The sequence below is a fragment of the Dermacentor silvarum genome, chromosome 3, assembly GCF_013339745.2.
Source record: "Dermacentor silvarum isolate Dsil-2018 chromosome 3, BIME_Dsil_1.4, whole genome shotgun sequence".
Classification (NCBI taxonomy): domain Eukaryota; kingdom Metazoa; phylum Arthropoda; class Arachnida; order Ixodida; family Ixodidae; genus Dermacentor; species Dermacentor silvarum.
In genome coordinates, this window is record NC_051156.1 from 178,225,848 (window position 1) to 178,485,200 (window position 259,353).

The 259,353-nt window shown below is 45.5% G+C and overlaps 6 protein-coding genes across 8 annotated transcripts; all 6 read left to right on the forward strand.

The window, feature by feature from the left end:
- The first annotated feature begins 560 nt into the window (after positions 1–560).
- On the forward strand, positions 561–145,824 carry LOC119446147 (mite group 2 allergen-like Ixo r 2). Of its 3 annotated transcripts, none has more exons than XM_037709376.2 (4): positions 561–941; positions 3,411–3,515; positions 3,934–4,106; positions 9,800–9,988. In XM_037709376.2, exons 1-4 carry the CDS (start codon positions 863–865, stop codon positions 9,878–9,880), a joined length of 438 nt encoding a protein of 145 aa, XP_037565304.2. In that variant the 5' UTR covers positions 561–862; the 3' UTR covers positions 9,881–9,988. The 3 variants fall into 3 exon arrangements, with proteins under 3 accessions (XP_037565304.2, XP_049519902.1, XP_037566434.1); XM_049663945.1 differs by lacking the exons at positions 3,411–3,515; positions 3,934–4,106; positions 9,800–9,988 and adding exons at positions 141,684–141,788; positions 142,679–142,851; positions 145,627–145,824 and having other exon boundaries at positions 848–941; XM_037710506.2 differs by lacking the exons at positions 561–941; positions 3,411–3,515; positions 3,934–4,106; positions 9,800–9,988 and adding exons at positions 136,387–136,619; positions 141,684–141,788; positions 142,679–142,851; positions 145,627–145,824.
- On the forward strand, positions 12,984–23,826 carry LOC119444135 (mite group 2 allergen-like Ixo r 2). The gene is made up of 4 exons (XM_037708605.2): positions 12,984–13,131; positions 15,351–15,455; positions 21,619–21,791; positions 23,416–23,826. The coding sequence occupies exons 1-4, from the start codon at positions 13,053–13,055 to the stop codon at positions 23,494–23,496; spliced, it is 438 nt and encodes a 145-aa protein (XP_037564533.1). The 5' UTR covers positions 12,984–13,052; the 3' UTR covers positions 23,497–23,826.
- LOC119444136 (mite group 2 allergen-like Ixo r 2) lies at positions 30,269–42,647 on the forward strand. Its single transcript, XM_037708606.2, has 4 exons — positions 30,269–30,527; positions 33,513–33,617; positions 36,208–36,380; positions 42,430–42,647. The coding sequence occupies exons 1-4, from the start codon at positions 30,449–30,451 to the stop codon at positions 42,505–42,507; spliced, it is 435 nt and encodes a 144-aa protein (XP_037564534.1). The 5' UTR covers positions 30,269–30,448; the 3' UTR covers positions 42,508–42,647.
- On the forward strand, positions 67,386–76,440 carry LOC119446144 (mite group 2 allergen-like Ixo r 2). Its single transcript, XM_037710501.2, has 4 exons — positions 67,386–67,520; positions 70,792–70,896; positions 72,297–72,469; positions 76,189–76,440. The coding sequence occupies exons 1-4, from the start codon at positions 67,439–67,441 to the stop codon at positions 76,267–76,269; spliced, it is 441 nt and encodes a 146-aa protein (XP_037566429.1). The 5' UTR covers positions 67,386–67,438; the 3' UTR covers positions 76,270–76,440.
- LOC119446146 (mite group 2 allergen-like Ixo r 2) lies at positions 93,251–102,079 on the forward strand. Its single transcript, XM_037710505.2, has 4 exons — positions 93,251–93,390; positions 99,870–99,974; positions 100,604–100,773; positions 101,978–102,079. Exons 1-4 carry the CDS (start codon positions 93,312–93,314, stop codon positions 102,056–102,058), a joined length of 435 nt encoding a protein of 144 aa, XP_037566433.1. The 5' UTR covers positions 93,251–93,311; the 3' UTR covers positions 102,059–102,079.
- On the forward strand, positions 113,534–122,077 carry LOC125939694 (mite group 2 allergen-like Ixo r 2). Its single transcript, XM_037710504.2, has 4 exons — positions 113,534–113,698; positions 114,820–114,924; positions 115,496–115,668; positions 121,842–122,077. Exons 1-4 carry the CDS (start codon positions 113,620–113,622, stop codon positions 121,920–121,922), a joined length of 438 nt encoding a protein of 145 aa, XP_037566432.1. The 5' UTR covers positions 113,534–113,619; the 3' UTR covers positions 121,923–122,077.
- Positions 145,825–259,353: the final 113,529 nt, after the last annotated feature.

Genomic DNA, 259,353 nt, shown 5'->3' on the forward strand with positions numbered 1-259,353 from the left:
TTTTTGCAGCCGCTGTAGGTGGATGTCGTACGCGATCGCACGTGATTCGATCGCGGCATGTGAAACGAGCTTTGGGTGCGTGATTACATCCTGATGGCAAAAAGTCCACGTACTTGGCTTTTTATTCCATCGAAACGTGCTATCGACACTTTCTAGATAATAAAAGCCTGCGCACACCGATTCGTTCCTCAATACATAAACCGTCTCAACGACACAACAATGATGCAAGATGCATAACCACACATCATAATTCGTTATGTCACGCTAGTATCAGTTTGTCTAGCGTTCTGAATGTGTCCCTCCGATTGTTGTCTCAGGTGCATTTTCGCGTTGGGCACGATGACATGCGGGCCACACGTTGCGCGATCTTTTTTTTTTTTTTCTGAGGCATGGTTTTCTATTGGAACATCGGTCTTCCTGGATGACGTCATATTCGAAACACTCTGGCCTTGTTATCTAAGAGGCGTTGAATAGCATCAATACGTTTTCAGATTGCCCTATCAACCGTACCGTCTTTTGGGGGAGTATAAACGAATACAACCATTTATATTGCGTCTTAATCAGCCTACTGCCTCGTGGTGGCCGCTGCTGTACTAATACAACGAGAAGTAGGCAAGTTATACACTAAACCATGATCGTGCACTTTGTGCCCGGTGCTGCAGGCGCCAGTCCCTGGTGCTTTGTGGAAACGGTCGCTGATGCTATAGCAAACGACGTTCGTTGAACGCGCGTTTTTTTTTTCCCTTTTTCTTTTTACGAGTTGTGCGCACATGCTTGTGGCCCTGTCGAATCGTGTTTCGTCAAAGGAAGAACGCGGAGCGCCGAGGGGCGGAAATCGCGTCTCGGGAAGTGACCCTCGATCATGATCTGGATCCTGGCACTGAGTCTCGCCTTCGGGTTGGCCCGAGGTTTGGTCGGAAACTACAAGTACGAGGACTGCGGTAAGTGCAAGCTCAATATGCACCCTGCCATATGCAAACTCTGCAATCCGTTTGGCTGCTTTCATCTGCGCTGCGGCAGTGATGAGCTGCCAACGGCCTGTGCTTTCCTTTCCTGTCATAACATTGCGTATAGTGTTAATTAGCGAAATATGCTCCGCCTTACAAAAGAAAATGCGACTTTTTTCTCGCGAAAGTGGTTCATATTGTGATTTCATTAGCACCGATTGACACAGCTGAGTTCGTGGATTTCGCTTCGAGCATCGCAGTCTAGCGACAAACAATTGATGTCTGTGTATTAAGAGCAGAGCCTTGGCGGAGATCTGCGAGTTGGCGCTCTCGATCCCGGTGCCGCAGAGGCGCTAGCGTCCTGTTCGCTCGTCAGTTATCTCAACCATGTCCCAGGTGATGCCTGCAACGATCGAACCTGGTCATTGTTGCACTGCGCGTTGACTGTTCTGGAGCCTTCGGTTTACGTATGCTATAGCCCGTTTTCGCTTGCGTTCATCATTCCGTTCTTGTTACTATGGGCGCCGTCACGGATAGTTAGCGGAGGACTTTAACTTTAGATCGTGGGCATTTAGCAGCAGCCAGCTTCCTAAAATGAAGTTCTCCGCTTGCTATTGATGCCGTTATAAGAAGCAAAATGCGAGTGAAAAAAAAAGAAAAAAAAACACCTCAGCGTTTCTTGTGAGTTGTGAATGCGAAAGCATTTATGTCCAATTGAACACCGCTGCATGAGCGGTCCTTCGAGTTGTGAACTCCTAGCGGCAAGCGAGCGCGTTGAGACGCTTCGCCAACGCCTCCTATATATCGCAAGGCCGGTGCACATCGATCCGTGACGTCATGCTACCTTGCCTGACTGCCATAGAATCTAACGGAGACGCTCCCGAGTAGACCGCGGTGATTTTGACGTCACCGCTTTCGTCACGCCGGGCTTGATAATGGAAATTTCAGTCCCAGTAGCATGACGTCATAAAGCGGAGTGCACAGGCCTGCTATCTAGGAGTGGCTTGGCGCGTTTTCATTTGACCTTACCGAGGCGCAGGTAGAACGCAGGCGAGAGCTTGCGCGGACAAGGAACGCGCGGATAATACAGGCTTGCGAGGGTGACGTGGCGTCGCGGCAACGCCCTCTCCCCACACGCAACACCTGGCGTGCTATTGCGACAGCAGGTGTACCCTTTCGCCCGCTCTGCTTCATACAGGCGCGCGCGTGACGTGGCGTCGCAGCCAATGGGAATTTAGTGCCGTTTTTCGCTTGTCCAGACGACAGACGCCGGCTTTCTCGCTCAATGGGCCATTTGATGACTTCAGATAAAAAAAGATCAAGAATGTGCTGTAGGCATAAAGCGCAGGTGCTAGTAACTTCGCTCGTGCAGTCGTTAAACGCACACACCAACTAATAACGAAGGCACACGGCACTACCGCCCCTGTAGCAACGAGTAAAAGCGCCGATGTGCGTCTCAGAACTCGTCAGGCATCATTATTCCCATTGCGTATTGGTGGCTTCGTGTTTGAATCGCTGCTCTTGGTACACTCATGGTTCTGTCATGGCGTGCTACGTATCGTTACACAGCGGCGGGTGAGTGGGGCGACGCGAAGCTCTAGTTTATGACGTGATGTATGTGCATACGTACAGCGGCTAGTGATTAAGTCGATCGGGAGAACTATTCTGACATCGTGATCGGGAGGAAACGATACGGCTCATCGTCTGATGTCAGCCATTTGTGACATTGTCCAGTGTCACGTGCATGGCTGCGCGCCTATGTTTAGCCCTGAGACAGTGTAGTTAATGCACTGCGGCGCCGTCCAGCGCGCCTAAGGAAGGATTCCATTGCTCACATCTTCGCAGTTACGGCGAAAAGTTTAACTATTAGTAAATGGCAGAAATGACTGAAACATACGTGACCTCCGGAGAGAAATCTGTCAAAGAACGCCTGCGTTTATTCATTTGCGTTGATGATCAATGCATGTCACTGGCATATCGGCATCAGAGCTGCTATTTTGTTGCATTATTTTATGCACGCCGTTTCGCAATTATATTGTTACCGATAACCGCCGCTTTATAACGAGTTAAGTGGAAGCACACCGGAGAGAGAGAGAGAGAGAAACGAAGAGAAAGGCATGTCTTGGTAACAGCTTAAGAGCGCAAGAAAGCTCTCACATACAGAGGCACGCACTCACACAAACACCCAAGAAAGGAAACTCCCTTTTCACACAAGCGCTCTGTGAAGAGGGTTGTCCTTTCTTGGGTGTTATGTGTGTGAGTGCGTACATGCGTGTATGTCAGTGTGCTTTCTTGCGTTTTTAAGCTGCTACCAAGATGGATTACCAACTAGCCCAGCTACTAGTTTTTCTAACCAAGGACGGCGCTGGTGACCGGGCACAATACTCGTCAATTTTACTATACAAAATGGGAAAATAGGAAGTCTTTGTCATTTGTTACTCTCTGCCCTTTGCTCTGTCGCAGGTAGCGCGGCCAAAATCCTGTCGATTAACGTCGAACCGTGTCACACCCACCCTTGCGTGTTCCTGCGAGGTAGGGACACGAAGATTCACTTCTCCATTATTGCGGGTAAGTAACTGCGTGTGATCGGCGGTGATGCTCACAGGAGACAGAGAGAAAAGCTGTGCTTGTCTGCTTGTCTCGCGCGGCTCGGTGAAAACTGCGAATGGGGCTCCAGTATGGCGTCCTTGACGTACCATACAAAATCGATTCGAAGAGTGCGTTAGCAAAACCGGGAGTCATCGATACCAGTTTCTAAAAGCCAACTGGACATTTATGTGCTTAGTTCAGGTGATAAGGTTGCAGATGATTGTACTTACTCAACGCAGTTCCCTTTTTTTTTCGAAGGCGGACGAGAAAGCATTCACATTTCAAGTTCGAACTGTTTTAGCGAGCCCGAAGCTAACATGTTTTTTTTTTTTTTTTTTTTTTTGCTCTGTGTAAAAGGAACCCCTTGGGAAAACCTGCTTGCATGCGCGCTTCGCAGATCAGAACAGCGAGTGGCTGCAGCTGGAGCCCACCATGACGCTGCTTGGCATGACGCTACCCGTGCCGGGAATCGAACGCGATCTGTGCGAGGGGGTCTACCGCTGCCCCATTGTCAAGGGTCGCAAGTACAATGGCACCATGATTGTGCACGTGCCTTTCTACGCGCCACCGGTATGACTGACACGTTTCATAGTGCAATAACCAGCCCATACGATCGTCCTCACGTCTTCCTGGAAGGTATCTTCAACTGATCGCGCGTGAAAAGCTGTCGTGGCGAAGCTGGCTTCTCCGCCCTAGTAGACATCTTGAAGTGAAGCCCGTTTCAGTGGAGCGCTTTGGTATAGCATCGAAAGAAATACGTAGACAGGGGCGGCAACAGTGGTGGCAACGTTTTGCGGTGTGCTTTATGGTTACGTTCAACTATAAGTGGTTACAAACGTCCTTGTGTTGCAACTAACTTCCGTTGGAATGGAATGTAAAAACTTTATTGAGGTCTTTGGGAACGTGCACTAGCACCTAGCGGGCCGCTCCTACGTCGGGACAGAAAGGCCTAGCCTCTCGACCACTTCGCTGGTCCGTTGGAAAACGCATAAAAATACCTCGGTGGTTATGCTACTGCCGATGCCTTTACATCACGGGATAAGTTAGACATTTTAGCCGATTGCAATATGACTTCGGTTCGCTTTGGTGTAGGTGTCGCTGTTAGCTCATGCTATATAGAAAGCCTTCGCACGCATGCTGACTCCGTGTAGACTTAAGTATGGACGCTATTGCTGTGTCTGTGACCTAATTATGGGGTACTCTCTTGCGTTACTAAACCTGGCTTTGACTTTAGGCGGGGGGGGGGGGGGGGTAGTATACCAGTTTAAAGGGTAATTTTGACCACATGGGGTTCTTTAAAGTGCACCCAATGCGCCGTACACGAGCGTTTTTGCATTCCGCCCCCGTCACGATGTGGTCGCCGCGGCCGAGATTAAAGCCACAACCTCGAGTTCAGCAGCGCAACGCCATAGTCACCGAGTTACCCCGGCGGGTACTACTTTGATTTAGGTGCACGTTAAAGAAGCCTCGGTGGTGTGAAAATTAATCCGTAGCCCCACACTACCGCGTGTCTCATAATTGATTCGTAGTTTGGGCACGTAAAACACCAGAATTCAATTTCAATATCCTGCCCAAGTGCCACAAGTAACGCGAGGGGCCGTGTTTTTCTTTCTCTCTCTTTCTTTCTTTCTTTCTTTCTTTCTTTCTTCCTTTTTGATAGCCTCATCTTGAGGCGCAATTGCATTTCGGCAAGCGACACAACACGGCGAAATACTTTCATGAGATACGTTTTCGTCGGTCGAAGTAACGATAAACGCAATGCCATGCTGCTCTAAGCTGGCTTTCTGCATGCGCACACACGTAATCATGATTGAAGCAAGGAAATCAAATTCTGACGTCTTTTGCAAAGAAAAACCCAATCATACTAGGAAAAAAGAAAGCTGAAAGCACTTAAACAATGGGAAATATTTGCAACAGACACAGCTCCGGCTTCTCAGCGTCCATTAGAACCGTATTCCTTAAATATACAGGCACACGCTTGACTAACTTTGTTTTTATTTATTAATAAATTGGCTTTTGCCTGCCTAAATGCATCTATGTAGAAAATAAGATTCCCTTTTTCCTTTATGTGTAGTAACAGGACGCGGGCGCTGTGATAATGGCAGCATGATGAGCGTGTATGATAACATTATTCCGCTTTAAAACACGAAGTAAATAGTTAGAGATACCGAAACTGTCATGTGAAAACGCCCGCGTGTTCCTACTAGATAAAAAAAGATGTATAACGCGGGGCCAAGCTTGAAATACTAGGTTGCCGTCACACAGGCTACTCGGATAACTAAAGGGCACCGTGAACGCATGGGCGTAGCGCGAACCGCCACTATCAGCTCACGCGCTCACGTTTGCAAACGTATCGCGAAAACAAATTATGTGAGAGACCGAAATGAAGAGCTTGTATGTTAGCCAGGAACGCGAGTAAATACCAGTGCACTCGCACAAAACTACAGGCCCAAGCCGACTATCTGCTATCTAGGAAACCTTGTATACGATTACGTTTCGAAAGGACACGTATTATCGCACGATGAAAAAAATAAAAAATAAAACGAAGTATTGAAGTAGCCATCGTCAGGTAGATCAGATGATACGTCTCTTATCACACCATATCTGCTACGCTGACAAAAGAAACACATTCTTCATGCACAGCGCGATAAGATAACCTTGACAGAACCATAAGTGGATGTAACCTTCGGTGCGCTGCTCGGCATCTTTATTCGATGACAACATATCCCTTGGCCGAAACTGCGCATATACTATTGGCGGGTGTGTTGGCAAAAAAAGAAATTAAGGAAGGTTGTTAGCACGCGTTATATCTACGCGTAGTATTCGTTAAATTTTGTAGACGGCGTGTTGCTATTGCGGACACCAGCTATCTTATCCTCTGTGAATGGCAAAGCATACATTCCAGAGGCGTGTCAGGAGGAGACCCTTTCGTAGCAAGATGCTTTCAAGATGCAGGTGTAACTGGGTGCGCTGCTTGTTTTTAAAGCGAATGCCTACCATTCCATTGTTTCGCCTGGGTCTGCCTGCCTGTCTGTCTGTCGTCCGCTGGCCGTGTTCTCGAGGAGAAGATTCAACTCTCAAAAAATAAAAAAAGAAGCGCGCGTGGTGGCGGGATTCGAACGGGGGCGATGCTGTGCTGCGGCACCAAATGCGCATCTTGCAACCGGGCGCAAGGGGAACTGGTAACTCAATCTCCTATGCACAAGGAGGAAAGCGGGAAGGCACCGCGGGAGGTAGGGGGTGCGGCTTCTACTCGGCCAGCAACTGTGTACTTGAACTTGGCGTGGCTGCGGGTGGTCGTGCGCACCGTAACTTGAAAGCGATCTGCACACCGCTCCTACCTTTGTATGCGCTGTGCTTTCACCGCTCAGTTTCCGTTAAAGCGATAGAGGGTCATTCCACGCGAAACGTCCCAGCCCAAAAAGCGACCATCGTTGATTTTCATGAAAAAAATTGGGCTAGATGGCTATTGTGTGAATAAGGTTTTACCAAAGTATTTTGGTCGAAAAAAATTTTTGATCACGTGAGCGCTGTTTGAAGTTTCCGAGAAGCAATAGTTGGTTGGAGGTAAATTTTTTTAATCAAGTCTGAAACTAGGTGTAATTACAAATTTTATTTTAGAGCATTCTAGAGGCATCCTTTTTTCATATAATGTGATAACTGAATGCATTTTAGAATTTATCGCGTTTATTTGGCTCAGTAAAAAAGCAAGAAATGTTACGTTTTCAGAAATTTTTTTACATAAACTGTGCAAAATTTTCAAATATAATATTTTTCTTCCTTTTTGCATGTTGCCATAGTGTAGGCTAAAAATAATTTCAGATTCCTAAGGCATATATTTTTTTTAGAAAAACACCTCCAAAGTTGGCAAAAATGGATTTTTTGCGAGATTCAGGCCACATTTAAGCCTTAAGGCCCTCCAGATAAAAATATGTCAGACAACTCAATATGCGCGCTGACCTCTTAGCTTGTAATTTAGAAATTTTTATTCAAGTAAATTTTGTTTGAAGCGAGAAAAACGTTTTTGTAGTCATCAATCAATATCACCAGTAGGCACTGCGTACGTGCCGCAGCTCGCCACGTCGTCCGCTCGTTGTCGGCTGCGCGTCGCCGCCATCCGATCAGCAGACGGCGGCTAGTATATGGGCTGATCATTTTTAAGATTTATGGAATTTAAAAAAAATCTTCTGTAGCAGATATCACAATTCTAGTCCTTGAGCTGGATTGTTCAGAGGCGGACAATTCTTGCACGAAGAATCGAAACGCATATTTGACTAATGAATAAACAACTGCTAATTAACTTCCTAAATAATTACGGCGCATATTGCAATTTACGAATTGCAGCCGCCAAGTTTGAAAGACGCATCCACTTGAAAATAATTTCTACGATGACACAAATTTTGAGATGTTATTTCCTAAAGTGTGGGACGAAATAGGTGGGCGTTCCAGTTACTTTTGTGCTTCAATGCATAGATGCGCATTTTGTTAAATAAATCGAAGTTTCGCCCGAAAGTCGAAGCATCGATTGCCATAGCAAATTAGTGGACAGCTATAGGAAGTTAGGAAATTTGCAGGCGCAAGTTGGAATCAGCTAGCGCAAGACAGGAGTAATTGGAGATCGCAGGGAGATCCCTTCATCCTGCACTGGACATAAATATAGGCTGATTATGATGATGATAATAGGCCTAAGGATACTAGTTTTATCGGCCGTAATAAACTGAACACATACGCATACTAAGTAAATTAACAAGCATGGTGACACGCGTGCACAAGCAAACATGAACACTTCTCATTCGATGACCGCGGAAACTCGCTGTCAAAACGTTGGGGTGAGGCATCGCCGCGCTTGCTCACGCCAGCGTTTTGTCAGTAGTTGTTTGCGGTCATCGAGCGTTATCTACTTATGTTTGCTTGTGCGCTCTGACACCGTGCTTGTTAATTCAGTTAGTAAGCGAATGTGTCCAAGTTTATGCAGCCGATAAAACTACTATTGCTACTTCGTATAGTTCTCTACTAATTTGCTGTCGCAATTGATGCTTCGCCTTTCGGGCGAAACTGCAACATTTTTTTCTTTATTGAGACGTAGAAGCATGGGGTGGTATAGGCTACGTCAGAGCCGGCTATCCCGAAGTCCCAATTTTCCTGTTTACGGGAGAATAAAAAATTCTCGCAGTTTAACCCGAAAGGCGAAGCATCAATTGCGATAGCAAATTAGTAGAGAGCTATACGGAGTAAGGATAATAGTTTTATCAGCTGTATAAACTTGGACATGCAGCAGCACCAGCAACGCGCAGAACTGTTGTCGACGCCGTCGGCGTTTTGCCCGCGTTCGCACTGAACGCGCGCGGCGTTTTTATATAAATACGCATTCGGTGCCGCAGCTAAACGCCGCCTCCCCTCTCTCTCTCTCCGTCCCGTCCCCCCACAGCCTTTTGCGTGACCGAAAAAGTCGCGTTTGCTCTCTATATATGGAAAGGAGGAAAGAGACGCTTAATTCTGCAGCCCTTCAGGGAGCACGGAGCAGAATGCGCGTTTGCTCGCGCAAAAGGATCTACGGGCACCAGCACCGAAGTCACAGTTCAGTACATTACAAAGGAGTGAAAGAGTCCACTCAAGTATCTTCACATACACATAAGGACAACACTACTGTGAGATCAGCTCGTTAAAAAAGAACAATGTAGAAGACAAAACAGTGTTGCTTATATGCATTATATAAAATTAATTCCTTCAAAAAATTGCGAATGGCGCTCACAGCACGTCTCTACTTGTCAAGGTTATCGTGCTGGTAAATTGTCACAATTGGCTGGCACTCATTGTAAAAGGCAGCCCGCCATGGCGGCTCCGCGGCTATACTGTTCAGTTGCCGAGGGCATGGTTGTGAATTCTATTCCTGGTCGTTTTCAGCGGCATTCTGATGGGATAGAAATGCAGAAAACGTGGATTATCGGGAATTTCGGAACACATTTCAGAAATTCGGTTACTCAAGGTTAAACCGCAGTACATGATATGGTTCTCCTTATAGCTCAGACACATACGTGAAATGCTATCTCTTAACCAAAGGGGGCATTAAGTTATTTGTTTCTTTCTTTGTGATGTTTTATTTTGTGTGAATCTAGCAGGTTGTGGGCTCGTATGTGAAGTGACAAAGCATTATTATCTTTCGTGTTGTGGATTCTTTTCGCGAGTGATGCCATTTATTCAAACTATGTATACTGTTGTCTCTCATTCTCTGCCGCCTGATCTCTTTTTTATCTTCATTACAGTTCGAAGTGAAGGTGCAAATGAAGATGATTGGCGAAAGAGGAGTCAGTATTTGCACTAGGGCCGCCATGCTGTTTCAGTAAGAGCGCTCGTGTGCTTGGACTCAGCATATAGCAAGCCCAACGGACTGCTGAAGCCATTTATGAAAAAGAAAGCAACGTAATCATTGTAGTACTCCAATAAAATTCAGTTTCAATTCCCAGAAGTCAACGGATCCCAGCTACAAACATGCTGTGTTGATGTCCGGAGAAAGAGTGATAAGGCTAAAGAGGTAAAATGAATTTATTATATATTTATGTTGTTGTTGTTTTAAAAGAATCGCCTATTGCAGGTAAAAAGAAGCTATTTCTTCGTATGGTCAGTTTAGGGTACTGTTAGGTGGGGAAGTTGGGCACTTTAGCGCTATGTAGCAAGAGGTAAATGTTGCTTCAGCGGAGTCGAGAACAGGCTTGACACGATCTTTGCATTTGCCAGAGCGACGAAAGTACCGACCAAGTCTTTGAAATTTTTGCGCTGTTTCAAGTATAAAGATAAAATATGAGTCAACTATAGCTCACATCATAATGTAGTAAGAGACGTGTCTCTTAATGCCTAAGGACTCGAGCAGACTAACTGCGTTCACATTCACCTGTGCACGGATGTTGCGATATTATCGCAAAGCAAGCTCAGTTGTCTTCCTCCCTTTTCACGCCGCTGTGCACGAATTGTCGTTATCGGCTCTTTGTCCTAAGACAGCCTGATCAGACTTCGAACAATCAAACGATGCCCTCTTAATTATCGCAATACAACTGCTCTTATAATTACATTTTCTTGCCTTTCTATATTGTTTGTAACGTGGCTTTCTCTGTATCGTGCTTTTTCAAATGCTATCTTCGCGCTTATAAAATTTGACTTAGACCAATTTATGTCTTGCTGCCTGTGGCTTTTGGATAATGCTTGCTGGATAGATTCCTAGCTCTTTTTATACCGTGAGTCGTCTTTCCTGTAGAGGTGGTTAGGCACCCTAGCCGCTCATCTATTTTCTTGCATTCTTGAGTCGTGTTGGTCATTGAATGTACTATACGACAGCGCTACCTAAAGAATGGCGTAGTCGCTGCCCTTCAAGAAATTTCTCGGCACTTCCTTCTGTAAGAAGTCGCTCGAAAAAAAAAAACATTTCGCAGTTCGTCGCAGCATACATATACTAGATGCTCTATTTTAGAGTTAACTGAATAAAAAAATGCTTGTGGCATATAGCACAAGTGTACTCGTGAAAGTTGCATTACTCGAGGAGGCATACGTCACTTGCATAACAAATACAAATCCATAATTCAAAATTAATTTCGTTACTAAACATTCTAGCTGATTACTTTGAGGCACATATTGCAAAACAGATAGAGAGGAGTGACAGGAGAAAGGCAGGAAGATTAACCAGACTGAGCCCATTGGCTACCCTGCACTGAGTAAGGGCACTGAAAGATGAGAAGGAGCGAAGTTCACGGTATGCACGATCAGACACGGACAAGCGTTCATCGTTTTTTTTTTTTCTGTCAGACGGTAATCTAAGCTGGTGGATCTCGAGAAGGGCACGATCGCTTTCGTGGTCTTGCACATAGCAGACGCACGAGGCCACGGTCTCATGACATTCTGCGCTGTATATGGCCTGTTATCGTGTTTACTTAAATGAGCTTGAAGGGCATGCCTATGATCTTCGTAGGATGGGCAGTCGCACAGTAGGTGCTTTTGAATTTGTTCTGTCCAACAAGTGTCAGATTATGTGGTGTCCAACTCCACGCCCCGTAGGGTGGCACCCCTCTGGATTTAAGATACAGATATTAAAGGCTATGCTTTTGCTGGTTGAATGTGACGGAAGCAATTTCGCGAGCCGAAAATTTGTCATAGACGTTGAGTATTAGAGGCCACCTATTGGCGTTATCCACCTTTTCTATTAAGAATGAATAGGTGTTCGTAAGAGCAACATACATTCTCAGGTGACAACGTAAAATATCTTCACGTCGAGTAAAGCCCGGTGGGAAAAAAGCTAGAAATAACAGCCGAAAGGGAATGAAGGTATGAAAATGAACTCTCGGTGCGTACGCGTTGAGGCTCCTGACAACCTTCAAAGGCTACCACGAAGTCCCGGCGCTTTAAGAAATAAAATAAAAGAAAAAGAAACCGCGCTTCAAAAGCCAGTCGGGTCGACGTCGGCTGAGACCAGGGTCCGAGAAATCGGCTTTCCGCGGAATGGTTTGATAGTCTGTTGAGCATGGTGGAGATTGCTGTTCTCGGCGCACTGAAGCCAGAACACTCACAAAAAAGGTGCGGGATCGTCTCTTAACAACCGGGAAGCCTACACCTGTGACGACGCAGCCGATTCTCCTTCCCTGTTTTTTGTCAAGTCACATGTCGCAGTCCTACAAGTGGCACACCATTTCTGTCAGCTGTGAAACTCCAGCTGCTTATTGCTAGTATTTACTCCCCGTTCCTTCCATTAAAAATAAACATGCCAGCGATGTCTTACAATTATTCGTCCTTTTGCCATATTTGTAGGAGATATATGCGCTCATGCAGGTATTACGTGAAATACCGAATGAAGCTCACTCGGTCGTGAGGACCTGTAAAGTAAGGCTGGTGATCTTCGATAACGTGGCAATAATTTGCTCAGTTGTAAACAACATTCCCACTGAACTAAACCTGTTAGGTGCCTTACATCCTCACAATGTTTCTGTTGGATGCGCACGTACTTGAGTACACATCACAGGTTTGTGGCAGCCTTCAATGTAACGGCGTTTTTAAGATCATTTCGCACAGAAGGCGGTTTAGGCGCCGAACAAGGGGGCGATCATTCACCAAATGACGTTTTTTTCCAACACGCAAGCAACGCTTTAAAAAAGGAGTCAGGGGTTGTGCTCCTGTCACAAGGTCGCTAAATACGTTTTACCTTCAAACGTGCGACGCAGTAGTGATAAGGTTATGTGACAAGGACAGGCGCAACGGCCGCTGGTATGTTAGCAGCAATAGTCATCCACGTTACGCTGCAATGTTATCTTTTATTCCCATTACCCCCTTTCCCCAGCACAGGGTAGTCAGCCGGTCTGAGAATTGGCTAACCTTCCTGCCTTTCCGTCTATTCTTCCCTCCTCCACAGGCTTTCGCCGCTGCCGTTTAAAAGGCAATGTCAGTGTCCACACAGCAACGTTGAGACTCCCTATCGACATAATAGCAACCTACATTATTCACGGAGGGAATTTCGGCTTCCTGCTTTCTCTGACCGCCATGATCCGCTATGTCACCGCCGCTCTTCTCATCGGTCTGTCTTTTGGACAGCGCCAAGACTTTGCGTTTCAAGACTGCGGTGAGCGCACTGTCGTTTGCTTCCACCTTAATGCCCATGTACTTCTAGTTTCAAACGTCCAGAGGCAATTATGGGGGCAACTATTACAATGGTATTCACGGCAGACGAATAATTTAGGAAAGTAAGAGCACACGCAGAGAGTGAAGACGCACTGTCTTTCACGCTCTCCTTATTCACTCTGCCTGTCTATTACTTTTTTAAACCATCGGTACGCTGTAAATTTTACCATTGTAATTAACTTCTCTCGCCTGAACTTCCATATTGTAGGCTTCTATTAAATTAACCCGCCGTGGTTGCTCAGTGGCTATGGTGTTGAGTTGCTAAGCACGAGGTCGCGGGATCGAATCCCGGCCACGGCGGCCGCATTTCGATGGGGGCGAAATGCGAAAACACCCGTGTACTTAGATTTAGGTGCACGTTAAAGAACCCCAGGTGGTCCAAATTTCCGGAGTCCCCCACTACGGCATGCCTCCTAATGATATCGTGGTTTTGGCACGTAAAACCCCATCATTTAATTTTTCTATTAAATGAAATTATGGGGGTTTACGTGCCACAACCACGATATGATTATGAGGCATGCATAGTGGGAGACTCCGGAATAATTTGGACGACTTGGCGTTCTTTAACGTGCACTTAAATATAGATACACGAGTGTTTTTGCATTTCGACCCCATCGAAATGTGGCCGCAGTGGCCGGGATTCGATCCCGCGACCTCGTGCTTAGCAACTCAACACCATAGTCACTAAACAACCACGGCGGGTATACGCCCCTATTACAGTACCTGCGCTGCTTTGTATGTCTTCTTCAGTACTAGTTGCAAGCGCTTCAAAGGTACAACTATTTAAGAAGACTACTGTTACTGTCAAGCATTTTGAAGCACCATTGAAATTAACTGCCCAGTGGCCTAAAATCAATTCCGGTCATGCGTGGAGGGGTGATAAAATATTCAGCGTAGCCAGTGCATATACGTTAATTGATAATTGATGTAAAGAGACTAAAAAACAACCCGGGGCCTTCAGTCGGTTTCCGGTTCAAAAATAGAAAAATAATGTGGCCTAATTTCTTACTTTACATATTTAAAGGAGGCTCGTTTCACGCCTGCCTAATTAATTTTTGCGATTTATTAGTTTGGTAATCAAAAACCTTACGTATTCTTTCATGCAGCATAAACATATGGCGGTGGCAATTGTGTTGTAAAGATTGTACAGCAAGTTGAAATATATACCCGTAACTGTGGGCCAATTCCTTCGACACATGTGAGTAAATATATGTGTGGGCTTTTTCCCGACCTCTAGTACTCCGTGGTATATCGTCCTCTCATTGGCGCAACAGCGTGAATTTTACCTGCCATTGCATATGTTCCTTACTGTATAAAAGTTTGAAAGCTGTATAGCCTATGAAATATCAAGTAACGCCCAAATTCGTTCACGGTAAATCCTATAGTACAGAACGTTAGGTCAGTTGAAATCATTTTGTGCTCTCGGTTACGTTGATATAACTCACAAAAGCAATATTACCGACGAAACAAAGAAAAGTGAAAGGGTACCGATCATTGATCATTCGCTTCGCACTTATTCTGCGTTGTTTACAGGCCGGTATAATCTCATCAAAGCTCGCTAGCTGCTCCCCTTTGCGTCTTCGATATAGTTATTTATTGCGACAGCTGCGCCGTGCTCCACTTGAATAATACCTGCTAAAGGTTTAGTCAAGCAGCGCGTTTCCATTATCTGGGTTTAGCTAAAAGTATAGTAAGGATTTCTAACGGTAGTTTACCAATTACTTAAGTCCTGGCGTATTTCGATTTCTCGTGATTCAAGGAAGATTTGCCACAGCTGGCGAATTTGGGGTGTTTAAATGACTGTATTACAGTAGTACAGTATGAAGGCAGGAGATGTCTAGTTATGGATGATGGTCCTTCAGAAAAACGGGGGGAAAAGAAAGAACAGAGAAATAAACGCAGCAACCGATTTCTGCTGGCTTAAGTTTCTCGCTCGTTTTTTGTCAATGTCGGCAATAACTTGCGTACTGTAAACAAGTTATTTTTCTGATAGTAAGTCAGGCCCCAAAGTAGATGTACCTACTTATAATATAAAATATTTCGCAAGATAGATTGTAGTGCAGCACTTCGGTGTTTCGTAAACGTCCGCACCTTGACGCACTCGCAGGAAGTTGATACACTTACCTTTTTGCTGGCGTATGACGGTATATGAATTTGCAGGTAGCAAGGCAGAAATTCAAGTGGCCCAGATCGAACCGTGCGACTCCGACCCGTGCATACTCAAGCGCGGTTCTACAAGCAAGATCCACTTTTCAATCATCGCCGGTAAGTTTATACGACTAGAGAATGCGCTTGCTAAGGTATCGTGTCGTATATGTCATATTTGTTCTCGATATTCACACCCGTGCACGCGCTGCGTGGAAAAAAAAATTGTTTGATGCGACACTACCAGTTCGGGGGGAGCAGCATGAAGAGGAAATAGAATGCGACGAGGCGGTCATTTGTTCTTCGTCTCTGGAATTTAAAATCTGAAATCTGAAATTTGCTCCAAGCTCGTTAATTTAGCAATAATCCTGAGACGAGCACCACCAGAACTAAAATGTACATTGGCATTAGATGTTGCTTTGTCCCGCAGCACGTAAGGAAAGCTTTTAAAAAAAAGCTTATGCATAGGACGCCCATGTATAGCGCTGCGTATTTTGGAGGTTGTCACTGGATTTCTGGCAAGTGTACATGGCCTCAGAATGAGAGGCTGCAGTACCGCACTTGATTAAAGTGGCCTAAATTTATTAAACCACAAAGTTAAGTAGTAAACTTTAGTTAATAATATACGTCACTTCGTGCGTAACACGAATGTTTTTACGGCCGCTGCCACGAAATATTACTGTGTTACTAAAAACTCTCCTAATTAACTCTAATGCACATTCTTGAAATGATTCGGTCGGTGGGCGGCGTCCATATTAAATTGCGGAGCTGCAAATACGAAGATTTTCTGGCTGTTGCGCTCTCGGTAGAGTCATAGTGACGTTTATCAGTGCCAACCGCGTTTGCAGAACTATTACGGTATTTTAACAACGGCCCTAACGATTGGGTCTCATTGTTGGCGACACTTCTTCCGTATTATTTGTGTCATGGTATTACCATAGGTATTACCAGAATCTTTTGAGGCTACCTACTTTACTGTATACTATATAGTATAATGGTGTGTGTATTAAAAATATCAAACATAAGACGTATAATGTACAGTCATATTGTAATGACGCTGAAGAACCAGTCCGTACCAAAAGTGGAAGCCACGAATGGAACTCTTTATTGAGAGAACTTGTGTGGGGGAAAAAAAAAGTGCACTGAAGTACAACGCTAGCGGTGAGCACAATCCTCGGTTGTCGAAATCAGATTAGATAAGGCACTTCTGTTACAGAATCTGTGCCAACATTCGATAATCTTCGGACACTGCATGCGCGTCTTGAGCCGAGAGGGAAATTGATAAAAGCGACAATCGAGTGAAATACGTTCACCGTCAAAAAGCGAAACAATGTAAGGGTCATATGTATACATGAATAATACTCTATGCATTATACTACGTATTGAGTGGCCATCGGCAGTGTGTCCACGCAGGTCAGGGACTCTTAGGAAATATTAAGGAGTCGAAACAGCTAGGACATTTTTTCATAAAAATTAATTGTCTTCTTCTCATTTCTTCGCGCTAGAAATTATTCTTCTTTCTGTGGTTTTACGTGCCAAAACCAGTTCTGATTATGAGGCACGCCGTAGTGGAGGGCTCCGGATCAATTTTGACCGCCAGGGGTTCTTTAACGTGCACTACAACGCAAGCACACGGGCGTTTTAGGGGCGAAGCTCCTTAAAGCGGCACCCGTTCGTCCCTCGTCGTAGTCGTAGTGCGTAACCAGTCTTACGCTTTGACCTGCAACGTGGTGCCGGTGGGAGATTTCTCCTGTGCGTTGTTGAACAATAAAAAATTCGCAGCGTGCGCGTTAACTAAAAGCCGAATTCTTCTGTCTCTCATTCCCCATTAGCAGCCATTGGCATGTTCCAGTAGAAAACGTTAGTAGAAGTAGAAGTGTAAGTGTTAGCTAAAAGCAGACTTCTGCTGTCTCTCATTCCCAGTAGCAGCCATTGTTTACCTCCAAGGTAGTGCCTGGTGAGATTTTATGAATTGCTTAATAGATGGCGTTGTGTGTCCGTATATGTATGTATACCCATATATACATATATATGTATACGTATAGTATAACCGGAAGCCGACTTCCGCTTCCGGTTCCACTTCCGGTTCCGCTTCCGGTTCCGCTTCCGGTTCCGGAAGCCAGGTTCCAGCTTCCGGAGAACGCTTCCGGCGTTTTATGAAAAAAAAAATTCCGAAAGTTGTGTCCGTAGCGCGGAATCAAACCAGGGACCCCTCGCTTCCGAACGCGCGGCGCTAACCACTACGCCACGAAGCGCACATAGACAGACACACGCACCACGATGGCAATAAATACCCAACATTAACGAAAGGCCGCGTTTCTAGCGCGTTTCTAACGCGTTTGTGCTAGCGCGTTAGGGCCCGTGTAAGAAGCTGGTGTAAGACGCTGTGGCCTCTCCGCCTTACCTTCAACGCGTTTCGAACGCGCTGCCCAAGGCGGTGGCAAGTTCAAGTCGAGGAGCGTTTATGAATACGAGGGGTATACTCTCTCAGCAGTCATGTGATGGCGTCGGCAAACGCGGTGCACGTTCCGGCATGTGTAAATGGCTGCGTAAGACGCTGTGGCCGCTCCCCCTTACTAGAGAGTACTGCACGTTTCTAACGCGTTTGTGCTAGCGTCCCCTTAAGCGGGAGATCCGATGATTCCCTCCGGAGCTTCGCCCACTCATCATCATTCACCCCGTGGATATGCTGTGATTTTTTTACATTTCGCCTCCATTGAAATGCGGCCGCCGCGGCCGCGATTCGATCCCGCGATTTCGTGCTCAGCAGCGCTACGCCTTAGCTGACTGAGCCACCGCGGCGGGTCGCTAGAAATTGAGCCGCAAGCTTTGTGCGAAGTAGTTTCAGTACTGACGATCATGTGATGACGTTGAAGTGATGAACAAATATTTCGATTGAAAATTTTCGCTTGCAGCCAGAGCCACTGCGGAGGTTAATATGAGGACATATCTTTGAAAACTACATAGAGGAGCGAAATCTTCCAGTTGAGAAACGTTGTCCAAATGCATTGGACTAGTATCGGATTTCAGTTATTTCCAAACAATAATTTAGAAACAATGTTTAGTGTACCGCGCTGGACTGTAACATATCTCGGAAGACGCGTCGTGTATACGTATTTTTTTTTTACAGTGAAGCTATACATGGCTTCCCCCCCCCCCCCCCCCAAACTTTCTGTGTCCGCGCGTGTACACCGTAATTTCGACAAAAAATTGTCGTCTCCAGATTTATGGTAATTTTAAGTTTCCGTGTAACAGAATTATGTTTCCTCGCATGTTCAAATTACAATCCGATGCTATAGCGTTTGCAGGTTGTGTGCAAGTAGGTTGTGGATAGTAGTTTTATTCGGCCTATAATCTTGTAAACATAGGCACACTAACTAAATTAACAAGCGTGGTGTCACGCGCGCACAAGCAAACATGAACGCATCTCACTCGATGACCGCGGAAACTCGCTGTCGGAACGCTGGAGTGAGTCAGCGCGCCAGCAGCAGCGAGCGAATTGAGCTTCGTGCCGGCGCTAGCATCAACGCGATCTTAGCCGCGAAAACACAGGGAGGGCGGATTGTGCTCCCGCCGCAGATAACTTTCAAGATACAGCCGCGCGGGCGGCCACTCGCGGCGCAGAAGACTGCGTACTTCCTTCCCGCTTCCAGCCCTTGCGTGCGCGAGCCGCGATTGCCGGCTCACCGTCGCATGTTTTCACTCGCACATACAGCGTACTGCGCGCGGCGACGAATTTATCGCCCGTGGACTTTATACGGAACCTCACGGCGACGGCGACGGCAGAAATGCGCCTGGGCCAGTATTTTGTAGCGATGCGTTTCCGATGCTAATGCCTTTTCGCGCTTTTCGCGCTTTTCGCGCTTGGTCAGTGTTCGGAACGATGGTGTGCTCACGTTATCAACCGGATCAGCCGGCCGTTAGCGGTGGATGGTAAGACTAGCATAAAATAAAGCATAACACATCGTTACAATATACCTGCCCTGGAGTGTCCATATAATCGTTATCGCAATAAAATTGCATTTAGAACGCGCAAACACTACCACATAACGAGTGAAAGAAAGAAAGACGCAACATCCTCAACGAAGGCGAGTCATTGCATAAAATCGTCCTTAGCATTGCGAGCACATGTCCGTACGGAAGTCTTCTACTGCACTGAAAGATGTTCATCAAGGCTACTAACTGACCATGATCCAAGTATCCCTGCAAGGGACAATGGGCGATTGCCCCGAGCCTTAAGTTCGAAGCGCAGGTGTTGCCATTGCGTATGTGGGGTAATCCAGCAACACGGTGACGCTGTGTCCTCGTCCGCAACTCGACACTAACACGACGCGGAGCTTGCACGATGGATTTTAAGGAGAAAGTGCTCTGTGTAGGGCCACACCAAGAAGTAAGCCAAGAGACATGGTTCCCACAATTCGCGGTACCGTAGCATATTGACCGAAATTCTGCCCAGGGTATTACGGCATACAAAATTGATCTCTAGAACTCTTCATTAAGCCATGCTGCAGATGATCTTCTCGCTGAGAGTTTTCGCAATATGTATCCAACCTCTCTGCTGAACAGGGGAACGGTGTATTCTTCAACATGTTCGTGCTCATGCTTTGCCAGTTCGTCCGCTCGTTAATTTCCAATTATGCCAGTACGACTGGGAACCCACTGAAAGGAAATTTCGTGACAGCGAGTTCCCGCAACGCGTGTCAGCTCTGCAATGCTTACGATTACTTAGCGTGTCCACGTTTTTGCCTAAACCTCGCAAAGCAGCTCAAGTGCAGACTGTGACTCCGCGCGAACTACCCATTTATCTGGATACTGACTTGTCGCATCAAGCTTGTTACTTCCAAATTGAGTACAGTCCTGCCGTTGTTCCTAGTTTAACTAGAAGCTTTGAAAATGTATACTGAATCATAGCCTCCTATATTTCCTTTAAATGCCAGCCCAGTGACGTCAAAAGCGGGCGTCACTGAGAGGCCGTCACTTTCGCAGTAGTTGGTCAGTTTATGGGGGCATGATTAAGGTTGCTGTAACTATCTTTCCTGGCAAGTGATCGCACGTCATGCGAAATGCAACGATCTTGCCAATCGGGCACGGAGTGGCAGCAGCGCCCAGCTAAAGTTGTCCACGCTCTAGCAATATAGGTTATTAAACGACTGGGAATTGGGGGCCCCGCAGTGGAACAATGATTCCCGTGTAATGCAGATCGACTTGACAGGCATTGAAAAGTATAGGATTCTGTGACTGAGCCTTCGTTTCCTCCCTGTTTTCATGTGTCATACTAGCTTCGTAGTTGGTTTTCCCCGTCTCCCGGCGAACTAATAAGGCGCCTTGTTTTTATTTGGTGCAAATAACGGGCACGTTATGGGTAATGTGTAGGCGAAGTTCAAGATGTTCTGTTCGGTTCTGTTATACAGAGAGGTGAAGAGTAAGTCGGCTGTCTATGTTATGCATCAAAAATATAGGAATATATCACAATACTAAAACAAATAAATAAATAAAAAATGAAATAAATATGATAAGTCTAATAACATTGCAACGGAATGTTCACTGATGATGATCTGAGTGCTGATTTGCTGTCAGTACAAATGACCCAATGACTGGCGTCTGTTTTTTCGTAGATAAACTTCACTGCTTCAAAAATAGCATGTGTGGGCTAATTGCAACCTTTGAGAAAAAATAAAAACTTAAATAAAGAAATAAAGAAAGAAAAATACGTATGCAAGAGCTCCGGAGCATTACGAGTGTGTTTCACGAGCGGCGCAATATTTAGCCCGCTGCCTTGGCATAACATAAATGCCATTTCTGTTTTGTTCTGCCTGTGTTGGCATTCCCTCCTCCTTGATCGCATTGTCCGCCTCTCGGTGGCAGTTGTCATGCTACAAACCAAAATGAAACTTTACAAAAATGTGTGGAAAACTATGGCAAATCAGCATGCGCAGTTACATACGTCTCCATCAACTACAACATTGCAAAAAAAAAAGTTCTTAGGCAAGTGTTTCGAAAGTGTCAGTGCCTTTATTCGCAGAGTCCTAAATGAACTGTACTTGACACTAAGTTCGAATTAGATGGAAATGAGGGATATGGTAAGTATTACGTGGCGAATGCTTTAACATTCCTGGCCTAGTTAGAAACGTTGCAAGTAATACTGTACCCTTGTTCTTTCATTGTTTTCATGCCTTATACGAGGTTTGTATAGTTGGTTTCCGCGGTGTAATCGAACATGGCTGTAATCGAACTCCTGCCTGTTCTGGGCGCCTTACCTTATGTTGCTCTTCCTTACGCACAGACCAAGACAGCGATACGGTAGTCCTTGACGCCAGGTTCAAGATGTTCGGCATGATGATGCCAATCCCGGGGCTGGAGAAGGACTTGTGCAAAAGCCTAGTGCAGTGTCCCATTGTCAAGGGAGAAGAGTACGGCGGCACGATGGAAGTGTCGATCCCCTTCTTCGCGCCCTCCGTGAGTTGATTTCTTAATACGCGTTTCTTTTCTTTTTTTTTTTTCCTAGTGTGAGCAGGAAGCAAAATAAAATGCTTTGAGCGTGGGTGCCAGTCTGCAACAACATTCGCGACCATCACGCGAATAACATTGCAGTTGCTTTAAGCGGAGTTCCGGCATAAAATAAGTGTGCTAATATTCCTGAGGTCCTTCGGCGCGCCTTTAATAATTTGAGGACACTGCTGCTGCGTGGTGTGTGACAAACAACCTAAAACTGCAACTCTGGCTGAAGATGTTAGCCTGGTTGCAGGCACCACATGGTGCAGCATGCCGGCTGAAGCGTGCCGTAACACACAGATCGTGAGCACAGACAAGACACGAAAACACGTTTACATGTAAGAAAATCTTTACATCAGATTTTTTTTTCAGGGATACAATGAATGTCCACAAATGGAAGGAAACTGCCTACAGCTCTTCATTTCAGTTTACTGTTGACAAATGTGGCTTCTACCAAACGTACCGGCTACAAAATTAGCTTATTTAAGAGCCGCTCCCTTTACATAGACACGAATTGCAGTAAATTTTCACGCATTTTAAAGCAACGAAATATCCCTCAAACTTCGGCAGGCGACACGCGGGACTATACAGTTATCACGCGCGGGCACTGAGCACCACGCGGGGAAAACCACGGGAACTTGAGCACGAGTTCCACAACACGGGGATTGGCCAACAAACATAAAGCCCACTTTGCCTCACAATGTTGCCAGAAGAGCTCCCGCCGTAGTTCTATTGGTAGAGCGTTACACGCATAGATCATAAGATGAGAATTTGGCTCCTACCGGCGGCAAGTTGCTTTTCTGTCCGGCCCTTTTTTTTTCTTTTTTTTTTTTGCCCCGTATTTTTTAGGCCATTCGCAATTACTACCATTTCATCTAGATTGTCCTAGTAAAAGCTGTTTTTGTTCACCTATACCATATTGATGAAGATGTAACATCATGTGGTTGAAATGCTTAAGAAAATTGATGGCACGAACATGCTTAAAGCATGTGCTCGGAAGCGTAGAGAGAAAAGCAACTACGCACTCTGTGTAGAACAGAGCGAGCAGTGGTTCACAGAAAGACGGTTCTCGCAGAGCGCACATTCGTTTGTCTACAAACTGATGGAGAGGAAAAGGGAAGTAACAAGAATAAGGAAATATCATCCTCACGATTCTCATCTTTTAAATCTTACCTTAGAATTTATCTTCTACAATAAATTCTGCCGTTTCCTTCTGTACATTAAATTTCGTTAATATATTTTGCGCACTAAATTAACATTCATATGTGAACTTTTTGTTAGATGTGTTTTACGTTTTGTTATCCCCAAGAACGGCATTTATGCTTTTGATTGCTTGTTAGTTTCTTCATTGATGTTGCTGGCGTTTAGTTACCCTCAATAACACTTGTTGTGTATGCTAATTTTCTATTAGTTCTTTTTCTTTGTAAAGCCTGTTGAGAGTCATGGCGCAGTCTTTCATCAGTGCTCGAAACCACTCGCGAGATGAGGATGCACTAAATAAGTGGCAGCACTTGGAGTAGCAGAACTCTAGTCCTTTGCGGACAGCACCTTACACGATGTGTGTTTTCTTTCCAACTTCTCCCTGTAGATGAAAAGTACGGTCCAACTCAAGATAGTCGGCGACGATGGTGTGAGCGTCTGCATCAGGACGAATGTCGTCACTCAGTGAACACAAAAAGTGCTCGTTCTTCGCACGAAGTGGGATGCCGTACCAAAGTCTCGACAGAAAGGAATCGACAGCGACGTGTAGTGGCAGCTTTCGTTGCTGTTTTTACGAATTTTTGCTTAGTCTCTTCATATAAGGCACCACCGCATGGGCTGAATATTCAGCTATAATAATTATCATCGTGGGCGTCCTCGCCAGTTATAATAAAAATCCTCGCGCGAGACCATGCCCCGTTTACAGGAGACCTCCGGGATAATATGCACCTAAGACAATCCGGTGAACTTAGCAGCAACCACAAAAAAAGAGAAAGAAATGACCGTAAATTGCATTGGATCGAGGCGCACTGCTAGAGAGACAGCGGAGCTGATGGGCACCTAGCGAGTCCTGGCTTTTGGGCTAGACTAAGCACTACCAAGTCATCCCTAGCATTTTCCAGAATTTATTGATTATTGATCGATTATCGATGATTATCGATTAGCTATTGATTGGCTATCGATTGGCTATCGCAAGGTATTGGCCACGTATTTGGGCTAGGCTAAGCACTACTAAGTCATCCCCAGCACTTTCCGGAAGTAATTGATTATTGATCGATTATCGATTAGCCTATTTATTGGCTATCGATTGGCTATCGATGACTGACTAAGATTAAGTAGTCCCAACCATGCTTACCTAGACTTATCCAGGCTCAGCTTCGCTAGTTCACAGGGGTATGCGCCAATGCGCTTTGACCCTTTCTGCACTGCCGCCAGGATCGGCCCAGATTTTCTGTTGACGACAGACAGATTACGCTCGGCATAAACAGCTCCGCTGTTAAAAAAAAAAAAAAGAAAAAAAAACAGCTAATTCGCGGTTCTCCACGGTAGCAAAGTGAAAAGTTATGCGAAAGCGCATACGTGGTAGGGTTGCCAACATTCCGGAATTTAACGGGACAGTCCCGACTTTTGAGTCTAATTCCCGACTCCCGACTTTACCAAATCGTAACGGCCATTTTTTTTTTCTCTCTACCGTATAACTATCATTTTTTTAAATATCTGACAGCTCGGTTGCAGATTCTTCTCTTTTGTGTTCTGTTGCACTGTCATAAGCGTAAAGGCGGTTTCGTTGTTGTCATGGTTCTATAGTTCTGTTGCAGACCTTACAGTTCACAGTACCTCTATCTATATTGGTAGCCATGTTAGAGAGGCAGCTACTGTACCTTTCTTGGTCTAAATCACGACATCGTAAGACGAGAAATCCACGGAACATTGCTGCGTGTGCAGACTGCTGCTCCTAGCTGCCACTGATAGGGTCGGTCGTCGCACGCCTCCCCCCGTTTCCGCCGTCTCGACTTCGTCCACTCTAGAGTTGGCAGCCATAATACACGGCGATGTAGATGTACACACACACAAAACTATGTTACACCATTCCTTACGTGCACAGTTTTTCTCCCGGTCTGAAAAACGTCGTGCCGCGCTACGAGGTTAGAACAGCGTTCGATTGCGCCAAACAAGCTATCCAATTTGTGCCTGCGTGCTGGAAAAGAAAGCGAAGCTTTAGGTTATGATTCTAACGAAGCCGGTTGTGGAAAAATGAGTTTCCTATAAAAATTACTAGATAGAACTACGGTACTAGTGCCTACAGGACTTGCAAGCATGACGGTTCAGCCATCACGAAAACGATGGGCATTGCATGAATTTGCCTAAACTTCGTCCTTCTGGTTTCAAACGCTTTCTGACTTTGCAAATTGGTCATTTTCAACAAAATATTGCCGTTATAAGTGCAACAATTCGCAATGATTGCGCGTTCGGTCATCACTTATCGCCTTGCTGCGCGTAAGAAAAATATATGTCGCAAGAATGTTCGAAGACACAGGTACGAAGATTGCGCAAATTCACGCACTGAGCATCATTCTCATGGTATAGCTGAAAAAAATATACTCAGGGAGCATTGTCTGTCCGTGCAGTGTCTTGCATATGCCCACTTGGCCGTACACTGCAGGACGTCTTATCGCAGAAATGTGTTCACCAACAACCGCATCCCAGCGAGAGACAGCTAGTAGCCAAGTTAACCGAGAAATAATTGAAGCCTTTCAAACATAAAAGTTGGGACAAGCATAATTAAGTCTCCATTTTGCTGGCGAAAAAATAATATGTTTATATATATAGCAGAACTCGCTGGACCACCTAAAAGAAAAATTCGCCTGATGATTAATACTACCTCAGTATATGATTTCTTATTTTCTTGTTGTTTCAGTGTCTAGTGGCGCTTGAAGATATGTTTTCCTATATTTTTTTGAGGACTTCAATAAAAAATACCAGTTGAGAGTTGCACACGTGTCGTCCGTGTCTTTTCGTGCGTCTCTGTGTTTTTCACGCACTCTTACACCATGAAGCAAGTCAAAGTGCCTCTGAAGCTTTTTTCTGCCCTTCGACTCAAGTACGATGTATATTTCATATAACCCATCCAGCCTCGTCAACAACTGAGCAGCCAGCAGCGATTAATGTTGCACTAAAATACGTGCAAGAGGAGTTAACCGCATTGAAAATTGCCATCTTTACGGACTCCCGCGCTGCCCTCAGCAGATCACAACGCAGTCAGATTGATTGTGCAGTTGTGCGCAGCATTGCTGACTCTGCAAACAAAATTGCATCAAGTGGGGTATCTCTCGTTGCCCAATGGATACCTTCACACGTAGGGATCGTCGGAAATATAGAGGCTCACCGGCTGACTTCAACTTGCGCTCATAACGACTGTGCCTGCCCTGAAACTTTGTACAAGCTTGATGAGGCTCGTCTGCTGATTCATCGCCGCCTACTAAGCAGCATCCAGACCAGCGCGTCGCAAGTGGAACGTTCCCGCCCCGTGTTCACGGTCGAGGCTTGCCTCATCGCGCTAGAGCGCAAGTATACTCAAGCTAAGGGTTGGCTGTGTGAACGTGTGCGAACGTTTATACAGACAAGGACGTGTGGCCAGTACATCGTGTAGGCCTTGCGGTTGTTGCGAGACACTTCAGCACCTGATATTGCGCAGCGCATGTCGCTAATGAGGGACTATCATCTCCTTGGCCTGCGGTGTAAGAACACAGGACCACTAGCATGCTTCCGTGTTCATGTGACTCGCGTGGTCTAGCGGGACTAACGTGGTCCCGTGTTCTTTCTTTAGTCCCTGTCTTGTTACGCTAGTAATCATGTCTTGTTATCCTTAAGGTGCTCCCAATGTACGTACAATTTCGAGAATCCTCCAGCATATGTTTCTTGACAAAAACTTTATTTACAGAAAGTTTAATTTTGACGCACTAAGTAAGTCGCAAACGGCAAGCGCTTTAGTGTCCCAGAAAGCATGGGAATAAACCTAAATTAACACAAATCTGAACATTTTCTACGGTGCCTCCTAAATATTTAAAACTTTAAAAGGTATCGCAATATTTCGCCGGAAGTACATTTTCACTAGCCCAATAGTTCCAAAACAACGCTCTATTGAATGCCCCGTAGCAATGTAAGAAGTACAATTACTATAACTTTGGTTATTTCCCTAAACGCACCTAAATACCCCGCACTCATCTATTTTTCTCCGCATATCGCCCTTAATATGCCCAGTATCACCTTTAAACTTAATTGTGTCTAGATTAATTGGTTCTCTTCACTAATTTTCTTTCATATTTAGAGCAGACGTTTTTCACCGCCGCTTGTAGAAACGAGCGGCTACTCTGTGAAAAGAATTTAGACTATATGGATTATCTGTAGACTGCTTGTACTCTTTTTTGCCTTCATATAGACTTGTGCATTTGACTATGCAATGTACCTACTGTCATGATGAGGTGACGGTGAAAAACCAAACAGTGCGGAACTGTGATTGCCGAATCTAGCTCTATTGGAGAACTTGTGGCCAGAAAAACAAGTAATGCTCAGAACACAGTGATAGCGGCATGCCCGCAGGGGTTGCTTAGTGGTTATGGCGTTGGGCTGCTAAGCACGAGGTCGCGGGATCGAATTCCTGCCACGGCGACCACATTTCGATGGGGGCGAAACACCCGTGTACTTAGATTTAGGTGCACCTTAAAAAACACCAGGTGGTTCAAATTATTCCGGAGTCCCCCACTACGGCGTGTCTCATAATCAGATGAAGGCTTTGGCACGTAAAACACCACAATTTAATTTAATGATAGCGGCGAGCACTATGGTCGGTCGTCTAAATGTGACCTACATGCGAAGTCTGTCGGCCATTCATACATGACCCATCGTACATTCCAGCGTAATCGCTTACGCTCGCGTACATCCCAGAATGTACACCACTATTCGCTTAGCGCACGCAATCTGATTAGGCAAGATTCTTACGTCATATAATCAGCGACAGGATTCCAGAAAATTTCGATACATGAACGCTCTTTATGCGCCGAGCGATAACTTGAAACAGTTGTTCGCCGATGACGAACCGCGACCGGAAAAAGATAATGTACGCACGTCAATACACTCTCTATCGGTAAAAGTAGCTGATTATTGGGGAGGTTGAACGTCCCACGAAGGACACCTCAAGCCTCAAGGGCTTGTAGAGACGACGTGGTGGAAGGGTCTCGTGGAAGTCCCTCTGATCACCTGGAGTTCTTCAACGTGCGCCTGTAAAGATAAACGAAAGTTATTACAAGTATCTTTAATTTGATCCATTGTAGTTCATAGAAGTTCGAGCGGGCTGTTTGCAAGATGCCCGTGGAAGAGAAGGAAATAACATGATCAAAAGAAAGAAAGAAAGAAAAAAAACCACGAATAAGAGCAAAACATCATGCCTATCTATTTGCACCTGTAAGGGGCCCTCAATCCAAAGGTCCTGTGGTTTCGCTGCCTCCCGAATCTGCCCCACCAGCTGCTGCTGGTGAGGAGGCAGTCGCTTGAGGTGAGCTCCGCTCAGTCGCATACTGTGGGCAGATCAGATGGAGGGGGCATGATGAATATCTCCGGAGAAGAACACACGCAGCAGTCGGAATTATCCCTATGACCAATTTTTTTTTTTTTGTTAATGTGTATATGCCCCACCAAGGCTCAGTCGACGTAGCAGTGCCTCTTGGCCTCGTCGAACACTAATAGGCCCTGAAATATTAAGCCTGCGTCGAGTTTGTGCAGGCGTCCGTGGCGAAAGCTTGGATCTGTGCAATTCCCTTCTAAGGCAATTCTTGCCGAATGAAAGAAGGGCGCTAATATCAGTATGTGAAGACGCGAGTCTTATGAAGATGCCGTTGGTGTGCGCCTGTTTCCAGCATCGGTTCTTCACATTGCCTGCTACTACACAATTACTTTGAACCCTCTGCAGCGTGACTATGTGTCCTCTATAAGACACTTCACTGCTTTAGTGCGAGCAAGGTTGCAGCGAGAAAGTGCGACACTGGCTTTTGCACGATGAATTAAAACGTGGCAACCAATAACAGTTAGAGGGCAGACTATAGCATCTGTCACTCACCACGCATTTTCAAGTGCTTCAAACGATCATAACTTATCGTGGTATTTGCAAGTTTCAGTGCTGAGGAAAACGTTTGATAACTTTCCGTTTACAAGGCACATGGCTGGACAAGGTTAGACGATCGTTTCTACAACTCTACGAGGCCCTCCTTGTCGGGCAGCTCATATACAGCGCGTCCGTCCTTTTTGGTATCAGGACATCTGTTTTACGTACGCTAGAAAGCGCTCAGGCTCGAGTGCTACGAATATGTATGGGTCTACCTGGCTCACAGTCGCACTAGCACACACCTGCCCAGCATGATTCTTTGCCGGTGCTACAACTACTTTATAGTTATACGAACCAAATCCAAAGTAGATATGAACAGCTGGTCACCGACGTTATGATGGAGTGCTAAATATACTATTGTTTAAGAGAGAACTCTCCCTTGACTCTACTGCTTGTCTAGAGTGAAGGCAAAAAGAAAATTGGCAGTTTCACGCATCAGCAGTGATGCGATAGCTGGCGCAATATTACGCAAAGTAAATCTTGCACTATGTCGTGCGGTATCGGTTGGAGCAAACATTCGCAGGTTCGCGCGAGTGATGTCCCATCCAGAAGAAAAGGAAAACTTTTTGTCATAGATACCTCTAGGCCTAGTCGTCTTCGATTGTGTAGGTGGTGCTCTCCGATGGTAGATAAGTAGAGTTACTGTATACGCTCCCTACAGAGTAAGGAGTCTATGCAGTAACTCTATTATAGATAAGCAGAGAGGCATGACCTATTTCTCCTCTTTCATATTGTGCCGTTCACTTCTTACCATTGGCTTCATTTATATTAATTCACGTCGGTACTGGTTCATAGCTAACATGCAGAGTGCAGCGTCAGCCAATCATTTTCACTCAAGATGCCAGGCACAGTATTGTTTTGGCGCAATACTTTAATCTGCTGCATCGGCTGTGGGGCTGAGATGTAGAAACGAATCTTCAAGTGGTGATCTGCGAGTCCAGATTTCAAATCCTGGCGGGGAACTGCGATTTTGTTTCATAAAATTGTCTAAGACACTTCGGGATTTCAGCACCGCACACCGGCGGGCACCGGCGGACATCAAAACGACTAGGCGAGTGAGCTCATAACAGCTATCGCTCTAATAAATGGCGAAATGACAAAGGACAGACAATGCTCTGAACGGTGGCACCAAGATAAGCCAAAATTACAGTCCTTATCCTTTTGTCATCCCAGCCAATGACCTTGAACCAAAGTAGTGTAACAAGTGAGAACAACACCAATGTGTGTCTATTCCGTGCGGTATTCCCGTCGATCGTGCGTCATTGAGGCGATAAGCACACTTGGAAAGGGCATCACACGTCTATCCTCGATGCACCTTGACCTGCGGCTAGTGAGCGTTTGAAGCTGATTTCGCTGATGCGCTCCTAACAGGCGTATATATATTGAAGCGGCTCTAGAAGCGAGCAAAAGGCCCATAGCGACACTAACAGAGCGCATCGTATATTATCTCCATTGCCAAGAGATTCAGAACTCGCCATCCAACATGATTCGCCTAGCTGTCGGTCTTCTTCTCTGCGGTTTCGCCCTTGGACAGCGCAGGGACATCAACTACGAAGACTGCGGTAAGCTACGGCATCAGGTCATTGTGGGCGTCACCTTTTCCTTACGGAGAAAACATGTTGTATTGTAATGAAGATTGGTGGTATATTTTAGTCAGCAGAAAGCATTCTTTCAGTTGAACTGTGCAAGCAACGTTACGCTCGTATTCGCTTTCACGTGGGTGCTGGACCTTCGCGGCCTGCTATAACTGTGCATTACGCGCTTGTAATGTGCTTTGTATTCCTGCACGATAGAGGCCTTACTGATACTGTAAACTTCTTAGAGTAGGCGTGCAATTGCGTTTCGCGTGTGCATGTGTGTGTGCGTGCGTGCGTGCGCGCGCGTGTGTGTGTGTGTGTGTGTGTGTGTGTGTGTGTGTGTGTGTGTGTGTGTGTGTGTGTGTGTGTGTGTGTGTGCGTGTGTGTGTGTGTGTGTGTGTGTGTGTGTGTGTGTGCGTGCGTGCGTGCGTGCGTGTGCGTGTGCGTGTGCGTGTGTGTGTGCGTGTGTGCGTGTGTGCGTGTGTGCGTGTGTGCGTGTGTGCGTGTGTGTGTGTGTGTGTGTGTGTGTGTGTGTGTGTGTTTTGTTTTCACATCTCCCTAACAGGCACTAAACTTATAGCAGCGTGACAAACTTGTGTAGCTAGAATACCATCTCCCCTTAGCATTACATTTTACCTCTCTCTTCTTTATAGCGAGGTGTGAACAGGAAGTAAAATAAAATGTACATGGTGCTGTGTATGGCAACCAACTACTTGCCGCTACAAGTTGAGCATATTGTGGTCGTCAGTCTTTCTTAACTCCACATCATTACTTACGTAAAATAATCGTTTTGCTTAATCACACCGTGGTTGAAGTGTCACAAAGTTGTAGGATGTGTGATAAGCTTTCGGATAGTGAATCTCAGACACAGATGAGGTAGCTTTTGCAGTTTATTTCCTTGACCCCCAACCCCTACTTCCCTACTTCCGCCGCTTCCTCAACGCATATGGTTTGTTTTTCTTTTTTGTCAGGAAATCAAGTTTGGAGTCACGCCCAGAACATTATTAGGTGAAATATGAAATGCGGCTATTCAGGAACTATATTTCAAATGAAGACGCGCCATCGTTAGGGAACCGCTCGATTGATATCGCCACCACACTTCCCGCCACCACACAAGTCTCTTAACCGAGAAGATGCCGTCGCGTGGCGATAGCTACAAACCAATTCATTCCCCTGTCTCTTTTACCTTCACCTCTTCCACCCCACACAATATCCCTCATACTGTCCGTACTGTGTGGAGCGAAGCCCACAGTATATTGTTGCAACTGGGAGTGCTCACAGCCTCCTGACTGCTCCCCTATTCCTTCACCTTCCCCCTCCTCCTGGGAGACTGCACTGACCAGCTCAGAACCGCAAGAGCAGCGACGGCTGATCCTGTAGCGGGCACGCGGGATGGCGCGAGCCAATGGGGCCCTGAACTAAGGGATCCACCCTACGAGGAAGTCGCCCCACCTCATGAACAATAATTTCTTTCTCTCTCTTTCTCTCTCGCTTTAAAAAATTTCTTTGTTTGACATTCAATAAAAATGCAATTGAGCGTGAGCTATGCTTTGCTCCTAACTTTAGGGTCATAAGCGGATGTTCGAGCATTTTTAACACGAAAGTGTTTTATGCCGGGGTCCACCAAGACTTCACTGACGTATTTCCGTCACGGAAATACGTCATACGGAAATACGGAATGACGTTCTTACAATGTACACGAACATAATACAAAGAAAGAAACCAGAAGAAAAAGTTCCACAAACATGCAAAATTCGGAAATCGAACCCCCGACCTCTCGGTCCGCGACGATAGATCGCCGAGCGTTTAACCCATTGCGCCACAAACGCATTTGCAGAGAGCTACACAGACGCGCCTTATATATCTAACACTCCTCCGTGTACCCGCGCTCTTGCTCGGGGCGGTGCCGCTGCCTACGAGCAGAAAAGAGAAGTACTGCATTATGACACTAACGCGCACCGACAGTGAACGCTTCGGTGGTCTCAGCACTACGACGCCTCGATGCCAGCATTCGAAGGGACGCTGGCATCAAGAAGCACTACCAACGCCACCTAGGTGGCGTTCACCGTACTCAGCACAGCGGAGCGTGGCCTCCGCAATTAGCTTTGAAAATGTTTCTGAAGTTGATCGCGGAGGCTGCAATTACGACGCGCTGTACGCGCTGATTTGACTCGGTGACGATTCAGTTACGTGCTTTGTCTTGCGCGTTGTATTAGTGTGTCAGTTACGTGCTTCGTCTTTCGCGTTGTGCTAGCGTGTGCAGCGTAGTGCAGCTTCCATATGCACGACGGTTGCTCATGGTCATCGACGTTGGTAGTCGTGATGGAGGAGACGTGCCACCAGGCGTCAGCGTGGGTGCATCAACGCCTAAGGGCGCTTTAGCCACAAAACACCAATAGACATTATATATCAATGTGCAATAAACATTACACTACTTCTGTGAAGACACGTTTCACTTTCGTGTTCTATACCGATTCCTATATAAGAGGGATCAACCACATTTTTATATTTATTAGCTGCAATGTATGCGAATTTCTGGTCCACTTCAGAGTCGTATATAAACCAAAATCTCAGATGATAAATAAAAAGAAAAGAATGGAAGAATAAAAAAGTAAATATTTTGACACAATGCTAAGAATACAAGTCTAGAGGCTAACAAAAAAGAAAACTGACAGAAAAAAAAATGTAGTCATTGCGACCATGACACGTAAGACATAAGACACAAGCTGATAGCTCGGGTCTAATTTAGGAACGCATGTGTCGTGCTCTCGTGGTCAATACGATAAACTAGCACAAAAAAAAACAAGTTTCTCCAAACCTATAAGCATAAAAAAAGAAGAAAGAAAAAGAAGAAATACACCGGGCCTGTTCGGTACTCGCTCTTGCAGGCATTTAAGGATTTCATCCTTGAAGGATTTGCAGGCATTGAATTTTTTTTTTGCTCTTTTTTTTGCCCTTGAACATTTACAGGCAGCCAGGCAAAGGTTCTCTCAGCCCAAATGGAGCCGTGCGACTCCGACCCCTGCGTCCTCAAGCGTGGCACGAAGCCCAAGATATACTTCACGCTTACCTCTGGTAGGTTGTTTGTTCGTTCACATGCACTAACCACCTTCGTTTTCAAAACAAGGCGCACCGGGTTGGTACGCCACGCTATACAACTACGAATGCGTTGCAGGAACAGCCCCCTGGCCAGAGCCAAGGCGGCGTGCTGGAACGCGAGCCCTGTAAGCTTTCCAGCGCGACCGTGACCAGGCCGGTGATTCCGCGATGTTTCCTGTTTTGATCGGCATAATTTAGCATAAGTAGTGCGTAAACGTCACTATGACGTGTCAGTTTTTGCGGTTTCGTGACGTCGCTTGACGCACCGGCGAGGTGGGCGCGGCCTCGGAAATATGAGCCAATCAGCGAGCGGCGCTCGTGGATTTGGAATCAAAACAGTTTGGAATCATTTTACGTTATAGCGCCCCAGGCGTGTCACAACGTTGCCGCGATGAGGAACGCCGGTCCTGGCGTTACAGGCGTCGCACATTGATGCTACCTGGCGATGAAACCGACAGAAAACCATCGGTGTTTGTCAGCACTCGGTGGAAGGATTAGATATGTTTAGCTTAACGTTCACAATCCGTTCGGATCAAACCAGTCTATGCACTCCGGTGCGGCATGCACACAGCTCCTCAGCAGGAGCGCTACAATGTGCGTATGCGCACAATGCCCATGCCAGCAGCGACGATCACTTTCGGTGATAGTGTCGCCCCGGCGATAGTATCACGGTCAGCCGCGCCCTGGTTGGCTGGTTGAGCACTACGTCACGCGAAGGCGATAGTATCGCCGAAGTGATCGTCGCAGAATACGTCCTGGCAAAGCGCTGCCCTGGTTGCGACAGAGTCGATTTAAGAGGAGCGTGGGTGCTATTCTGGACATTAGACAGTTTTAGCAGAGCGTTCACGGTCCGCTCCGCTCAGACCATCGTGTCCGAACGATTCGCGCAGAGCCGCTCAGCGGAACGCTAGCGGGAACGCTAATGCGCGTGCGCACAACGCTCATATCGGCAGCGGAACGAAGAACGCCGCCCACGGTCCGCTACGAAGCCATTTGAGCGGAGCGTTTGGGTGCGTCTACTGGTTGCTTTGCCGTTTTACAGTCGCGCTGAGCGCGCGTGGCCGGCGTCTCTGGCAGACGCGCTTGTCAAACAAGCCAAATCAACGCAGTTGACGCAGCCAGCGGTGTGCGTGAAACGTTAGCGGAGCGGAGCGTAAGCAACGCTTTGCTAAAACTGTCTATTGTCGAATTCCGTCATATTGTCCAATTCGCAATATGGTCAGCTCTGATTGGTCCAGAATCCTGCTATGGCTTCTCTAATTGGCTCAATATGCCACGATTGCAAAATTTGACAGTATGGCGGAATTAGTTTCGTCGTTTCTGCGGCCAAACGCACTGAGCGATCTCTGGAGGCCTTCTAGCCTTCCAAGCGCGAGCCGCGCATCCACCGTCGATACTAGAACAGCACGATGGTGCGAAGGCGCCTCGCGTGTCAGTATAATTGCTTTCAGTAAAGAATATTTAAATATAATACCTCCTGTGGCATCCCGATAGGCTGGGACAAAGTGAGGCATGGCGTACAGGTCGTTGTAGCGATAAGAAGTTTCTGAAACAAGTGTGTTGACTGTCAACGACTTCAGTTGTGACACTGACATTCACACATATGCATGTAACCCGACATAATTATGGGCCGGTTCCTTTCACCGGATTCTGTTTTTAACAGCGGAGCTGTTTAAGCCGGGCGTAATGTGTCAACCGCGAACTGAAAATGTGGTCTGATCCTGGCGGTAGTGCAGAAGCGCAAAATGGCACATACCCACATGAACTAGCGAAGCTGAGCCTGGCTAAGTCTAGCTAAGCACGGTTGAGACTACTAAAGCTTAGTCAGTCATTGATAGCCAATCGATAGCCAATCAATAGCCAATCAATAATCGATCAATAATCAATAAATTCCTGAAAATGCTGGGGATGACTTGGTAATGCTCAGCCTAGCCCAAATACGTGGCCAATGCCTTGCGATAGCCAATCGATAGCCAATCAATAGCTCATCGATAATCGATCAATAATAAATAAATTCCGGGAAAGGCTGGGGATGACTGGGCAGTGCTTAGCCTAGCCCAAAAGCCAGGACTAGCTAGGTGCCCATCAGCTCCACTGTCTCTTTAGCATTGCGCCTCCAGTGCAAACTACGCTACTTTTTTTTTCTTATACCATTCACCGCTCACGACCGGCCGATCCGAAAAGGCTGCTCGCACCACTGATGAAAGGCGAAGAGAAGGATAATTGAAATAGTTTCGTTACATCATTCCGACGCATTCATTTGCTGTCGGGCTCTCCGATGAGAATTACCGAATAATTAATTAATTTTTAATATAGCTGAGACTGTTGGCAATACTTTTCTTGTCGTGACCTGCCCCATTCTGTTCACAGCAAAGGGTTTTCTTTGTTTTCTTTGTGGCGTGTGAATCGCTCGCCCTGGTTGAAGACGGCACGTGTAATGTGATGATGTCTGAAGATGTGCATGCGGAGCGCTCAAGAGCAGCATTTCCTCACTTGGTGTTCCATATAGTGCAATACTTCCCAGCTCCTTTGCCCCCGATCACACCACTTTGTGCGTCCACTGCAGATCAAGATACCGAGAAGGCCACACTGGATGCCAAGATCGACTTGTTCGGTATCATGGTTCCGATTCCCGGCTTGGAGAATGACCTGTGCAAGAACATGGTTCAGTGTCCGGTCTCCAAGGGCCAGACCTACTCAGGCACCATGGAAGTGTTCGTGCCTCAATTCGCACCAATTGTAAGTACACATCGGTCGCTCATGATGGCCACACGCGCATTGCTATTTGAGACGTCGGCAGGACATTCTTTTACCTCAAACCCCTCCTCCCTCTCCCTCGAACTTTGACTGCGAAGCATTTTTTGCATCAATCCAGGCACCTTTTCATAAATCAAATAATTATTGCACAATGACAAAAAGAAGTGTGCAAAAATATTTTGACCAATAACCTTCCGGTTATAGTATCTGGTCCAATACAAGGACACTGTAGGTGCAGCCACTGGACTATTACAAAGATGGAGTTTTAAGAAAGCAGCAGATATTCGTTTAACAATAGACAGCACATTCAAAAACAAGAATATTTATATGAATAGTGAATAAAATATTTATGATGCTTGATAACAGAGATAAAAACGTTTACATGCAAACTCAAAGTTCATCGCAACATTTATTTCAATGGCCCCAGAATTCAAAGTTAATGCACCGAAAGACTCCAGTGGTAGGTATGTAAGTAGGTTTCGGGATCTCCTTAATAAAAAGAAATTCATCACCGATGGTGGCATCGAACCTCTGTGTATGAGCGCAGCACCTCTATGTATGGCTTCCATAGATTATGAAAAAGCATTTGATTCAGTAGAGATGCCAGCAGTCATAGAGGCATTGCGTAATCAAGGAGTACAGGAGGTATACGTAAATATCTTGGCAAATATCTAGGATTCCACAGCTGCCTTGGTTCTCCACAAGAAAAGCAGAAAGTTACCTATCAAGAAAGGGGTCAGACAAGGAGACACAATCTCTCCAATGCTATTCACTGCATGCTTAGAAGAAGTATTCAAGCTCTTAGACTGGGAAGGCTTAGGAGTGAGGATCAACGGCAAATATCTCAGCAACCTTGGGTTTGCAGATGACATTCTCCTATTCAGCAACAATGGGGATGAATTACAACAAATGGTTGAGTACCTTAACCGAGAAACTGTAAGAGTGGGATTCAAGATTATTATGCAGAAGATAAAGCTAATGTTCAATGGCCTGGCAAAGGAACAAGAATTCAGTATCGCCAGTCAGCCTCTAGAGTCTGTAAAGGAGTACGTTTATCTAGGTCAATTACTCACAGGGGACCCTGATCACGAGAAAGAAATTTACAGAAGAATAAAATTTGGTTGGAGTGCATACGACAGGCATTGCCAATTCCTGACTGGGAGCTTACCACTGTCGTTGAAAAGAAAAGTGTACAATCATTGCATTCTACCGGTGCTAACATATGGGGCAGAATCTTGGAGGTTAGCAAAGAAGCTCGAGAACAAGTTAAGGACCGCACAAAGAGCGATGGAACGAAAAATCTTAGGACTAACGTTAAGAGACAGGAAGAGAGCGGTGTGGATCAGAGAACAAACGGGGATAGCCGATGACATTAAGCAGAAGACAATGGAGCTGGGCAGGCCATGTAATGCGTAGGACTGTGTTGATAACCGAAAAGTGTAGACCATTACCGGGCTACAGAATGGATACCAAGAGAAGGGAAGCGCAGTCGAGGTCGGCAGAAAACCAGATGGGATGATGAAGTTAGAAAATTTGCAGGCGCAAGTTAGAATACGCTAGCCTAAGACAGGGGTAATTGGAGATCGCAGGGAGAGGCCTTCGTCCTGCAGTGGACATAAAATATAGGCTGATGATGATGATGATGATGATGATGATGATGATGATGATGATAATGATGATGATGATGAAACCTAGTCGAGTAGCGATAGCTACAGACCCCCGGCTGCGCTTAGGCTTCGCTTGTAGTTGGACATGTGGTTATTAAACTTAGTGGTTTCCCAATAGACTAAGAAAGGAGAGACAAAAGAAAGAAGAATCGAGGCCCGTGGTGTGACGTCACACAGAGGGTGCGGCGAGCGCGCCAGCTGTTCAGGTTCCCAGGCAACGGCGGACGCGCTCCTGTAGAACTGGTGGCCGCGCGGCAACCGCGGCGAGCGGAGTCGCCGGAGAATCGAGGCCCGTGGTGTGACGTCACACAGAGGGCACGGCGAGCGTCCAACGGCAGGAGAGCCGAGTTAGCCTAGCCGAGTTGCTGGAGAATCAAGGGCCGTGGTGTGACGTCACATAGCGGCCACGGCTCAAAGTACGGCGACGGCGAAGAGGCGAAAACCTGGCGTAATGTAGCTGTCGCTACAAAAAAGTTGTCGCAGTTTCGCCTGAAAGGCGAAGCATCAATTGCGATAGCAAACTTGTAGAGAGCTATACGGAGTAATGATATTAGCTTTATCAGCTGTATAAACTTGGACATGCAGCAGCATCGGCAACACGCAGAACTGTTGTCGACGCCATCGGCGTTTTGCCCGCGTTCGCTCAAAATGCGTGCGGCGTTGGTGACTGTTGCCGGAGCCTCTGATATAAATAGGCACTTCGTGCCGCAGCTAAACGTCGCCTCCCTTCCCTCCCCCTCCCCCACGGCCTCTCGCGCGTCGGAAGAAGGCGCGTTTGCTCTACATATATGGTGATTGTAAAGGAGAAAAGAGGCGCCTACTTCTGCAGCCCTTAAGCGAGCACGGCGCAGAACGCGCGTTTGTTCTCCGCCGTGCGTTCACTCCCCGTGAAAGACGCGCCCCTCGCGCTCTTTCACTCGCACATACAGCGTTCGGCGCGCGGCGACGATTTTATTGCGATAGCAATTATATGGACACTCAAAAGCAGATTTCTGCCGTCGGCGTCGCCGTCGCCGTCGCCGTGAGGTTCCGTATGACGTCATTTGGAGAAGAAATCGTCGCCGCGCGCCGAACGCTGTATGTGTGAGTGAAAGGGCGCGAGGGGCGCGTCTTTCACGGGGAGTGAACGCACGGCGGAGAACAAACGCGCGTTCTGCGCCGTGCTCGCTTAAGGGCTGCAGAAGTAGGCGTCTCTGTTCTCCTTCACAATCACCATGTATGTAGAGCAAACGCGCCTTCTTCCGACGAGCGAGAGGCCGTGGGGGAGGGGGAGGGAAGGGAGGCGACGTTTAGCTGCGGCACGCTGTGCCTATTTATATCAGAGGCTCCGGCAACAGTCACCAACGCCGCACGCATTTTGAGCGAACGCGGGCAAAACGCCGATGGCGTCGACAACAGTTCTGCGTGTTGCCGGTGCTGCTGCATGTCCAAGTTTATACAGCTGATAAAGCTAATATCATTACTCCGTATAGCTCTCTACAAGTTTGCTATCGCAATTGATGCTTCGCCTTTCAGGTGAAACTGCGACAACTTTTCTTCTCCAAATGACGTCATACGGAACCTCACGGCGACGGCGACGGCGACGGCGACGCCGACGGCAGAAATCTGCTTTTGAGTGTCCATATAATTGCTATCGCAATAAAAATAGAGCTGGGCAGGCCATGTAAGGCGTAGGATGGATAACCGGTGGACCATTAGAGTTACAGAATGGATACCAAGAGAAGGGAAGCGCAGTCGAGGACGACAGAAAACTATGTGGGGTGATGAAGTTAGGAAGTTTGCAAGGCGCAAGTTGGATTCAGCTAGCGCAAGACAAGGGTATTTGGAGATCGCAGGGAGAGGCCTTCATCCTGCAGTGTACATAGATATAGGCTGATGATAATGATGGTGCAAACATTGTTTTGACACGTATTAGGACATCTTGGCCTGGGCTTGCATATTGCAAAGAGCGATACACAGGAACAACAAAGACAGTTTACGGCGTCTTTACGCATACTCCTCTCGTGCCAAAGCCGACTACATCTTTAAGAAGTTGAAAATGTTTTAGAATTGTAATATCTACGGTGGTTTGAAAGGCTGCCACAGTATATAATTCAACTTCTTAAAGGACCCCTCACAAGGCCACATAGCAAATTTTGGTTATACTCTGGAATTTGTTATGTGCCCTCTAAAGCGCGTTTTACAGCGAGAATTTTTCAAATTACTTCATTAATAACAGATATAAAAATGTTTGAAGTGCTGGGAACCCATGATTTCAGTAGGCGAGCGTCACCGCCAACATAGACACTCTCTGCACTTGCCCCCGTGTAGCTTCCGTAAGCGAAATTTCTTTTTCAGCTTTTTCTAAAGTGATCATTGTTAACACACAAAAAAACAAAAACAAAATGAAAAGAATAACTGCCTGCGTGATTAAACACCATGAGAGAGAGAGAGAGAAAGCATGTATGGAAAAGCATGAATTAAGCTCACTAAGGAGAAGCTTTAGGTCGGGGGGCTCCTGTCTAAATACTTGAGAACAGAGAAACCATCTTTCTCGGCAATCATTGCACCGAAATAAATAAAGTTCGTTGCACTTAAAAGACAGCGTTAAAATTTTGTGACTGTAAGAAGCTGTATTTGAAGCTTCTTACAGCTTAAAATACAGCTTGAATTTTTAATAATAGTTGTTGGAACATTGAAAAATTTCTAAGAACAAAAGCTATCGCGTTTATAACTCTATAACTCAGCTATTATGTAAAGTGCACATAATAATACATCTAAAGCAGACAGATTTGACGTATTGACGTATTGTGCATCGCTATGAAATATGCCAACATTCGCGCGAGTAGGACTGTTGCAAAAAACTTTTAAGCATTGTTGCAAATTTACTTAAGCTGCAAATTAATAAATAAAATTCGGCCCCTTGAGGTGCTCTAACGGATTCAATTTGCGGAACTGCGATATTTATTTTGGTTGCAGAGTTACAGATTTGTAAACTTCATGCTTCTATTTTTCTGAAACACACTAATTATACGCAATCTTCATGAAAACTTCCACGTCCTAAATCAAAATTTCGATTCTTACAGTGACTACAAATTAATTTTTCCTCTCAAGTGCAACAAATTTCATTCAAATTGGTCAAAGGCTGTTTCACAAAAGTGTTTCTGCGTTTTACATGTAATTTAATAAGTGGCAACGCAGTTGGCCCGGAGCTAAAGCTTCCTCATAACCAGAAGTAGTACTGGTTGGCTACCCTACATGGGAGCAAGTGGTAAGGAGACAGAAAGAGAAACGAAAAGATGGGCCCAAAGACTGTAAAGCTCGTACGCAATGGCACACTGCGTTCTAAAGTCTATCATGTAGGCCCATAGACGTCAGGAACTTTAGCGGTGAAGCCTATCTTGTAGCAGCCCTCTGCATTGAGTGTATTTGGGAACACGGACTTTAGAACCTTTTGGTCTCACAGTGGAAGACTGCCCAGTCTGCCAAGGTTTCTGCACGTCGCTTGCCACTCGATGCTGCAGTTTTATCATAGGAGGTTTGCGATGACAGACGGCTAGAAACGCGTCTGGTAACACCAGGAAATGCATGTTCCTTTAACAGTGAAAGTCCTGCAACACCTTTTGTACATCGCTGCATTTGGCACCTTCGTAACTGCGTTGACACGGGATACGCCGTAGTGGAGGACTCCGGATTAATCTTGTACACCTGGTGTTCTTCAACGTGTCATTATCATCATCAGCCTATATTTTATGCCCACTGCAGGACGCAGGCCTCTCCCTGCGATCTCCAGTTACCCCTGCTTCTTCAGCGTGTACCTAAATCTAAGTACTCGTATGTTCTTACATTTCGCCCCCGTCGACGTGCGGCCGCCGCAGCCGGGAGTCGATCCCATGACATCATGCGCAGCAGTATAACGCCATAGCCAATGAGCCACCACGATGGGTCCTATTATGTTCGAACGGGCTACCGACCTACTATGTGACTCCGCAGCTTAGCCCTCAGTAACATTGTCTTATTTGTGCTCATGACTGCAATAGGGGTCGCTGCTGAATGTCGGGACTGCCAGCCTAGTAACGTCAGTGTGCTGAGGTTCCAAGCACTAGGCCGTCGAAAAGCGTTGATCCAACCAACGCCTAAGAGTGGCATGCGTTGTCTGAAACGATGACGATCTAGGAAGGCTGACGTTCCCATCGAAAATCCCGGAAAAAATTGTGATGTATCTAGGCCAGTGTTCTTCCAACGTGAGGTATTGGTTATCTAGCAGTGTTGTCAGGAGAAGGAAACCGAAAAAAAAATCTACGTTGACGAGAGCTTTTTGCATGACTCGTAAATAACATCAAGAGACGCTCTTTATAACTTTTTTCTTTGTTTTCTCTCTGCAGATGAAGAGTCATGTCTTGCTCAAGGTGCTGGGAGACAAGGGCGTCAGCTGTCTGCGCCAAGACGCCTGTGTTGATTGAATAAACCGTCGGCCACAGGCTCAGTTTCCCTGCGCATTCGTCCACCACTCATCAAGCGAATGCACAGTGCACGTACGAACTGCATTTATCAGCAGTCTCCTCAGTCCATCTAAAACTCGGCCTAAATAAATATCCCATGAAAGTAATTACGCTTAGCTAGTTTATTTGTTGAAGCTTAGAACATGCACATATATGCGGACACAAACAGAGGATTTTTGAACAATGTGCACTACTTGACCGCTACAGAGTACCAACTACTAAGGGCACCTGGTGTTCGAGCGCAAAATCCCGACGAATTCTGGGCGTTGTCGCCAACCCGGGCGTCAACACATGTCTGTGCAGCGTCGTAAAGAACAACGCGACGCGGGAGGTGCTATTCTGAGCCACCGGAAAAGAAAGAACTGTTCGTTATTCTGAAAATTCCGCCATATTGTCGAGGGCACCACCTTATTTTTTTTTAATTATGTGTGTGTGCAGGAGAGGTTTGCATCAAGGGTGATGCCTGCTACTCCTTCTCTCTTAAGCAAATAGTCCTTATGAAAAATGGGCCGCCTAAAACAAACAAACGAGAAAAAACTACAGAGAAAGTACGTAGCAAAGATTGGCCGGCTAAAACAGACCCCAAAAAAAGATACAATATCAACATAAAAGGTAAATATTGGCCCGAAAGCGCTAACTCAATTCATATAAAGTTCAAATTGGCGTATGATGTGTCACAATACAATTTTCACAGCAAGTAATGTCATTTAAGAATACTGCTATTTCGAGGGAGAGCATTCTACCATACAATATATGCAATCTTGCACCACAGGTTGTAACGAAGTCAAGATCGAGGGAATTTCGCAGGAATATTAAACTGCCGGCCGCGCATGACCAGAGAGTACAGTTACTAAACTCCGGTAATTATCTGCAATTCTAGTCATTTCCAAAAATTCTTTTAACGCACCAACTGAGGCTTTTGCAGTTATACTGTTGGCTATGGCTCAAATATATTCCCCAATGAGGGTGATAGTTTGTCTACAATGCGCAATTATTCCCGTATTTTTTTCTATGCTGAGCGTGAATACTGCAGTGCAACAAGAGGTATTCAATATCGTCTTATGATTCCGCGCAAGAGCACACCGTACTTACGGCTTGTCCTATTCTGTGTAAAAAACACTTTGTGTACACTTGTGCCCAGGCGTAATTTGATTCTTACTGGTTGGGAGAAGTGGAGAAGTGTAACCATTACTGGAATTGTGAACCGTACTTTCCTGTCAATCTAAAGTAAAACGGAGTTTATGCCACCGTTTTCAAACCAGCTATTTCTCGATAATCAGACTGAAAGTTGATGTAAGCTGTTGCATGCATCGCTATGCGAGAGAGGTATCAGATGAGTCGTGTTTTCAGTATGCGCCGCACGTGCTAAACTGTCTGCCTCTGCGTTGCCTGGAATGCCACAAAGACTATAGGAATCCACTGAAATAAAAATTTCATTTTGCAAGTCTAGCGCCTTTGCATGTATCTTTAGTGCTTGAGTACGATCCCTTTTGTTCATGCTTGGGGAATTAATGCTCAGTAAAAATGCTTGTGAGTCGCTCAGGATGACCCATATGACTAGGTGTGGTTGTGAGCGTATGAAGGCCAAGCAAGACATTACGGCATAAAGTTCTGCTGGGGCAAAGGTAGTGATGCTTGATAACTTAAACTTTATCTGTTCCCTCGCAGAGGGTATGCATGATGCAGACGGTGAACTTTCAATTTGACTGAATGCAATCACTGTAGGTATAGTAGATATGCCACAGTGTGAAATGTTTCACAGCTATTTCCGGTAAGTCACATTTAGGAGAGATGGGCAGTACTTTGGTCTAAACCTCTGGAATTGATAGCTGCCCTGGGGAATGCTCAGCTTCTGCTGGCCAAAATTTATTCTCTGGGACAATGCAGCGGCATTGTATTGTCGTGTGTATGTACATGGGCACTGGTTCTATTACTTAATTCCTGAGGAAGCAGGTGATGGGCATGCTACGTCGCAAAGGCGAAAATAATGGTGGCAGGTCTGAACGAATTTCGGTGCCCGAAAGTAAGATTGGTGTGTCTCTGCCATTACTAAAGCACCTGCCGCTGCACGTAGATCTCCAAGCTATATACGAAGACTTCTGGCCAGAAGGTGGTCAAAAGCTTCCTCCGAGGAGCGGGAGAGATTGTAAAGGACCGGGGCAGAATACGGTATTCTTTGCCTTATGATTGCACAGTACACGCGAAGCAGTGATGGTGTTGAACAACCCCACTTTCGCTCCAGCAATGAGTCGTACTACATTTATCACCGGTTCAATACTCTGTTCTATTTATTTTACTTGCGCTGCCCATGTTAGCCCTCTGTCAAGGGAAACACCTAGGAACTTGTGCTGCCGAACATGACTTAGAGGTTTCCCATCTACCAATAGTCTAAACTGTTTTCAGGAGTTTATTGTGAATGGGAGAACAGTGGTCGTTTCGTGTGAGCTAGAGAGCAATGCCTCTACTACTTAAAGAATCAGTTGATGGTATACCATCAATGATTCTTTAAGTAGTAGAGGCATTGCTCTCTCACACGAAACGACTAGGCATTGTTGCAGACTCTGTTGCATGAAATGTATGTTCGAGCTCGAAATCCATATGCATAGAACGTCTGAATACATGGTGTAGCTCAGGGAGGTCGGCAAGGCACTAGGCAGGTGACATAATACAATTAAACAGAAATTGACTCAACACGCTTTCTTGCAGAACACAGTGTGTCACTTTGTATACTCATTGCTCTTTCCGTCAGCTGTATTGATGAATACTGTCCTTTCCTCTAGAAAATATGCAATCCGACACAGAAACTGGCCTGAGATGCCTAACTGAAGCAGGCCGTGTAAAGCATGGATGTGACTTGCTGTATCAAACGCCCGCTTAATATCGAGAAATACCGCAACAGTAATTTTTGGTGCTCTCTATGCATGAACGGATTCATAATTCCAATCATCATGCAAAGCCGTCTGCGGAACCGCACTATCTTATTGGACAGCCTCTGGGTATTTTCGACCCACCACTGAAGCCCGGCATCAATTTACAGAAGCAGCTCGTAAGGACTGACCGTACGAAATGAATCCAGAAACAGATGTGTCTTGCCAGGCTTCAAGACAGGAACTACTCTCGCTGTTTGTCAGGAAGCCGGGAGGCGCTCTGAGAACCAAGTGTCATTGAGCATTTCCAGTACTATACATGTTCCTGTGGGACCAAGATATTTTAGAGCGCCGTAGATTATGCCATCTCGGCCTGAGGCAGTCTTGTTTCAAGTTTAGTTTCCCGATAGAAGATGGCTGATCTAGTGTCAGGTTTTGTAAACTGTAGGGGCAAGTGACTAGTGCCTAAATTTCGTCGACTGAGTTCTTAAACACTGCCGTGTACAAAACTCTCCCTGGACGCAGTATAATTTGGCAAAATTAACTATCAATTATTGTTTCTGTAACTTTATTTGCTAGGCTAGAGCCCTAGATGTCTATTGCTGTGTAACTGGTCCATTAAAGTACCTTAGGACGTTCTTCAACTTCAGCTGTGAAGATAAATGGGTTAATAAAGAACAGAATTATCTCCACCGCTTTCTGCCTAGCTTCTGAAGTTCGCGGCGCATCTTGGGGTATGTTTTTTGAGCGTCTAGATACACATCGAGAAAACTCGTCCACCGGTACTTTCGCTCAGCTCTCGGTCTAATAGCTTTGAGTAGTTCACATGCTGAAGCAATAGCTATATAACCGTTTGGAATAGGAATAATCTTGGATGTGAGAAGAATTAGTTTTTCAATGGAATAGGCAGAGCTCGCCTGTGATGTCTCTCTTGCTGGTTGCATTATTCAATTACTGTTGTTTCTAGTATCGAGAGACTTCGGGGTGGAATCAGTTATCTCCTTTGGTGGTTGAGATGTTCTATTGGCGTATTACCAGGCGGCACGTAGATGCGTTGCAGAATCACTTGGTTCACATGAGTGGTCTGGTTGGGTCTCTGAGGCTTGTTTCTATTCACTGTTCAGTATTATGAAAATTCCGCCATTTTGCAGAGAGCGCCATCTTCTCATGTTTGAATGGCTCACAGAGAAGCTACGATCTTTCTGGTCGGATCAAAGCCCAGGCATGTGGAATTCGACATTGTTCAGAATAGCACCTCACGTCAGGCTCGTCGCCGAAACCGGCCCGGGCTAGAGACCCTTCATACACATGCACTCCTTAGAGCAAATTATAGAGTAGCCTTGCGTATGAAGGCTTCGAGAAGCAAGAGGCAGAAACATTGAAGACTATGACCTCCGAGACGAGACAACATGCAGCCAATGGCGCTCATGGTCTTGAAGACCCTATACGGACGAAGGGCAAGTGATTCGCTGAAATCCAAAAATAACGAGACGCTATTTTAAGGTGTAAGCGAGCATTTTAATTGCGAAGCATTTCCTGGTGAACATTGACCACTTTGACAGCATCTACCTAAAAATTAAAAATTAAATTATGGGGTTTTACGTGCCAAAACCACGATATGATTATGAGGCACGCCGTAGAATTTGGACCACCTGAGCTTTTTTAACGTGCACCTAAATCTAAGAACACGGGTGTTTTCGCATTTCGTCCCCATCGAAATGCGGCCGCCGTGGATAGTATCTACCTATCTACCTAGCCGCCTACGTCTTGGTGCTCTCGTGGTCGTTTCGTTAACTTGATATGTACCAAAATTGGCGTAGTATGACAAGAGTGTATGACGAACGTAAATGATAGGTCATGACATAAATATCATGACATGCGGGTCACTAAGGTCATGAAACAGCCACCTACGTCTTGGTGCTGTCATGGCCGTTTCGTTAGCTTCGTAGGTGCCAAAATTGGCATAGTATGACAAGAGTGTATGACTAACAAAAATGATAGGGCATGACATGAATGTCATGACATGCGTGTCATGTAAGTCATGAAACAGCTGCCTACGTCTTGGTGCTGTCATGGCCGTTTCGTTAGCTTCGTAGGTGCCAAAATTGGCATAGTATGACAAGAGTGTATGACTAACAAAAATGATAGGGCATGACATGAATGTCATGACATGCGTGTCATGTAAGTCATGAAACAGCTGCCTACGTCTTGGTGCTCTCATCTTCGTTTAGTTAACTTGGTAGGCTCCCCGCACACTGCTTCGCATAACATCGATTCCCACAGGGCGTGGGATCTGCCGGCTTTTTGTTCAGCAGAACTTATACAAAAGTCCATTGCCGCGATGATTAAGATGACCTAACTTTGCTTTGCTCAAAATACGGTAAAAGCAGAGCGTGTCCTCTGCTGGAGGAACGCCGAATGAAGGCGTCGTGCTTACACGCCGGTCAACGCTGGCCGGCGCCCGCGCCGGAAATGTGTCCGAAATTAGTTCATTCTGCATGGTTTGGGCTTGACAGAGATTGCACAGATCAAAAACCCACGCGTAAAATGTGAGCTATTGTGTCACTCAGGTGGCGACTACACTTTGTAGTTTCATAGCAATACATGCGATGAGCTTGGGGTCGGTATTTAGCGCAATCAATTCTAAGCCATTCAAAGATAGCAGTTTTGTTCGGTGCGCTGACTTGCAAGAACATCTTAGTTTCGTCGTATCTATGTATGACCATAGGTGTAGCTGAAACTCAAGATTGCTGGTCACAAACATTAATGCCCAAAATCATTTTGTATGAAGATAAATAAATAAATAAATAAATAAATAAATAAATAAATAAATAAATAAATAAATAAATAAATAAATAAATAAATAAATAAATAAATAAATAAATAAATAAATAAACCTTATTACACAAAAAATGCATAAATGGAAATAAGACGAGCAAGCAAAAATTGCGTGAGCGTTGCTTGCTTGAGCCGCGCATCATCAGAATTGGAGGACGCTTAAGCTTCGCCTTTAAGAGTGGAACGCGATAGCATTCAAAGACCCCTCCCTGGCTGCTTATCGGACTTTTTTCTCGTACATTCAAAATTACAATCCGACGCTATAACGTGTGTAGGTAGTGGATAAGTCGTACTTTACGATTTTTTTGACGGATTTTACTTTGAGAAATTCAATTTTGGTTCACTAACCCCTTGCGCCATGCGGAGGGCCTGTGTGGTCGGGGTGGTTCGTGATGAATTTCTCTGCCACCGATGCCACGGACGTCGATGCTTACGCCGACATCGACGCCGACGCCGGATTTTCTGCGACACGGAGCCCTTAACGCTATCGCGTTAAAAGGAAGGACGGCGTGAGCATTGGCTTATGGCAGCGTGCGCTGCAACAAGTCTCAGTTTCAGCGTTAATCTTCTGTGAAGCTCTCTTAATTTTCACAAAACAAATAAATAATCAGAGTTATTGCTACCTTATGACATAGTATAAACTTTATACAGCTTATTGGAGTGGAGGCAGAAAGCAATATTTTGTTAGTCGTGCACCACTGATTGGCGTGATTAGGTGATTAGGCAGTTTCGTACGACTGTAAGGAACTTTCGAACACTTGCTTAAGAATTGTTTTGGGAAGGCTTTATTTGGTCGAGGCACATTTAACTTGACAGAAGCATTTTCCATAGCGTTTCTCCTCTTTTCACTAATTAAGTTTCATGTCGGTGGTACTTGTAGTTCTGCCGGGCAACGAGATAAATTCTGCGCCGCTAGTAAAACACCCTCGCAATGTTCTTGAGCGTTTGCATACGTAATTTATTGCAAAGGCCACAATTAGGCGACTCACTTTGAAATGTGCCTGTGCATTCCCCATAATTGGCCCTTGCTTTCACCAAACATTAAAAAAAAATGTGCCTCGTTCATTTCCGAGGACAACGAGCAAACCTCGTACAACTCATGAAAATACCGAAAGGAGCCAGTGTCCAATAATTATTTGCAACGCTCCTAAATAAGCCAAAAGCGTTAATAATCGCTACACATCGCGCTTAAGACGCACGCCCCATATTTCTGCTAAATATCAACCTGTTGGAACGCAGAGTTCGTTTGGGACATTTGGAAACAGAACTGATAACGGCCGCGTGAAACTTTCGAATTCTTGTTTAAGAAATTTTTTCCAAGAGCTGTATTTGATCCATGCGCGTGTACCTTCCTATCCCCGATCATTTTTCTTAGAAGAGTAACATGTAGGCGCCTGCATATATGCGGGCCGGCATTTCAATAAGGAGCGCTCTCTCTCTCTTCTCTAACTTCGCCCACGAATTTGCCATAGTGGTGCGCCTATTTTTTCTAAGTTTGTAGTTTGGCATAATGTAATGTCTTTCATTGGTCAACAAAATATCAAAATTAAGCTCTAGGGTTTTACGCGCCAAAACCACGATGTCAATATGAGGCAGGCAATAATTTTGACCACCTGGAGAGCGAGAGAGATAAACGGGATGGGAAAGGCAGGGAGGTTAACCGGACAAAATTATTATTTGCTACCCTGCACTGGGGGAAGGGTAGGGGGAAATGAAAGACGGAAGGAACAGCAGAGAGAAAAAGCCAAAAAAAAAGAACGGAACGAAAAATAAAACAAAAAAAGGAAAGGGAAGGTGGGAGCGTCCATGATAACAAGTCTCCAATAGACCACTCGAATGTAAACGTTTCAAGAGTGGCTTCACTGTCTTGTGGTGCGTACAGTCAACCACAAAAGTTTGCGGACCACGCGAGCGCGTGCCAGACTGCCTATCCGCGCCACCTAGCGGTACGCCACCTAGCGGCGACAGGGGCGCTCTCCCGGATATGAGCCCTCTTGGTACTCGCCTGCCTGTTAATTTTTTATTCCCGTGCATGACATTGTTAGTTCGTTGTGTTGACGCAGAGCGCTGTCTGCGATAATACCGCCACATATCTGGCTTGATAGCAGTATCGGAGCAATCACTGCAACCTTTGTCGACTGGTGTGCCTGTGGGTAGATAAGTTTCACGAAGCGCTGCGACGATTTTTTTACGCGACGTTTACTGGCGCACTTTGGTTGGCAGCATCTTGGTCCAATGAGTGTTGCTGCTTCTGCGTCTTGAGAGAAAGGGCAGAGAGGTGTTTCACTGTCATCAAAAATAAAGAAAAAGCGGATGCATAGAAAATTTTCTTTCACACATAGGCGCATCTTCGCATCAGTCGCTGAAAACGTAGTAGACTTGCTTCAGGCCACGTGGTGATTGCCTATTTGGAAAGATGCCGCTGCGTGTTCCACTTGACGAAAGAAGGCACATTGTGCGTTTATTTATAGAGGGAATACCTCAGCGCGAAATCTGCCGCCGAACCAACAGGAGCCGGACTGCCGTGAATAGGATTATTCAAGCTTTCCGCGACGATGACAGATTCACAGATATGGAGCGCAGTGGGCGTCCAAGGGCCACGACTGAGGAAGAGGACCGCCTGATTACGGCCGCCATCGTGGCTGATCCTTTTCAAAGTGCAGAGGATATCCGAGAAGCGCTCTCGCTCATGGTATCGTCTGAGACTGTAAGAAGAAGGCTGAGTGAGCTTGGCCTGCAGTCTTTCGTAGCAGCACAGAAGCCCTGCCTCTCAGACAGCCAGATACAAGAACGACTCATGTTCGCTACAGCAATGAAAGATTGGACAACAGAGAAATGGGGCGATGTCATCTTTAGCGACGAGTCAACTTTTTCCACGCGCTGGGACCAACGGAAGCGGGTTTGGCGTCCACTAAACTGCAGGTGTGTTTACAGTGTATTGGCAGTTAATTCACGAAGCTAATTCTGCATCGCAACATGTTTCACGTAAAATGAGCTTTTGGACATTACGAGATTTTTCTGTAGTGGTATTATGTTGAAAACATTAACGATTGTTTCATAGTACTACTTACTCTGAAGCTAATTAAAAGCTGCCAGTGGGTCTTTCAGTACTATCTAATGATGTTTGCACGTTTTCTATTGCAACTCTATAACAGCATTATAAAGTTCATACGCAAGAGGAATCACAACATTTTTAGACGCGCCGCTGGAACCCAATTGTATGCTATTTCTTGCAGATATCTGCCTAATTACACACAGAGTGTTCTATCCAGTGGACGGTGTTCCGTGAGCGTGTGGGGAGCAATCAGCAAAGATGGCCTTGGTCCCCTTGTGCGTCTGGAAGGGCCCTTCACTGCGTCACGGTACTGCGACGTCATCACTAGACACCTCGTTCCGTATGCGCTGGACGGTCCCTTTAGCGACGGCTGCTATTTTTTTCAACACGACCGCAGCCCGATCCATAAAGCACGTATCGTCCAGTCATTGCTAGAAGAACATGCTGTTTGCCAGCTTGAGTGGCCTCCATGTGGCGCCGACTTGAATCCCATAGAAAATGTCTGGGGCATGTTGAAGAAACGGCTGTCCACACGAGCCAACCGCGGCCGCACGGCCGATACGCTGTGGCAAGCGATCGCACAAGAATGGGAAAGCCTGCGCGGTCCACCGGAGATTACTGAATCTTTGTACGAGTCGATGCCCACACGCATCAATAAGGTGCTAGAAAACGGCGGACATTTCACTTCCTACTAGATCATTGAGAGACCTATGTTTCATGACACTTCTGTAAATGTCTTGTGAATAAATTCATCCCCTTCAGACACGAATTATGATGCACTGTCTGCAAATGCGTCAAATGCGCATGGCATCATTTCAAGACGCTCACTATTACATTCCAAGAAAGAAGACGAAGCAATGTGCTGTTTTGTGCGAGTTTCAGTAAAAAAAAATAATTAGCGTATAACTCATTATCTAATTATTCTGAAATCCGTCAGCTTCAATGCTTGCATAAAAAGAATCAACTATTAGGCCCGAAACGCATGCACACTTGCTTTTTCGGTTGTATTCGTGTCGACCGGAGAAAAAAAATACTCTTGACGTTGGTCTTGGAACGCGGCACGTCGAACGATTGTCTAGCATGGTAGTGTCTCCAGCAAAGTGATCATCTGCAGCAATACGCAGGACAATGAAGTTAACTGACCGCTAGTTGTCCCATCAGGAAGCGGACACGAATGTGCACACTGAGTTTTAGGCCATTTGAAGAAACACGTGGCGTGGGACGCGCCTCCGAAGTTCGAGTCCCCAAACGAGGACGCCGTGTCGCAAAGGGTTATAAAAAGAGTCATCGCACCCGATTATTTCTTATTTTTCTAAATGTAACCACTATAGCAGCGCGGTGGTTCGGGCTTTGCGCAGCAAAACCTGGGCGCAGGCGATCAAATCCCGGCCGCTACTGTCACTTAGCGATGGGGGAAGAACGGAAAAATTCTGCCTACTGACTAAGCATCTGTGTCCCATGGCTGCCTCACCGCTCACTCACGCACTCACGAAAAAAAAAAAAAACAGCGTGGCTACGCGAAAATAGAACTGATAACAGCCGAAGAATACGCTGTCTGATTACTTGTACTGATATTCTGCTCTCAAAATATAAGCAAGTAGCCCTGGCTAACAAAGAGCGCGTCACGTTGAAAGAGATAGGTAGAAAATATTTGCGCACAGTGCGAAAATAGACAGGCCATAGATTTAAGGAGGGATGCGTCTTCAACGTAGCGCTGCTGTCGATCGCTGGTGACGTAGCGGAAGTGTCGCGAAGAGGCTCTTGGCTACGCGCTCGCGTGGTCCGCAAACTTTTGTGGTTGACTGTACACCTGTACGTGCGTGCGCGCGTTTACATTACCTGTTCATGAAACGAGGCGTATCAAGCGCCGTATTCGTGTGCCAACTTAAAAAAATTCAAATTTATTTTTGGGGTTTGTTGTTCTGAAACAGCACAGTGGGTTATGAGAGACGCTGTAGGGCAAAGCTCCGGAATGATTTCGACCACCTGATGTTCTTTAATGTCCACGCAACGCACGGTACACGAGCGTTCTTGCATTCCGGCCCTGTCGGAGCGCGGTCGCCGTGGCCGGTATCGAACCCGCGCCCTCGCGCTCAGCCACGCAACGCCACAGCCACTGAGCAGCCACCAAGGCCGCGACGGGAGGGCGTCAACATTTCATTTAATTTCATTTATTGCACATTAAGGACCCGAAGGCATTACACAAGGGGGCCGTACATCCAGTTTACACATACAATACCACCCTGCAACCTTTTGTTCATTGTGCAAACAAGAACAAAAGTGAGCTCTCGCATCGCGTATTATTACTTCCTCGTTTTCACGTTTCACGTGAACTGTCCGAGTAGATTCCCAGTTATTTCCGCTTTGGCCTGTGCTCCCCATTGGTAGCTTGAAACAATGCCAGTCTCAGGATTTATCGAGAAATGAACAATGCGCCAGTTTTCCTCTGTGGGTTGCGGGGCCCTAGATCACGCAATATTGAGAAGATAAGGCTTAAGCTCACCTATGGTGGTGTCTTGTGAGTATGTAGCGTGATCACATGCTGATGGGTTAGCCGCAACGCTATATAAGGGTACGGCAACTTAGGCACCTTCACAAGAGGCGTTGCATGTTAGAGAGCTTCGTCACCATGCTCTTCCGAGGCGAGACGCACATGATTCGCTTCGTTGCAGCCACCCTGGTTCTCGGCTTGGTGTTTGGACAGCGCGGAGACATCAAGTACAAAGACTGCGGTAAGTAATGCAATTCAGGAAGAGCGCTCCATGTTCTTCATTATTACTTTTTTGTTCGCTCTGTAGAGTAATTATTTTCCGCGTATCCTGAAAGGCAAGTTTTTGGCTCTCACGTAAAAGCAATGAATTCGAATAACTGCACGTTTTACCAAGCTGCATATGCTACAACGATCAGAAATTTTAACTTGAAGCTTTCATGATCATCCGTGCATCAGATAAGAAGTTGATTTCTTTTTCTTGCCAAGTCCCGAAATCTCAAAAAGAGAACTTTCGACAGATCCAACGCATCTTTTTGGAACAAATATACAGCGAAGCTTTGTTTAATTGCATAAATATTGATGGAATCTGAGTTAGTTTCCGTGCAATGTCGGTGCAAGGTCCTACCGATCAAGGGGTCTCGCCCGGGCCCCTTCATTCACGTTAAAGGCTACCCACATGCAGCCTCTTCGCATTGCGAAGTACCCGTGCTACACAATGTGACACACGCGGCGAACACCTTAAAGAGTTAATTGGCGTTGGCCCGATAGAAGTATACGTGCGATTGTGGACAAATAACACCGCGAGTTAGAGCATCGGTCTGCTGGGATGAGGACCGAGGTTCGATCCCACCATTGGACACGTAATTGGGAGCCATTCGGCATGACAGCGACAGCATTCAGCCGCCACAGTAAGGAAAAAAAAAGAGTTTCGCGCTTTACTCGTGTCAACATTACCTGCGCGAGAATGAAAGGTCCAAAGTGATTGCGTTCAACTTTAAATTTACGTAACTACTAGGCATCCACAGTCGTTCACCAGTGCGGCAACACGGCAACTTTTCTTCCCGTTTGCTATAGCAAGTGTGTGTGTGTGTGTGTGTGTGTGTGTGTGTGTGTGTGCGTGTGCGTGTGCGTGTGCGTGTGCGTGTGCGTGTGTGTGTGTGTGTGTGTGTGTGTGTGTGTGTGTGTGTGTGTGTGTGTGTGTGTGTGTGTGTGTGTGTGTGTGTGTGTGTGTGTGTGTGTGTGTGTGTGTTTAGAACTGGATATCTATATTCCGGTTAACCTGCCTGCCTTTGGCATCTCTTATATCACTCTCTCTATATATATAAAGCGTCATCTTTGTAACTCAGCCCCACTACCTGGCTGCGGTGCGCGCGGACAGTAGACTAACGTGCTTTCGGGAATAATAATGCCTCCTTTATTTTTTTTCTTCGCCAAGGCCTCTGCACGAGCATTGCACATTTATTTTCATGTCCCCATCACGCCTCAATTTACAGATATATACGTCCTTTCTCCCATTTACCCCTTCAGCACACACACTTCCCCTCAATTACCATACACATTCTTTCCTACTGCATGTTCTTGTTTTTTTTATATAATATACGCGTATTATTTAAGAGAAGTTAGCACCTTTAAGATATGATGCAACAGTTACACCTTACAAACAAATTGCTCTACCCCATAATTTGTTGGCATTTATGTAGGTCTACCAAATGAACTAAAGAAATACGTTTCTGAAAAGTGTATGGGCTATTATCCTTAAAAATCGGACACACAAACAAAAACTGGATTTTCGCAAGGCTGCGTTTCCACATAACAGGGCATATTATAAATAATTATCATTACATTGCAAAAATCTTAGTTCATTGCACGCCTTAACATGCAAGAAATCAACCTGTAAAGCTTCAAGAGTAAATATCGATGGAGTGCTGCGTTATCGATGTTGGCGTAAAAGAAACAAAGTTGCATATCAATAAAAACAAGAGCAAAAATTCTAGAGGGATTAAATGCTACATACCTGCAGTAGGACCCTCCTTAACATTTGCCTTGTGGTACTTCTATCAAATATTTGTAGACATTGAGAAACCATAGCTGAGACTTCTGTCTCCACATGCTTCTGTCATCGTTTGCATCGCGGCCGTGACCTGCAAACCGCTGCCTCGGTCATTTTCGCGTCCTAAACTGTTCCAGCAGGCTGCTAGCAACACGCAAGAGATCTTACTTGCAAATCTGATGTGCAATGCAGTGTGAGAAAAGCAAGGTATTGCTGAACGGGCGTCGGTACTAGGTACAATATACGTATATATGCAAAGAAACGCGTCGGTTTTTTGGGGTGCCCCTAATGAGAATTTAGAGCTAACTTATATCAGAATATTGGGATTTTAAAATGTGGTGTAGATGTGTGCAAAACAAATAGTAGCAAACTGACGTTTCACAAATGCAAAACAATCAAATTTATGATAACGCGAAACCAAAACGACCTCCAACTTCCGGTTTCACGCAGCACGGCGAAGGCTACAAATTATTCTGCAACATTTGATCGATTTATTCATGGACTTTAACTTCGCAAATCAGAACTGAGGCTATAAGAGACACCGTAGTCAATACCATCCAATTAGTTTCTACCACCTGGGAGTTCATTAACTTAAAGCTAAGTACAAGCGCGTTCTTGCATTTCGCTGCCGTCGAAATGCAAGCGCCGTGGCCGCGAAACGAACCCCCGACCTCATGCTGAGCAGCCGAACGCCATATCCACTGGGCCACCATGTTGGGTCTGTAATTTTCGAACGAGACAAGGTATAAGCATATTACTTGTTGCAATACATTGAAGAGTACATGGGGTTATATTAAAAATAAAAATACAAATGTCATTTTTTGAATAAGATTGCTATTTCAAGAATGGAATCAGATCTTAAGCGACGCCAACAACTCCATTTTAGATAGGATGAATAAAACTACAACTTAAAACGAAACAATAGGCCGGCACTAAACAAACCAAAGGTGACGGGAATGACAAAGCCAGAATTTAAGTCGGGGGACATAAATGCACTAAAGGCTGCTCACAGCAGGGATCACATATGGCTAGCTATACCTGCCAACTCTCCACAATTTTTCGTAAACTTTACGAATTTGGGATTGTCTTATGATTTTACGATTTTTGCGCCAGGTTTTCTTTTTGTCGATAAAAGTTTCGCTCGTCAGTCTCCGAACACCTAACGTAGGAAGTTTTTCTATGGTGAAAGGGCGCAAGAGTGGTGCTTGCTTCTGGGAAATTGATACAAGTTCCGGAAATGAGTAAAATTTGCAACATCAAAGTCACTGCAAGACTTATTGTGATATGGAAAATGAATTGGTGGCTTGTCAGTTTCTTCTTATTATTATTATTCTTCTTCTGCTGCTGCTGCTGCTGCGTCATCGTCATCTGAAGCTAAATCATCGCTATTAAAGTGCGTACGTATCCCACAAAACGGCGTGTTCTCAAGACAAGCTTTGCAGTAATTTTGATGTTCACAGGTTGGCAGGTATCCGTATATAGAACACTACCGGAACGTAAAGTCAGCTCACATAATCAGGGAAAATAAGTCCCGAAAGACGTGCCATTTATGCCTCTGCTGGCAGCCGGGCGGGGTGCTCTTTAATGGCTCTTATCGTAACACATTAGTCTACAACTTTCTCCCAGGGTCCAAAGCAAAAATCCTGTCACTCCAAATGGAGCCGTGTGACTCGGACCCATGTGTCATCAGGCGCGGAAAATCAACCAAGGTCCTACTTTTCGTTAATATCAGGTAAGCCTATTTATTCTGAGACATAAATCCTTCACTATAGAAAGCAGCAGATCCAACGAGTTGGAATCTGCATACAGCGAAGCTTTGTGGGACGTACCTACAGAATCGAAACATGAGATTGTGTTTATTTAATGTACGCACTAAAGTGACGCGGAAGGTTTTATTCAGGCATTGTTGAGAGGCTAATGCATTCACCCTGGAAAAAGTATTTGGCCCACGGCCAAACGGTGGAGTTTAAGCCAAAATCGCTTGTCGTCTTGAAATCTTTCTTAAAAAATACAAGTATCTTAGTTGTATATTAAATTTAAGTGTCTTCTCAAATATATATGTATGTGTGATGTAAGTACTAAGCTTGTTACGTTGTCAAGTAGTTATGAAGTATGTTATGCATGTGCACTCGTCTGTGAAACCGAACTTCTGCGTTTGTTCTCGGACAATGCGAACTACTTGCGTTTACCTGTTTATCTTCTGCAGGTCCCTGACGCACAGAACTTTGTGTTCATGGTGACTGAATGTACCCTGTGATACATGTGTGACATGTTTCGTAACAAAGTATGCGATAACGTTACCACGAAGGAAACAGATGAAATATTTGTACAACGATTATTTACAGCAACCCGCAATACTGCCAAGTTGCGCACGAGACTATGCACGCCTTCAGCGTTTTCATTTTCTCTAGGCCTTGAGGACACGGCTGACTAACTATCCCGCGACCACGGTGTAAGAGCTACTTCTTTCACCGTGCCCGCGACACAACCCTCCGTCGGTAGGTGCACCTACTCGGTGCTGTTCAAGTATCAGCGAAGTTGGAGCGCAGATGAGCGGGACTTGGGTTTCGAGCACGTGGAATAGGTTTGAGCCGCACAACGTGCGAAACGTGACTATGCTAGCCGCGAGCAGACGATATAGTGCGGGTTCGTAGGTGTGGTCGGTGACTTGGCGAGTGACATTTGTTTTAACAGCAGAGCTGTTTAAGCCGAGCGTTAGTCCGAAACATGCGAACAGAAAATGCGGGCCGATCCTGGCGGTAGTGCAGGAAAGGGTCCAAACGCAATGGCACATACCCCTGTGAACTAGCGAAGCTGATCCTGATTAAGTCTAGCTAAGCATGGTTGGCACTACTTAAGCTTAGTCTGTCATCAATAGCCAATCGACAGCCAATAAATAGCTAGTCAATATTCGATCAATAGTTAAGAATTAATAAATTCCAGAAAATGCTGGGGATGACTTGGTAGGACTTAGCCTAGCCATATACGTGGCCAATACCTTGCCATAGACAATCGATAGCCACTCAAACGCTAATCGATAGTGGCCAATACCTTGTGATAGCCAATCTATAGCCAATCAAACGCTAATCCATAATCTATCAATAATAAAAAAAATTCCGGAAAATGCTGGGGATGACTTCGTCATGCTTAGCCTAGCCCAAAAGCCAGGACTATCTAGGTGTCCATCAGCTGCGCTGTCGCTTTAGCATTGCGCCTCCAGTGCAAGCTACGCAAATTTTTTTCTTTCTTTTTTTTTGCCAAGCGACAGTATCTGTTGCCCACCAAGAGGCGCCGACCTCTCCTATTACATCGTGTCAATAAATAAACAAATAAGTGGCCAAAAAACATTACTTAATATGAGAGCTTAACGTTCAACGAATGTGCTCAAAATCAATTTCCTTCGTATCACTTATGCCTGTCATTACTCGCACGTGTTGATTAGCATACTGCCCTGAAACATCTGATCATGCTGATATTTTATTTCACCGCATGTAGATCAAGACAGTGACACTGCAAAGCTTGAAGCCGAGATGGAGTTGTTTAGGGGCATCATGGTTCCAGTGCCTGGAGTGGAGAAAAACTTATGCAAGCGTTCTATTCGTTGTCCCCTCATCAAGGGCAAGACTTACACCGGCTCAATGGAAATGGACGTTCCCCGTATCTTGCCTCCCGTGAGTTCAGAGTTTTAATTTACTATTGCTCGCCAAGAAGAAGTTTCGTCCGTTTGAACTTTGTAGCAAGTGGTGCGAGGAGCCCCTCCCTGCTATAGCACGAGTGTTGAAGCGCGGCTGAGTATGCGAAAGCTACACCACTGTCGTTTTATTGCGATATCAATTACATGGGCACTCCAGCCGCATTTCTGCCGTCGGCGTCCCCTTCGCCGTCGCCGTGAGGTTCCGTATAAAGTCCAAGGGCGATGATATCGTCGCCGCGTGCCGTATGCTGTGTGTGGAAGTGAAAACGTGCGAAAGTGAGCCGCCGATCTCGGCTCAATCTCGCGCACGCCAGGGAAGGAAGCGGGTAGGAACAACGCCAAGGAACCGCGCCATCTTTCGTGACGCGTAGCGCTCCGGGGGAGGGTAGGGAGGGGGGGGGGGGCATTCTACTCCGGGTGGCCGCGCACGCCCGCCTGGCAATAACAAAACACTATAACATCGACTCCATCAAGGAATAACATAACACAATCGATATATCTGCGTGAATCATAGAGGGAAAAAAAGATATGTTACTATAAAAAAATTGTACCCAGACTACTTCCCTCCGTCAATAAGGACATCTATTTATTTATTTTCTTGCTGTCATTTTTTTTTTGTGCATTTTCATCAGAGTCCGCTTGACGTGCACTTCTAAAGACCTATGTTATCGCACATTCAAAACCTGTTTATTGACATAAATTAAACAACTACCTTCCTTCATTTGCATTCATTTTCTTTACAGATCAAAACTGAAATACGTGTCAAGATTAAGGGCGAAAAGGGCGTTATTGCTTGCACCAAAAGCAAATTCATCATCGACTAGAGTGGCCGGATTTTTCGAACGTCACCTTACGTTGCACCAGCGCCACAAAAAAAAAAAAAAAAAAAAAAAGGGGGGGACGCTGTTTGTAAGCAGTGCTCTTTGTGGTAGTTCTCAGATGTTTTTCCCCCATAAGTGAAGATACATTGAATTTCTTGTCTGAATAAACATATTTACGAACTATACACGCACCTTGATTGGCCGCCTGCTTTCTACGGTGTCTTCCTTATTCATAGTATAATGATACCTGCCAGAGCCTAATGACTACACAATTTGCTGCACAGAGACTGTTTATAAAGTATATTGAAATGTCTCTTTCACTTTACAAAACTGTTTTGTTCATCCAAAAGTGAGGTCAAAGAGAGGGTTTTCGTTGAATACAGGAGAGGTTTGGCAGGCGTCAGGCCTAGCATGCGATTGATAAATGAAATGTTTCCACAGTACATACGACAAATGCATAACATACACAAAGCCCACAACCCTCACAGAAATAAAGGTATATAGTATACGTCATTTTCATCATAATCACCAACGTCCTTGTCGCAACCACTTAACGAGGCGGTAATATCATACATCCGGTACAAAAGCGACTTTCACTCGTATAAGCATTTCTGGTTTCCATGAACATCATTATGATAACGGTGTCCCACAAAAGCACATCACAGAGCTGATTTGGGGCTCTTGGCGCGCGCCCAAGGCATGTTGTGCAGCAGCGGGGAAAATAGCGGAGATAAAATCAAACATTTTGTGACACGCAACTGCTTTATTATTTTTTTTTGCCATGAAGCCAAAACATGCATTCCGTACAAATTCGAAACCAAGCACGAACTTTTGCTACGAGATTAGTTAGGTGCTCGAAACTGTGTTCGCTGTGTACCTTCTTTGTCCATGCTTGGCTTTACCACGTGATCATCAGGTAATCTCTTTATCCTCAGCTTTCATCCTGCCAAAGGCTAAAAAAATAAAATTTGCGCATCCCCGTCATTGAGGATCTAATTGCCCTCGAGGTAATAAGCAGAATCATGGGAGCCGGCTGGACAAACCAACCATTGGGCTATCATGCAGCCTTAGCGTTTGGCAATTTGTACGAGGTGTAGCGTGTGTGTGTTCAAGCTTTGTCCACTTCAACGCTGCTCACAGAGCACATATACGGGGTGTTGTTGTTGTTGTTTTCACATTATACAGAAGATTAAAAATCGCCTGTTGCAAATAGCACAATTCTAATCCTTGAGCTGGATTGCTCGAAGAGACGGACATTACATCCATCAGAAATGAAAATCCGTGACAGACTAATGACACAAAATACCGTTAAATAAGTTTTTTACTGATTACTTCCATGGCACATATCGCAGTTCTCGAATTGAAGCCCGGTTAGATAGAATCCTAAGGACGGCACCAGTTTCCAGACGTGCCCCGTCAAACTAGCGGCAGAAAAGTACTGTTGTTCCACTTACTTTTAATGAGTTGACATTCTTGGGGTACTTGACGTCCTTTCCGGGGGCTATGTATCTAAGTGTCAATGTTTGTATCTAACCGCTTTCCCGCCCACCTGGGTCACTTGGCAGTCCGTGGTCGAATGGGTAGCGCATCGGGATCCTGTACTGAGGGAACAGGGTGCAAAAACAGCCATCGGACCCACTTCGGTAACTAAGTATATGGCAGTGTCTATAGATACGCACCGCTCTTCAACGAACCTCTATCCCGCCGACATGTGTCCCCGTAGATGCGGGACTGGGTAGGTACAGCTGTCGGAAGGAACTCTTGGGTCGCTGAGTATGTGCCACAGAGTGTGCCACAGAGTCCACCTAGTGGACATGTCCATTTCGTCTGCTGCCGAAGTGCTGATTGGGTGGAGCGCCTGGCGCCTGCGGAGGCACACCTGAGCCCAGCCAATCAGAACTTCAACAGCAGACGAAATGGACATGTCCACAAGGTGGACTCTTACACAATACCTCGCCTGGTGCAAGATCAGGCTGCGTGGGTTTGTCATCGCCGTCGGTGCAATTTACCGAGCCCCCAACATCGACAGTCATTTCTTTGAAGTAATAATGAACTACTTAGCGAAAAAGAAAATCAACTGATGTAAAATATTTTTTTTCTGGTGACTTTAATACATCTGCTATAGACTGGTTATCACACTGTGCTCAACCGGTCATGGTAAAGCAATATGTCAATCTATCACAGATATCGCCTTATTTTTTGATCTAATGCAAGTTTTCAGGACCACTACCCGTGAAGCTTCCATCCAAGACCTTGTGATCATAAACGCGCAACTACTGGGAAATGGTTAAGTCTATCAAGTTTTTGAAGGTCTCTCTGACAATAAATCAGTTATAGTCGTGTTCCATGTAGCACTTCATCCAGAGCAACCTACTCACAAATCATTTTTGGACTTTTCTCGCGATGATGACACCTCTATTGCTGATATTCTTGAATCAGCTTATTGGCTTGTAGCTATTTTTCTACCGTTGATGTGTTGCTAAATAAATTTTACACCGTTACTGACAAGTGCATATCCCAGTTTGTCCCAACCAAGTGTGTAATGCGCAATCCTAAGAATCTTTAGTATACATAAGAAATTATTCGGCTTATATGCCGTCTGACTTCGCAAGCGCCAACTTTCTGCACCTGGGGACGTCACCTCCTAGCTCAAGACCCAATTGCAGCTACCCTGAAGGCTAAAATGACAGAGGCAAAGCATTTATATTTAATAACACTTTAGTTGTGGTTCTGTTGTGGTTCTGAAAGACAGCGCAGCTAAGACCTGGAAAGCTATAATTCCTGCTGACCATAGTGACTATGATTTTAACATCAATGTTGTGTCTTCCTCTGATCATTTAGTCATGTAACGTCCCCCAAGCTCAGTACTGGGCCCATTGTCATTCATTGTTTAGATTAATGATGTCGTTGATGCTGTTAAAGCTTCCTGTTAGAATAAGATTATAAGCCGATGACTGCGTGCTTTACTCTACGCGTGTGGTAATGTTATTTCTTGGGCCAGTGTGGCATAGTTAAAGCTTCTTGGTCTGGGTATACGACGAAGCCCGCTACAACGCGGGAACGACCAGGAGCAAATAACGCGAGCACCACCCCTGAACTTCACTTTACTGACGTTGTAAAGGTGGACATCTTTATTATTTATTTTCCCCCGCCAATTTGGCAGGATTTAAAGGGGTTTCACGGCCCTCTTCTCGAAGGCGGAAGGCTGCCTACGGTGAAAACGAAAACGACGCTACAATTTTCATGAACACGCGGGCTACTCACGGTTACACACCACGCAACTATACCCACGCTGGTTGTTCAGCTGAAACCGAATTGCGCTGGAGGATTCCACTAGTGAGGATAGGCTACTGCACCGCTGTTCTGTTCTTTCAGTAGGGAAGTTGACTGCTCTGTATTTCTGTTTTTGCCGCCCCCCTTATGTAATACCCCGAAAGGAGTCTTTAAGGGTTATTAAATGATGATGATGAGTCAAATGGTCTCATCATGCCGCGGACGGTAGTCTTGTTGGCCTCCCTACCATTTCTTTCCTTTCTCTCTCTTCCGTTTGATTGAATTCGGAGCTGGAGTTTTGCCGATCTCCCGAACTATCAGGAAGAAGCATTCGTCACCGATTAGGAAGCAACAGAACAAAGAACCCAGAAAAAAATTGAGCCTAAGAACATGTGAGCCGCTGGTTCTCTACCGAACCAGTGACAGAAGAAGAGTTATTGTGGAGAGGAAGACACGCTACTTATGCCCGCATTTTAGAGAGCGCAGCCAAACGCCTAAAACCAGTGACTTGCCGATATCGAGACGGATGGTCATCATTAGCGCCGTAGCCACCTAATAAACCTTAGCAACGGAAAATATGCATTAAGAACAAAACAAAACGTTACAAATATATGCAATCAGGTGCAATGCAGAACGTGTGCATGATCCATGGCAAGCATGAGCACGAAGAAAGCTGCCAAAGCTTTTGATACCAGCTTAAAAACAAGAATAAATAAACAGGACATATGCATTAAGAAAAAAAAATAGCTTACAAATGTATGCACATCACACGCAATATAACATCAGCGAGCGACACGTGACAAGAATGAAAAAGGAAGAAATCTTTTCCGGCTTCCTAAAAAAAAAAGTTTGTTTCTTTCTGTCTTTCTTTCTATCCTTTTTTATTGATTTATTTAAGGCAATGTTACAGATTGTCTTAAGTGCCACGGACAAATGCACACAATCGCCTGACTTGGCCGTGCCACCCGTACAATATCAGCAGTTTGGCAAAATCGCAGAAAGACACTCAACAGAGCACACATGAAACTAAACTTAATACACATGCTTCCAAACTATATAATGCATAATTCATGTAAGAAAAGAAAAGAAAGCTTGCCTTATACAGCCTGCTAAGTACTTGAAACACAAAAGAAACAAATGTAAAACACTTTATACTCGTAGGTTAACATGTGTAGTAGCCTTCGGATAGCAACAATTCTCTTATATAGTCTTCCTGAAATTTTGTCTCGAAATTCCAAAATTTAGGAGGTCCAATACTAGGGCGTACTTGGAAGGTCAGGAAGTTAGAATGCTAATTTTTATCTCCGTATGTTGTTCTGTAACTTGATTTAACTGTCAGACTACCTCACTATAAATAAAGATCCCCGCTAATATCGAAATTATATACTAACAACAAAAGACTAACTTCCCAAATATACGAGTACATATCAAACACAATACAGAACCACAGATACCCAGAATGGTTCCGGAGTCCGTCAGAGAATACGATATTTTTCACTTTCCTGATGTGGCCTGGAAAACTTAAGCTTGCGTATTCTGTTAGTGTACACTAATCACAATCTAGTTGTTTTCAAGAAGAGTGAAACACATTTATAGTAGTATTCCGTCATCACTTCATTTCTGCTTATCTCACAATCAAGTCCATTACAATGATAATTTGTCATCCTCGCATGGAAGATTGATGGTGTGGCCACCGTACTAAATTAAATTGGCCACCATCCAGTAGGTTTGCTATTTAAAATAGACTCAGATATATGTTGAATTTAAGCCTCGTTTTACTTAAAAACTTTTCTTGACTCAACACTTCTGTATTGCGATTCGTACTTTCTAATATATCGTTTAAACCCAACAAGGTACTGGCTCAACATTGCCTGCTCGTTTGCACACTGTTTTTGCGGGTAAAGAGATTCAAGATATAGAAGTTTTATTTTATGTCAGAAATTATTTACCGGCGTTCCGTTGCAGCATTATAAAAAATTTGCATAGAGGCAGCTTTCAACTGCTTAGGTAAATATAATTGTTCATTTACTTATAATAATGGCTGACACAATAGTCACCTACGTTGCAAAATACGGCTGTCTGCTAATTTAAAACTTTAACGTGATAAATTAACATTCCTAGACACGGTTAGCAATACTTTGTTCGCGTCTATTATTTCCTGCGCATAAACTCTAAATAAAAAGAAAACGCTTGAATTTTGCGCCAGATGCCCATATTCAGTGCCAGGCAACAAGCACTGTCAGTTCAAATGAACTGGGAACAGAAAAATGAGCTTACAAAGTAATTATCTCTCGTTATCACAATTTGCGAGCACTTTATGGGGGTGGTTTGCATTGTGACATTGTCTCACGCAGCCACAAGTGGACAAAGATAACTGCACTCGATGTCCTTCTACACGATAGATCGGAAGTTACCTACGAACCTCTCCGTTTCTGATTGTCGTTTCAGAACTCCTAATACTCCAACAGAAATCAGCAGTCCTAAGGAACTTAAGGGCCATGATGGAAAGAGCAACCTGTCCCTCAATCGATACCTGCCAACCTGCCAACATTAAAATTCGTAAAATGGCAGGCAGTAAACTTGTAACAGCGGAGACAGACAAGCGACAATGCTAATAACAATGACTTTTTCCACGAATTTGCTGTTGCTCATTTCGCTCACCTTCTTCAGGAAATTATCTGTAAAAAATTTCTCTAAGCAAGTACCCCTCTGGTATACTTTCATCATTATACGACTTCATCCGGCAAGTTACGAGACCAATGAGCATTCTTTCAACACGCTATATGCACTTAGCGGCGAGAGAAAAACAAAATGGTGATTAGTATAACAAAGGAAACATAGATCAAAGTCTACGTGCTTTTTTATACCTCACACAGGGGCGCGGTCTCGTCATTGAGAAGTCATTCATTTCAAGGTATGTTCGAGTAACTTCGAGTAATTAGCCGGGCCGTCTTTATGCATAAAAGGTTATGAAACCTTGATGCGTTGAGCCTTTAGTTCGTTCAGTATGCAACGTAATGTTTGTCCACCAATTTATCGATAACAATTAACTGTTTACAAGAAGACGCTGCAAAAATCCGAATTAGTCGCGGTGGTGGAAATTCCAAGCTCGCGAAACTGCACGTCTTTCGGTTAATTCATTCGTTCGTTCGTTTGTTCATTGGTTCGTTCCTTCGTGCATCTTTCTTTCCTTCTTTCTTTCCTCGTTCGTTGGTTCGTTCCTTCGTTTTTGGTGACCGTTGTATGCCTCACCAAGGCATCAGCCAACGCGGAGGCTTGTTTTATAGGTACTAAGAAAGGGTGCAATGTACCGCTAAAGCTCAGCCCGCCTCTTTAAATGACCGTTGCATCCAAGGTGAGTTTCCGCAGCATGTATCGTCTTGCGGACGCCCAGGTATACGCCACAGAACGTGTGCCCCGTAAATCTGTAGTTACCTCCACTTAAGCTAATTTTCCGACTGTGAAAGTGTACTCAATTCCTATTGTATCTGTCATATTCGTACCGCTCTCCGGATATTGTCGATGCGGATATTGTACAAAGTGCCTTTCATTTTTCCTGCTTGTATACCAGCACCGTAGATCACGCCACTATGAGCCTTAGGACTTAGATAAAATTGTAACGACCACCCTCGTAACACTGCCTACACACGATAACGGCTTCCGCGCATGTTTGCAGAATCACATGGGCACTGGAATCTGGCTCGGTTGCGGCGCTATTTAAGGCCATATCTGCCGCTGCATCTCTCCACAACGCTTCGACCGTATACTCTCTCTCTCCTGGCGCGAACCACGCAGTATATACCATGAAGACTGACTCCGTTGTCCTCGTGTTCCTCGTGGGCCTGGCCTTTGTTCAATGCAAAGAAGTCAAGTACGAAGACTGCGGTAAGCAGGCCGAATTCAGTGGAATGTCGCAGTTTCCTTCCGGTAGTGTATCCCCTTCAGTCGCGATTTATGTTCGACTGTCGATAAATGTATGAAATTTACACAATTTTATGCCAAGGTGCTGCAGATTCCAGTAAAGCAAGTCAAGTTGGCAGAATGACTCTTTCTGCATTTTATGATGAGTCACGACAATTACAGAGTGATTAAGTATGTAATTATTGTGCAGCGAGTATTGATACATCTCTTCACAAAAAAAGAATCAAATCACTCGCGCGAATTACTTACAGAAGTTAATTATTGGTTGAAAGCATTACTAGAGAGAAAAAAAAAACATCGTTCGCAATTGCTACAGGAACATCCCACATCACACCTCCCGTCAAACACTGCAGGGCCTTCTCCAAAGCGATCTTCGGTAGCGATATATTTCCCTCAGAAATAAAATGAAGGTACTTGAGGTGTGTAGGAACGTTCAATTTACCATAAGCTTAATTTTTGTGGTCTATTCTTTGCCGCAACTGCATAGAAGTGGCAAAAATAAGTCGCGTCCACAAATGCGTACACCGTGACTCGAGGGGTTATTTCCACTTGTAAATGTTTTCTTCTAACACGATTACGAACATCGTGGTCCATGACGCGAGTGTATGGAGAGCACCTGTGTTGTTAGGTTTGACAACATGAAATGCGGAGACACGAAGTAAGAAAAGGAACCAGGCCGGTATTCCCGACAACGTCTTAGGCTAGGATTGCTCCTAAGAGAAAATTACGGCCGTGATGCAGTTACGAACGGCACTTTCCAGCGAGTAGCTTGTAGCGTGAAATCGAATGCAAGTGTGAATGTGACATTTGAAATGTTTTCGGAATACTTGACACCCTAATAGCGAATAATGCGTTCGTTTAGATAACACATCGAATCGAATCAACCGCTTTCCCAGCACCAAAGCACTACATTACAATATGATAGCAACGCCGATGGCTCGGATAAAGAGCCATATGTAAATAAATTTGACCTTTGTCTCTCTATTCCTTGTCTCTTTCCTATTTTTTCTGCGTAATTTCGAACGACAATGTCATTTTTATTTGGATATACTAACATTCCAGCATTACAAACACCATTTCCTGAACATTTCTCATCAAGAACCTCTTTTAACACATGGCCAAGAACATTTTTGTTCATGAACTTTGGAACTGATATTATGGCGTTTTGATTTATTTATTTATTTATTTATTTATTTATTTATTTATTTATTTATTTATTTATTTATTTATTTATTTATTTATTTATTTATTTATTTATTTATTTATTTATTTATTTATTTATTATTTATTTATTGCTGTTGCCTTCATCGTTTTGAGCCCAATTATCATGCCGAAGAACAGTAGAAAAAAAAATGTGGTTGATCCCTCTTATATAGGAATCGGTATAGAACACGAAAGTGAAACGTGTCTTCACAGAAGTAGTGTTATGTTTATTGCACATTGATATATAATGTCTATTGGTGTTTTGTGGCTAAAGCGCCCTTAGGCGTTGATGCACCCACGCTGACGCCTGGTGGCACGTCTCCTCCATCACGACTACCAACGTCGATGACCATGAGCAACCGTCGTGCATATGGAAGCTGCACTACGCTGCACACGCTAGCACAACGCGAAAGACGAAGCACGTAACTGACACACTAATACAACGCGCAAGACAAAGCACGTAACTGAATCGTCACCGAGTCAAATCAGCGCGTACAGCACGTCGTAATTGCAGCCTCCGCGATCAACTTCAGAAACATTTTCAGAGCTAATTGCGGAGGCCACGCTCCGCTGTGCTGAGTACGGTGAACGCCACCTAGCGCGTTTCTAACGCGTTTGTGCTAGCGTGTTACGGCGTTGGTAGTGCTTCTTGATGCCAGCGTCCCTTCGAATGCTGGCATCGAGGCGTCGTAGTGCTGAGACCACCGAAGCGTTCACTGTCGGTGCGCGTTAGTGTCATAATGCAGTACTTCTCTTTTCTGCTCGTAGGCGGCGGCACCGCCCCGAGCAAGAGCGCGGGTACACGGAGGAGTGTTAGATATATAAGGCGCGTCTGTGTAGCTCTCTGCAAATGCGTTTGTGGCGCAATGGGTTAAACGCTCGGCGATCTATCGTCGCGGACCGAGAGGTCGTGGGTTCGATTTCCAAATTTTGCATGTTTGTGGAACTTTTTCTTCTGGTTTCTTTCTTTGTATTATGTTCTATGACGTATTTCCGTGACGGAAATACGTCACCAAGACTTCACTGACGTATTTCCGTGACGGAAATACGTCAGTGAAGTCTTGGTGGACCCCGGCATAAAACACTTTCGTGTTAAAAATTAGCGTAGCTTGCACTGGAGGCGGAATGCTAAAGAGACAGCGGAGCTGATGGGCACCTAGCTAGTCCTGGATTTTGGGCTAGGCTAAGCACTACCAAGTCAACTCCAGCATTTTCCGAAATTTATTGATTATTGATCGATTATTGATTAGCTATTCATTGGCTATCGATTCACTATCGCACGGTATTGACCACGTATTTGGGCTAGACTAAGCGCTACCAAGTCATCCTCAGTATTTGCCAAAATTTATTTAATATTGATCAGTTATTGATTAGCTACTGATTGGCTATCGATTGGCTATCGCAAGGTATTGGCCACGTATTTGGGCAAGGCTAAGCACTACCAAGTCATTCCCAGCATTTCCCGGAATGTTCCAAATAAGCTATTGATTGGCTATCGATTGGTTATTGATGACTGGCTAAGCTTAAGTAGTCCCAACCATGCTTAGCAAGACTTAGCCAGCATCAGGGGTATGTGCCATTCGCAGGGGTATGTGCCATTGCGCTTGGACCCTTTCTGCACTACCGCAGGATCGGTCCACATTTTTGGATTCAGCAAACACATTACACCCGGCTTAAACAGCTCCGCTGTTAAAGACGTAGAGTTACTGAATATGGCTCCCTAAAGGAGACCATACACAGTAAATCTAGAGAAAATGAATAGTTGGCGCCACCTACAGCCACAAAATACTGTTAAAGTCTCTTACGTGTACGCTATCTGTAAATGTATTGTCTAAGCTTTGCCAATATATAATAATAGTTTCACCTCCTTTACAGCGAGGATATTTGTGTGTTTTCGTTTGTCTTCCAATTCGTTTGACCGGCTGCCCTCCCAATTCCTGATGTCCGTTATAAAGTTGTCAGGCTTGTCTTGGCGCGCTTTTGAGCTTCCCCCAGGTTTACAACCTCCTCTTCCTACCAATTTCTCTCGCAGGATCCACAGCCAAAATCCTGTCGGTAGAAATAGAGCCATGTGACTCTGAACCTTGCGTCTTCAAGCGTGGAAATAAAACCAGCATCCGGTTTTCATTGGTTTCAGGTACGTTTCGCAATATCTCAGATATAATTATTTCATTACCGTATGTTTACACGCGATTATGATTCCTAACAGCTGAGAGTAATGTCTCGACGAAAGTCGGAAACTCTTACGTTTTCGGATTAGAACAGAATGTTTGCGACTACAAACAACCGCAGCTGTTTTAAGTAATGTTCAACGCCTTATTTTTACTTTGCATAAAGCTTTCTTAAGCAAGAAAACGACGGAAACGTAGGATGGGATTAGCGCTACCACGGCAACCACTAGGAAGATGTGATATCGGCTGCCATGACATATACGGCATTTTAATGTGCCGTTTGCAATTGCTAAGTTGTAGTCCACTAATGATAATAAATACTAATTAATTACGTCGCGTTTTGATCTATGTCGAATGTCTCCGTATATACCTGAGGGGGTATGGCTATAGTTTACCAGAATTACTTATAGCTGCGTATACTGAGATTCTCCAAGAACGTCGCCTCAGTGACCGATTCAGCTGTGCGTCCTACTTTGCGCACGCAGTTCCCTCTCTCCCTCTTTCCTCTTTCTATTCCCCGTTTCCCTTACCCCCAGTGTATGGCAGCTCGTCTGTCTGACCTTGCGTCCTTTCATCTACCTGCTCTCTCTCTCTCTCTCATAATCTTCCTCTTTCTCACCGTAGTATGGCTCCGTGATTCGGTCGCCCTTTGGCTCAATACAGGTGGAAGAGCCCAGCAGAGTTGGACTCGAGTCGCCAAAGCAGCATAGGATTCAAAAGGGACGTGATTCCTCGTGGGCGATATGATTTGCTAAAGAATTGTGCGATCTGTCATGTGTGATTTTTCTCTGCAACTAACTTATCTGCTATCATAAAGCAAGCGTTGTAAGGTTTGTAAAAGGGTCTGCGAGTCTAGATTGATGCAGCATTCACCATCACTGTCAATTTCAGACGAGTGAAAATGCGAAACCAAGCCGACGTTATGAACATGCTCGCAATAATTATCCTTAATTTACCGGGTGTCCTCAGAATTTTCAAGCAAACGTTTATATTTTGTTTTGTTATTAGTGGGTTTCCTTGGAGAGACTAGGGTAGGAAATATCTGTTTCCCGATTTCTATCCGTTCTATAGTAACAACAACAACAAAAAGAGAAAAGAAAAATGTGTTAAAAAGATAAAAAATATTTCATAATACATCTAGAGCTGCCATGGCGAAACGTTCAGTCAGCGTCTAAATGCTGTCCACGCCGCTACACAAATGCAAAATGCACATAGCTTTTTTCCTCTGCTGAAGAAGTCATCCATGTGCCAACATGGATGGAAGGTCCAAAGCATTGCTCCGTTCGAAATAAATCCGCAGTGTGGAAAGCGTACTCATGTCAGTCCTTTCGCTGATGACACATGTGCTTCATTGCGCTGCCTGCAGACCAAGACAGTGAGACAGCTACGCTGGACGCCAGGATGAAAGTGTTCGGCATGATGTTGCCAATCCCCGGTGTGGAGAAAGACCTGTGCAAGAGCGCCATTCAGTGTCCCATCGTGAAGGGCAACACGTACCACGGATCAATGGACGTGTTCGTGCCGCGGTTGATACCCCGTGTGAGTTGGCAACTGTTGCGCATAGTAATACACTTACGCTTTGAAGTCCGGCTTTGCTTCTTCGGACTGTAGAGGCACCTTGAGGCGTGGCGCCACTTACGGCCCCACTACAGCTCATTTCTACATCACTGCTTGCGAGCTAAGCACATGCAAGCGCCCACACACGCTAGATAGATAGATAGATAGATAGATAGATAGATAGATAGATAGATAGATAGATAGATAGATAGATAGATAGATAGATAGATAGATAGATAGATAGATAGATAGATAGATAGATAGATAGATAGATAGATAGATAGATAGATAGATAGATAGATAGATAGATAGATAGATAGATAGATAGATAGATAGATAGATAGATAGATAGATAGATAGATAGATAGATAGATAGATAGATAGATAGATAGATAGATAGATCCCCTTTTCCCTGTGATACCCTGCCCGCGGGGAACTGGTCAACGGCATAGAAAGTTGGGAGAAAGCCCACGAACTAGAACGTTCATAGTACCTGCCACCAGTGGCCGAAGTTCAGTGCCTCTGGGAACAAAAGAAAAAAAATTTGGAAACTAAATAAGTAGAGACGGAGAAGGAAAGCAGCGAGGAGAATGAGGGACAGTACAGCGCTGCAAATGGCAGGTGGACCTAGCCTTACATACACTGCTGGAAATGACAGCCCGAGTGCCACTCGTCACACGACGCTAAGCGCTTAGGGAATACGGGGCGTTTGAGCGAACACTTTCAAAGATTTTTTAAAACTTGCCAGTGGCAGATAGCATAATAGCATAGATAGCAGTTTATAAGCTGGTCAAGAGGCGGACATTACTTGCACAAAAAAAAAATGAAATGCATAATCGACTAATTAACAAAAATTCAGTTATTAGGTTTTTAACTAATTTCCCTATGATTCTAATTCTAATTTGCAATTCTATTATTCTAATTCTAATTCTAATTAATTCTATGATTCTAATTTACAAATTTTAGCCGGGAAGTTCGCAAGACGGATCCACTTGGAACGTATTTTCAGGATAACACCAGTTTCGAGATAATAATTCCTGAACTTTTCGGAGAAATGCATTGGCATTCCAGTTACTTTTATGCTTCAATGCGTAAAACGATATTCTGTTAAAAAGTAAGTGGAACGACCACGCATTTTTACCGCAATTTTTATGGTGCGTATCTCGTAAATGGTGTCACCCACACAATTCTTTCCAATCTTTCAAAATGGATATGCCTTGCAGTATCACCCGCTAGAATTCGTAAATTGGAATATGTGCGATAAGGTAATTAGTAAAAACTTCATTAGTGATTTATTGTTTATTTAGTCGATTGTGCATTTCAATTTTTTGTGCAAGTAATGTCCGCCTCTTCAAGTAGACCAGCTCATGAACTAGAATTCTGCTATCTGCCACAGCCAAATTAACAAAATGTTTGGAAGAATGAAATAAAAAAAATCTGGTGATTTTTTTGGAAGTGTTCGCTGAAACACCCTGAATGAAGGCAAAATGCAGAAACGCAGCGTAATTTGGGACCCATTTCTCTATTAAAAAAAACTCAGAAGGGAGTTGGTACTGCCAGTTTTCTAGCAATGGGCACTTGTCGAGGTGTAGATGCATGTATAAATATACCAGCAGCAGAAAGAAATTAAGAGCGTAAAGGGGGAGGTTAAGCTACTTCACGTCAAAGGTCTGCCTGAAACAAAATATCATTGGTGGCATGGTGCGACGGTATCATGAAGGAAAAAGCTTTCATCAGGTTCTGATTCAAATAATAAACTAAAATATTCCTTGGTTTTTACTGTTCTTTGTACATGATTTGTTGCACGCTCGAGGGATAGGAGTCTCACTCCGCGATGGCAGGGTCAGCAATCACCTAATAAAGCAATACAGTTGAGAATTAACCAAACGTTTTGACAGTATTCCTTAACATTAAAAACAAAGAATGTTCCAACTGCTGCTTATTGGCAGTTTATATTTTTTTTCCGCAGCAAGTAACTCACCATTTAAGCGATCAGAACGTTCACACATCCGCCAATGGCATTACAGTAGACAGCCGTTATGACAAGCACGGCTAAGCTAAATTTTAGGATATACCCCTATTGAAAAATCCATATGCCCCATAACCCCCATATCCAATAATCCGATATGAAACATATAGGATCCTATACAAAAACCTGTTTTTCCTATATGTCATATGATGTTATTGGATATAGGAGTTATGGGGAATACGGGGATTTTTCAGTAGGGACGGAACAATGTTTGAACACTTGGCTGTTTTCCCGCTGACCCAATACAAGAAATAAATCGGCTTAACATGACCCCCTAATTAGGTTAAGCCAGAGTTCCAACGCAGCCGCTGACGGATGCTATTGGTTCATCGATAGCCCGAGATCAGCATACTTGCAGGACATTGCTCTGCACGAGATGCAAGTGGTGTTTATGTAGACATAAACAGCTACGTTAGCGGCAACGATCACGTGCACACCTACACGGCTGATACCATAGCAACAATAACTTAGGAAGTCTTCGAGGTTCCTCTGCAGGCTCATATTTATGGTGAGGACAGTGCCAGTGTGATACAAGAACCAGCTGTGTTGACTCGTGATGCAACGGGTAATGCCTGAATAAATTGGTGCATTTTTTTTCTTTTAGCAACGTTAGAGCACTCAAGAACGTTTTGAGCAAGCTAGGTGAGATGTCGACCTTTGGGGAAACGTATAGGTTTGACGCCGGCAAGCTACATTGCATTACTCATTAAGCAAATGAGTAATGAGTAAGCAAATTAGTCAGCAAAAGTCCTAATCACAAATCAGTGATATATTTTAGAGTGGTGTATAATACATCAATTTTCTCCGCTTTAGACGTTTTGTTACGAGCTGTTTACAGAATTGTGATATCGTTTTTTTTTTTTTCATTTCTGAGTGACAGAGTTGTAAACTTGAGAGTGGAGTTATTGTCAGCTTTTACGATTTTCATTATTAATTTTTTCATTAACTGTCTAAAATATTGATGCCTAATATATATATATATATATATATATATATATATATATATATATATATATATATATATATATATATATGCTTCCTACAGTCTCTATGTTTAACTTTTTCGTTTAAGTGCCCCAAGCCTCATTAAAATCAGTGCAGTGTTTCCTGCGAAGAACTATTTCTCCGTTTCCATGTATTTAAATGGCAGCTCCCGAGCTACAACTTACTTTAAACTGGTTTCTGGTAAGAAAGCATGCGGGTACCTTGAATCACTGGAAGCAGCTTCCTGCTGCGTCATGTAACGCAGCAAGGACAGGCATTATTTAGGTCATTTCCAGTTACCAAAAAAGAAAAAAATACAAACTAACTTTATTCGTAAACCAATAATAGATGAGCGCGCATTGACAGCATTTTCTAAAATTTCCCTTTCTACTAATAAACTAAAGCTGAAGCCTGCGAAAGAAACTGAAGCCCGCGAAGTTGTCGAGTTAAAGCACTCATTTCGCAGGTACCGTCGATGGGCCGTGAAAAAGGAAGCTATCCGCCAAACATTATTTTTTACCCATTGTAGAGACCAGGAGTGAGGAATGGAAGATAAATTAATCGACCAAAGTGGATCTGTGTTTCATTTCGTTGATCCACGTCGTTGAACGCATGCACACGTCTTTGCTCTTCCTAAGCCTGCCCATCGGTGTAACACAATTCCCTATCATTTCTCTTATCACTGCAGGTTACAACTGACGTGCAGATCAAGATTATTGGTGAAAAAGGATCGAGCGTCTGCATCAGAAGCAAAATCACCATCGGATAAAACCGCCCACGCACATATTTCGCTCGACATCATCATATCGGGGCCCGTTGTCACCGCAAACTGTGATGCCTGTTCGAAGCGTCGTTCCTGGCGCGCTGACAACGCACTTGTTTTTTTCTCGTTAACAAGGGTTATATATTTCGGGCCGGAATAAAAGTCCCACAAAGCGACACAGACTCAACTTGCACGCCCCGTCTGTTCATTGTTCAACTTTCTTTTAAAAATTGTATTCAATGCGATTGGCATTCTTCGTATACTTCTGTCTGTTCACTGTTCACCTTTCCTTTAAAAAAAATGTATTAAATGCGAGTGGCATTCTTCGTATACTTCGGTCACTTTTCGGTCTGCGAGTGTCTAACCTCTTTAACAGCGCTCTTCAATTGTTGCGAGCGCACTCCCGAGGTGCACGTACGAATGATAAGACTGAGAATGCCTGCTTTTTAGCTGACTGTGAAAAAACGTTTTACACTTGAAATAGACTCCTATATGCAATCGCACCGTAACTCCTTCAAAGTCAGGTATGTCGAAGCCTATTTTTGCAGTGCCAGCGGGACAAAAACTGGCTGTGGTTGGAAAACCGAGTTTAGTGAAGTGTCTGTTTTCTGTGGCGTCCGAAGGTTTACACGTTCGGGCACATGCCTGCATAATGCCGTTAACATCCTTAGCCTAATTCTTCCACTACAAATTCGAAATATAAATGTCTGCAGCAAAACGGTTTGTTGCTACATTGCTTGAATGCTAATCGCATTAACGTCGACAGTTATCGTAAAATCAATCCCGCTGTTTCTTTTTTCTTTTTTGCGGACTTTTGTAAAATTTGGAGTCTGAAGCGGAAATGCTAACTTCCGGCTTATAGAAGAGCAGAAGAGGAGAAAGAAAAGAAAGAAGGGTAGGAAGATCAACCAGAGGCGCATCCATTTTGCTACCCTACGATGAATAAAGGGGGTTAATTGATAAAAAAAAATAAAGGAGGAACAGAGAGGGAGGAAGGCACTAGCTGTGCGAAAACATGATGCCGCTCATCACACCTGCAATCGGTGAGCGAATGCAACCGCCCTTAGAAATCGCATCAATGTCTGCATCACTTTCAGAGCCTGCGACGCGCAGGTTATAGTCCAAGAATATGTCTAAACTTAAACGGTTGAACAGTCAGATCATTTTAGCGTAGCCCTGGAAGATAATTACATTGTCCGGTAAATTCAAAATAACAACTTGCAACTATATTATGTACTTTATTCATAATATCGAACACAACCAAACTTAAAGCTCGATTTTCGAGAACTACTCTGCCATGTTCCACAAGTAGAACGTAATTTATTGACTGCTTACGGTGATTCGCCAATTCGCTCGCTAACGCGAATTGGCTTGCGAGTGTTCTGGCGAAATTAGGACAAAATGCAGTGGTCGCAGTTGTGTAAAAGAAAGGAATACCAAGGACAAAAGGTAAAGATGGGTGAGGGCCAAATTTTCGAGTGTTTAACCGATGAATGGCATCCCATCAGAGATCGCCAACAGGTAAACAAGAGTCAGCGTATTCGTCCGCCTCTCGTTTTTCTACCTACGAAAGCTTTTCCACAATGCACATCATAGCGCACTCACTTTAAGAAGACTTGCAACTTGTCCAACATGTAATAAATAACAAGAGTATACTAAATATAAACGCACTTTCGTACACACGAAATGAGTGGAAATGCGCTAGTGCCCAGGTAACGCGGATGATAATTACACGCAATGTGTGCTTACGAAATAAAGCATGTGTAGGTGAGCAGCACGTGCTTACGATTGCATCGCGCTGACGAATATCACGCGATTCCATAAAAATAGGTGGTCAATTAAAGCGGCCAGGGCAGCAAATATGTGCACTCACGGCTCAAAAGGGCGTTGGAGATTGCCAATGCAACGCGAAGAGATCCGCATCACCACCATCACATCGCATCACACGGCACACATAGGCCTGATGATAAATAAAGCATAGATAACAATGTGGGTGAATATTCGATGTTTCGAATACGAATATGAACAGTTGGTATTTAACATTTCATTCGTATTCGAAAATGAACTCTTCGGTATTTCTGAATATCGAAACCAACCAAGAGAGAGAGAGAAAAAATTATTTACTGAAAGGCAGGGAGGTCGGCCTGAGCTGTAACTTGCTTGGCCTGCTACTCTACACTGGGGAAAACGGACGGAGAAGAAAAGGGTTAATGAATTATGATAATGATGATGATAAGAGGAGGAGGTGTGTATATACAAGTTTACAACGTCATGGCATCTCTAAAGCGGTGCGTCCAGCCCAGTGGCTTGTAGAAAGACTAAAGCGGCACTGGTTATCAGGGCTGCGCTGTTTGCATCGGGCCAAGGACCTAAAATAAGCTCGTCTGATAGGGGCCTCTTATCAACTTTTGCAATTGAAGAGACCAGCTTCTATCGTTCTTGCGCGTACGCGGGACAAACGCAAAATATATGATCGAGTGTTTCTGGTACCTGGCAGTATTCACAATTGGGGCTAGTGTCACTGCAACCTATCATATGTCTATAAAGATTCGTGAATGCGACACCAAGGCGAATCCGGTGCACCAAGCTTGTTTGGCTTCTTTTGAGCTTGTGAGGAATGCGGGTATTTCATTTTTGGGCCCCATTTATGCACTCGCTTGTGTTGACGATCTGGCTGAGTCCAGTGCTCCAACGTACAATTGCGTATTACGCAATGAAGTAGGGCATTTGTGTCTGTTCGTGAGAAGGGAATTCGTACTTCAGTCGCATTATTTAAAGCAGCTTTCGCTTCAGCGTCTGTCTGTTCGTTCCCTATCATACCACAGTGTGAAGGTATCCACTGAAAGGTGATAATACGGCCATTTCTATTTGCATGGTCGAGAAGCTCTACGATTTCTATAGCCATTGAATAATACGGGCCCCGCCTGAGGACAACACAGTCAATGATTTCAAGAGCTGGCTTGGAATCGCAGAATATAATCCATGCGCGAGGAGGCTTCTTGCAGAGAAATCGAAGTATACACCTCCCGGATAGCAGCAAGTTCTGCGGCAGTTGATGTCTTATGGTCTAGCCGTGGGACGATCATATGTGGCGAACTGCCGTGTGACGAACTGCCGTGCGACGATCATATGTGGAATGACGAAGGCTGAAGTGGAGGTATATGGTGTGACAGAGCCATCCGTATACACGTGTACGATATCATCGTACTCTGCATAAAGGTGACACAGAGTAAGCTGCTTGAGGCCAATGAATGCAATAGATTCCTTTTTTGCGATTCCGGGAATCTGCAGAGCAACAAACGGTTTAGGCAGAACCCACGGGGGCATTATCGGAATACAGTCGGGAGAAAATCTTGACGGTAGAATATTCTGATGACGCGATAGAATCCTTGAAAAGCTGCAACCTGGCTGTGTGGCAGGGAGCGATGACAAAGGATGGTGTTTGTGTCGGGTCAACACGCGGAGGTACAGTCGAAGAGGCTCGCAGATCAAGTATACAGCAATCGGACAAGTACGAGCTTCCGCTATAGTTCCATTGGTTGACGTTCATGGTGGGCGGCCCAAACATGTGCGCACTGTTTGAGCTTGAATGCTCTCCAGTGGGCGCACACAACCAAGTCCCATGCTTGAGAGCGCCGGCATGCTGTACCGTATATATATCGTAGGAATAGCGCTTGGTACAGTTGGAGTAATGATGACTCCGAAGGGCACCATCTTTTTCCTGCAACGACGCGAAGGACGTGAACGAAACTCCTCAGCTTTGACTTCATTGTAGCTACGTGTCTTGACCAAGATAATCCCCAGTCTATGATTACGCCAAGGAATCTGTGGTGTGTTACTGCAGGTATCGCTGTTCCATTAACAATTATGGGATACCTGGTCATTCGTTTTCGCGTGAATGCAATCACGGAACATTTTGCTGTTGAGAGCTGAAGGCCTTGACGCCGCAAATATTTAGCGGTGATTGTCACTGCACGTTGAAGTCTAGCACGCATTTGGGGGCGGGTAGCTCCAGGTGCCCATATGCATATGTCGTCCACATATGCGCTAATCTTTACCGTGTTAGGAAGGTTTCGAACTGATTGGCCTTGCATCTGAACTTCGAAACCAACCAACTATTTCGCAAAACTGGCTGAATTGGGTAACTGTTCTGCGTCTGCTGAACAAAGTATCGCGAATTATCAGGAGTAAAACAACGACCAAATTTTTCGAACCAACGCAGACTGAACGAAATCGGTAAGGCAAGTTTTGTTTTCGTTCACGACAGAAACGTGGCGCTGGCTAACACTCCTTGGGTTAGATTTCGTACACAAACACAACTATCCAAGATTGTGGACGTGGGAACAGACGTCGCCGTAGCACAATCGGTATTGCAACGCACGCGTAATGCGGATGTATTGCGTTGGGCTACCACCGGCACCATGATATTTTTTTCGTGCACTTTCATTTCTCTTTAGCTTACAAGTTTCACAGTTAAATAAAAAGCTACAAATAATTTCTGTATGCGTTCCTTTTCTTTCCTATCGGTCGGCTTCATATGGTTATGACTAACAAAAGTCGGGCCCTTCGGTTCTCCCTTTTTTTTTTTCATTACCTGACAACCGGTTATTTTTGTTTATGGTCTGACGATTAGCATTTCATTCAGTCTCAGTCATGTAGGAGTTTTATTTTAACACGAAAGTGTTTTATGCCGGGGTCCACCAAGACTTCACTGACGTATTTCCGTCACGGATATGACGTTCTTACAATGTACACGAACATAATACAAAGAAAGAAACCAGAAGAAAAAGTTCCACAAACATGCAAAATTTGGAAATCGAACCCACGACCTCTCGGTCCGCGACGATAGATCGCCGAGCGTTTAACCCATTGCGCCACAAACGCATTTGCAGAGAGCTACACAGACGCGCCTTATATATCTAACACTCCTCCGTGTACCCGCGCTCTTGCTCAGGGCGGTGCCGCCGCCTACGAGCAGAAAAGAGAAGTACTGCATTATGACACTAACGCGCACCGACAGTGAACGCTTCGGTGGTCTCAGCGCTACGACGCCTCGATGCCAGCATTCGAAGGGACGCTGGCATCAAGAAGCACTACCAACGCCACCTAGGTGGCGTTCACCGTACTCAGCACAGCGGAGCGTGGCCTCCGCAATTAGCTCTGAAAATGTTTCTGAAGTTGATCGCGGAGGCTGCAATTACGACGCGCTGTACGCGCTGATTTGACTCGGTGACGATTCAGTTACGTGCTTTGTCTTGCGCGTTGTATTAGTGTGTCAGTTACGTGCTTCGTCTTTCGCGTTGTGCTAGCGTGTGCAGCGTAGTGCAGCTTCCAAATGCACGACGGTTGCTCATGGTCATCGACGTTGGTAGTCGTGATGGAGGAGACGTGCCACCAGGCGTCAGCGTGGGTGCATCAACGCCTAAGGGCGCTTTAGCCACAAAACACCAATAGACATTATATATCAATGTGCAATAAACATTACACTACTTCTGTGAAGACACGTTTCATTTTCGTGTTCTATACCGATTCCTATATAAGAGGGATCAACCACATTTTTTTTAATGTTTGCTTATAACGGGCCTTTTATGGTGTATACGGCACACAAATATATACTAAAGCAGCATTTTCTTTTTCACCAGCTTCTGATATTTTTAAAGGGCCATTTATTCAGCGTTTTTGGAAAGCTAGTCACACAGCATCCTGCCATTCTTGGAAAGCTTGTTTGCCGCCAGGCTCTAGAGATGAGCGGCTATTCGCGCAGTTCTTTTAATGACAATTATAGTAATTTTCTGTTTAAGTTTCTTTTAATAGTCCATAAAAGATAGTTGTCTATTTTTTTTACTATAGTCCGTACAAGCGTCTTACCTAATTATACCGAAATAAGTATTCGTGCTGTAAATATGTGCGTGTACGTTTGACTGTACAATATTCAATTAGATTCGATATTCGATACTTACTATTGGTACACGTTCCAACAAAACACAGCTGAAGCAAAATTTAATTTCTTATTTTCGGTGACAGAAGCTGATTGCCAGTCAACACTGTTTCTTCGTGACACTCCGCCAGTGCGTGTGGCACCGTGTACTCTTTGGCTACATCATTGCGGTGCTGTTGTAGTCTTCTTTTTAAGTTCCCAGTTCGACCTTATAGCACGCCTGGCAGTCTTGGCACGAAAGTTTGTAGACGATGCCAGGGTATTTTTTTTTTTCGAGGTGGTCTTTGACTCTGACCAGTTGCTGCGATAGTTTGCTTGTGGAGATGTGGCAGATTCGCATTTCGTAATCTTTGAAAATCCTTGCATTTGACTCACTTACCCGGGTGCATAAGGAAATGAAGCCCGCTTCTTTGTTGTTCTTGCTCTGGCAGGAGGGTTAGCAGCACGTCTTTTTTCCGTCATTATAGGCTGGTCGGGATAGCAATTGTTGAGTAAGTCTTTCTTCACTCTCTTCAGCTCAAGTTTTCGTGCGACAGCAGTAGAGCATAAGCGGAATGCGAAATATATAGCCGAAACGGGGAACTTTAAAAGAAGGCTACAACAGCACCGCAATGATGTAGCCAAGTGGCACGCTGTGTCTAACGCGCCTGAGCATCACGAAAAAACAGGTCACAGTATCGATTGTAAATCGGCTCTCGTCATCGAAAAGGAGAAGAAATTATCATCCCGCTTGTTCCTTGAATCATTTTGCATATAATCTACGGCACACACGCTTGACCGGACACGGGGACCCCTCCCTGAGCTATACGCTTATACGCAAACGCATTATACGTCATTCGGCATGTATATAATTAAAGACCGCCGTGCACCTCGTTCACTGTGAACAAGGCACCCGTATTGGGTGCAAGAACGTCAAAAACATTCTTGTTTTCTTTTTGTTTTTCGGTTGGCGAGTGCTCGTTTTCTTCAACCATCTCGCAGTTATTATGCGTTATACACGGTATTTAGGTGTTTTTCCCCGGTATCCTCGGTAAACTATGCGAGGAACGTTGCTTATATCTCTTCGATGTATGAAGCAATGCTCTGAGTGAAGAGCGATAAATGTTTATTCTGTGTAGGTTTATTACAGCCTTTATAGAAAGTTACACATTCAAGCATTCCAGGGTGCCATACTGCCACAAATCGAAATGTTTCCCAGACTCCTAAAACAACTGCACGTTACTTACGAACTTAAAATTTTGTCAGAATATGGATAATTTTGAGTGAGATGCGATGCTAAACATTCATGTTCCTGCTATAAACGGAATTACTGCAGATAATTACTAAACCATTATTTTTCTATGTGTTTCTTGTGCATCGTATGAGATTCGTAATTTGTTTCTCCGGTGTCCGCTCTGAGCTAAACAAAGCATCTTGTTTATATCTGGGAAAACCTAGGGGCATGATATGGGTAATGTGTAGGGGATGTTTCAAATGAGTAGGTTAAATGCGCATTTTCCGGTAAATTACGTATGCAAGTGGCCCATAGCGTTATTAGTGTGTTTTACAAGCGGTGTAAAACAACTGAGGTCTAACTTCGCGAACATAAGGGTAATATGCCAAGTTCATGTGCGATGGTAAATGCGTGTTGACAAAACACAGCTTTAAAACATCGCCAGCAAGCATTTGAAAGTATCAAACTACTGTTATTAAAGCGATAGCTCTACTACTTCATGTACAAACCAAGAAAACGCCTGGTTCCATAAATCTGACCTTCAAGCTCAGCCAAGGTCAAACTGGGACTTAACCTGCCACTACCGGCGGCTGCTATGTATACGCCGCGTGGGCGCCCATATCTTGAAAGCGATCTGCGATGTGGACAAAGTGCGCGGTCGCGCGGGCTTCATCTTCAAAGCGATCTGCGATGTGTACACAGTGCGTCGACTGCTGGTAGCTTCATATGCGCTGTGCTTTCAACGCTTAGTTCGCGTTGAAGCGACGAGACGCCGCATGAAGGTCAATTCGCTCGCTGCTGCTGCTGCCGCGTCGAGCAGCGTCTGTGTGTTGCCTTGTGGCACAATTGTAGATGCGGTAGTTGCTGACGGCGCCGAGCAGCGTCTGTGTCCTGTCTCAAAGCCTGCAAAACCGGGCTATCGCTCGACAAACTTGGTTTTTAACCGCGTTCCACCACGGCAAAGCTTTAGCCAGGTTTCCCAATGTCCCAAGAGCACTCTGCGTTTCAGAAATTTTATATTTTGAAGGAATAAGCAGCGTTCTAAATGTAATGTGTTGAGAAGTTCTAACGTTAGTGGCTTATTTAGAAGCGTTACGAATAATTAGTGAACCCTCTTTTTTTTTCTTTTTACTTTTTCATGCGTGATTTATTAGGTTCGCCTGGTGTCCTCATTGAACTAAAAAAGGCAGCTTCTTTATGTTTGGTGACTGTAAGGACCAGGGAATGAGCGATGTGTAGGTAAAGTTTAAAATAGATGGGTAAATCGGGATTTCGCAGTAAATTTTCTATGCAAGCCCTCTAAAGGGTTATGAGCGTGTCTAACGAACGGGGCAGAATTGAGCCCGGTGCCCTGGCACACTATGGTAAATGTTCTGGTGAAGTAGCATGTGTGTTGATGAATTACTGTCTTTTAAAAAATTTATCCCAACCCGAAGAGCTCCAAAACATTTCATAGGGGCATGGTTTCAAACGGAACAGTCATGTACGGGGAACGTTTTCAAGTATGCGATACAATTACAGGAAACTGAAACTTTTATTGCAACTGCGCGAAAGAAACAGCTTCGCTGGAAATGGGGTCGTAATTCTCCAAGGTCGCACACATCTGCTGTCTTTTTTTCTTGTGAATATTGCAAGTAATTTATGTGTATTGTATTTTGTTCCGTATGACCTCAACAATACTATTACGTTAACTTGAGTTTTAGACTTAAACATCAAGTACAATTCTTTGTTTAATTATTAAAATTGTGTGTAGCAAATGTGCATTTTTTATGTGCGCCGTACTGCTGCTACCGGGCGATATCAGGGACCACTGTGAGGCACTCATTCTCAGTACTTGCATCATCTTGAAATTTTATGTAGTTCCAAGAAATAAATTCAAATTAAAATAATTTTGCGGGCCCTCACGGTTCACCGTCCATGTGTGATTGATAAATAGGCCATATAAAAATAACGGATAGACCCCTTTTCCAGGCTCTATGATCACATAACAGGAATTGGCAATATATATATACAGGGTGTTTCAGCGAACACTTTAAAAATTTATTTAAGGTTACCTGTGGCAGTTAGCCCAATTCTAGTTAATGAGCTGGTCTACTCGAAGAGGAGGACATTACTTGCACAAAAAATTGAAATGAATAATCGACTAATCAACAAAAATTCATTAATTAAGTTTTTAACTAATTACCTGATGGCCCATATTGTAATTTACAAATTGTATCTGTGGAGTTCGCAAGGCGGATCCATTTGAAATTAATTCTTAGGATGACACCAGTTACGAGATAATAATTCCCGAACTTTGCGGAGAAATACATTGGCGTTCCAGTTAATTTTGCGCTTCAATGCATAAAGCGACGTTTTGTTAAGCAACTAACTGGAACGCTAATGCATTTCTCCGCAAAGTTCGGGAATTAATATCTCAAAACTGGTGTCATCCCGAGAATTCATTCCAAGTGGATCCACCTTGCGAGCTCCACGGCTACAATTTGTAAATTGCAAATGGGCCATCAGGTAATTAGTTAAAAACTTAATTAGTAAATTTTTGGTAATTATTTAATTATTCATTTCAATTTCTCGTGCAAGTAATGTCCGCCTCTTCGAGTAGACCAGCTCATGAACTAGAATTGTGCTATCTGCTACAGGCAACCTTTAAGAATTTTGAAAAGTGTTCGCTGAAACACCCTGTATATATATATATATATATATATATATATATATATATATATATATGAGAGAGAGAGAGAGAGAGAGAGAGAGGGGTCAGGTGGTGTGCAGGTTTGCCCCTCCCCCCACTCAAGAAACAGTTGGTACTGCACGCACGCCGCGCTTCCTCCCTTGCGCGCGCGAGATCGAGTCACCATCGTCGGCTCACCCTCGCGTGCTATCACTTGGACATACAGCATACGGCACACGGCCCCGATATTATCGTCCTGTGACTTTATACGGAACATTACGGCGACGGCGATGACTACGGCGGATATGCGCCTGCAATGTCCATATTATCGCAATTAAAGAACGTACGTCGGGCTAATTTTGGACGTACCTCTTAAAACGCTTGAAAGGGACACTCTGAACGAATGAGCTGTCAGGATATTGGTAAAATGCGGGCGCTAAGAGACAACAATATTATTAGCATATCACAAACGAGAAGGAAAGGGAGTCACTGCTGACCACACTGCAACTAACTGCCTAGCGTAATCTGCTGAACGACCGTCAGCAACAGGGGTAGGAGAGTGGAAGGACAGAGAATGGATAACGGATAGGATGAAGAGATAGCAGAAAACTACTTACAATGCGACAATGCTGATATTGTCTTGAGCAAGACATGGTATATCTACCCAACGTCTGCTGTCTTTACTTGGGGAAATGAACATATTATAATAGGCATGGCCCCTGTGAGCGTTCTGGTGGCGACATTTTGATAGCAGTATCTCGCAAATTGGATTCTGACAAAGTTCTGATGCAATCACCCATTGAATTGATATGCACGTGTACCTGCCGAAGTTGATTCGTGGCTATGGTACTGGGCTGCTGAGCACGAGGTCGCGGGATCGAATGCCGGCCATGGCAGCCGCATTTCGATGGAGACGATATGCGAAAATAACCGTGTACTTAGATTTGGGTGCACGTTAAAGACCCCCAGGGGGTACAATTTATTCCGGAGTCCCCGACTAAAGCGTGCCTCAGAATCAGATCGTGGCTTTGGCCCGTAAAACTGCATAATTTGTTTTACATGTATACCTGTATTCACCTCAATCACGAAGATATATGGTGCTTTGTGCTTGTTAGCAAACACCAATGTATTCTTCTACTGTTTGCGATGACTTGCATGATTGCTTATGAAAAATTATTGTTCAATTTCCAAATGCGCACCGCTGTTTCTCCTGGGCGAAGTTATTTTCCTCGAATTTTGTGTTCCCGTTCTTTTTTTACAACTGGGGCGCTATAACGTAAAATAATTCCAAACTGTTTTGATTCCAAACTCCCGACGTAAAATTTACGTAACCACCGACGCAAGCATCGGGCGGTGACCAGCAGCTGAACAACCCAATCAAACACTATTGAAGACCTGCCTCACCGAAAGCCTGTCTCACAACGTACTTACAGCAACAAAAATTCCTCAAGCGCATATCAGTGGCGTTCTTTCTTGATGTGAAAGGGGCGTATGATAATGTCACACATGAAGCGATCCTTGAGTCATTGGAGGCTGTTGGAATCGGTGGCCGTGTATGTATGGATCATAGAGTATTTGACCAGAAGGTCCTTCTTTGTGCAGACCGAAAATGGCCCCTCTGCCAACTATTAAACCTACGGTGGCGTCCCACAGGGCGGGCTATTGAGCCCTATTCTTTTTAACCTAGCCATGATTGGCCTTGCTGAACTATTACCCAAGACAATACACCTGTCAATCTACGCCGACGATATTTGTATTTGGTCTTCTGCGGTGACTCGTCTTCAAGTGAGTGTAAGAATTCAGCGGGAAGCCACTCAAACTTTTTCGTATCTCCGAAAACAAGGCCTTAGTATGTGCATCGAAAAATGTGTGCTCATCGCACTTACGCGTAAACCCATGACACCGTACCCTGTTTCTCTCAATGGCCAGGCTATTACATACCAGAAGTCTCACCGCTTCTTAGGTGTGATTATTGACAGGAACCTTTCATGGAGCCCCCACTGCATCTACCTGAAGCGGAGACTAATTTCAATTATACATATAATGAAGTTCCTGTGTGGAAAAACTTGGGGAACGTCGGTACGGTCCATGCTGCAGCTGTACAGAACACTGTTTCTGGACTTTTTACGATACAGCTTGCCGCTTTTGGCGAACACATGCGAAACAAATATTCGTACCCTCCAAAGTTTTCAAGGCCAGGCTCTGCGGACATGTCTTGGACTTCCACGATGCGCCTCGACTCATGCAACAATCATGATTGCTAGAGACTACTTGGTTCCAACATACATCACGGTTAACAACCTCAGAGCACACATTCGACACCTGTGTTGCGTACCCAGTCATCACATTGCTGCTTAGCCGGCACAAAGACCTCAGGCCACGTTTTCGAAACTTGTTGCGGCACATCAACGTTGCCTTCCATCGGGCTTTAAACCAGCAGCAAGACCACTGTCACCCCCGTGGTGTCTACGACAGCCACAAGTAAACCTCACGATTCCGGGAATTACGGAGAAGATCCGTCATTCCACGGCAGCTCTACGACAGTTGACATTGTCATTACTGAACGATGCATATGAACTAAGAACGCAGGTTTACACCGATAGATCTGTCTCAGCCACCAGCTCCACAGACCCTTTTCTCATCCCGGCCTTACAAGTCACAAGGAAGTTCAAAGTGTCCCACATAACGACCTCTACGGCAACAGAACTTGCCGCCCTACGTGCTGCTGCTATTTACATCGTAGAAACACCACCTCGAACGTGGGTCATTTTTTTGTGACTCCAAGGCAGCCCTTCAGAGTCTGCAGTCAGCATTACGACGCAAGACACGTGAACAACTGGTGTTTGTGACCAGAGAGGTTCTCCATCAAGCCCTCATGAACGGACATGACATCATCTTTCAATGGCTGCCGGGGCACTGTGGCATCGTCGGTAATGACCTTGCTGATGATGCCACCCGGTCAGCCCATAAGGAAACCCTGACAGTTCCTATACCCTTATCAAATACAGACGCTGCGAGGGGTCATCGTTTACTCGCTCAAACCGAGACAGAAACTTCATGGAGCAGCCCGATTTTTACCAACTGTCGTCTCCAGCGGCTGGATCCTACACTGAGGCTGCAGATTCCATCGAAATTCCCCCGCCGTGATGCAACTTTACTTTGTCGCCTCTGGTTAGGGGTGGCTTTTACAAAAGCGTACTCATTCCTTCATCATTTCATCGTCGATATAATTCCTTCATAGATATAATTCCTTCTCCATCATTTCATCGTCGCTGTGTCGATCGGCGGCGTACAGCCGTCGTCATACCTCAATTCTCAATTGCGACGCTATCGGAGCATGTTGAGTATAGCCGAAGCAACGAAAATCTCATAATTACTACTACACACGTTAAATATACGTGACTTCAGGAATAAGGTCTGTCGCTGCATTGCTCGAGTGGTATTCGCATTACGGCCGACAGTCATCGGGAGATGAGTTCTGTCGTAATTTATTTGTGTTCGCGACGTCTTTCTTTGCCCGTGGATATGTTATTTCTGGACTCTCTTTTAAACTGTTGTGATCGCGATTTGGCCCGTAAAAGCCACATAACTTTTTAATGTGGACTTTTTGTAGCATGTTGCTATTCGTAGCCTTTGAGAACTCTGTTTTCATGTCTTTGACATGTCAATGTCGCGAATTGCTGACCTCTGTTGATTTGATGTGGTCTGTTAATTCTATTAAACTTCTCTTTCTCACCACGGGCAGCAAAGTCCGGGAGAGCACGCAAAGAAAGCTTCGGTTTAGAAGATATATTACGTGTCACGTGGCCAAAACAAATAACGCTATTACGAATACAGGCAGAGAAAAAATACACTCATTCCCGTTGATCAACTCACGCTAACACGCGCTTTCACGAGGAACGGAAAGAAAAGAATGAAAGACAGAATGACAAGTTCGCTAGAAAAGGTGCGAGATACGCTCGACGTGCATGTGGCCTGTAGGCGCAAACCAGCATACGATTCTCAACATGCAGACGGGCCCGGATACACCTTGAATTACGTCCCAATAAAGGTCACAAGTCACAGAAGAGTTTACAACTTCAGACAACATTCTTTTTTTTTTCTCTATTTAACGGTGAATTACTTCGTCTGTCAAAGCTGCTTAAGGTACGTCAGCCATTACGGGTGATATTGTATGAGTGGCGTCTAACTTGAAAACACCTGCGCTGGACAGGTCAAGGACTTTCAGGTATGGCTTTGTCGTTGACAGCCTATTCTTGCAAAAGTATGCACTGAAATTTAACAGGTTCTCTGAAGAAGTTGCATTAGCGGTAATTGAAAATAAATACTAGCAAAATAGAATGTCAACTGCGGCTTCTGTAAAAAAAAGTGGATCACTCGGGCCTAATTGCTCCAGTTTGATTGTTGTAAAGGAATTTCCGTGTGGCACCAAGCAAGTACTCTGCTGCATCGGTGTGCGAGTAGCTTGTTCAATATTTTCTTTCACATATACTTCAGTGCTGGTACTTCTTGTATTTTGCAACGAACGAAAGATAACTTCACCATGAAAGCCGGCAAATTAGCATATGTTGCTCAACTAGGTTGGCAGAGGTTTAACAGGGTCATCAGGTAGACACGCTGCAAACGCTCGCTTCCTGCTATTCTATTGAACTTGAGAATGTGCACCAATATTCAACGCGGGAAAGAACGTAACACAATCTATGCGTTGGAAATATATTTATATGCTAAAAAAAGATCTTGAAAATATTAAATAATCATATATGGAGGCGATAATCTGTTGGTAAAGTTAAAGGGGCCTTCCTGGTATACACTTAATATTTGAACACCAATTTCTGAAATATCTAAATATTTCTTCTTTGATGTATGTGCTTCCATGACACTTGCCTTGTTCATCAAGATTTGCACAAGAGAGCAAAAAAAGAAAAGCAATATCAGCGGCCAAGAAAAAGAAAGGAAAGACGGTTTACCTGTCACACCACACCACACAGAATGTCTGTGGCACCTTTAGGTAAGCAGCTTTCTAATTTACTTCGTCTCAACTACATGTCATTATACTTCATAGTATGGTACACGTCATAATGAGTTACAAAGCGCTGTGGATATTGTCACACCTTTGCCATTAGTTAAAATATATGGAAACGGAAACGGTTTAAAGCACTACGATAGATACAGTTTACATTATAGTGATATCAAGCGTTAGTGAGGAGTTACGGAGTTTTTCTACCTCCTGCTTTAATTTTTGCTAACAATTTATTCGTATTGTTAAAAAGCAAAAGGCGTATTTAACAATCTCCTCCTGACAGTCGAAAAAACTTAAAATGTTCTGAGAAACACTACAGCACGAATTCAAAACGTTGATGATTATTCAGTCAGAGCACTTTTATGCTTTTACTGCACAGAACAATGCACAGGGTGGCAGTTGCCCGACGTGCCCTTCAGAATATAGGCCTCGATTGACTGAATTTCTTGGATAAAATTTGAAACGCTTGCAAGTGTTGTGTCACCGGCTCGTACATAAAGAATAAATTGTTGAATGATTAATAGATGATAACGTAAAGAATATCGGTCACGACGACGACTCTAATTCTCACACGTGAGCGATTCCAGAAACAACTTACCCTGATTATTAGCACGGGACATCACGAACTCAGTGTCATATTATCTCGTTCGGACGACCGACCTCTCTAGAGGCGAAATATTCTGGGGGCGTTGAACATTGCTGAAAGTGCACTGCATGCACTGATAGCCCCCTTGGCATTTTTAACTGGTAGCGGCCTTATATTCCGGCTCTAACACTTCTTGACGGGCACGTGTAGGTTGTGGTGTGCTGTGCGCTTTTCATGTCTATGCACAAAGCACATGTACCGTGAACGTACAGTGAAACGTGAAGAGGAAGGAAAATACTGATCAGAATGCCTCTTACGCGCAGTTACATGAAAGAGCGACTTGCAGTCGCTCTGTAGCCGGCTTATAAGCATGGACTTGTCCCAAGTGCATTTTTTCGAGTCTAATACCGGTGTAACACGTACACTTCTGGTCGCGATCGGCGCCGATTATGGATCTGATTTCTTTAACATCTTTACTCTATAAACTGCGCTTATTCTCCGTTGCCTTCCCTGGCTCCTATCTTTACCTGCTCGATATTCGGAGGTTTCGTGCCTGTCTCTGGGCGCATGATATCTGGACTGAGTACCACAAATAATGGCATCATGCGTAAGTTGCCCCAAGTAGAGCGCGAAAGACATCGTTGCTGGCTGAGCTTATCACATAATTCGATTTCAGAAAAAGTGACGCATGCAAAGCATGTTTTCCGCACCGCAGAGCGTCTAGAAGCAAGGTGTAGAGAGTGGCACGCTCCGAGCCCTGGCAGTACAAATGAAGTAGTTTCGCCACGATATCATCGCTCGGGCGCTTCCACGGCGACTGCAGAAGTGGCACCTTGCGCTCTCTCCCGCGTTCCAGTGCGCATGCGGTTGAAGCGAGCGATCGAGCAGGCTGGCAGGTAAAAAAAAAAGTACGCGCGTGCACAGTACGCGCTCTCGAACTTAGGTGCGCAGCCGTCAGAAGGCGCAGTGATGCAGTTTCGTCGCCGCTCCCGTGGCATATATACTTTTTCACTCAACTGCACATATTTCGAACATTATGTGTACATAACTAAAGAGACCCCAGTTAGGCCCCTAATACGTACAATGCGAGCTCACTACAACGCGTACGACTGCGACTGTAATCGTATATATTACATAGAGCTCGAGCAGTAAAGCCGTTGTGAACCGATTGATTCATTACGAAAAGTCAAGGAGACGGTGCCTAGCTCAAGCAAACATGGAAGATTCATGCACACCGGGAAGGGGAATAGGGGCGGGGGAGGTTGCAATTCAGCTTCATGAGGACTTCGATGTTATCTCACGCGCATGACTGAACAAAGTCGAGATATCGCGTCTGAAATATGGAACGTGCTTTATTTATCTCTCTCGTTACCTGGTAAAGTATCGCGGATCGCGCCACAATGAGGCGATATAGCTGAGATAAAATGCAGTGCTGGTTGGTATTACTGATTGCAAGGCCTCCGGTGCATGTTAACGAGATCATGTGACCTCACGCAGCCGGCATCACTGCGGCACTATTTAAGGCCCTGATTGCTGTGTTGCATACCTTACCGACTGACGTTGCATACGGGAACTTCTCAACTTCGTACTCTTCCCGCGCAGAAACGCACGCAGCAAATCATGATTCGCTTCGTTGCTGTATTGCTCGTCTTCGGCTTGGCCTTCGGACAACGTCAAGACGTCGTATATGAAGACTGTGGTGAGCAGCCCGAGCTAAATGGCAGGCTTCTATTATTCTCACTTTTTTCTCTCTCTCTCTCTCGTTTCGTAAAGGAAACATTGCGCATACAACGAAAGGCAGGCATGAGAAAAGAAAAATTATAACAATGGCAAATAGTACGGCGCTTCCATCAGGTCGCATGTAGACGCCACGAGTGTCGTCGTCGAGATAGCGGTTTGTAGTAGTTAATAGTACCGCTTATAGGCAGATTCAGGGGTGGAAGCAGGCTCCAACGTTTTGGAGCAGGGCTGGGAGCTGCAAATTGATCATTTTGGAGGAGCTTTGGAGCAACAAATATGCTGTTTTGGAGCAGCAAATAAGTATTTTGGAGCATCATCGGAGTAACAAATTTGTAGTTTTCTAGCAGAAAAGCTTATTTTTGGAGCGAATCGCCATCATGAGAACATTTAAATTAGCACACTTTTGCTTTCAACAAATACAAATGCTAAGAGAGAAAACTTTATATGCCAAGGGGAAATTTTTGTGGAACGTCTTATGCCAAGTAACCCAAAACGTAAATCTGATCAATCTGCGACTGTAGAGAACTGTAACGGTAGTACAAGTTCTAATAACAATCAGGACGAAAGCATAGCACAATATCAATAAAATTTGATATTATTATTATTATTATTATTATTATTATTATTATTATTATTATTATTATTATTATTATTATTATTATTATTATTATTATTATTATTATTATTATTTGATTTGAAAATATATACACACAGGAAAGAGAAAGCGAGAAGCAAGGCTGGCAACTGCCACCAGAAGGGGCACAACGCCTGCCTACTCTGCGGAAAGGACGAGAGAAACATAGAAAGAAAGATAGGAAGGAGAGGAGGAAGGAAGGAAAATTTGATATATGTATGAGCATAAGAGGCGAATACATGGCAAAAACCAGTACTTGCACTTGAGCACAGAGAAACAAGAACAAAGCAGCTCTAAAAGTAGCACGAGTAAATCACATGGTATGTAAAGTGAGTTTGTACCTTACCAACAAATAATTGGATAAAAGAAAAACACTGTTACACAACACATTGTGCCCACAGTGCTTTGTCTGTCATACTTTATATGTCAGCTATATGTCAGTCTAAAGAACAAGTCTTACTTAAAATATATTCTATAAACAAGACAAATATGTCTGAGTGAAATATAACTCATCTTATTAACTACAGAATATTGCAAGTTGAAAATTGTACTTCAAGGTACAAGCCATTATAAGTAGTCAATAAATTGAAATGCAAATATAAGATATGGGCAAGCACAGCTAGCTACTGAAGCTCACGAACACTGTGGCACAAACCTGCACCCACATTTAAAACATCACAGCTCACAACACTACATCACAACAAAAAGGCGGAAAGCAATACAGTCAACGTCCGATTTTTCGGACTCCCTAGAGCCCGCGAAATCGTCCGAAAAATTGGGCAGTCCGAAACAATGAATGGATGCCTTTTACTGCCGCTAAGGGCTCAAATTGCCACAGGCATGTCCGAAAAAGCTCCGGAGACCTGACACTACACTTATAAGGCATATCGGTGCTCGTACTGTGAAAGGCGACGGCAGGTACAAGCGTGTGTAATTAAGGAATACATACTGTGCCCCGTGACAATTGCCCCTTCCCACTCTTGTTATGCTTCACGGCAATACTCCGCATCTGCTTTGCCGCGTAACATTGCTGTACTGAGGCAAAGATGACTGTCTGGAATCGGCTACATACAACGCGCTGTGCTTTCTGAGCTTCGAAGACAATCGTGAGGATCACAAAGGCGGAGTTGGTGCCATTGCTGACAGCGGCGAATTATTTCAATGAAAAACACGGCACCGAACGGCGAGAAGCTTAATAGCGAACGTTGAAGCAGCTAGATATAGCGTTGCCGCGGTGGTGGCTACGGCTGCCAGCGGATATGCGTGCGAAAGCGCCTGTTCGAGACGGCGAGATAATCAAAATGGCGGCGGTGGTGGCTTTCGATTAATGCCGTTTCGGACCTGCGTTCATGGCACAAAGTCCGCAAAATCGGACGGCGGAGGGTTCTTGCATCAGAAATGTCAGACGTTCTTATACATTGACCCTATGCGGTACGTGGTGGAGCCGCAAAGCCGTACGAATTATCGGGCAAGTCGGAGATGGAGGCACCGCTTGGGAGCAGTTTCGGCGCATTAATGCATTTCGTAGCAGGATGGCGCAGGAAAAGCGGATTGGTGCAGCGTGGCGCAGATGGCGCAGCACTTCCACCCATGCAGATTGTATACACGGTGTTACACGATACGTGATCTTTGGTGACTTGTCTGAAAGCGTTCTAAAGTTGGCCCCCGAGGTAAAGCCGACAATATTTGAGTGGTGTCTTCTCAGCGGTCTGCTCAACGCGTGCTAGCTTCTGTGAAATCTGCTTTCGGTCATTCGCCGTAGCCGTTCTTGAAGCCAACCTTTCAAAATCATGCGAGTTGTAAAGTTTCTTGCTTCGACGTACAAAGATGAAAATGTCCACTGATGCACTGCAGAGGCATACTGTGTCAGCCGTAAAATTTATTCAATAAGCGAATGTGGGTACCACATTCCAATTTTCTTTATGGCGATTATATCATAATGCTACATACAATGTTTCATCATTATCGGAAATTTTGGGAGGCGAAATAATAACAATAAATTTCGGTGTGGGCATTGCAAATGTGTTGACACTAAAAATGTTTCTCGCTGTGTAGCCTTCCCTGGGCAGTTATTCTCGTAGTGATTTTTGTATTTCCAGTGAGATGGCAGAATGGGTGCGAAGAAAATGGAAATGGCCATCAGCACGCCAAACTTTTAGGTAGTGCGATGATATAATACCATTTGAGGGGTAGCGTAGAATTGAAGGACACATGGCAGGGCTGAATGATGATCGCTGGGAGATGAGGACAGAAAATAGGTTTGTGATGATTGCAGAGACCAACAATACGGGGGAATGTCCCAGAAACGGGAGGCAGACCGTGAAATGATCGCCACTCGTTGAAGCTACTTATAATTTCCGTACTATGGCACACCCCGACAACGGGGGATCGGCCAAGAAGCAAGTCCACGTGTTGATTATGCTGATGATGATTTCCGTACAATGGCACGTACCCACAACGGGAGTTGGCCAAGGAGCAGTAGTTCCATTTAAGATAAATAAGAAGAAATGAAGAAATAAAAGCATATATATGATTTGTCACGCTACGTAGCACGGGTACGCGAAAGCGCATGGGCGCGCCTGCAGTTTCCGATGCGCCAAGGACGACGGAATGGCATGGAAAAAATATAGCATTTCATGAATCGCTTTACGAAAGCTTCGCTTCACATAGATTCCAACATGTGAGTTGGATCTGCATATTGTTCTTTTTAGTCATCTTTATGTTTTATTATTCCTAGCTCTGCATGGCTTGGAAGCTCGCGAGGGGAAACACCTCTTCTACTGGCAGTGATGCAACGTATTCTTTCGTACAAGAAAAGAAAACTGGATTATCTCTATTTCAACGTCAAACTGCGGGAACAGCCAGACGAAGTGTTACATGCCCATATCTCACCGTGTAGAGAGAAAGAGAGAGATAAACAGAAAAGAGTAAAGGCAGGGAGGTTAACCGTATGCACCTCCGATTTGCTACTGCGCACTGGGAGAAGAAGGGGATGTAGGATCGGAAAGAGGAAGGGGGAGAGAAAGCGCACTATATTTGCACGCACACTTGGAGATGCGCAGTATAGGTGTATATACGGTCGCAAAGACTTGCCGACTCGAGGTGTTGCGGGAATAGTCTCGTCGCGTTCTGTGTCATCGACGCGCATGACCGGTGTTCAAGGGTCTTCGTGAACAAAACGCCATGATGCCTACTGAAGGCATGCAAGCACTCGACGTAGGGCGTACAGTGCTTGTAAGGCGCTTTGACCGGACCGTGTCTGCAGCTTAGTTAAAACCATGCGAGCAACATCAACCAGTGATTGCAGCATGACGATGACCGGTAGGTTTTGCTGTAGCAGTTTCTCTGGAGCTGAGGTGCAATTGCACAGCGTTGCTGTGCCTTGCAAGTCAGAGAATAGGTACGGCGCCATGGGAGTGTAGGCCAAGAATTAGCGGCCACGCTTTCCGCAGCTTCCTTGTCCGTGGCATCATTGTTTTTTTGCTTCTTTGTCCTTGGCATCCTCGTCCTTGGTGTCAAATCCACTTGGTCTGGGTCACAAGGGAGGTGACAATGACGGACGGGGCACGCGCATAAAAGAAGCTGTGGAGGTCCGTGATGAATGTTGTCGAAGGGAGCGTCGCCGGCGTCGTTTTCTAACCACATCGACAGCTTCTCGGTGAGACAAGTGCTCTCTCACTATTTGCTTGAACTTATTCTTTCTGTAGCCAGGCCAGCAGTTTGGCGAACAACGAGTTTATTGCGGTTGAGCAAGTTGCATATAAAGAAAAGCAAACGTGACGCAACATAGCACGGAATTACGGGAGCTCCGTGACGACTGCATATTCAGCCGTGCTACACTTTCTTTCTTTCTTTCTTTCTTTCTTTCTTTCTTTCTTTCTTTCTTTCTTTCTTTCTTTCTTTCTTTCTTTCTTTCTTTCTTTCTTTCTTTCTTAATTAGGGGATTTTTCATGGAAGATGCATCGGGGTTGTGAAACAGTTAGGGAACTCCAGAGTGATGGCATTTCATCTGTCAGGGCTGCGAGGCTCACAGCAGCTGGAGCACGCTGTCGCATTTGAGCACACACTGTTCACGTGCCCAATCTTCACGCATTTCCTGCACTGGAGTGGTCTTGGTATGATTGGATTGACTATATGCCGAATATGGCCAACATCTCACTGTTTAGGACCCAAAGCGAGGAAGCGTATTACTCATTACCCAGTCGTTATTACCCAGTCGTTTTCCTTTTTTCCCAGCTTTCTTCAGCCACCTGAATTTCTAATTCTCTTTACACATTTGGTGGAAGCCTCCGGTTCTGGGCATGTTTTAATTTCTCTGAAACGAATATATTGCTTGTCAGTACAAACATAAATGTGAGCAAGTCAAAAATTATTGGCATGCCTCGTTGCGTTTCCAGTCCACCTGTGTTTGCAATAATGACGTAATTCAGGTTCCAAAGCGTACATTGATGACTACATGCTGGATGGCATGAGAAACCGCATACACTGGCTGAACTCCCTGTCCTTCCTTCTGTTTCTTCCTTCTCCTGAGAAACCGACTACAGAGTGGCACTTTAGTGTAATTACGCGTAACAGGTGTTCTAAACAGATTTTGTTTTTTTCTCTTCGCGTTTTAATGTGTGCTGGGAGTGTTTGCTGTATAAGAATGACTTGACGGCGACCACCGTTCTATGCAAATTGTGCCTACATTGATTGGAGAAGACGCAGTCATGGCGTCCAGCCCCGAGCCGGTGATGAGAGCATGTTCCGTTGGTGCTTCGCTACATGAATAACCTTCCCCTCTACCGTACAAGATAACAAGCCGGTCTTATTTTCTTGGTTAAGCTATCTGCCTTTCATCGTTCTCTCCCTTTGCTCGTGCTTTTGCCCATTGTCAATAAGTGACAGCGGTTACTGAGCCGTTGCACGGTGGCTTTCAAATGAAGGCTAATCTTGAGCACGCCTTACGCAAACATTTGTTTGTTTGATATATAACTAGGGTTGCTAGGTCATGTGAAGGGGTGCATAGCAGTGAAGCTGCTTAGCGCAGTCATTGACCCGAAGCTGCTGAGTCGCTGTCTGCTTTTTCTGGTTAAGATCCCTGGGTTTTTTTCCCCTTTTCCTCACTTTCTATCTTGACATAAAGCGGGCATGATTATGACAGGTTATTTATTTTTATTTATTTATTCCGTACTGCTAGCCTGGGTGATAGGCTTTAAGCAGGAGTAGGCATACATAATTTTCGAAGGCAAAATAGTTCCACTATATAACATCACAAAGACTTGGTGAGAAAGTGGAAGAATAAGTGAACACAGAGAAAAACATTTCATTATCCACAATGAAATGCATCATTATACAATCAATACAATGAAAAAAATCAGGATCGGTTCCTCAGTGCATTTATAATTATATCGACTGCTCCACGTTCTACAACATCAGTTGGTAGACAATTCAATTCACGGGTTGTTCTTCGAAAAAAAAATCAATATTTGAGCGCATCAGTGCGATTTATAAAATCTACAACTTTCATACAGTGACAAAAGCGCACTGCCCATTCAGATTCTGGTTTTATATACAATGCCTTATCAATTCAAATTTTTTCATGAAAAACTAAACAAAATATTTTCAGCCTTTCCATACTTCTTTGTAGCCCTTCAAGTTCCGCTTTTTGTAAGAGGAATGAGGATGACGTCTGCCAGCTGTAACAATTAAAGACAAATCGGATAGATTTCCTTTGAACCCTTTCTAGTTTTTTATATATTGAACACAATTATAATGAACGGCGTGGAAGATGACGTTGAAAATGGCGCCCGTCCGTCTTTCAGGATGCAACGCCCAAGTTACTTCAGTCCAATTGGAGCCGTGTGACTCCAATCCATGTGTCATCAAGCGTGGATCAAAAGTGAAGATTCACTTTACTTTGGTTTCAGGTATGCCTTTTCATTGGTACTTCTATTGTTGTATTAAAAATCTTGCTCTGTGGGATAAAACGTGTGAAGCATGCGTATTATATGTACAGGTATAGTTTGTTGTGTTCAATGAAGTCCAGCAGGAATCTATAATGTGGACTGTATACAGATGCACATATGGTAGTCAGGTTGGCGAGTCGGATGAAGCCCCACTTCTGACAACTAGTGTCGCCTTGATGAGTGCCGTCCGGGACGAATTCCACAAGATATGTGGCAGATCTGAAGTTGACACAGCGCATCACTCACGTGCGATCATAATTACCAACTTATAATGTGAGCAGCACTCAAAGGATAACCTAGGACTTCATACTGTTCAGATTTTCAACAGAGACGGAAGAAAACAGTTGCAATACATTTTCTATGACCGAACCAGACGTGAAACTGTACTACTTGCTGGCTTAAGGGGACGCAGTGAATCCAGACTGACTCAAGACGCTTCTGCCATTAACATGAAAGGGCAGCGTTGTACTCGCGTGCCTACTGCGCATCTTTAGTTACATTCATTGTACACAGTTCTTTGCACGTGTTCATTCATGAGCTACCAATAAGATTTCTCATTCTCCACTTCTACCTTTCGGCGCCGTCTGCAGACCAAGACAGTGACACCGCTAGACTCGACGCCACCATGAAGGTGTTCGGCATTAAGATGCCAATCCCCGGTCTGGAGAAAGACATGTGCAATGTTGTTCAGTGCCCCATTGTCAAGGGAAATACGTACACCGGAGTTTTGGAAGCGGATGTGCCCTGGTTTGCGCCTGCCGTGAGTTGATGACTCTGTACATACATACATACATACATACATACATACATACATACATACAGACATACATACATACATACATACATACATACATACATAATACATACATACATACTACATACATACATACATACATACTACATACATACATACACATACATACATACATACATACATACATACATACATACATACATACATACATACATACATACATACATACATACATACATACATACATACATACATACATACATACATACATACATACATACATACATACATACATACATACATACATACATACATACATACATACATACATACATACATACATACATACATACATACATACATACATACATACATACATACATACATACATACATACATACATACATACATACATACATACATACATACATACATACATACATACATACATACATACATACATACATACATACATACATACATACATACATACATTACGTCTTAGCATTACGCGTGCGATGCTCTTACACGTGCATTACGCGGCGCCGTGGTATAGCGCAATGGTAAGAGCATCGCACGCGTAATGCGAAGACATGGGATCGTTCCCCAGCTGCGGCAAGTTGTTTTTCATCCACTTTAATTTCCATTTATTTATCATTTATTTAATCCAATTAGTGAGTACAAGTAATTCTCCCTATGTTGTCCTTAGTGTCTATGTTTTTTTGACTCCCTATGATATTATTAACAAAATCGGGTCCCTCCGTTCCCTTTCTTCTCGTTCATGGGCATTCCAATTACTATTGTGCAAGGTCAAGCATGTCGTGTGTCTTGTGATTCAACACGTTTTAATGCTGAATAAAAGTTCCGCTTTCTCTGCAAGGTCCACCGCGGTGACTGAGGGACCAGTTTGTCACTGAAATATCCAGCGTGTATATTGTCGTAATGCGCAAGCTATCCATTACAAAGATATTAATTAAATGTTGGCTCATGTTCTTCAAACTGAGATGTGAAATGAAAGTGCGCGTGGATGCAAGTCTCAGTGGACATCTGGTGTAATGCTGTAGAGCAGGATGGTGCATGTGCACGTTGCCTGGTGTACAGTGTAGACCGACCATCGATTAATCGGGTCGGCCGGGATTTTTTTTTTTTTAATGACGGTCTCCTTCGGCTCGCAAGTGTTTTCTTTTTTTTTTTTTCTTCTTTTTCGCAGATGAAAAGCCAAGTCGAGCTCAAGCTTCTGGGCGACAAAGGCATCAGCATTTGCACCAAAACCAATGTGGTCGTCGAATAAATAGTTTTTTCGTTGAGCCACTGTCGTTTTTGCTGTCATGTTAACGGCGGCCTTCATCCTTCCTTTAGTGTTTCCTTCCCTTAGTGCCCACGTCCGAAGCCAATCCAGTGGTTTTTGAGTGTTAATCTTTTTTCGCTGAGTCATTGTCATTTTTGCTGAGTCATGCTCATGACTATGCTTTCTACCAGCAGCCTGTAGTGTTTCCTTCACTTAGTAGCCCCGTCCGAACCTATTTCAGTGGTTTTCGAGTGTTAATCTTTTTTTGCTGAGTCATTGTCATTTTTGTTGAGTCATGCTCATAACTATGACTTCTACCATCATCTTTTAGTATTTCCTTCAATTAGTGCCCACGTCCGAACCCATTTCAGTGATTTTTGAGTGATAATCTTTTTCCCTGAGTCTTGTTGCTGAGTCATGCGCATGACTATGATTTCTACCATCATCATTGAGTGTTTCCTTCACTAAGTGCCCACGTCAGAACCCATTTCAGTGGTTTTTGAGTGTTAATGGTTTTCGCTGGGTCATTGCCATGACCTACATGACACGCATGCATCATGACATTTATGTTATGACAGATCACTTATTTTCGTCATACACTCCTGTCATACTATGCCAATTGTGGTACCTACCAAATTAACGAGACGATCATGAGAACAACAAGACATAGGCGGCTGTTTCTAGACCTACATGACACGCATGTCATGACATTCATATCATGATATTTAATTTATGTTCGTCCATATACTCTTGTCATAGTATTCCAGTTTTGGTACATACCAAGTTAACGAAACGACCATGAGAGCACAAAGTCGTAGGCGGCCACATAGATAGATAGTTAGACACTGTCAAAGTAGCAAATGTTCGCCAAGAAATGCTTCGCATTTAAAAGTGCAGGCGCAAATATTTCGCTTGAGGCCTCGCATCGGACCCACTGCCATAGCAATGGACGATACGCGTTCGCTCTTATGTTCTCTACAACCACTTAACATTTTCGTTCTAATAAACGTATTTACAAGCAGGCTATAGAACTGCACTTGCACATTTTTTTTTTATAGCAAAGTGACAAACAACAGCTGTGTTTTTTTTTTTTTGTCTTACTATTTCTCCTACTCGTTGAAAACACAATTCGGCGTGTTTACTGGATAATATTTTCGGTGTAACTGAAATAAATACATGTTTTTATTCGTGACGTATATCGGACTAAATTACTGAGACGTAGACGAAGGTCCCACAATATGCAACTGAATTGAGACCTTCTAACTATGCTGATTTCGGAAATTGGTGAATGTGCAGTAATGGCAGCTTAACAAGGACAACGTAATAGATAAGAACGTGTCAAACTTTTGAAAGGTTTGTCACTGATCATTACGCAGATAACCGCACCCCCATACGATATCTAAAAAAAAAACTTTACTGTACTGGAAAACAAAGCGCAAATTAATACTATAGAAATATCCTGTAGTGTATGACTGAATGGTATGGGTATTGTTATGCAATCTTCATCGCCGTCACTTGATAGCAGCTACCGATTAATTTATCTTTCTTGACAGAGAGCGGGAGAGAGAGAGAGGGTGGTTCGCTTGAATCAATATTACGTTAATTGTTTCGATAACTCGAACTTCCGTATCCCACGCGGTTTCTCTAACACAATCGTACCATTGATAAGACGAGATAACAATGTAGCGCAAGTCACGTGCGTTAGTGCTTATTAAGATCGATTGAAGTTTGACATATTCTTTAAACACCTTGTTAGCTTAAGGAAAGAAGGTAACAATATTGTGGTTAACATTTCCGGTCAATACTTCAGTCACTCGGTCTGGCGCAGTATTAATTTTCATGGTAACTTCACATCTTGTAGAGTTTGCAATAATATTGGCTGGGTAGCATGGATGTTCCCCCAGAACACAGTCAGGAGTGATGAAAGAGTGAATGAATCAACATGAACGAATGAGCGAATGATGTTCCTTGATTAATGTAATGATTGTCAACCATGTAGTACGGAATGCAAGCTGCGGTTTATAACCTAGTAAGTATGACAAACTTAGTTTCAGAAGCGTCTGTCAATTAAGCTGCTGAGATGGCAGCGCGGGCTTTGTGTTTTCTTTTTTTCTCCGTGATTTCTTTATAATTATTAATGTTTTCGTGTTGTAACATTGTGAAGGTACCAATTACTTTACGAATGAGATGTTTATAAGCTTAGACACCTGACATTCGAAGTATTTGTCAGAATTATTATTGTAGGTGCAACCATATAATAAATGGAGTACGTGTATAAGTCTCCACCAATAATAAGAGATCGATCAATTTTATACCTTGCGGTGCACCAATGTTATTGACATTTAGAGTGAATTAAAATCCAATGACAGACACGGCATGGCTCCTGCCTTCGAAGCAATTCTTAATACGAAACTTTCTTATGAAAATAAAGTTCTAGAGTGTTATGTTATTGCTGGAGTTGTTGCTGGAGCGAGTCGGACACTGGACCAGCCGAGTCGAGCGCAGAAGTGGAACTGTGTTTATTTATGCTGTGCAGATTCACGATACGTTACATAGGTGGCGCGAGCTGTCGGTTAATTTGTAAGACGCCGCATAGATGGCAGGAGGAGAGCAAGCGATGCGCATATATAACACGCCCTTCTTTTTAATGAGAATCGGCGTTCTAGTCAACAAATGTGCCGTTTACAAAAGCCGATTCGATTGTTATTGCAAGTTAGGAAAATATTAAGCGACGTTTACTCTCGTTACGTGAAGTCGCTTTTCAAGCTGGGGTATCGCACTGGAAGCTTGATCCCTCTTCCGGAACGAGTATACCTTGAGTTGGACCTGGCCGAGGTTGAATCTGCTGAGCTGGAACTGGTGGATACCCTTGGCTGTACGCTGATGTATATACTTGGCTCAGCTATGTCATAGTCCTTTGGTGAAGCTTCGGTAACAGTCTGTTCCGCCGCTCTTGATCGTAGATGGATGTGGTTTCTGAAGAAGATGCCTCTGGTGTCTGTCTTTACGGCGTATCTATACGAGGTTCTGGACCGGCGTTGACCATTGTAGCTTTTTGCCAGTATTGATTGTGGCGAAGCCACACATGCTGACCTGGGATTAGTAGCGGGAGATTTCTTGTATGGCAGTCACCATGTTTGTGCTGTTCTTTCTTGCCTTTGCTAGAGTAGCATGTGGTGAGGTGGAGTTGGGAGGCTTGGTTTCAGGACCCTTTGTACGGTTGGTAGGACGTACGCAGCTTTCTACCGATTGGGAGCTCACCTGGGGATCGTCCTCCTATGGTTGGCGTCGAGCGATAGTCAAGTAGCAGTATACTGAGAGGTCCTGGCCTTCCTCTGCCACCTTTTTCTTGATTTAATTGATTGCTTCGATGGCACTTTCTGATTGACCATTCTCGCTCAACGGAAGTGGTGTGTTTTCAGTGGTCTTTCCTTTTCCTGGATCTGGAGCCATCTCTTGGGTGTGAGTTGATGACCCAGGTGCGTGGTTATTGGCAAACTTAGCTGGAGCTTGTCCTCGTTGAAGTTGAGGTTGTTGCCACGTGCCATTGTGAGCACATTTCTGAGGTCTGCCGCCTGTCCTTCAATGTTTTGTGATGCCACTAGAACGTCGCCGAAGTAGAGCTTGACGGTGAGTTGCCGTTTGAATACCCTCTCACTGGTTTGCTGGAAGAACTCAGGAGACAGTCGGACGCTGCCGCCTTTTTTTTTTTTTTTTTTTTTTTTTGTTGGTGACGACAATCGGATGGAACTAGTCGGAAGGCTCTGTGGCTTCCGGAATGATTCCATTCTGTTCCATTTGTTGCAGTTCTGCCTTGACTTTGCGCTCTAGTGCGCTAGGTACATGGCGTGGAGCTGATACCGTCGGAGTCGCTCCTTCCTTTAGCTGTATGGAATACACTCCAGGCGGTTTTCCGATGCCTTCAAATACACGAGAAAGATCGTCGAGCACGCTTTGAAGTCCTCGCGCTGCTGTGCACGCAGCTACGATCGTGATGAAATTCAAGGCTTTGCTTGCGTTGGCGCAAAAAATCGGTTTCAGCGGTTGGCTAACGACGAGGAACTTTAGGATGAACTCCTTTTCATCAGTTGAGCAGTGCAGCTCGCATTAAGCTTCGATGGGAAGTGTCTGTCCCGCATATGCAGTCACTCGCGCACTTGTTGGCTTGAAGGCAGGTTGAGATGGTCATGTGCTGGGTGATTCTCGGGAATTATATTTACGTCGGAGCCGGTGTCTAGCTTGAATATGACGTTGTGTCCATTTACGCTGACCGTTTCCCTCCATTCCGAGTTGTTGTTTAAGTTGCTGAGCTCTAGACTTTCCGAGAAAAAATATTGGCGGTTGTCCTGCTGCTTAGATTGTCGAGCAGAAATACGCGCTTGCAGAAGGTGTAGGTGGTAGGTAACTTAATCCGTCGGCTGCGCGCCGTCGGCCGTTGGAGGTAGAGGGGGAAATGCCTGGGCGACGCGGCGGCCGCGGACCCCGAGAACATGGAGGAGTAGGACCTTTCGCGTGGCGGCGTGTTTGGCGGCGTACTCACAGGTTTGTTCGTAGATGGTGTATGCTTCCCAGGACTGTTGTGGGTTGTCGCATGGCTCGAAATTTGCCGGTGTTTGCAGGAATGTGTTGGCCATAGTTGCGGGTGGTTCCGATTACTCTGACACCATGCTGTGTTGTTGCTGGAGCAAGTAGGACACGGGACCAGCCGAGTCGACAGCAGAAGTGGAATTGTGTTTATTCAGGTGGTACAAATTCACGATACGTTACATAGGTGGCGTGAGCTGTCGGTTAATTTGGACGACGTCGCATAGATGGCAAGGAGAAGAGAAGGCGATGCGCATATATAACATGGAGGAGTTATTGTCCTGACCTAACTCTGTTTAGAAAAAATCAAGCCGTGCTCTAAAATAAGGCATTCAACTTGGATTTGTTTTTATAATTGGCCTGTAAATGTGATGGTCAGCTTCCATTATTCTTATTGGAGCCGACTTACTCTCACAATGCATCTTGGTTCCTTCTTTAAGTGAGTCTGGTACGTGTTGCGTGTCAGAGTGCTCAGGAACGACCAGTTGAAGATCGCATTAAAAGCACTACTCGAAAAGAGTAAAACGAACGCAGGTGTAACTTGCAACTTGCCCTCGTTAGCACCCGTGGCGGATACGTAGTTCCGTGTCTTGTTTTTTCTTGCACACCATTTTTTAATACGAATATCATTATTGGCCTACTTCAGCCGTTTTGAGCCTATCTGTCTGTCTATCTATCTATCTATCTATCTATTATCTATCTATCTATATAACCTCTTACGCCGACCAGACGGCCAAAGTTGTCCTGCTTGGGCTACTAGGTATGCGCTGGTGGTCGTGATGCCGTCGTAGTCGTTGCATCGCCGTCATTGCAGCTTTGTCATCCGACTCATGTCTTGTCTTAATCGTCATCACGCCATCGACGTCACACAGTCGTCGTCCTCTCATTGGGCTCAGGTCATCGTCGTCACGGTGTCGTCATTAGACCAGCGTCATAATTTAAGAATCGAAATCTCATTGTCGTCACTCCCTCGTCGTTGTACGGCTTTCTTTTTTCATTGATATAATTCCTCATTCGTCATTCCAACGTCACTACGTTGGGCGTCATACAGTTGTCACACCACCGCGCTAATGGGCGACCTTGGAGAGTGAGTGACCAACGACAGTCTCAAGTTACTGCTACGCAATAAACGTGACTTGAGAAATGTGGTCTGTCGCCATACATTGCTCGATTGCTACTCGCATTACCGCCCGCAGTCAGCGTGAGATGATTTCTGCCGTAATTTATTTGCGTTCGTGACGTCTTTCTTTGCGCCCGTGGACATTTTATTTGTGGACTGTCTTTGAAAGCGTTGTGTGCAATGTGGACTTTCTTTTAGTATGTTGATTTCTATTTGCAGCCTTTGCGAACTCTCTATTTTCATGTCTTTGTCGTGTCAATGTCGCGAATTGCTGACCTCTGCTCATTTGATGTGCTCTGTTAATTCTATTAAACGTCTCTTTCTCACCACTGGCAGCAAAGTCCGGGAGAGCACGCAAGGAAAGCTTCGCTTTAGAAGATATGTTTCGTGTCATGTAGCCTAAACAAATAACGCTATTACGAATACAGGCAGAGAAAAAATGCACTCATTCGTGTTGATCAACTCACTCTAACACGCGCTTTCACGAGGAACGGATGAAAAGAATGAAAGAGAGGATAACAAGTCCGCTGGCAAAGCGAAGGCGCGAGATACGTCCGACGTGCATGTGTCCGGTAGGCGTGAAACAGCCTACGATCCTCAACCTAAAACTGCGGACGGGCCCGGACACACCTTGAACTACGTCATAATGGAAGGTCACAAGTCAGAGAACAGTTGACAACTGCAGACAACATTATTTTTCTTTTTTTTCTCTCTATCTCTCTCTCTTTAGCGGTGAACTTCTTCATCTGTCAAAGCTTCTTCGGGTACTTTAGCCTTCACGTGTGCAAATATTGTATGAGTAGTGTCTAATTTGAAAACACCTGTGCTGAACAGGTCAAAAACTTGAAATTGCCTTTACGCCACACCTTGTGCGTATCAAGCATGCTTATATGGACAATGACAGACGTGTTCGAGCAATTTCTTTATTCTTTCTTTTTTATTTATTTATTATTTATTTACCGCGAGTGCCTTGCGGAGACTGGGAGCTTGCCGGGGTTCATGCGGAGTGAGTACTTTCCGGTATAGTTTTGTCGTTGACAGCCTATTCCTGCAAAAGTATGCACTCAAATTCACCGGTTTAACTAACGAAGCTCGATTACCGGCAATTGAAAACAAAATACTAGCAAAATAGAATGCCAACTGCGGCTTCTGTCAAAACAAGTGTATCACTCGGGCCTAAATGCTCCAGTTTGATTGTGGTAATGGAATTTCTGTGTGGCACAGAGCAAGTATTCTGCTGCATCGGTGTGCGAATAACTTGTTCAATAAATTCTGTTACACATCCTTCAGTGCTGGTACTTTTTGTGCTTTGCAACGAACGAAAGACGACTTCACCATGAAAGTCGGCAGATTAGCAGCTGTAGCCCAACTAGGTTGGCAGAGTTTTAATCTGAGTGATCAGATAGACAGGAGCACTCGCTTCCTGCTATTCTATTGAATTTGACAATGTGCACCAATATTTATGCGTCAAAGAACGTAACACATTCTATGCATTGGAACTATATTAAGACGCTAAGAAGGACCAAAATGATTGAAAATATCAAAATAACGCTATGGAGGCATAAATATGCTGCAGAATTATAAGCGACTTCCTGGTGTACATTTTAAATTTGAACACTAATCTCTGAAAAATTTAGAGGACGTTTAACCCCACAAAACCCAACGTATCATTTTTGATACGCTGAATTTGATGCCTGAAAATTCAAATTTATGCGCTCATGACCTAGACTAGAGCCCGTACTAGAGTTTTTGATGTGCTGGAGGACGTTTACAGTTGTGATAGTACAGCAAATAAATGACAAATTAAGTAATTACCGTACTATTTAATGTTTACTCAATAACATTTCATTGTTTTCCTTGTACCGTCTCGTCTTCGTCTTTCTGGGGTTTTACGTGCCAAAACCAGTTCTGATTATGAGGCACGCCGTAGTGGAGGGCTCCGGATTAATTTTGACCACCTGGGGTTTTTTAACGTGCACTACAACGCAAGCACATGGGCGTTTTTGCATTTCGCCTCCATCGAAATGCGGCCGCCGCGGCCGGGATTCGATCCCGCGATCTCATGCTCAGCAGCGCAACGCCTTAGCTGACTGAGCCACCTTGTACCAATAAACATATCTCCATGGGCAGAAATAAATGTAAAACACGCTGTTTTAATTTTCTTAGATGTTGAATGGTGTTTGGGCTTTGTGGGGTTAAGCTTCGCCTTTAAGAGTGGAAAGCGATAGCATTCAAAGATCCCTGACTGCTTCTCACGCTTCCCGACAACTGCAGCTTATGTAACATTATGTTTACCGGCGAACTCTGGCGGCGAACGCTATACGTACGAAAGCGAGCTATCTTGTAGAAATGCGGCCTCTTGCGTGGGCCAATCCCGGAAGTAGTGCACAGCAGCGATAAGAAAATTGCATAATTTTCAGGTTTTTGTTATTGTTTCTCACTTTTAGTATTTCATTCTGAGAATATTTAACATAAAAGGTATGCGCTGTCGGTGTTTTGTTTCACGGCATTCGCTAGTGGGCTATCATTCTCAAAATTCCAAGGAATAACTTTGTCAAGAATTTAAGACAAGGTATGAGTAACTGTAGTGATAGAATGGTGTGGCAATGCAACCTGCATATACCACATGTCATATAGCAAGGCGTAGCATATGCATATGCCTAAATATATACGGCAATTTTTGCTCACCGAACTCGCGCACCGACAACGGATTTTCCGCGACGCGGGGCCCTTAACGCTGTCGTTTTAATATGTCACTGTTTCTTCTTTGATTTACCTGCTCCCATGGCGCTTGCAATGGTCATAAAGACTTGCATTAGAGTGCAAAAAAGAAAAAAAGTAATATCAGTGACCAAGAACAAAAACTAAGAAAAATTGCTGGCTCTCCCGTAATCGAGAGTAGATGTAAGCATGAAATGGCTACCAGCAAAGCAGATTGGTGCCGCGACGCAGGCCTGAAAGCTTACTGAGCCGAAATGAATCTGTTTTGAACTGAACCTTGTCGCAAGTCTCGTCTCGGCCAAACAAACATACGCGGCGCGCCGGACGCTGCCGGCCTGGTGATAGGGAGCCTACATGCAAGCACAGCGCTTGCATGTATTGACCCTTTTCGCGGAGCAGTTTGTTTTAGAGAAACGAGATGGCGCTCACGGTGGCGCGCCATACCTCTCCTCAGCGACCGTAGTTCACGCGACCGCGCACGAATACGAAACCATTACCACTTCTACCTTGCTTCTGTGCGATCAGCTGTCGGAAATGCAACTTAGTTTTCGCTAACACACTGTGCTCCAATCATGCTCGATTGAATCATGTGGATTGAAGACGTGTGCACTAGTTGGCTGCGAAAATAGTGACTGGCATGTTAAGGAATAGAATGAATTTGTGGCCAAGTTCGCGGACCGCTGCTGCAACTGTCCGAACGTGTTACCGGCACTTCGTGATGTACGGCTTTCCTCGAGGATACAGAAATTTGCTCATCCGCCAGCCTTGTATCGCTAACCTTCAAAGAAAGGGCTTCATCCCCAGAACGTCGGCAAGAGTGAGTACTACTCGTAAAACAATGACAAAGGGAGTAGCGCCGCTTCTTGTCATAGTAAGTTTCGGGCACGTTATCTATACACATATGTCCCAAATGGCAGGAAAACTTACACCCACTCTATCGCTGACGTATCAAGAATAAGTGAATGGGCGCACACTTGAATATATGCGCACTGTATACGCACAATAAATGACGGATTACACCGATGGCGCACGAATCGAAGCTGAATGTTTCGTGACGGTCCACAAGAGTAAGCGAGTTACTAGCTGTAATATATATTTGCTACAAGGTATTACAATGTACAAAACAGCTACGTTTCTAGCCTTGTGCGCAGCAAGAACAAATCTATCGGAACTGAACACACCCGCAAGCGATTAGGCAGAAAATAATCAGATAGTGGCCGCACCGAGGAACTTCACTGAGTCAGAAACTGACAATCCACTGCTTTAAAATATTTGCTGAATAAAGAACAAAGAGAAAAACGCACTAATCCTGACTGAATGCATGAGCGGAATGTTAAGATAGCTTGGAATACTATTTAGCCCCACTTTTAGAACAAGCACCATATACGCTGCTTGCGGCGTTTGGACATAGCTTAATTAGCTCCGAAAGCGCTTTTGGATGTTCTCTGAAACTGTGATCAAAGCTTCGTGTCGTCCACCTAGTCACCGTCTACGATATCTCCGAAAACAGAGGTTTTCCAAGCCGCGCCGGCGTCATACACTTCCATTGTAAATAAGGAGGCAACGGAGGCAGTTGAGGCAAGCAATGGACGCGTCACCACGTGATGAAACATGGCGGCGCCCACGGGATCGCCGCGAAAAGGGTCAATAGGCTCCCTACCTGGTCACGCATCGTGGCGCCATCTCTCGAAAGGGGCGGCGCAAGACCCGCGCCCTAGGGAGCCTACATGCAAGCGCTTGCATGTAGGCTCCCTACCGCGCCCTGGAGCACACGGACCTCTGGCGTTGAAAAGAGCACAGGCAACCCTGTCTCAGCGCCAAAAGATGACCATCAAGTGTATGGGGCACTATATTTGCTTATTGAACGTCGCTATTGGAAATTACAAATTAAAGTTCAGCGTACCAGAAGTTACAGTTTGAGTGACATTGTAAACAAACCTTAGGAAGAAATGAGATGCAATATTTTTTTCTTACTTGTTTGCGCAGTAACTAGCATATGTAATGCGGTTCTGTACAAGAGGTTGGAGGCCACAGACCGCATTTTCTGAAGTTTTGAATGGTTTCCCGGATGATCTCGTTTTGCTCTTGCAACAATGTCCGGATGTTCTCGCAGGCTCTGGTTTCGTTCTCGCGCCCATTCTCGTCTTGAGTGCCTGTATAATGGCTCTGGATTTTCGCTGAAGGTCTCTTGAAATTCGCCGACAACGGGAGCTAAAAGCATTTCATGCTTAAAAAGATTGTCGGCGTGTCACACCAAACCACACAGATGGTCTGTGACACCTTTAGGTCAGGAGGTTTCTAGTATTGCTTCGTCTCAACAATATGTGTTTATACTTCACAGTATAAGGCACGTCATAATAAGTTACATAGCGTTGTGCAAATATTGTGGCATTTTTGCCATTAGTTATAATATATGGAAACTGTTTAATTGTTACGGAAACTAAAGTAGATGCCGTTTACGTAATAGCGATATCAGGTGAGGAGCTACAGATATTTCCTACCTTATTCTTTTGTTATTTCTAGCACATTATTAATATTATTGTCAAAAAATCAAGAAGCGTATTTAAATATCTGCTCCGGAGAGTCGATAACACTTAAAGTATTCTGATAAACACGACAGCACAAATTCAAAACGTTGATGGTTACCCAGTCAGAGCACTTCTATGCTTTTACTGCACAGAATAATACACGGGGTGGCATTTTCCCGTCGTGTCCTTTAGAATACGTGTCCTTCAGGTCCTCGTGAATGCAGCTTCATATGGAGCACGATGTTATCTCATGCACAGCGTCCTTGACTGATCAAAGTCTAGATATCGCGTCTGAAATACAGAACGTGCTTTGTTTCTCTCTCTCCTCTCTCTCTCTCTCTGTCTGTCTCGCTGTCGTTACCTGGTATAGTAACACGGATCGCACTGCAATGAGGCGATAAGGCTGAGATAAAAGTTAGAGCTAGTGCGTTCGCATTACTGATTGCAAGGCCTCCGGTGCATGTTAGCGAGATCATGTGACCTCACGCAGCCGGCATCACTGCGGCACTATTTAAGGCCCTGATTGCTGTGTTGCATATTACCGGCTGACGTTGCATACAGGAACTTCTCAACTTCCTACTCTTCCCGCACAGGCACGCACGCAGCACATCATGATTCGCTTCGTTGCTGTATTACTCCTCTTCGGCTTGGCCTTCGGACAACGGAAAGACGTCGTATATGAAGACTGTGGTGAGCAGCACGAGCTAAATGCCAGGCTTCTATTATAGTCTCACTTTCTCCATCTCTCTCGTTTCGTAAAATGAAATATTGTGCATACAACGAAAGCAGGCATGCGAAAAGAAAAAGTTATAACGATGGCAAATAGTACGGCGCTTCCATCAGGCCGCATATAGACGCCACGAGTGTCGTCGGCCGAGTCACCTGTTCTTAGTAGCTAATATACAGGGTGTCCCAACTATCATGCACCAAGATTTTAAAATATGCGAATGCAACGTAGCTGGACAGAACCAATTAAGGTAATGTTGTTTGCCGTCGCTTGGAGACACTCTGATTAATGTTTACATTCCGCCTAATTACATAATTAGTCTTAATTAATTTACCAACTTCTCAAATAGTAAAATTAGGTGAAAAGTGTCAATGAGAAAATTGTACTCATTGTACTAAAACTCCCGATACAGCTTTCTGTTGCTCAATACGTGCTACATAAAAGTGTTTTTCAGAGCGTGAAAGAAGCCCCTGAATACACGCAAAGTGCCTCGAGCGGCCTGTGGCGCGGCAATTTTGCGTGTATTCGCGGGCTCCTTTCTTTGTCCTACATTTATTAGAGAAGACGCAAATGCGGGCGGGGATGCAGCCATGGCGTCCAGCCACGAGCCGGTGATGAGAACATGTTTCGCTGGTGTTTCGCTACATGACTTACCCCCCCCCCCCCTCCCTCCTGTGCCGGGTAGCAAACCGGCCTTCTTTTTTTAGTTAAGCTATCTGCTTTTCTTCTTTGTCTCTCTGAGCTCGTGCTTTTTAAGTGAGAACGGTTACTGAGCCGTTGCACAGTGGCTTTCAAGTGAAGACTATTCTTGAGCACAACTTGCGTAAAGATTTATTCGTTTTTTGCTAGGTCATGTGAAAGGGTGCATTGCAGTGAAGCTGCTTAGCGCAGACAATTGGCACGGAGCTTCAGAGTCAGTGTCTGCTTTTTCAGAGTCAGTGTCTGCATTTTCTAGTTAAGATCCCAGCTTTTTCCTTTTCCTCACTTTCTGTCTATTTTGACATGAAGCGTGGATGATTATGTCGGGTAATGATAAAGAATGGCGCGGAACATGACGTTAAAATGGCGCCCGTCCTTCTTTCAGGATCCCCCGCCAAAGTTACTTCAGTCCAATTGGAGCCGTGTGACTCCGATCCATGTGTCATCAAGCGTGGATCAAAAGTGAAGATTCACTTTACATTGGTTTCAGGTATGCCTCTTTACTCGTACTTCTAGTGTTGTAATCAAAAGGTTGCTCTACGGGATAAAACGTGTGAAGCATGCATGTTATAAGTTCCAGTATAGTTTGTTGTGTTCAGTGAAGTCCAGCAGGAATTTATTGTGTGGACCATAGATACACAAATGGTAGCTAGGTAAGCTGCTTGGGTGCAGCCCCACTTTTCACAACTAGTGGCGTCTTGATGAGGGCAGTCTGGGACAAATTCCACAAGATATGCGGCAGATCTGAAGTTGGCGCAGCGGATAACTGATCTGCAATTCAAATTACCAGCTTAGAATGTGATCAGTGCACAGAGGATAACCTAGGACGTCATGCTGGTCAGATTTTCAACAGAGACAGAAGAAAGCATGCCTTAAGGCGACGCAGTGAATCCAAACAAATTAAAGACGCTCCTATCATTAATAAGAAAGCCTAGCGTTGCAGCCTTGCATTCGCGTGCCTGCTGCTCATCCTAAGTTACATTCATGTATTATACAGTTCTTTGCACGTGTTCATTCATGAACTGCCATTGTCCACTTCTACTTTTCGGCGCCCTCTACAGACCAAGACAGTGCCACTGCTAGGCTCGACGCCAGGATGAATGTGTTCGGCCTTAAGATTCCAATCCCCGGTCTGAAGAAAGACATGTGCGACGGCGTCGTTCAGTGCCCCATCGTCAAGGGAAATACGTACACCGGAGTTTTGGAAGCGGATGTGCCCTGGTTTGCGCCTGCCGTGAGTTGATGACTCTGTACATACATACATACATAAATACATACAAAATACATACATACATACATACATACATACATACATAAATACATACATACATTACATACATACATACATACTACATACATAAATACATACAACATACCAGACATACATACATACCTACATACAGACATACATAAATACATACATACTACATACATACATACATACATACATACGTACGTACGTACGTACGTCCTTACGTAAATACATACATACATACATACATACATACATACATACAGCATACTACCCTACATACTACATAGCATACATACATACATACTACATACATCAATACATACATACATAAATGCATGCATGCATGAATACTCTACATACAACATACATACATACATACATACATACATACATCATACAAAGAGTGATAAAAGTATGCCGAATCTTTTTCTTTCTGAATTCAAAAAAGGTCGTAAAAGGTCAGTGAAACCAAGTTTAACAGAGAGCTAAGACGGCGATCGGCGCGCAGCTGTAAGCTTATGCGACAGGATAGATAGTTGGGCGAGTTGGTACGGTAACATATTCTTGGTATAAGCGCGAAGAAGACACGGACGGTGGCGGAAGAAGACAGGACGAGCGCTATTTCACAACTAAATCTTTATTGTAAATAACTTATGAGCTCAAGCTTATGCGCTCCGACGTAAGCAGCCCGGTAAGGTTGCAGTCACGCTTCAGCCTACCTTCAAATCAACGTTTACTTGTGTTTCTTATTCGCGTTCATTTTGCCCGCCGTTGCAATGAAAGAGAAAAGCGGTAAAGGTTGGGGGTGGGGTGAGGGGGGGGGGGGGAGTTGGGGGTTGGGGGGGGGGGAGGTTAGGCAGAGGTACTGGGGAGCCCTCGCCCGGATCCCTGCTGTCTTCGCACTGCAGCCACTGAGGTGGATGAACTGTGTAACTTCACTGATGGTAACGTGGAGTGGTATCTGTCTATAGTCATTTTTCTGTATTGTTGGAGATTTGTACCAGCATTACGTTACAAATAAATCTTCCAAATAGGGAACAGTTCGACAGACGAGGACGCAGAACAGGCACACAACCCCACGTAGCGCGGACGTGTGCATTTCCCTACTTAAGATGTTCAACCATCTAGCCGACACGTTCACTTTAAATAAATTATGTTTCTATTTGGGCTCGAATGTCAAATGCACTCTAATTAACGCATAACCAAATCGCCATATGGCGTTGTGCGATTGTTACACACCACGTCTCGATAACATTTATATAGTGTGTATTGCTTGCAACTACAGTGTTTCTTGAAAAGTGAGGTGTGCGGTGATACATCACACCTCAGCGTCAGCAAACTTAGTGAACCAGATATTCACCGAAAAAAATGAACTGGTAAGCACCACATGAAAATTATCCACCGAAAATAGAAGCCGGTAAAATTTCGTGTAAAAATATATGTTCATGCAGAAAAAGAACGGAAAGTTAGGGTGTAAATAAAAAAATGTCGCAGTTTCGCCCGAAAGGCAAAGTATCAATTGCGATAGCAAATTAGTATAGAGAGCTATAAGGAGTCGGGATAGTAGTTTTATCGGCTACATAAACTTGACACATTCGTTTACTAACTGAATTAACAAGCGTGGTGTCAGCGCGCACAAGCAAACATGGATAGACTTGATGACCGGAGACAACCACTGTCAAAACGGGGACGTGGGAAAGCGCGGCCGCCGCAGCGAGCGAAGGTTCGTGCGGTCTATCGCTTCAACGTAAACTGAGCGGCGTACGCACAGCGCATACAAAGGTCAGAGCCATGTGGAAATCGCTTTCAATATACGGTGCGCGCGATAACACCGACAGCCGGCACAGGCGCAAAGTACAAGAACGCATTTGTTGGCAGAGTAGAAGCCACCCCCGCCCCCTCCCTCCCTCCCGTGCTGCCTTCCCGCTTTGCTCCTTTCACGTGAGAGATTGCGTCGCCAGTTACCGTTGCGACCGGTTGCAAGATACGCATTTGGTGCCGCAGCACAGCGTCGCCCCCCCCTCCCTCCCTCCCATACCCTCACAGCCTTTCGCGCGACGGAAGTCGCGTTTTCTCTCCGATGTGCGTTCGCTCTCCGTGAAGGCTTTCACTCGCACATACGGCGCGCGGCGACGATTTTATCGCCCTTGGACTTTATACGGAACCTCAAGGCGACGGCGACGCCAACGGCGACGCCGACGGCAGCAATCCGCTTGAAGTGTCCATATAATTGCTATCGCAATAAAACGAGAAAGGTACGCCAGAATTTGGGGTAAATGAAAACCGACCCTGACCACGTACTACACAGACAATACTGTGTGTACGTGTTGATTTATGGTACTAGGAGCGCTGTGTGCAATAATGATGTGACATGTTAATGACATGCGCTGGTTTATCTATAAAGGATATAGCGCCTTAGTTGCGAAAACAATGCGCTAGACACACTAGCGCATGTTTACAAAATAGTTGCAGATGCTGCTGGGGCACCTAACATGCCATAGCTAACGTCGTGGATATTAATGTTCATGTGGTTGGTAATGCTGCCAATAGATAACGACTGTTTAAAATGGGAAAACAGTCATCCGTTAACATGACACTCCTATCTGCTTCTGCTAATAGACAAGAAACGCACTTCACGAGCGTGCGTATAGATAGATAGATAGATAGATAGATAGATAGATAGATAGATAGATAGATAGATAGATAGATAGATAGATAGATAGATAGATAGATAGATAGATAGATAGATAGATAGATAGATAGATAGATAGATAGATAGATAGATAGATAGATAGATAGATAGATAGATAGATAGATAGATAGATAGATAGATAGATAGATAGATAGATAGATAGATAGATAGATAGATAGATAGATAGATAGATAGATAGATAGATAGATAGATAGATCTAAAGGCTGTTTCACATGGCGCGATTTTCACACAGCGACACAGCGAATTCCGTCGCTCAGCGACCGCCGCCACTTCGCGGGCTTTCCGCGACGGGATTCCAGTCGCAGCTATCGGCGCGATGTAGGCGGAGCAACGTGATGTAACAGCAAGCGCCGTCGAAATAGGCGCTTTCCTGTTTTACCGCGTGTTGGAAGCTCAGCGGAGCAATGCCACGCACCAGTTTCAATGATGTTTTAACAGAGCGTACCCACCTCCGCCTGTGGCTCAGGAGCTTCATGATTAATTCTTGTTTTCTCCAACTCACACAATTCGTTTAAAAGGAGACGCTGCACGCTATCCAGGTCGGGAGCAGACGCCGCCTTCAACATACGGCACGTACCCACTTGATCGTCACCGTCGTGAACCTCTTCATCGCTACAAATTGTGCCAGGTGCTTACACACTCAATGTTCGCTTCTTCTGCAGAAGCAAATACTCCTCCAGGAGAAGAGTTGTGGCTTCGATATATTACCGCAACAACGGAGTATTAAAGGAAACCACCCCACCGATGCCGCACTAGCCACACGCTCATACTTGCGGTGTTGTGCAGCGTTTCACTCGCCGCGGTTGCAGACTATATGCGATCATAAAGTCTCGGCGCTTTTAAACATTAAAAAATAGTGTACTCATTCTATTTTCAAATAATAATTACAATATTTTATTATATATCTAGTTTCCACGTTGTTTTTATTTAGCGATGCAGGCTTGGGTGCTTCGTGAGCAGCGGGCGACCTTCGGCGTCGCTGCGACGGAAATCGCGCTGTCTCAGACGCATGTGAAAGCTGTCAGCGAAAATCGCTGAATGGCGTGCGCGACAGAACGATTTTTTTCGCCCCAATCACGCCATGTGAAACAGCCTTAAGGCGTGATCGGGCACGGTCACACCACATTAGGCTAATGACCTATTCTTATTTGAAATTAAGCGGATAAGATCACCGGATAAGATCACCTACATTCAATGTACCAGAAGACACAGCAGGCTATCCACATTAGAAAGAACTGTCCTAATGTCCGCAGTGAATATTCTTCAAAGACTATCATGTCATGAACCACGACATGTACTTGGCCCAAGGACTAACGCTGCGTGTGCGTCTCGCTCAACGCGGGCACTTTTAAAGGGGCCCTGAACCACCCCTCGGGCTTGGTGAAATAACATAGTCCGCGGGTAGCATACGCTGTTGTGAACATCTCAGCCAAGTTCTGCTGTCGTACGCGGTCCGTGGAGCTCGCAAGCGGAACGCGATCTCACCTTTCTCTCAAGCGCTCTCGTTTCAAAAGACCCCATGATCCTCGCTCTTTTCTGTGTGCTTTATTTCGTAATAAAGCACACTCCAATACACGGCTGCTATTGGTCGCTGCGGTCGGCTACCCCACGGCTGCCGCGAGGTGCCGCCACGAGTCCAATGGCTAAGCGCACTGCGGCTCGCTGAGGACAACTACGTTTGGCTTACGTTTAGCGCTTCGTAGGCACCAAAATCGGAAGTGCAAAATGAAATTTGAACTGCGCGCCATGGTGAAGTTTTCCAAGCAGAGCGTTGAGGCCCCGCCCCACTCCGCCGTAGCCTTCGCAGTGCAAGGCATTGAAGGAGGAAGGGGGGCACAGCGGAGGCCGTGTTTGATTGCCAATAACTCCGCTTCTGCTGAACGCATTGAAGTACTTTTTGCCGCAAAGTGATTCTGAAATAGCCTATTTTTACTTCAAATGTATTTCTCCACTTCAATTTCAGGGCCCCTTTAACCTTCCTTAGAGACATTAAAGAACATCCATCGCTATATCTCTTAGTTTGTGTGTTGTGGTGTGTTTTGTGTATGTTGTATATATTTGTCGTGAACTGAGCATATTTAATTTTTCTTCTTATCCAATGTGGACTAGCATGCTAGGCATGCCGCCAGGCAAACCTCTTCGGGACACAATAAAAAGTTATCTCAATTTAAATGTAGTTAAAAATGTTAAATTGTACTCTGGGGCTTTTATGCCACCACCATGATATTACTACTAGTCCCGCCACGGGACAACACCTACTCCCTCTAACCCTTCACTTAGTATTTCGTCCTCTTTCTTCCCACTTCCCTCTCCCTACAGACACTGAGCCGTGCTCCCATTAGAACTGCATAAGTTATGTGTGCCTCTTCTTCACCTCACCCTCAATCGCATCGCACATACGCGTATAACCCGCCGCGGTGGCTCAGTCAGCTAAGGCGTTGCGCTGCTGAACACGAGATCGCGGGATCGAATCCCGGCCGCGGCGGACGCATTTCGATGGAGGCGAAATGCAAAAACGCCCGCGTGCTTGCGTTGTAGTGCACGTTAAAGAACCCCAGGTGAGCAAAAGTAATCCGGAGCCCTTCACTACGGCGTGCCTCATAATCAGAACAGGTTTTGCCACGTAAAACCCCGGAAAAACGAACATACGCGTATAATGAGTTCCGAACGCATGCACAAGGCCGCGATTCGGTTTATCTTCTCCGAACGGTTGCATCCTTTTCCACGTTCATGAAAAATGTATCAGTGGGGTTTTGCGAGTATGTGGAGAACGAGTCTCGTATAAAACATATTGCCTCTCCTTCTCCATCACACAAGCCAACACACAAGTTCCCCTAGCACAAAAGCCCGAAGCTCTAACCATTATGCCACGTACGCATGCTTCAAAAGGCGGAATAAAACACATTTACGCATTTCCCTCTTGCAATCCAGCGCTTTGAAACGCTGAGACGCTTAGCGACGTAGGCGCGTCGATGCTGATGATGAGTTTAGGGACGCGTTCGTCCCCTAACTCTCATTGTATATGCGACCCCGTGGCCCGTTTCTGCAAGGTCAAGCATGTCGTGTGTCTTGTAATTCAACACGTTTTAATGCTGAATAAAAGTTCCGCTTTCTCTGCAACGTCCACCGCGGTGACTGAGGGACGAGTTTGTCACTGAAATATCAGCGTGTATCTTGTCGTAATGCGCAAGCTATCGATTACAAAGATGTCAATAAAAGGTTGGCTCATGTTCTTCAAACTGAGATGTGAAATGAAAGTGCGCGTGGATGCAAGTTTCAGGGGACATCTGGTGTAATGCTGTAGAGCAGGATGGTGCATGTGCACGTTGCCTGGTGTGCAGTGTAAGCTGACAATCCATTAATCGGGTCTGCCGGGACTTTTTTTTTTTTTTAATGCCGGTCTCCTTCGGCTCGCACGTCTTCTTTCTTTTCTTCGCAGATGAAAAGCCAAGTCGAGCTCAAGCTTGTGGGCGACAAAGGCGTCAGCATTTGCACCAGGAGCAATGTGGTCGTCCAATAAGAATGCAGGCGCAAATATTCCGCCCCTTATGCCTCGGGTTGGACCCACTGCCACAACAATGGACGACACATGTTCACGCTGGTGTTCTCTACAACCAGTGAACATTTTCATTTTAATAAAACATATTTACAAGCAGCTTATAGAGCTGCACTTGCACATTTTTTTATTGCAAAGCGACAAACGACAGCTATCCTTGTTGTTGTCTTACTATTTGCCCTACTCGTTGAAAACACAATTCGGCGTGTTTACTGGGTAATATTTGTGGTGTAACTGAAAAAAATACAAGTCTTTATTCATTATGTATATCGGACTAAATTACTGAGACGTAGACGAAGGTCCCACAATATGCAACTGAATTGAGACCTTTTAACCATGCTGATTTCGAAAGTTGGTGAATGTGCAGTAATGGCAACTTAACGAGGACAACGTAATAGATAAGAACGTGTCAGACTTTTGAAAGGTTTGTCAGTGATCATTACGCAGAAAACCGCCCCCCCATACGAAACCTTAAAAAAAAAACGATATTACTGTACTGGAAAACAAAACGCAAATTAATTGCTATAGAAATATCCTGTAGTGTATGACTGAATGGTATGGGTATTGTTATGCAATCTTTATCGCCGTCACTTGATAGCAGCTACCGATTAATTTATCTTTTTTGACAGAGAGCGGGAGAGAGAGAGGGTGGTTCAGTTTGAATCAATATTAAGTTAATTGTTTCGATAACACGAACTTCCGTATCCCGCGCGGTTTCTCTAACACAATCGTACCATTGATAAGACGAGATAACAATGTAGCGTAAGTCACGTGCGTTAGTGCTTATTAAGATCGATTCAAGTTTGACATATCCTTTAAACACCTTACTAGCTTAAGCAAAGAAGGTAACAATATTGTGGTTAACATTTTCGGTCAATACTTTAGTCACTCGGTCTGGCGTAGTAATAATTTTCATGGTAACTTCACATCTTGTAGAGCTTTGCAATAAAATTGCCTGGGTAGCGTGGATGTTCCCCCAGAACACAGTCAAGAGAGATGAAAGAGTGAATGAATTAACATGAACGAATGAGCGAATGATGTTCCTTGATTAATGCAATCATTGTCAACCATGTAGTACGGAATGCAAGCTGCCATTTATAACCTGGTAAGTATGACAAACTTAGTTTCAGAAGCATCTATCAATTAAGCTGCTGAGATGGCAGCGCACGTTTTGTGTTTTCTTGTTTCTCCGTGATTTCTTTATAATTATTAAAGTTTTCGTGCTGTAACATTGAGAAGGCACTAATTACTGTTTCAGAAGCATCTATCAATTAAGCTGCTGAGATGGCAGCACGCGTTTCGTGATTTCTTTATAATTATTAAAGTTTTCGTGCTGTAAAATTGAGAAGGCACTAATTACTTTACGCATGAGATGGTTATAAGCTTAGACACCAGACATTCGAGGCATTTGTCGTAATTATTGTTGTAGGTGCAACGACGTAATACATGAAGTACGCGTAGGCTTTTAGCAAGAATAAAAGATCGCTCAATTATCGGCCTTGCGTTGTACCAATGTTAATGACATTTAGAGTGAAGTACAAGCCAATGACGTACACGACGTGGCTCCTGCCTTTGAAGCAATTCTTAATGCCTAATTTTTCTTATCAAGAGAAAGCTCTGGAGGAGTTATTCTCCTGACCTAGCTCTGTTTAGAAAAAATCACGCCGTGCTCTAAAGTCGTCTAATGAGACATTCAAATTGTACTTGTTTTATAATCGGCCTTTAATAGTGATAATCAGGTTCCATTATTCTTCTCACAATAAATCTTATTTCCTTCTTTAAGTGAGTTTCGTACACGCTGCATGCCAGAGTGCTCAGGAATCACCATTGAAGATGGCACAGAAAATCTATCCGAAAATAGTAAAACTTATAAAATGACTACCCATTTTTTTTTCAGGCTATAGTCATTACCGGATCCTGTTTCGAACGCAGGTGTACCTTGCAACTTGCCCTCATTAAACACCCTCGATAGATACGTAGTTCCGTGTCCTGTTTTCTTTCGCAAGGTGTGTTACTGATAAGTCGGAGGCGTTGCCCCGGATTGGACATATGGCCTTTCACCCTTTTTGCTGTGTCAATAGCGGCAGGCGCTCTTTCCGTTAAACGGCGACGTCCACGTTTCCCTAGCACTGCATCGATTAGTCAGAGCATCGCAGCCACCTCGGCACGATAAGCGTGCGACAGACCACGTAAGCGCGACCGCAATCTACAGCCCACCTGAAGAGATCTCCGGGATTGATAAAACCTCTTTTTGTTTTTATCTTTCTTTTTTTGTGTGTGTTTGTGTGCCTTCTTTGAAATGAAAAGCACAAGAATAAGCACTTGTTTGGACTATTGCCGATACTCTCCACTTTGCCAACATCCTTTTTCCTCCGTGTGTTCTTTTTTTTTCTTTCTCTTTCTTTTTCATTTTTCTTCTTTTTTTTTTCCTTGTCCGTGAGGGCTGGCATGGGCTTAGGCTGACACGTACTATACCTTTGTTATGTATGAGGCCCGAAAGAGAAAATAACGGGGGAGTGCTGGCTGGCTGGCTGGCTGGCTTGCTTGTGCTACACAAGCAAGCCAGGTCGGTCGGTCGGTTGGTTGGTTGGTTGGTTGGTTGGTCGTTTGGGTGGTTGGGTTGGTTGGTTGGTGATATCGCCGTCAACGCCCGCCGCTATCGATGGGCGCTCTTACCAAGGTCGATCCAAATAGGTCGCGAAGCTTCGCACGAAAAGCGGTTCAGAACGAATTGTCACCGACATCAGCAAGAGTGGTTAAGTTAGCAGCGATTGAAGCGCGACTATGCTTGAAGGGGGAACAAACATTAGGAAAGAAAAAAGCGTTTTTTTTTAATTAAAGAGGGGCACAGTTAGGTTCATTCAATGAAAATAAAATTCCTAATCAATTTTTATACGCATGGCGAGAAAAGAACAACTCTATTTTACTTGATCATTATCAATAAATACCTTTTTTCAGCGCCCACCGTAAGAGCGCCCACCGATAGCGGCGGGCGTTGACACCACTATCACTTGCAATGCAATGCAGCTCTTGAAGTGGGCAGAAAGGCGCGCTCGTAAAGTTCACCTGTTACAATACGCTCCCCTCACATGTTGTTTTGCTTTGCTTGACGTTTGTCTGAATTTGGTGACGCGCGTAGTTTCATTGTTGATTCACCTGTTCAGTCAAAAGTAGTGAGTTACGACCGCTAGATAACTGTTTACTTTAGTTGTTTTCGTGGGACAGCGCTGGCTGACGGGCTCGGCGTCCGACGAAAGGACGAGCACTCTACGCCCAAAGCGTTCGTCGGCCTCCAAAGAAAGTATGTTCTGTGCAGCGATACGATTTCGACACCCGTACGGCTGAACTTTTCCTGCATCGCTCTCCGCACTGAAAGCTCGAAACACCCATCAAGTCGAATGGCGGGGCATTTGAATATACAGCTCTAATGGCAGGCCTCCGAAAACAAATTTCGCCCCTTTAAGAACAAAATGAGATCACTTCTGTTTTTAACAGACATGACGTCAAGTTCATGGCGCTAAGTCCCATGAACTGCCGATGAATCGCCATGTTTTGAATGTACGGGCTTCTATGGAAGCTTCGCCACAAGGTATATTTACCTTGCTCTTACGGTGGGCACTGAAAAAAAGGTATTTATTGATAACAATCAAGTAAGATATATTTGTCTCTTCTTTTCTCACCAGGCATGTACAAAATCGATTAGGAATATTATTTTCATTAATTGAATCCAACTGTGTCTCGCTTTAATTAATAAACGCTTTTTTTTTTCTTTCGCAATGTTTGTTCCCTCCAAACATAGTCACGCTTTAATCGCTGCTCCCATAACCACCCTTGCTGATGTCGGTGACAATTCGATCTGAACCGCTTTTCACCCGAAGCTTCGCGATCTATTTGGATCGACCTTGGTGTTTCTACAAGGCAGGTTTATTCTGGAAAGATTCACGTCCAGTGCACCATCTCAGCTAGCTTATCAGTCAGTTCACCAGGCGTATGATTTCACGGCAGAGAGCCAGTAGAAGGCCCAGAACTTCTTATCACTAGGGGCTTCATGGGAGCAAGTAAAACTTTGTTTGGACGAGGCCTCATCACTGCAATCTTTCAAGCAGCGCCCTTTCTCCCTCAACATAGATAGTATCATGGTCCCGGAATGCTTTTCTTGTGGTCAGGAAACTTCTTTCACCCGCCGCGGTGGCTCAGTCAGCTAAGGCATCGCGCTGCTGAGCACGAGATCGCGTGATCAAATCCCGGCCGCGGCGGCCGCATTTCGATGGAGGCGAAATGCAAAAATGCCCGTGTGCTTGCGTTGTAGTGCACGTTAAAGAACACCAGGAGGTCGAAATAATCCGGAGCCATCCACTACGGCGTGCCTCATAATCAGAACTGGTTTTGGCACGTAAAACCCCGGAAAGAAGAAGAGAAGAGGAAACTTCTTCCAAAGTTTCATGTAGGAAGCGCTGGCGTAAGTAGAGCAACATGAGTCTGCCGCGCTGGTATAGCATGGGGCTGCGAGATCAGGCGAATCTTTCGCCAGGAAAGGCGTTTTTCCAACGTTTATTTCAACCTGTTTGCAGGCTGAACATCAAACAGCCACTTTAGGCAAGGTACTGGAGCTTGCGATGAGTTTGTGCCTAATGTATACAATATAGCATTGTGAGATGGGCCGGGCCCGTCAAGTCGCATTGCTCGCACTGAACGTGCCGGTCAGCCCTGCCGCGTGATAGCGGTTCGCGACGCCCTTCATCCTAGCTGTCCGTATCTTATAGAGTGTCACCGATCTTCTATAGCGGCCAAAGCTAAGTACCCCAATCCTGCTCATTCTAAGCAGTGCATGATTGGCTTACATATAGAAATTCTTACAGGCTCTTTAGAGTCAGGCTGCGACGAACTTAGCCGTTTAGCATCCATTAAAGGGGCCCTGAACCACTTCTTATCGAAGCGGAGAAAGGCATGTGAAGCGAAAATAGGCTTTTCAGAAATACTTTGCTGCAAAAAGTACTTCAATGCGTTCAGCAGAAGCGGAGTTATTGGCAATCAAACACGGCCTCCGCTGTGCTCCCCTTCCTCCTTCAATGCCTTGCACTGCGAGGGCTACGGCGGAGGGGGGTGGCCACAACGCTGCGCCTTCGAAATGTCGCCGTGGCGCGCAGTTCAAATTTGATTTTGCATGTTAACGTAGACGCAGAGTGAACACAAAGTGGCTGATAGTTCCATCTCTCCTACACAAATTCTACGCCACTCTCTACCCTATATACTCCTAATTGCCCACATTGTTTTCTTTTTTATTATTAATATTACAGGCATTACATAAAGGGGTTGATAAAAAAAGCAATGAATGGAGATTATACATAGCACGGCAAGTAAAAAGAAAGAAACCCTTCACGAAATACGAGGTACAAGATCACAAATACAAGATTGAGATATACAAATGCAATATTGAAAAATACAAATACAAGTTTGAAATACAAGCTAAAAATATAGGTCGTGGAAACGCTAGTATGTATACCTAAGTATGCATCCAGGACTTCAGTTTATTAACAAAATCATCGTGATTGTTCTCGGACGCTATTTCAGCTGGCAGTCTGTTCAAGTGGTAGAAGGCAAGGAATAGTGGTGACTGATGCGTAAGTTCAGTACGAGCGAACTTTGGCTGCACTTTAAAAGGGTGATCTAATCGGGGAAAGAGGCGAAGGGCCGGTTTGTAATGGGCTTCTGTGAATGCCGAGGAATTATGATATAGTCGGTGAAAGTGAGATAGCAGTGTAACGAGTCTTCTTTTTTCGAGCATGCGTAAATATAGGGATAATTTAATATCAGTTACGCTGTAGTAACTAGAATGTTTTTTCGTGACAAATTTAGCAGCCTTATTCTGTCGCCATTCGAGTTTGTTGGTGAGGTATTCTTGATGCTGATCCCAAATGATAGCGGCATATTCCAGTTGCGGTCTAACTAAACTAATGTATGCTAAACGTTTGGCCGCCTGGTTTGTGGAGTACAAGTGGCGCCTGACAAAGCCGAGGGTTTTGGACGCTTTGCTACTTATGTAATCGATGTGCTGGTCACTGGTGCCACGTCAGGTCTGAAGAAATGTGAACGCCTAGATATTTTACTGTGGACACTTTTTCAATGGCCACGTTATTAACAGTGTAAAAGCAAGTACACTGGTCGTGGTAAATGTCATGGCTTTTGTTTTGGAGATGTTATCCCCATCTACCCCATCTGGGTAGTGGCGTGGAGCAGAGGTAGAACACCGGGCTTCTGATCTGAAGGTCATAGGTTCGAATTCTCCTCCAGTCCACTACATTTTCAGGCTGGAGTGGCGCCTGATACCGGCAAAAAAAAAGTGGTTGCAGTTTCACCTGAAAGGCGAAGCATCAATTGCGATAGCAAATTTGTAGAGAGCTATATGGAGTATTGATAGTAGCTTTATCAGCTGTATAAACTTGGACATGCAGCAGCACCGGCCACACGCTAGAGCTTGTCGACGCCGTCGGCGTTTTGCCCGCGTTCGCACAAAATGCGTGCGGCGTTGGTGACTGTTGCTGAAGCCTCTGATATAAACAGGCACTTGGTGCCGCAGCTAAACTTAGCCTCCCTTCCCCCCCCCCCCCCCCCCAATAAGAAGGCGCGTTTGCTCTACATATATGGTGATTGTAAAGGAGGAAAGAGACGCCTACTTCTGCAGCCATTAAGGGAGCACGGCGCAGAACGCGCGTTTGTTCTCCGCCGTCGGTTCACTCTCCGTGAAAGCGCGCGTCCCTCGCGCCCTTTCACTCGCACATACAGCGTTCGGCGGCGCGCGGCGACGATTTCATCTCCATTGACGTCATACGGAACCTCACGGCGACGGCGACGACGACGGCGACGCCGACGGCAGAAATCTGCTTTGGAGTGTCCATATAATTGCTATCGCAATAAAATTGCCGAGAGCCAGTGAGGCTATACTAGTCTAGGTGCAACCAAATTAGGGAGGCCCACTAAGCTTCAACAAAGGCACTCCCTCACCAGAACAGGAATTGGCCTCCCTGGTGCAGTATTCGGCCACTACTTCCTTCATGACCCCTGCAATTAACCCATGGCTCTCAGTACCCAGCGGCTGCGGAGGACCTGACCAAGGCGGCGGTCAGCCCTGCGACGCGGCAGAGGGTGCTAAGAATCTCTGGATCCGGACAGGCCACCACTGGAAACTGAACCTTGAACGTTCAACACGCGAAACCTCTCGAGTGAGGCTAGCTTAGCAGGGCTATTTGAGGAATCATCAGGCATTGCCTGGGATATTATTCGCCTTAGTGAGGTTAGAACAACTGGTGAGGCTTATACAGTGGTGACTAACGGCTATGTCCTCTGCCGCAAAGGTCTTCCAAATAAGAGAGAATTCGGGGTAGGATTTCTAGTCCATAAGGACTTACGGGCAACATTGATGAATTGTACAGCATTAATGAGAGGGTAGCAGTCGTCGTAATAAAACTGAGTATGATGTATAGAATGAAGGTAGTACAAGCCTAGGCCCGACCTCCAGTCACGATTATGAAGAAATAGAAAAGTTTTATGAAGATGTTGAATTGGCGATGAGAAAGGTGCTAACTTAGCATACTGTAGTCATGAGCGACTTCATTGGTAAAGTGGGGAAAAAGCAGGCTGTTGAACAAGCAGTTGGCAACTACGGCATCGATTCTAGGAACACTAGAGAGGAGATGTTGGTAGAATTCGCGGAAAGGAATAGGCTCCGAATAATGAATACCTTCTTCAGGAAGCGCAGCATCAGGAAGTCGACCTGGAAAAGCCCTAATGAAGAAACGAGGAATGAAATAGATTTCATACTCTCGGCCAATCCCAGCATAGTGCAGGATGTAGAAGTGTTGGGTAGGGTAAAGTGCAGTGACCATAGGTTAGTGAGGTCTAGGATTTCTCTCAATTTGAAGAGAGAAAGAGAGAAATTAGTCAAAAAGAAACAGCCCAACCTAGATGCAGTTAGGGTAAAAGCAGACCAATTCAGGCTGGTGCTCGCAAACAAAATGCAGCGTTGGAAGAGAAAGATGAAGATAACATAGAGATAATGAATGAAACCGTAACTAGGCTGATCTCAGAAGCAGCAATTGAAGAGGGAGGAATGGCACCAAGGCAACCAGTAGGTAAGCTCTCCCAAGTAACAAAGGCCCTAAGAAAGAAACGACAAAGCATGAATGTGTGAAAACTGTCAAAACTAATCAACAAGAAGAAGGAAAGGGTTATTCGAACTTATATCTTGGAAAAGATTGAGGAAGCCGTAAAAATTGACGCCGAATGAAATTAGTGCCAAAAAATATTGGCATAGGACAACGCAAGATGGATGCACTGAAAGATAAGCAGGGTAATATCATCAGCAGCGGAAGAATTCTATACTGATCTGCAGAGTACCCAGAGCTGCCAAGCTACTTTCGTTCAAAGTACTGATGAACAGGATACCGAGGCTCATTTTATAACAAGCGATGAAGTTAAAAGGGCCTTGCAAGACATGACCCAAGGAAAATCGGCTGTAGAAGACGGAATAACAGTCCACTTAATAAAAGACGGAGGAGATATCATGCTTGAAAAGCTTGCGGCCCTTTATACACAATGCCTCAGGACTTCAAGTGTGTCAGAGAAGTAGAAAAATGCCAACATTATAATAATCCATAAGAAGGGAGACGTTAGAGAACTGAAAAAATATAGGCCCATTATCTTGCTTTCAGTATTGTATAAAATATTCACCAAGATAATTTCCAGTTGAATCTGGGCAACAATTGACTTCAATGAACCAAGAGACCAGGCTGTCTTAAGGAAGGGATATTCTACAATGGATCACATCCATGTCTTCAATCAGGTAATCCTGGAATCTGCGGAGTACAATAAACCCATGTATATGGCTTTCATAGATTATGAAAATGCATCTGATTCAGTAGAGATACCAGCAGTCATAGAGGCATTGCGTAATCAAGGAGTACAGGAGGCATACGTGAATATCTTGGGAAATACCTACAAAGATTCCACAGCTACATTGGTTCTCCACAAGAAAAGTAGAAAGCCACCTATCAAGAAAGGGGTCAGGCAAGGAGACACAATCTTTCCCATGCTATATTCATTGCATGCTTAGAAGTATTTAAGCTCTTAGACTAGGAAGGCTAGAAGTGAGGATCAACGGCGAATATCTAAGCAACCTTCGGGTTGCAGATGGCATTGTCCTATTCAGCAACAACGAGGACGATTTACAACAAATGATTGAGGACTTTAACAGAGACAGTGTAAGAGTGGGGTTGAAGATCAGTATGCAGAAGACAAAGATAATGTTCAATTGCCTGACAAAGGAACAAGAATTCTGGTCAGCCTCTGAAGTCTGTAAAGGAGTACGTTTGTCTAGGTCAATTAGTCACAGGTGACCCTGATCATGAGAAGAAAATTTACAGATGAATAAAATTGGGTTGGAGTGCATACGGCAGGCATTGTCAAATCCTGACTGGGAGCTTACCACTGTCGTTTAAAAGAAAAGTGTACAATCACTGCATTCTACCGGTGCTTATACATATGGGCCACAAACTTGGAGGTTAACAAAGAAGCTCGAAAACAAGTTAAGGACCGCACAAAGAGCGATGGAACGAAAAATGTTAGGCCTAACCTTAAGAGACAGGACGACAGTGATGTGGATGAGAGAACAAACTGGGGATAGCCGATATTCTAATGGACAATAGGAGAGAAAAAAACGCTTAATCTTGCACTCGGCCACACAACGCTTCAAACAGCGAAGCTGGGCGATCATAGCCCAGCATTTCCCGGAAGTGCCCGCGAACTTGTCATGATGATAATGTTTTGTAACTCGCAGTGACAGCCGTCACTGCGCGTTGCAAAGTGCAGCTTGCAACACCGACACCACGTTCCAATGCCGACACCGCGTTCCAGGAGACCCGCTCCGTGAATGCGTCTCTCTCTCGCTCTCAAAGCGCGAAAAACCTCTTCACCTCGCAGAGCACGAGCGTACGAACGCGCCAGCTGTGGGCGAAGACGACGACGCTCGAACGCAATCATATGGTTCGCATAAATGCATGTTCTGCAGGCGTGGCTGTAAAGCCTAGTGGTTACGACGCTCGCTTTGGGACCGGGGGTACGCGGGCTCGAATCCCGCCTCGGCAAGAAAGTTTATTTTCTTTCTTGGTAATTTCTTGATACGCACCACGAACCACAAATTATGGCTGGCTTAAACAGCTTCGCTGTTTAAAAATGGGGCTGGGCAGGCCATGTAATGCGTAGGATGGATAACCGGTGGACCATTAGAGTTACAGAATGGATACAAAAAGAAGGGAAGCGCAGTCGAGGACAGCAGAAAACTAAGTGGGGTGATGAAGTTAGGAAATTTGCAGGCGCAAGACAGGGGTAATTGAACATTGCAGGGAGAGGCCTTCGTCCTGCAGTGCGCATAAATATAGGCTGATCATGAGCCATTGCTCAAGGGGGTATGAGCCATTCATTGTCTAGCATGACGGACAGATTTGAAAGCCCCGTGGTGGCAGCCTTATCTTATTATCGTCATCATTCATTCATTTTCAGCTGCAGAACAGATAATGGAACAGCCCAGGTATTTTCTACTTCAATCTCCCACCAGCAACCCATTCATAGAACAGAACAGATCGAAGAATATCTAAAAAGCCACGGCGCTTACGACACCTGAGCTACGGCCGCTCGATGGAAACCCATCGAGTGGCCGTGCCTGAGCCGTTTATCTCATTGTTATCACTTATTTGCGAAGCTTGGCTTTTTTAATTGGTGACTCTACCTGGCGGAAAGCTCCCCTTCTTTTCGTTTTATAGCGAGATGGCTTATAATTAAGGGCGACTGTATCGCTCCTGCAGACGCACACGTTTGTACAGCGGGCGTGAAAAAGTAGATAACGCCTGCGATAGCAGCCAGCGCTATCGCTGCGCTCACTATCGAAGTCGTTGGGCCTCTTGCTACACGAAACGTCCGTAGAGATGTGTGCCTTGTGGAGTGGAAGTATTCTATGCGGGGCCTGTCGTCGTAACTTCTGAAGTTGATATTTTCCTATGGAAACGTAACGCCTCGGGACATTAATTGTGGTATACTTATTCCAGAAGGCATGACTCGGAAGGTACCAGCGCACCGCAACTGCTCGCTACAAGTAATCAAAGGCCGAATTCACTAAGTTTTTCTTTTGTCAGTGCTGTTTGCCATATGCCGGCTGCCTGCTGAAATGTGTAACATCACGATGGGTTGGCTCTTATAAGAACTGTTCTTCAGTAAGAACTGTTTTATGAATAAGGTCCCATTCCCTCTGAAATAAGCAATGAATAACCTCGGGAAAACACACTGCTGCTTCAACATATTGCTGACATGTATACGCTTTCGACTCGGAATACCGGCTGACAAAGGGTGGGCCTAAAGAGAAGAAAATGTAAAAGAAGAGGAACGCAAGGCACCTTTGTGCCACCACCGGTACCTTCTTCACATGGTTATCTCTCTCCCTCTCTCTAACTCTCTCTACACACACACACACACACACACACACATATATATATATATATATATATATATATATATATATATATATATATATATATATATAATTTAATGGGCTAGCACTTATCAAGATCTTAAACTCAGCGTTGTGGTCACAGTTTCGATAAACACAAAAAAACTTTCTTACTCAAGAGCGTTTTCTTATTGGCCGGTGCGATTACGAAAAATAACGCGGCAGTGGTCATTAGCGGAAGGCATTTGCGCAATAGATGCGCAATAGAGTACATGTAGAGAGAGAAATGTTGTCTTTAAAGGACTGTACTGGCATGAATTTTCATTTCTCTCTGTTTTTTTTTTTTTTTTTTTTTTTTCACCGGTAAAATGAAGGCACGACCACTCTACATTAAATTAACAACGCTCAATATCTGAATCTCAGACTAGATGGGGACAAGGAATCGTGGGAATCCTCCCTCCATAGCCAAGAAGAACAAGCCCAAAAACAAGCCATCTGTCAAGCCCAGGCCGCCACCGGAAGCCAACTGATTCCGGCCGACGTCTAGGGGGGAGGCAGACGGTGAAAGGGTGAGCTGCGTCTCCCATACTATCTGACAGATGCAAATAAAGTGCTTTCTCTCGCTCTCTCTCAGACCTCTAAACAAGAGGGAATACTGTCAATCGCCAGAGCGCTCTACATTTCTAAATTATGTGTGTTTCTACGAACCAAATATGGTTTTGGCACCCAGGTGATGTATGGGTCATGACGTCATTATATATCGGTTCGCTCAATTCCTGCAATCGGCGCGGCCATCACACGCTACAGCCGAAGAAGAAAGGCGCGCAGCACATTTTGGTTATCTTCTCATGAGCAACGTCGTCGTACTTATTTATATATAGCCTTATTGCTACACGACGTCGATAAATGTCTTGCTGTGTTACAACGTCACGATAACGCCGATGAAGCGAGGTCTGGCGTTTCGAGAATAACCGTAGTATCAAACTGTAATATCTTATACGTGCATCCCAACCTTCGTATACTTGCTAGGTGCTATCATGTCACGTGCGAGTAGCACGTGGTATAGTTTCTCACGACTTCGAAGATGTGGGATCAGTACTGGTTTAATGAAAAACTTGGGGGGGGGGGGGGGGGGGGGTTGCCTGGCTGACCGCTTGACGTGCTATTCCAGACACCTAAAGAGAAGTCCTGTGCATACGCGTTGCTAAGTTATCGAGCATGACTTCGCAGCGCGATGATGCAGTGGCCAATCAGACATCGCCCAGAAACTGACAGCGGTGTTATTTTAAGGCGAAAGCCTTAGATGGCTCATGGGACGAAACATCCCACGACCGTACTGCGTTATGGCACCAAAATTAAAGTGACCACTGAGCATGCGCAAAACATTTCGGCGCCACCGTTAGACTGCACTGATAGTGCCGAATGCCACGCGGACGCCGGTGCTTAAGCTCAAGAAGACCAAGACAGTACGAGCTAGGAAGCCGCTCAAACAAATAAAAGTTCAAGCTACGCCTCAGACACATTAAACGGCATTATAAGTGATTAGAGGTGATACGCTTAAATGTTAATTAAGTATTTTAAGTGTTAAATGTGAATCTGAAGTCAAATTACGTGAATCAAAAGGTGACTTAAGTGAAGTAATGCAGTTAATGACATGCAAGTGATTAGAGGTGATAAGTTTAAACGTGAATTAAGTGCTTTAATGATAAATGTGACTCTACGATAAAATGCGTGAATCAAAAGGTGAATTAAGTGAAGTAAACAGAAGTAAGGTGAATGAAATGGGAATTAACGCGAATCTATGGTGAAAAAAAGTGAATCAAATGTGAATTATGTAGTCTACCAGTTTCTACCGCGACGTGTACATCCGGTGAGGTGCGTCATGGAAACAAAAAAAAAAAACCGTGCGATGACGTAGCACAGCGCGCTTCAGATTGTCTCACCCTACTGAACTCGCTGTCTCGCGTGATGGAAAGTACGTCTTCGGAGGATGAACTACCTAAACCTACAGAGCAATAATAATAATAATAATAATAATAATAATAATAATAATAATAATAATAATAATAATAATAATAATAATAATAATAATAATAATAATAATAATAATAATAATAATAATAATAAGTAAAGTGAAAACAAGTACTAGGAAGAAACAACACAATCGAATGAGAATGTCAAAGTAATTTAATGAATGTCTTGTGAGCGCGTAGGTTCTCACCTTCATCCCATTTAGCGAATGCTAAAGTGACTGTCCACATTTTAGAGTACAAAGTGTCCGATCTCAAGTGTGGTTTCTTCTTCCTTATTTTTTTTTTCTTTTTTTTTTTTCATTGCTGCTGTTGGATGTAAGGAACGACAATGTGTGATGTTATGAAAATAAATACGATGTGTAAAGGCAGCTGTAGGCTTAACAGCAGAATTTACTCACAGCTTTGTCATATTCTCGGTAAAAATGAGCGACTGATACGTTGCGTAGCATATTATCGTATCTTACATATTGTTGTGTGGCACAGTACACCTATATACTGTGTTGTGTTGTGCTGTGCTAAGTTTTGCTTTGTTGTGTTATATAGGATTCGTTTCTTGTCAAATTGAGTAGAAATTCACCACGACGCAATTAAAATGAGCAGTGAGAAAAAAGAAAAAAGAAAAAGATTTCGTCATCTTAAATTAACGCGATACATTAGGATGCTCCTCCTCCTCAACTGCACTTTCCCACAGTCGGCCTATTAGCGCGAATGTTATCATACGCGCTAAGGAGCAAGTATGGATTCCGTTGATGTCAAGAATTTTTCGATAACGGCATCCCAGCCGGTGCGCGTTATGCACACCGTGTGTGAACAACCGGAATCGCGAAGAGTGCGCTCCACAGATACGTGTGGAAGGCAACCGGTTCGCTATCAGCGCTGGCGGAGCGTCAACCTTTGGAATCGGTCAAGGTTGGCGCGCACAAATCCGCCCCCGCCTCGTGCGAAGCGTCTCACCTGTTCCGATTGTGTGGCTATATAGCTGACCCACTGTGCCTCGCCACGCGTCTCCGGTTTTCCAGTGACACTCGAACCCGAGCCCGTCGTTGACCACGATGCTGGTGCGCGCCGCTTTCCTTCTCGTCGCCGCTGGCGTCGCTTTCGGACAGATTAGGGATGCCGTGTACGAGGACTGTGGTAAGCGCCCTTCTGTATTTTCTTTGAATTTACGTAAGCTAGTTTCTGCCTCCTCCGTGCTGAAGAGTAGGCAGGCGTTGTGACACTTGCCGGTGGCAGTTGCCAGCATGCATCCTCTTCTCTTTCCCTTTCCTGTCAAGTACATGTGTTTCAAAACTAATAATTATGATGATGATGAACGCAAAAGGGTGCTTCAGCTTCTTCTTCCCAGATAAATAAATTATACAGGCGGAGGAAGGGGGCGGGAGGGGGCAGGAGATGCCAGCAGCAGAAGTCTCAGTCATCGCATTGTGACCAGGTATGAACAGAGTCGGGCCATACCAAGCTATAGTTATTTTTCTTTGGTCGTTCATTTTTGCTCGCATGTCTCAGTAACGAAGTAAGCTTCCGGTATACATTGGTGCTATTAATTGTAATCATTCGTTTAGAATATGTGTTAGCTAGCAGCCTATAGTGAAAGGTGTATACAGTGTCAATTTTTCAGTCTCTCATTACGCCTAAACCTATACCGAAGTCAAATGGAGTAGCAGAAAGCAAGTCAATTATTTCCCACCACTACGCCTGGCCTCCCAGTTAACCGTAAACCCTACCGCATACCGCAGCGACACCAAATACCGCAACGCGTAACTCAGCGATCCCATTGTTCTATACCGTCGGTAGACAGGCAGATGACGATGAAAATTGTGTTAGCAGCGGACTTATCTAGCCGTGCGAGCACAGGCAAGCAGGCGATTCCTCCGTTCGAGCGTTTAACGATAGCGTGAGCAGGTCTAACGCTACCAGCACACATCAAGGCTATTTTATGGAGTTGAAGTAGAATGGTAACACTCCACCAGATTCGCCGAATACTCAATGAGAACGCCTGCTACACCAAGTGCTAAGTGACCTGTAGCCTTACTTGCCAAACGTCCATTGATGCCTTTAGGAGCCTTCAAAGGGAGACAGAACGCTTCATTCCTAGGTATACAATGTCACCACGAGGCCAGTATGTCCGCCTGGAATAGCGAATGGAGGGCCACTGCCACTCGATAGAATCTTTTAGAGAATACGTATATCACTTTCGTATGCGCATTGATTGGTTAAGATGTTGGCTGACGGTCGCGCAGCATATGTGGCATCACGCAAAAGTAAATTTATGCCGGAAAGTGATCGATCGAAAATGGACACAGAACGGCGCGCGCGGTGAGCACACGGTATCGAATAAGGGGGAGTGTTGCGTGCTGCAGGTGGACCTAGCCTCCCCACTTACCTAGTGCGAGGGTCTGAAGGCTGTCACAATACTTAGTTATGGGAACTCAAGGACATCCGATAGCACAGGGTAATGGCGAAAACATTTTGAACCGGGACGCAGCATTACACGGCAAGGGCAACTCCGGCGATTTTTCAATGCCCACTGACTTTAATAAAATTTTGAATATACGCTCTCTTTTGCACTCTGATTATCTGTGCCAAACGATATGACTGCAAGTCATTTAGTTCTCGTGAAAATGAATTTTGAAGATTGGTTGCGTGTTCCCGACTCAGGCCCACGAATGTATGACCTTTTACTGGCCACCTTGTGTTTGCGACATCGGAGTCTGCACTGCCACTTCACCCAGGAACGTCGAAGCTGGCTTCTTTTTCTACGAGACGACGGCTGACAATCACCGTTTTGGCGGACGTGATGACCGGTGCTTCTCTTCGTCTTGCCGCCGCACAATGCGTTCCGCTTGGGGCTCGTCAGCCGCCTCGCGCCGCGGGGTCGGGTCAAAAGCAAACGGCTATCCTTCAGCGCTCATATCGTCGCTGAATCGTCGCTGAGATCACCGCTGTCTAGTTCGAAAGAGCTGGAAAAGCTCTCCGTGCCGTCAGAAGACATCGTCAGCTTCGCTTTTTTAGTGTTAGCGACACGTGCGACTGCGTGTTTACATTACGGTAGTGTAGGATCTGACGTCATCGACTCATCGTAGACGTCACACGAAGCAGCTACCCGTTTCGGTTTCGGCACCTTGTTTATTGGTTATTTAAAATTATTGATGAGTTTCTAAGCAAACTGGACCACCTTACCGGCGACAGGACTGTCAATGCCATTTGAAAATTACAATGTCCTAACATGATTAAAGAAACGCCGGAGTTGCTCTATAAGCGCCTTCGGCAGGCCCAATGTGCACAACAGGAGTGTCTTACTGCCTGATGGGAGAACAATGCTGTAGGCGCATAAGCAGAGCTAGAATGCTAGCTTATGCGACTCACTGCGCGCCTTTCCTGCAGGCTGAACAATTGTCTGATGTCAGAACAAGTTCCATAAGTATTTTCAACGTCAGCTTTTGTAGACGCCTAGTATATATCTGCCAGGACGCTGTTCTTGCTGCGCGGCAGCAATTGCCTCGCGTGCTACGTATAGCGTCACGTCGCATCGTCCGAAGTCCTCGAGCGCTACTCTAAACCTTGCTATAGCTGCCAGTGCTTCGCCCTAAGGGCGAAACTTTTTTTTTTTTTCGGACGTAAACCAGCAGCGCTCATCTTGTGTCCTTTTCGTATTGGCGTAGTGTCCCGCGCTCACTTAAAGAGAGAGAGAGAGAGAGAGAGGTCTACAGAGATGTTTAACCAGGGCATATCCCCGGCTAGCTAACCTGTACTGGGGCAGGGAAAATGTAAACGTGAAATGAACGAAAAAGAATGGAAGCATGAACAATATGAAATTATCTTTGTGGGTGCTGTCACACAGTCTGTGAAGGTGCCAAATAGTCATACACAGTCTCAATGCCTCACTAAAACATACAACCTCCCACAGCGCACAGTGTCGTGCAGTTACAATTTGTCGTCGCCCAATCCGTTATCTCTTAGGTAACACAACAGTGCATTTGTAGCGGCTCGCTCTGGTGTCCGTGTAGGCCAGTGTCCAAGAACTTTACTTTCTGTGAGAGGGCGATTGTCCAGCTAGTCCAGTGTGGAGGTTAGCTCTACCCTTTCCTCAGTAGCGCACCCATGATCTCTGCCAGGAGGGAGGTGACAGTTTGCCAATACCATCTAAACAGCACTAATTTAAATTTCTTCACGGGAAATTGGCAAAAAATGCGCTTTTTGCGAGTGTGCAGACGATTGCGCGTCTTTCATCTTAGTTACAGTACTCAAATGCGCAAGGAAAGAAAAGGGGTTAAACAAAACGGAGGGGGGATTTCCACCCCCGAACCCGCCCGGTCGGTGCGCCACTGCCTTTCCTGGTTAAAACGCGCGCACTCACAAAGAAGGGGCATATGCCATTTGTCCAGCACTTGTTATGTCCTTTCTCTCGCTGTCTGCATCTTTAATCGTTGCGGTGGAATAATGCAGCCTCTCGACCCGAGCTAAATAACTAGACGCGTTACGTCCATTCATTTATTCATAGCTCTATGTGTGTCTCAATGCAAGCCTTCAGTCAGGCAGCGTTTGCAGTGGTGTGTCGAGCGGCCACGTGGTGGCGCCACTTGCCCGCATGGATCCAGTGCGTGAAGAGCTCTTCGCCGCATTGCATATCAATGCAGCAGCGAAGCTTCAAGTTGCAATGGCAGCTTCACATTTTAGTGTGTGTGTGTGTGTGTGTGTGTGTGTGTGTGTGTGTGTGTGTGTGTGTGTGTGTGTGTGTGTGTGTGTGTGTGTGTGGTGTGTGTGTGTGTGTGTGTGTGTGTGTGTGTGTGTGTGTGTGTGTGTGTGTGTGTGTGTGTGTGCGTGCGTGTGTGTGTGTGTGTGTGTGTGTGCGTGTGTGTGTGTGTGTGTGTGTGTGTGTGCGCGTGCGTGTGTGTGTGTGTGTGTGTGTGTGTGTGTGTGTGTGCGTGCGTGTGTGTGTGTGTGCGTGCGTGTGTGTGTGTGTGTGTGTGTGTGTGTGTGTGTGTGTGTGTGTGTGTGTGTGTGTGTGTGTGTGTGTGTGTGTGTGTGTGTGTGTGTGTGTGTGTGTGTGCGCGTGCGGCGCGTGTGCGGGTGCGTGCGCGTGTCGCATATTACTCATTTATGCTAAATTATGGCTATTATAAAAGACATGGACAAGAGTGCTTGCTATGTTATCAAACAAACCGCCAAGAACAGCATACTACTCAACGCATATCTGGCACTGAACAAGGGGATCTCAATAGCTTTTCATTAATGCGTCCTATTGGTACAGTTTAGGTTAATATGTTACTATATGTATACAAATCTTTAGATGTTGCCTAAGCGAATAACACGATATGCATCCTGTATTCAGCGTTCTCTACACCTACTGTACTCCCAGAATTAGTGATAGCGCGCACGAAATATTGCACAAAATACTGCATTGAAATGATACCACTCAGCGTTTTGTGCTTCCCATCTCGGCACGAAAACTCGGCATAGAATTTGAAAATTATATTGTCTACTTATCAGCAAATTATCATTAAAATATATGGCTTGCGTAATTTACAATTCACGTTAAGCTGGTCGCTTGTGTTGTTAAATGACGCTTTATGTAACTTCGGCGTAACCTAATGGACCTAAATAGAACTTTGGAAACGTTCTTCTTTAATGGCAACATTTGCCCTTCCCTGCCCTATCAATCAATCGATCAATAATTTGACGTCTCCAGGAGCAATATTGAGGTCTGAGTGCTCGTGCAAAGAGAAACAAAAACAAAAAGGTGGAAAGGCAAAACAACTACAACCAAAAGTTATGAGATGAAAACAATGAAAATTAAAAATCAGAAAAAAAAGTCAAACAAACATGAACTAGATAAACAGCTACATAACGAGCAATACAGCGATAACACACAATTGAGAGACGGAGTAAATACACGGAAGGAGAGAAAAACTATACGGAGACTAGAAGGTATGCTCAAGAGAAAGTGCGAAGGTAGGAACGGAAAGAAGACAACACGTTTGGAAATCTATCAATATGGAGTAAATTACAGTTGTATAGACTTCGCATTCTGTGGAGAAGCGAGTGTCTGCCGAAGGTGGCAGGAACGTGGAAGGGACTATGTTCCCTACGATGATGATGATGCTGATGATAACCCTAGCTCTCCGCCACGAATACTTTGTCTTGCCACCTTCTGGGTCTAATTAATTCGAGTACTTGCACTCGTTCATATTTCCGCAGGTAGCACCGCTGAAATTGTCTCGCTGCAGGTTGAGCCCTGCGACTCAGACCCGTGCGTCATGAAGAGGGGTACCGCAGCCAGGATTTACTTCGAATTGGTATCTGGTGAGTAAAGTCTGCAACTGCTCTCTGGAGAGCAAAAAATGTCATCGCGGTTAAAATGCTGACTTTAAACAAGTGAAGTCGCAGAATGCAGAGCGTAGCTTTATTCAGAGGTTGATGATGCGGGCCAAAAGGAGCAAGCTGGCCTGGATTTAGTCGTTTAGTATATAGAGAGGAAAAGACAGAAAGCGCCTTTGTTAGCTTATCGGAAAACGTTTCTGCGCGGGCGAGTCCAGTTCCTCTGTACGAGCCCAGCCCAAGCACATTCTAGGTGGGCTAAGTGAGTGTTTGTAGCTTTTGGCAGTTTCTATAGCAATAAATAAGACCAGATATGTTGCTACTTCGTATGAAAGTGACTGAGGATGAATATGACTCAGATGTACCAGGCTTACGGCGGCCTTTTTCCCGCCATTGTGTGAATAAACGTGATTTCATTCATTCATTCGCCATTGCATATAATGCCTGTACAAAGTGGAATGTAAGCTTTTGCGGACATACATTTTTTTCTCTGTGATTTTCCTAAAGAAGTTCGACAATATCCCACTCACTGAGCAAAATATGTCGTGACTCTCGTCTGAAGCGCCATCTACGAACACAACTATCAAAATGCCTGCTTGAGACAGCTGTATATAATTTGCTAGCTCTCCTGAATGCATGGTGCACCCTGAAGTAAGCGTGATCGCGCTCTTTTCGGCGTTTTTCCTTCTTTTCGCGTTCACTGTCCCTCGTTTCTCTTCCCCGGTGCAGGGTAGCTAATTGTATGACCTTATTTACTTATTCCCTGTCCTTTTTTTTTACTCATCCCTATACCTTATCCTTATTTACTTACATGCCTCTACGCTTTAACTTTTCTCGTTCTACTTCGTTCACGTCGCTCGCCTTTCCCTCCTCAGACCAAGACAGTGACACAGCTGTGCTGGAGGCGACAACGAAGGTGTTCAATGTCCCTCTGCCTGTGCCAGGCATTGAAACCAACATGTGCAACGGCGTCGTCAAGTGCCCCATCAAGAAGGGAAACACCTACAAGGGCATCTTCACCATGCCCATTCCATCATTTGCGCCCGCGGTGAGTCGCTCACTCCACTGCTATCTATCTATCTATCTATCTATCTATCTATCTATCTATCTATCTATCTATCTATCTATCTATCTATCTATCTATCTATCTATCTCTATCTATCTATCTATCTATATATATATATATATATATATGCTATAAAGGTGGGCCCAAAGAATCCGACGACAGCTACTCCTCATTTTCCTTGTTGTACAATAAATACTTCCCACAACCTGACCTAACATAAGGCTCTCATGTCATTGCTAACTGCTTTTGCATCGTCTCGTTTATTGAGCCATTCATTCCATTTTCTACTTATATTTGAAAGTTATGCGCATGTCTGCTAGAGCACTGCACGGGCTCGGGCACGGCGTGTGCTTTTTGACCCGGGCCCGGGCCGGGCTCGTGTTTTTTGACGCGGGCCCCGGGCCGGGCTCGGGCTTTCTGGTGGTGTGCATGTAACGTGCAGCGAGTTATTCTCGGGCGTCTCAACTCTGAAAAACATGTATTTTTCGGTCTCGGGCCGGGTTCGGGCCAGTTTCGAGCCGGGCTCAGGCCGGGCTCGGGCCTAAGGTAAAGGGGTGGCGGGCCGGGCCGGGCGGGTAACGTAGATTATTTCCGGGCCCGGGCCGGGCCCGGGTCTCGCCATAAAAGTTTTGATCGGGCTCGGGCGGGCCGCCCAACGTAAAAACAGGCCCGGGCCGGGCTCGGGCTGAAAAAATCGGCCCGTGCAGTGCTCTAATGTATCTGCGTCACTGTCCCGTCCAAACTTAGCGCTTATTATTCCACGTTTGAAAGTTATCCTTGCCTGTAGAAATGGGTGCTATAGCGAAGTATAGAAACGCAGCATCAGAGCTTCCTACCGACTATTTGTTTTACCAATTTTGCCACAAGTTTTCGTACGTTATCTTTTGAGCTCTTTCTCTTCTTACATTTACATACATTGTCTTTCTTTCTTTCTTTTTCTCTTTTCTCTTTCTTTCTTTCTTTCTTTCTTTCTTTTTGCGTAATTGGAACAGACCTTTCACGTGAATGCCAACTGACGTTTTCTTATTCTTACCTGACACGTCAGCTCCTTTGCACGCAATCTTCTTTTCTTTTCTTCCCCTCTCTTTATATTTCCCTAATCCCCTCCCTCAGAGTAGAGTAGCCAACCAGACACTTTTCTATTAACATTCCTGCCTTCCCTTTTTCTTCGCTCTCTCTCTTGTTTCAACAATTTCATTACAAAGTTAGATGAGCGCTAGTTTCTATACAGTAAGATCACGAGATCTGCGAATGAATATAGCTTACATAATATCCAATACATTGAGTACTTTCTTTCGCATTTTGTTTACTTGTAACTATGATTGGTAAACTATAACGAAAGTATGATGCATTACATTTCTTCCCCAATCAACCCAAAATACCGGGCGGGGGGAGAAGGGTAGGCTCAAAGGAAGTCGATTGTGTTCGTCTCATGTCATGTCGTTCCACCTCCCGCATTACGTGTATTCTCATCTGTCAAAACAAACCCACATTCTTACGCAAACAGTGAATTTCCTCTTTCCTTTAGCTATTGCGCGGACTACTGTGCAATCTTCCCGTATCCTCCTAAGACCCCTTTTACAATACATTGCACATAGCCTTCAACTTTTTTCGAAATTCACTCGAAAGTGATTACGCAATATATTCATTCTGGGTACGATAGATGCATGTGTAACTGTAAAGAAGTGGTTTTCTCATATTCTTCGAGAAATTTGACACTAAATTAATCTAGACCTCTGTGTCATCTCAGACGGCGGAAAGCAACCTTGAAGTGTGTTTCGAAATCACTGAGATTGCGTGAAAATACCGGACGGTGGCCGCAACATGGCAATGTACTACACGAAGTTCCAGCTTCATATCTGCGTTTAGGCAATGAAATGCAGTTTTTACAGAAAAATAACAATCTCCTCATGTTTGCTATGTAGGAAACATGAGAAGATTGTTATTTTTTCACGTACGTGGAGACGCAGCTTCTCGCATCTAACTGTGGCATTTAAAATTTCAAAATTGATTTTCACGTTCATAACATAAAAGCAGACAATAAAAAGCATCCTTGAAGAGCGATTGTGTCCTATAGCTGTATTCGGGTCTCAGGAGGGTATATTGTTCTTTCGTTTTCATTCTCATTCAAAAGATGGGTATACATTACATAGACTTCGGTCATCGTGTGCATGAATAAAAGAAAAGAGTAGGAATGACCTTCCAATTGCAATAAATAGGTACAGTACAAGACACGAAAAACCAACGATAAAAGCTGAAACGCATCGCTTTTGAGCGATAATAGAAAATGGTCCAGCGCGAAACACTCCGGCCAGCTCTGACTGAGAAGGACTGGTCGCGAGGAGTGTTGGAAAGATTGACATGGAAAGTTTCCCTGACTATCTTTGTGTCTTCAGTCGATGTCAACCTAGGAATACAGTACAAGTCCCACCCACCGCATTACACCTACTATCTGTGCCTCCGCGCTCCAAAACATAGTTCCCAAGGGACGCCGACACTGTCAGTAGGTCATCTCTACCGTAACGACACGGAACTGAGCGAACGTATTTGGCTGCCCCATCTGTACGAATTCTCTTCAATATGGACAGCAGTGCATTTGTTTGCCACTAGAATCTTAGGTTGCCATTGACTTCAGTTCTTGCTGACAGATACGGTATATCAAGAAATCAGCTAACTAAACTTTCATCTGCATATGCTAATAGCATTGTGCATGACAGCGATCAATGACCTTTTTTTCTATTTTCTTCCCTTCTACAGGGCAAATCTCCTCTGACCATAAAGTTGAAGGGAGACAAAGGCGTCAGCCTCTGCACCAAGTCATCGTTGATCGTCGTGTGATCTTCTTGGATTACGCTGACTGTTGCAAAGGACCTAAATTAACTCTAAATAGAAAGGGGAAAGAGGCATTACAACAAGCTCTGAGGTTTCGCTTAAATTGTTGTTTTATTATTGTTTGAGTAACAAATTGGGGATTTTGGTATAGCCGGCTCTGACGTGGCCTACCATTCCCTTGTTTATACATCTAAATAAAAAAAATGTTGTCGTTGTTGTTGTTCTTGTTGTTACAAATAGCTAGACTATGATTCCTGTTCTGATGCCCAGGACGACATACTTTTATTTATTTATTTATTTATTTATTTATTTATTTATTTATTTATTTATTTATTTATTTATTTATTTATTTATTTATTTATTTATTTATTTATTTATTTATTTATTTATTTATTTATTTATTTATTTATTTATTTATTTATTATTTATTTATAGTACCTTAGGGCTTACAATAAAGCATTACAGAGGGGAGGGGCTAATAAATAGAGATAACTATACAAAAATAAGAAAAGAAAACACGAATTCTAATCAGATGACAATGCATGGTACAATGTAACGATAACGTAAGTTAGAGCGACAAAATAAGCATATTATGATAGCAAAAAATAATTATACAAAGAAAAACAGAGAACTATGGTAATACAGATGAACTCTAAGTGCATGGTATATATAGCAAGTTAGAGTGGGACGGTAAGCACATAATGATAGAAAAGAAAGCATAATACAAAACATACTGTTTGTAGATTAGGTAGATTAGTAAAATATAAATAACTTATAAACAGTACTGATCAGGAGAAAACGGAACTGCTTCGCTATACATTCGCATCAAAGTGTACCAGATAATGTCAGTAAGCGCCTTACGGAAGTCATCGGTGTTAGTTATACAGACTAGTGGGTCCGGTAGGCGATTCCATTCCTGGCATGATTTTGGAAGAAATGAGTTACCATAGGTAGACGTTTTGTGGAATGGGATGTTCACCGTATGATAGTCCAAGCGTCCATAAGTAAAAGAGGCTGGTTCGATAAAGCGTGACTTGAGCGTGGGAATTAAACGGTATATTTTATGGAACAAACAAAGGCGAGCGATTTTTCTGCGTTTTGAAAGGGGAGATATGTTGAGGGCAAGTTTCATGTTAGTTACGCTTGCTGTGCACTGGTAATTGTTAAGAATAAAACGAACGGACCGATTCTGCACAGCTTCTGAGAAATTAATTGATGTTAATTGGTGAGGGTCCCATATGGATTATGCATAATTTATATTAGGGCAAATGAGCGTGACATAAAACTGTTTTTTCAGGGAAGAAGGTGCGAGAGGAAAATTGCGTTTCAGATAGCCCAGCATGCGGTTAGCTTTGATGTAATGTGTTCGATATGTCGTTTCCATGAGAGATTTTTTGTAGTGTGCACTCCGAGGTATTTATGACATGATACTGATTCAAGTAGTATGTTGTTAAGGTGGTAGTTTGCAAAAGGTACTTGGCTACGTGACATTCTCATGAATTTACATTTTGAGGTGTTAAGATTCATGTGCCAGCGGGAGCACCAGGTTGTAATGTTATCAAGATCTGATTGTCATGTAACCATATCAGAATCATTAGTTATCTTCCGGTAAATTACGCAATCGTCGGAAAATAAACAAACAGAACTAGTGATTTGATTAGGCAGGTTGTTAATATAAATGAGGAAAATTAAAGGCGCCATTACGGAGCCTTGAGGTACACCCGATTCTACTGGTACCTCTGGTGAGTCATTGTCATTGATGGTTACATATTGGGTACGACTAGAAAGAAAGCTACAAATCCATTTGAATATTAAAGGGCCAATATTTAGAAGGCTTAGCTTATAGATAAGTAATGGATGATTAACTCTATCAAAGGCTTTAGAAAAGTCTAAACAAATACGGTCCGTCGCAAAACCCGAGTCCAAAAACGCATGCAAGTCATTAGTAAATGTTATTAGTTGTTTTTCACAAGAAAAAATTTCCTGAACCCGTGTTGATAAGGACTAAAAAATTGTTTGATTCAAGAAAGTTTACAAGGCGAGTGAAAATGATGTGTTCAAAACATTTTGCAGGGTACCGAAGTTAATGACATGGGTCTGTAATTCAAAGGGTTATGTGGGTTCCACGATTTAAAAAGCGGGGACACCTTACCGGTTTTCCAGTCAATGGGGTAGGGCACTGTCGTTAAGTGATCTACTAAAAATAAAGGTAATTATGATGCGCTGTATTCTGCAGTACTTTGGAGAAACTTGGAATTAATACCATCAATACCACACGACGATGACCGCTTTATCTTGGAAATGCTGGCTCGGATGCCTGCTGGGTCGAGGGTAATGGGATCCATCGCCAGAAAGTTAACGGATGTAAAAGGAGGATAGTCACTTATATTTGCTGTGCAGAATGATGGGGCAAACGTGTTGTTTAGTACAGAAACGCGAAGATGACTCGGAACTTCATCCACTGAGGCGTTTGCGAGGCTTATATTGCTGTCTTTGGTGCATTTCATAATGTTCCAAAAGCGTTTTGGGTTAGCTTCTATTACAAACGGTAGGGTAGAGTTAAAAAAGTTAAACTTGGGCTTGTTTAAAACGCTTGTATAGGTTTTGGCAGCGGCATGTATACGCTAACCATCTATCAGCGTTTAATGACCTGTTGGCGGAACAGAAAAGTCTGCATTTTTTGTTGGATAATCTTTTCAGGTGGTTGTTGTACCAAGGGCCGTTAGAAGATTGATTAATTACTCTAAGTGGAATATATTTGCTGATGAGATGCCTTACTGTAGTTTTACAAGACAACCACATTTCTTGAACTAATAACTCTACATGTGTCGCAAGGAAGTAGTCAAGAAAGGCTGATAGCTCAGAGATTATAGCGGTAAAGGAAGCCGTTTTGTAGCCCCTAATATGTTTGGTGTGTTTCTTTACTTTTGTAGACGCGATGGAAATTGTAAAGTGTAAGATGTCGTGGTTGCTTAGGCCAAAAACGTGAGTCACTGGTCAAACATTATCAGCATAAGTGGCTAGAATCAAGTCAAGCAAGAAACTTGTAGTAGATGTCACACGTGTTGGTTTGATAACGAGCTGTGAAAGATTAAAATCTGAGCGAACGTTAACAAATTCTGTAGCCTTTGCAGATGCCGGATTAGAAAAAGGGCAGGAACGCGACCAGTGAATAGTTGGGAAATTAAAGTCTCCTAAAAGAAACATGGGTGAACCAGGGAATCGAACAGATATTTCGCTTAGGGTGGCATGAATGTTTTCTGCAATATCACAATTGGGATTAGGTGAACGATAACAGACACCTATGATTATTTTTTTCAAACCAATAAATAGGCAGCACCAGAGTAATTCCAAGTTAGTAGTCACAACCAAAATGAACAATTCAAAACTAGAGTTAATAGCAATTAAAACACCACCGCCTATCCTATTGGCACAGCCTACCCGATATACAGTAAATTACTTGTTGCAGTGAAAGAGCTCGCCTGTCTCTATGTTGTCAGAGAGCCAGGTTTCCGTTAGTACAACAATATCAGCTCTGGTATCGTTAGTTAAACTGTTCAAACTATCTCTTTTAGGAAAAACACTCTGACTGTTAGTAAAGATTACGGATGCTGCTGCCGATGGGCCTCCACTCCTCGAGTGTGCCTATTTATTTCCCGCATATACACATCCGGAACGCGTTGTCCCTGGGGACATGGCGACAGCTTTGCTCGTTTGTCTGCCAGTATTCACTTCAATAAGGGAATTTTTTCGTTGGTATTCGAACATGTAGCACTTTCCTTCCGAAAATAGTCCTTTGTAGCTTAATTTGAAGTTAGTGTTCAAGCCTCTGCCGAATTGCAGGAGTTTATTCCGGGCTGTGACGTGTGGCTTCGCAAAAGTCTTTGCTTACGCTGATACCAGTTCCCGCGAAAGCAAACCGTTTGGAAGAACACTTCCTCTTTTGTCCTGAATGTGGCGAACTTCACTACTAGAGGCGTATATTTCCCGCTGGCAAATTTCCCGATTCTATGTGCACGCTCTATGCTATCAAGTGGTAAACGTATATCCAGTTTGTCTGAGGCGATGGAGATAATTGTTTCTTCGCACTCAAGCGCATTCTCAGACGGGCCATAGGATATCCCGAAGAAGTATGAGATTTTCTCGTCGTGATCTGTATTCTGCGTCGTCAAGCCGTCCATGAAGCGTCGCGGTTTCTCGCTGCTCACGTTTTCGCTCATTTCTGACGTGTCGCTCATTTCTTGCTGCAAAATCTCAAAGCCAACAGTCTGACATTCTAGAGTTTGCAGGCGTGGTGGACCGCTGTGAAAATTTAAGCTCTTCTATCGCCTGTGACATGCTGGATTGGTTTGTTTCAATGAGAATACAACGCGCGTTTGTTTCTTTTACAGTTGTAAGCAGTTCAGCCATAACGTTATCATCGGGACCAGGGTTTTGCTCCATTTCGCCACTCAACAACAAGAGTAAGTTGCGAAAAGGATCACACATTGCTTCTGGGCATGGAAGCACAATGACAAAGTGGTCTTCAGACCTGAAACATTTAGAAGGCAGCATAGAAAAATGACCGACCTGCACAAATAGGAAGATACGGTGTGAGACTGTCATCCTGCTTGTGTTTCCATGCCCACTGGTGACGACACGGGTGATGTCGGCTTTTATGCATGGCAATATCAGCAGTGTAGATGTCACGCTGCCAAGGTGGCAGTGCTGGCAGTGTTCGGGAAAAGCGTCAGGCGCGCTCCAAGTGGCAAACACAGGGTGTTCACAGATCGGTGGGTGTGATTGCACCCCATTGGCGCACCCGGAAAATGCGTTCGTCGAAGAAATGCTGCTAGAGACTCCGACGGAGGCTGCAGGATTCCTACCGCAACCCGTGAAGATGGCCAGAAACTGCACAAATAGGAAGATACGGCGTGGGACTGTCATCCTGCTTGTGTTTCCATGCCCACTCGACCCTTTGTGTGACTTATAGTGTGTGCAGTGTTATTTTACCATGAAGCTGTCTATAGCTAGGATCCCAGGATTTTTTCGCGTCCGTCACGTCGACAAAAAACCCCGGTGAGCCGATCCCGGAGGCAGTTGAGGGCCAGGAGGCCCTGAACTGCCTTATGGAGGCACAATAATGCAGAGGCGTGAAGTGAGCATACAGCACAGAGAGAGAGAGAGAGAATGAACTTTTATTCTGAGCAAGTGAAGTCTGCGCCCTAGGTGCGGCCTCCTTGTTCCAGGTGTTCCAGGTAGCCGCGGGCCATCGCCATCTCCCGTTTCCGTTCGATGAGGCTGCGCTGTCTCTTCGGGTCCGGGTGTGATAGCGTTACCTCCCACTGCTCTTCTGTTGGTGTTCGAGTGTCTATCGTGCCGTGCTTTCCGACACATCCCCATACCGTATGGCATAGAGGGTCTGGGACATCGCTGTACGTGCAGAAGTATGAATGCTGAGTAGGTGAGATTCGGTGCAATAGAATAGCGCGGACGTGGCTGTTGGTTTGCAGTTTCCTGAGGATTACTGCATCTTCCCTATAGTTAGGCTGGGGTGAGGTGGCAGGTAAGTTCTTCTGGTTATAGCCTACATACACATACAACACAGCACAGCTTTTTTTTTGTCGGAGATTAACGCAGACATTTAAAAACCGGAAACAAAGCCGTGGTTCACCACTTCGCGGAAAAGTTTGGCATTGGTTACTTCAATGATCTGGGCCAACCAAGTAAAAGATGCATCGATTTAACTTTGGCCAAGAACATTTCTCAAATAAGCACGGAAAACTTCTGTGTGTATCATAGCGACCACAAAGCAGTTATAGTAGTAATTTTAAGGTAATAACTAAAATAAATGATTTGTAAAGTGCATTGAAACTTGTGTTTGTGTCGTATATCCATTGGAAGAACAAATGTGGGTAATGGGCGCACATCATGAGATATGTGTTTGACAAGTTGCCCTACATAGGTGCAACATATATATATATACCTACAGCTTCGCTGATCGACCACCCGACCACCTTCACAGGAGTGGATTGGTGTGACTTTTTGTCTTTTTTGTCTTGTTTTTTTTATTTTTATTTTGTCATTCATGTATTGGACTTGGAATAGCCGGCCCTACTCACTTCAACTTCCCTTTCTTTCCTCCTTTCTGTCTTTTAACTTTTGTGTAGAAACATGGGAAAGTGGGCTACGTCAGAGCCAGCTATCCCGATGTCCCAAATTCGTTGCTCAAGCGCACAAAAGAATGTTTCTACGGGCACCAGCCCCTCAAGCACATTCCAATGCCTATAGGACGGTCACCCATTACACAGGAGTGGAATAGTCCCACACAAGTATTTTCACGTGTACAGCCTCCCGCATTTTCAGCTATATAGCACCAGAACACTATAATATAGTCGTACGTCGTCCTGAAGCGAACATTGCATTAGACGAACTCTTACACAGGAGAGTGCTTATTGCACTTGAGAGTACTTCTGCCGGTCTCGCTGATTATCCCCACTTAAGGGCACTAAGATGACACGTGATGGACGCTCGCGCGATATAGCTAATAATGCGGGAGGCTGTACATATGTAAGAACTATACGGCTGCGGGATCGGCCCTTTAAGAAAGAAGCACATTGTAGAGATGACAAGGAAGGAAGGAAAGAGTAGAGAAGGAAAGGCAGGGGAGGTTAAGCAGTTCAGCACAACCGGTTTGCTACCCTACACATGGCAGCGGGATGAGGGGGAATGAAAGATGGGGAGGAGAGAGAGAGCACACAGCACAGCACACACATCGTCAGTCACAGTCCGTCACTCTTGCGTGGTACGTGACATCACTGTCACAGCCCCTTGTCCAAGCCCGTTTCTTTCAAAAACCGAAGTAGTCCCTTCGTCGCCTTCAGCTGCGATGTCTCCTGTCGACGACATGTGGGAATCACTTCAACTGACATTGGTCTGTTGTCAAAGTGCTCTAGAACGGACGCCAGGGACTGTCTCTGAACATTATATTCAGGACAGTCGCATAGAATGTGTTCTAGCGTCTCCTCGCAAAGACAGGCATTGCAAAGAGCGTTGTCGGCCATTCTAATCAGAAATGAATAAGATTTAGTGAATGCCACCCCTAGCCATAAGCCACACAGCATAGTGGCCTCTCCTCAGCGGAGTCGAGTTGGTATACAGAGATGCATCATAGAGGGCAGGTGGTGTTGACGATCGCTCCGGTTGGTCTGGCTGCTTGGTGTGCACCATAGAGAGAGCGTGATCTCCTGTGCAAGCACTCGAAGTCTGCTGGCTGCGTCGGACCGCGACAGTGGTATGGCCTCTTCCTCTGCGTCGTCAAGAGCTGCCAGAGCGGCATTATCGGCGTCTTCGTCCCTATGACACCGCAGTGCCTTGGAAGCCGCTGAAATGTCACGTGGTGGTCTTTATGATGTGATGTATGTAGTAGGTATCTAATATAGAATACGAGCTGTTCGTATGGCCCGCGACGCAGATATAATAGCACAGATTGTAAGGCTGCCTTTGAGTCACTGAAGATTGACCATTGTCGAGGTGGTTCCCGATTGACGAAACAAAGTGCAGCGCGAGGAGCAGCTAGTTCCGCAGATGTCGATGTCGTGGGGTGGTCAGTTCTGAAGCTGATGGTAATGGCCCTTGCTGGGACAACCACAGCACTGGACGAACACTGGAGGTTTCTGGAACCATCAGTATAAGTATGTACACTGTCCGCATACCTCTCGTGTAGAAGAAGCAGAGACAGTTGTTTCATTTTTTCTTGATTACTGGTACACTGAGATGTACTGTGGGGCTAATAAGACACCAAGGGGGTATCGATGGTTTAGATGCAGCGGTGAAGCCCGAAGGAAGTTTGTCGTTGTACTTGATGATAGTTTTAGGATTGGCATGACTTTGCTCTTTAAAGCAATTCTAGCATAAGATGTTTTTGATGTTCTTGCATACGCATCGCTCTCCCATACTCCTAATGACAAGTTTTCATGGTTTAAAAAGAATGTCTTTGCATAATAATGAAGAAAAATTGACAAAATTCGTTATGTCACTTGTAGGCAGTTCCTAAGATTAGCGTCCACTAAGAAATCACATAGGGAACTCAAGGAAAATATTAAATATACAAAAATGGGAAGGCAATTCAACCTCCATTTCACGTTGATCAAAGACAATGTCTTCCTGGGTTAGCTATGGCGTGATAATGAAACGGAGTCACTGCGCACGACCCTAAATCGCATTACCCCTCGCGTGAAGGAACTAGCAGGAGCGTACCGCTTAAATTTTTGTTCCACATTTTTAAACTGTTCAAACTCACAGGATTGGCGACATTTTTAGACGGCACTACCTTCGGGATCGGTCCACATTTCTAGACTGCACATACCCACGAGGACGACTCTCGACTGCACAATCTCCGGGATCCAATAAAAACGCACATACCCGATACTGAAAAGGGGTGGGGGAGGGGGAGGGGAGTCGCTAAGCAAGACATTGTCTTTAGAAACAAAAAAAAATATATTTTCGTTGCATTTTGGAGCACGCAGTTGTTGTCACGTCGGAAATGTCCGCTGAAATTAACGATGTGCATTCCTGTTGTAGGGGCAGAAAGTTCCGCAGTGTAATCTGCATGACACAATCTGACACAATGATAGAAACAGCGTTTCTGTCGTGACCCTAATGTGTTGTTACGGCAAGTCCTATCATGACCAAAGAAAGCTGCGTTATCGCCTGAAAGACGTCTACCTTCCGAAAAATAAGAAACATCATTCGAGACATAATATCGATCGTGTTTTTTGACGCGACTGTGTCACGGGCGTCTGTGCTTCTACACGCACCGAGTGCTGTGACAATAGTGAGCCTCCTTGAATACTGCGCCGGCGTTTGATTCCTCGAAACAGCCTAACGGTTGTGTACTTTTTAGGACCAATTCAGCTTAATGCTAGGATAATTCCACTAGTTCCTGACTTGCTTGTACAAGTCCACATCTGTCGTAGTCTTTAATAAAGCATTGAACAGCTTCGCCTAAAATTAAACCGCGGCGCTTCTTCAGGCGCAATATATAGCGAGTTTTAGTAAATGTATTGCCGTTTGCGGAACGCCAGCTTCCCGGAAAGGTGTACGGCAGCAACAACACTGGTAGTGACATCTGGGGAAGCAATGTCTAACCAGAAAGCACGCAAAACTAATACTGCAGTAACCTAAATATTCTACTTCAGTGCTCGTGTAAAGCGTTGTTAGCGACATAATCGTTAACGTGAAGTACTTCTAGGATTTTTTTCGATGATAACACTTACGCGACAAAAAAAAATTTATACTCATTGTAGTTGGACAAAACGCCCCAATACCTCTCCACCAGATTTGCTACTACCGTCCACGACTCCGGTAACCCGGTAATTCACAAACCTTATGAAGTTTACGAACGAACTAAAACTCTCTGCTGCTTTATACGCAAACTTAAGACAGTTCGTCCATGATGTATGGCTCCTTGAACGGACTTGAAACCTGCCTCGCAACAACTATGTCGCGGTGCACCACCCAGAAAGTTCCAGCGCTGTTTACTATAGAGTTCGTCAAATATCTCAACACCAAAGGCTTCGCGCTGAAATGTCAGTGGATTCCCTCCCACATTGGTAATTTTTTGCAATTACGAAACTGCGGCCGTACTCATAAGGTTTTCCGTTCGTAAATGCCATAGAGTTTCTCACTATAACCCCTAGAGGGTAAACTGGCGCCACCGTCTACGCGAGTTTCTTAAAGGGCGCCGTGCCCTCATGGGAATGACGGAATATGTGTCTGCGAGGCTTGTGTTGGCTGGTGTTGAACGAGGCTTCGTCTAAAACGTGGATATGGCTACACAAATAATGCGTTCTTAAAGTAAAATCTACATAAAAGGCTTTCATGAACCCATATTACATCTCTCAATAAAGTTTACTCACCTACAATGCAGAATCAAGCGAGGAAAAGCAAGAACAGACGACAAGTTGCTCCAAATCGAGCGATAATCTTGTCGTCTGGCCTCCAACTTTAGCAGCCAGCTCATACTTTTTACGTTTCATATAATTGTGCATCCAATAGTAACTCCTCAAAATTAAACAAAACATGTTTTTGTGTAAAAATAAAGCTAAAGCAGTTTTTTACGTTATGTTTTAGCAGGAAATTAATCATTGTGACAGACGGAACGGTGCTAGCCAGGCGCGTCTTCAAGGCGTTCTGGCTCTCCAAGAACGATGCCAATCCGAAGTCACAATATACCGGCATCCCCGTGGATACCACAGCGCAGCAGTGCCAGTTTTCCCTCTAGGTAATATAGTGAGAAACTCTATGGTAAGTGCCCCTAGCCTTTGGCCTGCTGCCTTCGCTATTATGTCCGACATCAGGATTGGCATGACTTTGCTCTTTAAAGCAATTCTAGCATAAGAGGTTTTTGATGTTCTTGCATACGCATCGCTCTCCCATACTCCTATTATAATGTCAAGGCCCCAAAACTCAATCAAGCGAGGAAGTCAGACATCCACGCTCACTTTCAGTCGCTTTGGATTGCGTCACGTGAACCCTGCGTAACTAAACGGTTTAGTCGAGCGGAAGTATCCCTACTGCGTCGAATAAGAACAGGATCTGCCAATACGAAAGCAGGGTTATTTATGATGCAGCGTATTGATTCTCCGCTTCGCGCTTTGTGCAACTAAACAGAAAGAAGAGGACACTTCCTGTTGTCGTGCCCAAGTTACTGGGATGAAAGGGGCGTCGTTCTTGAGAACCTACAGAAGAGAGACCTTGCGCATGAGTGTCTGGAAAGTCTTGTGTTACCAGAAGGGTTTGTTGTAGTCATAGTGCATGTTTCTTACAATATTATTTCGAGAATGGGGCACTGCAGTCCACGCGAGTTTCCTGTAAGGCGCGGTAGAAATGCTGGGATGTGAGCGTGCGAGAATGCTGTGGGCGTGCGAGATTTATCTTTAAACATAATCGCTTCCGCACAAATCATGCATTCTGAAAATCAAATCATCATGTGAAGCCTTTTCTTGCCGGTAATACATAATTCGTTATTGTTTGGTCAGATTTAGTAAAAGAACTAAGTGAGGAAAACTAAAACAGACGACTGAAACTGACGCACAGTGAACGGCAACCTAGTAGGTTTTCTTCCAAAGCCTGCGGGTACAGTTCACCTTTGATATAATTGCCAACCTACCACGAGTTTTCATGGTTTAATAACGAATGGCTTTATATATTTAGTAGAAAATTTGACACCTTACAAGCTGTTTCGGTAAACAATAAACCATTGTGGCAGATGGAACGCTGCTAGACAGACGCGCCTTGGCGGTTTCTTGGCTCTCCGATAAACACACCAATCCAATGCCACCACATCCCGGAATTCCCGTCCATACAACAGCACGGCAGCTCCAGTTTTTCCTCTAGGTAATAATAAGCAACTTTGTGATTATCATAGAAATACGTTGCGTAGCATTGCACAGAAATGCGATAGAATATTTTAATGACTGCACACACTTACTTTTAAACACAAAAATTATACAAGTGGAGGCCAATGGATGCGAAAAGCTTTTATTGCAACGCTAGCACACGCCAGCGCAACACCGCAGCACGCCTACGTATGCGAGTAGATCATTGTGGCAAGTTTTGCTACGTATAGTAAGCACAATTTTTGTACTCGTCTCTCTCAATTGCAGACTATAATAATGTACACTATCATCCTACCGAAGTGCAGACAGGAACCACGCGCCTATGGTAACAAAAACGCTGCTACACGCTCCTTTGAACGGAAAGCTGGCTTTCTCTCAAGATTGGTGCTATTGCTAAGAAGCCATCATACCGGCATACCAAATAATGGTCGATTTGCAGTCATGAGATCAATAGTCATAATTTTACTTTTCGATTTAGAACACCGGCATGGAAATACGATCGTCATATATAGTTTTCTGATGCGGCACCGTGCCTGTACGTCAAACAGGCAGGGACATGCACGTTAAAGGCTCAAATTAGGACTAATGAAATTCCTGGCAGAACTCCTTGCATTTTCCGCGAATTCTTCTCCCTTATTAAAGGGTTGAAAATTGCTAACTGTACTACAGTCAACAAAAACAAATTTTAACCGTACAGTAGTAGCGGTTCTACCCGTAAAAATTATGTGGTAACTAAACTGAATTTCAGAGAAAAACTTCATCAAAAGCAGCCAAAGCTCAACAGATGTTCATTTATTAGAATTGCTGAGACATGCATAGCCTTCAATACCGGGGTCCACAACGCTTATCAAGAAATAGTTTACGTGGTCCGTAAGATTTTGCGGTTGACTGTACACGAACAAAGTCCTTAATGAGGACAATGCGTGGGACGCCAGTGCCTGCTGAAGTGCATTGAGAATAGATATCTCGACTTTAAGGGTACTTCTTGGTTTCGAAAGGCAAAATCAAAGGCGATGCTGAGAGACAAAATTGCAGCAGACATCGAAGTCTGCTTCAGGAGGGATACTCATTTAGGAATACATCAGGATATTGTTGTTTCTGCTGCACTTAGTTGCCTTATAAGTTGTAAGTTCTATACCGTCATGTTTTTATCATGCTTCAAATGCTGTAATAAAATGGCGCTCCGTGCCATATATTTCCAAAGCCGTTGCTGTTTTCTAGAAAGGGGATGACGAAGTATCTTTGTCGCAGAAAAAGTATGTCTTTAAGCTCCCAATTATTTCGCATTTTTCTTTAGATTTCGCTGCAAGAAACCGTTGCGACCCTGTGTAATTTGGGAAGGACAGCCACACGTGCGTCCACCTGACGCAACAGCGTCAGCGGCGATCACCTCCTGGAATCGGAACGGCGAAGAAAGCAGCGATGACATCGACGATACCATGATCTACTCGATTGACAGCGATGAATCTTCCGACGACCATGTCGAAGTTGCTCTTAGCCGCAGGGTGAAGAGAAGAATTCTCAACTCGTCATCCAGTTTACCTACGTCTACTGTAAGGGTTCCACGAATCCCTGAGCCATTCACAATTCTTTTCGTGTCTGTATACTCGCCACCAGCAATGTGAGACGGGCAAAGTGTGTCTACGCATCGCGGGGCGCTGGAGACAAACGAGGTAATGGATGTCAGAATCAAACCTCGTATGAATATCCTTGCAATAGATGTGGAAAATGCGGCCGCATTAGAGACTTTGAGCCAGGTCACCGACCACTGTGGAACGCAAGTCCGCTCTTATGTTCCACCCGGGAACGAGGACCACACTGGTGTTATATGTGATATCGACAAGGCCGTTTCCCAACGCAGATTTGCCGATACTAAATTATTCCAGCTACAGATGGAAGTGTCATCACGCACGTTTCCCGCATCAGCAAGTCACAATTTGTGAAGGTTATATTCTACGGTGACTCGCTACCGTCACACATCAAGGTGGGCCATTTTCGGCATATCGCTCGTCGCTTCATACGAATAACTCTCCAATGCAAGGAGTGCATTAAGCTTGGACAGGTGAGTAGTGTGTGCACAAACGCGATGGCGTGCTCTCGCTACTCCGAGCCTCACATCATTGACATGCCCTGTCTCAGACCCCATGATCTGTCTTCGAAGACATGTCCCCTAATTCAGAAAGAAATGTCCGTAGGGAAGCAAATGGTGAGGGACTGCTAGTGTCACAAAGAAACTGCTGACGTTGTTAGAAAACGTCACCGACGAAGCTCCCACCGCTAACGCTTATCAAGTAAATCCACAGCTTCCATTGTCATGTCACGTCCGTCATTGCCGCCACCTTTGCCACCCCGGTCAAGCAGACTTGAGTTCAAGGACAATGGTGCTAAGGACAATTGTACAAAGGACTGAAAACTGCTGAGAGTGTGCCTGCTGATTCTTGGCCTACACTCTCAAGATGTCATCTGTCCTCCGATTTGTAAGCTACAGCGACAGCATAGAACGGCGCATCAGAAATTTCCAGAGCAAGATCGGCAAGTTGCCGTCATGCTGCAGTGACTGGTTCATGCTTTTCGCGTGTTTTTCACTAAGCTACAAACACCATCAGCTGAAAGCGCCTTACAAGCACTGGACGCCCTGCATTCAGTGCTTGCATGTCTCATGGCCTTTCGTAAACGAAGATTCCTGAAACTTGGCCGTGCGCATTGCTGGCGTGGAAAGTGACGAGAACATATTTTTGCAAAATATCAAGTTTACAAGTCTCTGTGGATTTATAGAGGCCTGCTGCGTATCTTCTCGTGCGCTCAGCTAGTGCTATTTCTATCTCTCTCTCTATCTTTGTCCTTATATATCCCCTTGCCCCAGTGCAGGCTAGCTAACCGAAAGTGCATCTGATTAACCTTTATGCCTTTCTTTTCTCTCTCTCTCTCTCTCTCTCTCTCTCGCTTTCTCTATCTTTCTCTGTGTTTTGTAATTTTATATGCCCACCTTGTTGCACCCAAGGATTTACCTTATGTATTAAATAAATTATAATAAAACGTCCGATATGTAAGTTTATCAAAATATGACAGCTAAAGTCATTATTCGCGAGCCTTCACGACCCAGATATGTGCCTATATGCGTAGACGTATAATTCGTATTTTTTCAGTTGCAGTTGCGCGAATAATTAGAGTGCATTTGCATAAAATTTGCATACAATATGAAGCGCTCCTCATACCCTACAGATTTCCAGGATACGTGTATGACTATATATATGATGACGGGTTTTAAAGCAAATGGATATTGAGAGAAAGAACAAAGTATGAATAATTCAACATCTTACTGTTAATGAACAAGTTAAAACGGCACGGCGTCAGCGAAAATTGGGTGCAAGTGGCAAGGAAAATGATTAGGTACGTAATGTTGTCAATTATTTCATAAAGGTTCTTGCGGAGAAAGTTATTAAAGCAATAGTTATCCGTTAGAAAAAACAAACTGTGCAAGAGGAATGCCCGAGTCCAAATAAGAACAGTAGTGCTTCCAACACTGCCATGTCTACGGCATGCTTCTTGAGATGCGAATAAATAAAAAAGAAGAAATAATTAAATTGCTAATATTAGCCTAAAGTATTGCTTGCATAGCGCGCAAGACATCATTGTATAAACAGAATCCAAACGTGTCGAAAATGCTCCCTGTGGTTGTATAGGCAGAAAGGTGGCTTCTTCTCAAGATGAGTGTTACTGCTAGAAAGCCAACTTAAGCAACGGAAGAAAAGCAATAGTTCGCTTTAATGAAAACGTGAGGATGGTAACGCCGTAATTCCCCGAGACACTACATTGTTAGTAATTTCGGGGAGAAAACGTCCGCCCTAAAGGATAATGTTAGAGTCAATACGTGTTCATTTACCTGGCTCGCGTCCTGAGCGATTTTAGAATGGCATTACGCACAAACTTTCGCGCACATTATTGTGAGGCGTACGCCCTCACCGATGCATTGGTACTGCGATTCCCTTGCTTTCATGAAAGTGGCTTACTTAGTTCGGCTCTTCGACTTTTGGCCACCTCCCCATTGTGCCATCATATGATAAACAAGAGCAAAAATGAAACGTGATCGCCAAGTTGCACCGTTCGCAAACTAAGCACAGAAAAGTTCGCTGCAAATTTTTCCAGCATTTATAAAAATTAATAAAGACGATAAAAAATTTCAGTCCTGTACAGGTAAGCTTCTTTACGTTTATTATCTCGGAGTGGGACTTGAATGAGTAAATGTGATAATAAAATTGTTTTGTTTTTTTCTTCATCTGGAAAATGGCTACGCGACTGTGAAGCATGTGTCACAAATGAGGGCTCAGTACATTACAAGAAGACCACCGCCAAAATCAAGCAGGAAAGTGCTACACTGAATTTCTCAAGTAAAGCAACCCACCGTTATCTTCAGAACGCTAACTCAATGTTGCCGGTGCGCTAACAGTACAAGGCCTACAAAAAATGGATCACGCTACCACCACATTTGACACATATCAGGCACAACAATACACTGGGAGCAAGTTTCTAGAGCTAACAGACAATTCCCAAGCAACAACAATGTGTTTGCAACCCGCTGAAATAGTCTGGAGGTCGAAGGGTCAAGTATAAAGAAATCCGCGTAAGCGGCTTTGCTTTTATGCACTTTGTAATCGCCTTCTTAGAAGATCCGGGAGAATCCATCGTGTAGTTTTGTCCCTTTCAAGTGAACGACAACCAAACCGCGCCACTGATCCATGACCCCCGAGCCGCCTATCCCTGTCCCGACATTGACATAGGCCGTCGCGTCCATTTATCTTGTTTTGCTCGTTGTGGGGAGCCTTGTCTTCACTTGAGGGCTTACTCCGCTCTCCCTTTCCTACCGGCGTTACGCCTCAACTGTCCTTGTTCCGTGACACTTGAAGTCGCTGGCTGAAGATCTGTGTCAGAGGTCGAAACAAAGCTGTAGAGTTCTTTTTTTTTTTTTTTTTTTTTTTTGCTGTGCCGCAGGAAGCGCTCTGCATTCTCTTACTCACCCGCGTGCGCTAGATGTAGATGTGAAGAAGACACTATCGATCGTCTGCTCTGCCAGAGTTGCCACTTCAACAAACAACGCCAGAGTCAGTTCCTAGTGAGCGTTGAGTAGAAGCCGATCGGCCATTTACCAAAGTAATGGTCCTGGGCGCCAGCCTTCCAGCTCATCAGCGCTGAAAGCCACACAAGCGCTTCTACAGTGCGTGAAGGCGAAAAACTCGAGTGCCCGACTGTAAGATACGCCTGGATATTGCTAGTGATTGATCTATACTGATGTCTTCTCTCTCTCTCTGTCTTTCTTTCTCTCTTGCTCGCTCCCTATCCCTTCCCCATGTCATCATCATCATCATCATCAGCCTATATTTATGTCCACTGCAGGACGAAGGCCTCTCCTCCCAAGTATATGGCAGCAAACTGGACAAAGTCTAGTCAGCCTGCCTGTTTTTTATTCCTTCGTTCTCTCTCTCTCTCTCTCTCTCTCTGTCGTTCTCTGATTGCTTCTGCGATGACTTCCCAACTAAGGTTTTCATAAAGGCTTATTCTGGAGAGCCGTAACATTCGCATTCGCGTTAACATGTGCATTCTAGTGAAAACCAAGTCAAAAATCGCAACAGAAAGTCTCTCATAAGCGGACAAAAAAATGTTGCAGTGGCTTAGCTCGGCTATGCCAGGATATACGTAGCGTTAGCAAAGGTTCAGCTGATTATTCTTAGCTTTCCTGGTTGTCTAGATTGTCAAGGATTAGCTTGATTGTCATGCTTACTGCTGCTCCAATGACACACACAATGACACACTACTCAGCGGCGTCAAGTCTTTCATGTGCCATAGTCTTTCGCACACGTCGCACACATATGTGGCGCTTGTTCGGTTATCGGAAATGAAAACTTAATAATTGACAGGCTGGGCGACTTCGCACAAGTCTCATAATTTATTTCAAGATGGCTTCCATTTTATATACAATAAAAATTATCCACCTTCCACCTAGTACGCGAATTTAGCGGAAGAAAAAAGGGACAATTCTTCCAGAAGTGCACGTTGGCGTCCGCAATGACGCAAATTGAGCTTGCTTCGCCCTAACCGGTGAACCCACCAGTGAAACCACCCGTAATGTCACCTGTCGGGACACGGTTGAAACCACAATTAGTCAAGCGACTGACATCGACTAATTATGTCGAGTAATGTAATATGTATTGCACATACTCTAACAATGTAAAATTGTACATAATGATAATCTGTAACAATGCAAAATTATATGAATATTTCATCTTCACAACCTTTAGTTGTACGTTTCGCTTCAGGAAAACCACTGTTTTGAGTGCCCTTCTACACTTCTACATCCCAAACGGCAATGCCCCGCATTACGTGGCACTGAACTGTAGCTGTGGCTGCTTGAATTTTTTTTTATTATTATTATATACGTATGTAGGAGAGTATGGCATCATGAGGGATGCCGGCTACTTCTTGTCCCACAGTAAACAGTATGTATCAAAGTTACACCGGCTCAAGCAACCTTACAAAAAATAATAAAATATAATGTAAATAAAACTCGGATCTGGAAACTTATCGCTGGAAGTTAAATTAAGCTCATTGTACGCCAGAACGAGCACATATAGTACAAAAAATTCCCATCCTGTGGAAGTACACCGAAGCTGTTGCCGACGTCACACAAGCGCCACCACCACAAGGTGTCGCAACGGTCGAGATTAATGTAGCGTTCACGACCTCGTTCGAGCCCTTTCCGTTGGTGCTTCGACGCCGCGGTGCACGTTCGCGGCGTCCATACGATTGCGCGTAACCCGCGTTCGCGAAGTGAACGTCACTAATTTTTAACAGTCTATACCTGATGGCGATTACTGTCGCAGCACACACTGCGCGACCGATGCAACGGGCAGACTCAAAACTCAAAAATATGCGCTTTGGGTAATTTTTCTTACTCCTTATTTTTTTTATGTTTCATTGGTTTTCGCCCCGTTATTGCACACCAGTAGGTACGTGTTTCCCCACCTTTCATTTCAATTGATTTCACAAACCAGGGGACCAGAGTTAATCAGGGGCAGAGCACCCACTCATCAAGGACAGATACATCGTTTGCACATGCAGCATATATCTTCATTCTAGTAGACCCTCCGCCTGGCGCAAGTGCGTTATTGGACTAATTCAATTTATTAAAGTAAAGTGCGTCACAAAATTTGTAAAGTACGACTTACACACAACCTGCGAACATGATAGCATCGGATTGTAATTTTAACATACGAGAAAACATAATTCTGTCAGGCGGAAACTAGCTCTGGAGATAAAAACTTTTCTTTGTCGATGCGGCGGTGTACACGCACGGACGCAGAAAATTTGCCGAGATAGCCATATACACCTTCGCTGTAAAAGTAACCACAGCAAGTTATACAGTAATCATTATGCAGCAACATCATCTGCATAGATGCCAAGTAACGTTGATGCCTTCCATGAGTGACACTTGCGCCTCTTACAGTCGGGCACACATGCTGTCAGGCAAAGCCCATCGTATGGCAGCATATGTTTAAGTTTACTTGCGTATAACTGCTGCTGCAAAAAAAAAAAAAAGCACACACACACGTACACATGCTCCGTCTCACTAAATTATGTCCAGCATTTAGAAAGTTGAGAGGTTTGAACAGGCATATAGTATATCTCCAGTATGCAGTAAGCCCGATGCTTCATAGCAGTGACATTTTGAGAAGTTGCTTAGCCAGCAGGAAGTGCTGACCCCTCAACAGTACGGCAAGTAAGGAGAGAAAGGGACAGGAATATTCCGTTCAGAACTTTGTTTCTTTTTTTCTTTAAATGAGACATGTGCAGCACTGTGGTTTGTTCAAAACACAGTTGTAGCAAACAACTGTAATGAATTCGATTTCTCAGTTTCTAGAAACTTACCTTTCTCACAGGGCAGTTGTCAGCGTTGTTGCTATGGAAATTACTTGCTTATGGCATGGCGAGCAATCACAAAGTGGTAGATATCATATGCATCGCAAGTTAACGGCTATAGTATACAATATCACCACGTTGCAACGCCCTGCCACACAATGCGGAGTTCTGTTATAAAGGCTCCTCAATTGTTCTTGACTTATAATGAGTGTTCACAAAGAATAACTCACTGCGCCAAGAGTTAACTTCGTGCAGGAGCCAAGCGATCGCTGAAAACTTTCGTTATTGTGCTTGAACAGGGAGCAAGTGCGATTAACAGCAGGGTGCACTGAACTAGACAGACGAGACCTATGCTTATATTTCTTCTATAACCAACGTTTGTGGGACTCGGGACTGGGGAGAAGGCGTTTTAATTAGCGCCGCCAGCGAACTGCGGCCAGAAAGTTTCTTGTTATCACCTGAACGCTGTTGGAGACACTGGGGGACAGTGTTTGTGTCAGGTGATATATAGTGTCTAGCACCGAGCACCCGAGCGTTTTCTTTTGCCTGGTCTTCTTTTTGCCCCCCCCCCCCCCCCCCCCCTTAGTCTTTGGTGCCTCTACGTTATGGTTTGCGCTCCCCCGTGTGTTACATTAGTCTTGTTTGACCGCAACGCGTATATATCCGGCGTTTCTATTTTGGGCGACCGGCCGGATGTCCCCCGTGGTCTCCAGCGACCGGCAGTGTTTCTTCTTGCTTTCTGACCAAGGGGCTGCAGTACGGGCATCATTCTGTGTAGCTCTTTTCGTTGGTGTTCGAGGCATTTGCAGGCTCGCTCACACCACCTGCTTGAGCCTTTAATATTGTTGCGTCAGTGATTATGAGAGTAAACGTGAGAATGAATTATTGTAGGGATGGGATAGAATTATTAACAGAGAAGCGAGTATAACGTTACGGAAAACAATGAACATAATGCAAATAATCATAATAATATAGATGATTATAATTTTATTAACCAGACTCCGGTCATTCTTTGATACCCGTTATACGGCGAACAATAGTTTTATGCGGCGTTATACGGCGAACAATAGAACCATAGAATACTATCCCACCGTATTGATAAGGGCGACTAACGCGCTGACAGGTCTGGATAAGGTAGGGCGACAGCGCATGAACCCAACAAGGTGTCAATTTTTGTGGTTGTTTGAGCGAACGACAAGCCCAACGGTACTGTATTCCGTTGTGCCCCAATGACACCATGCATTAGAAGATACTTGTGCGCAGGAGAAACATCTTCAATAGCAGCGAATAAGTAAGCTCTATGTAAGATTGGGCCCGATGCAGGAAAACAGTGTTGTCTTTGCGAAGTCTGCTTTGCGAAGTCATCTCTTCAGAAAACAGTTGATCCCTGCTCTACGTTTTCGCCTTCACTGTGCACGGGGAGGCGAAGAAAGAAATATAAATTACTTCACAGCGTTGGCTCGCTCACGCCGAAATGTTGTTTGAACTGCTTTGTGCTCCTAATATAGAGCTACTTTCACTTCTTACCACCTGTCACACGTGTTTTGCTTCTTGTGGGCTGATATGCATTGACCGGTATTCGAACGCCAGCAGAATCCCTTCTTCGTTCTTCTTTTCTCATACAAAATTAAGCCATGCCCACTTAACAGAAAAAGAAAAAAAGAGAGCGAGAGAGATGTGAGTGAGTGAGTGAGTGAGTGAGTGAGTGAGTGAGTGAGTGAGTGAGTGAGTGAGTGAGTGAGTGAGTGAGTGAGTGAGTGAGTGAGTGAGTGAAATAACTTTATTGAGGTCCAGAGAAGACGTACCATAACTATTCACCTATTTCACAGACATATTCATTGCGTCGATTTTTACACAGGATAATCAACTAAACAATCAAGCGGTAAAATAAAAACAAAGTACAATCACACATACAGTTGGGATCTTTCGTTCTATTGTTCTACGTTCATGCGTCGTTTAGAGCGTGCTTCATACTTCCTTTTTTATTGCGATAGCAATTATATGGACACTTCAACCGGATTTCTGCCGTCGGCGTCGCCGTCGCCGTGAGGTTCCCTATAGATAAAATGCTCGCCGCGCGCCGTATGCCCGAGCGGAAGCGTGCGGGGACGCGCGCTATCACGGAAAGCGAACGCACTCAATCTCCCACGCGCAAGCAAGGAAGCGGGAAGCCAGTGCCGGAGGGAGCGGGGGGGGGGGGGGGGGCGCACTTCTACTCTGCCAACAACCGCGCTCGTCGCTCGCCCGCACCGCCTCTTATCTCCACACGGCTCTGACCTTTATGCGCCGTGCATTCGCCGCTCAGTTTCCGTTGAAGCGATAGACCGCACGTACCTTCGCCTGCTGCCAGCGTTTTGACAGTCGTTGGCTGCAGTCATTCAGTGTGGTCTATTCATGTTTGTTTGTGCGCGCTCACACGCTTGTTCATTCAGTTAGTAATAGTCGGGCCACATTTTCCAACGCACGCTACACGTGCAATGCTGCCCGGGTCGGCAGTGCAGCGCTACAGGTGTGTCCCTTCGCACGCGCTGCCCACGGGAAGCGCCTCTCATCAACACCACCGTTTCACACGCGCCTTCTCGTGGTCATCGAGTCTCTCTTCATGTCGGTCTACTTACGCCGCAGCACACCTGCTTACTTAATCAGCTCATGTTTACTACAATTCACATTGCTACCAAAGCCGCTCACCTTACTTCGTATGACATTGCTGTGTTGCTATCGCATTCATTGCTTCGCCCTTATGGCGAAACTGTGACTTTTTTTTTCGCTACACCCCTGCATACATAAATCAAATGTCAATCCAAAGCGAAATTCTAGCAGTTCCCTTCCCATTCCTCGTGTCACGAAGCGGTTAAAACCCGACAGCGCGCAACTTCACAAGATCTCCATTAAACCGCGTATATAATAGAGCCAACACGCCTACCCCATAGTGCCGCGAACGAGCCAAAAACGACTGGCCCACGGACACATTTTTTTTTTTACCTTCTCTATCTGAAGGTGAGAGCGAGCCAACATCGCCAGGGTTAAAAAAAAAAAGTGTAGACAAAACATAAACAGAGTAATGAAAAAACATTGAGACAGGGAGAGCGAGTGATCTGCCATGGATTGCAGACCTCCAGCACGGGGGAGGGGGAAGGAAGCGGTGCCGGAACCCCCGTGGCAGGCGTCGTCGGCGGCGTTGAAATATAGGGGGTCATCAACAAGCGAGGACCGACCAAGCTGCCTGCCAAGCAACGAGGAGAAGTACCCCGTCGAGGGAACCACTGCGTGGCGGCGCTCGTGGAGGCGTAAAATGGAGAACCTCTCTCTCTCTCTCACTCCTTTCCCGCCACCCGCTTTGCTTGAGTCTCCTCCTCTCTTTCACCCTTTCTTCTCATTTCTCTAACCACTCTCTTTCTATCGCTCGCGAGGTTTTGCTTTTGCACCTTGCAAACCGCCCAACCGAACAGCCAGACAGCTAGCCAAGCCAGCCAGCCAGCCCATCTGCTCAACACCACGGCTGCACTTTGTTTCAACGAAAAAGGCAAAGAAGCGCAACGAGCAGAAGCAAGGCGACGCGCGGGCAGAAAGTGAAAGAACCCGATGCCCCCTTGTGGCGGCCGATAAACCCCCGAAATAAGTTTTCCCCTCTGCCGGCAACGGCGAACAGAAAGCTGCTGGTCGGTGCCGCCTTTGGGATGAAGGCGAAAAAGACTCAAAGACACACGCACACGCACAGGAAAAAAAAAAGAAAAAAAAGATTCAGGAGGACTCGTGAACCAGGAAGCAACTGCGTTCCCGAGGGAGGTGGTTCGCCGGCGGTGCTCTATGGAGCGGACGTGCTGTCAGTTTGTGCGGCGATGCGCTCACGCGGGAGGATTTTGGAGGGCCTTTCTTCTTTTTTTAAAAGCCCAGCGTATACTTAGCGTTAATCGCGGCTCAAGTTATAAGCGCTTAGCTGCAGCTATGGACACCGTTGAAACCATCGAGTCGTGAAACATTGGCTTGTTTGCGCCCCATTTTTCTTTTAATATTTTCAAGCATTCTCGAGCGATGCAGTGAAGCTTCCTCTCCATGATCTCCTTCATCGATATTCGCTTACAAGGCGCTTGGACTGAGCGCCAGGAAGATGGCGCTCCTTTTTCATAGAAGCTAATGCCATTTGCAGCCAAGTCATACAGATCCCCAGGTCACTTGTTGTTCTCAAGAAAGTGTGCGCTGCAGAGTTTGTTTCAATCGAGTGAACTTGATCTCGGCGTCTCTTGGAGTGAGTTCGCCATGTATTTTTCATCGTGGTTTTTATCGCAGCCTATTACAAGTCTTCCCGGTGGCTACAGAACAAGAACTGTGTACCGTGGAAAGGCAAAGGCCACGGGCCTTTCCCCTTTCTGCATTGGTTGTTTCTGTTAGCCAGCCACCATAAGAGATACCCGCCTCGCCAAACTCGGTCAATATATATTCTCTTGAGCAAAATAGATTATCTTCAAGAATTACCTTGAGTGACCCTCTAGTTCATTCAACATAAATTCCTAATTGGCACCCGAAACAGCTCTAGTTTGCCGGAACAATTTTATTGCCTTTCTTTCCGACTTAGTTGTTGGCGTGCATATTGTCCGCCGAATCAGTACACCGGCTAAACGCACAGGCCTTCAAGTTGCAAGCACGTTTTTTTTTTTTTTTCTTTTTTTTTTCTCGCATCTTTTCAATTACGTTTTCAATCGGCACCCCGGCAGTTCGTTCATCGGAGTCACGCCACGTTTCCTGCTTTGCAATTTGCCGCTCGCTCGAGCGAGTGCCCACGCTAACTGCAGGCAGCTTTTTTACGACCGAATGGACGCCAGACACACGTACGTATCCACAGCCATGGAAGTTCCACCAGTAAGAGCTGGCGTTGTAAAAAAAGACGTCTTCCATCAGCTCACGTGCGTGCGGTTGGCGACGCCTTCAGCTCCTCTCTCTCTCTCTCTCTCTCTCTCTCTCTCTCTCTCTACAGTGGCCGTCACCATACGAGCAGCAGCGCCGAGACGGCGCCAGAGCGATCAGCGAGCTGCGGCGTAATGAAGTGGTCACTTGTCGACGGCGCGGATAAGTGAGCTGCGCCTGTCTACGACCGCCCGGGTCAAATTACGACCCTGCCGTTCCGTTTCTCGCGCCGCCAACATCGGCTTCCGTTCGCGGTTCATCGACGGAGACGCGAGCGTAAAAAGAAAAGAAAGCGCTTGAGAAGAGTCGTCTGGGCGTTATCATCGCTGACGGACAGAAGCGACAGTTGACGTCTTTACAATCGCCGCTGCCTGAAAGTGCGCGCTATACTTCCGCCGCCGCATTATCCGGAGTGGAATCTTCGAACAAACTCGCTTGTTTCGACCGAAGTGGAATGCCTGTTTCATTTCTCGTTCACGCGAGAAGGAACGCAGAGACAGCTTCTTGTGAAAGCCCTGTTATAATTTCAGCGGGCGATGGACATGTCGAAAGAACATCACTGTTGACGCGTTCAGTTCAATCGGGTTACCGTCAGATGTAATGATGTAATGAGTCGCAGAATCACTGGACAGCTGCGAAAACTATACAGAGTGAGTGAGTGAGTGAGTGAGTGAGTGAGTGAGTGAGTGAGTGAGTGAGTGAGTGAGTGAGTGAGTGAGTGAGTGAGTGAGTGAGTGAGTGAGTGAGTGAGTGAGTGAGTGAGTGAGTGAGTGAGTGAGTGAGTGAGTGAGTGAGTGAGTGAGTCCGCGTTTTCACTGCGTTTCATTATAAGCACAGAAATTGGTGTCAAACGGTTCTTTAACGGGCACCTAAATCGAAGTACACTTCTGTTTTCACATTTTGCCCCCCATCGAAATGCGGCCGCCGTGGCCGGGATTCGATGCCGCGACCTCGTGCTTTGCAGTCCAACACCATAGCCACTAAGCAACCATGGCGGGTGTCGTGGATAGAATGCGAGAACTTTTGCTAAGCAAGAGACTATCGAGAACCGTAGCGGTAAAAAAAGGGCCACTTGCCCTATTTAGCCATTTACGCCAGCACAGAAAAGCCAGTCGGTCGTAAAACTGGCTAACCTCCCCGCCGTGTCTCTCTCTCACCTTCCTCTCTCCTCCCGGCGCATTCATCATGTGCTTAGAGCATTCCCCGTGTCAGATGCGCGTTGAATTTTCCATGTTATACACCGGAAGGAGCACTAAATGCTGTGACACGCAAAGCTTCTGTAACACCTAATAGCACCCCATCTCCCACGCCATTTCCACTACACAAGCAATATTTATCCGTCGTGTTAGACTAAGCCACTGAAAGAAAAACGAGGGGAAGAAAAGAGCATTAGGAGAAGGCACGGGCGCATTGCATGTAATGGGGATTCTTAGCGAGATAAGAATCTCACGCCTCTGCCCGGCACGCTCGATTTCATTTACCGAGAGAGGAACAACGTCCGTGACCGCGCCATCTCAGCATAGTGCTTACAAACACACACACGCACAAGCACAGACCCACACATACACGCACACAAACACGCACACAAACGCACACACCTACCAGCTCCCTCTTTATTTACTTTTGCTGCAGCTTCTCTCTCTCTCTCTACTGTCCGACCGTCATTAGTATGCGGGCAGTGCTCTCCAGAAGCCACTTCATCGCATGTTGTTGGACGACGCCGGCAACTTTCGGTAAACAGGCGAGTGCATGCAGTTTGTTTCTTGTTCTCCTTTCTATATTTCTTTTTTCATTTACTCTCGGCCGTTCGAGGCAGGGGGTCCATGAGCAGCCTTGCGTGTCGTGTCTGATTACTGTCACTAGCTGCGGCGCTGAGTATGATATATGTGGCGTGCACAGCCGTATAAATACGCCATGAGTAGTGTATCAGGTCATGCTGAAAAACTTCCCCTGGCTTCCCGTCAAAAAAAAAAAAAAAAAAGCATGTTTTTATTTTATTTTTTCCCTGAAGGGCTTTGAAAGAAAGTTTTCTCTTCTTGCTTTTTCTCAAATTAAAGACTGTATTTTTGTTTTCCGGTCAACTTTCGAACATGCAGTATACTTTTTATAGAATAGCTCGATGCTTTTTTTTTTTTTTTTATAGTGAGGAAGGACGGGGACATTATTATAGTTTGCGGTGATAGCTGGTATGCAAAGCTCCTCGAGGAGAAAAAGAAAGGAATGATACAGTAGACGGTAATAAAACTTCAAGTCAAATCAAACACATTTCTTCCAGCGTGGAAAAAAAGAAAAACGCCACAATAATTATGTTGCAGGCTGCAAGCAAAACGCCGTTTCAAGGCATGACAGTGGCTTGTATCCCATTGACAGTACAACAGCGGCAAACTAGTAGACGAGCTTAACATATAATATCAAGAATTACGGTGAGTGAATGGCACATGCCCATGAGACACATTATTATGTCAAAAAAATTTACATTCTCGCATAAAAATTATGCAACACTCATTGAGGTCGGAAACTTGATTGTGGGAATACTACACGAATTATACGGTATAGTTTATCGTTGTTGACCTATGCGCTGCCTTTAAAAAAAAATTTAGAAATTCTCACTGATTTCTTTCCACCGTGAAACTCGTGAATTACGCGCACCAATTCTGGTGAAAAACCTTTTGTATACTTTAAGAATTCTCCTGCGTTAATCTTCACAACAAAAGTTGCTACTACGAAAGCACTACTGCCTGAGCGTAGTCGTAACTTACCAGGTAGGAGAGCTACTCTTCGGTAACACGTGAAATACGAAATGCAAGCGCAAAAGCGATACGCATAGTGACGCGAGCGACTCGGTATGTGACTTAAAGGAAGAAAATTGACTATAAAAAAAAAAAAAGGGGGGGGGGGGGGGGGAGGTGCAGCGCCGTAACTGTCTCTCGCAGTGAGTACACCTCAACACCACTGCACAGAGGAGGGGAGGGGTGAGTGTAATAAAAGAAGAGGAAAGAGGCCTCCCTAGTCGAGCGGCAAGGCCGACCGCCCGACGAAGGGAGCGAGCTCGGTCCACGTCGGGCGAGTCGTCTCACTCGCTTTCTGTGTGCTGTGGAGAAGGAGAGAGAGAGAGAAAACGTGTCCGGAAGCATTAATAAGACACGCGTGACCCTCGGTGCTTGCCTCAGAAATCCTTCTTTCGAACCCGACGCGCCACGAGGGAAGGATGAAGCGACGCGAGGCGTCCGGCGGCCGCTGAGAGGATGACGTTTACAGCATGCAAAACAGCGTGTTCCTCGAGCCCCTGAGGTCCGTTTCTTTCCGGAGGACGTCGCCTTGTTCTCCAGTAAAAACATTGACACGCCATCCGGTCCCTGCGAAAGTGCATCTCCAGCGAAGCTGTTGTAAACTACCACTATACAACTGCTGAGATGGGTATGCGATACTTTATTGCTTTAGAGTAATGGTAGTGACAATCGCTCTGTGGTAGCTGTGGCACACCGTGATGGTTTCCGCGATGACTTTCGCTACATTCGTAGCCGAGACCAAGTCCAAACACGATCTGTACCGGCTGGTTGGTTGACTGGTGTTGTTTTCCGGTCAAATTTCGAAAATGCAGTATACTTTTTATAAAATCGCTCGAAGCGTCTTTTTTTTTTTTTTTAAGAGTGAGGAAGAACGGGGCCATTATTATAGTTTGCTGTGGTAGCTGGCATGCAAACCTCCATGTAGCATGCGAGACCAAAGTTGGCCCTGGCAAACGACAGGGACCAGTCCTTCTTGCCGGATTTCGCATTGTCAACATTAAAGTCGCCGACGATAACCACCGGTGTGTCTCCTTATTGTCTCACGCATGCAAAGTGCTTTCGCATGAAGTTCTCAATGACTGTTTTTGATGATGCTGCAAGGTTGGTGTATAGACTGTGGAGCTTAAGAGTCCGTCACTGGTCTTTACACAACATACATCAGCACAGTCGGTGGCATTGGTCTCTGTATAGTGTACTAGATTGGGGGAGTGGGTCCAACGCAGGCTCCCCGCTGAGGCTTTTTATTATTATTATTGTTATTGTTGAAACGTTGGTGGCGCCACCGTCGCTTTCTCCCGAATGAGCGGCGCCGCGCGCCGGCCGGACGCTTGTCGCATCGGAGACCCTACCGCAGCTGCATGGAGCTTTGACAGGCGGATACTCGGTGGCGGCAGCACTGCTAATGGGAAAAGAAAGGCGGAAAGAATGCAAACGACGCAACAACGACGTTGCGTCGAGCAGACGGCAGCTACTCAACCCATGAGCTCACCTCAGCCAATTAGCGCTGCCGAAACAGCCAGAGCCAACGTTTATTGGCCGGAAATTCAGAATAAGGCGACGGCAGCGCCGCCACAATTTCAACGTTTTTTGCCTCGCCCTCGGCACTTTCCAAGACGTCCGCTGGACCCACTCCCCCATTCTAGTACACACTAGTCTCTGTCTCGAGCATATGGGACCGGAGCTTGTAGGGTTCCAGAGCCAAATGTTCCTTTGCATACAGGGCTACACCGCCGGCTCTTTTGTCAGGCCTCTTTGCACGTGCGGTCCCAGTGTATCCCGTGACTTCGATGCGTTCGTCCGACCAGGTTTCAGAGTCCTAACTACGCGTTACCTGCCCATAGCGGTTTTGCAACAACAATGAAGTCAGCTGCTAGGCTGGTTCTTTTAAATATGAAAGGATATATAGTGGACGTCAATCCCCACGTCGCAAGATGCCCTCGCCGCGGCAGCTTGCGCAACAGTAATATTTACCGGGAAACGTTTGCGGAGAGCGCTACGTGTTCGCATTGTTAGCAGAAGCGCCTTATCAACAATTATGTGGTTTGGACGCTTGTTTGTGCTTGTTCTTTATTGAAACGAATGCCGTGCTGTATGTTGTATGCATGATACCAAATAATGTAAGCACGTTTCGCTTCAATCGCTAAAGGCTTTCGTTTCCTTTTTCTTTTTGTGTGGCCGACGCCGCCATAAATCCCGACCAACTAGGGCTCAGCATCTTCTCTGTAAACGTTTTACTCCATGAGCTGCAACATTATCCCCTACTAACAGCTTCACCTACCATCCCCCAGAAACAGCTCCTGGCCCCAAGCACCGACCTCAACGTTGAAACCGTTAAAGCGAGACGCGTCCCCATTGAAAGAGCGCGCGCCGACGAGTCCGGGCTCCTGTTCCATGAAACGGCACACTTTCTTCCTTTCGGCCCTTCTTCCAGGTCTATATTTCATTCTCTAAGGAACGATGAAAATAAGACTACCCAGAAAAAGAGGTTTGGTGAGAAAGCGGCGGGGGCGAAGAGGTGGCAACGGTATCTCGTAAAAGGGGACTTTTTGAACGTCATCGTGGGCGGGTTTCCGCTTCGTGTAAAGCCGATCGTCGTTCGACGAGCCATTCGCGCATCTTTTCTCACGGCCGAGCAAATGCTGCGCTTACATTATATTCCTTTCTGTATTGGCGTCTGCCGTTCCGAGTATTATACTTGTGTTGCCCATCCACCGTTTGCCCGACCTTTCTTCGCCTCTTTCCTGCTCTTCTTTTACTACGTATGTGCTGCGCGCAATACTCTCGCCTTTTTTATTTACTTATTTTTTCCTACAAGAGGACACGTTTATTCCGCCGCCGCCTTTTCCGCATTCATCTGTTGTTTCTTCGCAAGAAGTCGTTTCTTCGTGTCTGCCCGCACATCTGCTGTTCTTGCCGCTCGATTATGGCACCCTTTCGGTATAGCTCTTCCACTCGAGCTAGGACGGTGCATATCTGTCATTTACTTTTCTTTTCTCTCTCTCTCTCTCTCTCTCTCTCTCGCAACGGTCTCTCTTTTTTTTTTCTTCGCTCCCTGTTCCTCTCCGTTTGCTTCTTCTACTTCCTCGGCAGTGAAAGAAAGTGACCTGGCGTCTTTTTCCTCACTGCGGCGCTCGATCCCCCTGCCTTCGCGTCGAATCCCATTGTCATGCAAAACACTCCATACGTTTTGACAGCACTTGCTTCGCTTGACAATCTCTTCGAGATAGAAAAAGAAAGAAGAAGAAAAAAAGACTATATCTAAACGAAGAGAGAACAGAAAGGACAAAAAAAAAAAAAACGATAGGATTACAACGCGGGTCAGGAAATTTGAGTGGAAGGAAAGAGAAGGAGAGCTGGGCGAACAATAGAGCTCTTCGTGTTTGCGGAGCTCACACCGAAGCGCGGTCAAAACAAGAAAACAGTCGAGACGCTCGCGAAGGAGACTTCTTTCCGCATCCCCCTCTCCACTCTGCAGCGTCTCTCAAAGAGCATTTCGACGGTCTTTCTCTCTCTCTCTTGTTTATATATACGCATACATTTCCTTCTCCCCCCTTGCGTGAGCACTTCTCAGCTGTCTTGACGCGCCTGCAGATTTGCCTTGTCCGCGCTCATTCTGTTACGCTCGCGAGTGTAACAACATCGCTAATTAACTGGCGCGCGTCTTTACTTATATATACATTTAGTTTCTTCGCGTTTCGCCGAGGAACGCGCGCGCCTTTCTCCCTCTATCAACAGCGTCTTCGCGCGCCGATTCGCTTGAGCGCTGCTCCCGAAATTGAAGTGGAGCCTCTCTGCAGAACGAGAAGCCCCCACCGCCACCCCATTTCGCATAATGCACCCGCTCGCTTTGCCGCCGGTCTTTTTTTTTTTTTTTTTTTCCTACTAGGCTGCGCACGAGGCAAGCCGCGCGCTGCTGAGCGCAAGCGGCTATATAGAATGCCGGACCAGGCCGCAGGCTTTGTTCGTCCTTATGTTTTCTTGGGCTACGCGCGCTTCGGCTACTGCGCGTTTTATGCTCTCGGGAGTTCAGCTCGGTCGGCCGTTGAGTGCCTGCTCTTGGGCGCCATGCCGCACTTATACCGTGCACCACTGCGGTAGCTGCAACTGATGCCGCACGCTCTGGCATGCAAAGCGTTTCGTGGTATCACTGTCCTGAGCCGCGTGGCCTTCGCAACACCCTCAAGGTCGTTCTCCATATGGCTGCCGGCGCGGGCGGTCATATAGCTTTCATTTTATTTATTTATTTATTTATTTATTTATTTATTTATTTATTTATTTATTTATTTATTTATTTATTTATTTATTTATTTATTTATTTATTTATTCGAATAATGTGTGTTTAAAAGGCGCTGCTTTGTAGCATAACGGCGGGCTCGCACTCTTCGCAGGCACGTTACGCAGGTCAGTAAAGTAATATAGTATGCGCCTTTCAACTTGCCTCACTCAACACAAGGAACCTAAAGATGCAATTTTTGTTTTACGTTTCACCGAAGAAGATATTTATTTTGTCAGAGTTGCAAATTTACTCCACGCTTCTCGTAATTTCTGAAAAAAAATGTTGTCCAAAGTTTGAGGGAACTTGAGCGACAACGATGGTTGCGGAGATAGTACATAGGTGAGTGCCTGCAGTGATGAGTAGTCTTCCGTAAAATTGCAGACCGTTCACTTTCACGTGCGACGTGGTGAATTCGGCCCCTGAATTGCTCACGCAGGTCTCGTATACTATCAGAAAGCAGTCGAAGGACAGTAGAACGTAAAAGCAGAGTGCTTGCGCAAAACATTGAGTACTTTAATATAGCTTCATTCGTCCTTTGTTACGTAAGGCCTTTTTCTGAACTAACGACAGAGTTCTATTGGTGACAAACCGACATATATGGAAGAGAAATGAAAGTAAGAAGGCCGGGATGTTAACCAGAAAAGCGTCTGTTTGGCTACCCAACGCCGGGGAAAGGAAAGGGGTTAACAGACGCACACAGTACAGAATATCGCTATATAGTGAGCATGGAAAAAGCAGCACCACAGAACGTGACGTCAGTTTTACGTTCTTTTTATCCTTTGTTCTACCCGATCTGCTGCCTCAGTAAGTTGAACCAACTATATAGACCATGAACTAGTGCTCAAGCAAGTCCGAGTATAGCTTACATTGCGCAATGCTGCACAGATTTCCTGGGCCAGAAAGTTGTTCGTGGGAATCTCGCTCCCCCTTCGTCCTTTCTTCTTTATTCCCTCTTCGCCGGCCTGCGTTTTTTTGTTCTTTCAGTCTCGGCGGCGTCGACCGGGTAATGAGATCATTCGTATTCGACTCCAGAGAACTCGCCCCCCCTCTTCCCTCCCGTCCGCCCCTGCCGGTCGCTCGGCTCCTCCGAGCGCATCCATCGAAAGAGGAATTGGTCGGGGTAAGCCGGGGGTGCGCTTCGAGCAAAGCATGCGTATGGTGTACTGCGATGAAACGTCTGTAACGCGCGCAGCCTTCTTTCTGTCCGATGAGCCGGGAAAATGAACGGGCGGTGCTCGGAGCTAGATTGGCGGCATTTGCAACGCATGAACACAAAAGCAAGAAGCCGAGGCTTGGTGGGGGGATCATAGCCACTACACATCCGACGTGGAAGCGATTGGACGCCCCTTTTTTTCTTTTAATGAATTGTTGATAGCTCTGGGAGAAGTTGTGGCAGTCTATTTCGGATCCACCTGCGCTTATTCTTCTTTCTTTTCTTTTTTGCCTTTGCTTTTGCCGCGCACGTCCCGGCAAGGTTGAAAGAGGCTAGGTTTTTTCGAATCACTGGCCGCTTTGTTCTAAACCTGAAAAACAACTTTCTGAATATGTATCTGTAGCCAATATAACTAATGATAAGAAAATTTCCGCAAGAAAAAATCAAAGAAAAAAACTAGTGTACCTCCACAAGATGCGCTGCTGAGTCCCGTAATAATGGTCTGATGGCACGATTTCTTAGTAATTAAGAGGACAGACAAACGCCGCGTTCAGTTCTCGACGGACCTTAACAGCATCCCCTTGTCAGTTATGTGGTCAGGGGGACACAAACTCAGATGATAATTAGCGCTGTCAGCAGCCGAATTAACTAAAATTGAATAATTAACCTTTTATTGATTGCAGTAAGCGCGTATGTTTGTAATCAGAAGTTAGAGGCAGTCGTGTTTCTACACAGTTTCACTTGGAAGAATTCTTCTAGCATGTCTGTGCTCCGAGATATCCAACTACAAATTTTAATTGTCGTTCGCATGATTGCGCATGCAAGAGAGGGAGGATCGGCGCAAAGCTCCTCCCTGATGTGACGCGGTTGTTACGTGCGGCGTTTAGTCTGACAACAGGGCGGAGGCATAGGCAAAGATGATAACTGTTTCCCTCACTTCGCTGAAGTCTGGGGGAGGTCTGAGTTTCAAGGGCTTTATTTCGTATAGTCTGGTGTGCCTTATACTTGGGTGTTCAACTCTGCTAAAGAGAGTATTGGTGCCAGGTGTCAAGGTTGCCTCGCAGCGTCTGTCCTGGAGAGTGCCATAGGAACGCAGTGTTATTTTTCATGTGACGCCCGAGCAGCCCTCTGCGTAGCCACTTCCAGTGATCCCGCAATTACTTGGTAACCATTGGAAAGAAATATCGTGGCCTTGTACGAACGCGTGTGACAGCGGAGATTCTGCGACTCTCTCTGCAAATGACTGACTATTATTTTTCTTTTCTTTCCTTATCTATTCTCTCCTTTTCCCCCTCCCCAAGTGTAGGGTAGCCAACCGGGCACGTTCTTGGTTAACCTCCTTACCTTTCCCTGTCTGTTTCTCTATCTCTCTCGCTCCAACGTGGCCTTTTCCTCTCATATGGTAGGGAAGATCGGCCATTTCACACGTCAATTGCACGTGAGTTCCATGTGGGAGAACCGACTGCGTACACTGTAAAACTGGCTTTGAGTCGCGAAACATGACCCATTTAGCAGAGCCCTCCGTATGGCTCAATTAAAGGGCGCCGCACAGAGCCGTGAATTGGAGAGCTGTAGACATCGTGACGTGCGATGCCTCGAGCCGCGTCCAGGACTGCTCGATAAAGTCTAGCCGTCATCATCATAGACGTGCGTGTTGTTGCCGTATACTCCTCGTACATAAGGAGTGAACTAAGTTGTATTAGTGCAGATTGAAATAACAATCTTGGCGGGAATGTCTGCAGGTTGAGTACAGCTCAATGCCTCTTGATCAGTGTTTCCTGCCTGGGAAGTTAACAACGGTTGCTGGCTGCACAATGCGCTCTGTTCAGAAACCTGAAGCCAGTGTTGGTTTTTCCAGTTATTGTTGCGATGTTTTCTCTCCTTGTTAAGACGCGCAAGCAGGAATGTCCGATGACTGCAGCGAAGTGGCGCTGCTCCTGACCAGTTCTACCTTTTCCAGTTCTTTATTCGTTCCTGCAATTATTAGTGCGTTGAAATATAGAGGTCAACTGTAGAGGAGAACCATATACAGTGACTATATAAAGCCACCCGATTCTTGGCTCATCCCCCCTGCAGGTACGTGCCATGTACTGCAGGCTTGTCACCCTGACAGTATGCGCGGCAAGAGCGTCGTGTTCTGTGGACCGGGTGAACTGATGGGGTGGCATTCAAAACGTCTAAGATTATCGGAATGCCGAAATTTAACACACCGAAAATTCAAAAAAACCGAAAATATGAAAAACCGAAAATTTAAAATGCCGAAAACTCAAAACATTGAAACATCAAAATGCCAAAACATCAAAATGCCGGCATCACGTAGCTATAGTGGAAGATAAAGTATCTCGGCAAGATAAAGGTTCCGCCGGCGTTTTACGATGTGCACGCACTTTCGCCCTCTTTTCTAATAGCCATGAAAGGTTCCCTTCGCATGTTCAAGCCTTCAAAAAAGGAAAAATATATTTCTGCATATCTCATCGCATAGCAGAGCAATTCCTTGTTTCTAGCATTTCAGGCAGATAAGTTGTGTGCAATTCCTCGTAGAAAATTTGAACGTCGGCATTGTTCCGGTTGCCTAAGCAGCTGCCAGACGATTTTCGTGTAACTTTTGCTTCTTTCTTTGTGAGCGGCGAGGTTGGCCTCCGATTGCTCTCTCGATGTCTTCGACTCTAGCTTGCTCCCTTTTCGTGGTGGTGATGAGCCGGAAGACGCCTACGTGGTGTCCGCCAACCAATATCGCCCATCGTCGGTGCCATGCCTCAACGGCGTTGTTGCCCCTGGAAATCTGTTCTGAGCGAGGGCAAGCACATTCCAGAGGGATGGCGGGAATATACCGGTGGACTTCGTATGATCACGGTGGCGTCACCTCCGGCAACACGGCGGCGTGATTTGCCAAGCAGGTAGTTGTCCTCCCCCCATCGCAGCAGGTCGGAGGCTTCTAGCGGGAAGAGTGGTTTCAAGGACGCGCAGGCATCTCGTACTTCTTTAGTGGGCAAGAACGAAAGGGATGCAAGCTGCCTCACCTTGATGGCGAAGCCACCTACATCAATTGTGTAGAGCACTGCCAGTCCTAGGTGCTACACTCTCCTCCATACTAATTGGCACAAGTGGAACAGACAACCATGCACAACCGACAGAGGGAGCAACGACCGAATAGCGTTGATTGCTGCCAGTTCGAATCCTGTACTCACAGTTCTTGGATTTAGTGCAAATCCCATATCTGTGGCGAAGTTGAGCACTTCTTCGAAGAGTGCCTCGTACGCCATCTGGTTTCGTCGAGTCATTAGGCAGTCAATAAAAGAGAACACATGTCCATGAAGATAACCATGAATTGTGTATAACTGTTCGAAGAGCGGCGACACAGTCTTACATGTTCCGTCCATGAGCCACATCGGAGCGTCGTTTAATTTCCTCAAGTTTTCGTGCGTGAAAAAAATTAGGAGTCGAGCTCCATCAGCGCTGGTGCAGTCGCGCCGCAGAAACTCCCGGCCAGCTAAAGTTGTTCTGAACTCGCCCTCGATAATGAGCTCCTGCACGGCAGACGGCTCGTGTGGGCAGTCCACTTTCATCTTCCTTCTCACAATCTGGCGCAAGGCTTCATCGCTTGGAAGGTGCTGCCTTGAAGACGCTGGTACATCTGCCGTGACCTGCTGCACGATCTTCACGGGTGCCTCGCCCGAGGCCGCCGCCAAAGCTTTGATCCGTTCTTGAGTACGAAGAACTGTAACTCTGCAGATACCCGGAGCACGGCTTGCGTGGGTCACTGTCTTCGAGATTACCTTGTACGTACTTTCTACAGGACGGTCGGTAATCACTCTAGCGTTGCATTCGCCTCGCTTCTCGCACCCCCAATAGTGTCTAGAACCCACTTTCTTGTCAAGCACGTAAACATAACCGTCTTTGCAGCTAAGTTTTGCTTTTCCCTTCTGCGAGCACACCACAACCGCGTCTTCGTCCATTTCCCTCCGAATCAATGAAATGATTACTGCCGCACATTGCTGCTGCTCTTGTACTCTGAACACTGGGCAGCACTGTTTTTTTTTTTTTTTTTCTGCTGACCCGTAAGAGCTGTCCTGTCCGACTGATATGCCTAGCTTTACGACATATAGAAAAATGCGAAATTTTACATCAGTTTATTCTATTTATACTGGTGCCTTTGCAGAACAAGTTAAACAGGCTCGTGTCAGTGTAAATTAACTGATGTGGCAGAAAACGAACAAGTGGTAGTGACAAAGCGCGTCATTTCTTTTTCACGTGGTTTTCGGAATTATGTCTTTTCGGAATTTTGATTGCTCGGCATTTCGTTTCTTAGGCATTTCAATTTTTCAGCGTTCTGACGTTCGGCCTTTTCATAATTCGGCTTCTTGATTTTCGGCGTTTTGATAGGGACTCGCGAACTGGATGTGGCAGACTCGTTTCGCTCGTCCTCTCCACTGCGCAGGTTCTTTGTGGCCAGTCACTTTGTTTCGACGGTGTACGTGTCAAGACAAAACCGATAAAGTCTTTTTTTTTTTCTTTACACGTGTGGCACTTTTTTTGTTAAGGCGAAATTCTTAGCTGGCTATGTTGGCGGCGGCCTTGGCGGTGACCTTGGCGAAACTGCGCCATGACGAAAAATGGCCGACGCCGCAAAAAAAGCTCAGGAACGTTCCTGCAAACAAAGTAAATTAGTGGCTTTGAAAATAAATTTTTTTCTACTTTTCGGTCTTGATGGGAATCGAACCCGGGCCTGCGGGGTGCCAGACGAGCACGCTTCCCTGAAGTGATGGCTGCTCCACGGTTCTGGCGTACTAAAGGTGTGCCTAGTGCGTGCGTGATTGCACACGTCACGTCGCAGCCATCTCGCTGACTAAAGGTGCGGCCTAGGGCGTGTACTAACATGCTGCACATAAGGTAGTATATATGTGGCGTTCAGGAAGTCGCCTGGGTGCCACACGTGTGTTTCCCATTGCGGCTCGTTCTGCCGTGGAAGAAGTCTAGCCCCGATCGTATAGCTTAATGCATTACCAATATGTCTTACCAAGAAGTCACCCCGATTGCATAACTTCACGTATTACCTATCAAATGTGCAGCAGGCTTTCGCCTTCTTGTGTTACAAGAGGGTAACACCTACCGAACTTTTCTATTGCTCTTTTTTTTTTGCGCATTTCCAGAATCCGACTTCCAGGCGGCCGGTAAAAGCACTAAAGAAAGAATTATCCAACCATGCTAGGTTCTTTAATTTTCCAAATTTGCAACCACCGCCATTTTCGGACACTACCTTTTTTTTCCCCTCTCCACTATACATTGCCTTCTTCACCTGCGTGTGCTGCAGCAGAAAAAGCGCTTTAGCGTCCCGTGACCATCGTTTTCGCGTCGAGCGACGGAAATTTGAAACGGTTCGCCGGATCCATTAAAGAGGCCATCGCAGGAGCAGTGGGAGCGGCGCAAGGAGAGAGGAGGACGGGGAGGGCGTCGTAATATGCCGCAGCATATAAGGCGCGGTACCCTGGCAGGACCGGCTTTCTACCAGCCTAGAACGGGAGGGCCCACGTCGTGAGAGCTTGCTCTTGCATGCACCTATAGAGCTGTCGGGCGGAGAATGAAAAAGATTTCTTCTCATTCGCCCCATTCCTTGCAGAGCAGCACGTAGGCGAAAATACGCTGGCTAAACACTCTGCTTTTTCAATAAAGAGCTTTCTCTCTCTCTCTTCTCTGAACTGCACACGAAAGTACTCGGAAGTTGCTTTCACGGGTTTGTGAAAACGCTCGAAACTATGACTGCCTTCTCGACGTACACAGCGCTGACTACATTAAGGAGTTGACCTAGAAAGGCCAGAAAAATTTCCCATCGAGTGCCGTAAGACGATTCTAGCGTAAATTATGAGACCGCGGCCTGAACTTTCAACCGCTCATAAAGTTTATGCACAGCGGTGCTCAGATGATGGAGGTCCGCAAGCTCAAGTACGTGCGTCCATAGCAGCTGTACGTTTTAAGGCCGTTTGCACGGATTCTTAATGTTCGAGGGTTTTGAAATTTCTGAAAGCTATTCATCAGCATTTTTATCCCTTTCTAAATACAGGGTGTTTCATTTTCGCTGCAGCAATTTTTTTTTTAATTGCCTGTGGCAGATACCACAATTATAATCCTTGATCTAAACTTCTCGATGAGGCGGTCATTACTTCCACGAAATATCAAAACGCCTAATTGAATAATTAATATAATTACCGTAATCAACGTTTTAATTAATTATCTTACGGCGCATCTTTCAATCTACGAATTATGGCCGCTGAGTTCGCAAGGCGATCATCCACTTGAAACGAATTCTCAGGCATGAACCAGTTTCGACATATTAATTTTCAATGTGTCCGACGAAATGCATGGGCGTTCCAGTTAACGTTGTGCTTCAATGCATAAAACAGCGTTTTCCTCATAAAGTTAACTGGAAGGCCCATGCATTTCGTCAGACACTTTGAATATCTCGAAACTGGTTCAGTCCTGAGAATTCGTTCCAAGTGGATACGCCTTGCGAACTCAGCGGATATAATTCGTAGATTGAAAGATGCGCCGTAAAATAATTAATTAATACGTCCTTCAGGGTAATTAAATTAATTATTCAATCAGCCATTTTTATTTCTCGAGGAAGTAATGGCCGCCTCATCGAGTAGTTTAGATCAAGGATTATAATTGTGCTATCTGCCGCAGCCAATTTTTAAAAAATTCATGATTGTTGCAGGACATTCATGATTGTTGCAGGACTCAGAGACATATAGTCACCAGGATCATAAGCTCAGTCACTCGGAAATCGACAAGGCCCTATAAACAGAAATGAAAATACCAAAGCTGAATTTCCCTACTCATTGTTTTTTTTTTTTTTTTCGTAAATATACCCCAGAAACGGTACTTTTCTGATGAAGTCCCACTCGCTGCTAAGATCACCAATAGAATACTAACAGGAACTGCTTATAAATTGCGAATCTGGGAACACGAAGCAGCAGGTACAGTTATGCAAGCGCAACCGCTCGCTACTAGAATTATAAATAGACACATTCCCACTGCACACTACAGTGGGCAGAGTTATGCAAAGGTAACCCGTTTTCGCTACCTGAGTTCGCATGCGCCTGTTCTCTTATGTGTGCCTTGTGTAACGTCTTGTGCAACGCAGCCTGCTCTTGCCTGTTGTGACTTTGTGCACGTATTATGCCTTCTGTGTATTTTTCTTATCTGTGGACCTGTTGGTCTCTTACGGCGTCACGGCCTAGTGTATGTGCCTATTTAGGACTCGGCAAGGTGTCGTCATTTTGTGGTTATGTGCTCGAACGTTTCTTCAACTATAGAGCCTATATCAGGACCTTCGTTTTCTCTTCCTAACTCTCTCCACACTTGATCCGAACTTGTGACGTGTCTTCTTAGCTTATATTATTATTTTTTATTATTACTGTCGCTTGCAAACGAGTAGCCGTCACTGTTATAAAGTCACTATAGATTCCTTTGTGTTATTTTTATTTAAATGAAAAATAATAAAACAGGAATAGTTTAGAGTAAGGCGTTGCGCATTTTCAACTCAATATTCTGCTCTATCCTCTCCATGTAAAAAATCCGAGCCCGTATTCACAAAATTCCCTTACATAAGAATTGAACAAATTATATTTGTGAATTCGGCAACCGGTCATCAAAAGTAAATTTTGGACCTAACAGCGAAACGTGGAACTAGCCTGATGAAAACAAGTATATATAACATATAGGGATGAGCCGCGGTGTAACGAGTTTTCTAGAAAAATAATGAAGTGAAAGCAGTCTCCACAAAGGAGACATTGGAGAGCTGCAATTGGCGGCTAATAAGGCAAGAAAAATGTTCGTATGGCACGTGATGGCATAAGAGGCGAAAATAAAGCTCGATGGGCAGAGATAAATGCCTGGTGTACCAACGTTGCACTGCTGTAGCGATGTCTGCCATGTAGTCCGACGAGGAGGAGGAGGAAAAAACTTCATTAAATAGGTAAAAGGTTTAACAGCAGGTCTGGGTGGCACCCTCAGTCCAGGGCTCCACTGGCTCTAGCGGCTCGCTGAGCTTGTAGTCCGACGAGATGTCTGGTGAAGCGTACAGACGTTAGCAGCCTCGTCAAGAACGCGAAAATGGCGGCTTCCGTGGCTCTCCGGAGCCAGCCAGCGACGCTTAACGCTAGCTGCTTGGTCCGACGTCTAAGTGTAACGTGCCCAGCAACTACCGTTAGACGCCGCTGGCTGGCTCCAGAGAGTCACGGAAGCCGCCGTTTTCGCGTTCTTGACAAGGCTGCTCACGTCTGCACTCTCCAAATTTCAAATTATCGTTTACTGACGTATAGGAGATCCGCATTTTCTCGCGGTTATGTCGCCCTTCTGTAGTGTACTTTCTTCACAGTATAATGCCGAGCTAAGACATCCCCTCTAACTCGTGTTTGCGGTACTTGCCGCATGCGGCGAAGCACGCTGGATCGCCTGCGGAAAAGAATAGTGCTATAAGCACCATTCCAGATGAGCTGGAGTGAACAAGCTTGTTTATTATGGCACACAGTTAAAATAGACAAGCACGACCACACAACTAACGATGTCGCACAGCTGGTCTCGCGGGACACACGCCCCCTATCACCACGCGCAATCTTCCATCGTCCCACTGCAGGACAATCAAAGGCCTCTCCCTCAAATCGCCCGTGACTTGCGTCGGTTGACGGCACTCGCTGCCCGCAAGTTTCCTAATCTCACGAGACCCACCCAATCTTTGGCCGTCCTCTAGTGCACGACCCCTCCCCTTGGCATCCATCTCTATACAAGGTCCACCGTGGTGGCTACGAGGCGTGCTCGTAACCAAAATCTGCAGCACGTCTCTTGTCGTAGTAAAAAAAATTTAATTATGGGGTTTTACGAGCCAAAACCACGATCTGATTATGAGGCACGCCGTAGTGGGGGACTCCGGAAATTTGGACCACCTGGGGTTCTTTAACGTGCACCAAAATCTAAGTACACGGGTGTTTTCGCTTTTCGCCCCCATAGAAATGCGGCCGCCATGGCCGGGATTCGATCCCGCGACCTCGTGCTCAGCAGCCCAACACCATAGATACTGCGCAACGACGGCGGGTTCCTGTCGTAATCCGTCATTTTGTCATGGCTCCCGAAAACTTCGCGTACACACCAATTCGCACAGTGCGTGGGATTTGTATAATGTTTTTCGTGTTTTCGTGAGAGTCCCGAAACGTGGCGAGGCAGGATCAGACCTAGCCCAAAGTGTCTGGCAAGAACCAACCAATGCTTCGCATTGAGCGTTCGCTACAACGGCATCACTCAATCATTTAGCGGAGAGCCTTCCACTGCGTTTAAAGCCAATTGGTGTGGCAGTGCCACAAATGTATCACTTTGTATAACCTCTCTAATTTTCCTGGTTGCCTGCGCAAATTATTTTCCAATCTTATCTGAGTCTTCTATAGATGTTAGGGCCTATAGAATCTGAAAGTGATACAGAACATGTTATCCAAAATTCGAGAAAATATAAGTTTTTATAAAAGCAAGAACGAGAGCTTTCGTTGTGCAATATTTACGTATGAGCCGTAAGCTAAATTGAAAACTTCCAAACAACAACAGTATCTTCCAATGTTGGCGCCACGCTCAATGCCAAATAAGAGAGTACCTTAATTACCGTTCTTACGCCGCAAATGAGTCGGAAACTTATTACTTGTGTTACGGCTTTAAAGTTGTTCAGCGTGTTCCCATCAACATATATTTTGCTCCCACAAACTTTTTTCTTAATAGAACTGATAGCTACGAAACAACGCCTTTTCCGGTAGAGATACAAATCGCAATTAACGAAGCTTTGGCAATTTAATTACACATACCGTAGTGTTGCAATCCGAGCCTGTTAATATGATGTCATGTTGTCTGTGTGTTCGTGTACCTTCCATTATCCTCGTCTGTAAGCGCTCACTAGTATTCCAAGATACCCACACACATTTAAGTTCTCCAACACGTCGCCCTTCACACGCCCAACATGCCCTCCTAATTCCATTTCTCTATGTTGAAAATTAATGCAATTTCGTGCCTTTTACTCACCCGTTGCAGCACCGTTTCTTATTCCCCAATTTTTGTACATCCTGATAGAGTGCCAATCTCTCCTCAGGTATACTCATCGATCCGCTTTCCTTACGGCTTCATTCCAGTTTACTAGGCCGTAAAAGTTACATACCACTCCTCATCGGCATTTCAACAGTGAGCTCAGTGAGCTCGAAAAGACAAGCTAGCTTCGCATGCCACCAACGAAAAAAAAAGAAGAAAAAAAGCAAGAAAAAGAGGGAGAGAGCTAACGGCCGTCCGTGTGCAGCTGTTACCACGGTGCCAGAACAATATTCTTACACCGTGGCTGCTACTGAATGAACTGGTTTTGGCACGTAAAACCCCAGAAATAAGAAAAAATGTCACAGTTTCGCCCGAAGGGCGAAGCAATGAATGCGATAGCAACACAGCAATGTCATACGAAGTAAGGTGAGTGGCTTTGGTAGCAACAACACGCAGAACTGTTGTCGACGCCATCGGCGTTTTGCCCGCGTTAGCTCAAAATGCGTGCGGCGTTGGTGACTGTTGCTGGAGCCTCTGATATAAATAGGCACTTGGTGCCGCAGCTAAACGTCGCCTCCCTTCCTTCCCCCTCCCCCATGGCCTCTCGCGCGTCTGAAGAAGGCGCGTTTGCTCTACATATATGGTGATTGTAAAGGAGAAACGAGACGCCTACTTCTGCAGCCCTTAAGCGAGCACGGCGCAGAACGCGCGTTTGTTCTCCGCCGTGCGTTCGCTCCCCGTGAAAGACGCGCCTCTCGCGCCCTTTCACTCGCACATACAGCGTTCGGCGGCGCGCGGCGACGATTTCATCTCCAAATGACGTCATACGGAACCTCACGGCGACGGCGACGGCGACGGCGACGGCGACGGCGACGCCGACGGCAGAAATCTGCTTTTGAGTGTCCATATAATTGCTATCGCAATAAAAAGTGCCATTAAAAATTTTCAAGTTTTCGGCAGTCCCATTACCTGCCTTGAAGACAACAGTCTGGGTTCATTGCATGTCCTCACTAAGATGCTCCGCTTGTTGCTCCGGGGTTGTAACTGAGGGAAAGTGTTTGGAGCCCGGCTAAAACGAAAATCGCCCGACATCATCGATCGTCCAGCGGATCGGTCAGCTCTCTGCCTCTAAACATCAGCTAACAAAATACCACTAACTAGCCATTACCATCGTCTTGGCGCTCTTTGGCCACATCTGGCCCTTGCCAGATATATATATATATTCAAAAGCATATGGAGTTGGATACGATTATAAGACCTACGGTGTTGGGATGTCAAAAGTATGAAAACCTAACCCCATATGTAGGTCTCGAAATTGTTCCTTCCACCGTGTTTTTTTAATCATTGTTCTTTATTGTTTTTTTTTTCGTCGAACAGCTTTGCTAAAGTTAGCTGGGGCACCCTAAAATAGGACGCTTGTTTCTCTTTTTTCACTGCATGAAATATATTTAAGTTTCCTGTGGCAATTTGCGCAATTCTAACCCTTATCTAAGTCACTTAATGATGCAGTCATTACTCGTACGAGAAATCAAAATGTTTAACTGAATAATTACAGTAATTGCATTATTGCAATATTGCAATTATTATTGCAATATTGCAATTAACCAGACGCAGGTCCGGTTTGCTACCCTACACGGGCGAAGGGGGTTTAAAGGGATGAAAAGAAAGAAAGGAGAGAGGGAAGAAAGTAATTCTCAGTATGAACACTTGCGGTTCTCCAACACTTCACAATCGGTCACTGAGGCCAGCCGACTTCGTGAACTGTGATAATGCCCGCGTCGCTTTGTAAGCCTGCGACGCGTGGGGCCATGGTCCAAGAATCTTTGTCTCTGAAAACTGTCTGGCTGTCTAATCGGTTTAACACACTCCGAAGAATGTCGCGTTCGATGTCATAAAGATGACAAAAACACAACACGTGTTCGATCGTCTCCTCACAGTTGAACGAGTCACAGATTGGTGTGTCGGACATGCCCATAAGGAATGAGGTATACGCTTTCGCAAACACATTTCAATCTACGTGCCAAAACCAGTTCTGATTATGAGGCACGCCGTAGTGGGGGACTCCGGAAAATTGGACCACCTGGGGTTCTTTAACGTGCACCTAAAGCTAAGTACACGGGTGTTTTCGCATTTCGCCCCCATCGAAACGCGGCCGCCGTGGCCGGGATTCGATCCCGCGAGCTCGTGCTCAGCAGCCCAACACCATAGCCACTGAGCAACCACGGCGGGTTCAATCTACGAATTGTAGCTAGTGAGCTTGCAAGGCATATCGACTTGGAACGAATTCTGACAATGGCACTAGTTTAGAGACATGCGCCATCAAACTTGCGGTGAGATTGCGCTGTTGTTCCACTTATACTTTCCTGTAATGAAACGCTGTTTTATGCAGTGAAGCACAAAATTAACTGGAACGCCAATGCACTTCGTCGGGCACTTTTAAAAGCTGAGAATTCGTTCCAAGTGGATATGCCTCGCGAACTCACCGGCTACAATCCGTAGATTGAAATATGTGACGTAAGGTAACCAATTAAGAAGTTGACTAGAATAATTATGCAGCTTACTTAATTGAAGATTTTCATTTCTCGAATAAATAATGGCCGCCGCATCGAGTAAATTACATCAAGGGTTAGAATAGTGCTGACTCCTACAGGCAATTTTGAAAAAAAAATTGTTGCAGCTAAAAAAAAAAAAAAGAAAACAACTTGTATATAGCTGCGCTGAATCTTCGCGTCTAAACTGCACGCTTAAATGAAAATAAACGAGCGAATACAGTTAGAACCGAAGGGTTCGATCTCTTGTCACGGTTACAACCACACGAAGCCAACAGACAATCAAGCCGAAGAAATAACGTGTAGAATTATCTGTTCTTCTTAATTGACTTAGGAAATAATAAGGCGAAGGGAAACGTGCAAATGTGGACGAAAAATACAACTTTTCGCAAGTGGGAACCCCACCCATGTCTCCAGCTTCATAGATGAAAGGGCACTTATAATGGCCTGTAAGCTATCGCGACAAGGAACCCTCTGAATAGTCGCTACCGTCGTTGTGAAACCTGCGCCAAGATCAATCCTTGGCCGCAAGCAGCGATCAGGAATAGAAGTACGTTTTTTTTTTCTTATTTTTCTCTGAGCACTCAACCTTCAGCCTTATCGTCGGGCTATCTTTTTGCAAGTGGCCAGGAGCCGAATGTAGATACGTAACAAAGAATATTCTACGGTTGGCGACAAGTGTACGGCATATAGCTTCTGTCATCTCGAAGCAATCGGAAGGCACTGAAGTGTGTTTGCTCTCAAGCATACTTTATCGAAGAATATCGATGACGCCTATAGGTGCTTGAGTGCGTCACTTCACCCATGCATGAATACGTGGACGGGTCTTTTCTTTGTATAGCTCCTGGCTGAGATAACCTACCGGGTTGAGCTCCTGACGACAGCTGTACTTTCTGCTGTTGAATCTGAGCGCTTGAATGTTCCCGCCATTTTTTATTATTATTATTTTTTTTTACATTGAGAGAAGAGCTTCAAATTCAGATGCCTGATACCGAAACACACAGGCACACTGACAGCCGTGGCCGTGGAACAGCACATTCAAACATCAAACACACACACATGTGTGTGTGTGTGTGTGTGTGTGTGTGTGTGTGTGTGTGTGTGTGTGTGTGTGTGTGTGTGTGTGTGTGTGTGTGTGTGTGTGTGTGTGTGTGTGTGTGTGTGTGTGTGTGTGTGTGTGTGTGTGTGTGTGTGTGTGTGTGTGTGTGTGTGTGTGTGTGTGTGTGTGTGTGTGTGTGTGTGTGGGCGTGTGTGGGCGTGCGCGTGGGCGTGGGCGTGCGCGTGGGCGTGCGCGTGCGCGTGCGCGTGTGCGTGTGCGTACAACACTCCAGCTGTCAGACCGTCGCTAATAGTGAATCGTTATTGTTTTTTTTTTCTGCATTTCAGCAGTTTCTGTTTCATTTTTGTATTTTCATTAAATTTATTTGATGTCAAGGCAAGTTGACGGAAGCCCCAGCGACTCATCCACCTCCAGTTCGCTTTTCAGCAAAGAAAATTACGGCAGTACCCCACATGGGCCCCGACACGTGACAGCTCAAAAATATACTTGAATTAACGAATACATTAATTAATGAGAAAACTAACGCGATTCACAAGCTTATCCGCGGTCATAGGCACTAATTCTTCGGGAATATAGTCTGAATGCAGAACAACAGTAAGCGTAATAAAAAGTGAGCCGTATATAGATATCGCCGGCTTCTCCTAGATGAGGCAGTGAGATCACCTAGATTAACTCCTAGTTGAACGTAGATGAAAACTTATCCTGGATTTATTTTAACCGCATGCACCCGTCTGCCGTAAAGGGTAAAACTATTTCCTGGAGTGTTCTCGTTCCCTCTTGCTCAATATCGTGATTGCTCAATAACGGCGCACCACGCCGCCAGACATCTCGTTAGGAGAAAACCGGATCTATAATTGAATTATTCGATTGCATTTCTTGTCTGTGTTCACTCAGACGCGATCTGCTGCTATCACGTCCTCGTTTGGCATTTTCTGCCTCGAGTAAGTTACTGCGCTTAACCGTAATCGCTGCACTTTCATCTGGGAAGAGCTCATACAAGTTAAGGGTAGCGCTTAACTTAACCAGAGCAGAGAACTCATTTACATTATGTTGTCGTATTATATTCTACTTACCATCACAGCGCTCATCAACCAACAGCAGAAAAATGAGCAGAACATTTTTACCAGTGCTTAACGACGTCAAAGCTTACTCTTTTAATCCTATACCTCTACAGAGTACATTAAATGCACTGCTCCATATTGATAAATCAACGTACTGGTCCCTATTATTCAATTAACCAACCAATTTGTTAATTATTGACTAAATTAAATGCAAGTAAATACAGATCTTCGGCGTATAGTTCTAGCTTAACAAACGAGTGGTCTCCCGCTTTTATTGACCGGCGACTACGTGTCCATCGAACTGATTTCATGCTTGGAATGAACCGTAACCGTGTTGACCAAAACGGAACCCTTCACTGCAAGCTGCTACGCTCACGTGAACAGCCGTGATTTATTTATTTATTTATTTATTTATTTATTTATTTATTTATTTATTTATTTATTTATTTATTTATTTATTTATTTATTTATTTATTTATTTATTTATTTATTTATTTATTTATTTATTTATTTATTTATTTATTCACAAAACTTATAGTCCTCACTTGGGCTATGATATGGACGCCGTAGTAGGGGGTTCCAGATTAGTTATGACTAGTTGTGGTTCTTTAACATACATCTAAACTTAAATGCACCAGCACTCGTGCATTCCCACTTCTATCGGAATGCGTCCGCCGCTGCCAGGAATGGAACGCGGTACATGGGGCTCAGTGAAAAAAAAAAAAAAAAAAAAAAAAAAAACAGCATATCCAGAGTCAGCGCGGCGGGCAAGTAAACAACTTTCGTTCATTCATTCTATCTTTCTCTCCCTCTTTTCCTCTTTCTATCCCCCCACCTTTCTCTTGCCACCAGTGTGTAGGGTAGCAAACCAGACGCTTGCGTAGTTGACCTTCCTGTCTTTCGTGACTTCCTTTAGCGCAACTCAGTTTGAGTATGAAGGGAAAAAGGGACAGGTGACAGGGTGAGCGCTAACTTCCAACTGGTTTTATTTCATGACCCTATTGCACATTACATAGCCCGCTCAAAGCACTCGTGACATAGCACACAAAAATAAAAAAATAAAAAATAAAAATAAATATAAGCATGCGATTGCAGTTCATTGAACCAGTGTTGATAATCTTAGAAATTCACGTTCCTTGCTCGATAAAGCTAAAGAGGGTGTGCTTACGCACAGCTTTTCACATTTCAAAATGGCATCAGCCTCAATAATCTCACGCGTCACTTGATTGTGGCTACGTCCTATAATGATGCATCTGTCAAGTAGTGGTTTGCAGCCGCAAGATTTGCAATGTATGGCAAGGAACCCGCTTGATGAAATTTTGTTGTTAGCATTGTAATTATGCTCGCGCAAGCGATCGTTAATACACCTACCGGTCTGCCCAATGTAGACACTGTTACACGACAAGGGAAACTTATACACCACTGCGCGAGTGCAATCAACATACTTGTTAACATGTCTTTTTCCACATACTGGTAGCGCGTCTTTCTTAGGGTTAGTAAGTCTGCAAAGCCTATCCAGTTTATCAGGAGCAGAGAAAACAACTCGGATGTTAGCTCTTTGTGCAACCTTTTTTAAATTGTGAGAAACATTGTGAATGTATGGCAACACACTTGTTTTGCAACCAGCGGTCACTGCAAAGTTCTCCTCTGGTATGCGCTTCCGAGAATCTCTGAGCAAGCATTCTGCCACGGACACTTGTACTGGCATCGGGTAGCCTGCATTTGACAAGCGCTTGCTTTGCCCTTCAAAACTAGCGAACACAGCGTGGTGGCACGATTTTTTCAGGGCATTGTTAAAACAAAGTTTGGCTATTCCTCTTTTTATCAGTTTGGAATGCGCTGAATTGTATGGTAGGATAGGTTTACTGGACCGCGGTTCATAACTCCAGCAAATGTGCTCCACTGAGCAAGACAGACGAAGGTCTAGCAACCGGATGGTACCTTCTTGTGGAATTTCGTAAGTGATTTCAAGGGGAGCCAGACATTGCCTAATTGTAGGCAGAATTAAGGCGACCTGATCTTCCACTTCATCTGATGAGCATTCGATAAGAAACAAAAAATCATCAACATAGCGGAAGGCTTTCAACACCTTGGTCTGCATAAGCTTCTCTGAGAGATTAGCGTCTAGTCTTGATAAAAACAAATCGCTGAGTATGGGAGCAATGCAGGAACCTATGCATATTCCCTTTTGCTGTAGGTAAATAGCATCGTCCCACTTGATGAAAGTTGATACGAGGTAAAAGCTTAAAAGCTCTAAAAAATGGCCACTGGACATCAATACATCGTTTTGGAACCGTATGGTGCCATATTCGTCAATGGACTGTTCCACAGCTAGTAGAAGGTCTTTATGCGGAATGGAATAATAGAGATCTTTTATGTCTATGGAAAATGCTTGGTGACCTTTGGGGGGGTTAGTTTTCAAGAATTTGACTACTTCTTCCGAATTCCTTATTAGGAATGGGTCCTTAACCGGCAAGTGCCTCAGTTTGGCTTGTAAAAACAGAGCAAGTGGCTTCTGCCAAGAGTCAGTTTCTGAAACTATCACCCTTAAGGGTACGTTAATCTTATGTGTTTTCGCACTGAACAGGACCAACAGGTGTTCCCTCTTACCGTTCACTATATTTTTTCTTAGCTTATCGAGATTGAACTTCTTGCAAAGCTTTATAGCTGACGTTTTTACCTTGCTTAGTGACACTTCGTCGTGGCGCTTGAAAACTGAGGCAACTGCCTCACTGGCTTTGGCACAAAACACACCACTTGAAAGCACACAGAACCCGCCTTCCTTATCAGCTGGCACAACACAAAGAGAGTTAGCACTCAAGTACTCAGCAACGCGTTTGACCGAGATCTTGGGCCGCACTCCCTTAGAGCGGGTTACTACGTCAACACCCTCTGACACAATGCGTGGAACGGCTTCTTCCGGTGCGAACTTGGACACCTGCCTCACTAAAGTCAGTAGTTCCTCCGGTCTTCTCTTCGTTTCCACGGCAAACTTGGGCCCTAATGCCAGAGCGTCATGGATGTTGCCTGGAAGATTCACCTGTTCCGTCGTGTGCGCAGGGTTGTGATGTAAAGGACCTTTTTTGGGTAGACGGCTCCTGAGCTGTCTTAGTTGAGCTTGCCACTCACATTCCGTCCTCCGGGCGAGTAGGTGGGAGAACGAGCGCAAGGTCCACTCCAGTGACGAGGATTCCGTTTCCATGCGTAGTGCGTCATGAGAAGTTGCCGATGAAGTCTTGCTTGCCTATGTAGTTCGGATTTCAGGATCTTGCATACTCTTGCGCTGTGCCCCGACGAAGGGATGAAACCACTGAAGAGGGTGCCAATTTCATGCGGAACGATTTTTCGGCGTACACAGAAGCCCAGTGAGCGTGCTTTGCACACTAAGGCGGCGATGAGCGATACGGTGGCATAAGGGTCGCGACGAAAGGCAGGAAAAGGGCCCGTTGAACTAGAAATGAAGTTCAGAAGTACTGCGGATTGGGCAAGTTGGTGCATCGTATTCGTGACTTCCTTTAGCGCAACTCAGTTTGAGTATGAAGGGAAAAAGGGACAGGGGGAGCGCTAACTTCCAACTGGTTTTATTTCATGACCCTATTGCACATTATATAGCCCGCTCAAAGCACTCCCTGTCACCTGTCCCTTTTTCCCTTCATACTCAAACTGAGTTGCGCTAAAGGAAGTCACGAATACGATGCACCAACTTGCCCAATCCGCAGTACTTCTGAACTTCCTGTCTTTACTCTCTTTACTTTCTCTCTTACTCTTCATGCTGCGGTATAGTGCGCAGCCCTTGAATGATACGGTGAAAAGACGTTAAAGAGGGGGGCAATAATAATAATACTCAATCAATCAATCAATCAATCAATCAATCATCTGTTTATCGTGCCCAGGAACAACCATGAGGTCTAAGTGCTGGCGCACGTATACATAGGAAAAGAAATACAGCAGGGAAATATCAGTAAAAAAATGAATAAAAATAACAATATTGAAAAGAAAAGTGTACATACAACCATGCTCAAAATCCATACATAAGAAAAAGGAGAAGAAGGGAAGTTGTGAAACTAAGAGACAACAACGCAAAGCTCAGAACAGAATAATGACAGCAAGTTGTGAAAACTATCAAGGTCATGAAAGTGGGCGTTGTAAAGACTCTGTAGTCTGTGGACGGTTGAGTGCTGGTGGTGACAGGCAGCAACATGGAAAGGTCTGTGTTCTCTGGTGATCTTGCGCGGAATACGAAACGTGATACAACTGAGGAGTTATTTCACTCACTCACACGAGGATACCGTGAAGGAGTTTGAAAAGAAACAGAAGGTCAGCACGATTACATCGGCAGCGAAATTCGCGGCAACGACAATAACGCGACATTGCTAGAGCAAGGTCCAGCGTCCGTGCTAGCAAAGCCGTGATGATATATGCTTAAAAGCGTTTTCTGGACCCGATCTATAACGTCACTGTTGGATCTAGAGATGCCGTTCCAGACGACCGACGCGTATTCTATTTGAGAAAGACAGATTGTTGTGTACAACTTGCGGAACGGTGTACAGGAGAATTGAATTCTCTCGATAGTCTGCAAACAGAGCCAAGAGTACGCATACCCCGCATTGCAACGCGTTTAGCGTGAACTGAAAAGTGTAAGGTTGTATCAAGGAGGAGGAGGGAAAAAAAAAGGTAAAGGAAAGACAGGGAGGTTAACCAGACATTATCTCCGGTTGGCTACCCTGTACTGGGGGAGGGGTAAAGGGATTCGACAGGAGAGAGAGAAAAAAAAATAAGTATAAAAAGGGGGAAAAAGGAAAAAGAAAATCACACACACACACAAAACAGAACTGTTTCTGTGGGCATAGTCACGCAGTCTGAAAAGGCGTTCTAGTGTTGCACAGTGTCAACGTCCCATCCTACGTCACACAGTGTTGAGTCACAATTTGTCACACAGTAAGGTTGTATCAAAAAGTACACCGAGATCATTGGTCTCAAGGACCCTACACAATGGTACAGAATCTACCGAATAAGAAACAGAAATGCTTGCGGTTTTGCGGCTGAAAGTCATGACTTTGGTCTTAACAACATTCAAGGTTAGGTTGTTACCTGTGCACCATTTAGAAAAAGAAAACCGGTAAGGCTGCAGGATGCGACAGTCATCAACAGTGTGAATTGCCTTAAAAATCTTTATGTCATCGGTATATAGAAGGAAGGAAGAATGCCGAATGGCGGAAAGAACGTCATTAATAAAAAATTAAAAAAAGGAGTGGTCCCAATACTGATCCCTGATGGACGCCGCTAGTTGCCACGTAAGAAGACGTTTGGCCATTGACGTTAACATAACATGATCTATCAATAAGATAACTCCGCAAGAGATTTACAATTGACAATTCAACACCAAAGTGTGTAAGCTTGATCAGAAGCAGTGAGTGGCTGACCACATCAAAAGCTTTGCTGAGGTCACAATAAATCGTGTCACCTTTCCCCCTTTCGAGTACCGGCGAGGAGATCTGGGTCATGAAACTTGTGAGATTTGTGATAGTGGAGCGGCCGGTGAGGAATCCGTGCTGATTCGGGATCAATGCGTTCTTCACAGTAAAAAAAAAAAAAAAAAAAACAATATGTTGTGAAGAGCAAGCTCAAAAATCGTAGATGTGGCACAAAGAAGAGAAATTGGGCGATAATTTGAGACATCGGTTTTACAGCCAGACTTAAATACAGGAAAAACACGAGCACTTTTCCACATGCGAGGGAAAGTGGAAGTATTCAGAGAGTTCTTAAATATAGATAGATGTTAATACTGGGGCAAATATACTGCCATAATCTTTAATATTGCCGAGGGGATGCCATCAGGGCCTTAGGATAACACCGGGCTAGATGTAGGAGGCGTTGTGTGTTACTGACTGACACCAGCGTTGAAACCTGAAGGTTTATATAAGGAAGAGAAATGGGCAGCAAAACAATCCGCGATTGCTTGGACTTCTACTCCTCTCATAATACTACTACTACTACTACTACTACTACTACTACTACTACTAATAATAATAATAATAATAATAATAATAATAATAATAATAATAATAATAATAATAATAATAATAATAATAAGAGACAGGTATGTGAGACGAAGGTAACACAAGAGCCTCGTATCCCATCAGCGTGTATGTGTGGTTTCTTTTGCTTTTTTTATGTCGCCATATATATAATATTTGCTACCCAACAACTGGAGTGTATCGCACGCCAGGCCGTCAGCCAGTCAAGCGTCCCCAGCATCTCTCTCCCAACCCGTGTCCCATATTTCTCTCTCTCTCTCTCTCTCTCTTTTTTTTTTCTATTCTCATTTCTCGCCGAAGCTTTCAAGCTGAACGCATACAAAATGTGTGAAAGACAAGTCCTACTCATACCTCGCTGAACCTGCTTCAGAAGTCACGCACACGCTGCCTGCAGATTGCCCTTTACTCTCTGTAGTACCTTTGTTATTGTGCTTTTTTTTTTTTTCCACTGCGGTCTCTTTGTTACGGTCTTAAGCAGGTACGATTTTGTTGGTGCCTAGCCATTTCACTATGCCTATTATCTCGTCGTAACATTGTGTGTTCTGCCTGGGCTACAAAGTCGCACAAGGCGGGACAATGGAATAACTGGGGGACTGCGGTATGAAAGCAATCCGTGGGAGGGAAGGAGGGAGAGGTGCTCTATCGCTATGCTCCCCAGTATGAATTGTGAAGCGAATGCTTGTTCACTGTTCTGTTGTTGGTTTTTTTTTTTTTTTTTTCATGATCTCTTTTTTTCTTCAGTCTTACCCCACGATTCCCAGCGATTCACTTCTCTCTATGTAGATAAACGTATGCACGTAGATAAAATATACGCGAGCAAGGGAGGTTGAATAATGAAAGTGCACCATAGGATGCGTATAAACGCGCGTTCAACCTTACCATCTGACCAGTTCTGTGCAGTGTACACGATGAAAGCAAAGCCGTGGGATGCGCGAACGCCGCTTCGTTACTGTCGAGCGTACAACTGTTTGACATGTCTTATTGAAACGAAATCACTTTTCTGTAAGCTCGAGGATTTGGAATCGGAGAGCTATCACTGTTCAGCTTCCTTGTAGGCAGACACGATGCTAACTAGTACTCTGCACAAGAAAACGTCGCGAATGCGGAGCAAACGTTATAAGGGAGGCGGAGTTGGTAGAGTATTTGGGCCTGCCGTTCGAGAAGGTCTGGAGGTCACTTCGGCAAACATTCTTAGACCTACATAAGAACGTTGGCTTTGGCTGCGCTAAGGAAGATGCAGTGGGTACACGATTTCGTCCTGCCATTCGGAAAGAAGGTAGGGTGACCCCTTGATTTGGGAGCGTGCATTCAGACTTAGTTGTAGAATGCAGCGTCACTGGGACAAAGACAAGGAAGCACACATACAAACACACACACAAGAAGAGGGGGGGGGGGGGGGGGGGGGGGGCAAGCGCTGCTCGTCTTGTCGGTAGCGCTGCACGTAATTATATGAAACACCGAAAACAGAGTTTTTGTGCACAGCCTGTATAAACGAAAAAGGAGAAGGACAGAAAGGAGTAAGCTGAGAACGGGGAATCACTTTTTTGTGCCATGGTAGATATGCATGAATAATGAACGCGCAGCGCACACCGCGAGAGGTATAGACTCGCACGCGTTTGCGTGCGCGCACGCACGAACATACACGTGCAGACGCAAACGCACCGAACCTCGGAATGAACGAACGCACCACGCTCGCCCCCTGAATCCGTCGTGCCGGTCCTCCTCATCTTCGCGGCACAAAAGAAACAGCGAGACTCTCGACGTTTCGCCGGTTTCGCGGTCGTGTGAGCACGGGCCGAGTTCCTGACTTCAGTCCGACGCCGTCACCGTGCGAAAAGGAAAAGATAATAATCTGAAAACGTGTGTGTGTGTGTGCATGTGTGCGCGGAAGAAAGGGCGGAGGGGGTAGCTGGAGACAGCTTATTCCCTCCTCACAGTGCGGTGCGTGCTTCATTTTGTCCCCCCCCTCCTTTCTTCAGCGCACGCCGCAATGTAGAACCACGCTGCGCGGCGCGGTATTCACCGAGACTATGCCCTCCCTGCCCGCGTCGACGATGATGTTCGTGGCGCGCTGTCTTTGAATTTATGTACTTCTTTATTCGCGCCCCCTTTCATTTCCTTCAGACGAGGACAGCTGCTTGTTATGCTCGCTGGGCCGCCTTCTACGAGTCGGCGAACGCCGTCAAATGAAATTATGCGCAACGACCGCCGCTTGCCCACGAGGCCGACACAGTTTGACGAGACCAAAACTTTGTGACCGAGCACGTTTATTTCTTTTCCCTCTGAATTACTTTTCGTCCGTTGAATGAAAGTTGGGAGATGGACATATTTTCTCGTCCCTCGTTACGTATATGCTGCAAGGAGCTCTTCTTATAGGCGGTTTAGTGTGAACTTAAGCTTATATTTGATTATGGCGACCGTGTCTTTTGTTCCAGTGTTTTGCCTTGGTGTTCCGTTTCGTGTTCTATTCTCATCGCCCATCGTCATTGGCTTCGATGTCCGGTGCGCTGCCGTTATCGTAGGGATCGGCCCCGCGGTGCGAATGATCTTTACAAGATGAGAACGGGAAATTAAATGGATGGTTACAAGCACAGCTGCAGCGTCATACTTACAGCGGAAAAGGAGAAAACACTGTAACATGCTCTTCACTTTAGGCGTGATGCTCAGTCTGTACTAACCGACTACTCGAAAAATAGTCATACACAGTACAGAATTATCGGCCAACAACAACAACAACAGCAGTAACAACAATATCAAAAAGAAGGAAACGCAGCAAGCAAAAATGCAGAAAAGTATAGCGCTCTAATTACGTTTTGTTTCTGGTCCCGATGCTTCGAAAAAAATGTAGACTTAATTTATAAACACAAAGAAATTGAGCAGCATACAGAGATATCTTACAAGGCGAACAAACGTGTGTAGGCAAGCCAATTGAGTGATACCGATATCCTTCCGCTTTCTGTAAATTTATTCTCTTCCTGTAGACGTGGTGTACAGGTATTGTATAAGGCGAAAACGAATCTTGTGGTTGATCTATTGATTGATTGAGGAATGAATGCAGTTTTTTTTTCATTAATTGCGAAACAGAATATGACAAACACACAAGTGAACTTCATAGCGTTCATTCTATGTATGGTTTGTCGCTGTACATTCTATCCTTGACTTTCTATATGATGAAGATCGATGTACTATGGGCCTTCATCTTAGCCTTTTTTGACACATGCGCCCTGCGAAGGCCAGACAATACAAAATATATAAAAAATATTGCATCCCCATTTACTTGTTTCTTCTCTTCATATCTTCACGGCGTGTAATGCAGGTCCAAAGCAAGTACGGGACTTGATGACGAGTAGGCACTGACAACTCGTTAAGTTCAAGAGCTCGACGGCGACAGAATACAGCACTAATGATCGAATAGCTGACGAACAACGACTTGTTAGCCAGTGTCCATGTCGTTCCATTCCGTTCCCAAGTCCTAGTCGTATCAGCACTGCTTTCGATTATTGCGACAGTCACGTTAATCAATTTACTGATTGACTGATGAGGCCAACACTCTGAAGCAAAATGCGTACTGCGAGAGGCACCGAATGAGTGGCTCCGGAATGTTGACTATCCTGGGGTTCCCTTAAGGCGTGCTGATAATTATCAACTGAATGAATGATTAATTGAACATCACAAAGCCGCACCTATGCTGTGGCTTGCAGTAGTCAATGGATGTATTTTGAAATCTGGGGTTTAACAATTAAGGACCTAAATCCAACTCGAATGTCGTGTTTTGCTCTACGCCTCTAGGAATTCCACGTTTGGGAATCGAACCCGTCTCAGCAGCAGCACGCCATTGGCACTGGGCCACGACGGTGGGTCACATATATCCTGTCTCGTCACTAGAAACCGTGGCAGGGATGAAGGAAACTTAGCCCCGCTCCGTATTTTATAATTTTTGGGCGCCCGAGCGATAAAGTAACACGTTAGGAAAACACGCGTACTGCTGCTGGACGAAAGTCGAGAGCTTTTGCGGAGCAGCCCCGATGGCTTCTTTCTGCGGCGCGCCATTACCAGTCGTTTCTCATCGCGTCCGTCGAGGAAAGGGCGTTCTTTTCCGCAGCCAAGGCCTCGCAACTCACTTCGCTCAATCAAGCGGTAGCAGCAGCAGCAGCAACACCGAGACCCCGAGCAGGATCCGCGAGTTCTTCCTCCTTTCTCTCGCGTGCTGCCGATGCGCCGCCGTGCGGCTGCACACACATTTTCTGTCGCTTTCGCTTAGCCATGAATCATGGCTTCATGACGGCACGCGAGCGACCACCATCGCTCGGCCATAGGGTCGCTCCTTACCGAAGAAAGAAGGAAAGAAAAGAGAAAACTGAAAGAAGGTAGCAAAAAATTGAAAGAGAAATAGGGTAAGGAAAGGGTTAACAAACAAAGCAAGAAAGGAAGATGAGAGAAAGGACGAGAGGGGACAAGCAAATAGCGTTAGGAAAGAAAGGACAGAGAAGAAGGGATGTAGAGAGAAACAAACACGAAAATGGAGCGGAAAGGAAAAAGAAGCGGCCCCGCCGCTGGCCGCCTTTTTCGATCCTTCAGCTGTCGGTTGACGGCCGTCGTACCCGCGTCACGCGCCCCGACAAAAGCCCGCGGGTCGAGCGCGCGAAACGCGGATTGAGAAAGCGGAGCGCGGACCCGGCGAGTCTTTGAGTGCCGCGCCTGCGTCGTTCTCGCGAGCGTGTGTGCGCGCTTGTGCATTTGCGTGTTCGCGTTGGCGCGTCAGTACGGCGGCATTGCCGACGTGTTCGACATGGGTGATTGTGTCGCGAGAGAGGAGGGACCTCTGTTTGCCCCCTTCATTTTTCTTCCCGCGCGTTGCGACCGCGCCTCCGTTGCTGTCCAAGAAGAGGCTCGTGGAGGAATATGAAGATGGACAGCGAAAGCGCGATGCAGGCAGGAGGTCAAGGGGACGCGTCTCGTCGAAGACAAGTGGGAAATTTCTGCCGCAGTGTCGTCCACTACAGCAAAGCGAAGGCGAGTTTTGAACAGCCGGACTGAAACACCGTACAATAAAAGACCGACAAGCACGTCGTTGGACGATACGGTAGCTGGACAACGTCCAGCTACTGTAACTGAGATGCTTAAAGTAATAGCACATAAAAACAACAGCTATAAATTCTTCGTCACCAACGGGAAGTAAGCCGTCAGATGGCCATATTGGTAAGATCGCAAAACTCCAGGTAAACCACCTCTTCGAGAACCACAAGCCAGATCGCGAGCGACACTGTGGCTAGCCGCGTGTCACTGCTCTTGCTGAAGTTTATATGCTTGGTTATATATTTTTCTCGCCCACTCATATTTTTGCCGAACCTGACCTTTAGGTCAAATTCGGCAAAAACCAGAACAGTACAGTTTTTTAGAACCTTTAGGTCAGGTTCTGGGGTGTCCGCGATTCTACGAGATTCACGATACCGCGACTGAGCCGCTTGCCGATCCCGCTACCCGCCCACGAAAAAGAAGAGCCAAGGAACACCAGCAGCAACTAAGCGTTACTTATCAGAAATAACGAGAAAACTTCTATCCCTCCGACACTGAAATGAGCATAGTAACAGATTTAGATTACCACCCCTAACACCTCATGTCTACATAGTTGCCGGCTCTTCGTTGTACACTCAGGCACTTCTATTTGCAGAGAGACTCGCGGGGGCAACTAATGGAAACCGACCACCATATTCTCAGTGCAAACCTTCAAGGCTGCCACTTCGTTTCTTCTATATATCCGAACTCTTTCTTGCTATTCATCTGTATACGCACGACTCACACACACAAACACACAGACATAAAAAAGCACACACGCGCACGCGCGGCCCGCGTATATATTGCTCCTTTCGTCGGGCGAGCCGCCGGCGCCGGGGGTTCGTGTGCGCGCCACTGATTGGACGAGGAGTGGGGATCCTTGGTCCGCAGGTCACGCTTCGAAAAGGGCTCCCATATAACCGCGCGCCGGCTCGGCCCGCGAGCGTGACCCGCCTGGCGAGCAGCCGGCGACGGCCTTGCAAGCCCCGCGGAGAGGAGAAAGTATCGAGAGGCATGCTTTACAAAGCGCCCGACCGTGTCGCCGGGCTGCTCTGATAAAGCGTGTCTACCTAGTTATACGTGTGCGAGCACGCGTGTACATACAGGGAGATCTCCGCCTCGCTCTTTTTTCTCTCAACCTTCCATCACGTCTGTGGGAAAACCTTGGTAGGGCTCGCGTGGAAATGACGCTCGGTTTCGACCAGAGAAGTCAATTGTGCTACCGCGTGCTTGCGATCTTCTTGCACGCGCTTGTTCTATCGTTGAAGTGACCGGTGTCTTCATAATCCTTCGGTAAACACTAGGCTCTTGAGTTTTCCATCCGGCGTATTTCAACAAACGATGGGTGGCAGTTTGGACAGCGTTGCCGCAGCTAATAGTGCGATACTGTCAAGTCTCTATTGAGGGTTTATTTGGTACCGCGCATTTGCGAGAATTCAATCCGCGGATCTATGTATATGCTGAAACCTGAAAACGAATTGCGAATATGGGTTGGCGAACGTGAATAGAGTCCGAGTGCGTGATCGCTTCTCTCGTGTTTTATACGGCCTCAGAGACAACGGTTTTACAATCTGCAGTATACAGTATATAAATAGTGTAAGGCATGAAAAGCCGAGGCTCGCTCCTGCCTTGTGGCTTTATCCTTCCAGCAGCGGAGAGATTGGAAAATGAAAAGACGCGTTGCAACGCACCCAAGCATGTCGCCGGGAGCGCAGTGATAAAACGTCTCGTCTGATGACGGCGTGTCTGTGTACGTACGTGTAGAACCGAGAAAACTGAAACATCGACCGCGAGGAGCACCGGCCCAAGACGGCGATGTCCTTCAGAGACCGTGCTCTCGAACTAAAAAGTTCACATTTACGCATTTCGCAGAGCCACTACAGGTAATCGATGGGAAGTGAAGAGTAAAAACTAGTCCACATGAAATACTACCACGGAATTTGCGATATTCACCATTGTACACGCAATGAAGCAAAATGGCGCTCATGAGCCTTCTATCAACAACACAAGACGCCTTTGTGTGTTCAGCTCTTGATGAGTACATACGCCCTGGCATGGCGGGCCATCTAGCGCTCGGGACTTCTGATGTTTTAATATGTCATCTTCAGAACATTTGCCCAGCACAAAGAAAAAGAAAAAAAGAAAGAAAGAAACTTTAAAAAATTAAATCTCTTTTACTGCCGAATTCTGGGATTCCTGCTTCAGGATAACTGAACAAACGAGCGCCTGAACTTATCTTTACGCTCAAAATACGAAGTATGCAGCAAGTACTTTGACGTCATGCGACGCGTGGCGGCAGTTTTGTGAATAAAAAGCGTGGTAAGCTTGAATAATACAGAGGCACCACAATCGTGAGCATGGACGATTCATTAAATGGTCCGGAATCTGGGCGTCTCCGCAAACTTGTGCTGTCATTAAATACGAGATGTAATAAGACTACAGCAGTTTTGACAGACCAATAAGTTGCAGGAAATTCGGCGTCATGCCACGCACTAAACAAATGCTTACTTCCTTTAGAAAATTTCCTAGTTCCATTCGTGACATTTTAAACTGAAACTTCCTAATTGTCTATTCGCCCCTTCCCAGCCTTGTTTGAGTTTTTCTCTATTTCAATAAAGCTTTTTCAAACCTCTCTCTCTTCGCTGCTAGCTCCTCCTTCTAGTCTGCGACGCGAAAACAGTTCAGGCAATTTATAATTACAGAGCAATTTAGACAGTGAAATGAGCAGTAAGCACGGTCGCTCAAGTTCAGTGCAATTATACAGTTTGCGCTTTTTAATTTCTTCTTTAAATAAGTTCACTCTCCGCTCTACTTTTCCGACAGACAAAGCCATGTATACTATAGTCATTTAACTGAACACGAAAAGCCGAAGCCGGGGAACATTACAGCCATCGCCTTTTTTTTTTTTTTTTTCGTGAGACAGTGCTTCACAATGACATACATCACATAACATAAAACACATCGCTCGCGAATATGCATCCGACGCTTCAGAAACTTACTGCCTATAACCGTGCCGGCAGCCTGTACGGCCAGGACGTCGGCATTATGGGAAATGGTTAGGTTAGGGCGAAAAACGGGCTTCGGCGTTTGTAAGTTGTTAACGCACATCCGTTTCAAACATTAATGCGAAGCTCGCGTGTAGAAACAGAATTAAACAGAAATAACGAAATGGCTCGGGTCGCTTTTGTATAATATATGGCTTCGCATAATTAGTATAGTCCGGCGATTGCACGCGCTCGTATAGACTTTCAGGTGCAATTAGCGCTTGAGTAACAAGTCCGGCGGCCGCTCCGGCCGCAGGCTTCTCTCCATCTGTATCACTTTTTTTTTTCTCTTTTTTTTTTCTTACTTTCTCTCCTTTTCTCTGCTACTCTCATTTGCTAGAGTGAGGGATTAAACTCTTGAATAATTGTTGCGCAGCAAAAATATCGCGGAAGAACGACGCTGCAGTGTACAGAAAAATGTTGCGACAACGTTTCCACCAGTCATGTTTCCTTTTCTTTCTTTTTTTTTTTTTTTTCTATATAGTTTCTTTCTGGTTAGTCTGCGCTGCATTTCGAAATAACAGTGTGTGCAATACTGAGTGCCTATACGAAAGTCAAGGTGGCTTTTAGAGCCAAGTATGGCGTCACTCCGGTATCCGAGGGTTCTTCTTTTTTTTTTTTTTTTAAGCCTTTGCGATGCTTCTTAGATTTTAGTTTGTCTTTCCCCCTTGTTCCTTTTCGTTGTGCTACCTTTGTTGCGTCTCGTGCTTCTGAATAGGATGAAACTCGCTGGTTTAAACTATATCGCTGGTTTCACGCTCTTTCTCATGGCACATATTCCCGGCGCAGTAAAATTTGCGCATGCACGCGAAACAAAATGGACATGCCAAAATAGACGCTATCTTTTTCGTTTTTCTTTTTCTGATTTCTGCGTTCGTTTATCCAAGTTTTACTTTGTCAGATCAGCCAAGCCGAGCTTTCTGCTAAACCTTATAGAAATAACTACAGAGTCCCTATAGATTTTTTTTTCATGCACATCTAGATCATTTTGCCCCCTTATATCGTAACGTGCACTGTTTGACCATACTCACGGAATAAAACGCGTCGATTTAGGATTAATGCGCATACTTTCGTTTCGACCACCTCCAGTTCGGGTGACATATAGGTGTAATTTCGGCTCGTATGCTTAGGTCAGAATCTGCAACGCCCTTAGGGACCAGGGGCTGAATTCACAGAGAGTTATGTTCGTACAAGTGGTACTGTGCTAGGGTCATTCGCCGCGGCAGTCTTCGTGAATTATATTATGTCCAGCATCACGATGCGGCCCACATTTTCTCTTACGAACAATTCTAGCGCAAGAACGTTTTTGTGAATATGGGCCCAGATTGTAGCGACGTGAGCCGTATCGATTAACTGCGGATGTGCTGAACTCTACATTAAAGCATCCCCTGTCGCGTTTCAATCCGTGTGTGCCAGTCAGTACAGTGATCAGCGATTCAAACGCGAAAGTCAGTCCGCATGGCGGACGACGCTTTCTTTTTTTTTTTTTTTTTTTTTTTGGCTTCACCGCGGTAAGCGTTGGGTGATCGCTGGGTATACCCACAATGCGTAACAAACGCCCCCGCTTCCATCGTATACCACAATACGTCAACTTCAGTGTCCCCAGCGCTCACCGATGGCAAAACTCACACCCTTACACCCAATGATGGCGTAAGGGTATGAGTTATAGATCAATTTAAACCCTTATTCACGTTTAAGTGTGTATTGTGCCAGAGTGGGCGACCATTTTTCACCAGATTATCACAGTTGTCAAGTCATCAGCCGTGGCAAGAAGCATTATCCGAGATTTCTTGAATGTCGTCGCCGATTCTGCAGCGAAAGAGCACGCGAGCAGCACCGGCTACGCTGTGAAAAGTACGGTGATAGACGTATAAATAGTGGGCTAACTCTAACTGCGAGATTAGATTCGACGATCAATGACGGTGTTCGCTGGCTGTCATTGTTAGTCAAGTGATATATATATATATATATATATATATATATATATATATATATATATTCTTTCTGGGCACAAGTTGGTCCAGGGGCGATTTAATATTCTTAACTCACATTTTCTGGCATTGTTTAGTTCTTCACCCTCACTACAACGTGGCAATGTAGAATTTTCCTCTTCTCTACATGGAGTCTATACAGGGTGCCTTTTTATTTTAGCTGCACCAAATTTTTAAAAATTCCCTGTGGCAGATAGCTGAATTCTAACCCTTGATCTTTATAGATTACTCGATGAGGCGGTCATTACTTCTGCGAGAAATGAAAATGTATAATCGAATAATTAACATAGTTACACTAATTAACATCTTGATAAATTACATTATGGCACATATTTTAATCTACGAATTGTAGCTACTGAGTTTGCATGGCGTATCCACTTGTAACGAATTCTCAGGACTGAACCAGTTTCGAGATATTAATTTTCAATGTGTCCGACAAGATGCATCAGTGTTTCAGTTACTTTTGTGCTTCAGTACATAAAACTGCGTTTTCTTTTAACAATTAACTGGAACGCCAATAAATTTCGTCGACACCTTGAAAATTAATTTTTTTTAAATTACATACTGTTTGTAGACGAAAATCGTTAACTTTAAATTAAATTGTCGGATTTAACGTCCCCAAACAATGTGGGTTATGATGAATGCAGTATAGAGGAGGGCTTTGTAATACATTTGACCACCAGGTTTTCTTTAACGTGCACTCAACGCAAGGTATTTGCACGGTTTTCGCATTCCGTCCTCGTTGAAACGCTGCCACGGCGGCCGGGATCTAACGCTCTGTAAAGATATGGTGACAAAACGCGCAAGGGTGTAACCTGAGAGACTTTGACAATCCATAGACTTCACAGAAGGACGTCTTCTGCACTTATTAGCAGCGAAGTATGGAACGTATGACCGCAGAAAGGGGCGGCAGTCCCAATATCTAAGCTAAAAAAGAAAGAAAGGCAAAAATAAATAGTAACGAAATTACAAAACTAAGTCAAAAGAAAAAGAACGGCTGCACACGTTCGATACTGCTTTCGAAATAAGATTATTGCGAGAGAGGCGCTCTTTCTCTCCTTCCTATACACGGGAAATTCTTTAAACGACTACGCTCTTTAACAATTCTTTTGATCTCCACTCTCTCGCAAGCCCGAACAACAGCGAAGGTAAGTGGGGGACACAAAAGGAGGAGATTAGTCACTGTCCCCAACGGAAGCCCTCCCCGTATACTGGTAGCAAATTTGTACGCGTACATAATTAAATGCGCGGCTGTGGAAAAGTTCCGTGGCGCTACTTAGCGCTCTTTAGGTTACGTCCCGGTCGGCAGTTACTCATTTCCACAGAAAGAAGCTTCGTTCATTATTCGGTCGATGCGCTCCTCCTTGATCACGTGCTCTTGCTCAGTCTATCCGTTAATTTATCACTCTGCAACTGCAGCGCATGCTTCGTGGGAACAAAGCCTATCGAAGACGTTTTTTTTTTTTTTTCTCTCTTTCTTTTTCACTAAGGCCCACGGACGCTGCTATTGTAAAGCTCTGTATAGCTACAGTGCTAAACGGGTTTTACTTGTAACCAGACAGTCTGAAAGCAAGTGTTGCAGATTGTCTGACGCAGCAGCGTGAAGGAAAAAGGAATGAAAGACAATTATGACAACTATACCTTTATTATTATTATTATTATTATTATTATTATTATTATTATTATTATTATTATTATTATTATTATTATTATTATTATTATTATTATTATTATTATTATTATTATTATTATTATTATTGAGAGACGAAACGCGAGTTTCTGCTCGAGTTACACCACATGAAATGATGAGTGAAGTGGCTTGTAGGACATTTAATTTGTCGAACACATAACTGGCTCTCTGTTAGTCTAAAACAGAAGGCTTCAGGCAAAAGCAAGCCTTCGTCCTGCAGTGGACATAAATATAGGCTTGCTTTTGAACTCGCTTGCTTTTGCCTGAAGACTTCTTTTTTTAGCCTAACAGAGAGAGCCGGTTATGTGTTCGACTAATTAAATGTCCTACAAGCCACTTCACTCTTCATTTCATGTGGTGTAACTCGAGGAGCAACTCACGTTTCTTCTTTCAGCTCATGCTGCTGCCTTCCAAGGTAAAGCTGCAATAAGAACTTGCAATGCGTACGAAGCCCGAACAAGGCGCAAGTGAGGTAACCGACGTCAAACAATAGTTCTTATCGTTGGAGTACCCACCTAACTTGGCAGCGTCACAGCTGATATGCGACGCAAATGCCCTCTCTTGGAATTTTAATACCAGGAATGACAAACTATGACAACCTCGCCGAACAAGATAGCCATGAGATACACTGATGTCCTTAATAGGAGCAGTGCCGCAAACGGGAACCTACAGTCTGTGGTCCATAGCGGAGCTAGTTAGAGGTCAGCAGTGAGAAGTCAAGCGATAAATAAAAGAAAAGCTACGCTATTGATCCAACCACAGTTTACAATAAAACACTCTCTCTTTAAGTGAGAACGCGCGTTGTCCCTAGTGTCGCCATCGCGCGAAAACCGCCCCAGGCGTGCATTCATTGCCGCAACTGCAGGACTGACCAGCGCTCATCGAGCGACGCCCTCTCCTACGGCCCCGTGTCGGGCACTGTTTACACTCGGAGGCGTGGCTGCCTCCTGGGGACGACGTTCACCCGCCGCTATGTCCGCTCCCCCCACTCCCCCCCCCCCCCCCCCCCCACTCCCCTCGTTACCCCTTGAGTCCTCCTTTCGGCACGCCGCCGGCAGTAACCTTGTCGATGAGCGAGCGAACAATGGAGTCTGATCACGCTCAGGCTTTTCCCTCCCTTGCTTCTACACGTTGCTTAACACTGCTTGTGGGGTATATGTCGACGACAGTTGGCGACATATAGCCCGATCTGAGGAGTTACATTAGCGCAAGAGACATGGTTCCCGGGCTTAGCTGCAGCGTATACGTAGACATTACTTAGCAGGCACATGCTTGTATACACAGAGGACAGCGCCCGCAACATACGTCTCGTTTGTGTTCTTTGTTGTTTACCTCCTGTTTTCTAGCTGCGACACGCCCTTTACAAGAACACCAGAGCGGCGATTTGTGCACGGGGACGCGACTACAGTTTCGAGAGCGAGGAGTTGGGAAACAACTTTTCTTATCTCTGCAGTGCCTCTTCGAGGCTGTTAGCGTTGAAGATTAAATTTGAGAAATGTGTGTGTAGAAAATCCGTTGTAGATTTCATTACAGAATTCTAGGATTATATAACGTGTAGCGGGCTGCAGGTATGCAGATACCGGCAGATGGTTGACTAAGTCACGGGTATGATGACCGGCTCAGACACTGAAAGAGATACAATATTTGTTACAAATACGATGGGCTGCGCAGCTTAAAGTACAAGCATTTAACTAGCGCATCCCAGTTCTCACTCAGCGGGTGGCGTTAGACAGCTGTTGCGACATCCTAAAAAAACTATGTCTGCTTGTCTGCTATGGCTACTATGTCAAAAACTGCTTTCTCATTGTCTCTCAGTCAATAATCCATCTTCTTCCGGTGAACAAACGCACGCAGGGACACTGCGTTTTATAGTGCCCGTATTGTTGACAACAAGATTACACCAGACAAGTCGCTGACAAAAAGCCCGCCTTATACCTTTATAAAAATGGCGAGCGAAAAATGGGAACGAAAAATGTTAGGCCTAACGTTAAGAGACAGGAAGAGAGCGGTGTGGATCAAAGAGCAAACGGGGATAGCCGATATTCTAATTGACATTAAGAGAGAAAAAAATGAAACTGGGCAGGCCATGTAATGCGTAGGATGGATAACCGGTGGACCATTAGAGTTACAGAATGGATACCAAGAGAAGGGAAGCGCAGTCGAGGGCGGCAGAAAACTAGGTGGGGTGATGTAGTTGGTAAATTTGCAGGCGCAAGTTGGAATCAGCTAGCGCAAGACAGGGGTAATTGGAGATCGCAGTGAGAGAGGCCTTGGTCCTGCAGTGGACATAAATATAGGCTGATCATGATACCTTTAGAAGAGGGAGCAAATAGGTCGACAGTGTCCAAAATTACGGCAGAATGAATAAAGAAAACATAATGTCCAACCTCTAGATAGTTCGGTGTGTGCCAGCACAGCGTCCCCATTACTGCAATCAATAGCAAGCGCGGGTAGCTCATTGAAAGTACGGCGGCAAAAACAGAAAGTGACATTTGTAAATATGCGTTAACCATGCCGTGTAATGACATTGACACAGACTCGTAAACGTATCTGTCCCACATAAATTCCCGTCAAACGCTTACCACATGGATTTAGAATGCTACAAGGCGTGTCCAAAAAGTTAAAGCGAGAAAAATGGCAAAATGATATACGGAGGAATCCATTCAAAGCCATCACCGTTGAACCGTACGAGCTGCATCATGCGAGAAGGTACTGTTTAACGTATTGAGTAACTTGCTGTAGGATCAACTTAATGGTCGCTATTTCGCACCCTAGCGTAAGTGAGACTAATCGCACTTGCGCAATCGGTAATCATCCAGGCACTCCGACCGCAAGCGTCCACGTGCGAGCCATGTGCAGGAAACTCGTGGAATCATCTATAGTGCTGTTCTGCCTCTACATAATTTCTCGCCGCGTGCCACAAATGCCCGTACAAAAAGCATTTAAGGTCCGCGACGTTATAACGCAAAAAAAGAAGAAAGACGGGGCAAGGAGGGAAGTGTGACGCAATCGCTGTTTATAAATTGAAGGCTTATTGAAAACGTGTGACCCTTTTATATACAGCACGGTCACGCGTTTTCGATTATCCATTAGCTGAAAGACAGCGCCTGTGTCGTTCCTCCTCTTACGCTCCTCCTCCGTTTTCATTCTGCAACACAACTAACGCATTCCAAGAAGCCCAGTTCTTCATACTCGTGTATTTCAGGTCCTATTAAAGGGGTGTCAACTTTCCGTTCGCTTCAATAGGGTTAATTTTTGGAATCGACATATGTTACGTGCACGTCGGTGTAGGGAGAGCCGCTAACTACACGAGCTTCCGCAACGGTGCACGGAATTAACGCGAGCGCTATTCGCTTCGGTCGACAGGAGCGACGCGAGGAGGTTGGAGAGTGGAAGGCGAGGGAGGCGGCACCGAGACGGGGCCAGGCACTCGGTGGTGGAAAAAACGCCTGTTCGACGGAGTTCGCAAAATAGTAGTACCTCGGCCGCGCACAAAGTAATAACCGACGAAACTTCGCAAGCAAGAGCAGCAAAGCCAGAGGCAGACGAACGCGAGTCAGTTGCGAAGCCACGGAGCGAAGCGCCAGGGAACCGGTGAGGAAACTCGAATTGATCGATCACTGAGCGGCCGGGAAAACGAGAGGAAGCGGCGAGAGGGAAACGTTGAGAAAGGTGGAGAGGAGGAGGAGGAGGAAGAAAGAAGGAAGGAAGGCAGGCAGGCATTCGGGCGCGCGACCGACCGACTCGCGGCAGCGCGGGGAACGACAAATTAGGCTGTCGGGCCATTTGCAATTCCCCCGAGCGACGAGCCAAGCGAGTGCGCGCGGAAGGGGGGCGAGAAAAAAAAAAAAAAAAGTCTTCTCTGCTGCCGACAAGAAGCGCGAGTGCACGCGAGGAGGTCTCGAATCAAAACGAATGTGAAAAGAAGAGAACCCGACGGGAAGGGACTTTTAGTTGAGATGAGAAAAAGGAAATAACGTCGCGAGCTGCGAGCGACGCAGGAATTCTTATGCACACTCGTCGAGTTGAGAGCAATCGGAGAAAAAGAAGTTGGGAGAAAAGAACGGAAAAGAAAGAAATAAAGACACGCTAAATGCGGCAGCAGGAAGTCGGAACATTTTGTCGCGAGTATGCAAAGTAAATCCGTCTCTCTTTCGTGCCGATAAAGACGAGAAACGCCAGATGTGTGTGCGTACGTGCGTTCGTGTGTGTGTTTGGAGCGAGTGAATGAACACGATCCAGCCAGTCGAGAGCGGATAATGCCAGACAGGAAAACAGCGAAAGGGTGAAAGAAAGAAACGTGGCGGCTTCTCGAAAAGAGTAAGATACTAACAGAGAAGGCACCCTATAGTCATCACAGCGTAATCCTATGCGCCCTTTCGAATGGCAAGAAAGACGGCCTTCCGAAAGCGCTTTGAGACTAAACAAAAGCGGCGCAGGCAAACAGCTTTTGTGCCTTCGTAAGCCGCATCTAGATTGCAACAGCTTTCCGCCTTCTTTCTCTCCCCCCCCCCCCCCCCCCCCCCTTTCACGCCGTCTCTTTCGGTGCAGTTTTGTTGCTAGGCGCCCCACTGCAGAGTGTAAACAAGTCCTTACAAATTCTTTCACCTTGTTGAACAAAACGGAGAAAAGAGGGCGAGGAAGTTATGGTGAGAACGGAGAAGGGAAGAAACAAAAGCTGAGCAGGAACTATAAAACCGGCTAATGTTGCCACCATATTATATGTTTAAAGACCCTTATACGGGGCTATTAGCGCGCTCGGTAAAACGCCTCCCTTTCGGCCATCTTCGCTTCTTTTCTTGCTGTCTTCCCTTGTTTTGCTGCTTTCTATATTGACTTTTTTCTTTTCCCTCGGTGCTTTTCTATTTTGCTGCGCCTTTCTGCTTCGCGTGCGAACAGAATAGGAGCGGAAGTTGGAGGCTATCGCCACTTCTGGACGCCGGCCACAGTACATTCTAGCTCGGCAATTCCGTGCAGCGCAATCCGAAGCTTCAGCCGCGACTCCTTCCTTCAGCTGGAAGGTGTCGCGGTGGAAGGTGGTCTCCAGCACAACTAGTCTACTTGGGACCAAAATAAAGAAGGCACTGCAGTAAATTCAAAGGCGCAGGGAGGGAGGACTTGTAGACCAAGCTACGTAAATTTTCATGTTCGCCTTTGCGTCACCCCCCCTCTCCCTCCAGCCACTCACTGACAGTCACCACCTCACGACCGGAAACGACTGATCAGTTGCTGTAATAAAAACTGAAATAGGAAATGTACAATCCCCGTGTATATGCATAAAGTTAGAATGTCTATATGTTTCTGTAGACTTGAAATCTGTTTCAGGTGCCAAATAATTCTCGGTATTGAAAATTTATTTTAGGCACATTGCTTTCATTATGAGTTTCCTTTTTTTTTATAGGAAGCTTTCAATTAGCTTTATTGAGCCTGTAATGGTTGATTCTATGCCTCCACGAAAGAAAAATACCATTCAAGAATTAAAAAACAAAGGCCATCTGTTTTTGCTTAAGTTCATCCATAAGGTGCGTGGGCACTTCGGTAACTTGCCAGGTATGTATTATTACCTATAGAGTCTACATGACGACATAAGTGACGCGCCAGCAATTATCTGGACACCGTTGTTTATACGCTGGCCTTTTAATGCAAATCATGCATGATATCAAATTCTTCAAAAAAGGTCGGATAACAAGCGCAGTAAAAATGGCTGCAGTGCGCTTTAACCATGGCGCAAGTCTACTTGATAGACTGTCCCTTACAACACTACATACTTGGACTGAAAAATCTATTGTATATACAGGTACACTTTTTAATAATAAGTCATAAATGCCTGTGCACAAAAATAAAGCTCCGCTTTAAGAAACCTTCCAACACCGATTAACCCTTCTGGGCGTGTCGTGCAGTTCTCACGCACACGGATTTGGCAACCTAAAAGAGTGTATACTGACATTTCCGACTTGTCAGCTTTCCACTTTTCTTCTTTTCTTTTTTTTTTCTTGTGTGTGTTATATATACGGAAGTTCAATCACACTGAATGTTATGAAAAATATTTACAAGCGTCGGAACGACCGAGATATTGTATCATATAGTTAACGTTTGGCGTTTTCTGCTTAAACCGAATGGGTCAGCGAAAGTAAATTTGCCAGAGAGCCAAGACGGATGCCTCACAACGTCTTCGTACATCGTCTCGCTCTGTTACTGCGATCGCTGCGCGTGGCTGCCATACGTGAGCGCAGCGACAACACAAGCGCGCAACTCTCACTTAGCCTTATTGCGACATGACGTCAGCAAATTATGCTCTGGGTCACGACATCGTGGTAACGTTGATGACGCCAGCTACGTCACTTCGAGGCCAACTTTAGAATCAAATATATTATGTTCCCCAACCTCCATACTTGCTATGTGTCGTCCACGGCGGTGTATCAAAACGCCAGACCCTGCGTCATCGACATTACCCTGACTACATGACAGAGGGCGAAACTTGTTGACGTCACGTAGAAATAAGGCTAGGTATGATGATGTTGCTCATAAAAAAAAAATAGCAGGTGACCGCGTTTGTTTTGCTGCGCTCGCGTGTGGCATGCCGCAGCGATCGAAGGAACGAAGCGAGCCAGCTAGCGTAACATCACGTATACTGACGCATCAATCTTCTGGGAACCGAAATTGGGGCCGAAGCCACAGAGTTTTTTTCGTTCGTAACTATTCTTTGCCACTAGACAGTCAGCCTTCACTAATTATTTGCCCAGAATCAAGATCGGCCGGAATTTTATCTTACGAACAATTCTATCGTAGTCGGTGAAGGCACTCTTGAAAAGTTTTCCAACCTCCTCTATTTTTTTTTTTTTTGTGTGTGTGGTTTTGCTTTTCCTCTCCACTATTCTTCCGTCGTTCATTTCCCCTTACCCTTCTCCCAGTGGAGGGTAGCAAATCAGAATCTCTTCCTGCTAACCACCCTGCGTTTACCATCCCGTTTATCTCTCTCTCACTCTCTCTCTCTAATGATATATGCCCAGCATCGGTACTGGCTAGAATTTTCTCTTAAGAACAATGCTACCGTAAGATGTTTTTGTGAATAAAGACCGCGGTTTGTAGTAAATATATTAGTAAACTATTCAGAGCACTCTGACACTCGCCAGTATTGTTTCGGCGGCCTAGGGAGCCTTTTTGGACCTTCACTTAACGCAAAAGAATGACAAATCGACAATGCCATTTCAGTACGCCTTAGGACACGCTTCCGCATCTATAGGCCCGTCCGTATTCGCAAAAGCTCTTACGCTATAGAATTGTTCGTACGATATAATTGAGGCCGATCTTGATGCTGCTAAAAGTGTTAGCGTAGGCGGCATGGTCAATCGCCAAGACAACTTGGGATCGAGAATACGGCCCTTTTTCTGTACTTAATTCCGTACCGCTGAACGGAACTACTGCGCCGACGCGTAAGCACGGCGGCGCACCGACTGGCTCGCGTGCATTCCCGCCAGGCTCGTTACATCTACCCACCGCTAATGGGCGCTCCTTATAGACCCCCTCGCTCGACCAATTCTGGCCCGGTCCCGAACGCCTTATCAAGTCGGCCGCCACCGCCGCTGTGGTGGTGGTGTGCCGTGGAAACAGGGGCCTGCGTCGAGAATTACGGCCGCTCGCGCGAGATACGCGGCACTAATTTTGACGCGGAGCGATGGACATCTCTTTCCAGCTCTTTCTTTCGTCGATGCTTTTGTCTTTCTTCTTTTTTTATTTATTCTTTTATTTTTCTTCTTTGCGCCTACATTCCAGTTGCCGGGTGGCGAGACGTTCTTCCTCGTTCGCAAGTGGAAATAGATGCGGTTTCGTTTCTCCCTGTTCAGTTACTGTCGTGATGCATAAGAGAGTCCCAACTTTCAGGCATAACTGGGCCAATGCCTTCCGAATTTCACGGAGGCGGGAACTAAAAGGACCGTCCACAGTGTGGAACGCGCCCTTAGGACACGACGCTGATGTAAAGATTACGCTGGAAACAAGCATATGGGTTTATTTTATCCCTTTGAGAAGTATATTGTTGACGTTGGTATTTGATATGCGTTATTTTAAATGCGAAGCATTTTAGGGGCCCAGGCGGCCGGCGTCTAATGTCATGTGATGTCGTCGTGGTCACGCGAAAACAGATATGCCAAAAACTCGCGTCTCGTTCACTTGGTATATACCAAAATTGGCATGGAAGGGTACGAATCAATAACAACACATGCTCGTCAGTTAAGTCATCATAAACGATAATAAAATCACCTGTGGTACATACCCGCATTGGATATGCGGGTTAGGGATATGCGGGAATTAGCAGAAACTCGTGAAAATCGCTTCCGGAACGCCAGTCTGGTACCAGCGCAGCGCAAGAGAGGGCGCCACAAGCGCTCGAATCGTCCTCACTTGTGTTAGAATAGCTCACGAATAACATAACGGAAACACCGGCGCATCACTGCTTCGGCCTTCCCCAGGTTTCGCGTTAGTGAAGCTGCATTAGCGCTGGATTTGAACTACACAAGCGCAGAATTTGAATCCAGCGCTTAATGTAGCTCCAATCCTGGTCAAATCATGCGCTTGTGTAGTTCAAACCAATGGTGAGTTAGTTAACATAAGGGAAACACCGGCGCACCACTGCTTCGCACTTAACCAGGTTTCAAGTTTCAATTCAATTCATTTTTATTGATAAGTAAATTAGTACATAGACTAGTATACAGGAAGGGGTCCCAAAGTAAAAACTGCAGGCGGGAAGTTCAAGCACATGCTGGATTTGAAATATATACACAAGCGCAGAATCTGAGCAGGATTGGAGGTATACATTAAGCGCCGGATTTGAGCAGGGCTTGAACAACACAAGCGCACGAATTAAATTTACGTGTGCTTTTCATCGCATGAAAGAACGGCGCGAGAAAGTTGAACGCGTCACCCGATGGTCTGATGCGTTGGTCTGTCCGACAGCAGTATATAATTTTCACCTTTCGCATACGTATCTTTAGTTCTTTCCTTCCTTCCTTCTTTCTTGTCCCTGGCTCATACGCGCATATCCAATGCGGGTATGCACCACGCGTGAATTCTTTTTTTTTTTTATTCATTGAATGTTGCAACGATCCTTTATCTGGTGCCTGGCGGACGTACAAGCACTACGTGCTTATTAGGCTGGCCAGCCATCTTAGCTTGCGTATCTATATAGGCAATTAGGTTGATTTGATTTGATTTGCTGAGAAAAAAAATAACGCATGCAGATGCACCGCACATGGTGGAACCTACGCGAAGCGATGCTAAAAATAAAGCGGTATAATTATACGCTTTACAGCTAACTTCGGTGTGTACGGTATATGTGCAGAAACGTGCGACCTGTATCAAGCAACATTTAGCGATTCTGTATACCTCTCCTGTCACAGTGGGTCATACACATTCTTGAAGATAGGCCAAGAGCGGGCACACCCCCAGTTGCACATACCGAACGGTTAAGTCAAAGAAAGTAAAGTGAATGAAATAATTCATCAAATATAACTAACCATTCTATTAACAGATTGGTGTGCTGTAGAGGTATCTGTGAGCCGGCACTGTATCTTCATGTTTTATATAGGAATCGCACATAATGGGACATGCCCATTCTGGAGGATTGGCCGAGAACCTATAGCGGTATACATACCGTGTAGCTAAATCAAAAAAGCTGGTGTCATCACTATCTCACGTCGAGTAGCGTGCTAGGCTCGCCTCCGGGCTAAACTACCCCCCCCCCCCCCCCCCCTGCCTCTTGTTACTCCCCTTTCAAGGCAAGCTAGTCGTTGCACCGGTACACTCGGGCATGAAAAGGTCGATCTCCTACATCTTCCCCGCATCGCCTTGCTGTTGTTTTTTATATTTATCTGTTTGTTTGTATACCATTATTCTCTCTCTTCCCCTTAAGTGCTTAATATGCACCATGTTAGACTTCAACTTCTCCGGTGGCGCTCTCCGATTTGTTTTCGTTACAGAGCTTCCTTTCTCGCGGCTCAAATTAACTCGTCTTTAATATTATTGTTAGAATTAGTAGCAGTAGTAGTAGTACTTAAATTAAACTAAATGTTCCAAACTACACTGCAGCGGTTACGCCTGCTCGTTCTCACTCGGTAAATTAAGATTGAATGGAATTTATTGCTCCTGTTTACGACAGAAAAGAAGCCGAACCTAAATATGGCCCGACGAAGGCTTATTCTGCTCCCATAAACAATTAGGCACGCAGGCCTTACACAGCACACAAATTACACAGACACGCTGAAATCAACACGGGTGTCGCGATGAATTTAATAACGAAGTCTACACATTAGCAACTTTTAATTCCGAGTGTCTCTATAATTGTCGATCTGTTATACGCAGTCGCTCGTGAATCCAAAATGAGCTCCCTCTGGAGGAGAATGTGGTCATTATTAAACCATGCCGCTACGACACCATGCACATGCAGCTAATTCCCTCATCAACAAAGGAGGCCTCGTTTGAGCGGGGAGGCGTTCGTTGTGTTTTCGTTACTCAACTTTCGCTCGCGTTATGTCTCTCGCCCTTCTTCCCTCCTTTGAGTCAGTATAGGAAGTTGTGTCATGTATAAATTAGGAAGTATTAACATGCGAGTCGCTATAGAGAATGTATGTCGGGCATTTTTCTCGTTCGCATAACGGAATGGAAGAGCCGGTATCATTTCGGGCAACCCGTACGCATATACGTGTACTGTGCCTCAACTATGTGATGTAATACGCATTTCATTTCGAGGCAGTTATCACCTCCTGATAAGCATTCTCATCTAGAGGTAGCACTCGCGCTAAGTTGCTTTGCTTTGGGTTTCGATCGGAACTGTCGCCGCGATCTGGAATACAGACACAGCGACATCGCGGTTATAGTGCAAAACGTAGGCGGCGGACGCTCTCGCCGTTGTTATGGAGGCTGCTATAGCTAGCCAGGACTTCGTGGCCGCGTCTTTTACACAGGCTTTGGTATCAGAAGTTCTCATATATTTCTCTCTCTCTCTCTCTCTCTCTCTAATTTTTGTCGAGGATGGTATTGCCAAAACCGGAAAGAAAAGAAGTTTGGAAACTCTTCCAGATGTGTAAAAAACGCGGTGTCGTTACACGAGAGACACGAACAAACAACACTAGTAATTGCCGGATTAGTAGAATTTTCTGTACAGTAGTTATATTTCTTTCTTTCCTTCTTTCCTTTTTTTCTTTCTTTCTTTTTTATATCTTTGTTTCCCGTGTGCTGCAATCTTTCTTGCTAACGGCAGTGTAGATAGATGAAGTGAGCTGGCTGCTTTTGGCGTTTGAACCTCGTGAGAACAAGGTTCGTATCCCGATCGAGCTCATTCGGGGATATCGCTTTCGGTATGGCGTTGATTGGCTAAGCTACCGAAAGAGTACATCACGAAGTAAATTAGCGCACTTCCTATAAGGCTCACTATAATGTCACCTGCAGTAGTTTGGCGACTGCGCAGAGAGCGCGCTGTAGTCGCTCCCGGAACGTGACGTCGTCGCGTTGTACGCACATTACGCCACGCGAAGGCGAAACATTATCCTCAACAGTGGTCTATCGATATTATGGGCGCAGAAAAAGCGACACGAGTAAAGGGATGAGGAATGCGCTGTTTCCCCGAGTAGAATCAAGTGGCAGTAAAACCCGAATTCCTTCCTAAGAGTATTTCTGAAGACGTTTGTTTTCGTTAGTTGGTTACGAACTCACCCGTCGCGACTGATGAGTGAGTGTGGCGTTTTGTTGATGAGCGCGAGGTTCCGGGTCTGATTCACGACAGCGACGATCGACCGCGTTTCGATGTACGTCGAATGCAAAATCACTCATACTGATCTTTGGACGCAACTCCTCAACACAACCCCTGAACCCTTCACACACACTCACTGCATTTAATCGGAAGTGAGAACGAACACCAACGAACAGCCACAGCTTCTCTATTCCTTCTCATCTGCCAAAAAAAAAAAAAGTATTTTATCCTTTCCTTTAACACTTTAGCTTTTTTTTATCTTTTCCCTTCGTTTTTTCTATTTTTCTTTTTTTCTGCTTGTTCCTCTTATGACATAGGAATACACAATGCGGTGATGTTTCAGTGGGTAAGACGTTCTGTGCCGGATCACGAGGCCGATGGTTATAGAATGTGGCCGTGGGACGTAAAATCCTCATGTGCCTCCCCCCAACCCCATTATTCTCTCTCTCTCTCTCTCTCACTACATACAAGGAACGGTGCAATCGAGTGGTTATACTACACCTTCCAACGTGAATCGCTCGCGATGGAAGGGGGGAGAGCTCTGCCGCCTAGCCACGGTGGTCGAGCAATAACGACGGCGACGATGACGGCACACCGCGCTGATTGGTACAGGCAATCAAGCGGCAGCCACCACCGGTGCTCTCGCGGCGTAAGCGGCGAACACGACGCCGCCGCTGGCTGGCTGGCTGGCTGGCTGGCTGCATGCGTGCACGCGCTCTCGGACGGACGCTGCTGAATGCTCGGCCGCGTCGCTTAATTGGCGCCCCGCGCGCTCTCCTTTTTACGACGGCCACGTGCCGAGCTGCTCGCGCGCCGAGTTAGATCAGCGCGCGACACACGCGCGCAGTTCGCGTCGCTAGTTGAAGAAAGACCGGGAGGTGAACAGGAAAGGGAGAAGGAGGAGAGGGGGCACAGAGAACGGCCGTGGTGGCGACGAGATCATATTCTCGCACGCGCGCGCGCGTTCAGATTATTAAGCGCAGGGCGGCGGCTGTCACGCGTAATAACCCGCCGCCGCCGCCGCCGCCGCCGCCGCCTCTCAGGTTGGACGCTCGGATTCCTCGTGCTTGTGTGTTAGTTGTTCGACGCGGCGCGCAAGGCTCCGAGCTTGTTATTACGAGATGTCTCCTATATGTCGGTGCCCAGACTGCCAACATTCTTTCGTGTCCCGTAATTCCTTTGTTGCTTTTACTGGCAGTTTACCGTTTGGAGGTCGCTGCTTTTTCTTTTCTTTTTTTTTTCTGTTTTACGAGGTTCTTCGAGTTCGCTTTAGACGTAAAACACTTAAAGCTTAGCCTTGCATGCCTTTTGACGACTTGCGGTAGGGTTGTCGATCGTGCTTTGCCAGTTGTTGTGTTAGCGCGTCTGAAACAGAAAGAAGTCACATCCGATAATGATTGTGCAGATGTTTTTTTACAGGTGTCTGCCCCCGCATGGCTCTTATTCTTCTTCAAATGCTCAAGTGCTCACTTAACGTTGGCTGGGAAGCGGAACGCGTCTATTAATTAAATGCGGGCGCACGGAAACTGAATTGCAGGCTTTGAAGCGTGACGAGTGCGTTTCGTGTTGTCCTAACTAGGTGCGTCGACACTAAATGTTCGGCTGTAGTGAGGTAAACAAGAAGGTGAATTTGAGATTGTGAAGCGAGGCGATTGTGCGCAGGGCATATCCTGTATTGTAGTGTCGCTGTATATCACTGTAATGCACATTATAGCATGCCAACTGACATGAAATAAATAAATAAATAAATAAATAAATAAATAAATAAATAAATAAATAAATAAATAAATAAATAAATAAATAAATAATAATGACACATACGCGTTTCAATTACAGAGTGCGTACGACCCAGTGATTATATTTAGATATGATATAACCGGATATAACAGGTTGCCTTGACGTAGCTTCTATGCAGAGAAAGAGCCTCATAAATGCGTTCGTGTTATTATAAGTTCCGCTTACCAGGTGTGCACTGAATCGATGGGAAACTAAAGAAAGATTCCCAAATTGCTCACTTTATCAGATAATTAGTTTTAAAGGGAGTCTGGGCTGTTATCTATAGGATTAACAATTTATTAACTCTAGTAGAACAGTCTACTTCTAGGACGAAGTCTGCGTAGGCCTGAAAACTGGAAAATGTAGAAGTTTCGAACATAATACGGAGCAATGACAAGTGGAAAACCTGGAAATGTTACCCAGCTCTTTCCCTTTGACTGCACCACAGAGATGGATAACATATTGGTTAATGACGGTGCCATAGAGCTCCACTATCCACTTTATTCGTTCCATCGCGCTCACCGCGGCCCCTTTCTGTGTTTTTGAGCGAGTTGAGGCATCTGCGATTTTATGTTTTTTCGTCCTTTGATCTCTCGTTATACATTAAACCTCTAGTAGCAAGTCAAAGCGTTTACTCGGCTAACCTCTCCGCCTACCATTAAAATTAATCTCACCAGCGCGCACGTATTTTAATATACTGGTTGATGCAAACGGTTTCCTTGTGAGAGGGAGAGAGATATAGATTTAATGGGTCCTGGAGAGGTTTGCCTGGCGGTATGTCTAGCATGCTACTACAGATGAATAGGATAAATAAATGAAGAGATGTGCACAGTTTACAAGAAAGATACAAGACATACACAAAACACGGCACTTAGCACTCAACTGTCTCATTGATACCAGTGTGTGTCTCTAAGGAAAAAAAGAAATGTTTTCCTTGTGCGATATGTACAGGCAGCGGTAATCTATGCATGGGTTAATGATGTGTCTTAGTTCAAAGGATGATAGTTGGTTAATGTTGAGTGCGGACATTAGGGCCGTTGTTAGGAGAGATCGTCTGTAGAGATCGTCCTTCACTCAGAGCTTCAATGTACTTGGAGATTGGATAATGAATGGATCAGCGCCCAAAACTGATTTTATTCTTTTTTTAGTCTTTTATTCGCGTGCCCCCAACTCCCGCTTAGTCTAACGCTGCTAAAGAAGGACGACTATAGTGTTGTGAAATGGGCGACAGGAGCGCGTTTATTCAGATACCCCGCATCTGCATTAACACGAGTTCGTTGACACGGATCTATCACGTTTTTTTTTTTTTTTTTTTTTTTCCTTCGTATTCAGTCTCGATAAGGTCCCAGGCACTTGAGGCAGCGGTATTTACGACTAATGTTACTTACCGATTGCCGAAACAAGCACCATGGTCTCGCATCTGAGAGCAGCCACGCGGTGCTTTAACAAACCAGTCCTCATTTCCGTTTCGATTGATCCATTCTCCCTTCTCTCTCTCGATCTACCTGTATCCATCTCTGTCTAGCCGCTACTTCTTGCCTCGCGGCAGGCCCTCGGGCTTCAAATAGCGCCTGCACGCCGAGATCGATGAGCGAACAGGCATCCGGGATGAGCAGACGACGTCGCTCGAACCGAGCAGGCGGATATCACCTCGCTACGTGTTTCAAGAACGCAAGTGGCATAAAGAACCGGCGACTGCAGCTTAACAGGCACGGTGTACTCGTAGGCCGCTTTATTTCGGATCGAGCCGGTATAGTAGTCGAAATGAAGAGGGACCGCATAGCTAATTTGGGAGTCGGCGCACGCAATACTGCAGCCACTGTATGCCGCCTATACCAACAGCCCGAACAACCACTACGAGCATTCCCGGTGGCTTCTCAGTGGCACACGCGAGTGTGCATGTAGGCGTAATGCGGAAGCGGAGAGAAGTGTCATGACACTGTGCGCTTGAGAGAGAGGGAAGAAAAGAGGGAAAACGGAACTTTTCACTGCGAAGAGAGCGCGGGTTGTTGGACCCGTATGTGCGCTTACAGATAGATAGATCGAGAGGGGAGAGAGAGGAAAAAAAAAAAAACGCTTGGCCGACGAGCACCGTGCCTAGAGCAAGCGCTGTGCCGGCTAATAAATTCTGTCCGCGCGCGCGGCCGGAGCCATTATGGTGTCGGCCGGTGACAAACGATCCGGCCGGTGCGTGCATGTAGATGGGTCCGTCGGCGCTGCTCGCGGGGCGAACCGCTTGGCCGCGGTCAATTTCGCGCCCTGTCTACGGCGGCGCCCACACCGCCTGCCCGCGCGGTTCCACCCACCACTCCTCGCCGGTCGCGTCACTTGTATACCTCCTGTACATACAGAGTGGCTTGTTGTGGTGGTCGTCGTTGTTTTGTCTGGTTATGCTAAACGAGAACCACTCAGGACGCGGACTTTCTGTCGGCCTCCGTATTTGCGGCAAACAGCTCAACCAGAAGAATGAGAAGGTAAATTGCAGAAACGTGGCGGCTAGGGCAGCTAAATAATTTTATTTTTAACAGCGGAGCTGTTCTTAGACGAGCGTGCACCGTCACGCAGGAGCAGAGCCGGAGAGGTCACGTGACCCGCTCGCCGGGAGGAGAGGAGCCGACTAATCAGAGCACGCGCCGGGGAGGAGGAGGAGAGGCGCCGGGCTATAATAGCAGGTGTTTGCGCCGCGCGCTCTTCGCACGATGGACGCCGCTCGGCGCGAGTGCCAATACGCAGAAACATACGCGACAATCGTAGAAACAGAACAACCACAGCTACACTGTTTTGACAGATTTCACTTCACGGGACTGGCTGCATTTTTTATTTATTTATTTAATAGAAGGTGAAAAAGTCATCGAGCATATGCCGTTCGGAGCTGAACCTATCTCCGTGTTCATCGTTGCAGCGATAGTGCCACCATGCCTATTTATCGTTCATGAATATTATGCAGATACAATGCGCATGTTGGAATCTATGTGAAACGGTTCATTACATGCTCTAAGACTGTTCATCGTCTGCATTGCGATTCCATGCCTTCCCGGCAAGACGTGGACTACATTGCCTCCGAGATCGGCCCACTTTACTCGGCGAGACGCCGACCGAGCTTACGCTCCCAAGCCCGGGAGAGAAGGCGTAGAAGGCTTCGCTTTAATAAAGGAATCGTGCGCTTGAAGGCTTGTATTTGTCGCAGTCAAGATGTCTGGACACCGTTTTATTGCCATAGAAATCGCATGCACACCCAGGCGAATTTTCACCGTCGGCGTTGCCGTGATGCTCCCTATATATTTTGCATAAGTATCATCATCATAATCAGCCTATTTTTATATCTCCAATGCAGGAAGAAGGCATCTCCCTGCGATCTCCAATTATCCCGGTCTTGCGATAGCTGATTCCAGTTTCCACCTGCAAATTTCCTAATTTCATCACCCCAGCTAGTTTTCTTCCGTCCTCGACTGCGCTTCACTTCTCACAGCACCCATTATGCATAAGTATACTATATGTTTATCTATGCTGTATATGCTATTACACTGTTCAACCGCCAAAGTTGCTCAAGCCAGATCTTGTATATTGGACTGAATATTCTTAGAATTTTTGAGAATTGTAGCGCTCAACCAAAGTCATGGAACATTTAATTCACAGCGCATGCGTTTTATCTCAAATTTTCTCAGACTGTGAAAAAGTGCAGTGCAATTTTGTTGTTCGAAATCTGACAGTGACGTAATTTTACTGGCGGCGCTCTTCACGGGCAGTGCAGTGGCGTTTGTGCGATGCCATTACAGGCTTACTCGGCATGTGAATGCTTTCAAGAGCGCCCGAATTATTGGCGCAACCGCGTATCGTAGCACCTGCGTATAATTAGAACACCATCCGAGAAGTTCGAGTGTAAGTCTAAACCTTGTTTCACCCTGCGGGCAAAATTGCCATCTTTGTTTTCTTATGGCGTAGCTCCATAGGAACAGATAGAGCCGATAACCAGAACACCTTTGCGGCTAATGCGGATGGCTGTATACAAGCTGATTCAGTACACGCGTGCTGTACTCTGTATGAGTGTGAGCTATTCAGCAGAACAGCAGCAGCCGCGCCCAGCTTAGCCCGGGACGGCTCGCAAAAAACGAAGATTCTCAGAAAAAGAAGAATAGATTATATATATATATATATATATATATATATATATATATATATATTATAAAATAATTTTATGTGAGTAAAAGCGTGCTACTTAATGATCTGTCCATTTCCAAGCTATAATTACACTACTCGCTTTCTTGCCAGTGCTACAACTGTATTTTGGCATATCCAGTGACGTATCTTTATATGTGTGATGTGTACCATCTTTATCTACAAGTACTGCTGCATATCCCCCCCCCCCCCCGCTTCCTCTTATATAATACCTAGGAGCGTCTAAGGTGGAATAAATGAAATGACATCATAAGCAACATACATGATGCTGGAGACCAGCGGTAAAAAGCTGCCGAGATCGACAGCTTGACGAGCCACAAGCAAAGGGCACTATATGATGGTGCCGTAAAAGAAATGTCGGACTCCTTCTTATGAGAACGCAGTAAATTTCACGCTTCATTCATTCCGTTCAAATCTATTTCAAGTGGCAGGTAACGACATCGATAGGGCGCGGTTCTCGAAAGAAAAAAAAAAAAACAATTGGATGGAAAGCTAGCTGGCGGTTCGTCGAATCGTGCAATCTTCGGTATGATCTAACATTGCCATCCCGTCCCAAAATAATTTTATTTTAAAGTGAACTCGCCCGGACTTTCCTGACAGTAGCTAGTGGGTGTTGGCGAGTGTTAATACCGTCTTCCCGATTAGCTCATACTAGAAAAAAAAAAAAAACGAATTAGACGTTCGATGGTGGGATTGTACCCTCTGTTGTTCCCAACACAGCAGCCTGATCGATTCAATTGTGGGGTTTTACGCGCCAAACCCACGATATGATTATGATACACGCCGTAGTGGGGAGGACTCCGGAATAATTTGGACAACCTCGGGTTCTTTAACGTGCACCTAAATCTAAGTGCACGGGTGCTTTCGCATTTCGCCCCCTATTGAAATGCGCCCGCCATGTCCGGGATTCGATCCCGAGACCTCGTGCTTAGCAGCCCAATACCATAGCAACTAAGCAACCACGGCGGGCGCCTGATCGTTGCTCGAACCATTACGCCATGGTCGCGCACGTGTATTTCTATCGTGCCAACACCAACTATGTAGCTCTTTGAGATGATCGCCGCTTGTGTCACATTGCGTAGCCCGGTTACGCACGGATAACGCAAAAGACGCAGGAATGAAACGGGCAAACTTATAGAATTTCATTAACCGTTTCGTGAAAGCTTCGCTTCTCATAAATTCCAAGATGTGCAATAAATCTGCAAAATTTCAATCTTCTTCTTCCCGTTTCGTGAGTAGCAGAGGTGCGATCACCGATTCATATTTCACCGTGGCTTCAATGGCAATTCGCAACAGCCGTGGGTGATGTGATTGGATAGTTCTTATTGAATAGTCTTGTACCCTAGAGGGGAGGATGTCAGAACTGCATTAACCACTGCTAACTCTCCGAATAGGGTTCGTGATGTCACCTCCGGCATTTTACGTCCGTTTCTTTCCAAAGTAAAAGCTATAGATGGCTTGCACTGAAGTCACTGTGGCCACCATCTTGGGGGTACAAGTAGAGAAGCTGCGTTGAAGAAGAAACAACACTGAAGGCGCGTCTTGCGCCGAGTGACAAATCGATAACAGTGATAATACAGTGCATAACGGTCTCTCTCAAAAGGCAAAACAATGTACGCGTGACAATATGCTGCACTAACGTCAACGTGACCGCTGTGATCGGATACTATATGCCACTGCTAGCACGAAGAGAAGCTACAAATGTCACATGAGCTATTATAGATCACTTTCGCATTACTTGTTGGCCTAGCTGTTGTCATTATCCTGTCGTCTTATATAGTTTTGTCCCTTTCTATCATTGTTATCCCAAAATGAACCCACATTAACTAGGCCAACAATAAGTCCTATTCAAGCATATCTCTGTTACAATGTTCCTGTATGCCTCCAGAAAAGCAAAGCACTTGTGCTGTCATCCAGTCTAATGTATCGTCCTCTTTTGTAAATTTCTTCCATGTTTAGCTGCGCTTATGGCAAGTTGTAGCTTCACTTTAAGACTTCTGTGAAAGGAACGATGGAAAAAACAGGACCCCCACTCAATTCTCTCTTCTTCTTCTTCTTCTTCTTCTTCTTCTTCTTCTTCTTCTTCTTCTTCTTCTTCTTCTTCTTCTTCTTCTTATTGCCTTTCTTCTTTCGAAAAGTGCGTCAGCTTTCTTTCTTAGCACACCAGCGTATACCTTCCTCCTTTCTCCGCTCCCCAAGCATGTGCACGTGTGAACAGACACGAGCAAGTTCAACGAAGTTTTGTTCAAGAGAGCGACTCTTCGTGACAAAAGCTTATTCCTGCAAACAGCCTTCGCTCCGAAAGCCTCCTTCGCCGAGTCACGCTCGAAGGCGTCGTCCTTCCACTTGCCGCTTCTCAGCAATCGTCGCCAGCACTCGGGCGATGTGATTTACGGCTTCGGCGCGAGGCTCATCCCACGCCGACCGAGCAGACGGGTGCGTGCACGTGTGAGCTGCGAGGAGCGTGTTGCCATTAGTCCCTCAATGTATACAGCGTATAGTATACCTCGGCACACGCACGACCGTCTGCGTCGCACCTGGATCTCTCTGTATAGGCCGTGAAAAGCGTCCTATAAAGATAGCGAATAAGCGGGTACGTGTGATACGCTTGTAGACGGGGCAGGTGTTGTAGTACAGTATCGAAGAGAGATGAACACCGGGCAGACGCGGGGGAGACAGCCCGTGCTCGCTGTTGGCAAAAAAGAAAAAAAAAGAAAAGAAAAAGCGCCTGGCGTAACGCCAGAAACGTGCGCAAGCGTGCCTGCGTGAGAAACGGTGTTCGTGCTTCGGTAGCTGGGGAAAGGGGGAGGGGGTGGAGAGGGGGTTACTGAGCGCGGCTGAAGCTTGCGATGGAGCAAGAGATAAGTTGATGAAGCTCTGCGACTTATTCTTTTATGACAGGTGCGAATCAGGGAGGTTCTGGCATCGCTAATTGACACCGATGCTTGCTTTCTTGTGGCGTGTATATCGTATACAACCGTAAGCTAAGAGAGAGAGAGACGGCTCCAATTGTTAATTTTTGCACCCACTTAGTTCGACAGACGTAAAGTTTCCCTAATGCTATGTGTTCAATGTTGTGCGATTCATCATATTCGAGTTATTTTGTAATTGGCTCCAGATGTAAGGGAAATCTTGCTCTAACTCGTTCAAACCCTTTGTAGTTGACTTCAATACTAACAATTATGTGCAGTTTTATCCAATATATCGAAAGAGTTGTTTAACCTGTACCTTTATCGACCAGCGTTTTAATTATACATTAATTATATCTCATAGAACATTCGCGCGTTATCGGGCTTTTTGGTTGCATCTTGTCTATCCGCTGTAGCAAAATTAGTGGCGGTGACCACATTTAGCGTGAGTCAAACCACAAGCCAATATATGTCCCTCCCCTACTGATCCCTTTGAGCAAATATTTGCATTTTAGATAGTCCAAAGTAGACTTGGCGCGTCTCTTTTGTCCCAGAGCTTCATTGCGGAGACAAAGCTGGCGAGGAAGTGCAGAGCAAGACACCGCAAATCAACTTAATTTCCTAGTTTACAAATGTTTGTCGTGGTAAAATACGGTTTATACACATTCAGAAAAGGCGGAGTTCCGGCAATATTTTGCAACCATTCATTTAATTTTCCATTCATTTCTCTCGTCGCCACTATTACCGGTATCGCCCACTCGGTGGGCGAATGGTAATAGGCCCGCGTTATTTCATGATTCATTGCCGTGTTATAGACGCCATCGGGAACTTTGGCCAGAACACTCGTTAGCCCTTTCTCTCTTCCTTACTACTTTCCATATATGCATGGTGCACTTTTTCAGAGCCGTTCCGACGGTAGGCAACAGCGCTCCATATTTTGCAGAATCAACGATGGTGACATATCTGGTAATCTTCCAGCTGAATGTTTCCTCGTGTTCACGGTTTTCCTATTCCCAGCTTGATACTATAAACGCTGTCGCCACACTTCCTTTGTTCGCTCCTTTCTATACCTTTCTTTCTTTCTTTCTTTGCCAGGTAGACGAAAGTGACGTGCTTCGTATAGATTTGAGATGTATACTGTGGCCATGCACAATCGCGCGAGAGCTTGAATTCCGTTAACGCCTCTGGGAGGGCTATATATTCAGGGCCCACTTTCATTTTGGGCAGGATACCAACAGTGCGAAGAACGGAACTCTGCAACAGGTTGAAACTTCAGACATTTATCACGTACCTTGTTTTTGTTCGCGTGATCTTCTGGCGCCACGGCCGATGTGCGAATATCTTTTTCTCCACCGGATACTTCGCTGACACACGCAGAACTTCACTTAGGGTAAGGATAATCCACCCGCAAAGGTGCCAGCACGAAATTGACACCTCGTTGGGCTTTCACGTGGTTCCTTAAAGGGCCCCTCGCCATGTTTGGCCATTTTAAGCTGACTGCGGACTGACGATCGCGTCTGCAAAGTATTACATCGTTGTGCGCCACGAAAACAGATTAAATTTCAAACCGTACGTAGGACGCGCGTCCTTCTTAAGAAAGCCGCTCTTCTAGCCGGGGAGGCGAGGTCAGACGCACAAGTGTGCTTACGTAATTCGCATTGCTGAAATGTCACCTCACCGCGACACGTGACTTCGACAATTATTCAAGGCTACAGCAGTTCTTTGTTTGATCTGTTGGTTCAATAAACTATTTAAAGTTTAAAGAAATAATAAAACCCACAAACCGAATGTCTACGAGTCTTTCTTTTACTCCGTGCCGTAGCAGGAGGGGCGTGCTTCCGTTTCGTCCGCTGGTTCCAACGTCATGCAGTCGCGCGTGCCGAAAACGAAACTATCTGCCATTTTCTGCAAAGTCCCAGCGCACGATCGTGATCTTTCATCCGCTTGCGTCTGCTTCAGTGCTCGTGTAGCACTGACTTATACCTTTAGTCAGGTGTTCCAACACCACCTATAGCTGGTGTTGGGTGTTCTCGTGAACATGTTGCAACGCGCAAGATCATGCGCTGCGCGACACGAGACAAACGCAACAGCTCGCGCGCGAGGCCGTCACCGACAGTGCGCCGGACAGAAGAACAGCAAGGGAAAAAAATTAAATAACAGAAGGCGGGGCTTGTGACGTATGCGTCACGCGATCCTCCGGCTCCATTATTTGAATTGAATTCTGGGGTCTTACGTGCCAAAACCACTATTTGGTTATGAGGCACGCCGTAATGAGGGACTCCGGATTATTTTTTAACAACCGGGGGATCTTTAGCATGCCCCCAATGCACGGGAGATGGGCGTTTTCGCATGTCGCATCCATTGAAATGCGGCCGCCGAGGCCGGGATACGATCCCGCGACATCGTGCTTAGCAGCGTCACACCATATATAGCCGCTAAGCCACCGCGGCGGGTTCCATTATTTCCTGATGATCCATTTAGTCGCCATCGACTCAGTCAGCAATAATTAATCTTCTTTCCCATTGTCTTGAAATCCCCTTCCCGTTGAAGCGATTAGTAGGCTATAGAAGAATGACGTCACGATTCTGGAAACACGGGTTAAAAATGGTCAGGCTTAATGGTGTATTCCTTCTTTAGATTCTCACTGAACCTCTCAGTTATCTTTTCTTTTCCTATAGTTAACGAAGTAGTCTCCGACGTACGTGAGCAGTGATTTCGTAACGTTGGTTACACTTTTGACGGCCAACAAAATTAATCCGGTTAGCTTTCCTATAAAAGTGAATTTTACTAATAGCTCTTGGTGCTCTATAGGTGACCTGCTGACACTCTTCAGGGCGCTATGCTAAGGGGCGGCAACGAAAGAGAACAAGTACATCTTCTGTAAATCTTACAGAAGTATTGCTGCACGTCCTGAAATCAGTTCTCCGGATACAAGCCAAAAGGCCCGACGGATAGGCACTAAAGCAAAGGTATAAGAAAGTAAAAAGGGATTAGCCGGAACCACAGAATGCGTGGCGGAAATACCGAGCTCTTTGCACAGGTGCTTATACATTTAAATAACCGACAGCAGCTTCGAAAAGAAACTCGTTTAATTATTTTCTGCCGCCACTAATTCCTAACGACAGTCATTTCATGCGGACGCGAAAAAAAAGTAATAATACAAAAAAGGACAAAAAATCGCGCATGAACCCTGCACACGACCCTTCATTTAAGGAGCTGCTTAATGATCGCGTGAGCGGTAATGAATGTGCTCCCTATTTTGCGCGGTTGTTGAGTTCCGGTGCAGCGAGCATTATATTTAATGCAACGGCCGCAGTTTAAAAGGAGCTCTCCTCATACCCGTTGCTCAAAGAGAAAGGGATAAAATGGGGAAAGCCGCGTAGTTAAATCACCAGAGTGATCGCTAATGAGACACCCCTGATTACGAAAACTCTTGATGAATTGCAGCGCTATACCTCTGGCATCGCCGAGGTTTCGTAAAAGAAAGAGTCCACCGTATGGCTCTTGAGCTTCAAGCTCGCTGCATGCACTATAGTTTAGAGAGTTAGCTATATGCTTTTTTCTGATACTCATGTCGGAGACCTTGCCTCAATTGAAGAGTAAACACGTTCTGCAAAGGCAACAAAGTATCGAAACCAGCAGCCTATAGAAGGCATGTTACGCATGCCTCCTCGTAATTTCAGTAGTTACTCGGATTTACAGCCATCCTTGAGCTTTCGAGCGTCCATGCAGCCCCGCAACAAGATTTGCACTTTATACGCACCGGAAACAAACTTTGCAGATCCTGCGCAGACCCTCGAAGAGATAATACATTGCACTGTAGAAGCGCTTAGTTAAAGTAGTAATCAGTTTGTTCCCTAATTTATCCCAGTTGCTTGTCTGCATCGTTATGTGCCTTAGTTAGGTTTACGTTCGGCCGCCCAGTATTTTTCCGTCATGTTATATAAGGCTCGAGTGGAGGAAACCTAACGCTTCGGAAGCTGCTGCGAACAGTTGATGGTGCAAGCACGTGCTCTACTGTGAAGTGTAGCGAGTTTTCCTTTTCTTTCTCTCCTTCCTAAAACCAGCTGCGTTGGTCACTTTGTAGCCTGCTCTTATCTAAGAAAATAAGATAGCAGAAGATAGATAGATAGATAGATAGATAGATAGATAGATAGATAGATAGATAGATAGATAGATAGATAGATAGATAGATAGATAGATAGATAGATAGATAGATAGATAGATAGATAGATAGATAGATAGATAGATAGATAGATAGATAGATAGATAGATAGATAGATAGATAGATAGATAGATAGTGTTCACGACAATGCGCAAGATAAAAGTTATTTGCTCCTTTCCGTATTTTTCTCCCGTTGAAACCCTTGTCTGTCTTTCATCTATGGTTTCGCTTAAGTTTATGGCCCGGTGTATATCATGTTCAGTGAGCCGAAGCCTACACTTTTGACATTCACGGGGTGTCGCAGTCATTCCACAAGCTGATTTCTTGTCACTCGCAAGGCGCTCTCCATTCCGTGTATCATGAAGCTGTGCATCAGGTTTCCTCCGTGACTAAAGAGCTATATGGCTGCCACCAAGAACGCTTGACCTCGACCTCTCGTTAGATGCGCGCCAGAGCCTCGCCGAAAGCTGTGTACTTGGCAAGCAAAACGCGCGCCGATCCTCCAACGTGTGTAATATGTTAACGACCTCCGGGCCACCTCCATGATGGATGCGCACGCTGTAATAAAAAAGTACGTGTACTGCTTTAATGTTGGATAGTACGTGACATTAATACCTTCAGTTCCTCGCTCACACTTCGTGGTTATTTGTTTATTGGGTTTCTATACTTCTATTCTATACTTCTTTTTTTCTTGTTTCTTGTTTATGTTGTTTTTGAGAAAAGCCACACTTCCCAAACTATCAAGCATTTTTTTTCTGTTTTTTTTTTCTTTTTTTCATTGCACTATACCCTCCTCGATCATACGTGTGAATGTGCGTGCTTCCACGCAAACTCGCCTAAATATGGTAAGAAAGGATAAAAAGACGGATAAGGGATGTGCGGATGCAATGCACATGTTGGAATGTGCGCGAAGCGAAGCTTTAGTAAAGCGATTATAATAAAATGTCTCGCATCTAACGGTGATGCCTTTATTTGTGCTTACTTTCATCCCACGCAACGTGCGACGTCATCTAGTACTTACGCGTATACACCACAAAGGTCACAACTTTATTCTCAAGCAGCTTCATATTTATATACAGTATACCTCTTGTCCAAGCGTTGTGCACGTATCTGTAAGCGTGTACAGAGTTACACACAGTCTGTACGTGTATATGTCTTCCACGCGAACTCACCTAAATATAGGTGAGGTGCGTCGAAAAAGAATATAACATATTTGCCATAAAAGGCACCATGACTTTTAAACGCGCCATGACACCTCATATTGTTCACGTTTTTTCTATAACGCACAGCTGGAAATTGTTCTCCCGTAAAAGTGCCGCTTCGACTTCCACCCTGGCATCTTTAACGCGGATGGTTTCATTGCATTGTAGTCAATGTTTTTACGTATGCCTACTGCAACGTTTAGGTTATGTTCGAGGTTCACATAGGAAACTGAAGATGAGTGAAATGACCCGTTGCTGAACGCTACAGCGTTACATGCAAATACGTGTCGCGTTCTAAGTGCTTAACGATCGACGGTCACGAAGTCAGCTCGTCGTTCGCTCTTTATATTCCAACCTACTCCGCCGGCAAATGAAGCTGTTCAAAAGGAAGCTCGCAACGCGATGACCCTGAGTTGGCAGTCGCCTTTGAAGCTGCGCCTAAATGGCTGGAGTGCATGAGATGGTTAAACCGGCGGAAATCGTTCTTTCATTTTTTTTGTTTTTGTTTTTTTCCACGAAGCAAAATACCGGTTTGAACGGTAGTCTGCACAACTCAACGGTGCTTGCAGAAATGACTGGCCAAGCACGCACGAACGGGGTCGCGCGTCATTTCCGACCATTCTTTCATTCTCCGCGCGTGGCCCTGAAACAAAAACATTCAGCACTCCTCCTGCGTGGCAAGAAGCACACACACACTCACAAACGAAAAAAGAAAGAAAAAAGGAAGAAACAGTAGTTAACTGCAGTTTTATGACGGGGACTTATTGCTTTTTTTTTATTTTTTTTATTATTATTTTTTTTAACTCGCTCAGTCGGTCTTTCTCATCGCTGTTGCGACAAACTTCTAGGATCTGCTGTTTCGAGTTGATGACGCACAAGTCTCACATTGCATGCTTTCGAACCAAACACTGGCTTCTATTTCTCTTTTATTTTCTTTCTTTTTATTTTTAATGCAGGAAAATGAGAAGGTAGGCCTCTTTAGAGTCGGCTATACCTCAAACCTCGAACACACTTTACTCAAGCAAGAATAATGAAGAAAGAAAAGGAAGATAAAAATCTCGACACGCACTATAAACACACAATCGCCAGACACAAGCACTCAAATATGGGAATATACGGGCATTAGCACCGGAAGCATAGCCCGGTACCTGGGACAGTCATCCATCACACACATCGCACAAAGGTCCTTTCATGTACATACACACATGGTATATATGCGGCATTCATACTTGCACGATAAATCTCACCGCAAGAGATAGCACGGTCGCGATCTCAATACGTCGGGGGGGGGGGGGGGGGGGGGGGGGGTTCTCTGTTGTCGTTGTTGGCGTTGTCGTGGCCGTTGTCGTCATTGTTGTTGTCGCCGTTGTTGTTGTCAGCACCCGCTGCGGTAGCTCAGTCGCAGTGGCGTCGCGCTGCTAAGCATGAGGTCGCGGGTTTGATGCCCCAACGCGGCACCATGGGGAATGAAATGCAAAAACGCACGTTTGTTTAGATTTAAGAGCTCGTTAAAAGACCCCAGGTGGACAAAATGAACCCAAAGTCCCTCTCGAAGGCGTGCTTCATATTCATGCCGTAGGTCTAGCACAATGTACCTCGGTTAAATGAAATTTTACTTCGGCTATATGCGGAATTTACGCACATAGCACATCTTTCCACCTTTCTCTCCTGCTACCCTGCACAGAGGGCGGGGGGGGGGGGGGGGGGGGGAGTATAGGGGGATAAAATGAGCAAGAGAGCTACCTCTGGTTAACCTCCCGGCTTTTCTATGCATCCTTTCTCTCTCTCTCTCTCTCTCTCTCTCTCTCTTCATCTCACGCGTCGTCCCCCAGTGCAGGGTAGCAAACAAAGTTTTCAGCTCTGGTTGACCTCCTTGCCTTTCTCCTCTATCTAGTATCTCTTTCGCGAATTTTCCGCGACTGAAACTCCATGATAAGGCAGATTTCGTTTTGGCGGGAGAAGATAACGGGGGAACCGCATTTCCGATTATTTCCGCTGGCAATGTTTCGTGCGCGCATCAGAAGACAGCGCGAGACCGCGCCAGTTTCCTTTACACGAGTTTGCAACGGTCCGGCGAACACCCCCCGTGCTACTATTTTTTTTTTTCTTTTCAACGCGCACTCCTAACAATGGAACTACACACGTCGAGGATAACTCAACGCACCTCACTGCCAAGGTGTTGAGAAAGTGAGAACTATACTGCTCGAACAAGAAAGAAAGCAAAAAATAAAGAGCGAAGCTCGGGTTGTCCCGCTTGGCGCCCCTCACCCGTTCTCTGGCGTCGGTCTCGTCGCCGGAGGGTGCCAGCGCGCGCACCGAACTGCTGCGTGGAGGAGCTACGTGCAGCTGCTCTTCCACGCCTGTCAAGTGCGGAGCCTGTTTCGATCGGGCCCCTCTGGCTTGCATCCTCTGCACTCTGCCCCCCCCCCCCCCCCCCTCGTTTTCTTCCGGCTGCTCCTAAAAGAAACACTCTATCACGTAACCCCTGCGCCCTGTTCCCGCGCCGCGCCTTGCGTGTGCGTGCCCGTAATTGCGCGTACCACGGTGGCGCCAGCCGAGGGCACAAGGCTCGCCGTAAGGTGCCGCGGAGGAGCGCTTTGAGGAGGGAGCGAGCGCCAGATGCTGGAGCCCATCCCATGTGCGTGAAAGACATCATTGGATCTCTGTGTGTGTGAACTGCCAGGCAGAGACCACCTTCAGCCACTTGTATACATCGCGGTTCAGGGAGAGTTGCACTCTTAAACATACCTTTTGTGCGGTGGTGGTGGCGGTGAGCAGGTAAGCAATGCATAGTAGGAACGCTAAGATGGGAGGAAGATGGGGCGATGATTCCGGGTTCAGATAGTTCTGCTGATGGAGTTTCTGCGGAACTAAAGAGTACAAGCCCCGTGTTGTCGACATTGTATGAATTCATATGCTCTGAGAGGGGATGCGAATGTCTGTAATTACATTGATTGATTGATGAGGTTTAACTCTTCAAAGCAACGCGGGGACTAAATTAGAAACTCTGGGGCAGGGCTGCGGATTGAGTTTTAGCTCCTGCTGTACTTTAACGTATGCACGAAACTTGGTCGTAGTAGCACTGACAATTGGGCGAGTTAGTACGGATGCATGGCTTCAGAACAGCGCAACAAGGAAGACGAAAAGACGAAAGAACACACGAACACAAGCGCTTGTGTTCGTGTGTTCTTTCGTCTTCCTTGTTGCGCCGTTCTGAAGCCATGCTGGTCGTAGTGTTTATTTTCTTTTTTTTTTTTTTCATTACACTCCCATTGGAATGTGGCCATCCCGGTTGGGATTCGAAACCACGCGACCTCGCGCACTGCGGCATAATTGCCCATATCCACAGAGCGACCACGATGAGTAATCGTTTGGTAAGTGTACATCGAACAACAAGAAATAAAGAAGTAAGATAATAAGGAAGTGCTTTCTCTACTCTTTCATCTTAGCCGAAAGGCCGAGAAGCCGTTCATCAGAAAAAGAAAACCAAATCAACCAAACGAAATGCTCGCCGTTGAAAAAAAAATGCGCAAGAACCCATCTCACGATGACAGTCGACGGTGATGCGTTTAGCATTAGATCAATTATGCGACACAATTATGCGACACAAGCCGAAGTAGCGGGCCTCTCAGTCGACATGGTCGAAGGGCCCACGAGATTTCCGCTTCGAAGTTCCGTGATGTGCTGGTGATGTACCCCGCATCTCCACCAAGATGTTACGGGGAGATTTACACAAAAGGGGGTTTATTTACACTATGTGCAAGGAGACTAAATGTTGGCCAGCAACAACAAAGATGGCGAACCACGGTTTCACCTCTTCCTCGTCTCGTCGGCTCTATGCTTCAGCATCTTCTTTGTCCGCCGGATAACTGGCTCATAACACTATATTACCACCGTCGAAACGAGTTGTGTATGAGGCGTGTACTGCAGCGCGGCGCTCAGCGAAGAGCACTCAGCGCCATCTAGCGCCGTCACCGCGAAGCCCGCGCGTGGCTTTCGAGATGCATGGCATGCCAGTGCGTGTGAACGCTGAAACACGCATCATGCGGGAACCGGGCTCCCATCTCACGCTCCTTCATGGACACGCTTCGCCATCTAGTGGCACTGCCGATAAGTCCACCAGTGGCCTCCGAGACGAGAAGCGTTGCGTGCCGGTACCTGCCAAGAATTGTTCCTTCGCTTACCGCACGCTCAGTTGCGCATACTCAATGACCTAAGTTGGCAAAGGGTTCATTAAAGAGCGGCACACACCCAGTGCATTCATGGCGCAGCTCGCTAAAGCGTTGGCTCGAAAGGCGCTCATTGGAAAGCGTCACCTGCCCAGTGCATTTGTGGCCCAGCCTGCTAATGCGTCGCGTAGCTGTCATTCACGAACCTTTGTGACGTGAGTTCGATTCAACTCAGTGTCAGATAAATTAAAGGGATCATTTTTATTCAATTTATTGTGTCACATTCCCAGTGGCACATACCTATATAGTTACCAAATTGGCGTCAAACACGTCCATTGCCCAGGTAGGCGGGGAAATGGCTGTATACAAATATAGATACATACAAACACACATATATAAATAGCTCCCGGAAAGTGCGTGAAACACCCGAAGAATGCTAGCGCATTGAAAGGGACTCTGCAAGGGATAGCTAGGTTCACTTGAGGATGTCTTAGGCAGCATGGATGACGTGAAGGATTCCTGGCAAATTTATAATCGGATGGTATACACTCTTGATGAGCGCTAATCAACCTCTAAAAGGTCACTTGAGGGAAGCTAAGTGATAGTCCAAGGTCCTTGACAGAAGGCGAATGTGCGCTATGAGAGATGGCAATTGTGACTGGTGTATTGACCCTTTTCGCGGCGATCCCGTGGGCGCTGCCATGTTTGATCACGTGGTGACGCGTCCATTGCTTGCCTCAATTGCCTCCGTTGCCTCCTTGTTTACAATGGAACTGTATGGCGCCGGCGCGGCTTAGAAAAACTCTGTTTTCTGAGATATCGTAGACGATGACTAGGTGGATGACACGAAGCTTTGATCACAGCTTCAGAGAACATGCAAAAGCGCTTTCGGAACTGACTAAGCTATGTCCAAACGGCGCAAGCAGCGTATATGGTGCTCGTTCTAAAAGAGGGGTTAAATATGTATTCCAAGCTATCCAAGCTTTCCGATTATGAACTCAGTCAGGATACCCGCCGTGGTTGCTCAGTGGCTATGGTGTTGTGCTGCTAAGCACGAGGTCGTGGTATCGAATCCTGGCCACGGCGGCTGCATTTCGATGGGGGCGAAATGCGAAAACACCCGTGTACTTAGATTTAGGTGCACGTTAAAGACCCCCAGGTGGTCCAAATTTCCGGAGTCCCCCACTACGGCGTGCCTCATAATCAGGTCGTGGTTTTGGCACGTAAAACCCTATAAATTAATTAATTAAGTCAGTCAGGATTAGTGTGTTTTGCTCTTTGTTCTTTATTCGGCAAATATCTTGAAGCAGTGGCTTGTCAGTTTCTGACGCAGTGACGTTAATCGATGCGGCCACTATCTGATTATTTTCTGCCTAATCGCTGGCGGGTGTGCTCAGTTCCGATAGATTTGTTCTTGCTGCGCACAAGGCTTGAAACGTAGCTGTTTTGTACATTTTAATACCTTGTAATAAATATATATTACAGCTAGTAACTTGCTTACTCTTGTGGACGGCCACGAAACATTCAGCTTCGACAATTCGTGCGCCATAGGTGTAGTCCGTCATTTATTGTGCGTATACAGTGCGCATATATTCAAGTGTGCGCCCATTCACTTATTCTTGATACGTCAGCGATAGAGTGGGCATACGTTTTCCTCCCATTTGGGACAGATGTGTATAGATAACCTGCGCGAAACTTACTATGACAGGAACCGGCGCTACTCCCTTTGTCATCGTTTAACGAGTAGTATACTCACTCTTGCCGACGTTCTGGGGATGAAGCCCTTTCTTTGAAGGTTAGCGATACAAGGCTGGCGGATCAGCAAATTTCTGTATCTTCGAGGAAAGCCGCACATCACGAAGTGCCGGTAACACGTTCGGACAGTTGCAGCAGCGGTCCGCAAACTTGGCAACACAGATTCATTCTATTCCTTAACATGCCAGTCACTATTTTCGCAGCCAACTACTGCACACGTCTTCAATCCACATGATTAAATCTAGCATGATTGGAGCACAGTGTATTAGCGAAAACGCAGTTGTATTTCCGGCAGCTGATCGCACAGAAGCAAGGAAAAGGCGGTAATGGTTTCGTATTCGTGCGCGGTCGCTGAGGAGAGGTATGGCGCGCCGCCGTGAGCGCCATCTCGTTTCTCTAAAACAAACTGCTCCGCGAAAAGGGTCAATATAGGTACACCGAGGCAGCGCTAAACAGGTGCGTAGGGCTCGACCTTGTATATGGTCTCCAAAGCGCGAATGTTGGTCTTGCATGTGTTTGACCAGACTAGTAGACTGTAGCGTACAAGTCCCATGAACAGTGCCGTGTACAGTTGTAGCTTAGAACGCACTGGTCTACCCCAAGTTTTCCGCAGAGAAATTTGAACACCTGAGCAATGACAGATAACTCTTTCTTCCGATCGACGCAGTGGAGGCTCCACGAGAGGTTGTGGTCAAAGATGACAGGCAGAAAACAATGCGTCTTTACGTGGAATACAGGTTGGCGGTTTATTGAAATGGGATATGATGGCATAAGTTTGCGTGTAAATGCAACCAATGCGCATTTTTCGGTAGACACACTGAAGCTTTCTTATCGGAGATACGCCGTCGTGGTTGACGCCCGCTGAAGCCTCGCCCGCATCTGAGGGCGAGTCACCGCAGAGGCCCAGATGCAAATGTCGTCGGCGTATATATGGAGACATGAACTGTCCGCTGTAAGTACTCAGCAAGCCCTACCAGGACGAGCTTGAACAATATGGGACTCAACACCCCACCCGGTGGCACACCACGGCAGTTGTAACTGTTGCGAAGTTGGGCCATCTTCGGTCGGTTAGAAAAAACACCTCTCAGTCAAGTATAGTATCGAATCCATTGATACATCTGGCCAACAACTCCTAAAGCGTCAAGTGAGCTTATAGTATACATAGGTATATGGCCTCAAGGGTGACTTGGTCCTATGCTTCTTTGACATCGAGAAAAAGCGCCATTAACATGCGCTTGAGCCTTTTTTGTTCATGGATCCAGGTGAAGAAGTCGATAAAGTTATCGACAAATGAGATACCTCCACGAAAGCCCGCCATGGCGTCCGGATTGGTGTTGAATCGTTAGAGCTGCCACTCCAGGCGAGCAAAGGATCATTAAGTCCATCACTTTGCTGACGACGGTGGAAAGCGCAGTCGGACGATAGGATGATAATGTGAGCGGATACTTGCCAGATTTCAGAATGAGAATCAAAGCGGCCGAATTTCCATTGTTAGGAACGACGCCGTTATGCCACGACACATTGTAGTGCTCGAACAGCTCACCACTTTCATCATGTCTAAAGTGGTATAGGGCAGCGCACGTTATGCCATCTGGTACCGGTGACGAAGACGCAGTAAGAGCGCAGTAAAAGGAGACGCCAATGCAGTCCGTGTATACTTCTAACATCGATAGCATATTTGAGCCGATCAATGAGTGATACTCAGTTGCACAGAGTATTTACATCAGAGTTTTTCATTTAACTGTAAAGGCCGCCTGCCAAGCCTTTTGACTTTCTGATCGCTCGGCTTCTCTCACGTGGCTCCCTCTCTGTCACGGTGCTGTTGCAACTGCAGCAAGTGCAAGTTCTTGTAAGATGGATGTATCGCGGCTGAAAAGAGGTTCCAGCGCCTAAGGTTACGTGCTTGTCACCGCTTTCAGAAAGCGAGCGCCGAGAAATACATAGCTTAAAACAAGCGGGTAGAATGCGCGCGTGACATTGATCGAAAGCCGCTGCCTCTCGGGGGCTCGTTCGTTAGGCAACGCCTTCACGCCGGCGTTTATACGCAGCGTCTTGCGTTACTGAAATGTGTGTATATGTTCGCCATCAACCGCTCTCAGCGGCGGTTAACAACTCCCGCGAGCGCTGAACACACATAAAACAGGCGAGGAATTCAGTGGCTTGGGCGGAAAGTGGGAGGGCACCATGGTCGGGAGGGATGGAAGGGGGGGGGGGGGGGGGAGGCTTTATCGTGTTTGATTTCGTAGATTACACGCAGCCCGTAGGGTCATGCGTGTTTAAGGGCAAGACTTCTGATTGCGTATCGGCTTCTGTGCGAGGAAGGAACACCGCTACACAACACAGGCGACGAAGAAGCGAAAAGACAGACGGCTATACGCGGCACAATCAACGGGAATCATTGACCAAATGCTCGTCGTGTAACCTATGGACCCTTCTGTAAGACATATTCCTATAGCTATATAGAAGCGCATGCAAGATGTGCAGGACCCATCCAAGAAGTGAACAAGTTAAATCTCTCAACGGCACTCGGCTGCGTATATGCACCTTGCGCTGAAGCTTTCCAGAGTTGACAGCAGCGGAGAACAGCCGGTGGAAGCAAAATGGGAGGCACGCGATCAACATTCGCCGTGACTCTTCCGATAGCTCAACACGAAACAAGAGTGTCTGAGGTTAGAAAAAGTCGAAGTGCGCATGCTCTGCATATGACTAGACATGCTTGTCATCGAGACAAGAAGCGCGAACATTCGTGAGCTTGTAGGTCAGCAAAGCTCGGCGCGTAACGCTCGGACGAGCGATGAAGCGTGAGTCGTTGTCGCTTGGCACGGCTTCTCGTTTTCTTCCGAAGTTATTGACCCTTTTCGCGGCGATCCCGTGGGCGCTGCCATGTTTGATCACGTGGTGACGCGTCCATTGCTTGCCTCAACTGCCTCCGTTGCCTCAGTGTTTACAATGGATGTGTATGACGCCGGTGCGGCTTAGAAATCCGCTGTTTCGGGAGATATCGTAGACGGTGACTGGGTGGACGACACGAAGCTTTAGCCGCAGCTTCAGAGAACATAAAAAGCGCTTTCGGAGCTGATTAAGCTACGCCAAACGGCGCGAGCAGCGTATATGGTGCTTGCTCTAAAAGCGGCGCTAAATATGTATTCGAAGCTATCCAAACTTTCCGCTCATGAATTGAATCAGAATTATGGTGTTATGGTCTTCGTTCTTTATTTGGCAAATATTTTGAAGCAGAGACTTGTCATGTTTCTGACTCAATAATGTTATTCAGTGTGGTCACTATCTGACCATTTTCTGCCCAATCGCTCGTGGGTGTGCTCAGTCCCGTTAGATTTGTTCTTGCTGCGCACAAGACTTGAAACGTAGCTGTTCTGCACATTGTAGTACCTTGTAGCAAATCCGTATTATCGGTAGTAACTCGCTTACTCTTGTGGACCGTCACGAAACATTCAGCTTCGACCATTCGTGCGCTATCGGTGTAGTACCGTCACTTATTGTGCGTATATAGTGCGCATATATTCAAGTGTGCGCCCATTCATTTATTCTTGACACATCGGTGAAAGAGTGGGTGTAAGTTTCCGTGCTGGTTGGGGTAGATGTGTGTAGATACTGTGCGCGAAACCTACTATGACAGGAAGCGACGCTACTCCCGTTATGATTGTTTAACGAGCGGTACTCACTCTTGCCGACGTACCGGGCTGAAGCCCTTTCTTTGAAGGTTAGCGATACAAGGCTGGTGGGTGATCAAATTTCTGTATCTTCGAGGAAAGCCGTACATCACGAAGTACCGGTAACACGTTCGGACAGTTGCAGCAGCGGTCCGCGAACTTGGCCACACAGATTCATTCTATTCCTTAACATGCCAGTCACTATTTTCGCAGCCAACTACTGCACACGTCTTCAATCCACATGATTCAAACCAGCATGAATGGAGCACAGTGCGTTATCGAAAATCGGTTGCATTTCCGACAGCTGATCGCACAGAAGCAAGGTATAAGCGGTCATGGTTTCGTATTCGCGCGCGGTCGCTGAGGAGACGTATGGTGCGCCGCTGTAAGCGCCACCTCGTTTCTCTAGAACAAACTTCTCCGTGATAAGGGTCAATAAGAGCGCGCAGAACGGGAAAAGTACGTAAGGGTGTTCCTTACCTATTCGTCCCATTCTATCGGGTTGTTATAATTTTCAAGTATGCCAACTTGCCCGCGCTCACGCCATAGCTCATTTCCTGCGCATACCCGGTGGCGCGAAACCGGACAGGAGCTCCCGAAATGAATTTTATTCTCTCTCTCTCTCTCTCTCTCTCTCTCTGGCGAGAGGTGTCGGCAACGCTGGGGCGACAAAACGCTGTAGCGCCCTCTGGCCCACACAAGGTGCCTATACGACACTTCTGCTTCTACTCACCGCTAGCACGTCGCAGAAGTTGGCGCGCGCGGCGTTTAACTGTATATAGCCGTGCCGTTTACAGATCGCTTTCACTCGACCTAGGAGAGACGGGACGGAGGACAAGCGGCTCGCGAGCGGAGGGAAGCGATACGTTGTGTAGACTACGTGGCGGGCGGCCGCTTCCCTCTCGAGCAAGTCGAACGTGTTGTGTGTGCGTATGTGCACAAGAGCAGCGCGCTGACACTCGAACCCGGCTCTTGAGCGCCCGCTTATCGTGCCGGCACATAGACGCCAGGATTTGGCCTTTCTCCCCCATCCCCGCCGCTCCACTCAGCTCCTCACTCAAGCCGCCACTCGAAGCAAGGAGCTAGCAGTCGCTTTCGCGGCCATTTGCCACATGCAGCTCGCGTCGCCCCCATTCATTTCGCTTCCTTCGCTCGTGCACATGTAGCGATAGCCGGTGAGGCGGGGATTTGAAAAATTGTCGCGATCCTGCTTTTCGGGGTCGTTATGGGATATAGTTGAGTGTACAGGTGGGCCGAATTCGCGAAGGTTCTCGTTCGTAGCACATGCTTGTGATTGAGCGGTAGCGCTTGTTAATGTTTTGTGTTACCTATTAGGATTGGCCGCCACCTCTTCTAACAAACGGTTCCAGCGCGCGGAGCCGGTAAATCGCTTTGTGGCTACTGGTTAGAGTAACAAAGGGTTTAAGAATTTAGAGGCGCAAGTAGGTCGCTTGCGTACATAACAAGCCAAACTCCACTTCGGCCTTGCTAGTGCCCGGGCATCTTGCGTAAGCATGTGAAACGCAACCCGTTTGCGTCCCTTAATCTAAAACTATCTAATAGTGAAAAATATGCGAACCAGCGAGGAGGGCAATAACTACCGGCTTTGCAAAGCTTTGTGCAATTTCCGCATTACTTCTGTTGACTATTTACTCTCGCGTGTGGCTGGTCGAAGTATACGTGTTGCACGTAGGCGTATATAGAACTGGCTAACTTCCCTGTCTTTCCGTCTATTCCTTCCTATTCCATTGCATACTGCTCGTCACTGTGTCAATGTTTGCCAGAAGAGCGAGCAAACTTCGTGGCAGTACCTCAGAAGGTGTGTCATGCTTCGTATTCCCTTGTGGTTTTCAAGCACCTATTTGCGCAGACTTAAGCGCCTTTAATACGCTGGTCGTCTTGGCCAGGGGCAGTAAATCCGCATTTGTGTAATTTACAGGACGGTGTCGCTGCATGCACCTGCAGTCGGTATTTAATTCCCAGGCTGCTAATTGCACAAGCAGCAACGACTACTATACAACAATGGCCTAGTTTGTTACGCCTTACCGACAAAAAGAAAAAGGGGGGGGGGGGGGGGGGAACGAATGAAACTGGTGGCAGAGTTGGCAGAGGTAACCCTCGCAAGCGAGAATACCACCAAGCTCTAGTAGCATGCCGTGCAAACAAGCTTGCGCGTTCAGATGGGCTCGCATTGTATTCTGCGCCAAGAGGAGAGGGGGGGGGGGGGGGGGGAGGCACTATAGATCTTGCTGGCGGACTCGTCAGAGGGGCACAAACTTGAATAGAAACAGGAATTAGTGCAGGGCTTGGGGAATGGCGCACTTCTTTCTAGTAAACACTGAGTCTGTCTTGTCTAATTTCACTTGTTTATCTCGCTGAGAGGAAGTCAGATAAAGAATGTGCATACTATTTATCTTCCCACTGTCCTCTTTTTTTTTTTTTTTTTTTTTTTTGCATCCTGCTAGACACGTATAGAGACGACGGGAAGGGCTGTCCGCATCTCTCCCTTCCCGATATAGAAATAAGAAAGGGAAAACGGAAAAAGCAGGCGTTGCGTAAACGCTGCGCTTTTTTCACGCAAGATACACCGAGTCTACCTTCAAAGCACAAAAACGAAATATAGCACTGTCCGAAGGAAAACAGCAGAAGTGTCTCCAATGAGTAATTGTGCTATAGACTGCCTGGCAGCTGTAAGTGGCACAATACCCTTCAAGAAAAACAAAACAAAAAAAAAAAAAACACACTGCAACTTAGTGGTCACTTCAAGGACATCTATGATAAGCACGCCATTCGCTTCAGAATTAGAAAAAATGAACTGCATCTGTTTATTACATTACAAAGCACCCTATTTTGCCCCTGTTATGATAATATTATCTTAACTCGTCGTATGCTTTCAAATCACTCGTAAAAATTTCCGCTGAGCTATAAGATATAGGTAAACTTACTTTAATTTTCGATGAGAAAAGCAAACCGCCCAGTTTACCTCCTTGAATGATGAATTTGCTTGGATGTCGTTGGAAGTGTGGACAATTTTTTCGCCTTAACTCATTAACCTAACTCTCGCGTCCGGTGACCAGCCGCATTTCAAGTTATACCATCTGATGCGGAAAGAAATATCTATCGCTTTTCCCGAAAGCCTTTGCCCAGGGTGCGTCTGCGAAAAAAACAAAATCTAGAAATTGATTTGAGCCTCATTGGAAGCATGGACACGTGTTGCTCGAAGCCTACCAAATATGTCATCAGAAGAGACCGCGAAAGCATTATTGTGCATTTTGCGATCTCGGGCTCAGTGAACGCCTATATTGAACGCCTAACAGGTCCTAATATTTCTCATTTATCTCTGCTCCTCCCTCGTTCTTTTACCCCTTTCATCCCGCCCCAGTGCAGGGCAGCAAACCGGAAACTTGCATCTGTTTAACCTCCCCGCCGCTCTTTATATCATGTTTCTCTCTCGGGCCTCTCACTACCTATCCCCCTCTACTTCACTGCGGCGAAGACCAAAGACGAGACATCATGCCCTCGAACAATCCTTCCACCACTCAAGAGAAACCGCCGCCGCTGCTGTGTACGAAAAAAAAAAAAAAAAAAAAAGGACGACAATAAAACGAAAAAGCGTCGGAGACTTTGGAGGTAAAGAAGCGGTCGCCCCACTATACGGTCGGCGTGGCGTCTGGTTTTCGGAAATGGGCGGTTTCCTTGTCACGTTCTCCTTCTTTGGATGCCTCGGACGCCTGCTCGGTTGCCGCGTTTTCTCTCAAAGAAGAGGAAGGCAAGAGGGAGGAAAGCAGTATAGAAGCGAGAAGGAAAAGGGCCTCCGGAGAACAACGGAAGACGTTAAAGGAGCCTCCAGTTGCTTCCACCCCCCCCTCCCTCCCTCCTTCACCGTTGGCCCCGTGTAAAAACCGGGGCCGGCCCCTATATATTCAACGGCGTTCAGCGGTGTCTTTTGTTCTTGCTTTCTGGTCCCGAACCTGCAGGAAAACCACTACGTTGGGCAGATCGGGTGTGTTGTTGTACATCACCCCCCCCCCCCCCCCCTCTCTGGTATATGTATATATCCCTCCCCGGGGTTCAGCAACAGAAGCGAGTCGAAAGAGAAGGGAGGAGGAAACAAACTGAACGCGAACGTCTCAAAAGGGGCAATAAACCTCCGCAAGGGCCCGTTCATTTTTCTCAATCTCTTAGAGAAGTGAAATATTTGAGACCGTGCGGCCGTTCGCTTTCGCTGTTATATACTGAATATCGCCGTTGTATATAGGGCTTTGTTCTTTTGACGCCTTGCGTACTATATGGGATTCTTTCCCCGTGGGATTTCTTTTGTTTTTCTTTTCTTTGTTGACGCTGCTCGATCCTCCTTTGAAAACATTCGATTCGGGAATAGACGACGACGAAAACCTTCTTTCTTTCTTCTTTGTCCGTCTGTTTGCGTGCTCTATAGAGATAAGCAGCTTCGAAATACATTGTACGCCGTCAGAAAAATCTGTGCAAGGCGTCTGAAGAAGCACTCGCAGTGAATGCTTATTTCTAGCTGAATTTGTCTCTTGATAAAAACGTGAATGAGGATATCCACAGGAAATTCACGTTTCAGTGCTGCATAAGTCTGTATAGACATCAAAGATTCACTGTTCATACGAACCAGCATTACGGGTTTTTAATCGTCGACGCTAACGACGTGCGTGCGTGCATGCGTGCGTGGATGTGGATGTGGATGTGAGCACGGGGAAGGGGGCACTGTCTCGATAATGTACATGTTCATGTGCACAGTGTAATTTCTTTTTCTTATATTTCCCTCTATCTCCATCCCCCTTCCACAGCGCGAGGCAGCCAATTGGACGTGCGTGACATTGACCTTCTTGCTTATCCTATCCTTTCTGTACACCTTTACTGACTAGACAAAATAGGAAGTTGTCGGCACCGAGAAACGTTGCGGCTACTAGTTATCCCGTCATAAACATAGATATAATCGCAAATAACAGAACGTACAGGCAAAACAAACGAATCGTCAAATGATAGAAACACAACAAGGGTTCAGAGCACAATTTGTCGCAATACTGAAAAAAAAGCTCAGCCCTCAACTTCACAACGGATGACTGCGACTCCTACAAAGACCCACTCAGTACTTTTCACGAGATCACCTCAAACTATAGGGACGGCAGGAGGTTTCCCCCCATCCCCCCCTCAGGCAGTCACATTAGGAATTATTCAAACCAAATCTTATCCCACACCTTTTGTGCTTAACAAAATTGACCAGGATTTTCCCCGCGGAATCTAAAAGTTGTGGACACACTCCGTGTCTATTTGATCATATGTTCTATCTGTGCCCCAACCAAAGGGCTTCGGACCTCACCAGTGAGGAGGACTGGAGTCGACGCATATCCAGCGAAGTCCTCCAAGATCAACTCCTGGCCGTCCGGAGAGCTCACGACAACGCGAAAGCCTTTGGCCTACCGGTGCCTACGTGGGCGGAGCCACCGACTTAGCCTGGGGGCTTTTGCCCTCGGGGCCCTAGTTTCTCTGGACCAAAATAAAGTTTTTGCCATGCCATGCCATGCCTCAACTTCACACATACTCTTGATACTTAAAACATAGCATGCTCGAACGCAGACGAACTGACACACATCCCTGCTTCAGACGAATATGCACGTCCAGAAATTTTGAGCATTGCGCCTTCAGCAATTTGTCGAATTTCACGCCAATAATGGGCTACTTTTTTAAAAACTTAAATTTTAAAGGATATTCCAAGTTTCAACAAGCTTCAAATAGCAACGTCGAGAGGGTACTTTGCTCTAATAACATACGCATTCGCGGCACTTAGTCGGCACGACGTGCGGCGTTATAGCAGTGTTTTGGTCCTGACCAGAAGACTGTTTGAACGCAGCACTGAGTGCTAATTAAATGGCGAAAATGCGTATATGTTATCAGAAGGGAGTAGCCTCTCGACGTTGCTAACAAAAAGTTTGTGTAACTAAGCTGATATTTCGAAATAAAATTTTTTAAGGTGCTAGTTTCTTCTGTCTCGCTCACTTGGAGGTGCAACTCATTGAATTACGCTGGTGTGTTGCGGTGAAGTTCCGCAGAATGCCGAAGGGGCTGCGTTCAATATTTCTGGGTATGGTACGTAGTAATACGCGTGAGCAGAATGTCATTCTCACTAGACAAAATTGTTATGTTCACTCGATGTACTATTTCTCGACCATGTGACATCCAAGAATCATTTTATAGTATCAAGTGCATGTTTTTTGAAGAGGGACTACTGGCCACGGTCCCAGCGGAAACAGGAGAATGTGCATATGTTGAGAAACATAAGCTACTTCCGCAAACACAACGTTGTGATCAAAGCTAGCGCCTCCTTCTCTCTCCTGTCTTTACTTAATCATTTCACCCCTTAATCACCTTCCCCCTGCATAGGGTAGCAAACCGGACCCTTTTCTGGTTGGCCTCCCTACCTTTCATCTCTCTCTTCCCTTCTCGTGCTTGTGGCGCTCTTCTGCATCATCATCTGCTCTGCCGCATTCGCAGTGAGCAAGTTTTCGTTCTATATTTCCCTCTCTGTGCATATGTGAGAAAGCAACGAAACAAACGCATGACGCAATGCTTGAAAGTGGCTTTCTTTCTTCTTTCTCCTTCTTTTTTTGGTCGCGCGGTTTGCCATACAGCCTTTTTGTTTATTTACTTTATTAAAATGAAATGTTGGTGCCTGTTAGCAAGCACTTTGCACGCGATCTCTGCATTTACGGCCACGTGTTCCTTTTGTCTGCGCAAACGTGTTAGAATGAACCAGAAGTGCATGGAGTACACAGGTCGACGGCTACTACGTTTCTTTTACGTCTGTAAAAACGGTAAAATGTCAATTCCTCTTAATTCCCAGATGCGCTCGAAACGAAGTTCCAGACAACGAACGTAGAAAAAAAAGCATAGTGACAACAGTTCCAAAGTTCTCCTACACACGACATACTATCAATGTCAAACTGCGGGCACTCCTGCTTCGCGAAGAAGTTGCATAACTGACCTACGGATAAGTGCTCGTTGTGGAGCAGAAAACACGGTATGCGTGGGTCGAGCGGAAGCCAAGGCCCCACTTGCGTAGCGGTCGACAAGGTTCTAGAAGAGCGAGCGAGGAACGAGAGAGATAGAGAGAGGGAGGGAGTGGCGGCGGGGTCGCAGATAAGGTGGAGAGTCGCAGGTCATTGCCGCTCTCCCGGGAATCCTGCGCCGTCGCCGCTGCGGCCGCAAACTGCAATGAACGCGTCCAGGGGGCGAGACCGGAGCGGCGGACGAAGCCCGTGCTGCATTGAGGAGCATCGCCAACACGCAGGCCAGGAGACCGGGCCCGCCGCGTCTTCTTCGAGGGAGGCCGTCCACCGCCGGAGGCTAACGACGTTGTCGCGGCGCCGAGGCGTTGAACGCGCCCTGTGTGTGTGTGTGTCTGTAAAGGAAGCGCCCGCACGCGATCTCTGCATTTACGGCCACGCTGTTCCTTTTGTCTGCGCAAAGGTGTTAGAATGAACCAGAAATGGAGTACACAGGTCGACGGCGAATACGGTTCTTTTACGTCTGTAAAAACGGTAAAATGTCAATTGAAACTTTGTGATGTTAATTATAAGGGTACAATGTCAATTTCGAGAGCCAAGCTCGCCAGCAGTATATACGGAACGCCGATTAGCTAGTAGGTATCGAGTATTGACCCTTTTCGCGGCGATACCGTGGACGCTGCCATGTATGTGTATGACGCCGGTGCTGTTTAGCAAACCTCTGTTTTGGGAGATATCGTAGACGGTGACTGGGTGGACGACACAAAGCTTTGGCCACAGCTTCAGAGACCATGCAAAAGCGCTTTCGGAGCTGGTCAAGCTATGTCCAAACGGCGCGTGCAGCGTATATATGGTGCTTGTTCTGAAAGCGGGGCTAGATATGTATTCCAAGCTATCAAAACTTTCCGCTCATGAATTGAATCAGGATTAGTGTCTTTTGCTCTTCGTTCTTTATTTGGCAAATATTTTGAAGCAGCGGCTTGTCACGTTTCTGACTCAGTAAACTTCCTCGGTGCGGTCACCAGTTGATTATTTTCTGCCTAATCGTTCGCGGGTGAGCGTAGTTCCGATAGATTTGTTCTTGCTGCGCACAAGGCTTGGGAACGTAGCTGTTGTGTACTTTGTAATAGCTTGTAGCAAAGATGTATTATCGCTAGTAGCTCGCTTACTCTTGTGGGCCGTCACGAAATATTCAGCTTCGACCATTCGTGCGTTATCGGTGTATAGTCCGTCATTTATTGTGCGTGTAGTGCGCATATATTCAAGTGTTTGCCCATTCACTCATTCTTGTTACGTTGGCGACAGAGTGGGCGTAAGTTTCCGTGCCATTTGGGACAGATGTGTGTAGACACTGTGCGCGAAACATACTATAACAGGAAGCGGCGCTACTCCCTTTGTCATTGTTTAACGAGCGTTATACTCACTCTTGCCGATGTTCCGGGGCTGAAGTCCTTTCCTTGAACGTTAGCGATACAACGCTGGCAGATGAGCAAATATCTGTATCCTCGAGGAAAGCCGTACGTCTTGAAGTGCCGGTAGCACGTACGGACAGGTTGCAGCAGCGGTACGCAAACTTGTCCACACAGGTTCATTCCATTCCTTAATATACCAGTCACTATTGATGCAGCCAACTACTGCGCACGTCTTCAATCCACACGATTCAATCCTCGCATGATTGGAGCACAGTGCGTTAGCGAAAAGTCAGTTTCCTTTCCGACAGCTTATCGCACAGAAGCAAGGTAGAAGTGGCAGTGGTTTCGCATTCGTGCGCTGTCGCTGAGGCCACGTGCGGTGCGCCGCCGAAAGCGCCATCTCGTTTCTCTATAAGAAACTGCTCCGCGGAAAGGTTTAATAGCTATAAATGGCTTCGCGATATATTATACAAGATATTGGCCGGGAATAAAAGATGACTTTCAAATGTAAGTTTTACGTGAGGGTTGAGTTCGAGGCCACGCTGCTGAGATTGACAAAAATAAAAATAAAGCACGACACTGTTCAAGAATACTGTATCTCGAATGTGTTGACGCTACATATTCATGCGCTCTCGTGAGTACGCTCGCTCTGCCTCTGCCGGCTGCAGGCGTGAGTGAGTCTGCGATATGGGTGAGTCCGAATGACCGCTGTGTAATCTTGCCGATATATATGCGAGGTGTAGCGCTAACGTTACCCAAAACGTCAAAAGTACCAGTGCAATCTACTTATCGATGCTAGTTATCACCTTGCGTAACTCACAGCATCTCTTGAGGTTCGTCTATATAGTTTACATATAGGTTCGTCTAGTTAGTTAATTGAGTAAAATTAATCAACTATTTATTATTGACTATTATAACTTCTTCGTGGATGCGAATGCTTTAGACCGCCGTTGAAAAGTCCTAACTGTTTAATTAACGCTCATTCTAGTTTTTTTCTTTATTAATTCTTTTTCGAAAGAAAACTTGCAAGCGAGAAATTATCCTCAGCCTTCGCACCGTCAACGCACTGCCCTCATGCGTGCCATGAACAAACTTGATTTTCTGCTTGACCCGGTGGCCCCGTCAACCACAGAATTTCTTACGACAATCACTAGACGAAATTCCGGCGCTGCAATCGTTCAGCTATACAACGGGCATGATGGGATTTGTCAAACCTTCGTGCTTGTGGCTTTAGACATTCTTGTGGAGTTATCGACTACGCTTTATATTTATAAACTTCCAAGCAATCAGTTTTCTAAACACAGCAAGGCAGTCTTCGAGGACGTCCATAATTATCGGCAATGGTTGCATTTATAACGCAATATATCTTGCCGTCTCCCCTTGCGTATAGGGTAAAGCGTGATTGGTACTAGGCCTGGCTAACCTGTATCTGTAACCTACTTCCTTTCGATTTCTCTCTCTTTCTTTCTGTGGGCGTGTGTAGTTAGGGGGGGGGGGGGGGTTATCTTTTATATTTTTATATATAGACGTGTGTTACCTTCGTTATTTTTTATCATTTGCTTTTATTAATCTTGTATTATTTTCTTGCCCCTCCGGCTGAAGTGCGTATGGCTAAACGTATGTAACCTATAGCTTCAGCGGGCCGCATTGTACCGCCATTAGCTTTCATTAACGTATCTCCCAATTTGACTTCTTCAGCCTCCCCCGGACCCAAAGCGCCCACTGTGTGTTGACCCCCTTTTGTGCGAGGAAACAAAACCGGACAAATGAAATCGAGACAGGGAAAAAAATAGACGGAGGGGCCTTTTTTCCCACGTGCTTCGGTAGCCGCGATTGCGTTCTTGCACGCAGGGCTATAAGATCGCAGCAGCGCTTCTGCGTTTCTCCGTGTGCTCGGCAAGCAGCCAGCATCGTATTAAAAGCAAAGCATTCAAGGGCAAGACGCGACGTTACATGGCCGGCAGCGTACGCACTACGCATGCAGGGTGTCTTGTCTGCGAGGCGTGAGAGCGATCACGCTTCGGGTGGCGATTAGCGCGAGAACTAGTTTGGATGTGCTCTGCGTGGCGATTAGTTAGCCGCGGCGCGCCTATCGTTAGGTCGCGGCCGAGCGTGCGGGACGTGCAGGTTGTCGATGAGAGCAAAACAAAAGCGGGTGCTTCGTATAAAACGCCGCCGCTCGAGCGCTGTCCTAATGAGCAGGGCAGTCGCGTATGCAGTGTGTGGGCAGACGGCGGCGACCCACATGGCTTGTATACAGACTGGCTGACCCGCACAGCAGGCGAACTGGGTTCGGTGGCCATCCGCTGCGTCGGTGTCCCGTCGCAGAAGGCCCACGTGACGTGTGCCTCCGCGGGAGGGATTGGGTCGGTGCAGAACTTGGTCACAGGCTTCTTAGAAAGGGTATGAGAGAGAGAGATTATAGAGTTCTAGAAATAGCGGGCCCTTAGTTAGCGGGCGCGATCGGCCGTGTAAGTATACTCAAGTGCGCGGTTCCGGCGCGTGCGCACTCACTTCGGCCAACGGTATACCTCTCTGGCATAAAAACGAAATTAATTATGAGGTTTTACCTGCCAAAGCCATGATATGATTATTACGCGCGAGTGGGAGGCGCTGGATAATTTAACTATCGCGGTCCCTTATTGCATTTCGTTCCCCAACGAAATGCGGCCGCCGCGGCCGCGGTCGACGCCACGCCGTTGAGCTCAGCAGCACATGCTACAGCCACAAAGCTTAGGCAGCGGGATTTCTGGTGCACGCTAAGAAACATTAGCGGACGCAACCCGTTTGTGCCCCATATGTTTTAAAAGAACCTGTTTTTCCTTCACTGACTTCATCATAGTATATATACTTGTCTCGCTTTCGGCCTCGTTTTGTGAGCTGTCCTCAGTCATGGATCTAAACAAACTTGCAAAATAGGAAAAGGAACAGGAAGCTTTAGCAAACTTGCAAAAGAAAAAAGGAAGAACACGGCATGTTTGACGAAATGCGCATCGGCAAATGAGAGGCAGTATTTCAAAGAAAGAATATATATGTATAACATGCGTAAAGATTACAAGTTGGTAGGTCGAAAACGTGCCTGCTGAACCAACGCCTCCTCGTTAGAAGGCCTGTGCGCTCTGCTTTATGACGTCATGCTACTTGAAACGAAATTTCCGTTGCCAAGCCCGGCGTGATGAAAGTGGTGACGTCGAAATCACCGCGGCTTGCTCGGGGGCATCCCCATTAAATTCTATATGGCCATCGGGCAAGGTACCATGGCATCATGGATCGAAGTGCACCGGGCTTGTGCTATCAGGAATGCGTTGGCTAAACGCGAGCTTCTATACTGTTCTCGATATACATAATAATAATTGCTGTCATTTCTATATATCAAAGGGAACGCTACCTATTTATAGCGTACAGTAACGACCGGTGAATGCATTTGAGCGAGCACTCGATGAAATACTGAAATTTGACGACCTGCTCACGCGGGTCACGGGGTTGAACTGTAAATCAAGGTACACGTTCCAGCGATAGCGCTGAAAAAAAAATGCCTAAGTGGGACAAGGGAACGGAGAAGGATGGTCCTTCTATGAACACCGTAATTGGCCTCGCTCAAGGAGCAGACCTGAACGATACTGGCGGAAGAAAGGAATCGATCGTGGTCTCGCTCGAGTACTAATAAAATTGCTTAGCTTCGCTTATCTGTGTGAAAGCGGCGCATAGCCGTAGCCGAAGAAAATTAATCACTGCATTTTTTGGACAGTCGGCGGAATGACAGAGCAATGGCGTGCCAGCGTGTTTGAGATTGGGCACGAAGTCGTTTTTCTTTTTTTTTTTAATGCAACACGGCGCACGCATGTAACACGAATTACACAGTTACGTGAATACGACAGACTGGGAAAGTCTATAGCACCCGCGGCATACTTTGACAACATATTTTCCGCATGAATGTTCGCTAAGTTTTCGATCGAGTGAGCGGGACACCTTCCTTAAATGTCTGTTGGAACAGAGCGTATTATATACTATGATGAAGGTAATTAAAACAGCGGCACAGTCTTTTGTTCCACACGACCTCCCTGTTTCCTCTACGAAAGCCTATCTCTTTTCACCGCGCGAAGCGGTGCTCGTGTAACGCTGCTGCACATATATAACTCGTATAGCTCACAAGGTTAAGAGACAACATACTTACATGGGAACCATGCTCTTCAAGTTACATGCAGCCCCCCACAATTAGAAATTTCTTACATTATCACATTCGTATGTATACAATTGATGCAGACGCCGCCAGAGCGTAGCAGCAGCAGGCAGTGTTAATTACCGGGATACTCTTACCCATACATTTGTTATGGCAACTCAGCCGCTCCGGTATCGTGGCTGAAGCTTTACGAGCTTAAGCCCGTAAAGCGAACCTCTGGGACATCAAAATAAGAAGTTCAGTCATAAATGGTTGGCCGAAGTTACCGCTTATTTGTATGTACTCGTATTTGCATCAACCTCACCCACACTTTGCATGATACAAGCATGTCATTATTATACAAGCACTCACGGTCTATATTTTCCTTTGAGTTTTCTTCGTAACTTCATGCTTCTCTCGGCTGGATGACACTTCTTCCTCTCGCTGAAATTTTTAATTAAGGCCTGAATTTAACGACTTGTTATCCGCGTAGGTATCATGACAGACTACGTTTATTCTCCCCCC

Bases quoted from the DNA above. Each gene is read 5' to 3' on its own strand.
- LOC119444135 (XM_037708605.2), top strand. From the start codon at position 13,053: ATGATCCGCTATGTCACCGCCGCTCTTCTCATCGGTCTGTCTTTTGGA. The intron at 13,132-15,350 runs GTGAGCGCACTG...ATGAATTTGCAG, and splicing joins CTTTGCGTTTCAAGACTGCG to GTAGCAAGGCAGAAATTCAA. The intron at 15,456-21,618 runs GTAAGTTTATAC...CCTTACGCACAG, and splicing joins CCACTTTTCAATCATCGCCG to ACCAAGACAGCGATACGGTA.
- LOC119444136 (XM_037708606.2), top strand. From the start codon at position 30,449: ATGATTCGCCTAGCTGTCGGTCTTCTTCTCTGCGGTTTCGCCCTTGGA. The intron at 30,528-33,512 runs GTAAGCTACGGC...GAACATTTACAG, and splicing joins CATCAACTACGAAGACTGCG to GCAGCCAGGCAAAGGTTCTC. The intron at 36,381-42,429 runs GTAAGTACACAT...TTCTCTCTGCAG, and splicing joins TGCCTCAATTCGCACCAATT to ATGAAGAGTCATGTCTTGCT.
- LOC119446144 (XM_037710501.2), top strand. From the start codon at position 67,439: ATGAAGACTGACTCCGTTGTCCTCGTGTTCCTCGTGGGCCTGGCCTTT. The intron at 67,521-70,791 runs GTAAGCAGGCCG...TTTCTCTCGCAG, and splicing joins AGTCAAGTACGAAGACTGCG to GATCCACAGCCAAAATCCTG. The intron at 70,897-72,296 runs GTACGTTTCGCA...CGCTGCCTGCAG, and splicing joins CCGGTTTTCATTGGTTTCAG to ACCAAGACAGTGAGACAGCT.
- LOC119446146 (XM_037710505.2), top strand. From the start codon at position 93,312: ATGATTCGCTTCGTTGCTGTATTGCTCGTCTTCGGCTTGGCCTTCGGA. The intron at 99,975-100,603 runs GTATGCCTTTTC...CGCCGTCTGCAG, and splicing joins TCACTTTACTTTGGTTTCAG to ACCAAGACAGTGACACCGCT. The intron at 100,774-101,977 runs GTGAGTTGATGA...TCTTTTTCGCAG, and splicing joins TGCCCTGGTTTGCGCCTGCC to ATGAAAAGCCAAGTCGAGCT.
- LOC125939694 (XM_037710504.2), top strand. From the start codon at position 113,620: ATGATTCGCTTCGTTGCTGTATTACTCCTCTTCGGCTTGGCCTTCGGA. The intron at 114,925-115,495 runs GTATGCCTCTTT...CGCCCTCTACAG, and splicing joins TCACTTTACATTGGTTTCAG to ACCAAGACAGTGCCACTGCT. The intron at 115,669-121,841 runs GTGAGTTGATGA...TTTTCTTCGCAG, and splicing joins TGCCCTGGTTTGCGCCTGCC to ATGAAAAGCCAAGTCGAGCT.
- LOC119446147 (XM_037710506.2), top strand. From the start codon at position 136,538: ATGCTGGTGCGCGCCGCTTTCCTTCTCGTCGCCGCTGGCGTCGCTTTC. The intron at 136,620-141,683 runs GTAAGCGCCCTT...ATATTTCCGCAG, and splicing joins TGCCGTGTACGAGGACTGTG to GTAGCACCGCTGAAATTGTC. The intron at 141,789-142,678 runs GTGAGTAAAGTC...TTCCCTCCTCAG, and splicing joins TTACTTCGAATTGGTATCTG to ACCAAGACAGTGACACAGCT.